Here is a 270,163-nt window from a genome sequence, read left to right as displayed (position 1 = left end):
TCCGCTCCCGGCTCCCCTCGAGTGCCCGAGAATCTTGACCTTTGTCAACGGGCCGCAGCAACAGGTGGGCTGGTCCGGTGAAGGTCAAGTCAGCGTGTTGTTGCTGCTGCTCGACACAAAAAGAAGCGCTCCTTTGAGCCGGAGTCTTAGGTTTTCCCAATTTCCTCCAATTTTCATCGAAACATCAAAAGGAGCCCCACTGTGGGTTGTGGTGCCGCCGGAAGTAATGCGCGTGTCGGCGTCGGTGAGATCATTAAAAGGAAATTTAATTTAAATTTAAGACCAACCCGCCAGCAGCAGCAGCAGCAGCAGCGCCATATCAGGTGCTTCGCGTGTGCCGTTCCAGCATGCGTGCATAAATATGTATGCTTTGGGTGGTGAGCGGGCCCACGACCCCATGGATCCTGCTCCGTGGCCCAGAGTAGTGCTCGATTCGTTTGTCTCGCCACAATAATGACGGTCCCTCCCCCCGGAGCCGGGCGCACAATAGTTTACACGGCGCAGTGCAATTTGGTGAGTAATTTGCAACGGATTTTAATACACTGCCGTGTTTGTTTGTGTATGTGGGGGAATTCCAGAACCGGAGGGATCCTGTGGCGCGGATCCGACGAAAGTGTTCTTCAAATTTAATGTTATACAATTATGCCCGGCTGGCTGGGTTCCGTGTGCCGTGCCGTGTGTGTGGGGAAAGTTTAGCCACACACCGCCCCACCGGATCGGATGGGTGATTTGAGTTTTGATTTCTTTGATTATGATTACCGGTGTGTTTGGTGCAAATTGGTGGCCCACCATACCGAGAGGTCCTTCGAAGCGCCAGCAGACAACGAAAGTTACACAAACAATTACCGGCGGGCCGCGAGTTGGGCCCGTGAGTTGGGCGAAGTTATTAGACAATCCTTTTGAGGATGTTACAGTTGCTTTTGTCGGGCCCGTCGGGCCTAATGGTGAGTCAGGACTGCACAATGTTCTCAAAGCGGTCCGAATCGCGCCGCGGTGCCTCATTACATATGTATGTACGGTGATGGCGACGGCGGCGCATACATTGTTGGGGGGGGGTGGGGCGGCCTTCAGGGGGCCTCCGTGGATGCAAATCGCCGGCCGTATGCTTCCGGTTGGGGCCGTTGTGAAGGGTAATTTTTTGTTCTGCGGGGATGACGATGTATGACGTCTCGGTGCGCGGGTCCTGGGCCGCCGCGTACGAGTTCGAGAGTTGCGACAAAGGCCGCCCACACGTGCGGCGGCTCTTATCGGCTCTTCTTTGCGCACCTTATCGCGCTCGGCTGGGCTTATGTTTATTTATTATGATTTATGTGAAAAGCATCCAGCATAGATAAGTCATTTCCAACGCTCCCCTTCTCGTTCGGGGCGGTTGGGCAACGTGCTTCAAGACACATTTTAATGTTGTGTCACACCTCCGAGTGCCGTGGGTGGCTCTGGCGCAAGTGATGAAGACGTACCGCGGACGAGGACACATTAAAACCCCATCCCACGACCGGCTGGCTGGCTGGCTGGGTGGGTGACACATTTACATTTCTTTGTCTCGTGGCCGATTTTATGCTGCACCCACCCCGGAGGTGGAAGGGGTGCGTTGGGGTCCAGTGGCATACATGATAAACGGCTTCCCGGTTTCCTCGGCCCGTTGATGGATGTGATTGTCGGCCGGAGAGCGAATGCAAATCGAAAGAAATGATTGCATTCTGAGTTTGGGTTACAAAATTCCTCCACTCTTTGAATGTTTTAACGTCAATTTTTCGTTTTTTTGTAAAAAATGGTTGATTTGAACGCATTTTTCGTTAATTATTACTAATTATTACAAACGATAGATAATAAGATTCTACGATGTCGATGTTACGCAAACCAATAATATAATTATTAGATCGATAAGACAGGAACTTCGTGGAACATCCTCAGTCGTGTGCTGTTCAGAACTCGAATAGGAACAGGTCGACCGGATTCTGCTGGTCATATTTTGACCATTTTAAATACTTTTGCCTCTCATCTTTTATATCCCGAAAGTTGCTTGTTGTTAAGCACAGTGTCCTGTGAGTCCTTGCACCCGTCGTTAGCTGGGTCGTCCCAGGGTCCCTTCGATACGTATCGCGCCCGCACATTGCGATTCTGCGCCGATGGAATCGTCTAATTGAATATGAAGGAAATTATAATTTAAATGACGGTTAAATTAGCGCACCATCGAAGGGCGCCATGGTTCGGTGGTGTTGGTGACCACCACTTGGATGTGCCTCCCTTTGCGCCCGTGTCTCGGTGAGTGCAAATTAGTTGCGGATCCCTCTGACAGGACTCCACCTCTTCGGTGCGCCTCATTGCCCGGGAGACGCGCCTGACGCGGGATGCAGTGCGGTGCATCCTTTTAGGGTGACCGACTGCTGCCCCTCGACCCGACCACCCGGGGAAGGGGGACCGGACCGGCAAGTCGAGCGAGCGAATCGCTTAATAAATCATCATCTCACAATCTCTTCATTTCGATAATACGTCTAAAACGGCGACTACGACGACGACCGCGCGACGACGATGGCTGAACGATGTCGACGCTAACGACCACCCATCCGGCGCCCACCGCCGGCCGGGGTGGAGCATAATCGAATGAATTGGGCACATTTCGCGGATCAGGGTGGCCACTCGGAATTAGGCCTCTCGATGGGCCGCGTGCGCACGATTAATGGATGTCAATACACGTCACGCCAGGACCAGTGCTGGATCCGTGCTCTAAATGTGCAATAGAGGACGGCCCAGTGGGCTGGCCACCGATCGGTGCAATTATGGCGTCCATGTGTCCCGAGCATAAGTGCCCGGATGCTAACCGGACAAATGGATTCCTCCACCGTTTTTTTTTTTGTTGCCGATGGGTCAACCTCCAGAAGGAGACCCATTTTCTGAGCACATCATGTTGGCCCATCGTGAGGTGTTTTTCTCACACTCCCTCTCGCGTGCTCGCGTTTTAATTCCCTCGCGGGTTGTGTCTCCGTCTTGGGTCGCTTTGCATGTTGCTGGGCCTATCGCTGCGTCCGTTTCGAGTGCCCTTTCTTTGCCCCACGAGAACCGGTGTGCATGTGCGCCGAATGGGACGCTAAAAAGGAAGACCGAAATGGCACACAAAGTTGCGCGAGCTTGCGTGTGGTGTTGCTGCTGCTACAGCATGCGTGAAACATAACCAGCAACCATCATCGGCCCGCCACCGATAAGGCGGTCGTGGTTGGGTGTGAGTTTTTGCCGTGCTGTTTTTGGGACAACACCACACACAACACGACGACGGGGCGGTAGTGAGGTCGTGTGAAAACATGCGCTCGATAACGCTCGCCCGATTTACATAAGAAATTGATCCATTTGTGCAAACAGAGCAACAGCGAATGGGAGGAGTTGTGGGCTTTGGCGAACGGAACGGAACGCAGCGGACCAACGAACGAGCCCCGGCCCGGCCAACAGCAGCGACGAAGGAGAGGGACCGATGGCCACTGGCCACCGCCGCCGCTGGAAGGCGTTGCTGGAAATTATTTAATGTTAATAAAACATATACCTGACCACCTGGGCCACGTGTAGCGATACTGGGGCGAAGCGTACTTTGAGTAATATAAGCTGGAAGTAAATGGCCAAGCGAAAGATAAAACTTGTGCTACGAATCTTCGAGAGGATCTTGTGCAACTCGATAGATAGCGATAGATAACAAGTAAAGTCTAAAGGGAAATGCAAACCATCAAACTAAAGCCGCACGTCGGGGTAAAACATTTTAACCATCAATTCAATCAAATTATAATAACACGTGTCATCAGACGTTTCTTTTTATTATTATATTAAACTAATAACCGTTGGTTCAACACTTGCCCAAGTGTAATCAGAAAATTCTAACAGCAAATAGTGGTCCGTAAATAGACAGACCTAGCCCGTGGGCTAGTCCACATCCTGGCGGTTAATATCGTTATTCACAGCACCAAATCGAATCGAGACTCGGATTTAGTTTAGGCAAATATTTAGCCCACGTCAAAATAATACCAAACTACAACTTCCTGGCAGCATATTTAATTTCGGCGCTGCTCGCTTGTGATGCACTTCCCAGTGATGATGCACTCGCGAGTGCGGCGAGGCTCCGCAAAAGCCAAACTTGTGTGGCGCAACTTTGTACCGAAGCCCCGGCAAGTAAGCTCCACCAAAAACGTGGACTCCACCATTGCATGTAACGCTGGTGCGAGCGAGTGGCATTACTGATTGGCAATTTGCACTTCTAATATATTACTCATTGATTGAGTTTTCGCCGTTTGCTGCCTGTTGAAACAACGCGCGCTCTGGGGACTCTGACTGGCTGGCTGGCTGGCTGACTGGCTGGCTAATATAAAATATGCTACCGCACGACGCGCCAGGACGGCGCAGCATCAATCACGGTGTGTGGAAAAGCACAACTTATTGGCAGCCAGCAAGGTGGCATGGTGAAGGGCCTGCCACCCGAAACATATGCAGCTCGGGATGAATTCCGGCCCAACTTCCGCCGACACGGTTGGGCTTCATGGGCGAATAAATGTTTGCTCGTAATTCGGTTAAATCTTGTCGACTTTCGATTTCGCACACGCGATCGGGGCGTCGCCGTGGTGTGATTGTGACAAATTTACCTATCTCTCGCTCGCTCTGTTTTTTTTTTACAATTTCACTCCATTTCCGTGCCCTCGAAAACCTGTGGGCCCATTTTTAGGCCCCGTTACATTTGAAGCTTCGCAAGCTTTTGGGGTGTTGCTCCGAACTTTGTTACTAAATTTCTTTCACCAAACAGTGAACCAATCATTTCTTAGTGCCTTAGTTTGGCTGATGAAGTGATGGCCATCGGCGGTAGCAACACCAGCCGTGTTACCCGAAATAAACTATTAACATCACATCCGTTCCCAATTTCCACCGACCGACCTGGCGGTGAGAGAGATAAACCGATCAGCAAACTTATCACTTTGCCGAGTGCAGTTTCTATGTTTTGCACTCGCTGCAACTCATTTCCCTACACTGCTGCCGCACAACCGGCCTGTGGATCGAATGGTGCCGGATTCGCACGAATCGATGGCACTAATTGCATTTACGGAAAATATTGCTAAAATTGCAACACATTTCAGCACTCGTCAAATCGTTTGCTAGTCCCACCTCGTTTTCGGGACGAGACCCCAGCGACGCTGGATGGAGCTGGTGGAAGTGTCCCAAACCGTCCGACGCTCAATTAACTGCTCAATATTTTAATTGCATTTCGAAACTTATTGGCCCAACCCCAACCGACGATGGGGTTGGGTCGCTTGTCGAGCGAGGAAATGTATTTCGCAAACTAATCGAAAGTCATGTGCTTTTATGTAATGCCCTTCAACACGATATTAGAATGCTGATATAAATAATATTTGCATGATGGTTTTTTTTTGTATTATTTCTGTTCGCTGTTTTCCTAAATGTTGCCAAGAAAAGTGCGCGAAGCAAACGGCCGATGGAAAACATCCGGTGGGTGGCATAAAAATATGGATGGCGGTACCGAAAGCCCGGTCGGAACCCGGGGTGGCGGCAGGTCGAGGGAGCGAGGTAGTGTGGAGCATGTTGGCACCGTAAACAATGTAGGAAATATAAATCATTCATACAACCATTTCTGCCAACCGACACTTTTCTCGTTCGTTATGCATCCCGCAATTTTCCGTCGTCACTCCGGCTACCGAGGCACCCGTCTATGTGTGGGTTTGGGGCCGACGCGCTGGTGTGTCTCCTAATGCCTACCGGTTTCGTCATCATGGCCCCGTCCATGTTGCTGTTCGGGAAGTAGAGGGAAAAAATGATGCCGCCAGCGTCTTCGGAAAAGCGTGACGTTGGAGGTGGCGGCGGTGCAGCACTTCTTATGCACGGCGACGTCCCCGCTTTCGGGAGCATAAGCGTCGGGCCAAAGTTTCGGTTCCGGGGACGACTAACTATGCGCCTCATTTGTTTTGGGCTGAAAAGTTTCATTTTCTTCGCACCACGACGCTGGCCGGGCGCGAGTAAATATTGAATAGGAATGAATTAAATTTTTAATATTTTATGATGCACCACCGGTTGGCGGTCGGGAAGCTCTCCGGAAACGGGACGGAGCGGAGCGGGGAAAGACGAGGCGAGTCTTGCAGAAATCGTAAAGCGTCAACGAATTATTTTGGGTTTTCTGTTTCTCGGTTTGGGCACCACAATAATCATGGCAGCGTATCAGGTGGCTGCTTTCAGCTCAATTGCCCCCGCCGGGAGGTCAAATGTGGAGTGTTACTGTAGTAAACACTCAACCGATGAATTCATAAAACCTTGCAATTCGATGTTTTCGATGTTTTTAATTATAAATGGTTGAAAACTAATGAAGGCAGCAGCGAAGGATCAAATTATAAATAATACATGATCATCAAACATGAAGCTGGAATTTTTTTAAACAAAACATACGCCACATTGTGTTACAATGGAACACTCTGCTTTATTCAAAGTACTTGCCATCGGCAACTGTACACACTCACATCAGCTGCTATTAATAGCGATGCATATCAACCGTTTGACCAGGATTGAATAGTTTATAGTAGAGTAACCCCTTGCGACCTCAAGAAACAAAGAACATCAATTTTGATAGTTTCCTGGGACTTATTTTATTATTTTCCGATTTTCTGGAGCATCTAATGGCCTTCAAACGTAGAGACAGGTGGTGGATCCGCGAGCTGTTGCTGCGTATGGGTGATCTCTTCGTTCAAATGATATTGCAATTCAGTGTCCTTGATCTTTTTCGAAGCTCTGTCACGCTGACTACAAAATCTTTATTTTGCAATCCCGCTCAAAGCACTAAGGTTTTCACCGAAAGCTTCGATAATCATCGTAAAACTTAAACAATATATATGTTGAGTTGCAATGTATATGAGTCATAGTTGCAGCAGCCCAATATAATCCGCACTCTCAGTCTGGCGTCACGAGAACTACTCTCTGTGAAATCTCTCTTTTCGGTCATTTCTATTCCCGTTTTTCAATTTCTTTTGCAACCATCTCACTGCCGGTTGGTGTTCATCACCCGTTTATTTGTTACCTAGCCGTGTGTTGGCCGTTTATGTTCGTCACGGCACACATCGTGTAACCGGAAGTCGCACCGGATGCTGGTACGGCTTGTGTCAGTTGTGTCCACCAAATATCGAGCACAATCGAGGTCGGTTTTTGTAAGAACAAGTTGAAACAATCGGCTGACAGGACACGGCACGGCTGTACACGGGTGCACCGGCCCACGTCGCCTCGTCTCGTAATCAGTTGTGTCAATATTTTCCCACAATTAACCCTTGCTGTCTCATTTACATTTCCGTCCATGCCGTTCGGTTGGGCGTTCGTCAAGATGCGCCACAACCACCGGTCCATGCTGCTGAGGTTTGGTGATGGAATTAAAATCGGTTTATTCAAGATAAACTACACGACGTCCGACGCTTCCAGTCGAATGTAAATTATTTTATTAAACACACGCTTTTGGGCCAGGAACAGGAATAGAATTACAACAATGTGGATGGTCAACAATTCATGTCCCACCGCTCGTGACCAACAATCGTTGGAACTGCGTCGTGGCGTTTAACGCTCGAGTGGTGCCACTTACGGGCCACCAACTGTGTACAGCTAAACAATCGGCTTCGGCTACGTCGGCCGATGGTTGAATATTATTTTTCTAAATTAAAAATGCGCGGTCCTTCCAAAGCGGTGCACCAAATGGTGGGGCCGCCACCGCACGGGGGACAGTTCCACTATCGATCGAAATACTTCTATTTCTCGTGCGTGAATAAAACATTCAAACCTAACGACGGGTTTCGAACGAATGTCACCGTGAGCCTCATTTATTAATTTTTCATCATCCACGCTGGCATTTTTACCGCGTCCGCACCCGGCTCACAAGGACACCCGGTGGTGGCTTGTCCTAGCGGAGCAGCGCTCCCAAGTAAAACAATGCCCGGGCTGGACTTTCTTCGCCGGATTCCCATGGGCCCCGCGGCCCCCCTTTGGGCCATCGGGGGGTGCGCCGCCAAATCATATCATAATAATAATAAGTCACCGACGGTGAAAGCGGCTCCGTTTCGGTGCATAATTTAACGGGAGAATGTTGCGTTTCTTTTCAATTTTCCCAATGACGTTGGGCGCGCGAAGGCGGCCGTTAAAAATTGACATCGCAACCGGAAATCGCAATGACAGGAGCGCAGCCCTAGTGCCGTGTAATGATTGTGCACCGCGACGACGACGACGGCGGCGGCGATGCACATGCATTTCGTAGCAAAAGCTCAGGCTCGCGTACGGCGTGTGGTTAATATTTTATTTCAATCGACTTGATTGTCCGTCCGCCCCGCTGGCAGTAAGTAGTTTGGGTAAATGCGCATTCTTTCGGTCGGCCAAAGACAGGACAGCTCCTGGACCGCCAACGTAACAGTTCGGGCTCTGAACTCTGCCACGCTCGATTTGACAAGTCACCCCCGGGTGGCAACGGCTGGTCCTCGACCGCGTGTTCCGTGACGAACTACTTCATAATGCAACGGCCCTGAGTGGGCTGAGCCGTTCAACGTGATGCCACCAACAGCAATCGGGGTCGCACCATAAATACATTCAATTGCACAACGGGAATTCATCGAAATCCTTCTGGCGTCTTCCTTGATCCTTGATGAGTTGATTCAGTTAAAAATATTCAAACCCAACGCCCGTTTGGGATCCATTTTTATCTTACAAATTGAACATCAAAGTCCCAGCTCTGCTCACTGAGACGCCTGTCGGACGGCGATTCGGAAACTGCAGCACGCAGAGAAATGCATGCGTGCCTTGCCATGCACTGCCTTGCCTTCCGATGCAATCCGATACGAACCGTACGATGCAGCACGGAGCGCAGCATAATCGAGCATGGTGCTCGCGGTGGTGAAATGAGTTACGAAATAATAACGAAAAAAACTCGGTGGCCGCCCACGGAGGACCCGTGCCATGCGTGTGCGTATGGTGGCGTAAAGCGAGCGCTTAAAAACCCGCGGCGCGCCACTTCGGATCGAACCCAATCCGTGTTGTTCCTTCGTTCGCTGCCCGCCGCCACGTTCGCAGCGCTCTGCGCCTTTCCAAGCCCGCGGTGGGATTTTATTTGGTCTGATAATTTGTTTAATTGTTTTATAATTGATATGATTAATTTTAAATAGACGCTGCGCTCGGAGTAGCGCTGCAGCTGCACGGGGCTCCCGGTTTTTTTTCTTCTGTTATCTCTTCGGGCTCTGTGGGCTTTTCCACCGATTTTCCGTTATGCTGCCGTGCGCACACTTACTCCGGGCTGCAAATTGGAGAGAGGTCTAAATAAAAAGCCAATAACAAGATAGAAACGTTTAGCGAAATAACATTACTGGCCGCGCCAGTTTTTCTACGATGAAAAAGGAAAAACATATTAACGATGAAAAAAAAAAAAAAACAGAACATTCCAATCGTATCGATTCCTGCCGGGTGGCTCCCTGGCCTGGCCGGAGTAAATGAAATTGTTGTATTCGGAGCACCGTCCTGGGCCAGGGGCGCACTCATACACACCGGGTTCGGGTAATTGTGAACCGTTGTGGAAACTCCATTGTGTTCCATGTTGTGGTTCTGTCTGCTTTTTTCTCCCGTTTTTTTCTCTCTCTCCTCTCGAGTGCAATTGATTTGTCTTTGATTGTGTGTGGGTTTTGCGCATCGCTGTTTGCACACCCTCGCCGGCACCCCCCACCCCACCCGGGTATGATAATTATGTTGTTAGCCTTTCAGCCAAATTTGTTGATGTTATGGAGCTGCGCCGGATCCCGAGCATAGCGCGGTCTCTCCGGACCGTTACTGGATTCTTCGATTGTTTCTGACCGCGTTCATTTTTTTTTTCTTGTGTATGCTACCTTTGCCGATTGTAAACCCCGCGCGCCTATCATTATCCGGCGGCGGCGGCGGCGGGTCCCGTTCGTAGCGCGCGCGGACGATGAATTAAATGTTTCGCTCAAGTGTGGCCGGCCAAGTCCTGTGAGTGCCGCTAATTGAGGGTTTCATTGACACGAAATCGAACGGCGAAAAGTCGGCGCTGAAGCCAGCAGTGCACTAGGTTCTGCTCGGCCGAATCCGGCGGCCGTTTTCCCTCGAGTGCGCTTTCCACCGGGCCGGCACTTCTAAGGCAGCAGCCGGACGGCTGCAAGTGTTGCAAGTGTTTATCCGTCCGAGAGCAACTGTTTTCTCAACTCCGCTCCGCTGCGGCCCTCCACCCTACTGGTCCTGGTCCGGACCACTCGCCAAACAATCGGGCACGAAGACCACCCCGGCCCGACATAACTTAATTTCCATAATAAACTGCTTCCGCTGCGGTGCGTCTTGAGAACGAATCTAACTTTTCCTTAAACCCCCCATTTGTTGTGTCTCTCCGGCTCCGGTCGGGGTTTTGTTGAGTCATGCTCTCAATTCAGAAATGGTTGGCCCAACCACCTTCTCAGGTGAAAACTTTCTTCCCAGCCCGACGAAAGATGCGCTATTAATAATTCAGCAAAACATTGATTTTACCCATTACACACCCAGAAGCCCGGCCCGGCGGGGGCCAAAAGGCAGGTCACCAGTGGCAGTGATGGTGTGCCCTTTATCGTCGAAGCACCACAGCCCAACCCAATCCTGTTACTTGGACGGGTTGCAAACGAGCACACACCGAGTTCGAAGAAGACACTTCGCCGTGTGTTGGTTCGCAATAAATACGGGCCAAAGTGTTTCGATTATGGATTACGGTCCGATAATTAATGTTCATTTTCTGTGCAATCTCTAGCCGCAATCTTGGTCAGAACGGGTGTCGAATTATTTAAGCGATTAAGGAAACTTCTTCTGAGAGCTGGAAACCATGTGGGAGAGCCTTTCATGCCTTCCCGTTCCGGATAAAAATGCGCCGTCGATAAAGTCGCCACGGGAACACAAATTCCTCGCCAGTGACAGCCAGCCGACATCTGTCGGCGCAGAAACCCGGGGGCCCCGGGCTCAACTTTAATATAAATAATGGCGCCGGGCGTGTGGCGGATTCATCAAATCTTGCGCTGGCTGGGGCAAGAAAGATCAATCGACTTCACCATCGGGTCCTGGGTCTGGGTAGCTCCGCGCCTACCCGGCCGGAGCGGCCGCATGGATCATATCAAATGGGAAGTTTTTATTTTTCCAATCCATCTCGGTGGAAATGAAAACACTTCGAACGGCCCTCGGCCGCCCTGGTGGTGGTCGTTTGATGTTTTTTCGGGGCGGCCGTCCCGAAAGAGATCTCTGTTCGATGAACGTTTCCATCGAACTATATTTAACACTTTTCGGCATTGTTTCATTGAGTGTTTAATGTGTGATCTTCGGCGAAACCGGGCTTTATAGTTGGGACAGAAATAGGACGCAGCGGTTGAGAAGTAGACAGAAATAGGGCTGACTCGATACAACGTTGCTCAAGGCGGACTTTGCGGAACCTCGAAAGGCAAGGACCTTCACACTTCGGCGTTCGTTTATCCAACAATCCACCTTCAGTTTATTTTCCGTTTTTTATTTACGGTCGATTCCGTAGCTGGATAAAACTCCGACTTATCTTCAATCCAACGTTCCAGCAGCGCATTTCTTATCCTGGTGGGAATTGGCAGTGATCTGTGTGTGCGTTGTTTGGATTATTTTTTAATTAGGATGCAGGAAACAATTTCTGTTTTGCTTTCTTTCAACTGCTCCTTTTGGCATCTCATTTCAGGCCAAGACGAGAGTTGTGTTGTTGTTACGATCCATTTCCGATTGTTGCATTTGATGAATGGTCCACGTTAGAATTCAGATCCTGAAGGACACTCGGACTACTTTTCCGTGTTCCGTTGCTTACTGTTCCCTCCAATCCCATCTCTTTCTTTGCGAATTTTTGATAGAAGTATTGATCTGATCAGGCATGGTGTCTGCAGTTGCACAACAGCTCTTGCAAATTCTCAGTCCTATGCAGGCTTCGCCACTTCCTGCGGACCATAAATTCCAACCCGAATTACAACGCTCATTTTGAAAAAAAAAACAATTGCATTCGTCTTTTCGTGGGCCACACATACAGAGGTTTCTTGGCGCCAAATTTGCGAATTGAGTTATTTAAAACAGAAACAGCAATCGCGCAGAACTGTGGTTTGTGGTCGGTGCATCCGTTTCGTACGGCCAGGGAGTCCCGGGCCCGGCTGTTCCGGCTCTCGCCGGATCCCGACCAACACTTACACCATAATTTCGCTCGCGAAACATAATTTTTCGGGCGGAGGCCTATTTGCAACAATTGTTTCCCACGTGCGCCCGGTGGAAGGAAGGAAGTGAAAGATTTCGCCCAATCGCCGACCGGTCCGCCGCAAGCGGATGCACGCCGGAAGAGGTTTCGTCCAAATTTACGTCCCCCACAAACAGTAGCCTTTCTCGGCTCTTAAAATTTGACGAATGGAGTCCTAAATATCATAATATACCCTGGCTGGCCGCAGCGGGCGTAATGATTGAATATTATGCAAATATCGGGCGGAAATGACCGCAAAACATTGTTGAGCCCTTTTTCGGCCACGTACCAGCCTGCCTGCCTGACGGCTCGCCGATCGTATCTTTTTGAGTTACGTTGCGCCGAAACTATGTATTATGCCGTATCGATGGCTTAATCTCTTGTGGTAGTGGCCCCACGTGCGGAACACCATATCTTACAACATTATTTATGCAACCAATTTTCTTCGAAGGCCAAACTAGACCTGGGCTGACAGTTCTAAGCTGGGTTTGTTTCTGGTACCGTTTTGCAATAATCGCCGTTAAGGGTGGGCGAGAGTTTTATTTGGGAACTTACATTATCTTTATCCTTTGCAGGGCGTGTTAGGCTCCGTCAGGAACCCATACAAATGTGGCGCGAAATAAACGGGAAACAGTTTGGTTCATTTTGACTTTTTCTCCAAATGGCCAAACTGTCACCAAAAAATACTATTTGAGTGCTAGGCATGGTTTGCGAAATGCTGTGCCTCAAAAAAGACCGAATTTTGAAAGAGTTCTCGTCTAAGCGATTACCTTAATGCTGATTACATAGCTTAAGAAGAATAACCAAAGAATGTTTGAGTTAAAAGCTAATTCCCGATATTTTTTGGCCCCAGTAGTTAAGACTTATCATTTGGTGGACTCCTAGTGTTAAATTGAAACGCCCAAATTGTAAGTGTTGAGGCGAATGTAGCTACGCACCGTTCGACCCAATCCACTCCGAGCTGTTTATTGTGAAATCCATTTTCATCATTTACCACGCTCTCAACTTTCGCGCAAACTTTGTTTTTCATTCCATTCTACAATTTATCGAATATTCTTGTAATCCGCGCGCCAGAGTTTTGAATGATTATCGATCGGCGGGTTGTTTTTCCATCCCCACTTCCGTCGACTCCATTCCGTCCCGAGCCGACGAAGCGAAAACTTTGCCTATAATTTAACCATAAACAAAATCATTAAACCATATTATTACCAACGTCCCGTTTTGCCGACCGCGTTTTGCTGGCTCGCAAAAAAAAACGTTAAGTCTGAAGCAACATAAAAAAACGGTTCGTGGCGCCGACCAACACTTCGTTCGATCGTATTCATTTGCGAAGAAACGAATGCAACCACAATTTTGGCCGAAAGGATCTTTTTCTTTCCAACTTCAACTGGCGGGTTTTTTTACGCTGCCGTTGCCGTTTGACAATCGAAAGGAAAATAACTTCGGACGCCTCGGGTGAGTTCAGCGGGTGCAGAGGGTGAATGCTAAATTTTCCATCCACAGTTCGTTTGGCGCCATCGTCATTTACGCGGCGCAAAGGATAATGGAACACCGGCGAACCGGCGGTGATGTCTCGGGGAGCGGCGAACCAGTCACCGACCGACGAAACTCTGAACCCAAACAAACCGAAGCGTTTGATCCACATAGTGCAACATAGAAATGTTTGAAAAATAATTTAGTTTTCGTATTTTAAAAAGGCTTCCCGGAAGGTGGAACACACCCCGGGTCGCTCGCTTACAATAAGCTAATTGGCCCGCCATTAAGCGATAATTCTGCACGCTTCTCGGGCTCTCCAAGCCCCCGCCCCCGTCCGTCCACCGGTTTATCGATTGCGAGTGGCGCGTCACAATCGAACCCTCCCCGTCCCGGAACCGGAAGCCGGGCTTCCGAACAACAAGAACCGCGCCACCGGTAAACGGTGAAGGAACGCCGTGTGGTGCGCAAGCATTTCAATTTTTCAATCAATTAAATACCACCCGCTCTCGCCCACCCTGGACACCCACCCCCCGGGGGAAAAATCGAAAGTGCAGCGCACCTCGAAAGTGCATCGCCATCATCCTGCGGCCACCAACCGCTGTGTGGGGTCCGGTCAATCGCCGGGCGCGCGTCAGCCCCCGGGGCGAGAGACTCCAATCGCGCTAATTCGCGCGACCAAACTCGCGCCCATTGTGGGTGGTGGCCACCCACTCGCTGGGTGCCCGCTTCCCGGTGCACTTTTGGGTGTCACTCGTTCCCAGGACTTATGGGCGGGCGGTGTTTATCCTTGCTCACTTCTGCGCGGTTCTGTGACACACTGTGGTCACTTACCGCCACTGTGTGCGTCTGTGAAGGATTCAGCCACCGTTGGGTGGTGGTGGTGTTTATCACACATTAAAAGCAAATAATTCCCCAACAAAATAACCAACTTCCGGCGGGCGGCGTTCCGGGGTAAGCGTCGTGTGACCGTCGCCTGTGCCCGATGGACCCGCGAAGCATGGACACACTCGTGCCGGGTTTGGGCAAAGCGATGTGAATTTTTCGTTAAGCATAATTTGGTGTTGTTGATCTCGTTCCAAAGAAGGTTCCTTCTCGAGTGTCCTCCCGATTTGGAAAACTGCGCCATCCAATATCCGGTCCACGGAGGTGGAAGTGCCAACATTAAATAACGCCAGCATAGGTATGCAGCGCCCGGGACCGGTCACGAATTATTTGTAGCATAATGTTTCAGTGCCCGGGCTGCCCGTGCCGGAAGTGGATTAGAGTGAATTAGCATAGATATAGAGAGAGAGAGACAACTAATGGGCTTGTTGTCTGTGTGGCTCATTTGCGGCCGCTCATCGATCGGGCACGGCGCTTTAAAGCATGATATTTTATGCAACGGCGTACCCAAAATCGGGTGGCGCCTCCGCAGCATGATTGAAATATGCTCCGGTGGGGCACGCTCGCTCCCAGCGGCTTTCGATGACACTGGCCCGCGCGGGGCCAGCGGTTCATGCTTTATCTTTAATTTTAATTAGGCCAAGAGCCCTTCACGGGCCAGGTCCAGGTCCTGGCGCGCCATCCTTTGCGAGCCAGACACCGCGCTCTAAGGATGGCCGATGGAGCCACCGACAAAAAAACTGTGCCCAGGTCCTCTCTCTCTGTCTCTCTCTCTCTGTCTCTCTGTATATATATTTTATTCATTTTCCTGCCCACTCATCATTTGTGCAAGTGCATCCCGGGTGCAGCGTAGGCAACATAAAACGTCTCCCAGCGCCGGCCTCTAGTGCGCTGCTCTGGCTGTGTGGCCAATTGCTGTGACGACGATGACGACGTGCTTATTCTCTCTGCGTTACATCCATTCCGTTCCACTTCTGCCATCGCATGCAAAATTATCGTCTCCCTGACGGTTTTGGTGCATCCTGTCGTGGTTTTCAAATAAAAAATCCAAACGCCACACACAAAAACAAGGCCCCGTTTTGGGGCCATCGCTTTCGTTCGTAAATAAATATGTACGTATGAAATGTGAGGACAGTGGGTTTGGGTTCTTTTTTCTAGCGGTCCCTTATCCTGTGGATGGTTAGAGTTAGTGCGGCCCTCGGAAGAGGACATCAGAAGCCGCGCGAGTGCCGCGCAATTCATCGTGACTCGAGGAGGGACTCTTCTTCGGCCACTGTTTGGCAAAATGATAAATTAATTCTTTGATCATGCATGCATAAGTGCATAATAGTTTTAATGTTCGTATTTAATATTTAGTCGCACACATTTCAATACTTTTACTGAAGGCTTTACTCATAATTCTAGTTTGCATGTAAGCGTCTGAGGCCTCAAAATAGAGCCACTTCTCGCGTGAAAGCCGCGCCACGATTTAGTTCCCTTTTTATGTGCTTTCATCCCTGGCCGCATAGTGGAAACCGTGAAGGACATCGTGCCCCAACCAGGGCAGGCCAGGGTAGCCCAGAGGCCAGGCCGGTGCAGGTCCTTGAGCTCTCGACATAGTTATGCCGTGTAGATGTCATGCATTTTTAAGCAATTACACAATTCAGGGCCGCCGCGTCCCGGCTATTGACCGGAGTGCATCAAAAGCGTAAAGTGGGCCAATATCCTCGCCCGAGGAGACCCTCTCCTTTTGCTTGCCCCCTTTTACTGATGCTCACAACGTCAACGTGCTGCCGTCACAATATGAACTGCACTCATCTTCTTCTTCTGACCGGTGACAAATTAATCTGCGCGATCGACAGACAAAACCAGGATCAGGACGAAAAAGAAAGCAAGAGCTGGACGGGGTCCTGTTTCCGGAGGGCAGAAAATTAGTTTTCCAGCCAAGCACAAAAGAAGCCGAGTGCACAGGAAGTGACCACTGATTAGACAGCGACAATCCGGGGCGGAATTAAAAGAGTAGAGTAAAAAAATTTAGCGCGGAAATTGTGAAAATACAATCGCGAACAAAAAACCTTCCTTCTGGACGAAGGCGTCCGTGGCCGGGTGGCCAATATCCGTTCGGCGGGGGGCGCAATGGCCGGAAATGGCGATTCTTGGGGCGTGCAAAAAATCACCAATTTTAAGAGCCTCTGGTCAGGTGAAAGTATTCAATGTTTCAAACTTTTTAATAGCAAATCTTCGATGATGAAGTACAAAGAACACCTTTAATGTATTATTCAATATCGAACGCCGTAACGCTGAATGCTGATTGGAATTAAATGGCCGCACCAACACCAACACCCTTTATTGAACTCGAGCATGGAAAAAAATGGTCGAAACACGGTCGTCTTAGCATAGACCGACGATGGACAAACGCCCCCCGGTCCGGCCGGATCGGGAGACGACGAAGCTGTGGGCGAAAGGCAAAAACACAAGTCATAGGAAATTATTATATAATGAACGTCTGAACCGGAAAAGCGCGCGGAGGTCGTCGTGGTCGATTCGCTGCGGCCGGCGGGGACCCCGCGTCCCTTCTACTCGGCACGCCTCGGACACCATTAATCGTCTTATTTTATTATTATATTTTTCTCTCTCTCCGCCAGTTCGCTCATAAACTGTGTCTGCCTTTCGGTGTGTGCTACCATGGCCAATGGCCCGTTGTTATGCTCCAAGTGCGTTCTATTGCTTCCCGCGCCGGAAGAGCGTAAACATGGCAAAGCTTCAGAAGGCGGAAGCGCTCTGCTGCTGCTGCTGCTGCTGCTGCTGCTGCTGCTGCTATGGCTTTGAGGCCAGGTCACCCCTAGGCCACAATGTAAAAAAATGGGAACAATAATTTATTTACCCTGTGCACTTTAGATTTAATTTAAATAGCTTGTTACGAGCCGATCGATCTGCGAGTCGCTCGGTGTTCGGTCATCTTGGGACGAGAATTTTGTTCCAAGTTTCATAAAATCTCGTACCGTAATTTTCCCCACCAAACTGGCGCTACATTTATTAATACTCTTCATCATCGTCCTGTCGTCCTGCCGAAGGCCACCACTTCGTATGGCGGATTGACCTTCGCAGAGCGTGTCGTGGCCCGAATGCAACCTTTTCATGAAATGCAAGTTTTCTGCATCCGGCAAAAATAATGCATTCACAACGCAGAGCCCGGCCCCGGGGGGTGGCCTCCGGGGTGTCCGGCTTCCGGTCGGAGGCCATCAAGGAAATTAGCTTTTTCGATCAAACACAACATCCCCGGGAGTGGGAGCCGAGTGCAGTGAAACAAATAAAAAAAAACGCGGTATTGGCGTGAAAATGCAGGCATTAAATGTGCACCTCGGATGTGCGCCCCGCCTGCACCACCCGCCCCGCCGGGCCCTGAAGGAGGACAGGGATTGCACTTATTTTATTCGACCTATGCACTTTTTGGCGCGCCGCCGCTGGTCGGTGACAATGATGGAGCCCCCAGAAGACGTCGCCGTCCTTCTCGAAGGAGTCACTTCAGTTCCCGGCAACACAAAAATCCCCCCCCGACCGTCGTCGGGGTGGGGTTGACGTCTAATAAGAAATTATACATTTCTTCCGCCCACAGCCTGCGGGTGGGCGCGGGGCGCGCCACTTTCTTTTCGTGTTTGCATTTTGCCGACATTTTTGTGTTTTTATTTTTCTACAGCAAGAACCGTCAGATGCGATGGCGTGCAGCTATCTATCGTCGCCGTCTAGACGAGGTCGAGGATGTGTTTTGTTGTGTGCCTTGTGTGAAGCGCGCGCGCGCTTTTGTCCGAATGCATCGCACCGTGGCCGGTGCCGGATGCACCCGGGAGAGTGCATCCAACCTGCGCCGCTGGTGCTTTTTTATGTTTTGTCAAAGTGTCCTGTCTGCCACGGAGCGCGCGGGAAATGATATTTAATTTTCTCACCTGCAAAGCTTCTTGAAAATGGGAAAAATGTCTCGGCCCATTGTTTTCCCGCCCGGCCCGAAACGCTCGCCCGAAAGTGCATCGGCTGTGTAGTGTAATCCCTTCCCGGCAGGGAGCACGGTGCATCGCGACCCCCCACGGCCGGGCTGCCTGCCCCGTTTCCTACACGACTACAGCGATATGCACACGCTTCCTTCGAAGGTATGCGCTTATCGTGGTGCCCCGACGGCTGGCGTGGCAGGAGAGCCCCAGCGAAAAGCCGCCCATCTCAGGCACCGGGCCCCGTCTCAAGCGACAGCCCGCAGTTCTCGTGCACGAAACCATTTTTATGTAAGACATTTTGGGGCGATATTCGTTCCGCGGAACCTTTGGCGCCGATGTCACCGGCCCAACATTAGCGTGCATAATAATGTGTATGTAATTGTATGTTTATAAATAGTGTCCCTGTGGCCGCCACCGTTCGTTTGCATTCGACCCGCTAAATGTCACCGTGGCCCAATGTACAGTTTTAGTGTTTTATTTGCTGCCCCGTTTCGCTTTGAAGCCCTGGTGGTGTTCCTGGTCTGTAGCTGGTGCCCTTTAAGATTTAAGATGGTGACAGTTGGTAAGTTAGATGACCTACCATGTGGGTACAGAAGTTCAAATGATTGTTTCGAAAGTCTAATAATTTACTGTTAACGGGTTTACTTATTTGCTGCAATGTAATCAATGAGTAATACATCGCGTGAACGTTAAACATCAAATGCCTTGCTAGGGTTTCCACAGAGCATTAGATTTTTCCCACTGAGAAAACGTGATGGTGAACTCTATCATCGTCAAATGTCACCGGTTAACACCAAACCTTCGTTTGCACAGCGAAAATAAAAGATATTATGAAGTACGAGGGAGGCCAAAAACGATTCCAAAAATGAAGATGGCAGCACTGGTAAACGGAGGCTAAATGGACAAAGCTTTAGTTAGTTTGGACGCGCAGTTGCTGTGGAACAATCGCTTGAATGAGTAAATTGTTGAGTGTTCTTAAGAAAATTATGAGATGGTTTCTGTGTATGGGGATTCTACATCATCATAAAAGGCAGTGAATTTTTGTGCAATGTGAACGATGTTGGAGATGATATTAGAGGTTATGGATGTGTTTGTAACACTTAAAATCAACAGTTGCAATGAGAAAGCTGTTCGCCCGATGGTCACGTTGCTTGGCGGTTGCCATGGCGACAATTCGCGAATTACTGCGTTTAAACTGCTTGAGTATCAGCCTCACTCACCAGATCTAGCTCGGAGCGACTTCTTTTTGGTTCCTGATCTGAAAATTGCTTTTGAAAGGATAGAGATCTTTGTCAAATGAAGAGCCAATCACCATCGTGAACCGTTATTTTGCAGAGAAAATCGCCGAGGCGCTTTGGACGGGTTACAGAGATGGGAGCATCGCTGGGACAAGTGTGTAGAGTTACCAGGTGACTATGTTAAAACCATCCGAAAAAATGTCTCGTAGTGTCATCCTGTTGTTACCATTCCATTGTCCATTTATTACACGCTATTGATTGTCAGAAATATTACATAAAAATGGGAATTAAAAAATTCGAAAATGTATGCTCAGCGTTTATGCTGAGCACAGAAGTGTACACCAAATCGCGCTGCAGCCCAGGAGTAAAACACAAAAGGTGCACACCACCGGGAGCGCACCTCGCGCTGGGACCGGGGCCCCCTCGAGGCGAGCATAATTGTTTGCAATGGCCCACCGGGTCATTATGATTAATTAAAAGCATCATAATTATCATCAGCATTACTAAATTGATGCTAAAGCCTTGCCGGCGGGTTCGAGCATCATCCAGCGAGCGAGCGCGAGACCCGGTAGTCGATCTTTAGCGACGATCACTATGACGATGGCGCGGTTCCTTTTCTACGCAACGCGAGGTGGCTGCCCGTTGCCCCCCCTTCGCTCATCACCAGCACCCGTGCCACTTCCTGCGTGAAATAAGTTGCGGAAATGAGGTCGATTTGGGGTTAATTTGAATTGAAACTCATTTCTGCAACCATCATTTCCCTTCGCCTTTAACGCCTCGTCCATGCGCCATGCCCATGTGCGCCGCTTGTTTCCTTTCTCGTCCGCTCACTCGCCTCATTACAGGCACACGTAGTGGTGCACCCGGACCATTGCTGTGCATAATTCCATTTTGTTGTACATCCGTGAGTAATGTTAGGCAACCGGCGCTAACTAATTGGCGTTCCACTTTTTTTCATAGACGATTCATATCGCCAAATGTGAGCTCTGCTAGGATTGACAGGTTGTATCAACTTTTGGGTGTTTCAAATAGTGCTCCTAATGCTGCTTTGCTTAGCCGGCCTGTTAATAATCTGTGAACGTTAACGCACGCACGGCGAACGGCTGCAATTGTAATCGCATTAAAAGTGCATTCCTGTTGCAACAACCGGGCTGGCTGGCAGAGTGATACACAATGCGTCATAAACCGTGGCTGTGGCTGGGAGCCGTGCGTGGCGACTCACGTCGTAACTTGCGGCCCGTAAATAATTGTAGACTGCGAGACACGATACATAAAACATTAACGGTTACAACCGAAAAGGAAGCCAACGGCGGACAGTGATTCCCATCGCACCACGACTTCCGAGGAGTCGTAAAACGCACTCACAATTGGCGCTCCCCGTGGCGTGAATGTTTAGTCTTCCGACGGAGCATCCAACTTATGCTGCTGCCGCTACTGACCATTGGCGGCGCGCGTCCCATAAACGCCTTTCACGCCGGGGATGATTACAAACCGACAGAAACAATAGGGAGTGGAAGGGAATGCCGCGCACCGGCAACTAACGGTGGATTTAGTTTGTTGTAAATTAAAGAAGAAGTAAAAAAAAAAGCACAGACAAGGACTTCCCAAACAGGGCCGGTCCGTCAGTCCGTCGCCCGGTGGCCGGTGCTCAAGAAAGGCATTTCAATTTTATGATCACTAAATTTTAATGCCCCCGCGTCAATTTGTTAACCCTCCTCACGCGCCACGCGCCGAATATATTTCCCCGGGCCCGGCTCGGCCTTATGCTCGCCCGTCGCCGGGAAATACATAAAATCTGCCATCTGCCCGGCGGTTGGTTGGATGGTACGTGAAATGATAGTTTAATTTCTTGATGGCCATCAAAATTGGAGTACGAGCCGTGAGTTCCCTGATTGTGTGTGTTGCCCGTTGCGGGGCGGTCTTCAAAATGGCACCTGGCATATAATGGACTAATAGTTTATAGGCCATTTTTTTATTATTTACGCCACAGACCATCAACATTATGATGGATTAATAAACAAAAAAAGGAGCTTAAAAGGTGTACTGTTTGAGGCAATTAGTTTTGAATTCTCCGGTCACGGCACGGGTTAAATGTTGCAGACAAATAAAGACGCATTTTCCACGCTACACCAGTCTGTACCACGTGGAATTCCGAAATATGTGACTCAATGTTTGTTGCTGAAAAAACAGAGCTATACGACTTTCGGATGGGCGATGGTGATTAGAATGACTTACTTTTACTTTTCCCACTTTGGCCGCGGCCAGCCGGAAGTAAAGTATTAATAGGCAAACATTAGGCTACGTGGAAGGTGGACGAAAAGAAAACATTCGACAAATAGTACACACCCTAATAAGATAACAGTAAACGCCATCCGCTCGCGGGGAAGCAAGGCACTCCGCGCCACGCCAATTACCGCATCCGACGGAGTCGGTAAACTTCAATTGCGTCTCTTGCCGAGATTACCCTACGATGACCCACAAACGGAGCAAAGAAATGTCAGCCCAAAGCCCCCCGCAGGGTCCCCCTTTTTCGGCGGGGCATCATCATTAACCGGCGAGTCCCCGCGGCCAATGATTAACCGCGCTGGGGCACTAGGTACCAGATCCGGTCATCGTCAGCCCCCGTGACCCGTGTCGAGTCATCGTTGTTTATGTTGGCCAGGGCGGTCGTGTGTCCGGGTGCGGAAGTTGTAATCGTTCCGAATTGCCGTGCCGAACTGGGCTTCGCAAAGGGAGAAAACACTGATCTCACAGTTTGCCGTCATTTTTCGGGTATTTCCAATTATTAATACTCCAGACACGCACTAACACAGGCAGACACCGGGGGCCGACGGAATACTAGCTGTCAATGAAATGACGCACCGGATGTGATGATCTTCTCTGAGCCCACGTTTCCTTCCGTCGTCGGCCGTCTTAAGACAAACGAGCCAAAAGGTGAAGAAAGGGAAAGACGGACGGAGTCCAATTTTTCAGTCCAATGATGAAAAGCTTACTCCCCTTGGTCGGGGTCGGCCAAGTATTTATGGACAGCTCATTATTGAAGGGTCAAGATGGAACCAGGAAGTAACTAACGGACGGGAGAGCAGGAAGAGCACTGAAGAGCTGCGGTGGGGACATGATTATTGGGTGGGTCTGTGATCTTTTTCCTTCCTCCAGTTTTCAGCTTCCAACTTTCAGTTCGCCTTAATTTGAATGAACGCCCCACGTCTATGTCTACGAAAGGTGAAATGTCTTCATTACTTGCGTCGGAGTTGCCAATTATTATTGTTATCTAATTCCTTTTCACTCAGTTTGAAGTTCACTTCCAAGGTCCTTTAATTTCTTTTCAATATTTTTGTTCGAATATGCATAATTTCTGTTTTAGTATTCATATCGAAAAAGCATTTTTGTGGCTCTTTTAGATGTTTGTGTTTTTTTGTTTAATTTTTTATGTGTCATCTTTTTCCCCTCATCTGTACGGTGTTTGATCAGTTTTGGTTAATCTCCCTTCTTCATGTTGATCTCTTACTTTGCTGCCCTTCTGAATCACCGTGACTTTATTTTCATTTCAATTTTTTCCATTTCAATTCTCTAATTATGTGCCTTTTGTTTTTCTTCTAACGCACCTTCTTATTCGTTTGTTCGCTTTCACATTGTCCGTCCGCATTCCGTCCGATTTTCGTCCCTATCCCTGGGTCAGTTGACCGTTACGGGTCCACGGGGTACACAGATCGGCCTTCGATTTTTGTTTTATTTACCGGCCACAACGACGACGGCGGCGGCTTTCACAGTGCGCAAGTGTTTGTTCGCGAGTCCAACTTCCGACGTCGCTGAAACCCACCGTATGGCACGCACCCGGGGTGGTCGAGGTCCCCCCAAAAAAAAAAAAACGATCTCTCCCGTCCAGACAACTGCTCGCGAGTGCGCGCCGAGATGTTGCGCAAAATGTTTGAATCGACAACGCAACGGCCAACAATTGTTTATGTTTCGCCGCCGGTCGCCTTTTTGGAGCCTGGAGCCGCGAAAGGCACGCCGCCGCCGCCCGGGAACAACAAGGCGGTTCGTTGTTTATTGCATGAAGTTATTTGAATAATTTACCGATAATAATGTCGATTATTGTTATTGAAATATTAAAGGCACAAATCTGGACAGCGGCCACGCGAGGAAGGCCGGTTGGGCGGGTAGATGGGCGACGGGTGTGTTTATTGAGCCGAATAACAGGCCAAGGGGCAGCAATAGACAACGAGGCCGCCTCCAGCCGGATTGTTGGAGGTCATGGGACCGAAGTGTGTGGCTCGATGGCCATCATACATATTTTCGGGACGGTTTACAGCGCTGTTTTTATTCATTCCGCTTTAGACCTTCAGCATGTTGGCCAGGAATTCGGTTGACTATTATGCGAGTATTAAAATGTTGTCCTTCGAATTGTAGTGGAATCTTTCATTTAAACGCTGACTTCATCACGATTCCGGGGCGGGCCACAAATGTGTCCAAGTTTACCCGAAGCCACGTGTAAAAGTTTATTGCGCAAGGCATCAGATGTGGCTTAGAAAACGGAGTTTGCTCAGTTGTTGGTGCGTTTGTTAGTAATGTAAATAGATGTTAAATCGGCGGCAGCAGCAGCCTTACGTCAGTCTGGTTTGTTATTGACCAACGACGACCACCTTTGTCCTGTTTTTAACATCTCTCGAGATGAACACCGGCATTTTGATCGGCTTCGATACAAAACATAGCTCCAAAGTAAATATGCTCCACCGATTCCGTTCAACGCCTCTACAAAGCCCACACAAGAGCACAGCCCGCCACTGGCCCCGCCGGAGAGGAACTAATCTTGGTGCATTGTGGGAATGAATAAACAGGAACCCGAACACTGCTGCTTCACTGTGTGACCAAGGCAGGGAAGGCGCGAAACGTTTCCGGACCCGGCCGGCTGGTTTCACACTTCGACGCCCGCCCGGTTTGCCGGTGCCGGAGTGGCTCATTGCGCATCGACCGACGACGACCGACGAAAAAGGTCACACTTTATAAGCACTTCCTTCCCGGGCATGGGGGATTGCAAAAAACAAGGACAACTCCGCCGCCACCCCTGCCGTTATGCTTCGCCCGCCGTTACGGATCTCGCGGCGGCTTTAAACTTATGCTGGAGCACCGCACGGCGCCGCGAAGAAGAGCGATCCTTGCCGTGGGGTCGCTGCTTTTGTTGCTCACGAAAAGCGCTCCGGAAAACCGCTCCAGAGACACTTATGGGCCGGGATGGAGCGCACGGGTCGCACTCTCAACCTTTCGGTGGGGTTAGCTTGTGCTGTCTGCTTCAAAGAAAGACACCTCGAGAGGGTCAACCCGGTGCTTCGCCGAGATGAATTGAAAAGCTGCCCATTTTTATGCTCCATTTCTAAAACAATGCTTCTTAATGTAAATGTTACCTTTTTGTGATTTACCACACTAACTCCATTTCAATCCCTAATTTCCTTCCTGACGCAACATATGACTACATCTTCGACCGCCACTGACGCCGATGGGTGGCAAACTTTCTCCTGCTCGGCAGCCGCAGCGAGAATGTAAGAGGCGTACGGTAATTAACCATTTGTTCTTAATTATGAAGCCACGCGAATGTGACGTGCACGACTGGAAAGTGGCCAGTCGGGGTTGGTGTGAAGGCGCTAAGTGGTGCTAAGCCCCGGTGACACGCGCTCGAGACGCTAACTTGTTCGCTCGTTGCATCGGGGTCGCTGGCCATTAATGCGGGGCTCGCGCCACTAATGCTCGAGCTCGAGAATGATCCAACGGAACGGATTAACCCGATGACGGGTGAAGGTGCATCTTCATATGTCACGGTGCATCGCTACTCAACAACGGGAGCGAATTGCATCTCCAAACGAATGTTTTGGCACATAAAAAATATTTATGTGCTTTTACGTTTATGCTTAGCGAAATAGTGCTTATTTTATTCGAAGTAATAATTACGGTCGAGACTAGTAGCACCATAAGCGCCGCAAAAAGGTGGCATCCATTTTGTGTAGCTTCCCTTTACTTCGGCTATTCCGAAGGCCGGGCGTTCCGCAATTAGTTCATCGAGACGGATGTTGAGCCGGTGAGCGTTTACCGGGAAGGGATTACGATCTGCTCCGTCGTCCTTTCAGCGCAACACACCCCCCTCCGGCGGACGTGCTTTGCGGCCAAATCTGGCGTGGTGATTTGTAACCGACACTCTCCGTAAGGGCGAGAAGACCCCCGATGAAGACACATTTTTCGGGAATCCTTAACCCGCGAGAACCGGGCGAACCGCGACGACGATGGTGTCGCCGATAATAACGACGACAACGACGACGACGATGATGATGATGATGATGATGAGGGCGATATTTAATACCCTCTGCCTTGCAGTAGACCGTGCGCTCGAACCGGAGCCGAGCCCGCCGGTTGGCAATCTCTGTCTCGGCACTGTTGCTGTGGCCCCGAGGTCAAGGAAAGCTAGGAAAGAGTGTGGCGAGAAGAACATTTCATTATGTATAAGGATCACGTCGATTCGCCGGGCAAACCTGTTGCCGGCCGGAATTTTCTTCTTCACGGTTCTCGCTGCTGGGGCGCGGGGAGGCATGCAAAAGACGCGCCGCAAGAAATCGCGGCTGGCTTCTCGCCGGTTGGTCGGTCGGCGTGTGGTGCCCGCCGGCTGCTCGTGCGCGGCGGAAGGACTAGACGACGGCTAGACAGCATGGCGTACCGAGCCGGCGGGTTGCCCTACCCGGTAGCTAAATGATAGTGTTCGTTGTGGCACGCGTAGAACTGGAACGTCCTTATCGCGCATGGGCTTGGTGCTCTCGCCGAACAAAATTATAGACTCCAATCAATCCAATTTATAAATATATAACATCTTATCGAGTTGATGCACAATTAGTTGTGATAAGCATTCGCCGTGTCCCCCAAAAATTACCCATTTGGGAAAAGGGTCCCAACATTGTGGTAAAATAATGCACAACCCAAAAACCGGACCGAAGAGCTGCAGAGTGGTGGCCATTAACTGTGACCGCAATGCCTAGCACACTTGCCGTGGATCAGCTGTTGCCCAACATTGTTGTGCCGGTGCAACATTAAAGCCTCTGGAATGTGGCCGTGAACCGAGGAACCGTCGCACGAGGAATGCCGTCAGATACAGGTCTCCGGCACCTCCGGCAGCTCATCAATTGCTCGTCAAATGGTCCGTCACCGGTCACAAGCAGCCCGAACGGATAACGGAGCATAAATGTTGCACTTTCATCGCTCCATTCCCGCCCAAACCGGCCGCCTGGCTTGGCCACCGATATGAAGCCATTCAAGAAGCGACATCTTCTTTCACTAATTGACGCATTCTTTGGCCACCAATCGGAATGCGTCTAATGGTGGAAATTAAAAAAAGGCCATTGACCATTCGTCAATATCCGGTCGACGACGATCGGGACATTCTTCGGCCGGTCACACGACCCGTAATGGGTTCCGAAGCGCTCGAACTCGAAAAACGTGTCCCTGAAGGCCATCGGACGGGTTGCCTGCCGAGGCTTACGGTACATCCTGTAGGCTGCGCCTTATTTGCGTAATTATGTTTGTACCGAACACTTTCCGGAGCGCCTGGCCACGCAACATTGTAGTGGCGCCACGAGAGAGAGAGAGGTATGTGAACATTTGTAAACATAATTTAATATTTATGATTCTGTGCGTAGTGCAAACAGGCAACCCGCTCGCCCGTGGACTAAAAGTGGTCCAAATTGGTTACTCCGGAAGTGTCCGCACTTTTAGGGTTTCGACTAAGTTTCGAGAGCATCACTCGCGGCCTTTTTTCTATTAGTTTTGAGCCAAAATTGCACTCACATCCTGCAGCCCTTTCGATTGCCGAACGGGGTTATTGCCGGTGGTGGTGGTCAAATGGAATTAGGTGTACGTCAAGTGGTCCCTTTTGATGGGTCATTTAGTTTGGTACCGGATTTTTCTCCACCCGACCCGGGCAGGCAGGCTAACCGAATTTGGGAAGCTACAAATTGATATTTTCACTGCCCGGAAAGTGCATCCTACTCGAGCGATCGGTCCGATGCAACTGCAGTCGGCGGCCGCGAGTGTTCATTATTTGCGTACCAATAAAGGGCGCTCGTTAAAGGAAAGCTACTCTCGATTCACTGCAATCAAGTGGGTGTCCTCGTACGCCTGCGTGTGTTGGTAAATATCCGATCGGTGGCGCAACAAACATGTGCGCCCGTTTCGTTGCCCGTTGCTTTCTTCACGAAGCGTCGGCCTTCTAATTATATTTCGCTAATAATTACAATAAATTATCGCCGTCCATCGCGTTTGGGTCTTTCTGTGTGTTGGCCGTTGTGGGTCACGGGTGTCGGCCACCAGGATGCACCGGCAAACAGTGGGTCCGGTGGGGTGGTGCATCCATTGTCCGCCAGCCGGTGCAGTTTATGTGCATATTTAATTCGAAAAGTTTCAACAATGGTATAATAAATGGGATCCAGCCCCCCCTCTCCCTCGGTGCCCTGGCCGCCAGCAACTCACAAACATCGCGAACCGTTCCGCGGCCGCGCGGAACTCCGTTCACTTTGAAGACAAACAATGAGCTTATAAATATTAGATAATGTAATACCGGCCACCGGTGCTCCTAATCCGCGTGCTCCGCGCCCTGCCCCGGCTGGCGTCTTGGGTGGCCACCCCTCCTACCTTCCGCGCATCGAGGCCCCATTTGTCAAGTGTGCTCAAGGGGGGGCCCCCGGAATGTGAATGGGTGGCGCGGCGTCTTGAGACACTTTACCGGGGAGGGCCGCCAAGACACACTCAGCATCGGCGCGGCATTCCCTCATTTGCCTCGCCGCTGCTTAATGATGTGTTTATGGGGAGATTATTTTACAATAAATTTACATAAATGCATTTGCATAGGTTTTGTCCCTCCTTTGGCTTTACCGGCTGCCAGCCCGCCCGGTTGGTCCCATTCTTTGGTCGCGCTGAAAGCAGCGGATGACACTTTGCAGGCCTCCCGCTGGCTAGCGTCTTGCAAGCGGTTGGTGTGTCCTAGAACGGTTGCAAACAAACCGGCGACGTCCACCGGCGGAGGTAGCGGCGGCTCATCAATCAGTAACGAGTGAGTGGCTCCGAAGAATCGATCATTGTGGTGAAACAGGCCTGACCCGACGAAACAGTAGGTCTCTGTGCCCTGTAGACGCTTGGACTATGATTCTAGATCGAAGGTCGAAACAATGCGGTCCGTGGGCCGCACGCCACAAATTTCATCTTTTCTGTACTGATGACAACTCTACTGTGCAGTAGAACCTCAAGCACCCATTCTTAGGCCTAACCGTCAGCAGCTCATAATGGACCACTCACTTCGGGTTCATCATGGTTCATGCTTCTGTTCTACTAATTTTGTTGTTCGAAATTTATATGACGATCAAACGGTGAGCCGTAGTTTTTAAATTAGTTTCATATGCTTTTATTTAGGTGTGTCTGCCGTAGCAAAATAAAATCTGAGATATGTCTGTCACAGACGCCATGTATCTTAGTGGTGCGAATCTCTGAATACTAGCTTCTCCCGACATTTTGGGACTAGGATATCGGACACTAGATACTATTTTCGGTGTTATTATAATCGTCGGTCTGATTAGATCTCTTTTTGTTTATTTGTTTATTACAACAATTTTCCATAAAACTTTTTCAACTTCAAGCCTTCATCACACTTTATTCTTATTTGTGTATTTGTTTGTATTTAATTTCACAAAGCCTAGTCTATTCCCAAAAGTTATAGACAAAAATGCGAGCATCCGAGCGAGCTTCAGAACATCAATACTCCATTGCCATAAAATAAATAATATTATGCGAAAGCTTTTGGGCACATCCTAGCCTAGTAATATTTTACGCTTAGCCGCGATGATTGCCAACTTGCGAATTCCTAATTCTAACCCGTTCTGCGGACCGTTTTTTGCACCTCCCCGAAAACCCATTGCCACTGAAGACTCCGAAGGCTCCGACTGCCACACGAATTTATCAACGTTCGTCCGGTTGGGGCCGCTCTGGTTACTCGCGTTATTCATCAGCCGACGCTGCTGGCTCTGTAATGCGGCCCTCTCTAAGGACGATGGCCAACCGAATAGAGGAAAAAAAAAGAGGGAAAAAACCCAAACGCAGCAGCATGAGAAGCGGCGCGCCCCGGCTGGCCAGGCCGCCGGTTGCAACGGTTCGGGCCAAAATATGCACGGAGGAAGTAGTGAATAAGAAATGGCTTTCATTTATCATTGATACGTCGAGACACAACATGCATACGTAACTATTTCTCTACGCCCCGAACCGTAACCGTGCTTTCTTTCTGCCGGGTTTTTTTTTCCCCATTTCGGCCGGCCGGTTGGGCCTGGCTGGTGTAAGATTTTTTGTGTTTGTTCCACGTTTTGGTTTAATTCTTCCTGGGTGTAGTGTGTTTTTCCAACCTGCCACACGTGGAACCGTGGCCCAGGCGGCGGTGATGGCGGTGTGTAGATATTGCTTTATTTGTGCGCTTCGTCCTTTCCAGCAACGACGACGACGACGACGATGGCGGCGGCGGAGCGAGAATGGTTTGATTTGCATCCGTCAGAAGGACAAAATAGAAACAAAAATCGAGCACGCCCGCGTGTATGTGTTCGTACGAAATCGAGCGAATCCTGCCGGTGGTAGGGCTTGTAATCATTTTCATATCTAGCACCGAACGGGGCCCGGGCCCGACACAGGACGCGAGAGTGCCTGGCACATTAGACTGGAGTGGCCTACCTTTAGCCAATGCGACGGCGCCGTCAATGGCGCGAGAGGTCCAATCCGAAGGGCTCGAGAGGGCCGCGAAAGCATTTTCCAATCAAGCGAAGGGGCTGCCGGAGAACATCGGACCAGACCCGCCAAACACGCCCCCACCCGCCGGGGGCCGTCGCTGAAAAGACTTTTCATTAATCATTCATCAAAACATATTTAAAAACATTTTTCCCACTGAAATATGCAGCGCAACACACGCGTGGAGCGCGAGGGGTGTGGACCGCTCCGTGTCCCCTATCGTGTTGCCGTTGGCGAGTTCTCGGCTCGGTTTTAGGAATTCTAGAATTACGTCCACTGTCGAACGGAGCCGTTCGAAGCGTGGATCCGCCGCGGTACGATGCCGGCTCACTCCACCGGTGTCCTTTTTTGACCCCACTCTTGGGCGGGACACCATTTCCACCACTCAAAATATATCTCGGATTGTAGCAGCGGCCAATGGATCGTTGTGCCGTTGCCATTCGGAAGACAACACTCGCGGCACTCGCGCATTGTCGCGTCAGTAAACGCGCATCGCGACGGGCGCAAAACCCGGAGCCCACGGCACCGTGTCCGTGCGTTGGGCATTGTTTTCGTTCATAATTAATAACACGCCACTGAAAATTGCATCGATGTCCGCACGGCGAGCGTTCGCCGACTGTCCGACTCCGACAGTCCGTGTGTCCGTTTTCCACTTTTTGTTTCCCTTGGCCGCGACATCTCGGACATCTTACTGTGTCTAAAAATAAAGTGACATCAAAACGTGAAAATAAATCACATCCATCAATTTGAACCCGTGGATCCGTGGTCTTTGACCAGACTCACGGCTATTCCGCCGCCAGGGAGCGAACGGTGCAATATATTCCATCATCGAATATTTACAATAATTCCCATTAAAGTTGCATTAAAACAGGCACACTGGCAAAGGTCGCCGAAGCCGGAAGACCGCGGTGGGATGGTGGGATTCTAAAACTTTAATTTTCGTCTTTACTCCAGCGATCGAAGCGAAAACGGCTCGTGGTACTCGCTCCGGTTGGGCTTTTTTTTGTTTCCGTCAGCCCTTCAGACTGTGGTGGGTCAGGAAAATGTGTTTTAATAAAATATCCTATGCGGATTAATTATGTATACGGCCCGGGACAGGCGCCGGAGCTAAACCCAAGAACCGACTCCAAGCGAGACTCGATGTAGGGCGGCCCCATAACGATGTACCGTTTTTTTTTGTCGGTTTTGTCTTCCTTATCATTAAATATTGATACACGAACGTATCGAGAGCTCATCTCTTCGCGCCGCTTCGTCCTTGAAACCCAACGAAACGGAGCCTTCGGTGGCGGCGAAAGACCGGCCGCCTTCGGGACATTATTCAACGGTGAAACGCTGTGTAATGTTAACGCTCACTTTCGCCTTTAGCGTCACACCATAAGCGGGCCCAATTAACTGTTTACAGAACGCATCCCCAAGGCGGCAGTAGATTTGTGTCATCGCCGGCCATGCGATCGTAATGATGTAATTATTAATTCAATTACAATTATCATTCGAGTTGCAAAAAAAACACGAGCAAAACAACATCTTCGCCAGCAAAGTGCCTTCCGAGAAACGGGGACAACACCGAGACAACCATCATGATACATTGACCGGAACCGGAATCGAAACGGGCGCACCGGAACATCCGGCGCCCTCGGTCTTGATGATGGTGCCGGAGTGGCCCATTCGCCTTCGCCTTTCCAGTTCAGAAGGCTTTAAATATGAATTATGCTGCTGGCCCATAAAACGGCTGCCCGCGAAAGCAAACAGCAGCGCGCATCGTTTTGTGTGTCCAGAGTCCACTCCGGATAATCATCGAGCGCCGGAGCCCCGGGCACCGGGTACGCAATTGAGCCGTCCACCGTGTTGCCGCAACTCCTTGAATGGTCTTTAATTTCAATAAATGTGTCAATTAACATCCATTCTTAATTGGCCCCAGTGAGAGCGCCGTGCCGTTACACACCGCCGCCAAGTGGCCAATTGTCTGTCGAAGGTGCGCTTTCGACGAACCATCATCTGCCCGAATGCTTCCTGTGGCGTGGTGTACGTGAATGCTTCAGCTGCTCCCCAATGACAACAATGGGATGCTTTCGAAGATAAATCTAAGCCCGACACAGCTATCAGCATCGTTGTACCCATTTGCTTAAATTAATGTCCAAAACAATCCGTTCACTGTCGATCATAAATCGATCAAAACTGTTGGCCAACTTCTCGGGTCGCTGTAACCGAACGCAAGTGAAAGTTGCACTGCATAACTTGCGTTCGAACTTGGCCATTGGCTGTCTGGATGCACTTTGTGTCCGCAGTCTGCCCGACTGTCTTTAGTTTGGCTTTTCATTGCAGTCGCGAGTTTTCCCCCCCGAGAGACCGCGAACTCAACTCGCAAAAGTCAAAACTGCATTCTGATTTGGCGTGTGCTGTTGCAGTTCTAAAAGCGGCATCCATACGGGTCATCTAGTTGCATCCACGTTGGTTTTCTCCGGGATGTAATTTGCTGTGGAACATACTTTGGTCCAAAGGGCAACCGGACGTCTGCCGAGGTTCCGCGGGCTGCATTCGAAGCTCAAACTTTACCAGCGGCCGAAGAAAGGGCCACAAAAAACGCCAACAACTTCGCCGACCACGTCGAGCGCGGAATGTCCAGTCGGGCAGTGCTTTTCTCTCCACTTCGAATGCATTTCAGCTAAAACAAAAACTTCCCCAATGCCGGAACTTCATTATTTTTGAGTTCTTCCGTACCGTTTCTTACTCTCTCGCTCGCCCTCGCTCTGGCGTTGCGATTTATGCGCTTGACCACCGGACGGCGGTGTTGCAACGTCTAAACAAACTGCACTTGTGCAAGTGCAAGTGCTCGGTCTAGACTTTTGTGTGCTTGTTTCGGTTTTTTCTTTTTGCTTTTCACAATGCCAAACAATTGTAATGAATAGATAAAGTTTGTCTGCGAATCAATCAATCCAAACCTCGGGCTCGGCTTGGCTAACTTCACGGTCAGACCGGGTCCTTTCAGAAACTCTTTGGGAGCGATTGTTATTGTTGTTCACTTTCCAACTCTACAGGGCCGGTATGGTATAAGTTCCAACGAGGGTCAGGACGTAAAATAATGGCAATTGAGACCCACACTTTATTACTGTTTCATGCCAAGCTGCAGTTAAGATCAACAGTTATCGAAAGGGAACATTGTTACTTAATTCGACGGAAACAAATTACAAACCATTGTTACGATATGTTACAAGTAAAATGTATAAAAACTAAATTACAATTCAGGAACTGTTTGTACAGTCAATGAATTTCGGAACTAGAGAACGGATAATGGAGAACGGTGTTCGATATGTTAAGTAAAACCCCGCCAGGAACCAGATTCCGGTTCCTCCCTCCGACGGTGAGCCTTCGACTTCATTCAGACCAGTTTTGCATTCCCTACAACCCCAAGCGGAACCCAGAATCGAGACCAATACGAGAGGCGTTTCTTTCCTGCGGCCACGTATTATGCTCCTCGGTTTGTTGCGTCTTCCAAGGAATGCATGCGTACGTTCTGTAGATTTGCGATCCGATCGGAATCGAAGAAGTTTACCTGCAATTTTTCTTTTCGGCTTTGAATTCGACAAGACCACAGCTAAACAAACCCCAGTGACACTCGCGAAACGGGGTCGGAACCGGGGAGTGAAGTTCCGGCGGGGGTCAGTGTGATAAAATAAAAAAGGGCCCCCAGAACCTATCATTAGGTCGCGCCGGGAGCAAGACATCGCCCAAACGGGACCATTCACACCGCATTAGACCGACTTTCGATTTCCTTTTACTTTCGTGCCCGAGCGCGCCGAGGACAGCAAATTATAACCGGCAAGTATCGATTTATGCGCCCGTAAGTGATAGTTACGTGGGGGTTGTCCTTGTGTCTGTAGCCGGCATGGTCACGGCGCGCTGGCTCTCCGCTACCGTGGCCGTGGCAGAAGCGCTGCAGCAGCAGCAAGTTTATCCTGGGCTACTCACTGCTCTCGCTACATTAGGATGCGTCGGGCTGCCAGAACCCCACAGAAGGAGGTCCCGGCCCGGCGATAAATCATCAAAGTCGCAGAACAATGTAATAAGGATACAGAATTTGACATACAACGAAAGAGAGAGAGAGAGAGAGAACGGGTGGGCAAAAAATATTCAAACAAGCTTCCGCAAGCATTTCGCCACGACCTACGGACGGCCCGAACAGACGATGATAATAATAATGTTTTCGATTGCCAAAAACTTTGCCCGAATCTTGCCCATCCCGGGTTTTCTTGTAAGAAGAAGGAAGAAGGCCGCCGCTTCTCTGGTACCGTGGCCGGCGAAACCGAGAATCGTGGCCGAATTTTATTGCGTTTATTATGATACTTAGGTGGGATTATTTTTTTTTGTTTACCATAGCATTAACGGAACGCCGCGGACCCGCATTTTGGACCCGGCCGGTCCACTCCGGCTCCGGGACTCCGAGGGCAGGTTGCCAATTTTAATGAGACTACCATATAATTCCGGAATTCATTCCGAACTCGGGGCGCTTTCCGGTGCCGGGGTTGCCGTTTGGTGTGGCAGTTTTGACGGCCACTCGGCGGCTGCAAACATTCGCTGTGTTCCTGGCGGCCAGAAAAAAAAATACAACGGACGGCAAAAAGCAGCAAAATTATGGAACTAATAAAAATTGAAATCATATAAAGGTGACGTTGGCTTTTTTCGACTTTTCATCAACATTTTGTTTGTTCCGTTTCTTTTCACCTGCAGGCAAAATTACTGGAAAACTCTCAAGCCTGGCTTGGCGCATCGACTTCGTCCATTGCTGGTAAGTGCTCGACAGTCAAACACATTCTGGGCTTTCGAAGCATCACCCTTGGTGCAGTGGCTCTCCCGACGTCACAGAGCATTACAACTCATATCGATCGGTGTTAAATGAAAATGTTAGAAACACCTAACCGTCTAGCAGCTCATACGACCCCAGAAAGGCTTCTGACAAGTCAAAGCCCCAACATAGTGAGACGTTCGTGTAATACACGGCTGACGGCTGATACACGGTTGGCGGAGAAATCGATATTTATCGCGTTTGCCAAAAACCGGGCGCCGGACCCGGCTTCGGGCAAATCAACGGTCATCGTTTTTCATCAAACAACCGAATCCGCGCGGTTCGCGGAAAAGGAACGGGCTACCGGGTTGAGCCGATCTGAGCTCGTGCTGAAATGCAGCACGGATAGGTCCCCAACTTCACAGCTCCACATCTTCACTCGGCAAAACCCACCTGCATTGCGTACCGGGGTTCCGGGGGTTTAGGTCCTTTTCAATTTTCGTTCGAACGTTCATCGCGTGGGTCGCGAATCTTTGTCTTTGGATCGCCGCCCGGTCACTGCGCAAACCCGGGAAGGCTGTGGATTTAATTAAAAAATCTATATTTTTGCAACTTCCCACCCATCCGGGGGGGGGGATGGTTCTCTCGCTCGCTCTCGCTCCCTGTATCTCCGTTTCGGGCAGGCATTCCGGAGGATTCGCGTTCGCGGATTCGCGGCCGCGAACTTACACACCCCGAACGGCTGAACGATACGCCCGGTCGGTGCTCCGATATGTTTCAATCACTGTTTTGTTGCCCTTACTTTGGGGGCTAACTCGCCCCATTTGGTAGGATCCTCTGTTTCTCGCTGTCTAGCAGTTGTCGTTTTTTTTTTTGCTCAATTCAGCTTCGGAGCTCGGTGTCTGCTTCGGTTCGAAAGAATCGAAAGACACAATCACGGCGGAATTATGTTTTACGCTGACGAACAGACTCGGTTGCATCTCCGCAGTGGTTAGTGATTAGTTTGGAAGCCATTTTGAATCCGTGCCCCCCCCCCCCGAGGGAGGCACTACTTTTGCTTCGTGGGTCTTCGGACAGTGCTCTCCAATGGGCCTCCAAGAGTGAGACTGAAGTATTTTCCAGAAACTCACTTTTCAGTTCCATCACAATATTGTAACCCTGTCGATCTACGCGTCGACATCAAACCGTGTTCGGGAAACGTCTCTTGCAGCAGCAGCAGAGGGTCCCGACGGTCACCGGTTCCTTTTTTTTTGGGCGGCCATGCGTCAACCAACGACATCTTGATGCCGTCCAGCCGTCACGCACGCACTCGGTTGCAATTTTCCACTCCACACGATCTAATCTCAAAGCCAGCGCTGGACCAGCGTGGAGCCAGTGTTTTTTGTGCGCGCCCAGCACAGCTGCACTATTAGGTGCATCCTTCCGGTACGCTGCATCTTAATTGGAACTTCCTTACGCGCAACCCAAACCGGGGAATCGGCCGTGATGGACCGGGCTGGCAAAAACACGACACACGCTGTGCTGAGCTTTTAGCCAGGGCCCCGGGGCCATCGAGAGGCTTCTCTAAATTAAACCCGAAGTTCCGAGCAGGACGCTCGACTCTACGACACGCAGCAGTAGCGCCGGCATAACGGGCCTGAAAAAAGGATATTTTTAAGAGCCAGCAAAAAACCGATGGCCACACATCACACACAGCAAACGCGCACAATGGACACATTTCACTTACAGCACAGTCCTGAGCCTTTCTCTCGGACAATTGGAGTGACGTAACGACAGACCCCAGGACAGCCTTCTGTTGGGCCGTTCGGTTTTTTCTCCAATTCTCGCTCTAAATCCGGCTACACGAACGCAGTGACTCGTCTTAGATTTTAACGGGATACACTGGGAAAACTCATTGCAGGGGTATTTGCATATTTTTTGGACCCGGCTTCGGTGAAAAATCAGGGGTCCACGGTAAGGATTATCGAACATAAGAAATAAAAATGCTCTGGTACCACGCACGGTAACAGATGCCTCGTGTGGCGATCTATTTTCCACCTCAACGCGCTCTCGGCGATGGTCGGAAGGAATGCCAATTTTTCTTACAGGATCACGGATGGTGGACGCAGCCTTTGGCAGGCGTACGCATCGTGATGTGATGTGACGCAACGCAACGTTACGGTTTTCCAATTACCAGTCGACCGGTCTTCAGCTTGACACATGTTCTGACGTAACGAACGCACTTTTTGCCAGTCATCACAGGTTTTTCTATTTCCCAAAACTCCAAACATACTCGGCCGGATTTTTGTTTAGAATTTATTTACAACCTTAGAACAAATGGCGAAATTAATTAAAATCGAGGTGCACGAGCCACTCTTCGGGCGAACATTATTCATGGACATGGTCATGCAATTCACGGGCCCCACCAACGCGTGCCCAGCATCCAGCGCGCGCGTGGACGTGGAAAATTGAAACATTTGTTAAATAACAAAACTTTTCTGCCTCATTTTGCATTTCAACAACGGCACAATTCACGGCCTCGGCGACCTCCACCTCTCCGGGGCCACGAGCTTGGCGTGTGCAATAATAATGGAAAAATAAAAAATAAATAAATGAGCTAGAGAGAGAGAGAGAGCGAGCGAGCGAAAGGCAACACACCAAAACTGGCCAAAACTCAAAACTCATTAACCAGCCTCTCGTTCGGCGCAGAAGATGATTTTCGATTTTTCGCCACGCGACGACTCATTTACGCGAGAAGAACGCGCGGCCGCCGGTTGCGTCTACCGTTGGCCATTTACGGCCCTCTCCTTGACGGCCGTTTTCCGGCCAATTTTCACTTTCCACGGTGAACAATTAAAATATTGAGTATATAAAAACGCGAAGACACGCGGCCCCCGGGCAGATGATGCTGTGGCCCCCGTGGAGGGAGCGCCAGTTGCATAAGAAATAAAAACTGGCCCGGGAACGGTGGTGCGGGACAGGGAAAGCTCCCCGCCGGCCGGGACTTTGTAATAAATATTTGATTAATTAGATTTTTTCTCTCGCATTTCTGTGGCGCGCGGGCGCGTCAGAGCGCTTTCTGGCGGCCCTTGGAAAATCACCATTTCGGATGACCGTTTTCCCTGTTTAGCCGCCCCACTGCCCCATCCTTGGCCGCACCAGCTCACTTCCTGTCCCAAACATGCCACCGGCGGGCGCCTCCGTTTTTCTTTCTTTCTTTTTCGGCGAGGAATTATTTAGCATTTTCTCTAATATGTTTCCTTCGTTCGCGCGGGGCTTAATGCTTTGTCTCGGCCCCTTCAGTTCCCCGCCCGCGGCTGTCTATGTGTGTGTGTGGAGGGAATTTTCTCCTGACCCGGCATGAAAATTACGCGTTTTAAAAATGAGCCAAACAGGTACGGGCGAGGGAGAGCGCGCCAGCTCGGGAAAAGGTCGCGACCGCCCGGACGGAACCGGGATCGAAGGAAAATCGGTCGGTGCCCGGGAAAACCGGGTTTAATAATATTCATTTCAATAAAAAAAGGAGGAAAATCGGTGTCCCACGCGGATGGAATTTTCTTTTCTTCGCCACATTTTTGACTTCCATTTCGCCCACTTCTTCAAACAATGTACCCAAGGTTGATAATGATTATTGTCGATGACTGTGTCGGGTGTTGTGCGCGGGTGGGTGTTTATGCTTGCTCGAGCCCACCCACCCCTCGCCTTTGGTTTCATTTATCGATGCTGCCTCGATTGTATTCATTTCGCGAACCACTCACACGCGCGCGCAAAGCATGTGGGCAATCTTTGCGTAATGATTTTTATGTATTTGCCACTCTCGGTGCGGGCTCGTTCGCGAATTGAATTAAAATGGAATTTTCCGCGTAACGAGGCCTGCAAATGGCCGTACGCCGCCCGCGCCCACCCTGCCCCATACGCCATACTTGAAGTCGTCGACCGGAGTCGGGGTGGCGCGAAAAATGTTTGCGAGTTCATTAAAATAACAATAATTACTGGGTGGCGGCCACCACCCCCCGTACGGAGCGGCCACCCACTTACGGCCGTGCTCCAGCTCCGGCCACAGCCTGTTGGCACGCTTATCAGCCAAAAACCACAAGAAGACCAACAAACAAGCACCTCCAATGCTAACCAGGCAACGTGCGAAGCCCACTTGACTCACGATCATTGCAACGATCGTCCATTTTCGCGGTACTCTAGTGGTTTGATCATTCAATTGGTGGCGGATCTTTACCATACCGCACTTCCGGCCGGAAGTGCACTCCACAATCAACGGTGCCTGGCCGCGGCGGCAACCAGGATTGCCGACGCGACGAATGAAATAAACATCCAATTTGGCATGCAAATGAGCCGGAAAATGATATAAATTAAATTTTGTGAAGTGATACGCCCGTTTCCGGTCGGGCTAGTGGAAGTGTCAAGATGCCGGGAGGACTTCCCGTAGTTCGCTGCGCTGCTGCGCGTGCTTCATGATCCGCTTTGGGCTGCACACAGATGCGAGAGTCTACATTGCTGTTGGATTTCCGTTACACGGCGGAGATTGAGTTGAGTTGGCTCCGGTAGTAGTTAAACCATGCTTAGAAGTGGATTAACTCACTCAAATGAACAAAATAGTAAACAAGTTCATGCCCAAATTGATCAACATTTGAACTGTTAATCAATATTTATTGTTAATCAATAGAACTGTTTTAGAACACTTTTAGTACAAATGGTCGAAAACTGCGTTGACGTCGAAGTCCGGCGGTCGAACATATGCCACTCTTCCGCAACTAGCCCACTTCACTGCCACCCCTACCTTGACCGCCCATTTCCCCTTTGTCATGTTCAGAAGCATTCCCTGTAAACATCGGGCCGATTCATCGGCGAATCGGATTCGGATCGGAAACCCTTTTTCTCTTGGCCCCGGCCCGACGGCTACAAATCTTTCACGGAGCCACCCTGCCCGCTCCCGCGTGGTTCCCTTTGAACCTTTGTCGAAGCGTCCCGCCGGCGACCCGTCAGCGCCGGGCCCCCGAGTCGTCGGCCCGGCCCAAGGAGAGATTACACAACCGACCGTCCAACCGCCGGCCGCCACCGGCAATTCACACTTTTGCTCATCCTTTTTATGCTCCGGAACTCCACCCGGCAGTAGCAGCACCCGAGCCGGGCCCTCCCTCAAGGGGGTGCCGAGTTTTCCGCGTATTTTCTTATTATTTTCTCGGAGCCGCGGCTACGACGGCGCGCACGTGTTTAGCTCACACTTTCTCTCTCTCTCTCTCTCTCTCTCTCGGTCTGTCTCTGTTTCGGTGGGTTCCGTGTCATTTTTCCAACGACCCCCTTTCGGGTGGGTGGCATGTAGGGTGGGTGGTAGGTTTGTAATATTTTTCGTGGAGCAAAGCAAAGCGGTTCAAGAATCCCTTCCGAAGCGTTCGATGCGTGTGTTGGAGCATGGAGTGGAGTGGAGTGGAGTTGTAAGTTATTTTCGGTTTGCTCCGTGACCACCATCGTCGTTGGCTTGCCGGTGGCTCGGCGGTTTTTTTATGTTGTTTTATGTTGCATTGGGTCCGATGCGCGGCCAAACTGAGACGCCGGCACAAAGTAACGTTCCATTCGTTCCACTTCTCTCTTTACTCGTTCATGTCTCGTCACTTTCGTGTGTTATGCTGCTTATGCTGCGGTTATTGTCTTAACTGTACTGCTTTGTCCGCTTGTATGTATGCTCTTGTTTGTTTCGGTTCAGCTTTTCTCTCTCCTTCTCTCTTTCCGTATCATATTTCTTATCGTGTCTCCGTTCCCTTCCTGTGTCTTCAACAACTCTCGTTCGCCACTTCATTTGTGTGTTCTCTCTCTTCGTTCAGTGCTTCCCTCTATTCACTGCCGTTCGCATCCGTCTCTTTTCTATTTTATAATTTTCTTTTGTAATGCCTTTGGCGCGACTTGCTGCCCCACGCGTCGCACTCTCTGGCGACTTCACTTTGATGTAACACGCGGCGGGAGTAATTATTTACATTCATGCCCCGCTCGCCGAGCATCAGGAGGCACTTTCATCTCCCGTCATGCGACCGCCTGTGTTCCATTCCGTTCCCTTCGCGGGCGGTGGGAGCAGACGGTGCAGCGGGGTCTCTTGTGTTCTTGCATCGGTCCCATATCGGCACGTTTCACTCGCTCCACACCACAACCCGTTCCCCGTGCATGTGTGCTGGGTGCTCTCCGGCCCGACCCGGTCCTCCTCGGTCTCCTTGGCGGTTCGAGTTTATGTTATTTCTTGTATTGTTCAAGGTGTAACAAGACATACCGCCATCACCACGCGGGGCTGTCGGGGCCTCCCCAATTGTCCCCAATCCATCTCGGAGCGTTTGGCATCCACACTCCAAAAGACACATCTGGGTGGGTGGCCAGGGTGGCACCTACCAGCCACCCTCTCCGTCCCCTGTTTGGTGGTGAACTTTTTCTCACTTCGCGTCCATTCTTCCATTAGCGGCGCAGGCGGCCCCCCCACAAACCAGACCCGCAAGACATTTCGCATTTGCCGTTCCGCAATTCATCGAGAGAGAGAGCGAGAGAGAGAGCGATGGGCGCAATGATATGCGGAATACAAGTTCGCCGTCGCGCAATATGGAATCGAATGCAATCTCCGCGCCACGCGGGAGAGGCAACGTGTGATAGAAAATGGGAGTAGCGGTGCATGAAAAATGGCACATTTTTCAACCACCCGCCGGCTCTTATGCTGCACCCCCGCGCGTTCTGCCCAATGTCTCAATCGACCACTTTTGTAATGTGCCGCGCGCCGCGGCGTTACACTTGTTTCGCCATCGCCACGCCGCCAAGGGGCCCGGGAGTCTATGTGCGCAAAAAATTTACGCGACTTTATTTTTAATCCATTAGAAAGTACCACGTGTTGGCAGTTCAATGAAGAGAGAGCGAGAGAGAGAGAGAGAGAGAGAGTTCTAAAATGGCTGAACAACCACTTACCATTCGGGCTCATTTGTTTGGCATCAGGCATCAGGTTTCTATTGCACTATTACCACTTCTTCTTGAACACTTCTCGTAGGTGAGATTTTTTTACGATTGTTTGCGTTAGTTTGCGATTGCGCTACTAGTTTTGCTACAAATTGATCGCTCTCGAGAGTTTTGGGTCCGTGTGTCTTTTTAGTAGTAAGGAGAATTCACGGTAACACTTTCAAACATCATCTTGAGTGAAGATTTATCATCGTTACCTAGCTTATTACCTCGTCCAGTTTAGATGCTTTAAGTAGCAACACGGATTATGAAACTGATAAGAAAGGATACTAACTCAGCACAGGAGTTATTAAAATCAAGAAGATATGAGAAGTGATGAGAAAAGAGACAAGGAGCTAGTAGCGGATCATACTTTCCACTAAGAGACGATCTCGCTGCAATTCTGAGTTTCACCTTCATTCATCTTCCTATGTTGGGAGACGATGAGAAGCTCCAGAATATCGGAAAATAATAACACAGAAGGCAACCCAAAGTGATTCTGCAACATGCTCCATGTATGTTACAAGATGTTATAAGAGTGTTGGATGCGAACGACCCTCAAAGAAAGTTCTTCAAAAACTATTTTAGTCGTTGAAAAAATGGCTATATCATTGCAAACAAAATGATGCAGACCCATAATTTGCCTACGGACGTGATGTGACTCGCGCATGAGAAGGAAAATATTTTTTAAAGGCTATACAATATTCAACAGTGTAACATCAAGTTTCACCTCGTTTTCGTGCGTCAAAAGTTGAACGTGAAAGTTCGCTTTGAGCAGTTTTTTTTCGGGACCACCAACATTTGACCCCCAAATCGTCCTCGCGAAGTTAGCACAACCCTTGCACACGACGAGAGAGTTGTGACAACCGCGTGGCCCCAGCGGAATCCATTTCAGTTTTTTTCACCCGGGTTTTTAATTAATCAATTATTAATATTAAGCCCCGGTGCACTTTTCTTCAGGGGCGAGGTGGGACGGGTGGTCGGCCGGTCATCATCAAGAGTCGATCCATCAACCCGCGGGGCGCGGGGTGCGGGGCGCGGGTTCTTCATCAAGCAACTTCGCGCGCCGGGCAACTCATAAAGATTTTTCCCCGGCTTTTTTCCCGCTTTTCTTTTCACCGATGGCCGTGGGTCCATTCCGGTGCACAAAACGTGGCTGTCGAAAGGTTGAAGTTTTTCCCCATTTTCCCACCCGGGAAACACACACTTACAGACTCTCTGCGGCTTGTTGTGTTCTATGTGCCGTTTTTCTTCGCTTTTTCTATGTATTCTCGCCACTTTTATCCCTTTCATCCGCCAGCGGTTTTTGGGGGCATTTTCTGTCTCACTCGAGGGGCTTCAACCTTGCTCTATTTACAGCACTCGGTTCGCTTTTTCCATTTTTTTTCTGCTTTCCCATTGTTGTCTGTGTGCCACAGACAACAACCTTTTGCGCCCGCTTCTCTATTGCGCTTTCGTTGCGTGCGTTGTTTCTAGCTCGCGTTCTATTTCTTCGGTTGTTTTTTGCTTTCGCTCACCACCCCAGCGTGGCCGCTATGTAATAATTGTATGTACTTAATATTTCATACACTTCGCTTCGCGCGTCCCCTTTGACCTGCGTGGCCTCACTCTCGCCTCTAAGCTTGCCACCCCGCAGCTGGTGCTCCATTTTTACATTTACTTTTAATTAAATATTAATGAAAATTAAAATGAACTACGGCGCAACGGACGGCGGCCGGCGAGCGAACCGAGCGAGTCTCGATATTTGTTTCTCGATCCCGGACCCGGTCCCAGGGGACCATTTTTCATTTTTATTTCAATTCCGGCCCGGGGGTGAATGGCACGGCGAGCCAATATCTTGTCATTTGGCCGTGCCCGTGCCAGGAACTTGAAAGCATAAACATAATCACCGACAATCGAATGCGCGGATTGATTCATTTGTCAAGTAATTAACTTCGGCCCAGACAAATCGGCCACCGATTCCGTGGGCTCTATTTTCAATCATCGCATAGCGGGCTTATGGGTTTGCTGGTGGCCGGCCCCGGGGCACGATTAAGTTTACGCTACCGGCTTCACACGAGGGCTTGTACCACATTCGACGGCGCAAAACAATGTGGCGTCCTGTGGGTAACTGTAATTAGTGCATAAGGATATTGGGCTTTTAATTGATTTTTCCTTCAGCGGTCGGTCGGTCTGTCGGAAAAGTCACCTCCGATGGCGCTGGCACGCGATCGCAACATTTGCCACAATTAATGGTACTGAATTTTGCAGCTCCGTTCGGTGAGTACGACCAGCCCAACGACAGCCTGCCGTATGATGGGATTCTTGGTTTGATTTTATTGGAAAGCGATTAAACATTCATCGCAAGTCTATCGGGAAGTTTACGTGGACAGAGATAGGCGATAGGTTGCGAAAAAAAACAAGTGGCAACTATTTTTACTTCAACCCAGACGCCTGAAGCGCTCCTTAACCAGTCGAAGGTTTAGACTCCACAGCCGGGAATGTTGGGCCGCCAGGTGTTGCGCTCAACAAACTCTGGCGGGCTGGATTCACTATTGTTCCGTTCCTTTATTTAGCTCCAACCAAGCGTTCAAAGATGTAAAGAAACTCAACACGTTGAATCTCAAAGGTGGCCAAAGTATCCTAAAGCAAATAAGCAATCCTTTGCTGTCGGCGGGCGACCTTTTATCGGGTGAAAATAAATCGCACGGCCGCGCGGCCCACTGACCGAAAGGTGGAACCACCTTCCGATTGGATAGGGATACAGTTGGTCTGGCCGTGGCAAGAAGTTTTCTTCTCTGGCCACGGTGGAGGAGATGAAAAGAATCGCTCCGATCCCGTGATTGCTATCCGCGTACCCTTTGATGATCTGACGACGGCAACACATGACGCCAGCGAGCCGTTTTTAGCGATCCCAATCCCGGTCTTGGGTTGGGAGCTTATGTTTGATGGGGAAGAAGTGAATCGAAGAATGGAAACCCACGACCCACAAAGAGACTCGGGCCCCAAGAAGCCGTGCTCTCCGCGGTTTCCGCGGCAAGCCACTTGGCGCATTGGCTGCTCACGCACAGTAGACAGCTGACTACTGCGGCTCGGACCGGCCCTGGCCGGAACGCCTCGTCCAGACGCATTGCGCGAGTCGTTTTTATTTATTTTATTTTTATTATTGCATTCATTTAAATACTCGCCCAGCTCGGTGAGGTTCTGCCGGGGAGGCAGCGAAGATCTCCAAATTTAACCGGAGAGCCGATTAAAATGGGACCGCGCGAAGAATGGGGTGAAGTTATGAAGGCTGAAGTGGCCCCCAGCGAGCGCTAAAGTGGCGGCCGCGCGAGATGGAGCTCGATCGAGGCGTGTGCGAGTGAGCGCGAAGCAACGAAACTATATTTTGCCTTTATTTATTGTAGCAATCTTAATAATAATAATAAAAATAAATATTTGGCTTTATGCCTTTCGTCCATTACGGGGCGAGCGTTGAAGTGATCGCCGCCGCGAGAAGATTATGATCACCGCGGCGGCGGCGGCCTGTTGGCGCAGGCCGGCTGGGAGGGCGCAGGTTGGGTAAACAGCTGCCCGAAATATAAATTCGTCCATTACGGTTCACCCTTCCACCCGCCCATTTGCCCACCACCACCACAAACCGATTTCTGGCGATCTCTGGCGATCTCATTTCACTTGCTCTTTCATTTATTAAGGCAGTCGTTAACCTCGCTCGGCCTCGGCCGGTCAAGAGGACGCGCGCGCGTGCACAATTTTATGCGGAGAAATCTTTCGGCATCTTAAAAAACCAACGAATCAAGAGAAGAAAACCAAACGCCGAATGATTTCGTCGAATCGGACTGGTGACCCCCCGAATGATGATGCCGATGCCGAGGAGTGTGCGCGATCGTAATGAGCCGCATGCCGGGCCGGATTTATGTAGTTCTATCTGTTAGAGATTACGGCTCAGCGTTTACAGATACGCCGCTTAATTGCACGCCAGCTCGATGAGGCGCGAAATGGTGAACCACAGTCGTTCGGCCCAAGGAACTTAGCAGAGGACATGATATGAGCGGGTAAAAAGCTTTTAAAATTCTGTCAACGGGAAGCAACCGAGAAAGTAGAACCGTTAAATGTTTTTGGTCCGTTTCGGAATTACGCACCGTACACTTAAGAGTGGCAATAAGTTAGGTGACCAGCGATCGCGCGCCCCAGGATCGGACAATCAAACAGAAAACGAACAATACACACGTGGTACCGCTGAGCATGATGATTGCTGACGGGCGAGGCTACGTGACCACAGGACCACGGAAGGCACATGGCGAATAGGTGCAAGCTGTTAATAATAACGATTTGTAATTGATTCGCGACACGTGATCGGCTCTCGATCGATAAGAATCTCCACTTTGTTGCCCTCGTGCCTCCAGACGATGATTGTTGCTGTGGTGCTGATTCTAGCATTTTCCGTTCCGTGTTAGTGTTGGCGTGATGTGTTTCTTTCTACGCGGCTCAATGATCGAGATCGCCCCACGGACACCACCGGATGCGTGTTGCGTAACGAAAGCTGCGTTGGCCACGGTAGCATCAGGGCCGCAGGGAAAACGTTTTATTTATGACTACAATCATGTATTTAGTTATTCAGCCTGTTGATTGATCGAATAATTGATGATCTATTTTGATTTATCTATTTATTTAAAAATTAGCACTTCTAAAATTAGCACACAGGCAGCATACGCCATTTTAGACGAAAGAGAAACTAGCCGTAGATCAGAGAAAACAATATTGGGAACTTCAATGGAGCATCGATTTAAGTTCGAAGCATGAAGTTTTCAGTTTTCACGCCAATTGCCTTCGTTTCGCTCGCTAATAAAGCAACTAGAGTACTTTTTTTTTTATTTTTTGAACATTAATAACATGATATGTTCATGGTCAATAAAAAAAGGACCGGTATTTTACTATCTGCATGCTTTGAAACCTCACGTATTGTGAAAAAAGCTGTTTTGGAGAGATGAATCTTTGGTATGATTCACCTCCCATTATAAGGAGTTGAAATTTTCTACTTTGAGGGTCCTGAATCATTATTTGGAAACAAACTACAACAGCACTATGTTCCAGGGATACATTATTTACATGAATCCTACAAGTTTATGACCATGCCGGGTCATGGTGACTCGAAAGCTGGCCAAAACTTGATGAAAACAAAAACATTCATGAATGAAGAAGTGACGTTGGTGAAGATTTCTCCGCACCACAGCATATTATGGTAATCCACAAGCCTGAAGTAGTCATGCAGTATCTCGTCGATGATAATATGAAGGTTTGTTTCATTGATTTAAAGTCGAATACGATCTCAATCTTAACCTGATCTTGATGATCCGTTGACCAACTGATTGCCTTAATTTCTTATTATTATTAGTCGGGGTTCGATCTTAAATATTTCGCTTCAAACCCGGATTAATCGGTGCAGCGACGATGATCTTTCTATGTTCTTCTTTTTTTAAAGATCTTCTACGTCGAAAGTAGATAATTAGTACGTTCGAAATCTTCCGCTCTACACCAATTGTGGTGTCGATTGCGAGTCGATCGTGGCTTAGAACAGTTAAAAGATAGCTACTCGCATTACCGTTCGCGTTGGCATCATAAAACCGTTGGCCGTCCTTCACCGTGGTCGCCCTCCCTGCGCTTTCGGTCGGGTGTATAGTTCGTGTTTTTTTTGCTCCGTGCCGTGCCGCGTGTATTTCATTTAGCCTGCTCCCCACGCTCGCCCACCCTTAGATGAGTGCTCATTTTACGATAATTACTATATTGTTTATTATATGTAATTTGCCGAACGCCGACGACGGCGACGCAAAGGAGATAGCGACGACGGAAACGCGCACCACCAGCACGTGGGTGTATGTGTACCCCGCGTTAGTGCTACCCATCCCCTCGCCCCCCGTGGGGGTTTGTTCCGCCGGAACCACCCCGGGGGGGGTTGTGACTTTTAACTATTTGCCCCGCGGTTCCACGAAAACGATGGTGAAAAGGTTTTAAGGCCGCGGGTTTTTTTTCGGTGTTGGGACGGAAAAATTAAATGGTAAACAACATACTGAACACCTCACACGCATTCGCCGCCCGTCGCGACGGGGGAGGGAACGAGGCAGCGAGACAGGGGAATTAACGGCACACAATGCTGTCGGGCTGTCTCTACCGCAAAGTCCAAGACTTTTCTCCCCGCGGTGTCGCCGAGATGCTGCCGTCCCACACACGGCTCCAGTGGCCACTTACACCGCCGATCGAAAGAGTTGCGATGCCCAGCCTAAGGCAGGGACACGTCACAATGCAACTTTGTTGTGTAAACGGCACGTGTTTTTGTGGCACTTCGGCTAGAAGCAGCAGCAGCCCGTCGCGTGTATGTTGGCAAATACACATAACAAATTACTTACACCTCAACGGTGAGGCCGACGGCGGCCAGGCAGTGTGTTCGATTGTTTTTCGTTCCCAATTTTTTCTTTTTTGTTTTGCTGCGCTTCGTCCTCTTCTTTCATTGTAAGAGTTTCAGGCCCTCTCGGTTCCCTCTCGGTTAAGCCTAAGCCCTCGCCTCGCCGCGCGATGATGAATTTTTATTCATGCTTTTAATGAGTAATGGCGGCAGAAAGATAAAAGAAACCGTTTTATTTTCAAAACGGCGGACGACGGAATGATGAAGGCAGGCAAAAAATACCTCGAACCCAGGTTGATGTCAGCCCCGGCCCCGGTTTGTATGTATGGTCCTCTTTACGGTCCCCCAACGTGTCTCTGTGTGTGTGTTTGGGGGCTTATGAAAGTGTTTATGGCAGTTTGAAGTCTACTCCATCTTTTGCCTTGTTGTGCGGTAATGTTTTCGTCTTGAACAACATACGTGTGTCCCGCCGGTCTCCACCCGTTATGCTGTGTTATGAGCGTGGCCTTCCCGCGCGGAAGGCCTTGGGCGAAGGAGTGGAGCTGGCCCTCCGCGCGATCGTGTGTGCAATGTTTCTGCCGCAGCCACGGTGGTGGTGACGATTGCATAAGATTATTGCTCGCACGGTACTCGCTGTTGTTGGGTATTTGTTTTATTGGACCTCCTCGGCCTCGGACTTCAAAGGGGACGAGTTTTCGGGAAGCGGCGACACACATGAGTCACACACGAGCGCTCGGTGATGGTAATAAAGATTATCTATTGGCTCGGATACGTGTGACCGCGAGTTGCTTATCATAGTTTTAAGAATTGTCTCTCTGCGCGATCTGAGCAAACCCTCGAGGAGGTGGCTCTGCGTGGAATCCACGGTGGAACCGTTACGATATGTAAATGTTAATCAAAATGCTGTTTTACCAGAAATCGAATGGAGATAAATTATTCACCCAATCCGATTAGTCATTTGACTCCGTTTGGAGTCGATTAAACAAATTACTGGCTAGCTGACGAAAAACTCGTCTCTATTCCGTCGGCCTCGTTTAAAAGCCATTCGAAGGATGCAGACGATCAAAAAATGTATCATGAGTTAATAGAACCAGACGAAGTGGTGAATACAAATCATTGATTAATGCTTTGCATTGATGGAAAAAGGACCTAGAAGGGCCCGAAGATACGTTAATGTCATATTAGAACAACACAACGGACCGCTAAAGCCGTGAAAGACGCTATAAAACCCCTTAATTGGGAAACATTTCCATTCCTGTTGCATCATTCCGTGTTCCGGCGGTTCCATCCGTTTCCTTTACTTTTAATTATAAATCCCTGCGAATGTCAATTACTCATTTTTCACAAATTTTGTCACCTGTAAATTAAACGAAGGCACGATTTCATCATGCGGGACTCCCCGTCAAAAGGGTCCATTTGTGAGCGTCGCGCGTTACGAGCCCGTTGCCGCAGCGAAACTGGGCACTTAATTGACCCAAAAATGCCACCAAAAGTGGCCGTGGGGCGTGATGCACTTGTTGCACGTGGCCCGCTGCTGTAAATGATTATCCGATAATTGTATCAATCGACTCGCGGCCCGATGAGGCCTCGGGCCATGCAAATACGGGGCGAGCCTGGCGAGGCGAGCAAACAAAAGCCGAATCGAGAGAAAAAACCGGCCCAAACCCCAAAGTGTGAACTCGTAAACACACACATACACACACGGTGCACCTCTGGCCATCCCACCCCCGCGAATGTGGGGTGTCGGTCGGTCAATTATTATGCAACTTCGCAAAGGGGGGGGGCGAAAAGCGCGCGCAATTCACGCGCGAATTCCTTTTACTACGCGAGGCGAAGTTTTTTTCCCCGGTTCATGGACCAACACGGTGGCAGCGGCCAGCACCCGGCTCCACCCGGCGGTGTATGTGTGCGTCGGCGAGCCGCATCAATGAATTTCATCCCATTCCCGTTGCCCAGGATGCAGCAGCCGGGTGCCGGGCCATCTGAAAATTGAATGAAATCAAAGGCGCCCCACGTGGCATCGGAATGGATGCTGCAGCGAAACGAATTTACGATGCACTCGCCGTGCAGGATGTGCGGTGGTGGCGGTGGTGGGGCAATAAACACCGTGTATCGACGGTGCATCCGACACTTCCGTCACCAAACGGACTCCCGGTGGCCCCGCGCCAAAGTGGAGTTCTCAATTTCGCTCAATTTCACACGCGCTCCGGCGCTTTTCCGGGCCATGCTCCATGGGTGGACGTGGGTGGATGGAAAATCCCCACGCCCGCCGATGCACCACCCTCGGTGGTGGTGGTGATAAACTTTCACTCTTCGCACAGGAATTAGCGAATCGGTGGCAATCCGCTCCGGCGGCTGCCCGGCTCTTTTATGCTCGTTTTATGATGCGCGCTGGCACCGTGCATCGGGGGGGCCATTTTTATGTGTGCTCAAACTATTGCCACCGCTTTAAGTGCAGTTTATGCAGTAACTCACCCGGACCCGAAATCGGCGGGCCAACTTAAAGCCAGCGGTTTGGGGTGGTTGGGTGAACCGTTTTGCATATTTATGCACCACCCTATACTCCCAGCACCTGTTGCCAACCTGCAACGGGTTTTTGGGGGGTGATTTGTGGCCATAAAACGGTGGCCACGCGCGTCACGATCCGATGATGCACAGCATAATAATTACAACGCTGCACACCGGGGGCGGATCGGCTAATCGGCGAAGGATGAGTCAATCGACTTAACGAACAGTGACCTTCCTTTTTTTGTTTTACGAATAAAGGAAGTAACTTTAAAAAGGTGTAGCAACAATATGTAAAGGAGCCTCTCAATCACGACCAGTTGCCGGACGATAGTCTCAAATGGGCCGTATCCCGATGTCCCGTTGGTGAAAACACTTTCACAGCAGACCCAGCCCCTAAAAGGACCGATGGCGCTTCAGAAAAACAGGCTCCTTTCGTCCACGTTGATTCGAATCGATCGGCTGGTCAGCCACTTTTTCTGTGCCTCCTGATGCCTCCGTTTGCCGAGCGGCTTGTGGCTTGTGGACAGCAAAGCCCAACCTCAGCCGGAGTGTCCACTTGACGCCGGTTTGTTTGAGTATTCGCCAGCGCAACAAACTTTCGGCCAACGTCACGCTTGTTCGCGGTTACATACGCGCCTTTTTTTGCTGCTACTGCTGCTGCTGCTTGTTGTTGGCCGCCCGAGCACCGTGCCGATATTGGGTTGATGCTGACGCCGAGCATGACAACGTGGTCACACGTCATCACGATGTGTGTATTCAAATTGCTTTCGCTCCAGCTTCGATTGGGTTCCTCTCCCCCCGAAAAGTGCATAGTGACGTGGGTTGGCTGCATCGCGGGCACTAAATCACCGGAAAATTGGTCGAATCAGAATCAGGCTCCATCCGTGGGTGGGAATCCGGGCCCTTTTTTCCGTTTCTTTTTGTGCACAAAGTTCGACTCTTGTGGTGTTGTGATGACGCCGTCCAATGGTGAACCCAGCACTGGACCTGGGGGATGCAAATAGAATCCAACCGACAGTATAGTGAAAAGCAAATAAAGGGGACCTCAAATTACACCAATCATCGCGGGGTGGCCGCATCGGCAAAAGGCAATTTTGGTGACTAAATTAACAGATCGCTAGATAGAGTGCCATTCAATTAAATCCGATGGCCCATTTCCGGGATATAAATATCGTCCCATTTTGGGTGCACTCCCTTGCCGATCGATACTAATCTTGGTGGCGAATTAAAGCCACACGATGCGTGGTCAGCTAATGTGGCGCACCTTCACCTAACTGTGCCATTGCCACGTGGCACACGCGAAAACAAAACACCGGAAAAGATCGGGTGAGCCGTGGGGATGGGGACCGTAACATGTGTTAGCTGTCACTAGGAAATTTATTATCCCCCCACCCACCCGGGCCGGGTTCGGTATCCGTCCAACTTCTTCTTCGATCCGTTCGTTATCCGCCTTTGCTTTGCGCGGTTTTTCTTTGCAACGCGTGTCTCACGCTCGAGTGATCCCATCCCGTAACTGACCACTGCCAGTGACCCACTGTTGCGCATCCTGTGCACGTGGGTTCCTATTACACGGCCACCTGAGCCACCGTCGGCAATCGATCACCTTCCGGGGTCCGGCTGATCGTACGAGGCGCACCGAGAACGAAAGACTTCAACGCTGTCTGCGCGCGCCGTACCAGTCAGCAAGCGACGAACCGCATCGCCTCGACGGTGGCCGGTGTCAGCGAAAGGGAATGCGAGTGACGAACAGTAGCCGGACCGGGTAATGTGATACCGCGCGGCCCCTCACTCGGCAGGAAGCGGTGGCGCCCACCGATGTGGGGAGCGTACATTAGTAAAGTAACATTGTCATTACAATATTCATAATATTAATTATTTATGACATTGTACACGCAATATTTATTTGTAATTTGCCTCTGCCCCGTCTCGTTGCTGGCCAGCGGCGGCAATAGAATGGCCTGCGTGTAATCACGAACACAGTCTAAATGGGGCCGCGTTCAATTGTTGGCAGCCGGCCACACGCAATCCACATGCCGGCCGGGCAAAATAAAGAGTTACCATTATACTATATACAACGCTACACTATCAGTCCTCTCTCTCTCTCGCTTCAGTCGGACAGTATCGGGTCCCTAGCAAGGGCCTGTCTCTAGTCACTTGCCATCAAACATATTATGCTCCCGCCATAGTCGGGGGCCTTCACAAACATGTCATCATTACATTTTGAGTTTACCGAGACCACCAAAGTAAACACCAAAAAAAAAGGCGACCCTGTCTTTGTGCGAACGAAAAGGACGGCGAGCTGGAGCTTTTAATGCCTCAATTTGTCTGCTCCATTCTGTTAGTGTGTGTCTGTGCACACTTACGTCATAAAATGTCAATCCCCGCTTCCCCGTGTCCGCCGTCCCACCAGTGAATGCACTTTTGAGCGGGGCCACGCATCACGCATCTCGTTGGCGGCCGCGCACGTGTCACGGCGATGACGAAATAATGACACAAGACATTATCGTTAGAAATTGTCTCTCGGGACGACGGTGCCCGGTACCGGCGAACGCACTCGATCATTATTACTCCGTCGATGGGGTCCGTCGTGTTAATAAGCGCACTAAACGTTCCGCGGTTCCGTTTTTGGGCCGCGGATATATTTGTTCACGTTAATGGCCCTTACTAGCATTTCGCTGTTTTTTAGCATTTATTAGCAGCAGCAGCAGCAGCAATGTGGCCTCGAGTCCACCCAGCATGATCGGCCGCTCGTTCGGCAAATTATCCCCCGCTGCATTTCCCACCCGAAACGGCGATCGCATCCACCAACACCACGATCGCGGCAACAATGCTGAGCAACGCCGCTACCAGGCCGAGGGCCGACCCTGAAGAGCTCGATCAAAATTGCTGCACAATGCACAATGTAGCAATTAGAGATAATAATTGATTACAGTTGAAGGAATATAAATAACGTCGAGCGAGAAGCGATGCACCCATCTTGTGCGAGTGTTTGTGTGGCCGCGTCCGTGCCACGCAAAGTATGAGAAAAATGAAGCACAAACCCAACAACAGAGCGGAGAGAGAGAAAAAAAAACCAACTCGACCATGCACGGGATGCCGGGGCCCGACGATGCACCGGCGCTTGCACATTGCTGCTGCAGAAGTTATGCAAAGCAACAAAAAAAACGGAATAAAACTCCGAGAAAGATGAGCCTCGGCGCTGTGTCCGTGCGGCGCGCAACGGAAAAGTGTTGAACATCGCCGCTAATGGTGAAGGTTTTACATCCAAACACACCGGACGATCCGCGGCGTGTGATGGCGTGATGACAGCTCACGTTGGACCGGTGTGGCTGGCTTAATCGGGCGTTCAATTATCCCGGCCGCCTCCCGGTCCCGGTCGGGTGTCATTTGCGCACCTAAGCACCCGGTAGCATAATCGCATCGCAGCTCCGATAGCTGAGTTATGAATAAAATTTATTCCACTTGCCAATGCAATGCGAAACGGCCACCTACGGGGCTTTCTTACACGGGCCCACCGTGTGTAGCGCGGGTCGGTCTACCGGAAAGCTCTGTCCGTTTCCATTACATCAACCGCTACAACACATTTGTGCGTGTTTATTTGACGTGTACATGGTTCTCTGTTTGTAGTCGGTGCCGTGGCCCTGGCCCCAACCCAAGCCCAATTAATTGAGACACCGATAATTAATGTGGTGCGCTTGAGTGAGACGGGCTCTTGTAATGAAAAAAAAATGGTTCAGTTAAGATGAGGTACTGTATTTTGTAGACACTTTTTTACCGGACAGAAATGCTACAGAAGGGCTAGTATAACATGGCCGCTAATACTGGGCAAATATTAGGTTGGCTAAAAAGAAATCCATTATTTTTGGGTGAAATTAAATATTATATTTGACAACTTGTATGGAAGTACTAGTACTTATGTAGAGAAACTTTTGTAGAAGGTTTAGACGTTATTGGCGAAAATCTCGAGCAATCCATTTTCGCAATCCTTTTTTGATCTGAGTTTTTCGTCCCTCAGGAAATTTTGTAATGCGTGAAAAGGGCGTCATTCGCTTGGTTCAGGGTCCGTACTATACGGTGGATGCATTAAAACTTCCCAACCAAGCTCCCGGACTTTCTGGCGAGTCACTAAAGACGTGCGTGTCATTTCGTTGTCCTGGTGGAACATCAAACCTATTCCGTTGGTCGATTCTGGTCGTTTCTGGTCAATTGCTAGTTTCGAACGGTTTAGTTGTGGACAGTAGCTATCTGAATTTATTGTTTAGTCAGACGGCAGCAGCTCATAAGAAACGAAATGTAAGAAATGTTTTTAGGTGTAAATAGGCTGGCGCCCAAACATCGAGCTTCTTTCTGAATCCAGCTTTGCGCAATAGGCTTAAAACGGTTTAATGATTAACCTTTAGCTCCTAACCGATGCTCAGACTACTAACATGTTGATCAACTTTGATTATTTTTGTGATTTTTTCGACATTTTCGACGGCGGGTATGCTAGTGCGAGGTACAACTTGAACATAGAAAAAACTGAAACGGATCAACGAAACTAAAATTGCACATTACTAGCGTTTGGAGTGTCGGAACCACAAACACCATGCACAATTTCAGCGGTCTAGCTCGAATTTTCGCCTTTTTCGGACAAAAACTGTAAAATGTACCGAATTTTTACTTGTTGAGCTCTATTGTTAACACCCTGTAACTCACAAACGAATAGGAACAAACAATAAACAGTGATATCATTTTTTTTGTATAAAGTATTAGCTTTAAAACGAACCTAAACTTGAAACTGTACGATCGATACTTCACGAGATGTCGATCACTACAGCTATCTACCGAGAAAATAATGGATTTCTTTTTAACCAACCTAATATGTAGTTTTGTTCAGTTTAGTAATAAAATATGCAGAAAATAACCCAAAACAATGTAATGCCTGAGACTCGAATGCTATCTAATGCTCTCAAGCAACTAACCCAACCAATAGCCAAACTATTCAATATTCCGCTTTAACAAGCTCACCGAAAGTCGGAGAAGAAAACTAAGTTTGTGACTTGCGGGACACAAGAGCCGGACCAAAAACTATCGAAACCAGCCACCACGTCGAAGCACGTGGCAAACGGCAAAAAATAACTAATTCCCTCCTCCGGCACAAGCACCCGCCGACATCGGATTGAAAATCAAAATCAATCTCCTGTTTTTAAATACTTTTCCCACTCGAACCCGGCCGGATGTGAACGATTTTTCGACGCCGCTCGAGCCCGATTTGACCGGGCGCTGGGATTTGCTTTTATTCTATTGATGGTACCACCACTCTCCCATCCCCCAACCGCTGACCACTGCCGGGGGATCATAGAGTCCAGGTGACAAACAGGCCGGGAACCGAAGGGACCACCTCACAAGTGTCACAAAATCAACCTGCCGCCTGCCGATGATGGTGTTTCCCGATTGTCCCGAAAATAAATTGATGTGTTCCATACCCCTCGGAACCGGGCTCGGCTCGGCCTGGTGGTGGAGCAGCCCCCGCACACCTCCCTGGCGTGTGTGTTAAATAGTTCACCAAAATCATTAATGCAACGTGGCGCTTTTTGAAACAAAATAGTCGGCTCGGCGCGCAAACGGTTGGCTTTGGGGTGGGTTGATTGGAACGGTGTCGAATCGGATCGGAGGCTCCCCCGAATTCGGTATCAAAACGGTGGCGGCTCCATTCCACTCCAAACCCCTCCCCATGAGCAGCGGGGGAGCCACATGTTGGGTGACCGCGCGAGATGTTTGCGGTTTTGTGGTATTTATTCGTCGGTGGCGTGTGAAACTATTTGGCCACCGTCCGTCCGTGCGGTGCGTGATGTTTGCTTTCAGTTTATTGTTCCTGTGCAATAACTTCGCTCCCCGGTTCTCGATGAATTTTTAAACATGTGAACCTCCCGCCGTGCCTCGCCATTTATTGAGCACCGGCGGCCGACCCGGACGACCCGGCGAAGAAAATCGTCCTTTCGCAACAACAGCGAATAAAAAAACGTCGGTGCCCCCGAATCTGGCTGTGGCTGGCTCGATGCTGCATAATGCATTAAACACGTCACACGGTGTGGTGGTGACCGAGCACGCCACGCACGCCGAGAGGCCACCGAAAGCATGCAAAAGAAGCGTCACGGCATTATGATTTCATGACTTTAATTCGGCTAATGTGTCAAAAGCTTGCCACTTAAGCCGAATTTCGCTGCACGCGTCGTCCTTTGTGGCGCTACATGTGTGTGCCGAGTGGCCGAGAACCACCGGCAGCCACCATCCGTGTTGGCGCCTTTCTTTACGCCTTTTTTTCCTCGAGCGAGTTTTTATTGTTTCACTCTCACCGGCGGCGCGCCTTTCTTCATTCTCCATTAACATTCATTGGCTCGTTTCGATTCGTTCCCCTTTTTTTTTTTGGGTGGGTTCACTTTTTGCGATCATCTCGTTTTTGACAATCGATTGACTTTCGATGGTTTGCGGTCCGGTTTTCATTTTTCTTTTCGGGGCGTTCGGTTTTGGGCGTGTGGTTTGGTATGTTGCGGCGCATAACGCATTACCGATTTATGCGAACTCCTTCGTGGGCTATTATTTGTACCTCTCAATCACACCAGGAATCCCGGGGACCGAGGTGGCCGAGAGTAATTAATTGAACGGTAGTTACTTTCGCGGTTGGCGCTTTTAATCGTTCGATTCGAAAGTCAAAGCTTTATTATTCATTTCTGAGTGTTTTACGGTAATTAACAGCCAAACAACACGGTTATTAATCGCGCTTCGCTTTTTTCCCGTTCCAGCGGAAAGTTACCAATACCAGCTGCAGTCGATGTGGCAAAAGTGCTGGAACAGCCAGAACCTGATCCATCACCTGCGCTTTCGCGAGCGCGGCCCGCTAAAGTCCTGGCGCCCGGAAACGATGGCCGAGGCCATCTTCAGCGTGCTGAAGGAGGGCCTGTCGCTATCGCAGGCCGCCCGCAAGTACGACATCCCGTACCCGACGTTCGTGCTGTACGCGAACCGCGTCCACAACATGCTTGGCCCGTCGATCGACGGCGGGACCGATTTGCGGCCGAAGGGACGCGGCCGGCCGCAGCGCATCCTGCTCGGCATCTGGCCCGACGACCACATCAAGGGCGTCATCAAGAGTGTCGTCTTCCGCGATGCCAAAGAAATGAAGGAGGAGCCCATGATGTACGGAAGACACTCTGTAAGTAGCGACCACCAGCCGCCGGCACTGCGGTTCTCCACGGGGAATGGTTGCACGTAACACTAACACACTAGCGAACTGCAGGCAGTGACTAATCGAACTATCATGCTTTATGTTGACTCCTTTTCTTATGTTTTTTTATTTGAATTTTGTACTTTCTTCGCTTTCTGTTGCTTATTGTTTATCTATCTACTAGGTCGTTCAAAAAGTGTTTTGCCTCGATAAGAAAAACACATTTTTATGGTTTGAAATTCACTCTATTATTCAGTATAGTCTCCCTGAGCATCAATGTACTTGATCCTACGAGACTTCAATTGAAGAATTCCATCTCTGAAGCGAAATACTAAAACTCTTTTAAAATACGCTTCAACTGCTGTAATGACGTCATCGTTTGATGAAAAACATTTTTCAAACATGATTTTTTTTGGTCTAATAATAGATGGTAGTCGCCAGGAGCTAAATCTAGTTGAACGCTTTATTTCGCCATTTTCAAAATGCTCTCAATGCACCTGGTGCATTGTTCTATTTTTAGCGAATGCGGCATCCATTTTGCAAACAGCTTTTTGAAACCCAATACTTCGGTTAAAATATTGCTTATACTGCTCATAGAGATGGCTAGGTCTTGTACTAAACCTCTTTCAGTGATTCGACGATTTACAGTCCTTATACACTTTCAATAGTGGTTCGTAATTTTCTTTTGCTTTTAAACCTTCCAAAAATAAAAACCAATCACTGCAAGAAAATTGATTTTCTCCGTTGTAAAAAATACTGTGATGTGTCAACGCGCTTGTAAAAACAAATAAGCGACCGATTCAAATGAAACTTCACATAAGTTCATATGAAGAGTTTACCAACATAACAAAAAAATAAGGCTTCTAGCAGCGCCCTCTGGTATCGAGTCAAAATACTTACTGAACACCTCAGTACTCTTTGCACTCTGTTTCTATTTAGTTTTAGCACTATCGTCATTAAGTTGACTGCACCGTAGTTTGGAGAGGCACTCTCGGTGCCGCTGTACCTAAGATAAGAAACCAACGTACAACCATCCCCCCATGCGATGATGTCTTTTCAATTTATGCTTCTTTTTTAGTAATCTGTCGGATCCTTCCAGCCTTTTCCCTTTCAAGACAACAACCCCCTGAGCTACCCGTCGAGCGCCCCGAACGGCCAGCTTTCGGCCGCCGGCGCCGCTGCCGTCGTCCCGGACGGCATGTCGCAGGACGCCCTGACGGCGGCCACGGTGGCGGCTGTTCGGCAGCAAATGTGCAACATGGTGGCCGCCGCCCAGCACCACCCGGATGCGGCTAACCTGGTGGCGGCCGCGTCCGGCTTCAATCTGCCGTCCCACTGTGCTACCCCGTCGAGCCTCAGCATCCACCCGTCGGCTGCTTCGGCCGCCGTAGCCGCGGCCGCTGCAGCCGCCGCGGCCGCTTCCGGCCCTGGCGGTTCCGGCGGTGCCGGTTCGTCCGGTGCCATCCCCGTGCCGAAGATCGGTTCCCCGGCCGTACCCTCGTCCGCCGGTCTCGGCGGGGGCAATGCTGGGGGCGGTTCGGGAGGCATTCCGATGCCACGCCTCGGATCGCCGGCGGGCGGTCAGACGAAGGATCACGATCTACACGGCAGTTCGCCACTGTCTCGCGGAACTCCCCCCGGTGGCCGGTCAGCAGGTGGTGGCCGTTCCGGCGCGGAACAGGGTAGCCGCCCGACTCTCCAAAGCTCGGCTTCATCCACGTCCGTCAATCACGTTCACCATTCTCACCTCCAAACTCACCACCATCACCAGCAACATCAGCACCATCAGCACCAGCACCAACAGCAGCAGCATCAACAGCAGCAGCAGCAGCAGCAACAGCAGCAACTTCCCCACCATCATCACCAGCACCACCAGCCCCACCACGGCGGCCACCACCCACTGGCCCATCTGGTTGGGTCGGCGGCCAGTTCCGGCGGGCTCAGCATAACGAAGCTCGGTTCGCCCGGGTCGGCGCACGATCTGCGCATCAGCAGCAGCCCGCAGGACGAGAGCCCTCTCGCGTCTCCGATCGGCGGCCTGGCACTCGAGCCGGCCGTCAACCTCGCCCTTGGAGCCGCCGGCCGCCAGACACCAGACGATGGGTGCCGCAGCCTGGTGCCGCCACCGTACCGCAGCAAACCCCCGTCCCGGGGTGGAGCAGGAGGTACCGGGTATGGGTCGTGCGGCGGTGCGTCCCCTCCGCGCCCCGAGCATCTCTTCCAGGATCCGGACATTGCGGCGCTCGTGGCCAACACGCGCATCTGCCCGCCGTCCCGGGCCGCCAGCACCATCACGACCACCACCACCGAGTACCGGGAGGCATCCGTGCGGCCACCGACCGCCATCAAGGTCGAACCGCTGGCTGAGTGCCGCGGGGACTAAGTCCCGGCGGCGCTTCCCGCACTTTCCGCGTTTTTAAGTTAAACCATTCAAACTATGTGATATATTTAAACGGCGACCGTGGTGGCCACCGTGGGACACCGCACAAACACATCCGAACGACCCCTTGCCGCACGGCACAACCCCTTCCATCGCCAGCCGCAGGCAGTGCGGCGGCAGTAACAGTATTTATTGGCGACGGGCGGCGCGTTTGTCTTAAAGGAGGGTTGCGGAAGCGAAGAAACGATCACCGTGCAATATGATACGCCCTGGGGCTGGGAAACGTATAGAATAGATTTGACGGAATTACAACATTCCAGCCGAGGCCACCGGAAGAAGTCGTCATTGCAGAAGAAGGGCATAAGACTCAGTCAGACACCACTTAACGAGGTCTCCGGGCGAAGGGCAACTAAATCACGGAAAACGAAGGTCGGCGAGGGCGATAAGTAACTAACCACCAACAAAGAGAAGAGTGTACAAAGCTAAACTTTTAACCAATACTTACGGAAGCGGGTAGCTACTAACTACTATCGGGCTCCGCTAGACCGGCCCCAGAAGATCAGAGCTTCGAGCCACAGAGAATTCGGGAGCATTTTCTATATTAGCAAACAAAAATGCCAAATTTCGGACCTTAAACATGAAGTGGAAATTCGGGGAAAACTCACGCGTAACGGTCGTGAAGACAAACTTGGATGCTGGCCCCAGGCCCAGGACCCAGGTTCTGGCCTGGCAGCAACCTCGGAACAGAGTTTAACGTTTCTGTTACAGTTTGTGTTTTAATTTTTCAAGTGCGTTTCACGGCGGCAACGCATTAATCGGCACACAAAATCCCAACCAAAAACGTAACCGGTAAAGGAACAACACCGGTAAAATCAGGTGTACGCAATTCAGCTACTGAAAACAGTGATCAACCAAGGCCAGTAGAGCAAGCGAGAAAATGGAAGCGGAAGGAAACCAATCGAACGGACGCGAAGGCGGACAAATGCATTTTTGGGCAGAACTGCTCTCCTCCCTTTTGATAGCCTCTTACACCGAAGCGTCCCCGCAACACCGCAGACCACCCTCCCGTAGCACGGCGTGTGAAAATACAAACCCTCGAGAACAGACAAAACCCTTTCGGCAACTATTTCAGGAAACTAAGTTTAGGCAAGAAAACAGAGTCAGAGAGAGAAGTAAACAATTTAGGAACGTGACGAAACGCGCGCGAACAAAAACCCCATTTTCGGCCAATGTGTTCAATGAGAAACAAAAACAAAAACCAAGCGTAAACTAAGCAACGTTGAGAAAGAACAAAATTTAACAAAATTTTATGAGAAAATTAAACAAAATTATTACCAGAGAGAGGAAGAGAGAAATCTATAGTAGATGAAAGTATATTTAAAATGTGCGAGGAGAGCGGACGACAGTGCGAAATCGGAAAGTGAGAGTGAGAGACGAACAAGAGTAAGCGCAACCGAAAGCGAGAGAGCGAGAGAGAAATTTTAAAGAGAAAAGTGCCTTCCACTTCCTTTTATGAAGCGTAAAACAAAAGTAAAAAAAACCCCGTACCGGGAAAAAAGCGGTGAACTGAGGGAGAGAAAGAGAAACAAATAGACAAACAAAACTGAAACGAAATCACTTGTAGTTGTTAGTTTTATAGTGAAAAAGAAAAAAATTGTACCCCTTTTGGCAAAGCGAGAAGCTCTACGTATCTAAAAAAAACGAATTTTGAATTTTTTGAATGAAAAATTTTGAATTTGAAAAATTGAATTTTTGTTTCCTCTTCTGGTGTAAAGCTTTCGGTTTCTAGTTTCGTTTGCTGTTCTGAGCACAGGGAAAGAGAGAGAGAGAGAGAGAATGCTGAAAGATGAAGCAATCTACGTGACAAACTCTGTATCCGAGCAACTCCAAAGCAATAGACCGCGCAAACTAAACCACGCTACGCAAAGTTTCGATTCAGTAACCGTTCAATCCAAAATGCGTTCCCGATGAACTTTGGAAGCACAACACTGTGAGCGATGGCAGCGGGAATAATTATAGACCTACCCACAATTATTGGCCATCCTTATCATTTTCAAACCAAATCTAAAAAAGGATAAACAAGGTGGCAAACCGAAAGAGTCGAAAGGTGGCAAAGATAAAGAAGCAAAGATGGAAGCAAAAACTAGAGCCACGAAGCTTTGTGCTGTACGTAGCACTGTAAGGTGGCTTCCTGGGCATTTCCTGCGACAGAACACCGAAATGGTAGATTTCCGATAAAGTTCAATGGCTAAATTTTATATTACGCTTGACGACTTGTTTCATCCTGTACCAACTCAATCAAACAATGCTATTCAAATGGCGACACATCAACCGCTGAGACACAGACAAGAAAATGGAGAAGAGAACACAAGCAGAAACCAACTTAAAAAAATATTGTCGTATACGAAAACCAAAAAGTAAAAACTAAACCTACAAATGTGACAGGAGGAAGAGGAAGGAAGGAAGTTTCCCATTTTCGTTTCAACCGTCGGTGCCGCCGGGCCCGAATAGCAATAGGGCTTTGTGTTGTGAAGTATATGATCTCATTAACGAAACCAATGGCCCCGAGAGGACGCGCAGTTTCGTCAAGAACTCGTCAAGGATCGTGGGGCCGAGGATGAGCTTTCTGTGGATCGCGCCGACCCGAAGCATGTCCCGAAGCATCACAATGAGCAACAAACAATATTAGCTAAAATCTTAAACGTATGTGTACAATGGACTAGAAATACTTAATGCAGGAGCAATGGGAAAATATTCGTCCACCCGGGCACAGTGGCGCATAGCAAAACGGGCGCCAAAAACCATCGAGAGCGGATCCGGCAGCATTATTGAACCAAACAAATGGATTTATATTGAACCGACGACTGTGGAGCACAGGGAAAGACAAAGATCGTGGTCGTGGCCGAGGCCGTTGTGCGGCGCTCGAACGTTGGAACTTCCTTTGGTTGATGCAGTTCCGTATTCAGTTCTCTAGTTCGCCCAGGAAAGAAAAAACAAGCAAAAATAGTCAAACCATCAACCAATAGAATGGCCTCACACACGAGCATATAAAACTACGCGACGATACGGCGCAACAGGCAACTGTTTAGCAACTGATAGCGAAAACCAACAAACCAAGTCATCACGATAGTAAACCAACGTACTAAAACAAACAAACATGCTGTAGGTTAATAATTTTCTAGGTTAATTTAAATGAATCACCACACCATTCACACTACAATAGACTAACGGAATGCAGGACGAGGAGAGTAATCAATCGGATAACCTGGCCAGATCCGGCACGCATCGGAGCGGGAAATAGCAAAAATGTAGCACGTAAGCGAATGGTCAGCCTCACCCACTAGATCACAACCTCCTCCTACAAGCCCCCCTCCTACCTCCATCCTCGCCCCTGTCTCCCGTCTCTTCATCCGAACAGAACTCACTGACACTGACCCCTCCCATGTACAAACGTTATAATAACCAATCAAAAACAAAAAAACGAACAGCAACCGGTAAAGAGATGCTACTATCTAGTAATTGTTTAGTATACTGTTTTTTTTGTATTGAATTTCCTATGCTTAGCACTCCCCACGGGGGGTTTCTGTCCTATTTGTTGAACTTTGAATGGAGCCCTCTTTTTAAACGCACTTTTAACTGGGTTTTACAAGTGGCATACAGTGGGGGTGAACATTTTTTTTATCTATGAGTTATTTTTATTTATTAAATCCAACCAACCTTACGTTAGCGCGATTACTAGCAACAAAACATAGTAGACAAGAGTCCTAGAGCGAGGCAAGAGCGCGATGTCTGCACATCCGCAGCCTTACGGCAGGCCCCCTTTATGTAAACGAAGACGGCACACGATTGGAAACTGTGCAGAAAACGGTGCACAAATCAAACCAATTCACCGAGGCGGGGGGCCCCTGTTCGCCCCATTTGTATATGCACATCTCGATGATGATAATGATGCTAAATGGATTTATTTATGTGTCTGTTGATTTTTATTTTCTAATGCTTAAGTTATTATATATTTTTATCGGAAAATCTTTATATACCAACACTTTTCTTCACGTGCTTCAGCATGCGCGAAGCGAACGGTGCAAGTGAAGCAAACATCGGACATCCTACTCATCCGAAGGATGCGACTATTTTTACGACGCAAAAGCGGGGCACGTTGTGCAGAAGGTGAAGGCGGAACCTATTGGGGGGGGGAGTCGAATAGGTTAAACGGCGGAAACAACGCGATTCCATAGTGCGCCGGCCCACGGTGGGCGGAAATGCAACACGTTTAACACAAATCACAACCAATCAAACCTAACAAACCGAAAATGCATCTACAAATCAGCAGCAGCAGCAAGATTCCACCTTCGCGGTAGACTCAAACACACAAACAGAAAAATACACACACTTTATCATAATCATTAGTTGGCTATTTGTCACAGTGTACCAATTTATTCGATATGAAATATAGTTTAAAAATACAATAAGGTTATCCGTGGTTTGTTTTGTTGCCGACGCGAGAAAGAGTGTCTGAGAAATACAACACGTTTGCAATCTCACAGTTTGCCGCAAAATGCTGGCTTGCGGCACGGATTAGAGTAATCATACATTTCGGTTTGGAATTCAAATCAAAATTTCATTTCAAATTCTGCACATCACGTACAGATGGCGCTGCCGGCGTTGAGCTTCAGAAAGCTTCGGACGGACAATACTTTGCTTGGTAATCATTCAACGCAATCAACTGGCACAAAAATGATCGCTTTCGTCCATAAACAAAATTTTCATCTCTTTGTTTCGATCTACTTTGCGAAAACTCCTTTTCCGCTGCTTTCGCAGAATTGCAGTCTTTGTCGTAATTCTACGTTCCCACAGGGGCGTCTGAAAGGTTGTCTGTTGCCGCATAGACGTCAAGATGACACAATGACAGCTCCGGTTTCGCGAGATCCTGTTTTCCTCTCTCTTTCATTGTCGTGTTGCTCCTGGTAGCCATTCGGAGCACTGTTCGCTCGCTGTTCCACCATTTTTTATTTGGCAACGAAAAAATCGGCAACGAAACGGCAGGAATCGCCGTCGAGCATCGCGGCCGCCCCACGCAACCCGTACGTTGCAAAACGTAGGCCGAACAGGTACCATCGCCTTTCCGGGGGTCTCCTTCTAGGGGTTCTAGGCGTACGCGGGGCCCTTTGTCGCCGGAGGAGCGCCGCTTGTCATCGCCGTCGCCGTGCTGCCGCCGCCTGCACAATGACTCACTCAAGCACGATTGTGTGTTTTGTGTTTCACAACCTCATCCGTGGTGAAGGACGGGTATTTTGGCAAAGACAAGTTCGATCTGCGATCCCAGCGGCGGTGGAAACTCTGGGTCCACTTTCCGGCGGCAGGACACGGTGTGTTGGTCGGGAAACGGTGCCCTGCCACAGCGTTCTATCGCAATGTTTGGCAGTGTGCCGAGATCCGTGTTGGTGTTCGTTGGCCGTGCTGTCGAACCCCCTCGACGGGCCACCAGAAATTCATTCATCATTCTTGCCACACAACACTGCTCGCGTGTTGCTTTCGGATGTGTGCGACCATATCCACCGGGAAAATGTGCGTAAATCCTGTGTTCGGTAGGTCCTAGTCGTCACGGCACACTTAGTGTTCTTTCGTGCAGTTAGCGGAACGGTCGTGTTAGGTCGTGAATCGCAGCGTGCATGTTTGGTTTTGCATGCTGTCCTTTTGTTGCACACCTCTAGTAGGCCGCGCTTGCAATTCGGAAGGGAGAACGTAGTTCGATTGTGTGATCAACAACGTGAAGGATCCGCGCTCCGATAACCTCAAAATACTTCCCCCGTATGGCCAGCTCCCCGCTTGTCGGCCCCCCGGGATGTATTTCTTTTATCTCTAACTCGTTTTCTAATTTTTCTAGCACTGCATTTAGTACTTCGCCATCGTCATTCGTCTTCGCTTATCACGCCTTAAACACGGCTGTGGCCCAGTGTATAGTGCGGTGTTGTGCGAGTCGCGGTGAGCGGGGCGTACGGGCATCGCTGCCTCCCTGCCTTCCTTCGCCCTCCGGTTGTGCGTGGTGTGCGCGGAGCGAAACGAAAATAAAGTGCAAAAATAACGAAAGCAACAAAACCGAAAAAACAACAGACCGATACGGTAGATAACGTTCCCCCCGTGTGCGCCGGTTGTTGTTTCGTCGTTCGTCGGTAGTTGTGCGCCGTGCTGCGACAGTGCGAACAACCTTCGAAAATCCTGCGACTTGCGTTGTGGTGGTCTAGTTCGAATCATTATTGGCCACGATCACCGGTGCCACAGAACATCCGTCACACGGGCGCCAGAACGCGCAACGTCAGCGATTGTCCTTCTCGTCATCGCGGGCAGCGATTGGGTGTGCGATCCTCGAACCCACCACGCACACGCACTCCGTCCCAGCCCTCCCCGGTGTTCTGGCAATCGTGCGCTCGGCAAACCGTCACGCTTCCGGTTCCGTTTGGACTCCTCGCCGTGTCGATGTGTGCGGATGTGCAATATCTGTGATCATTTTAAGGTAAGCCCACGGTACGGGATGGTGAAGGGTGTGAGAGCAACATAACGTATCATTCCGTAGCTTTATCCGCTCAATGTCGGTGCTTCTTGCCTTTCTGCCACGAGCCGGCAGCAGACACGCTTCCCGCAATCGGTTCCGGTCGGTAGGCGCGGCTCGGGTGTAAAACGGGGCACCCACTGGTATCGCTTTACGGACCACATAAAGCCGTGAACCACAAAATTATGAAATGCTTCTACGAACAATCAGGCGAGCTGCAGAAAAGTTATGTTAAACCATTCCGCACCGGCTTGCTACGATGCTGGTGGCATGTGCTGAACGCGCGGCGTCTACTTCAAGTTGGACGATGAACTACTTACCCCCTTTCAAAACACGGTGCTCGGTGTTGCGAAGGAATTTCGTTGGCCGTTAAATGATTGAATATATGTGTCCCCGCGCCATTCCGAAGCATAGACGGAAACGTATATAAGAAAATCAAGTGGACATGACGTCACGATCCGACGGGGAACCGGCAGCGGCGGTAAGAGCTCCACTGCTCCCCTTGCTTATCACGTTGGCTGAACGATTGTCGTTTTGACAGTTTTTTGTTTCCGCTCTCGTGGTCGCGCGGTCCTAAGATCGGTGGCCTGCGGGGCCAGTGGACGCCGGTCTATGTTTAAAAATAAATGATACGCATCGCAACAACGACAGGTCGGCGCTCTCGATTGGGATGATCACGGACCCGAGGACAAGTGGCTCCCAAATGAGGTGCCCCCTGAGCACTGACCCCGTACGCCCGACGCCTTGAATATTATGGCACGTCTTCTGCAGCCACATTCTGCGGAGAGATTTCTTCATCTTTTCTCGCATTGTCACTACCAAGTGGGGTCATTCATTCATTACTCTTCGGCTGTTCGGCTCTGTTCAAAATGATAATCACTTGCTTTATGGTTCTTTGATTGTCGTTACAGTGCTGTGTTATCGTACGCCGTTTGCAGAAGAGCGGCGGGATCGTGTCGCGATTGTAAAAGACGGTAAACGCAACCGATGGTCTGCAAATCAATCACCTCAAGGTGAACTGGTGGCATGTGAACGCACAACCAACCGTGTTAGCATACGCCTGGCCTATCATCGTAAAAGTCCTCTCCCGAAAAGATAAAAAAAACCGTACTCACCTCAGAACGGTAGAAGAACGTTTTAGAAGAACAGGAAGAATTACCACCCCACAGGAAACAGTCCCATTTTATGCGAAGGATTTGGGAAGTACAGGCGCCAAAGAATCATCCGAAGTGTGCCTCGCGCGGTTGACATAAAACGCCCCAAGCATCGCTTCCGGGTTTGCTGCTGAACGGAGCGCAAGATCACTGATTCAGCAGACCATTGATGTTATGTTTGTCGCTATCATCCAACACGTCTGCCTTAACAAGTGAACAGAGAACGTACGACGTCGCAATCAAAAACCGTTGGCTTTTGCAGCTTATATCTTGGCTTAGTCGGTGTTTTCGCACAGCGAGAGAATTAAACGACGATACAACAAAATGTTTTGGGACATGCAAAGTACACAGTCGAACATCGACACACTGCTTAGCAAAGAGGTAAGTGTGGGCGAGTGATAACGGACACGATCCAACCGATCGGATTTAACCACAACGGTGCTTGGTACACTTTTTGTTTCAGGGTCTAACCCTTGGGGATGTGTTGGATTACGAAAACGTTCTGCAAGAATGTAAGAGTCAAAATCAGAAGCTGTTACAATAGTAAGTCTCCGTCGCTCGGAGGAGGAAATACAAGCGTTCGCTTAGCCAGTAATCGCGGACATTTCGCATCATCCTTTTGCAGCTTAAATCGCACCGAAATATTCGATGCACTGATCGATCTCATCATTCAGGAACCGGCCGCCAACGTTGACGATAATATACGCTTCATGCATTCCAACACGGCATGCGAAATACTTACCAGTGATGTACCGTCCTTCAAAACGCACCTCGTCGAGAATCAGAACTTCCTCAACAAGCTGTACAGCTTTCTCACCAAGGAACCGCCGCTCAATCCCCTTCTGACGTCGTTCTTCTGCAAAACGTTCGGCATGCTGATCACGAAGCAGAACGAACAGGACTACTTTTCCTACAAATCCGTGTGCCTACAAGTATTAGAGTTTATCAAGTCGAAGAAAGGTTTCCTGCCGACGGTACTGAAGCACTTCGGCAACCAGGTCATCAGCGATCTGCTCCTCTCGCACATCACCGACATCGACGATACGGAACTCAAGTCGGAACTGCTGCAGGTGAGGGCCGCCAAAGCCATAGGTTGGTTAGTGTGGAATCTAAACGAATCTAACGGACGTTTGTTTTCGCGCAGTGGCTCAACGAGCAACAACTGGTGGCTGAAATCATAGGCTTACTTAAGCAGCGCGGACAGGTGCAGAAACACTACAACGTGGCCCAGTTTCTGATAGAGCTCATCAAGATCACGCGGTGTAAGCGCCAGAACGAGCGTCAGGACAGAGGTTAGTCTCGTGATTACCGCACCGGTTAATCATTTCCTTCCCTCATTCGCCAAGCTCGAACCGACCTTAGGGTACGGGAGAAGTTAGATTGGTTTGACTTGTGTTTTATGTTTTCCGGTTTGGAATCGAGTATCTTGTTTTTTCTCCTCACGATTGGCGTTCTCATAGTGTGTTTCGTATTTTTTGGATTTGTTTGCTTAAATTCTGTATCTTACGTTTAAGGTCTTAATCACCCACCCACCGAAGGGCTTAAATTGGGATACAGCATGGTTCTGTCGTCCTGTGTCGTCCTGTGTCGTCCCTTTTAATATCTTGCTCTCCGGTCCTCATTTTCTTTACTTTCTCTTTGATCGCTCACCTGCTCACTTTTGCAACATTGCACCCCTCCGTGATTAACGCAATGCAAATATTATTAAACTTTACTAATTACTAATCATACCACACGGTCGATGGTGGATCAAAATTTTACGCTAAAAACAAACGACCAATACGCATAAACCGGGAATCTCGCGATCGCGAAGAGGGAACGTACAAGGTTCAAAGCACTTGCAAGCGGATTGACAATCTGAAATCGAAATTGCTCCCAAACGAGCTGAAAGACGTTTTCAACTTTAACCTAAGCCGTACGATTCCGTCGATCTTGGGCAAGATCTCGTCGCGCTTCCAAGGTAATTGATCGCTCGTGTGGTACCCACACACACGTGCACCCGAACCTCCATATTAATCACATTCCGAATGCATTCATGAAGGACGCGTTGAGAACATCTTTTATTGCTCTTTCCGATTTGGCCCCGATAGACAGCCGCAACCGCAAAGCGCACCTACGTTTGTTGTCGCTTGTTGGTGCTTTATAGTTTTCATTTTTTGTTCCTTTTTAGCGATTGTTTAGGGATTGCCCGTTTGAGTTGTTTAGACATGGTTGAAACAGGTTCCAATTCAGTGCACTGCTATTTATTTCAGTCTCTAGAGCTTGTTCTTTGCTACGGCCCCCTTTCTGTAGTTGATGTAAATACGGCGATCTCTTCACTACTGACTTTAGCAGATTCGTACGTGATCGCTGTAGTTCGGTATGGTCGTAAACAATCTTGTACGCCCTAGCAAAATAGTTGTTGCATTCCGTTTTTAGTTTTCGTTCCTCTAGCTGCAAAGTTGCACTTGTGTTGGCTTCGTTTGTTCCATTCGTTCATTTGTCACGTTTTGTGTTTGTTTTATCGTTTTGGCCACCTTTTTCTAGTTGTTAATTTTATATGCGAAAGACCGTTCGTCAGATACATCCTTCGACGCGATTGTGATCACGTGTCTGTCTCCACTTGTCTGTTTTATTCCAGTCACGGTGGATCCTATTTTGAATACGCTGGAAAACGATATTACAACGAAGCTTCTGCTGGATGTTATCCTCGAGGAAAACGGTGAAGAAAGTGCAATTGTGGCAGGAATACAGATTATTTTGCGATTGCTAGAGAATACAATAATGTAAGTAGCCGCGCTCTCTCTCTCTCGTTGTTGGCTCTTAATGGGTTTGTCTCTTTGTTATTTTGTGTCACGTAACAGCCAAGAGCCCGTATCCGATACCGCCCTGCAGATGGTGATTGACGCTGAAAAAGAGCATCACGATTTGGTCGTGAGTCGATTGGTCGGCGTTATCACGTCACGCATCGGGGATTTTGTTGGTATTTTAAACAATCCACCTCCGGTAAGAACATTCAATCTCGCTTCGCACAGGAATGCCATTAAAATAAACTTCTTCCTGCCTGTATTTCATCAGAAAGCGGACATTATTTCCACCGTCGGCACACTGTCGCCACCGTTGGGAAATGTGAGACTCCAGATTTGTAATTTATTTACAGTATTAATAGAGACGAAAGATAAAGAGATTATCAGGACGTAAGTTTTGAAAATGGAACGCCAGCATGTCACGTGCTTTTAACTAATGGGCCATGCACCACTTTTTTCAGAATATGCGAAACAGAATACTACAACACGTTGCTCAAACTATTCAAGCAATACTGCTGGAACAACTTCCTCCACAGTCGGGTCAGCGTTTGCGTGAACTATGCGATCGGGTCGTTCGATCAAGGCGAAGGCAGCAGCAGTGACGATGAAAACGGTGCGTCCGAAAACCAAGCGACGCTGCTTACCTCAACTTTACAGCGACACGTAAGTGACTACCCGTGGGTTGAGATCGGTTTGCCAGATTGGCTAAGGTTCACGTGTTTACAGATTGTCCTGGATTGTAAGATCGGTCCGAAACTGATTGAACTGTATCGACACAACAACGAGCAACAGAAGGAACACCGTCGGCTCGGCTACATGGGTCATCTGATCGAAATGCTTGACGCGCTGGCCACCAGCATGAAACTGTCAGAGGAAATCTGTGCCTTAGTACAATCGACACTGAATGAAGACGAGCGTGAACTGTGGTCCACGATAGCGGAATGCGACGACAACGAACTGGCGCGAACGTTGGCTGTGCAAAAGAGATTCCTGGTACACGCCATTTTCTTCTGCACCATATTGTTGTTTTACATTAACGCGTGATTTTCGCTCACTCTTCTTTTAAGGCAAATTCCGATCCATATCGTCACTGCCCCGAGGGACGAAGGTAAATTGACAGACTATCCAGTTGCTGGGACATGCTTTAATCATGTATCATTGATTCCTAACTTTCAGCGAGGTCCGAATGGCAGCTGATTTCTATGGAGTTAATTTCGAACCACTGAATCAGAGTGAGAAGGATGAGATGGATGAGATGCTGCAATCGATCAACAGTGCGTTCAGCGACTTTAAGCTAGCATTAGACAACCCGAATGGAGAAGATCCGTGGGGTATTTTCGATCCCAACGACGACAAAGACGAAGCGTTCACCTTGGGCAGAACGTCTGAGCTGGCAGATCTCGGACTGGAGGACGTCGGTGCGGACGATGACGACGCCCCATTCGGTAGCCACCGGAGCGGCGAACCGTTTGGTGATCTTCAAAACCTGCACACCAATAACAACGACGAGGGGGAACACAGCGCTGATCCTTTTGCACCCGAGGCACAGTCAACCGAAGCAGCGCAAAAGTTAGCCTCCAATGAGTTGCTCGCGGCCGATAGTTTACTGTAAGTGTCACGCCAGTCTCTTCTTGCCTTGCCTGTTGCCTTGCGCATACTACATCACCTTGTTACCTCCTCTTGTACCCAGTGGACAAACCGTGGGGTTGGATTTCAGGTCGACGCTTGTATCGGCTGGTCTCGAGGAAAGCGATGCCGACACGAGCGATGCGCAACTGTCCGGTCCATTGGACCACAACATTCTTCAGTTCTTGCAAGCGGTGAACGAAGCGGCACCAAACGTGACCGCCGCTGCCACCACCTCCGCTGGCGTGCTGGAGGATAATTTTGCGGATTTCGACACGGTACTGGGGACGAGTGAAGGCAGTTCGCTTGTCTTCGCTGATCCTTCGCTCAACGTTTCGCCGTTTGACCCGATCTTCGATTTGAGCACAGTGGACAGTGGTAGTGCTGTTAACGGGCCCGCAGAGTTTGACTTTGAAAATGCAGACATTTTCGATGCCTTGGCGCAAGATTGCTCCCACACTGGCGCGGCTACGGGAAAAGATGAACCACAAGCAAAGGACGAGGCAGCTTCGGTGGTGAAGAATGACGAACCAGCCCGAGAGATGGCCAAAGATGGGGGTGCTGCGAGCGTCGATGAAACCAGCGAAGAGACCTCTCAAAGGTATGTATCGTTTGTTTCAAATGATTGTTTGCTCAAAGGGATTTGATTGTGACATTAATTCTCAGGGCAAACAGGGAAACCTCACCTTCAACCGAAGAGCCAACAGTAGAGAATGCTGCCACTGAAGCTACCACCATCAGCGCTGAGACAACCAAATCGATTCCTTCACCGTCCGCTGCAATTGACCCTGTTTCAGAGCGGGAGCCGGTCGGATCAGAGCTCAACAATGAAAATGCTCCGACCACCAGCAGCACTAATGCCAACGAGAACGTAAAGGAACAAGCAGGAACTGCTCCTGCCAGTTCCGACATTCTGGTGGCAGTGGATAAAAATTCTGAAACGTCTTCTCGCGATAGTGACAGTGCCAAGCAGCACCAGTCGGCGAGTGAGTGCAGCGAATCAGCCGCCGATGCCGATTCCAGTGGAGTGGCGGACAATTGAGGGTTTGCGAAGGCCGAGCGTTGCCGACGTGACCGGACAACGTCTCGCTCCTGTTCGCAGTCACCCCGACGATCGACGATGGCGGCAGGGGAAGTCAACCTACCGAAGCAGCAGCAACGCAACCGTCGCCGCCGACAACGGCGACGTCAGCGAGGGGCGGCCGCTGCAGCGGTGACTTCCGTTGTTGTCGAGTGATTTCAATGCCGCTTCCTTCACGCGGTACAACGCTGTGACCGCTGTGAACTGCTGTGCCACTGGGAAGATTAGAGCCAGATGACGTTGACGGTAAGAGCCTTTACAAAGCCATACGTGCTAGAGAGCCAACTGTGCACCAGACACTACTCGGAATTCGCTCTACCAGCGATTCGGCTGGTTGTCGGTCGTGACGAGTGAAAACATCCATATGGCGCAATTCATTTACGCCAATTGGGAGGAGCAACCTTTTAGTTTTCGCACAATTTTGGTGCCTTTAAAGTCTGTCTTTCGCACGCACTTTGGATCTATATTTTGACCTGCCCTGCTTGCCATATTTCTTGCCATCTGCTGGGAAATTGTTGTTATTGTTACCAATATTACCTCTCTCTCTATTTCTCTCCTTCTCTCTCTATCTTCCCTGCGCGTAGCTTTGCCTTGCTGTATCTACATTACTTTGTCATATTTCATTTTCTAACCAATGACGCCGATTAAGGTTCGGAAGGCGAAACATATCGTCGCTCTGTACAGGCCTTAGTGTACTGTTTTGTAACTTTTTGTAGACGACTCTTAGCGCTGTTGGTATTTTGTGTGCACACTAAGCCAAGAACTGAATAAAGAGGAACTGCAATAGCGTTGTTAATAGTTCAACCAGCAACAAACGGCGGTAATGCCTTCCTTGGGCTTAACTGTGGAAAGGCACGACCCCCTCGTTGGGAGTCTGTTTTGGAACTGCTACACGGAGCTGCTGTACTGCACACTGTTAGCGAATGCAGAGACACTTACAGGTGGCAATTTAAATTAAACCGTGCTGTGAAAACCGTAGAGAAAATGTGCTTTTTTGGTAATCCGTTTTCTAACTGGCACATATGTGGCACGAGCCTAGAGAGCTTACGCGTTATAGAATAAAACCTTGCGAAAGGAATGCAAACATTAAACCCGTTCGAGGTACACACACTATATCGAGGGGAGCCGAATGAACCGAATCTTGCCGTTTCGGACAGTAATTCGATTGAAATCTGGCTGAACAAACAACGCAAGTTACGTTTGCAATAATAGACACACAGAGTGAGTGCAAAAGAACGCAGCAGCACCGAAAAAAGGGAGAAGTTCGTATTTAAGCAAACCAAAACACACTAAACTTATAGATGTCATATCAAAAAGCGGTAATTGCTGAAGTATATAATATTAAGTTGACTAAGATTAAGCGAACATGAGGAGAGCAAACGATTGTAGCAAAATCCAATCATACGTATATTTATAGGGCAACAGTGACGGCGGGGCATGTCGTACAAGAAGCAAGTTTGTACCACTGTTTCATGGTTCTCAGCAAAGAGCATGAAGAGAAACTTTTTATTAAATAATCGACACCATCGGCAACAACCATCCCAACAGCAAAAGTCCGCAATTTCACTGCAGAAGATTGCAGTTGCATCGTACGCGACAGCAGCCGTTCAGTTGCTCACTAAACCGCCGAACTCATTTCATTTTGTCCTTGCCTTCGTCGATGGCCTTTGATGGTGGGATTAGAGTGAACGGGAAACCGGAAGTTTGTTAAGTTGTTTGTTAAGCGTTCTGTTGTAAGACCAAAAAAAAGAAGAAAACCAAGAGAAATGACTTACTAAATCAAAATGATGATCAAACGTACAATGCTTTATTTAAATTCGTTCACAAGTTTGGTGCTACCGACCGAGAGGGTCGACCGAGGGAATGTTTAGTTCAAGAGCAATGCACAGAGACAGCAGCACGCAACATCGCAACCGTAATCATATTCGTCCAGAGTTGTACAGTTTCGTTCCGTTAGGATAAGGAGAGTACGTGAGGAAACTGATGTGTTTTATCTGTGGCGGTGGCCGTGTTTCCCCGTTTGCCGACTCCAGCTAAGGCGGTGGGGGCGTCAATGGTAGAAGCTTACAAGTTTTCGTTGAGGAAAGCCTTGCAACCCGATTGACCCGAGTGCCGCGTCCAAAATTCCCAACCACACGTGCTCCAAAACATGCCGATATTGCACGGTGTTTTGCATGGCGTGAAGGCTTTCGTTGTGTAGATATTATTGTGTTCATTTTGTCATTGTTTTTCCAACCAAGTGCCCTGATCGTGGTGAAAATGGTAGCTATTATCAATTAGGAAAAAAACCAGATCACTGACAGACGGTGGGACGGCAGGAGCTGGAAGCTGTAAAAATCCGGATATTACATAATACATAAAGTAACATATGATAATGAAAAGGTAATAACCAATAAATACTTGGCCTCTATCTGTCTGGAACGTAGCAAATGAGCAAGGAAAATACATATATACACCCATGCATATATACATATATGTACTAATGATATTTACATTAATGCAAGTAAAACAAAAAAAAACTAATGCGTCTTCCGAGGGAAAATCATTTCACGCAATAGTCTGCTAAAAATGGCCAACGGAAAGAGCTGTGAGAGTGTTGCTGGGATGTGCCCCGCGTTGGCCGGGCTGGTTGCTGCTGGCTCATTGGTTAAGAAGTTTCCGGATCGCTTGATCTCCTTTCCGGGGTGATCAACGAAAAATGGAACTGTGCACACAAAAGACGAGACGGCGCAAAGCAAGAAAAATAATGTGTCCCACATTTAAAAAAAACAACTACAAACGTAACATAAGTTCTCCCCATCAATTAAACCTGTAAAATGTGTGTAAAACTGTCCCCGCGTTTTCCCGTATCTATGATGATGTACTTTTCTACTTTTTAAGCCAAATCGAATCGGAACCGCCGGAACGACGAACATACACTACTCTCATTCCTATTTCGGTGGCATTTTGCAGTGCTGGGTTGGTGGCCAAAAGAAACACAAACAGGCGCAATAAAAAGGGGGTCGATCTGCCGGAAGTGCGATCTGTCTTCAGTCTTTTCCACCCAGTGAAAAGGCTTTCCCGGGAACATTTAAACATAACAACCACCACCACCACTATCAGCCACTACTGCTAATGACCACTTCCAACACGGACAAACTAAGCACACGAGTATGTGAGTAAGACAAACACCGAAGAAACATTCTGGAAGAAACGTACAAATCCTTTTTGGTGTACACACAGCTACTGCAGCAATCCGATAATATGGCATAACTTTTTATACATTGACACGCTCACATTTTATCAACATTCTACGTTTTTATTCTACTCTACGTGCCAGCAAGTATCGTGACCGAACTGATCCCCGGGGACGCACGACCCGCTGGGTGATTGAGCATTGATTTAGGATAGCGAAATATACATACACTCCCACTCGCACGCACACGTGAACACAACAATGCCAACAATACGCCAAACACGCAACACTTTAGACACCGGAACACTGCTTTAAACTGGAACCGGTAGTTTCGTTGCTGCTCCAATCGGCAATCGGCGTGAGCACACTTCATTGTTGAGCACAAACACTAGGCCCTTTTTTTTGGTTAGATCGTTTCTCTCCGTGTAACAGTAACACAAAAACACAGACTGCTGCTGGACCAAGCATTAAAACAATCGTAACCGTGTTTTCAAGGATAGGGTCGTAGGGCCGTAGGGCAAGAGTAGAGTGAGAGAGAGACAGTGCGGGATCGACAGATGACGCTCGTGACGTACAATTGTTTTTGTTGCTTACCGCTGAAGGACACATTTAACGCGATCGTTTAAGTTACTTTATATTGCTCAAACGAAACGTATAGCGATCGAGGGTGATCGTGTTGCCGCGGAACACGCCAGGGGTGGTGGGGTATGTGGAAGAATGTGGAGCTTTTTAAAAGACGAGGACGACGACAACGACGACGACGACGAAACGCGATCAAAATCGTGAATATAACACATAAGCCTTAAACCAAACTAGAAACTTATCGATCGATCGTTTTGTTGTACACCACACACTGCGGTGTGTGGTGAAGAGCTGAGATTGTCCTGTGTGAATGAAAAATTGAAAATGAAAAACTTGGCAAAACTTTACGTTAAACAGTGGCGTGCAGTGCACGATGTATGTGAGTGCCGCCGGCAGGAAGGATATGCGGTGCCAGAAGAGCATCCGCAATCAGGATCGCACAACTCGCTCAGTCTCTAACGTGTATTCTTCGCAGGCGAACGGGGCGATAAACTCGCTGTGTTGAAATGATAGCAACCGTAAAGTAATAGCAACCGAAGAGAAGCAATATTTGCAATCTGAAACAATGAAAACACGTACACATAATAAAGTTAGAAAAACATAGCTTACGGAAGAAGGGCCGACGGACGGTAAATGTGAAAGGAAGAAGAAAACCAACCAACCCATATAGTAAACATTAATCCTATGGAGCGACAAGAAAAGCGACCCACGAAGAGTAAGGTGTAAAAAATAAGTCAAAGCATAAAGAAGTAAACTTCCCCGTGCAAGCGAAAAGAAGGCTGCGAAATCATACTGAATCCCCCAACACACACAACACACACCGATCTACACTCAACAGGCAACTGTGACCAACCCGTAGGAAGCCGACGGCGCTCTGCTCTCCGGTTTATGTAACGTAGAGAAACGATAGAACGGAAACCCCGACCCGGAAACGGCAAAGGCTACTAAGGCACCGCAAACACACGCGCACACACTAAGTGTGAGCCCGTTTTGGATTTGGCATCGCTTTGGGTTGAAATATTTCAAACCAACACACGTTGAGCACGCGTATCCCTCATAGTTCGGAGGAAGCAAAGCGTGTCGACTCCTGTGCGCCTGTGCGCGTGTGTATGTTTGTGCTATAAGGACTGTGACTATGTGAAACGCATGCCTCTTGTTGTTGTTGTTTGAGTTTGAATCGGGCGGAAAAGGGTTTTATTGCACATTTTCTTTTGTATGCAAATAAGTAAAGCACGGGGTGTGTGCGCAACGCCCGCCCCTTAAAGTGAGCTTGAGCAAAGCGGCCCCCGGAGTGGACGGCAGATTGTGAGCTACCTAGAAAGAATATCGGTTGTGTTCCGTCGAAGGATTTCAATGCACGCGCGTGCGTCCCCAAACGAAAGTGGAGTGACACGATGGTAATGCTTTTATATTTGTTGCCTCCAGCTCTCGATGTTGGGAGTGTTTCTGTTTTGACTTCCAACACTGGTTTCTTCTTATATGCAATCGTGCGCAATCGGGGACAGATTAGAGTCGACGCCCGCCCGTGGGCGTCGCAGAGCAGGAAACTTCTTACTTTTTGAATGTTTGTCAAAAACCAAAAACAAAAACCAAGCAAAACGAAAGTAAACAGTGAATGGTGCGACTGTAGAACCGGGTGGTTTATGCGTATGTGTTTGAATACAAGCATCCGAATCGCGACTGCAAGCATGGCAGAGGTTGGCCACGTGTTCAGCATTTGTTGCTTATTGATTGGCTCTTCGAGCGATCATCATCGGTAGCGCCAAATGGGGCCCCCAATTAGTTCATAATGTATCGGACGGCAGCAGATGGCGAAACTGCAGAGGTGTAGAGAAAAGCATCGGGTGGTTTCCATGACGGGGATTTCTTGGTAAGTTCAGCTGGGTCACCCAATGCCCCCTGGAATGAGCTTGAGTGTACGCCCAATGGTTTTGGCAATGGTGCCCTGGTTGGGCCAACGGAACCAATTTTCCAATCGCCTTCGTCTTACGGCGGCCTCGGTCCGGATGGGAGCAATCGAAACACAGGGCACCGAATCGAGCGCGCTCGGTAATTGAAAGTAGAGCCAGCGTGCAATCGGCCCGCTATGCAAACCAATCATACTTAATGTAGCACGACCGCGGTTCTCTTCGCGGCAGAGCACAACACGATCCTCGGAAACACACCACTCAGCATGAACCGGTACTGGGCGGTACTTACAGATCGGCCGTGGTGGTACCGGGCCGCTCCTGGTCCGGTTCGATTGGAACCGGTTTGTCTCGTCCGGTCCCCGCTCTGCAGGAAGACGTTCGCTCGGAGCGGGTCCGTCAACCCACCAGACGCCCGACGGAGCTCCGGGGCTCAAGGCAAGCGAGGCCGACCTCGCCCGTGCGGGGCCGTGCGGTGTTTTAAGATGTCTTTTAAAATTACTGTCATTTTTCAGCGATCGATTGAAGGAGAAGGAGGACACGGGCTCGGTGATTTTTCCTTCTTTTTTCCCCTTTATTTACTTTGTTGGCCTCTGCCCTCTTGCTTGCACGGACGGGCGATGAAGGTGAGATCATGCTGCACGGAGTCATGGCTCTTCGCGCGACGTTGTTTGGTTTACCGTCTTGGGACGGAGAGAAAACAACGATTCACACTGCTTTTGAATAATGAGTACATTGTCCCGCCAGCCAGCCAGCCAGCCAGCCAGCCAGCCAGCAACATTGCAGTATGTTGGAGTCTCTGGACTCTAATGGCCCCCCGACGGTGGTGGCGAAGAACCGCTAATGGAATGTGGCTGAGCGTTAGAGGCGTGATAAGCGTGTCCGCGCCCCGATACGAAGTTATCACTCGCTATCGCAATCGCTTCGAATGGACCGGATTCCCCCACCCGCCGAACATTCGCCGTCACGGATGAGCTTTGAGCCGATGGAGCCGGCTTTAAATCGATCAATATTTGCGCCGAACGCTTCTCCACGCCCGGACAGGTTTGCGCGGCGTATGGTGCCACGTGAAAGCCGCGGGCCACGGAGTGAACCGAACCGAAGCTACCGTCCGGAAGCACCCACCGTCGATCGATCAATTCCGGTCACTTGAGGGAAGGTTAGTTTTGCCGGACCGGAGAGAGCGACAGAGAGAGAGAGAGAGATAGTGGCCCCGAGGGGAGCCCAAAATTTCCCTCCCTCGTGCGCTCAGGAATTCGGTGCACGTCGGAGCCGGTGGCGGACGGGCGCAACTCTCGCTGTCGCTGGCGGCTGACCTGCGTGAGCCAGAAAGCTGGTTCCTGAGGCGTCGGCGTCGGCGGCGGCGCTGGTAACGGACCAGAGACGCTCGCGGTACCGTGCGTCCACCAGTCCAGTGCTGCGCAGGTGTTCGAGTCGAGCGGTCGCGTGTCGGTGCGTGTTGCGCGGATTTTTTTTTTTCCTGCTGCCGTGCGTGAAGTTGGGGTGTAGAAAGCCGGCCAACCGTGTGGCAGACCGCGTGAATCTTCGCCTTGCCTTCCAGCTGCGGACGTTGCTCGCGCATTGGTGTCAACGGGCCATAACCCGTTAAGGCAACGAAAGCATGGCCTTGAGCAAAGTGATACGGATGTGCGGGTTGCGCCAGTTGCGGCCATTGCCGTCTGCGCGGCCACAGGCGCTGCTGGCGTCGATGGCGCCGACCCAGGATCCTCGGCGGTTCAACACGAGCCAGCCCGACTGGCAGGAGAAACTCGCCACTCGGAGTGTCCAGCGGAACGACTGGAACCGGGCCGTCAGCGAGGCGGAGAAGATCGTCGGTTACCCGACGTCGTTCCTCAGCCTGCGGTGGCTGCTGAGCGACGAGATCGCGAACGTGGCCCTTCATCTACGGAAGCTGGTCGGCAGCAACCATCCGCTGCTGAAAACTGCCAAGTAAGCAATCCCAGGGGCGAAAGGAATCTCGCGCGCCATCCGGGCCCCGGTTTCCCGGGTCAGAGGAAACGAAGTGGTTGGAATGCAGCCCGCGTGTTTTAGTGATGGACCTGGGAAGCAGTGGGTCTTCGACGAAACGGGTCATTACGACACGACAACGCCATGGGCCATGGGACTCTCACCGCGGGAGGCCCCGGTCGCCTTTTTGGGGGGGACTTTCGAAGCGGCCAGAAAACGAAACCGGTCCGCGTAGTAAAATTCGCTGCCGCGCGCGCGTGCACACGCGCCCCACAATTCATTCGCTTTCATTCAAACGCGCCAGAAACGCGCCGAAAGCTACGTTTTCCGGCTGGAATCCGGGGGTGGGCGGGTGGTCTGGCATTGGGAGGGTCCACCTCCGCGGAAGAGAAATCATATCTCCGTGTGTCCGAAACCTGTTTCCGTCTTGGGCCTCTCGGGGCCCCTTGCGCTGAAGACTGAAGACGAAGTAAGGCTTCAAGCTGACGTCGGTCACTAAGGCCACGGTATCGGCGGACCAATCCGTTCGGGGGCCGGATCCGTATTTGCATACTTGTAGCTTGGGGCCCATCGTAGCTGTTCCCGCGCTGATTAGCTCATCAACGGCTTTTTTTGACTGATTTTGAATTTTGTCCGGGTGATACCCTCCGATCGACTTTAATTAGCATCCGATGGGCAAACGATGTCGTAACCTCTTTCTCTCCTGGCTTAATGCGGTGCTAATGGGTTCGCTTAATGAACACAACGATCAAAACAATCCACACGGCAAGCGGAAGGGTAAATTAATTATGGGCTTTGTCCTTCAACTTTCCGTTTACGGTCGCTGCTCGTGAAGATCAACTCATTTTCGGACCCTGGTTTGCCTTTTTTGCAACACACACACAGTTCGCACATCTCGGCGATTGGATAATTACGGGTGGCGATCGTGTTTCACTTCCGTCTTGCACTGGCCACTGGGAAGTAAGTGGCAAAAGAAGAAAAAATGCATCACCACGATGCCTTTGAGGGTCCATTGTGTGCGGCCAAGGACGCGGTTGCTGACCATCGATTCCCGTGTTCCAAATGCCACGATCATCAGCATCGCGATCACGACGCGCGTCTTGTGACACGCGCGCGTGAAGGCACGCTCACGTACCGCTTGCGCGACCGTGACTGGTCTTCCGCAGCGGGCGCCCGTTTTCCTTTTCGTGAGTAAGGCAATTCTTACGCCACACTATGTTTCGGCTTTCGAATTTAATTTGAAATTCAATCTGCGACCGTTATGCTCGACAGTTGTCTGTGCTGGATCATCTTCACGGCCGCTGAATCTCACGCCGGACCTTGGGCTCCGCTCACATATTCACATCCATTTTCCTCTGCTCCGCTCCGCAGGTCGCTGATCAACAACGACAAGAATCAGCAGGCCTGGGGACTGATAGTGCTGCTGGTGTCGAAAGCGGCCGGCCACACCGGGAACATCCCGAACATGGAGCAGGACAAGAGTGCCGGGGTGCTGCACTCGCAGCGGGCGCTCGCCGAAGTGACGGAAATGATGCGCACCTCGCACCTGGTGCACCAAGGAATGCTGAACCTGCAGTCGTTCAACAACGCCGGCAACGACCTGAGCGGCGACAGTGACATGATCTTCGGCAACAAGATCGCCCTGCTCGGTGGTGACTATCTACTGGCCAATGCCTGTCAGCAGGTGGCCACCCTACGGTAAGTGACGCGAGCGGGACAACGTTCCGTTGGGACATTTCATCCTCATGCGCTTCCCTATCCGGTCCTCCCTTTCGGCAGCAATCAAGATCTGAACATGCTGATTTCGTCCGCGTTCCGCGATCTGGCCGAATCGAACTTTATCGGCGAGCGAGACGAGCAGAACAATCCCCTGCCGACGAAGCCGGGCACGGGCGCGAAGGAGCTGGCGACGGACGTAACCAGCCTGGACGATATGGGCTTCGGCGATCTGGAGGACAACACGCAGCCGATGAAGGTGGACGGAGCCGTCGGTAACCCGGAGAAGGAATGGTCACTCCGGAACGTGCTCGGCGGTGGCAGTCTGCTTGGCAAAAGCTGCCAAGGGGCACTGATGCTCGGGGGCCATCCGGAAGCGCTGCAGAAGCAGGGCTACCTGTTCGGCAAGCATTTGTCGCTGGCCTGGCAGGCGTGCATCGATCTGCAACCGTTTCTGCTCCCGAAGCTACCGCTCGGTAAGTGGCACCGCGGTGGTTCGGCGGTTCCTACATGTTTTCAATGGCCGTTCAATTACAGGAGCACAGTTCAGTCTGGTGTCGGCACCGGTTCTGTTCCACCTGGAGCATGACAGCGCACTGTACGAGGAGATCGAGAAGGGGCGCCGCTCGGTGGACAGCATTGACTACAACATGGTGTACCAGGAAGTGGTGCAAGGACCGGGGCTCGAGAAGACGAAGATCCTTCAGCGCAAGCACAGCATAGCGGCGATGAAGGTGCTGAACGAGCTGCCCGCTTCGGATGCCCGAACGGCCCTGCAGAACATCATTGTGGCGATGCAGGAGCTGTAACGGCGTGCGCCGCGCCCTGTACAGTACAACATAAGCCTTTAGGAAGTTAAGCTGATTGAACCCAAAGTTGTCGTAAGTGAACGATTGTCTGAAGCTGACAGGCTGGCCGACAGTGCTGTCTCTCTAAAATCCAATTCCGGTAAGTACACGTGCCCCCCCTCCCGAATTTCGTACATAAATTCAAATCTCGTTTCTCTTTTCCCGCCAGAAACTGTCCGGTGAAATGTTTCACTGTGTCTTCGCTACTCGCTAGGTGGCGCTGCGCGGATAGGCGTTAACGTTTGCACCGGGCAGCATATAAACAAACACTCGCGCTGGCGAGCTGTCAAAAAAGCGGTCCATCAACGCAGATAAGGCAGAGTGCCCGCCGACCACTTACATCATCCTCGGTTCGCAGTGTGTTCTAGTGAAACTAACGATTGCTGGATCGCGGTTTCGCGCGCGCAAAGAAACCTGTTCTCGAGCCGGACGGAAGTGGTCTCTAACGGTGCGGTGGTGGTATAAATACGGCCGTGTTTCTTTCGTCGCAAAACAAATCAGATTGCCGCGCGGATCCATTGGGTGTTGCGTTCGTGATTTTCGGGGGCACCGCAAGTGTTGAATATTGTTTTTCATCGAAATGAATCCCCCTCGAAGTGGAAGGCTGCAGCGTTAGGTGGTGAACAGCGTATGCAAAAGCGATGCATATATTTAGTGCGCGGTCCTTGACCGCTACCTTTCCCACGTGGGTTGTCGGTGATGCTGCGTGTGTGCTCTGCTGGTGGTTGGATTGATAAAGTTTCTCCTCTCTCTCTCTCGGGCGGAAACTTATCGTCGTGTCGAAGATTGCGGACAGTGACAAAAACGCAGTTGAGTGGAGCTCGGTTCGCTTGGCTGAGCTGTGAGCGGAGCGGTCGAGATAGTGGATAGTGGAGCAGTGAAAGCCGGCACCTTGCCTTGTCCCTCGGGCCCTACCCTGCGCCGTAGTTATGTGGTACCGATCGTGAGCACGATCAGTGACCAGCGATCCGTGGAGGATGAGTACGGAGAGTGAGCGCGCGGCTCTGATCTCGCATTCGTGTTGTGTCGTCGTCGGCAGCGGTCGGTAGCTAGAGCCACAGAATTGTGCCACTTTCTCGCCGTTGCTGGGAAAGTTTTGAAAGTTTTTATTTTTTTATCAACGAACACGGCGCATTCCCCGCATCCGGTGGAATTTTGTGATAAAGCCTAGCGATCGGAGAAGCTTTCGGTGAAACGATCTAAGCAATCTGTGAAAAGCGAGGCAAAAATGTCGCTCCGTCGTATCTACGGGATGCAGTCACGGCTGTGGGTGCAGCTACAAAAAAGTGCAGTGAAAGTGGTCCGAAGTGACCCGTCCCCGACGCCGGGACGAAGAACGGTCGCGACTACGGCAGCGTGCCACGAAAAGCTGGCACCGAAACCGTTGCCAAAGCACGACTGGAACCGTGCCGTGAGTGAGGCGGAAAAGATCGTCGGTTATCCGACGTCGTTCCTCAGCTTACGGTGGCTGCTGAGCGACGAGATCGCGAACGTCGCCCTGCATCTACGGAAGCTGGTCGGCAGCAACCATCCGCTTCTTCGAACGGCCAAGTAAGTAACCCCCGGACAGCGATCTGCATGGCCCAGCCCTGTTTTGAGTGAAAATGTTTGCCGACGTAGGCACCAGGTCCCACCCGTCGGGGTAAACATTGGCAAAACCGGTTTAGGAACCGCTAATGACGAAAATCGAACTAGAAATTCCGGAGACTATAGTGCCACTGCCAAGTTAGTGGGTCGTGCTAATACTGTTTCCGATTGTCCCGATTGACGTCAGCAAAACCCGGTTTCGAATGGTCTTCGATTAAATTTTGGGGATTTTTTTTCAAAAATTTACCGTTTTGAAAGTCGTTGAGCTTGAGGACAATGACGTCACTTGAATGAATAATCCGAAAGTACTTGCCTTAAGGTCCTGCGTTTTGTAATGCAACCGATCGGAAAAGAGCACAAAATATCCTTCCATTAAAATTGCGCCTTTCCTCGCATTTAAAACGTTTTCTTTCTTCCGCACAGGATGTTGATCTACAATGGCAAGAACAACATGCAGACCTGGGGACTGATTGTGCTGCTCGTGTCGAAGGCTGTCGGTCACGCACCGACCGTACCCGATCTGGAGCAGGACAAAAGTGCGGGCGTGTTGCAGTCTCAGCGCGGGCTGGCAGAGATCACGGAGATGATCCGGACGGCGCACCTCGTTCACCAGGGCCTAGTGAACCTCCAATCGTTCGCGGACGCCGGCAACGAGCTCGCCAGCGAGAGTGACACGATCTTTGGCAACAAAATTGCCCTGCTGAGCGGGGACTATCTGCTCGGTAATGCGTGCTTGCAGTTGGCTGGCCTCCGGAATCAGGCACTGATCGAGCTCATTTCGTCGGCCGTGCGAGATTTGGCCGAATCGAGTTTCTTGGGCGTGCGCGACCAGCAGAACAACCCTCTCCCATCGAAACCCTTGCCAGAGGCGGAACGGGGTCCCAGCGCGGCGGGCGTTGAAGTGGATCTCAGTTTCGGCGATCTGGTGGACAATATTCAACCGCTCAGTCTGGCGGGCGTGATGGGCGATCCGGAGAAGGAGTGGTCCTTGAGACACATTCTCGGAGCCGGCACCCTGCTCGGAAAGAGCTGTCAGGGTGCGATGATGTTGGCGGGTCAGCCGGAGTCAATGCAACGGAGGGGTTACATGTTTGGCAAGCATCTCTCCCTGGCCTGGCAGGCCTGCTTAGATCTGGAACCGTTCAGTAGCGATCAGTTGCCGGCAGGTAGGTTTTCGGGTTGTTTGTGTCTAGATGCGGAAACCGTTTTAATGTAACTTTTGTCGTTTTAGGCGGACGTTTCAGTTTGGTGTCGGCACCGGTCCTCTTCCACCTCGCGCACGATCCTGCGCTGTATGCTGAGATCGAAAAGGGGCTCGAATCGATTGACAACGTCGACTACCAAGCGATTCACGCGGCCATTGTGAAAGGTCCCGGACTGGATCGAACCCGTGCGCTGCAGCAAAAGCACAGTCAGGCCGCTATGGTCGTGCTCAACGACTTGCCTTCGTCGGATGCGCGCACGGCCCTTCAGAACATCATCATCGCTATGCAGGACATCTAGCGAACCCTGCTTTGGGAGTGGGGAACAGGGACCCGGGGCAGGCCGATACTGGGTAAACGCACGAACAAATCAGCGCTCTGAGTTCTTTTCAATCTCGGCACAAGACAAGTGCCCCGGAAAAGAATCGATCAACGAGCGGAACGACTGGAACCAGAGCGTCGAAAGGAAAGTAGAGAAACGTACCATTCCGTCCAGAGTGTGAAAGGGAAGCGTGTTAGGGTAGCATCGAAGTAAGCGACGTGCCAACACGTAGTGAGCCGCACTCACAGTGCTCACCGTGAGCTAGTGAGGTGATGGATGAGACGAGGATCGCGAGAACCGTCTCGTGCTCGCGACTAGGCGATGAACCGAACAGTGTTTGTATATTGTAGGGCATTAGGTAGAAAATGTTTAGAAAATATTGTTAGACCACTTGCAACTGTTAGTACCATGCACGCACACAATCGCGCGTAAAAGACAGCCCGCTGTAGAGGAGAGAACTATTAGCACGATCGCGAAGGAAGCCTTCGATACTGGCTCGTTCTGTTTGTTATTTTCCCTCCCACATTTTCGATGCATGGACAACTGCGTTCTGCGCGCACTTCCGGAGGGCATCGCATTAATCGCTAGGTGGCTGTTTTGTCTTTATGGTTATTCTTTTCCCCCAATGGTTTCAATGTAATGTTGTATTTCACCCAAGTTTTGCGTTTTGGACACATATTTACAGCTCTGTTATCGTATACATAACGCATCTATGTAAAGTCTGTTACTGTATAGAAGAAATGAACAAAACTTAACAAAAACCCAACCGATCTGGGTCATAGTTTGTGTGTCATCCGATGACGAGGAGCACTCCTAAGTGGGGTGGCCATCATTACGAGGGCGTTTTGCAGCCGGGTGCCGGTGGAATCCACTAGGCCGTCCGTCGTTTTCGTCATCATCCCCGTCATCGTCATCTTCGTCGTCTTCCGAGGTGGTGGACTGATCCATCAACTGACCGCTGTTGTGGCGTGCCTGCAGGTGTCGCTGGAGATCCCGGCGCCGTGCCAGCTTCTTTCCGCACAGATTGCACTCGTACAGCGATCCATCGTGCTGTCGGTGTAGCCGGATGTGTTTGTTCAGATTGCTCGGATCACCGAACGGACGCAAGCAGTACTGACACTTGAGCGGCTTAAAACCAGTGTGCGTCCGGATGTGTATCTTGAGGCCGTACTTTCGCGAGTACAGCTTCCCACAGTAGATACACACGTGGCCCTGCTTCGACGAGCCCATGTTACTGACGATCGTCTCCAGGTGTGCGGCCGTTACGAGCTGCGCTCCGGTGGGCTCGTCTGCCGCCACCGGTTCACTCGCGGACGGCATCCGTCGCTGATGATGGTGTGCCGGTGGTGACAGTGCGAGATCCATCTTGACCACGTGAGGGTTAAGAACTGGCCGGAAGGCGGAACTGCGCCACGGTTGAAATTCGTACAGTGGCCCGAACGGACCGTAGCGGGTTGCGAGCGCCTGATGGAGCCGATGCCACAGAATGGCCACCGGTTCGCGGTTACAAACCGTGGCCAGGTGTATCTTCAGTGGGTTCGGATACTCGTACGACTGCTGGCAGAGGTGGCAAACGTAACTGTTTTGTCCTGCGGTAAGAGCAACCCGAACCATTACTCGATCGGTCAGTACGGGGAAGAATAGCGACTTACGTTGAATGTTAACCGGAGTCAAGAATGGGATCTGCATGTGGGCGATCACATCCTCTGCGAACCACAGCTTGAGCTCCTCGCCGCTGGCCACGTCGACCGTAAGCCGCACGCGCAGCAGTTGACTCGCGGTGAGTTCGAGCAACGCATTGAAGCTCCGGACATCGCTCGCCAGCCGAATGGACCGTATCCAGTGGGAACCCTTCGCGCCACCGGCTGCCTCATTCGCGGTCAGCAGTCCGGTCGAGGACGACTTACGGATCATCGTCATCCGTGAGCTGCCCGTCGCCTGCAACGATCCCCGCAGGCACACCTCTTCCGGAACGTACGCCTTCGAGACGGAATCGGCGGGAAGGAACCCGACGGCACAAACGGTACTAGAGCCCCCGCTGGCGACCGGTGGGGATGGCTGATGCGGTGGCATCGAAGTGGACGCAGATTGTGTGGACAGTTCGGCGTATCCCTCGTACCGGTCGGGAGACGGAACGGGGCTCAGGTTCAGGTTAAGATCGATCTCCGAGTGACACTTTCGCCGGAAAGGTGACGAAGAGGCTCCACTTGTGCTCGGTGCAAATGCCGTCGTAGGAAACATACTGCCAAACACAACACTCACTAGAAGGTAGCTGCATCCGGATGATCGTAAAAGCCGACCGCGAACTGTAACTCCCGAAACGGTTAGGTCCTTCCGGTTGCGCGCGCCAACTCGCTCTGAACCCCGCCAGCGCCTCGGCAGGATGTTTTTATATCCGCCCGACAGGACATCCATCCGGTCGGATCAGGTGGTGCTCGGTCGCACGCGCACAGGTCGTCCTATTTGGTGGCCTGGTCCTGGTGTGTAGCTTTTTGGCACAGCGCATTAGCAGCAAGTGTGACGCCCGGGCGCACCCAACCACGGGTGGTGGCACCCTCCGGCCGAAGCCGAAGCCGGAGGCCCGGAGTTTGCAGCCGGACGAAGGGTCCAAGGGTTGCGAATCGAGACCGACGGACGACAAGTGCTAAAAATCTCACGACATTCCGGACAACAACACCGCATAATAGTTTTTAAATGAATTGATAAAGATCAGGCCAGCCCCCTGACGTGCCGGCGACTCCGTAGGCACCCTCCCGTTTTGGGTGCCGAGAACCAATCACGCGGACGCGGAGGGATGCTGAGGGTTCGAACCCTGCTGCGGTTAATCGGTAGCAGGGCCGCACACGCTAATGCTCTTCGCCTAGGGTGCGATGATTCTTGCCAGCACGGAACACGTCACAATCATATGTTTTTCAAGTTGTTCGTTCTCTGCCGCCCTAGCCGGGCCGTGTCTGGTCCGTCGGGTCGGGCGGCAACCTGTGGCCCACTAGCATTACTCCCCACCCGACCGTACGGAGTGGCCGGGCCCCGGAAAAGCCAATCCCCGGGATGATTGTTTGCCTTTTGAAATGGTTGTTGCCTCGGAGGACAGGAAATGTTTAAACCAAAACCAGGAAGGGTTTAGGATGATGGTGGCCAGGACTAGAAGAGACCAACCAGAACCGGGCAGCAGCACCGTAGTGGTTGCAGCACCCCTTTACCGAGTAAGGGGTTGATTTGTTCTGTTTACATTGCATTACGTTTCAATTAGAATGGCCCGAGGAGAGCAATAGAACGGGAGAGAGAGCGAGTTACGCCGGCTTTTGTTTGGTTATTGTTTTTATTAGGAAATGGTGAATGAAGGCAGTCGAAACAGTGGAACAGTACCTGTGTTTGAGTTTTAAATTAGGAGCATGTATCCATTTGAGTATTTGGATTAGAAGGTTTTAATGTATTTTTTAGGCAATTTATAATTGATCTCTTTTATCCTTTTAATTAATTTATGACTGAGCAGGCCAAAACCTATCTTTTGCTTATTGATTTAACCAATATTAAAAGGATCTTTCGATCAATTAGAAATATTAGAAGAATATGCATTAAATTATGTCAATTATGGCGAAAAACTTGCTCACAAATTGGCTTAAAAATGCGAAAGGCCATCAGCACCAGAAATGCATGTGTTTTATGCTGCGGTGGCGGTGGTCTCTCCCTCGCGGCCGTCACGAGCGTGTCGAACGCAAAATTCGGTTTCACCGTTAATCGGCAGAGAATCGAGATCGAAATCCGAGCCACAAAAAAACGAAACATTACCAAAACGCATTATCGGCCCAGAAAAAGGCCGGACCCCCGAACATATCGTGGCGTGCATTTCTTCACGTGCGATCTGCACATCCTAAACCACACGCACCACATATTACGCGTGTATGTATGGGTTCCCGGGGACTCGACGGCGCGGATCATAATTGTTTCGTCACATCGTGTTCCGCACTACACGCGTCCCCCGGGGCCTTGTGGCCGGATTGATGTATTGGATTAATATAATAGGAAATCAACTGACCCTAATGGAGCGCGCCGCATGCCGGAGGGGGAAAATCACGAGAGAGAACAAAAAGGAACGAGCCAAAGAGTGAAAAAGAAAGAATAATTCATAAGGAACACCCGTGAAAAACCCAACCGTTATCACTACATTTGCTGTTGGTCTCTCCCTTTCTCTCTCTCTCTCTTTCTTTTGATGCTTTTCGCTTTCTCTTTCTTTTCGGTGAGTTTTCCGCAGCGGGAGGCAAGCAGAGTAGGCGCCGGGTTTGCCTGCGGCACAGCACAGCGGCCGTCAGACCGTCGGTGATGACGTTTTCTTGTTTGACCTTCTTTTTCAGGCACCCCTCGCCGGGACGGGCCGTGAGGAAATTGGCAGGGCGGTGACCGGAGCGAACGCCACCGTGGTCACCGAGGCGCTAATCTCCTGGCCGGCCAGTACACGTGCCACCGGATATAAACCGGAGCGGGCCTCGTAGAAGCCTCGCATTCCAGCGGTGACTTCGATGCGTCGGTAAAAGACGAACGAACTATCGGTGAGCTACCAAATCAATGTTAGTAAATCTAAAAAATCCAGAAATTGGTTAGTAAGTTGTAATTGTTACTCCATTAGAAATGCGGGAGTAAAATTAATCATTTTAAATGAATTACAGTTTGGAGGGAAAATTAACGCCCCGCCTCGAAGCGCAATTGAGATCTTGCCGAATGCCATAACCAATCGAAGTTGGCCTTGTAATTGAATCGTTGAAAAAAGTGCAACTCCTCAGTTACGTAATAGTTCGGTAAGATGTGATTTATGGTCTTTTAATGGTAATTCCCCAAGGAAAGCAAACATCATCGTCCCGAAGCTACCTTTTCTGTGGTCGATTCCGATCGAGCGAGCCACTATTCTCTGACGAATCGGGCGAAACCCCTGGAACGAAACGGTTCGGGGCAACCGCAACTGCCTGCCACAAAAGATCCGTCTCGTCCTGTCATAAACCGAGCGATGCATAAACAAGCAATATTAATTCGAAAACCCGGGACAGCCGTCCGCCGACGACGATTAAAGCACGCGGTGACTCCCCGGGAACCAGAAAGCCGTGTCCCCGGGCCGGGTTTAATTTAGCCCTCGCTCAGCCCTCATCGAGCAGCGCGTGGTCCCTTCGTTCCTCTATTAGAACGTGATTAGCGACAGGCGAAGGGGCCACAGGATGAGAACAGACAATTTGTCATGCCCTCGCCTCGCCATTCGTTCCGGGTGATGTCGGTGGTGGCCACCGGTGGCGGCGCTTGGTGTCGTCAGGTTGTGTCCGCCCCGGAGGGTGAGAGGGAACGTGCGCACGTGCAAGTGACACCACTCTGGCGCGGGCCCCGTCATGATCCCGTTCCTCGGGTTGCAACCTGCTGCACCCGAGAACACAGGCTGGCCATACGTTGTGTCACGTGGCACCGATTGAACTCTTCGTCAACCTTGAGCCTGGCACCTCGAAACGCTCACAACACGTCTTCCAGTTCCTTTTTGGGGCTTAAGTTTGGTTATATTTTGCGTATCTCCGTCACTTTCTGCTTCGCTTCGGCGGCATCCCGGAAGCGCGCCAAAAAGTGTGCCGACACACTGAGGGTAGATCACAAGAGAGTTCGTAGCCCGCGCCGAGCGAGCGAGTCACTCGCGGCCGGCCGCGGAGCCTATCACGGTTTAGCAGTGGCGGCAGGGACCTTCTAGTAGCTGTGCTTGTAGCTGGGCTGCGGCACGTAGTGCTGCGGTTCCTCGTGGTGCGGAGCCTGGGGCTGGCTGGCGGCCTTGGCGTACGCATCGACCAGCTCCTTCGGCACCGGCGGCGGCGTCGGGATGTGGGAGCCCTTCGCCTGGAATCCGTGCTCGTCGGCGACGTAGCTCAGCGAGACCGGGTGTCCGTGCGGGTCGGTGTACGAGAACGAACCGTGGGCGACCTGCACCTCGTGGTCCTTGCTGCCGGCGTTCTTGACGAATCCCTGCTCCTGGGCCGAGATGCCGTTGGCCGACTCGTACCCAAACTTGTACGCCCCATCGTGACCGTGGTACGACTCACTGTGGATGATCTTGATCGGTGCACCGGTCGGCTCGTGATGGTGGTACTCTCCGATGGCACTGGCCACGGCAATGACGGCAAACAGGGCTACGAACTGCGCAACGGGAGGAACGGTCATTCGGGGCCGGTATTGGGCCGGTGCCGTACCGCGCTTTGTCTTACCGATTTCATCTTGTGTCCGACGCTTAGGGTGTCTCGAGGGCTGGATGGAGCTGCTGCTCGTCGATGCTCGCTGTGCACTGATCTACCAACGAGCCGATCAATAGATATTTATACCGAAACCCAACTGGAGGCGCTCGACATCTTCACCGACCGTGGCGGCCGCTGGGTCCCAAACCAAGATCGTGTTCCCCACATGTGATACAGAAGAAAAAAACTGATGGCGTCAGCGACAGAGAGAAGGAGAGGGAGAGCCACCGCGGAGTCCGCGATAGACCCAAAAGTAACAAGGCTGGAGCAAATGGCCCCCAAACAATACTCCAGCCAAAGTCCGACAGGGGCTCCCCTGACTGTCTGGTTTGGCCGGGTGGGGAGCGGCGGTCTCTACCCGGGGGTGTCTATCAGCCCACCCGCGAGCATCCAACATGAAATTGAAAGTTATTATTTTAAAAGACTTTCATCGTCCCCACGACGCCACGACCCGTGGATGGCGCGGTGTGCGAATTTTGGAATCAATTTTTGCCTTTGCACGATCTGTCGCTCTTCTTCTTCTTCTTCTTGCCGTTGTTGGCCAGTGGCCCCCTTTCTCGGGCCGCAACATCATTTCGAAGTGTAATTAATTGCGCTAGGCGATGGCGCTGATGATGACGATGATGGGCGCTGATGCATTGCAAAGCGCCTTCGGTCTATTGGTTCACGTGTAGAATCTAGAGCAGACACCCGCTTTTGGGTTCTGCACGCCGGGGTTCGGGGTCCGGGGTCGTTGGGACAGTGGCTAGTGTCGTAAAGGAAGCTGCGAATTAATTGGGCATTGGGTATCCTATTTCTAAACGGATCGCTTAATATTTTTTTAAATAAGTTGTAGGGATTTAATATGTGTTTATGCAGGAAGCATAGACCTTTTAATGTATTCTTGTGGGAGCGTGGTTCCTTCCAAAAAGTCGTAGTAGGGTTACCTATCTCATGATCTACCGGTAACTATGGCAACACCATCCGCAGGAGGAGGCTTCCGTCGGTCGGTAGCTGTGGATCGCAATCGTTAACTGATTGACAAAGGTTGCTTGACAGTGTGTTTCCATGGGCTACTTTGGCCGCCCTACGCCACGCCATAGAAAAGTTCGCATGCAGCAAATTGCTGTCCCATTTGGCGGGCGCAAATCGTGTGGCCGAATCAAGGGGCAGGAAAATGCTCGGCAAGCAAGTGAAATGAATGACAATAATTGAAGCCTGGTTAAAGGCAAGGTTTTCGGTGGCAACAGATTTGGCCAACCGTTAAGACCGTGGCCAACCGTGTTGCCTGTTGAGTCAATTTACTACGATGATCCTGATTTTAAAAACTATGTTTTGTGCAGTATGATCGGATAGTTATATTAACATCTTTATAGGTTTTCATTCAACCGTTAAGCCTTTCTGGTGTCAACACAAATTTTATTTCATTTCATTTTATGTTAGAAATAATTTTGACCCTTAAATGGTTTTACGGGTTAAGATGAGCCCAGCTCTACGCTCCGAACCCCGAACCCGATTATTAGCCTTCGATTTGTGAGTTACTAAAATAGTTTAAACAGCACACTAAACGACACTCGACAATTAACTGGCCATAAACTACAGCTCACCTAATGGAGTCACCGAGATTGACCTGCACGCCCGATTGGCCGAAAGTGCAGCTTGCACTTTCATTCGCTTCCACGTTGTTACGATCGATTTGCATTTCAACCGTGGCCGGGCCGTGGCCACAATACCACAGTGTTTACACAATTCGAAAACCAATTGCCCTCGGCTCGGAGGTCCAAAATGGAAAGAAAAATATCCGCACTGCCTCAACATCATCATCGACATCAGCATACGCATCTCGTCCCGCTCGCATAACATCGATTTATCAGTTCGCCGCTGCTTATGGCACCTCTCTCATTATCCCTCCCCGGCCCTCGGCGGGAAGGCGGAATTGACGAGCCGACGGGCTTCCCCCGAATGTGTTTGCTTTTCACTGTTTTACCGGCCACTTTTTCGGGGCCCGGCATCCGCCCGGCACACCGGACGGCTGGAGTTCGGTATAAAAAGAAATTCGGAATTTCGGAAGGCCATCAGTGCAGCCTCAGCAATCCAGTGCAGTGCAGCTACTCCAGTCCAGTCCAGTCCCGGCTCGAGAAACAAACGACCGACCGTCCTCAACATGAAGCTGGTAAGTGTGCAGGACGTCGTAGCCGGCACCTCCATTCCCGGTGCTCATCTTGCCGATGCCGATCTTGTTGCAGTTCATCAACGCCACCCTGGGACTGTTGCTAGTGGCCGCCCTGGTATCGGCCGAGCATCATCACGCGCCGTCCTACGAGCACCCGGTCGGGCCGCCGATCCCGATCGTCCACAGTGAGTCGTACAGCAGCCACGACGGAAGCTACAAGTTTGCGTACGAATCCGGTAACGGCATCACGGCCCAGGAGGAAGGATTCGTCAAGAACGCCGGCACCAAGGACCACGAGGTGCAGGTCGCCCACGGTTCGTACTCGTACACCGACCCGCACGGAGTGCCCGTGTCCGTGAGCTACGTCGCCGACGAGAACGGCTTCCAGGCGCAAGGATCCCATCTGCCGACGCCGCCGCCGGTACCGAAGGAGCTGATCGATGCGTACGCCAAGGCCGCCAGCCAGCCGCAGGTGCACGATGAGCCCGAGTACGCCCAGCCGGCCCCGCACGGTTACAGCTCGTACTAAGGGGCGGTGGGCAGTATGAGGCCGGCCGGGCCGGGGAGGCCACCGACTGAGTAGAGAGGCCTTCGGGGCCGTTGATCCGTTGATCTTGATTGCTATCTGATGTATGCAAAGAAATATATGTGATATAAAACAGTGTAGCAGAGACGATCTTTAATTCGCTGGAATTGGTTCGATCCTTTTTTAACCTTAAATTTGAGCTCCCGTTTTAATCCTTTTCCTATTTCTTCTTTCAATTCGTAGTCTTTATCCTGATATGAGTAGACTTTCTTTTGCGTATTCTTTCTTTCAAACGACCATTGCGAGTTTCCCAAATTAATTTCACTTCATGCTTCATTTCTTACTACATTCCCTATTGTTTTTCTATTTGGTTTTGCTTTCTTCCCAAGTTGGTTTCCTAATCCTTTCTTTTCGTATCTCTTTTCGCACCATATTTAAAGTGCGAAACACTGCAGACGGGCCCGAACCGATGCTATGTTGTCATATCATCTAAATTTCTTGAGCAAACGTAAACTTTTCTTGCGTTTCTTGAAACAAAATTGACGGAAAAGCAGCCGCACGTAAGCCGTGCTGGTGATTTGGTTGGAAAATTGGACGTCGTTGGGTTGGAAGGCAAAAAGTAGCACACAACACATTGCACCAGAAATAGAGGCACCCACGGTGGCCAACACATACAGACAGACACGGGGATGCATTAGCCAGCGATCGAGTTACGCGCGACGTATGTTGGGCGAGCAAATTGATGCACTCCCTCGTTGCAGCCCGGATTTTCATAACCATTGACGTCGTTGGCCCGTGCTAATGGATATGTTAACATTGGGCGGTTGGGTTGCATCCGACAATTGGTCTGTCGACGATCGGCTCTGAAATGTAACTGATCATCTTCACAGAACTCCTCTCCGCCGATCAATGCACTCCATTTCATAATTTCGCTCTCTCCTCTTCTCTTTGTTTCAATACCATTTGGTTAAGGTGACGACGGACGGCATAAAAAGTTGATTGAAAAGTCAACATCGTAACGAGCGGTGAGCCTCGGAGCCACCTCATCGACAAGAGTGTTGATTTTGGGCCATCGTTGGGCGTCCGAGGAAAGTTGGGGTTTCTTCCGCCGGCGAACAGGGCGATTGATTGGTGATCGTCCCATCAACCGGCGCGTTAGAGTTTGTTGATACTTTCGCCCGGCGGATTTGTGTTTTCACGACCGGCCGAGCCCGATGGATGACGGATTACCGCATCGCTCGTGTTATGGCATCGCCATCGAAAAGGGTCATCCCGTTTCCGGGTCCCCGGCTAACTATGGCGGCGTAATTGGTTCGTTCGATTTCTTTCGGCAAGGTTACGGTGGACGGTACGAATCGGATCGCGAGATGAAAGCGATCTCCACGTGCCGTTGCCGAAACAATGGGGGATCATTAATATCGGCAGCGCTTTAGTATCTCTATCAAGATTCTAGGATAAGTCCACAACGGGGTTCGGTGAGCAATGCCGCTCCGATTGAAATCTCCAGGCCGTCGCATGTATCTGATTCGTAACCGAGCCCCGAGGCATCGAGATTGGAGATAATTCCATCCGGCAACATTTGCATTCTTTCCCCGTGGCAAGGACCCTCGCCGCTGGGAACGCGACCATCGCTGGCAGCAAGTGCGCGCCTCAAGTGCTTTATTAGTGAAAGCCAAATGCCTGCTGCTGGGCCCCGGAATGATGGGCGAATTTTGATTGTTTTTTCGACATTTTCCTCGCGTTTTCAGGCTGGTGATTCATGTGCAGCATCCGCGGCAACACCACCCGAGTGCGCACATGGCCCGGTTCCCATTGCGGCGTGTGCGGCCGACCCTTCGCGCGGGTTGTGATTTTTGGCAAACAACGCACGCAGCACTTAAACGTCGAATGGGTGAGAACCGATCATATGTTTTTCCGGTGCGCCTCTAACAAATCGCTTCGGCCGCTCGGAAGCGCCCCCTTTCCAGTCGCCCTGTTTATTCTGCACGGCCCGCGCAGGGCCGAACATGCAGGTGTTACCGTGGCTAAATCCTTAACATGCTAAAACCACCATTCTACCACCATCGCCGTTCCTGCGCCCTGAGTGGAGTGCGCTCGGGAAGTAGCCGGTGTCCGCCTAACCCCGGGGCAGTGTTTGCTTAGGACCTTCAGAGGACGCGCCCCTCCGCAGGCCAGCATCCGCCGCGCGCCGTAATCGGGGCGCTCGCGGACGACCGGTCCGTGCAGTCGGTGGTTGGGTGGTGGTGCGCAACATACCCGGGGGTAGAGTTAATTCTCCGTGACCACACCCGAACGACACGGCACCCCTCGGACCGGGAGGCGGACTGGCGCCTGGTTCGGCCTTGTGGCAAGCTGTCGCGGGGCGACATTTGAATGCATTGATTGCTTAATGTTTTAATAAGATTTTCATACACTTTCGGCCCACGGAATCGTTTTGGGAATTAATTAAAAAATTTGCCACCGTTTGGGCTCACGGTTCGCTCAATTTACTTTACCTTTTCTGCACTAGCTCAATCCTTTACCGTATATTTATAACTATACATTCTGTCAAATAAGTACCCTGAATTTGTGATTTAAAAAAATGCTTGTTTTGATTTTCGATTTTTTGTTGCGTAATGTTGCTACATATGTCACTTACTTATGTTGAAAATTTCGGCTATTTTTAAAGCTCAGTTAATTTTTTACAGTTGTTTTGCTTGAACGTGTTTTGTCTTATCGGCGATTTCTGTCTTCTCCTAAATTAATTGACCACAAAGCGGTAATTTGAATTTTAGAAACAAGAAAAGGCCACAGGGGGCCAGATTTGGGCAATACGGTGGCTTTGGCATCATTAGTTTGTAGTTTTTGGCATAAAATTCGCACACAAGAAACGATCTTAAACTTCGTATGCACGTGGTCTGTTAAAAAAATTTCACGACCTTTGGGTTTTCATTTTTGGATTTCGCGTTTGTGGCGGATTGCTTCGCGCAAATTGCGCATAACTTGCAGGTAATATTAGTTATTGACCGTTCTATCTATCGGCAACAACTCATGTGGCACCACGACCCTGTAATTGAAGAAAACTGTAAGCGAAACTGTTCACATTCGACCAAACATGGCTTTTCTCACGTTCACATCTTCTCGGCAATCTGAGAAATTTTTGAACCACCGATAAGCACTGTTTTTGGTCTTAATAGCTTCACCATTAGTCACAGTCAACATTTTGAATGCGTCCGCGCTCTACACAAAATTTGATACAGATTCCTTGCCATCCATTTTTTGGAAGAGAAAAAAATCGCCGATGGGCCAAGACATGAGCACAGTAAAACAGTTGTCAAAGATTAAGTGATAATTTAAAATGGTCAAACTTTTCACCATAAGTCACTGACATGTGTAGCAATCTAACGCCACAAAATAATCGACAACCGAATAAAGTATTTTTTATAAATCACAAATTTCCGGATACTTTATTGTCACAACGTAATTGGGCCACAGTCAGAACAAACGCCGAGTTCCGAGTGGCAGTGTGGCACAGTGGTCATGTTGTATTCTATTTGTTTTCTATAGATAAATAACATACATAGAAGATAGAAGAAGAAGCCAAGGTGCGTTCTCTTCACAATACCCTCGAAAGAGGACCGGTTGCAGCGACATTTGCAATAAGGCTCCATATTGTACCGCGGTTGTAATTCCTTCGTTTCAGTTTTGAATAATTTCCTCCTGGCGAACGCAGCGCCATCTAGCTAGTGGCTCTCAACCGTTCGTTCGAAAGAGAATTCGCCACCGCAACGAAAGACTGTCGCAGAGATCTTCAAGAGACGAACCTTTTTATTTTGCCTACATTCGACGGACCGGCGTAACCCATCACGTTGCCAAAAAATTTGCATAAAATCTAGTACACGGTTGATGATTTTTGGTTCCTGAACTTCAGTGTCTTTGACGATATTTTGGTGGCCATGTCATTTCCAATTCGTAAAGTATAATCATACTATTGAGTAAAGCTGCTTAATCCATGTAAAAAACCCTAAGTCCATTCATATCCCTGTATTTTGCAAATCCGCACAAAACCGGGTACCAGGAACCATACGACTATCAGACGCGGCCTTGATGATCGGTCGTTGTCCGCAGCATCTTCCTCTGCGGATTATATGCTCGAGTACCCTTGAGCCAAGAACATCAAAACTGAAAACACCACGAGCCATTGGACTAGTCGCTAGTCAACGGTGGCCAGCGTTAATTCGAAGCCATCGTTCGCACGATCGAGAGGCATTGAGGGTTCGTCTGCAACTCATCGCAATTTTTTGTCATCAGTCGAAATGGTAAGAAGCAGTGACGCGAGTGTGTTTCAACCAGTGACGGGTGAAGTGTTAATTCTTTGCCATTGGTTTTCGATAGCATTGGGCACCTTTCGGTCTTCTGATCGCGGCAGTGCTGTTATCCGCAACCAGAGCAACTCCCGTCGGCAACCAGGATGCAGATTTGATCTCCTACCAAAACACTCGCAATGAGCATGGGTACAGCTTCGCGTACCGAACAAAGGACGGCCAGTATCGGGAGGAACAAGGAGAAATCAACCCGGAAACGGGTGTGCTTGAAGTGTCTGGACGCTACCAATTCATGGCTCCCGATGGCGTGCAGTACGAGACCCTGTATGAGGCAGACGAGAATGGATACCGCATTGTGGATAAACCTCCGCCAGTTGGAGCTCCACTCTCCAATACTTTGCTGCTCTCGCTGGTGGGCTGACCAAGTGTTTGTTGACATCATATTTCCTTCAAAACTACGATTGTGTGGATGCGCAGCAGTGTGTTTATTATACTAGAAAATCAAACAAAAGTGTGTTGTTTTTTCGCACTTCGATGCACAAACGCTGTGCGCCAAAACAATACCCCCAAGATGTGGTTTATTTTGCCAGCAAAGATTTATTTATTTTTTGTGGTGTCCAAAACGAGCTGTTTCGGATCGTTGTTCTATCGCTAGCATGATCACTCTAAACACGGAGGATTAAAAAAAGGTGGAACTAATTCTAAGGTCTAACGCAGACGAAAACCTGTTCGAATTCATAAACAGGTGGCCACCAACATGTTTTAGTATTTTTCTTTTTGTCAATTCTTTCGTTTCGGTTTCGAATCATTTCCTCCGGGCGAAGGAAGCGCCATATAGCTGATCACTCACAACTAGATGGCGCTCCGATCGTTAGAGAGAAGTCTTTCATCTGCGTAACAAAAGACTCTCAAACAGATCATCAAGCGACGAACCTATTTATTTTGCCACTAGCCGACCTGAAAATTCGTAAAAGATTTGAATTTCGCGAAAAGCATCTGCAATTATTGCATATTTAAAAGGCAAACAGCTATTTTATTCCTCACGGGTGTGTTATTTACAATAAATTCACGGTTGTAATTTTCAAACGGCTGAAATTTTCAAGTCCACAATCGGTGTCGGGTGGCGATCTGCCTAAAGGTAGGCTCACCGACGATCACTCTCACTTTCGTGCGTCGGTCTAGCGAAGGACCGCTTTCTCCGCAACAGCGGATCACTTTGACCTGCCCGCTCACGCTAGCTGACCCAACGAAAGTCGGCCATGGCCTACATCGAACGACCGCCGGAAACCGGGTGACCCGATGTTCGACCCGAACGACCGACCGCTTGAATGAAAGCGAAAGTGAAAGCTTCCACTTCCGTTGCTTGGTGAGCAGTCAGTGAGAAGCGCCCGCAGTGAGAACGGTAAGAAAACGAGTGAGCTGAATCAAGACACCGCGGACTTGTGAGAGATGTCCGAAACGATAGATTAATAAGAGAAAATTCACATCAAAAACCATTTCGAACATGTTTCTAGTTTCCTCCATTTATCAGCAGCCTATCAGCACATCAGATCGTGCTTCAACCGACACCGGCGTTACTCCGTCGCACGTGCCTACCGGCTTTGCGCATGTTTGCGCAGCCAGCCGCCGGACGCAAGTGCAAACATTTCACGCCACGCGTTTTGGTCTAACGGCACTCTTGGCGGGTGTGTGCTTTTAGCGTTCAAGTGGAGCTCGTTTTCGGCGGACTACCTACTACCAATCACGAAGCACCACGTACGAGCCCGACCGTGTCGAAACGCAGTTGATGAAGAATATGGCATATCGTTTAGCGATCTTTAGCGGGTTGTTTATATTTTCATCAGCCACCACCACCAGTGGTCACAAAATTAAGCACAGGTGCATCTTTGCTGGAGGCACTGTCACTGACACTCACTGGTGTTTCAGAGGTCAAACCCGCCGCGTTGATTGCGGCCCCACAGCGCTAGCCTCTCATCTTATCAAACAGCGGCGAAACCTGTACGTATTAAACAGCGTGCCACCGTCCCGGCCGCCGAAGCCTTGCGTTGCCGATCAACCGTGAACGGGGTTTAACAGTCAAATTATGCTAACCTAACCGCGGTGCGCGGTGCCTCGGTTTGGGTGACCGAAACAAATGCGGATAGAGTGTAACACCGACGGGCCGGGCAGGAGGTGCCGAGAGCTCGAGGGCAACCGGTTCGGGATGGTTTCGCGTAATTTTCTAGGCAGCACGACACGCGAGTGGCGCGTGTGGCGATGTTTGCATGTTTTCAGGGGCCCAGCCGTGTATTTTGACCGGAAAAAAATGACTCCCAGTGAGCTTCGTTTGGCGATTTAAATCATCCATCTGCTACCATTACACACCGATCTTTGTTGTTTCTGTTTCCTTCCTTCAATGGTGAGCCATTTTCATTTCCGTTAGGCAGCTAATGCTTTTTGACCAACTGGACTGGTTTCGTCGCTTCCACTGCCGTTGAAGTCCTTCGATCTCGGTCGAGAGAATCCGGCAAGCTCCACGGATTAAAAGTGACGATCATTTAATTTCTCTCCGCGTCGTGCATCGTCTGAAGCGCTGGCGGACAGACACGATAATCGTCGGGCATCGTGTCAAATGGCATGTCAACATCACTTTGACTCAAAGCAAGCATTTATTTGCATGATCCGTCGGGGGTTTGAATTGTTTTGTGTTTTAATGGCACGTGTTCAATTAATACGTTTTAGATACACGTTTAACACTCAACCGACCGGCAGGGAAACTGCCGCGTGTGTCGTTCGTGTCAAATTAATTTGTTTAAGTCTTATCAAATGGGTCTCTTTCATTCGAGACTGTTTAAATCAATAATTTCGTAATTTAATCTTTGACACATGTTTTATTAATTGCCCTACAAAAGTTCATGATCAACCTGACGAGCGTTAGTAGGTCGATATCGTTGTGTGGAAGAAATTTTAATTATTCAAACAATAGAAAGTGCTTGTCAACAATCGTTACTTATTCAGCCTTTCGATTATACCATGTCTTTTCAAGTCCCGTTCTTGGATGCCACTCCTGTTGCTGAAAAGATTCTACAAATGTCATACTTAATTAAAAAAATTCACGCCAAGGACCTTTGTTTTATAGAACATTTTATTACCCCCGGCGAAGTGGCCGGGTCTCCAGTTTGCGATTTAATACAGCCATAATTCTACACTCTCTGCTGCTGCTGAGTGGAAAGCAGACACTCCTAGACTGCATTTGCAAATCAAATCAGGCATATAATTCCGCGACCAGAAGCGCGGGCCAAGCCACGGTGTGCCCGGTAATAGGCCTCAGGCCCGGGTGCATTCTTCTACACCGAAAGCCATCGGCCTGGGGGACAAACTTGTTCCACAAAATTCTCCGGCCGAGAATGGAGCGAGACGTTTGACATTTAGGAAACTAATTCGCGCAGTTTTTTTTTATTCCACCCACATTCCAACCGAGCTAAAGCTAAACCAGGGGACATCTCTAGAGAGGCGCCTACAGCTGCTTCACCGTCGGGCGGTAACCGTTCTCGTCGGCGGTGTACGTCACGAGATAGTGCTTCCCATCGGCATCGGTGTACTCGTATGAGCCGCTCACCGACAAGGCCTGCACTTCCGGATTCGTTTCCGATGCCTTCAGTTCGGCCTTTTCTTCGCGCTTCTGGCCATCCGACTGCTCGTAGCTAATGTTGGCGATAGAGAAACGCTGAGACAGACGAAACGGAACGGAACCACGCTCACCGAGGCTTACCGGAACTGGTAGCTGCCGTCGACGTTCATCTCCTTATCGTCGGCCACGATCGACGGTTCGTCCGCGGGGCGGGCGAGGCACACACCGAACAGACACACGAGCGCAAACACTGCAACCTACAACCGGCGACCAAATAGGATACAGTTAGTTACCGCACCACCATCCTGAGCTCCAGTTCTGGGCGCGCTCCTCAATCGGCACCTTAACCACTTACAAGCTTCATTCTAAAGATGTTCGATGAAGACTACGACTGGGGTCACAAGAAATCGCACTTTCCACTCTAAGCACAAGTCAAAGGACAACTGAGTTCAGGGCGCCAAACGTCACGTCTTTTTATATGCAAAGTTCGTCCAGCAGAAGAAGAAAAAATAAATAATCGCAAACCCGAAAACGGGCGACCCACGAAGACGTTGTTGAAATTCCTCCAATCTCCGGTCAAATCGTATACATCGCCTTGGCTCGACCTAATCGCGACCCCAGCCAGCGGGTCGATCGCTTGGGGACAGTTTTTTCCCCCCGACCGAGACCGTATCCTGCCGGCCATAAAACAAAGCGAGAAGAAGAAGGAAAACTATCGCCATGATCGCCACCATCATCGCCCGACATGAAGATGAGCTCCGCTAGTGGCAGGACGACCGAACCGACGGTCGTCGGCCAATCTGTTGAGCGACCCACAAAACTCGAGCGCACTGGCCGCACGTTCGGTCAAGGATGTGAGGTTGGCTCGCTAATTTATAGCCGCGTCTGGCGCCGAACACCGAAAGTTCAAAGTGCGTCGAATTAGAATTTCTAATGGATCAGCGGCGGGCCCAGTTGGCCCGCTGCTTGCGATCATCGTTCTGGCGGCTGCGTAGGTCGTCATGGAACCGAAAAGGAACCTGATCTCGCGTGGAATCATAAAACTTGACTGTTATCATTCCGATCCCCCCAATTCTTGGAATTCTCTTGGAACGAGAGCGAAACGAAAGAAATGATAAAGCGTCCGATAGGAACAAGTATGTGCGGGGAATCTTTTGCTTTTGTCCAGAATCTTTTGCTATACAAACAAGCTGGAAAGTAAAACAAATTGATGTTTGTGGAATAATGTACGTATTGGAAAAAGATGGCAGGCGTGAAAACCTGTTTAAGTGGGATCAACTTTTACGCGATAAATGCGGTTCACGATGATAACAAACGGCTAATAAGGTCCTTCGTTGAACTCGGAACTCTACAAGCACTTCCGTTAACATATTTTCGGCACTTTGTGAATTTCTTCCAATTTTCTAAAATAACTGCCCCTTAGAAGTTCATTAATGAAACATTTAAAGAAAAAATGAAAGTATTTTTTTTAATTTCAAAAAGAAATGTTCTACCAATGAAATGGTACGGCTATTCGAATGTAGAGGTCGCCCGTCAAACAGCGCCCTCTCAGCAAGAGTAGCGGCCACGCATCGGGTTATGTTCGCCCGTTAAATTCAAATTAAGTCCCGAATAAACACAATTTTACTATTTCAATACAATAATATAGGAAAAAGGCTTTTGTTGATTAGACGAATATTTGAATTTTATGCAACTTTGTCTATACTAATCGTTAATAATCGCGTCGATAAATCATTACAACCGCCACTTTCACATTTTTAACATGTGCCATTTGCTTTACCATCTTTCAAGAAGCTTTTTCCTTTTCCTTTCCTGGCATAGCTTATTAAATTCTGGCGGAAGTCCCGCGTAGCGGCGCCAAGCCATAATCTAGATCGCTAATTGTCTAGAACGAACCGAAACCGGACCGAACCTGGTCGCGCTCCCGGTACGAGCCTGAGCCTTAAAGCCCGTGTTCTCAGATAGAAACAAATTTCCCCAAACTAGCAGCCCGCGGTTCTGATCCGTTACGGGCCGGCTACTGTACCGCGAAAAATTCCACAAACTCGGCCTCACCTTGCAAGGTTACGGTGACCATCGGTCCAAAGACTGGCTCATTAGTAACTGCTGGGCGGACGCGCTAACATATGGGTGTTTTCGTGCTTTGCTCTTTCTCGCCGTTGACGTGGACAGCAGATTCCAGCGGCAGCAGCAGCCCGCCATGCAAAACAAAAGTCTAGAGGCGAACGCTGCCCGAAACCAGCGGAATCTGTATCAGTTGGTGCGGAATTTGAATTAATGGAGGTCATCTGGTGGGTAGGTGAGTTTCTCGACTCGGTCTGGCTAGACCAGAAAGAAGATGGGCTGCTGGGAGTAGCTGGACCGACGGATATATAATCCAGTTGTGGTGCGGTACCGGCATGCATTGTGACTTTGAAAAGCACCGTGACAAGAACTGTGTAGCCACCCGGTCTAAACTCAACTCCCAAAAGCTCTGCGATGAAGTGCCTGGTGAGTGCCCGGTGGTAACAAAGAATCCCAGGACCAAGTGACTAGTGACTAGCGCGATGCAAGGAACAGTGAATAAATGCTAGCCCCTAATCAAGATCATAAAAGGACGCAGGGCCGAGACAAACGATTGTTACCAAGACTCCAGGAAGAAGTTCACTAGAACCGTACAAATATCATCGCGCCCAAGGACGCAGATAATTATGGCAAACGAACGATCGCGTATTGGCGTTGGTCATTTGTGTCTTCCCCGCGACCAGGGAAGCGAGTTTCGACTCATTAGCGTAATTAATTGACACATAAAATCAGAGATGATCTCTCTCTCTCTCGCTGGGATCGGTGAGGCAGGGCCTTCTTCCGTGACCGGCACTCTATTGACACCTGGGGCCACACGAAATTCAGCAAATCGTGCGATCGACTTCCGTGATGGCGTACTTCCCGGAGATTCGGTCCCGATTCGGCTAACGATTTTTTAACGCTCCGTGTTGCAGATTGTCCTCGTGGCTTTGTGTGCGCTGGCGGCCTCGGCACCGTCGGGCGATATTGAGGTCCGCAAGCTGGACATCGACCACGCCGGCCTGGTGGATGGGTCGTACAGCTTCAGCTACGACCAGTCCGATGACCACAAGCGAGACGAGACGGGCGTCGTGAAGACGGTGAAGAACTTTGAAAACGAGGACGTCCCGGCCCTTTCCGTCACCGGCATGTACGAGTTCGTCGATCCGGAGGGCAAGCGCTACATCGTCAAGTACATCGCCGACGAGAAGGGTTTCAACCCGACCATCACCGAGGCCTAAGCAGGGGCGAGTCCTAGCGATTCTTAGTTCGCACAGCCTACTACACAAACCCAAGCACTGCCAGGGCGAAGGGACGCATCGTTCACGAAATGGTAGGCGAATCGGTCAGACTGGAACACAGGAAGGAGAACAATGTAAATTTGATGTAAAGTAACAATAAAAAATATAAAAGCTCTACAAAACTGGCTTCCGCTTCCATCGACACCGGCAGAGGTCAACATTCCGGGTGGCTCGGGCCCAAACTTTGTGATGAGCTCAACCGAAGGGGTTGCCGTGAGCGAGAGACGACCTTCCGGCAGGTTCGGCGCATCATGCGGTTTTCCATAAATTTTAACCCAAAACCTACCGCGATTCGCGGCAAAAACGGGAAGCGGTCTGAGGCGTCTGAGGTGTCCTTCTCCGAATCAGTGGCGGCCGGTAGGCCTCTCATGGCGATGGGCGCCAAGATCGATCGAACACTCGAAGCATCCCTCGGTGAGTGAGCCGCAGCCGCCACCGAATGGGTCGAGTGTTTGATTTGACCACCGAGCGGCGACCATGGAGGAGCGTCTAATCATCATCATCAACATCGCCCGGCTGGCCGCGAAGAACACAACCGTGGGTCCCGCCTGCGGGCGTTGCGTGAGGCCACCGTGCGTTGAGGTGTTTGCGCCGGGAGCATCTTAGAAGACGCGTCTTACGCCATCCTCGCACGGTGATAGTGTCATCCGTGTGCGGCGGCCCGCCGATGACCGATGTGGTGTTGTTGTTGTGTCGCAATAAATCAACAGCCTCTCCATCGCTCGAAGATACCATCGCTTCGACCGCTTCACTAGGTGCTCCGAACATTTTGTTTGATTTCGAATAAAACCACGCAAAGCACGGTAAGTGCAATAAAATCGATCGCAATCGCGATCGATCTGGCAACTGAATCGTGTCGAATGTGAGGATGATTGTCCCGCGGAAACGCGCAAACGCTCAAGAATCAGGATCGAGCGGACACTTATCGCGTGGTATTTGGAAGCTACCGCGTTGCCACCGACTGGACCCGCGTCGTAATGATGATTGAAGCTCCCCAATTATTCCCGAGTCTCTCGAAGCCGCGTCCTGTGGTCGTGGGTCTCGCCGATCGTTAGGAGGCGTTAATTTTTAAACAAGCGATTATTACATTACAGCCGGGCGCCTCCGTCGAAACCGGCCCGGGACGCTTCGGACGACGGGTTTCGTGACGACAGTGATGTTACTTCATTCGGAACATCTTTTTTAAGCACCACACACATCATCAACGCGCTTCTTTTCCGCGGAAGATCTGGTTTGTTCTTGGGCTGGGTTTTTTTTGTCCCAGTGTCTTGAGAATATTGTTTGGCATTTTATCTGATTGTCACATATTTTTCGCACGATGCGTCATGCGGCTGAGTGGAAACACTAACGAGGAAGCCTTTTTGGGCACTTGCGTTTGAGCATCCTTGCTATACAGCAACAAGCTTTTCGACGCCTTGGCCCCAGTCGATAAGGCGAAACTGCACCATTTGGCAAGGCAGAAATCGCACCATTCCGCTAATTTACGAGCCGTAATCCGACGACCCCACGGAGGTGCTAATTGATGGCAGCATAATTGAGTATAACTATGCGCGTTTTCGATTTCGTAAGTCCTCGAGTTCTGCCACCTTGTCCGTTGCATAACTGAAGGAATTTAATTTGTTAGCGAGAAATAATCTGATGAGGAAGAATAAAACCCTTGAAACACTGCTTATCGAAGGGTCAAAGTGAATTTTCAATTAGACCTCGCGTGAAGGGATTTCGAATCCTTCGAATGTGGAACCTCTCGGTTGTGTCCCGTCACCAGAATCAATCCTTTTTCACGATGAAGAAAAAGAAAATTAATAAGTCCCTATAGAACCTATAGGCCCCGGTATCAGAATGACCTTCTCGGATTTGAAGAATGTAGCCAAAAGCCAAATTAAATCGAACCTTCGCCTTGCATTATTTTAGCCCCCTTTTTTGTCTTACGAATCCGTGGAACAGAATTTCACAAATGGAACTTTAACCGTTCGTTTTAAGATAGCAACTTTCTTCCATTGGCCATACCGTAGAATTATGAAAACTGCTCGAATCGCCTAAAGCAAACCATTCTATTTTCCCCTTTCGAACAATCTACCACTCGTCCCTGGTTCCCCCATGAAGTCCATTATCGGCGCATCGGCCATAAACTTTATTGAACATAGCCGAATCGAAAACTGAAAGTGATGGCGGCGTTTGGCATTGACAGTATTTTGCCAATAAATCGCCCCGCTGACAGACACAGGGCTGTGGGTGCTTTATGTGCAGAATACACAAAAGATGCGTATCCATTCGGGATAAAAATGGACAATAAACGGCTGTCGTTTGTTGAATTGTTTCGTCTGTTTCTTGTCCGGAGCGCCACTGGAAAGTGGCCGACGAAGAGTTTGGCCAGAGCAAGGCAACATCCCGCAGTTCGCTTGTTCGCATCTCAATCGACGTCTCGGTGCGGAGCACGGACGGCTACTGTAAAGTGTCGTCCTCGACGAGCCTAACCCACGTACGGTGGCGGCCATCAGCTTCCCGGCGGCGAGAACTAAGCACCATTCGACGTGCTGCGTTCCCGTGTTCCGTGCCATCACATGCCGCCAATTTGAAGGCGAAAACCGACGACGACGACGACGACGACGACGACGACGACGACGTGCCCATCTCTCGGCGGATTTGGGCCCCACCATCATAAGCGGGGACATGGGGTCATCACATGGAGACACATACACACGGTAAAGAGATATGCAAAAGAGCACGGAGCGCTCTCGCATCGTGATAAATGGTGCCGATTGCGTCCGTGTCACCCGAAAGCGCCCCCCGTCCGGTCCGTGGCCCTTGCAGTCCGTCCCTGATGCTACCTTTCAACTCTCGCACCCAGCGGCACCCATCGGATTAGTCAGCCAACCGCCGGCAGGCGTCGAGGCACGGTATAAAAGGCACCGACGAGCATCTTCGGTGTTTATTATTCTGTCCGCAACACGTACGCAAGTGCACCTCCCGGGTAGTTCCCAGCTCCTCAGTTCAGGCGAGAAGAAGGATCTGTTTATCGCCTTCCAGGATCGACCGGCCGTAGTTTCTGTGCACAGCATTCCAAAATGAAGCACGTGGTGAGTTGTGGTCCGGAACCAGAGGCTCAAAGTGATCGTGTGCGCAAATTGCAGAAAGTGGTGTTTTATTTAAAAGAAACAATTCACAAACAATATGAACGTGGGACTAGGAAGAGACTGAAATTAACGTGTTAATGTGGTGGAGAAAGGTTTCAAAAGGATTCAGAGTTCACTGTGACGATGGACAAATTCCTAGTGATTTGGCTTCTTGAAAGTGATTATCCGAAGAAATATCGTAGAACAATTGCTCTTCGGCAACAAACAAGTATTAAGCGGATCAGAAATATTACAGATAACGATCCCAAAATTACCAACCACATGCTTAGAAATGAAAAGGCAACTAATAATTAATTTAAAGTAATAACAGTACAGTATATGGTTGATATTCCAGTTGAGCAGAGTTTAAGCCTGGCAAGAATTGAATGATTCAAAGAGGCATCATTTCTTAGCCAAATACTAAACTAAGCAAACGAGTTTCGTGAAAAGAATTATCGAACGAACGAAAGGAGTGTAGAGCAGCTTAACGAAATGGTGTTCCTAAGCAGCAGGGACTCGTTAGCAACGTTGCGCCATATTTCCTACTTAGCGCAACTTCCCACGCACGACGATCCAGAACATTACTTGGCCTTATCGGGACGAGTTTTGGCACTTTGAGGATTCATAAGCCTATCCCATCAGAAGGCATTTGCCACACGAAACTTAATGCATTCTTCTACCCGACCGCGTTCCAGATCGCCCTCTTCGCCATCGTGGCCGCCGTGTTCTGTGTTACCGTTCGGGCCGTGGACGATGTGCAGCTACTGCAGTTTACCAACGACAACAACGTCGACGGAAGCTACCAGTTTGCGTAAGTTCCTCGTGTCCAAAGCCATTGATTGATTGTCTCATTTGGGGCCTATCGCCCCATATTTACGACATCCGACCCGATCTCCAAAAATTGTAGCTACGAGCAAAGCGATGGCCAGAAGCGTGAAGAGAAGGGAGAGCTGAAGCAGGTCGAAGGAGCCGAAGAGCCGGTGCTATCCGTGTCCGGCTCGTACGAGTACACCGACCCGAACGGGCAGCGATACCGCGTGGATTACGTGGCCGACGAGAAGGGTTACCGACCGACTGTTACGAAGCTGTAAAGGAGCCAACGAGTGGGCAATGCGGACCATCGCGTCAGGGAACAGAGTGAGATTTTGTATAACAAATGGAAGAACAATAAAGACTAAAACGCCAAAAGTCCCAACCGACCGTTTTCAGTTTTCTGTTACTTGGCGAATGTATCACAAAAATAAAAGACAATCCTTACAAATCCTCTGTGAGCATCGCTCAGCTTGTTCTTTCTTTTCTGAATTTTATGGAAATTTATGGCAACGCGACGCCTTACTTCGGTCAGCGGAATGTATGCAAAATAAAAAGGTTCGTCGCTTGAAGAACTCTGCGATAGTCTTTTGTTGCGCTGGCGAATGGCTTCTTTCGAGCGAACGCAGCGCCATCTAGTTGTGAGCCAGCCAGTTAGATGGCGCTGCCTTCTTCCGATGGAAACTATTCGAAACCGAAACGAAAGCATTGGCAAATGAAAAATAGAAAAACCTATTGATCATCAGATTAAAAATATTGACCGTTGGCCACCTATCGGTGAACTCGAACAGGTTTGCCTCTAATTAGTTCAAAATTATTCAAATTTTTCATGTTTCGAGTGATCGCCGGCTGTTGCCCAATGCTACCGCAAACCAATGGTAAAGAATTAACACTTCGCCCCTCACTGGTTGAAACACACTCGCGTCCTGCTGCTCCCTACCACGACACGAGATTACATTGGGCGGCAAAGTAGCCAATCCCTCCAGATCGTGCGAACGATGGCTTCGAGCTAACGCTAGCCAGCGACGTTGGCTAGCGATGCTTTCGGTTGTGATGGTCGTGGAAATGGTACTCAAGCTTTTAATCCGCAGCAGGTGCTGTGGACAACGACCAACCACCAAGGTCGTGTGTGATAGTCGTCAGGTTTGCGGTATAGAGACCTAAATATCGTCAAAGCCACTGAAGATCGGGACCCAAACGCGACATTCGGGGATTCCAACAGAGCGAGCGGTAATATGTAAATAACCTCGAAACCTTTTGCAACCCAAAGCTGACCTCTTCTGTCTTTTTTTTGCGATGGGCGGTGCGATTCTTGCACGTGTTTTCCCATCTTCGTGATCCAAACGTTAGGTCGCAGACATACGAATCTCACGAGACTGGTTAGTCGCAACCAAGCCGTTGTTGTGATTGGCCGCGCCTTCGGAAGATACAAACTTGTCACCATGGACCTGGTAAGTAGCAACCACCTACCGATGGCTATGCTTTCATCGTATTCCTTTTTAGGCACCGTTTTGTGGTCTGTTGATACTGTTGCGAATTTTATCGGTCGTCGGACGACCAACAATGGAGAGTGATGATAATTTGGACCTACTCGAGCTAGCCATGGAACAGGACGGACGATCGTTTTAGTAAGTCACACGCAATTGGAAGCGAAATGCGGTGACAGCAGTTCGTCTCGATTGTATCTTGTAGCTATCGAACCAAAGATGGTCAGACGCGTGATGAAACGGTTCGGTGGAGTGACGGAAAGCTGGTCATCAGCGGCTGGTATCGGTACATCGGACCCGACGGGGTCGCCTATCAGGTTCGGTACGTGGCCGATGAGAACGGCTACAGACCGCTGGGAATGCATCTTCCGGGAGCCAACCTATCGGATCCGAGTGCGTTCAACATTTTGACACCGTTGGCCGTGGGCATCTCGCGTACGGTGCTCCTATCGTTGGTGGGTTAGCGGGTTCGATAGATCAGAAACGATAATTAAAATTCAAACGTGTAACGAGCATTTAATAGTAGATCACTGAGGGTAATACAGACACATTAAAATCCTGCTCGAGAGGAACAATCAACTGTAATTTAAATATTTTGCTTACAATAAACAATTGAGTCTTTTTCGTGTGGAAGAGAAAGAATACATCGGTTCACAATGTTTAGGAGTATTGTATGAGATTCCATAAGGATAGCATAATCAGCTCGAGTATTACCTCCGCTGCCCTCTGTTTTGCCGATGAAATCAAGCATTTCACCATACGGATAGTCGGTGAAATATTTCATCGAGAATGTTTTTAAATTCCCTATGTTGACCAGCATTCCGTTGACCAGGTGGCCGTTGGCTATTCAATAGTTGCGATGTTCGTTAAACATCACGGTGCACTGACGGAGATGACTCCTCGGTCCTTGACTTTTTGGACGAACTCGACCCACGGGGCAAGGTAGCATGGCAAGGACATCAAACTTTGTCGTGCCGTGGCATCGTTGGGCCCGGTCAAGATGTCGGCGACAAGAATGATAGATGCTTCTTCGCTTATGATCGCGCAGAATGATAGAAGCCCCATCAGCCCCTAATTGGTGGCCATCAACGGGAGGCGTAGAAAAAAGGGGATATTTTTAGGAAGTTAATTTTGTTTACGTGTTCAAATGCACAAACTTAGATCCTTTGAATATGCATGAGCATATCGTCGATGAGTCTGCTGAATTTTTAATCGGGTCTTTCCAGAAAAGCACATTTTTAGGCAAGCTAGGCTTGGAAGTCGATCGCACGGGGCTCAGGCGTTGCCGTTGAGCGCCAGCGTATTACTCAACGTACGGTGACGGCGGTATGCTAAGTAGCTGTGCTTTGTTGTTAATTTGGCCCGGGGTAGACCATGTGATAAGCGCGCCGGGGACTGTCCAATCGCCGAGCCCTAGTCTTATTGCATAAGATCGTGCGTCTAGATCGTTGGCACTGGCGCCAGCGCCGATCGAGGATCGATCGATTAACACGTAGCACGTGATCCCCCCGGGTAATGGTTCACGCAAGACGATTGATTAGAACTCTACGCAATCCGCCACCGATCTCGCGTCGAACGCGCGGCACTAACGTGTCCGAAGACGTAATTTCGGCCATCTTGAACCCGGTTGACGTAACCGAAGACCAATTGGTGCTCTGCGTGCAACGATGCAACACGCGCCCGGGCCTCATCGTAGCGATGAGGACATCGCAGCTCTGTGCAGCCCGGCCACACGGGAATTGGTCTCCCGCGCGACGATGGGCTGGGCGAGAAATGAATATTTAGATTACAGCTGACCGATTTAAGCACTCCGGCCTCGTGGACCCCGGTGGGATGAGCCGGTTAATGTCCGACCGAGGGGCAGGCTCTCGACGACCCGACCCACCGTTGGGTCGGGGCCTCCCACTCCCACTTGGCCCAAGTTCACCAGTGTGTTTTTGTCACCATTTCGGGGCGACGTCTCGCGACCAGTCGAAAATCGAAACAAACAGAAAGCCATCACCACCACCGCACCCCGGTGCGGACATTAAACGGTGCGGGATGTAGGTCGACCGCGCGGGCGCAGGAAAAACCGGCCCCGCGAAGGATGGCCCGGCCAGGAGGTCAACCGACGGTACCACGCGCGCGGCCCGATGCACGCTGACATAATCGATGCATCATCATCATCGTCGAGTGGCCGATTTGTGGGGGGGGATTACTGCCCCGCACCCGGGCCCTGTGATGATGATCGGGTGGGCCCTGGGAGGCCTTCCGTGAGCTGCGCCCCGCGACTAAGCCAATGTCAACGCCATCGTCACCAATCGACGGCCGGTCCAAGCATCAAATTGCGTCTGCGCTCGAATTTTGAGCCATTCTTTTGGATGTAAACATTCAGGCTCAGGCTCCTCACAATTCAGGCTCCGAGCGAACGAAAGGTAGCTCCACAGATGAATTGACCGCCGTCAAAAAATGGACCAAACTTTTCTTTAAAGGTCTAAGAACTTTTAGAAGAACCCTCGCAGGTTCCCAACGCGCATGGAAGGCAACGATGTACTCCCAAACGCTTCGACACCGACTTCGGTCCGAGCGTTGAATTAGTTTTGAACACACGAACTCTTAAACCCTCACCCGATTCGGTCGGTGTCGCTCGCTAGCTCTCCGTCACTCTACTGCGGAGCGGAGCACCATTTTTTCGTAAGCAGCATCCTTACGCATAAATTAATACTTAAATGTGACTTATGTGTAAGCGTAGGGGGAAAGAGCGGACAGCGGTGCGCGGTGCCAAGCGGCGTTGCATGCACCGCTGCGGGACCGCCGGTGGAGAAAGATGAAGAAGATACGTTCAAGGTTAACCAGAAAGCCGTTTGTGAATGGCAACCGGTGGTTAGCTCGATCACTTTTCAAAGCCATACTTCTACTCGAGCTCCTCGCGATCCTGGCCCCGGGTTGGCACTGTTCTCGAGCCTCACTGTTCTACCCTTGCCCAACAAGCAACAACGCCACAGATCCCCATTAGACGGCATGGGACCGGGGTTTTTGTTTTGTAGCGTAAATGTCGCCAAAAAGGAACTTAGTCCATATCTTCCACCACATCGGATCGCCATTTGGGCCCTGAATGTCAAGAAAAATCCAATTCGGTGCACGTTCATCAATCTTTCGCACTGGACGAAAACTGGGCACCCAAAACGAAATGGGGCTGCCATAATTTAGTCTCGTTATCCGTACATCATTATTGGCCATAAATCGCTTTGTTTGTTCAGGGGTCCGATCGGTCCAACGGTGACTTTTAGCACGCGACATTTCCACGTGCACGTGCTTGTTAAACGCTGGCCGCGAACGCTGGCGGAACAGCGAAACAAATAAACAACAAGAAAAACATTCGCCGAAAAGGAGACGGATCGCCAACGGGGCTCACGCACGCTCTCATCACTTAACGGAACATCAAAGCAAGCCATAAATCATGAAGTGGATGGCGGCTGCTTTTCGCTACCGCGTTGGGATCACGATCATGTGCCAGGAGTCTTTTATGGCCACAATTGAAGTGCTCCTAAAATAGACCCAAACCACGTCAGAGATGTGTCACCGGTTGGGGCGAAAGCGAAAGTGTGCCTCCTTCCTGGGCGACCGTGGGCGAGTCCCATTCTGCGGTTCTAACGGAACTAACTCCATTGCTTGCGAACGATTTTGTGAGGAAGGCCCCCGGACCGTGGCTCAAATTTCAGCACCCGTCCCCGACATTCTGTCGCGGCGTGGATCAGCAACGTCCTCGGCCCCACAGCGAACTTGAAGTCGATAGACAGGTCGCGAAACAGGTTAGCCCTATCAGACGTGTGGAGTGATCGATGCCCCCAGCGTGCTTCCTTGGGCGTATCCAAACCACAGAACCGCTCTACCGGGAACGCCACCGAGAAAGGGGTTCAAGTTATCGATACGGTTGGCCCATAAAGTACCGATCGCTAAGTACCCGCCAGGGGTACGTATAAAAGAGCCTGCCGCTGGCATTGTCCCGTGTTAGTTGGGTTACTTCATCGCTCGAGGAGGCTTTTTGTTCGATCCGTTCCGAAACCACGACGTTCCCGTTCGCTTCCAGGATGAAGATGGTACGTCATCCGCGTGGCCCTGGTGCGTTTGTTTGTTAACTCTCGTTTGTTATTTTTCGTGAACCTACAGTTTCTGGCACTAGTGGCGCTGAGTATCCTGTCCGCCGTGCTGGCCGCTCCGTTGGATGACTCCCGAAATGCCGAGATCCTGCGGTACAGCAGCGAAAACATTGGCATCGATGGATATCGCTTCGAGTGAGGCAAAGCCGGGGTTGAGGGACCGGACTCGGACCACTAATTGGACCACTTCTTGCTACCGACAGGTTCGAAACGAGCGATGGTACGAGCCGGAGAGAGGAGGCCGAACTGCGCAACGCCGGCACGGACAGTGAGGCGATAGTGGTCCGCGGTTCGTACTCGTACACCGGTCCCGATGGCACCGTGTACGTGATCAACTACGTGGCGGACGAGAACGGTTTCCAGCCGGAAGGAGCCCACATTCCGAAGTGAGTCCAGACGGGGTCCTGTCTAGCTACTCCAAAAACCCAACCGAAACCGGGATTCGGGATCACCTTTGTTATTTGCCCTGAGTTTGGAGCGACAAAATAAAAGAGTCCCCTGAAAAACCTGTGTTGATGCCACTCGCTTTCCGTTGGGGTTCATGTTCCGGTGCCGTCTGCTAAAGGTCAGCATCTTTGCCCGCTACGACCCTCACTACGAGTGAAGAAAGTTCAAAGGTTGCCTTCAAACATTCGGCCAAAATGGAGCACTCAACGCAGAATCCTAGTAGAAGCTTTTGTAGGTGATCACGGCACGCTTTCACTAGGCGATCCACTCTAGCGAAGATCAAGGAAGAGTGAAGCGACACGTCTTCCTTATCGCACGGGGTTGGCACAAAAAAAACCAGGGCCCTCTAGAACCTTGCACTCTCAATCTCGATGGACCGGTTTCTGTCGGCTCGGTGTGTGTGGTTTGTGATTAAAAAAAACCCGAACGGATGTCAAACGATACGGCACGCAGCTGATCAGCACCGAAAGGAAAGGTGAAACGGACCCCGACAGAACGTAGAACGCGGACGCTCGGGCAGCAGGTGCTGGGCGAACGAGTTATCAAAGCTCTGACCCCATTCGGATGGAGTTCCGCATCGATCGAAGGTGCCCCATCCGATCGAGGTATAAAAGCGCTCATCGCCAATCCAGCGGCCACCAGTTGCGATCGCAAATTTCGTCCACACGGATTCAGGAAAGCCTTCTCGAGGAAACTCCCCAACCTAAGGAAGATGAAGCTCACGTTGGCCCTTGTCGTCCTGGTAGCTGCCGTCGCCGTGGCCGTCCCGGTGCCGGACAAGAACGCCCAGACGCTCAAGTTTGACAGCGCCGTGAACGTGGACAGCTACAACTACCAGTACGAGACGAGCAACGGCATCTCGGCCCAGGAGACCGGCGAGCTGAAGAACTTCGGAAGCGAAGCGTCTGCGCTGGCGGTACGCGGCAGCTTCAGCTTCACGGCCGACGATGGCCAGGTGTACACCGTGAACTACATCGCCGACGAGAATGGGTTCCAGCCGGAAGGGGAGCACCTCCCGAAGAAGTAGATATCGGCCGCCGGGGACTGCTGGAATAAACACAAAATAAAAGCTTAACCCTCTAACCTTATTTCGGGCACTGAGTCCTGAGCCCACTTACCGATGACAGATGACCTCCATTCACGTCAAGACCTTCGCACTCGGAGCCTTGTCAACTGCAGCGCTTCAATCAAATCATTGTCAAACGCTGACCATTTGTCAGCGCGGGAGCCGCGCGATCCATAAACACCGGCGGCGGCAGTGGCGGCGACAAATTTGGCGACACTAATTTATTGCCAAAATTTACAACCAATCGGCGTTGACCCTCTCGGCGAGCCGCCGGTCGAAAGTCTTTTCATTCCCAGCCAAAAACCGTTGGATATCGGATGTGCCGAATGGGTTTAAACTTGACATTCACTTTACGCACAGCTCTTTCCTTCTTAGTACCGCTTTGTGGTGCGCACGCGAATCGCGTTTATGGTCCACGGTCGGGTGCGCCTGAAAGGTGCGAATCCGTCTGGGAGGGATTCCCTTCCAAGAGAAGGTTCTCCTGTCGGCGCTCTGCTGCTGGTCGGTATAAAAAGCAGACCCCACTGTGAGCTGCACCATCAGTTGCCAATTTCGGCACCGTGATACTACGACTGAGCTTCCGATCGATAGAGCAAAGTCCTCCTATCCTACCGCAGACCATGCAGACTCCAGCGATGCTCGCCGTTCTGGTGCTCGCCGCCGTCGTAGCCAGCGGACTGGCGGCGCCCGCCGAGGAGAAGGATGCGCAGGTGCTGAAGTACGACAACGACCACAACGGCATCGATGGTTACAACTTCCAGTTTGACACCAGCAACGGCATCCAGCGGCAGGAGCAGGCTGAGCTGAAGCAGTTCGACGCCGAGAACTCGGCCCTCGTCGTGCGGGGCTCGTACTCGTTCACGGCCGACGACGGCCAGGTCTACACCGTGAACTACGTAGCGGACGAGACGGGATACCACCCGGAAGCTCCGCATCTTCCGAAGTGACCAGTGACCGTTGCACGTTGAATAAAAGTTATTGTTTTTCCGTTTAATCATTGAGCTGGAATTTGTTGATTTGAAATTGGACAGTAAATGAATGTAAATGGAGGAGTCAACATAGAAAAGGAGGGACATCCGATTGTGAGCGATGATAATGCAGAACTTTCGTCCGACCATAATCATCTGACGATCCGGTTTTGGTCAGAACATGTCAATCAGCGATGAGCAGGCAGGCAAGGACACGATTTTAAGTGTACTGTTTGACGCACTTAAATCATTAGCCGGATCCATCTTGGAAGCCAACCTTCAACCCGTGTTTGATGGAATTTCAATACTCTAACACATCGTTCAAAAAGTCCCGGGACTAACATAGAGATGGCGCTAATAATGCCATTTATATACCAAGGTTCAGAAGTACCAACCTTCAGAAGAGGTGTGTCAAAATTGAACGTAATTCGAAACATAACCAAGAAAGCTAGAGTGGTTAAAGTGATGCTACTTTTGCAATCGTGGAAAAAATGGGCCAAAACGAGTTTCGTGTGTTGATAAAACATTGTTTTCCAATGGGAAAAAGCACTGTTCAAGCTCAGTAATGGCCTGAAAAACGTTATCCGGACTCTATTCCGTCGAAAACAACCATTTGTCGGAGGTATGCTGACTTGAAAAAAGTTCGTGCTGATACAATTGTTGCAGAACGTTCGGGTCGGCCAAATGAGACGGTAACTCCCGAAAACACCAAGAAAGTATTGAAAATCGTGATGGGTGACCGCAAAATGAAAGTGCGCGAGATAGCTAAGATGTTGAACATTTCAACTGGTAGTGTATTTACTATTTTGCACCAAAAATTGGCTATGAAAAAGAACTTCTCCAAATGGCTGCCACGTTTGCTCACAATGGAACAAACGATCACAAATCAAAACGATGACCAAATTCAACGAATTAGGCTTCCAACTGCCTTCTCATACTCCGTACTCGCCGAATCTTGCCCCCAGCGACTACTGACTCTTTACAGATCTCAAAAAGATGCTCCTGGGAGAAAGATATGGCTCGAATGAGGTGGTTATGGCTGCTACTGAGACTCATTTTGAGTCAAAAAATAAATCGTTCTACAAACATGCCATTGAAAAGTTAGAGAATACTGGAATGACTGTATTACATTTGAAGAGGATTATCTTGATGAATAATAAAGAATTTTGCCGATAAAATGATGTTTTCATAATTAGTCCCGGGACTTTTTGAACGATGACCTCTTGACCTCTCAAACAATTCGAATTTAATGGGTAACCGCGTGGACTGAGACTGCAATGAACTTAAAAATTATCCTTATAAACAATCCGTAGCCTGAATTAAAAATAATGGAGAGAAAGCACAATTAAAGTCCAGTAATCTACGATGTTAAAACATACACAAGCTCGTTGTTGAGAGTTGAATGAACTGTAGCACGAATGACCGGTACGCGTCCTGGGTGCGAAATTTGGATGCCAACATAGAATGTCCATGACTATGATCGCCAATCTGTCGCCTGAGAGCCTCTAGCACCTAGCGATCGTAGCGGACATCACCAACCGAATAAAATCTTCCCAACGTGACTTTTCCATCGTTCACCGTCTGACGCAATGACGCGTGAGAGAATCTAAAACGGAACAATCAGCCCCCAGAATCATAACGACGCGGGTCACAATATTGGTACCGTACTCCCAAAACAGAGGGCCCCCCCGAATCGGATCCTTATCGCCGATAAATGATCGCCGGCGGCCGTAGGGACCTCGACATTTTGGCACACCACCCAAGTGCAGTCCGGTGCGATTCGGAGCTAACATATGTCTTCCTGCGGACCGGTTCCTAACGGAAGCATCCGAAGCGATTGACATTTGCTGGCCCAAACCCGAACATCCGACCCCGTTTCCATCCGGTCCGGCGGTGGCATTGAAAGTGTTCGCACAATTTGTTTTGGCATCGCAGGAACCGTTGCTCCCGTTTAGATCGGCTCCGCTGGCGCTCACTAGAGCTAATCTCGATCCGATCCGGCGCGGAACATGCGCGCGGCTCACGCGACCAACCGTTGGGCAAACCGTGGCCCATCATATTCGAAGATAACGCGACGGTGACGCCGGACCAGACCGATAGAGAGAGAGAGAGAGAGGCCGCTGGTTGCGTACAGATCTGCCAGCGGCCAGCCAGGGGATGTCGGTTCGGAAACCGGTTCAAAATTGTAATTTCGGGTGTGGGTCAGATGGAGAAAAATTTGAATTCGCTAAGGGGCGCTAGTCCGTGACGGGTTGCACCGTTAGAGGAGGGCGACCCGAGTGGGTTCCCCCTCTCCCTTGCATTGCTCGGCGGTGGCCCCGTCGCCGGCCACACGGGCCGATCCCACGCGGCTCCGACGCAGCGAATCGGAAGAAGAAAGATGCCCGCTCCTTCAAGATGAACCGGTGGCGCATGCGGTTCGGTTACCTGGCAGGACCGGCCGACGCCGAAGGTGAGTTCCCGCGCCTGCGCATCGACGCACCCCACCACCACCCGTTCCGTCGGGGGGTTGCAAAACCCCCCGGCTTAGCCGATGGCACCTCTTCTCCGGCTCCGGGTGAGATGAGAGTCGCCTGCGGTTACCGGGTTGCAGGTTGGCGCCACGTGTGCTGTGCTCCCCCCGGGGGCAAGGGGAGTCCACTGGCCTCCAGCCTCCAGCCAGAGACCCGAGGACTGGGAGTGCTCACGTATAAATAGCAATGCGGCCCGCCAAGGAGCCAGTCAGTTGTCTAACGAGTCTTCACCGTAGCGCACCAGTTAGTCACACTACGTCACTGTGCGGTCTTTTAAATCACACGCAAAAAAAAACATGAAGTTCGCCGTTGTGTTTGCCGCCGTCCTGGCCGTCGCCGTGGCCGCGCCCGCCGACGAGCGGGACGCGCAGGTGTTGAAGTACGAAAACGATAACCTCGGTCTCGATGGGTACAACTTCCAGTGAGTATTCCGCCCGCAGTGCAATCGAGTGGCGATCCGGTGCCTCTGAGTGGCTTCTAAACTGGTGTCCTTTTCGGTCCTGCGGTTCCGGTGTCCGGCGATAGGTACGAAACGAGCAACAACATCAACCGCGTCGAGTCGGCCCAACTGAAGCAGTTCGGCGAAGACACCCAGGCCCTCGTCGTGCGGGGCTCCTACTCGTACACCGCCCCCGATGGCCAGGTGTACACCGTGAACTACGTGGCGGACGAGAACGGATTCCAGCCGGAAGCCGCGCACTTACCGCATGCCTAAGACACGCGCCCCTACGCGACCAGGACACTCGTCGTCCCTATCTTCCTGCCTGTCCTGTCGTCTGTCTCCTGTTCTAAACCCCTCTATTAGCCCTTTTATCATTTCACCAACAATAAAAGCTGTGACCTGATTATTTTTTATCCCCCAAAACGCGTCGCTTCGTACCTCTGAGTCTCGTACGCCGCCGGGTCACAGTTCCTGAGAGTTCCAGAGTGTCCTTGGCTGTCCGCCCATTAGTTTGATCGATTAAGTGGGAACGCATCCTTAATGCTACCCCATTAAGGAGGCGCTGCGGTTATTCGATCCGTGCGCGTTCCGCAATTAAAAAGCATCCCGGAACATCGGCCAGAGTGCCCAGCTCGCGTGCCCAATAAAGATGTCCCAGCGTCCGGGAACGAAGAGGCCTCAGATTGTGGCCTACGAGCCACCAACACACCGACGGAGCTGTTAACAAACTGTAATTAGCGCGCAGTTGTTCACACGCAGCACACAGAGAAAGAGAGAGAGAGCGGTCTATGCGCAGGCTCCGACGTCAGCAAAACTGGATTGCCTTCGGAGTGAATCCCATGAAAAAGGGAACGGTTCACTCGCACGCAGCGCGGCAGATGACACCCGCTACGATCGTTACGACCACGCCGAATGGGGCCCCGTGGCTAAATTCGGCCCCAGGAGTCGTAAAGGTGGAGTGCCGTTCCATCCAGCGACGGTACCGCACGGTACCCACAGCCTTCGCCGTCGCAGACCAGCAAGGACGCCAAAGGTCGGCCACCAGCACCGTTTGGGTCACGCTCGGTGGAATATGTGGGCTATTTTTGAAAATGGGGACTCTCAACGGTCCCAGCAGAGGCGGCCATTGCAACACGAAGGACGCGTGCGTCTATCGAGCTTCGGCCGAAGGTTTACCCTGTCCCCGGGCCCCTGTCCATCAGGTGGTCCGACCTCCATTCTGCTGCTGCTGCTGGCTGCTCATCTGCGCGGCAGTTAAAATGTCCAAAACCGGGTGTGGGTCATTAAATCGTTATCGGTGGCGCCGCGGGCATTGAGTTACCCTCGGAGGTGGGACGATCACACGGGGGGTCCTTCGTGGCAGACGGGCGGCATGCAGCATGAATTATGCTCCGGCCCACCCATACGCGCCGTGCTGACCTGACCCGGGTCCACCGGGTTGGCTCATCCACTCATTAGGGGGCCGATTGTGCCATGATCGTTTAAAAGTTTTGTTTTTTTTCCTGTATCATCATTATCGTAAACGATCGTCGTAAGGCGCTCGGAAGACTATAAGGAAGGCAAGCAGACTGTGAGCTTTTTATGGGCCCAAACAATGGGGCTTGCTGATCTGCATTACTATGCGAAGGCTATGTGGGGTCTTTGTACCGCAAAAAGACGAAGATCTCTCGTTCGATGATCGCTGCTTCACTGCATTGGCGACAGACTGTCTAATGCTGTTTCTAATCGCCTAACAGTATGCAAGCTTCAAACACGCGATCCTCTCGGGGCACGATCAACTGGCCAACGGCTTGCGTTCAAGTTAGATGATCACGCGCACTGCAAATAGCAAGAAATCAGTAAGATCATCAATAACACCTCTTGTTGTGCTGGGGAAATACACTTCACGGACCAATTACCCAATCGTTTCAGCAGTACATGTCTGTGGCGATCACGTCTGATGGAGAAATTTCAATGACGAGCTCCTACACGACGAGCATTATTCTCGCAGCTCTTGATGTCACGGTCTTCCATTCCCCAGGCACCGGAAGCTGGCCACATGCCACGCGGCCTTCTTGGCGCATCTGCCAATCAGGGTGCGATCGGGGGCCATTTCACAACATTAGGCTAAAACAAAACAGCCGGCACATCGCCAATCTGGGTGACGTTTGCAGGGAAGGCAATTAGAATCGGTGTTTGGTTGCGATGGGATCTTGAACTTTCGCGCCTGCGAAGGTCACGCCGCCACCGGGCGCGATTGGGCGGGACCACCAGGACCGGCGTTCAAGTGTGTGTCCCCGTACATCGAAGGCGGCCCCAGATGCTCGTGCCGGTGTGACACACGCGTGACAGGTTGCTTCGCGAGTCTAATTTGAGCACACACGCTCCGGACCGGATAACCGGTTTCGGGTTCCGACCTCCGGTTTTTTTTGGCACCGTTCGATGAAAGTGAAGGTGAAGATGGGCGCACTTGATGCGCGGTGCATAGGCCTCGCTTACATCAGTGCGAGCCGAAGCCGGAGAGCATCGAAGCACGGGACACCTCTCAGGGATGCGATCGCACCGAAAGCGACGCGATTAGAACACGTTCCGCGTTCGACCGCCGTTCGACCGGTGCCCCGAACTGGTTTAGATCTATAATCGTAGTCGATATTTCTTCTTGCTGATTTTGCATAAACCGGCGTGCGGCTGCGGCGAGGAAAGCAGCAAGCATAATCAGCTTGGGAAGGCGACATCGTGGATCGTCGTTTTGGACAATGTGCCAACGGCATTGCATCACTGCCAAAGAACCGGCGGAACGATCACCATTTTGGGAGCGGGATTCGTTTTCATCGGTTCTAAAAAAAAAAAAGAACATAAATTATTCGTGAAAATCATTCGATATCTGCACGCTTCCGGCATGGCTTGACGGGCGGGCGCTCAGCATCATCTCAGAACTAGTTTTACCGATTAGCTGATGGTCGCCATGCTCGCTTCAAGGCTCGCCTCAAGCCGAACAGCATCACTTAGAAACAGGGGACCGGTTTCGAGTGAAAAGTTTATCACGACGAGAAGCTCTACGATCACTCACCACCGTGATATGTCGATCCGTAGCGTATGGTGATGATAAGATTAAGACGGGGATCATCGGGGATTAGCAGATGTAAGTACCAATAAAAGAGTCGGCGATAAAGCGAATCGTCAGTACGCATCGTACGAAGCATAATGATTGTCTCATTTGTGCGCAATCCTCTGCCTTAATGCTGTCTTTAAATGATCGGCGAATTACCGGTGAGCCGGTGTCCACTATCGTGTCCATTGAACGCTCCATTCCACGCCAACCATTAAAACGGTGACCTTTTCCTGCGGTGTGATGTATTAATGAAACGGTGCGGAAACTCCCCACGGATCCCCCACGGCCTGAAGTGTCCTGAACGGGCCCGAAGAAGACCTGTGTCTGTCCACCTGTGGCGAGCCCGGCACGCCGCTTATAACTGTAACTTGCCGGCTAATGCTTATGCTAATGAGTGGCGATTTTATCAATGAAAGCCAACGCAGCGGGCACCGCCGGAAAGGGAACGAAACGGACCACACGATGGCGCTCGGACAGGGACTCGCACCGTGTAGACATTGTGGCCCCACCGGGACAGCTTGCTGCAGTTGCGTGCTCCGATTTTTTTTTTCCCCCCGATCCAGATTTCGCCCAAGTCCTGTCCCATAAAACACGCTCCAGTCGCTGCAGGAGGAGTCGCTAAAAACGCCGTGAAATTCGATTCGAGTTTTGCCAAATCGAAAGTCATCGTCGCGCAGGCTTGACAGGGGGACCCCACCCAGATCGATCGGCACTTCCACTATCCCGGGGTGCCGAAGTCGAAGTGGACGCCGACACCGTTCTAACCGGAAATTTGCATAAGATATTAGGGTGGCCGCGGCCAACCGGAGCGTATATAAAAGAAAAGCATGGGCCGGGTGTGCTAACGAATTGTGCTTCGCCAGCCTTCGACGGATTCACACGTCCGCGTCACCGTCCGCAGCAGTAGCATTCCCAGCCCAGCAGCCAACCGACCAACAGTCTGAGCCATGAAGACCCTGATCGCATTCACCCTGCTCGCCCTGGTTGCCGTGGCCGTTGCCAACCAGAACGCCAAGACACTGCGGTACGAGAACGTGCAGGAAGGCGACGGAAGCTACAAGTTTGCGTAAGTTCCCCGAGGGGTGTCCGATTCTACCAGCTTCCTCTCACGTATCGATCGTTTAGGTTCGAGTCCGATGATGGTATCGCGCGCCAGGAACAGGGCGAATCGGTCGGCGAGGAGGCCGGCATCAACGTGCAGGGTAACTTCAAGTTCGTGGCCGACGATGGCCAGGAGTACGAGGTGCAGTACGTGGCCGACAAGGATGGTTTCCACCCGGAGGGCGCTCACATCCCGAAGGAGTACGTCCAGACCCTGTCCCGGCTGTAGGAGTTCACAGCATCACAATTCCACCAACACAAACCCCACACTAGTGATAGCCCGGGCTTCCGGATCCGATTAGGTACTGTTCGAAGGAGAGCGAGAAAAATACATTTCTTTAACATCAACACAAGTCATGTTTTCATGTACAAAGCCCACGAGTCGTACGGTTCGGCGAAGCATCTCCTCTGCAGCCGAATAACCGGTTCCGGTTTGCTTCTCCGAACTCCCGCCCTGGAGTTCTGTCTTTTGGCGAACGTCACTCGGCAAACTCCTAACTTGCAGCGGTCTGACGGAATTACGTCGAACGATTGGCGTTCGATCTAAAATTGTTTACTCAACAAACCGCAAGCCGGAACCGAATGTACACATTGAACAGGAATGACATCCTGGAGATGGATGTTGACTGCGAACCTGCCGGTGGTTGACAAATTCCCAAGATCCCAAGAGGCATCCTTTTAAAACTGAGCCCGACTACTCTAAGTGCTTAATGTATAAATATAGTAATTTGAAGCGCACAGTTTCAACAGCTTCAACACCAGAAAAGGATGTATCCGGCCGTGCGCGCCACCGCTGGAAGATTTATGCTCACAAAACGCCCATACCCCATTTTGCTGAAGACATTAGTTAATCGTCGTCCGAGATTACCATCACCGACGCTTCACAGCTAAAGGTCACATATTGTGTGAATACCAATTTCCCCAAAAGGCCCTTCAACGTCCAGAACACCCCGTCCGTTCTGCGGAGTCTCAGATTTCTCCATCACCCGCTGGTCTTATTCTTCCGTATCGGCGTCCGTAAAATGCAAAATGCCTCAACATACGGGGACACACGGGTAAGGGAAATTGGCGTCCCAATCCGCAGCATGAAAAGCACCGGCCGCTGGAGGATCAAGCTGATCAATCCAACCGGGCAATTTGCATACCAAATTAAGCGGACCTTGAACGCGGTCTAGGTTTCGCTGGGAAGCAAACGATGCGCTCGGGCTGGTGTTGTGGGTTCTTTCCAACCGCAGCACCCCAAGCCCAAGAGTTTCGTTTGATTGTCCACCGGCCGCGGTTTCTTCGTTTCGATCGCGGAAAAACAGGTTATTACCAAATAGAAGCCGGTGCTGCTCATCTGCTCGACCCGGAGCTCCCCCGCGGGGAGCTGGGGTGACCGAAACGAGCCAAAGTTAGACGCGATGTTAATTTTAACATTTGAATGTGAGCCAAAATTAACCACACGGAGACGATCTCGTGCGGCGACCCACGGAGGAAATGCCGGCTGCGGCTACGATCGGGCACGCCTTGACCGGTTGGAGGCCCAGTTTTCCCTTTCGTTCGCGTCCTGCTTCCGACGGGATGCCCTTGACTTCGGAGTCAACGAAGGGCAAGCGATCGATCTAAAACGGCTCATCCGGGGGCGGCTACTGAATCGATCATGTGGCGATAGCGTGCAGCATACTCATCAAGCTGCTATGTTGGGCTGCAGTTTTGAGGGACACCTGATGACGGATTCGGTGGCTAGGCGTCAAGGTTTCAAGGTGACTGCCTATGATAAGCGCGACCAGGCGTTGATGGCGGCAGGCATACATTTATGTATGCTAATCGGATTAAGCGACGGTCACACGGTGCCGTCGGCCATGGCTTCACCGATCAAGTTCAGCTGATGAACCCGACGACTGCAGCTGGCCCATTCTGGAGAACCGATCCGACACAACTATCGCCGAAAGCCGCTTACGTATGTCAGCTTAGCACGCTTCAGGATCAGCGGTCCGCCGAGGTGCGATATGCGTACTATCGGAAGAGTTATGGCACGTTTGCGGTCGGTACTTTGAGTTGCCGAACCAAGTGATCGTCAGCATCCGGATGCGGGATCTTGAAAGTGACTATCTTAATGCTGGAGCTTTATCCTGTCCTGTTTTTTAGAGCTCCTTTTAAGTCAATTTCTAAGCACACTAAAGACGGGATTTTTTCAAATAATCGGTTTGAAGAGCAGTCTCTTAAATTTATCAGTTACTCATCGGGACTCCACGAGCCGTTGACGTTTCCGCATCGAACCAATTGCTCGGCGGCGGCGGCGGCACAATAATGATCACCATTGTTTGGTTAGGCCGCCGTTTCGGCGGCTCGCTTCAAGCATTCGATAGCGACATTCCACTGGCCGAGCCGAGCTAACCTTGCCGAAGGTAACCGCTTTATAGACTTTCCTCCAGCGAGCGTTTGTTTGCCCACCAAATAGTGTCGCAACGCAGCGCCGGGTGACATTTTGGGCAACGGGTTGCTCCTTCGAATGCAATAAAAATCGCGCTCCGCACAGCAGCACCAGTCCGGTGGCGGCTTGCGACAATCGATCGGTCTAGGGCACCCTCTGGATCTCATTGACACCTTGCACGGCACGATAATCTGCCGCCCATCTTCGCCAGCGTCCTCGCACGGGTCCACCTTTCTTGGCCGCTGACGCATGCCCGATCGTACGAACGCACCGGAGCAGGACACAAAACACCGCGCGAATTCGGGGGCCCGTGCGTGCAAAAGAAGCAAGATGAAAGAACAGCAACGCACGACGAAGATCGGATGATTGTATTTAAATTTCCCGCTCATCTCATCTGCCCGCCCAAAACGGCACACACGGGCGTACCGTGACTTCATTGCGATGTGAAGCCACGCACACACACACTGGTGGTCATCCCTCCCCAAGGCGCTGGCTCGCGTATCCTGCTTGGTTCAGCTTGGCGAACATGTATAAAAGAGCTACTCGGGCCCGCTATCGGCATCAGTCGCTTCTGCTCGTTGGCCCCTCTAATCAGCTTATCAGCCTTACTGCCGTGTGTCGTGTACAGCCACCCAACCAACAACCGCCCAACATGAAAACCATCTTCGCTTTCGCTTTCGTGCTCGCCCTGGCCCTGGCCGCGCCGCTCGATGACGCCAAGAGCGCGCAGATCCTGAAGTACGAGAACGACAACATTGGCGTCGATGGCTACAAGTTCGCGTAAGTGTCGCAGTGCCTGTGGTGATCGCCGGTCGTTCAGTGCCCAAACGAAAGACTTGCGGCGGGTGGTGACTTTTAAGCGACGAACCCGACCCGACGAGTAGTGATAACAGTGCATTTGGGCTCTTGGTCAATGTGTGAACGCGCTAATTGCGCCGTTGATGCCGGTAATCTCGTGGATTGAGCAACTGGCATGGCCAGTGCCGGCACACGACCATTGCTGAGGCGTTAAACGAGCGATGAGCGCTAACCAAATCATGTCGCCCTGTTTGTTTAGTCATTTTGGCGTCGTTCGGGCGTACAGCCTGGCCCGGCACGATCGTTGGGAAACACGCTCAAGGATACCGTGGTGGCCCTTCATCACTCCTGCGCAACTCCGGGGGGGGGGGAGGCGATCTTTCCTAATCACGATTGATCACGCGTGTGTATGTGTGTTTGTATTCCACAGTTTCGAAACCAGCGACGGTCAGCAGCGCGAGGAGCAGGCTGAGCTGAAGAAGCTGGGCGATGAAGTCGAGGCTCTGGTTGTCCGCGGCTCGTACTCGTTCACCGCTGACGACGGTCAGGTCTACACCGTGAACTACGTCGCCGACGAGAATGGGTTCCGTCCGGAAGGTGCCCATCTGCCGGTGGCTTAAGATGGATCAGTACGAACGAGCACCACCACTGCCCCGTGCGGGTGAACCGTCGGGAAACGGAACCACCCGCGTTGTAGAATACGGTTCATCCTGGCACCAGCCCACCAGCCACGGCACGGCAACCGAACGCACGTATGTGCGCGTCCACAAGCACACAGCACCTTTAACGACCGTAATGTGTACAGTTTTTATTCATACTTTCCTATTTTTACTTCACTATCGCTAAGTCTCTGGCGCACGGCACCATGCGCCAAAAGAAACCGGATGCCGTGAGGACCCTGTGTCCCCGGCGTTCTGTTGACCTAAAGTTACCTGCACTTGCCGGAAGAGGATGCAGTGTTCTGATCCTCTTCCTGTGGCCTTAGAAGAGATTATGTTTTTCCTTTGCCCTTTCCTATGGTGACACCAACTGCCATTAAATGTAACATCAACCACACCGGAATAAACTCATTGGGGAGAAACGAAACCCTGGACCTTGTTGCTTGCCATCAACGGTGACACAGTATCCGAACAGTATCTTCTGCATGCATAAATAAAATGCGTCCGCAACTTGAATCGTTAAGGCGCTCAACTTACTTTCCTCGTTCACCTTGCATCGATCATCCGAAAAGATTTAAGGTGTCATAAAAACGCAATCAATAGAGGGCGCCACGAAGGACTGACCTTGCGATGCACACTCGGCGAGCCAAATGGTTGGGGCATAAATACGCTAGAATTTTATTATCACAACCCGAATCGAGTGTCGAATCTGTTGCGAAACCCGGTGCGCTCCGTTGACTGTCCTCTGTCCGGTATTGTTATTGATCAAATTTGAGCACTACGAAAAATGAAGATGCCCTCGGCGAACGGAACAAAAACCGAAGCTAATGCTCTCGGATTTCCATAATCCATTTGCATAACTGCTTCATAAAGCAGGTGGCCGCCGCTGACACGAATGCAGTCCCCGAAAGATAGACCTGCAATGAAATGGCGGCCAGTTTTCTACATTTTAAATGTTATCAAAGCTATTGAGCCCGAGTTCGATTTTAAATTTAAAAATAATTTTGACTACCGAGAGAACCATTCCAGAGGCTGGCGGGCAACCGCCAACGGCCGCTGAAAAAGTTCAAACCAAAAGAAACGATTTCCGGCCCCATTTTCGGAACACGATCGTGTCGAGCTTTGTGTGCAGCTTTTTGTGCAAGCTCCCGCGAAAGCTCAGCGAGGATCGGGTAAACTTTTTCGAACACGTAACGGTGGGTCAGCGTTACGTGCCACTAGAAAAAAAAATCAAATTTAGGTTACAGTATGTGACAAAAGTTTGTATGACTTTAAATAATTAAATGATGATTTTTAACAACGAAATATCAGACGATAGATGATAACGAGAGGATGGAAAATTACTTTACTCAATCAAAAATCAATCAAAAACTCGTGTAAGTGATAATATGAGTTGCGAATTGCGTTACGATCATTCATCTGCCAACAGTTCATGGGGCGGCATCGCAACGTTCATTTATCGATACTCCGTTTTGCTGCTCCTTGGCCATCGGACGTCAGACATTTAAATTAATGAACACGATTATAGGCGATTTTTCATGTTGCTTTCGCCGTTCTACGCACATGATTGATCGTTCGCGTGAGCTTTTACCGCCAATAGCCATAACATTGATTGAGCTGAGCAAAACGATGGCTCTTCATTAGTCCTGGACATGGCACCTACTGGGACTACATTGTATGGAAACTGTGATTCTAACGATCGCGGAATTTATTGCATCAAACCGCAACAAAGGTCATCGAAAGTTAGAGAGCAAACACACAAAAAACACACGGAATTATGTTCCACGAAAGGAGTGTAAGTGCCCACGACGGGGCTATAAAACTGCACGAACTACCCAAACTTGTTCTCCAAGTTGGGCCCCGGGCCCCGTACCGTTTTATTGTGTGGTTGACGTGGGTCACACATCAATGCCGTCCAACGGCTGAAGGCCATCCGGGCTGCCAATATCATTTTTCCCGCCGAACGCATCTTCACGCTGCATTATAACGAGCTTCCTTATGGGCTGACGACATTCGAAAACATCGCACAAACGAACTGGCCTAACATCCTTAGATTCGGGGCCCGGAACACGATCTTTCACCTTTCTGGCACCTTGCGCGCAGTGCGAAGTTCAACATGCGCCAAGCTCCCTTCGCCACCGCCACACGTTGGTCGTCTCCGCTCCGGCGGCTCCACCAAAGCTACGCAACGCACGACGCGCCAGGTTTGGCAATGTTTGGGGCCACCCCTTCTGCGCTGCACAGGGTATCGATCGATCGGCCACCACAACCATGTTGGCCGATCGGCCCGGGTACAGGGGTGCGAAAAGTGCGAAAAGAATGCGCAGTGACGAAAGCGCAGGGCCACAGGCTGGGACCTCCGGGTCGCGCGGAAGGCCAGCGTTGCCAACGGAACCCGGCCGCTGGAGCCGAACGGATTGCAACGGGCACCCGGACGGGCATGTTGCGGGTTGGGTGGCGTACAACAATCGAAGCATATCATCGCTAAGGATCGACCGCTACCGGCTCTTCCTACGACAATTAATCAAGAGTCGCTGCGAAACGCTTCTCTTCCGAAAGCACAAGTGACCGGCCGCCCCGGGGCCGGGCCATTTTACGATCGGGCAGGAACCATTCGTCACGATTGCACCTCGGAACAATCGGTGTAAAAGGGGCATTTTAACACCTCCCGGTGGTCGGTGCCCAGCGCTCGGTAACACGATCCCGGCAGCTTCGGCGCAAACTTATTGCTGTGAAAATCTTAATCAGTGTCATCATCATCATTCTGGCCACGCTGCTGCCTCTACCACGGGCATCGTTTGTTTATCCGATAAAATATGGCATTTGTTGGAGCATTTCTTTTGCAGCCGTTTCTATCACACAATTTACCAATTTGATTAATCTTTGAAAAGCGAGCCTCATATCAAATTTGGCATTTCTAAGTGAAAGATCACCCGCGAAGATTCCCACCACACGCGGTTTGAAGCCGCGATCGTAGCACGACGACATGGCGACGTCACCAGCGCAGCCCGGGGCTAGTCAGCCGGTTTCGATCTCGGGTCTGCGGGATCTGCGGTGGAGCTGAGCCCACCACAAGCCCGGTCCACCCGTTCTCGGCGAGCGATATCAGCCCTGCTAGCGACCGATGGGGTCGTCGTAGTGGCTTTTCCGCCGGTCGCTCGATGCTGCAGCCGACGACAGAATGCCCAATACGTTCTGTACCGTCGCGCGGGTAGCATCAGCTTTTGGCTCGCGGGACCGTCCGATCGATCGTCGATCTTCAACCCAAACATCGGCCATCAGATTATGATGAGTGTCAAGTGGCCCGGCCCTAGTTTCTAGTTGCGCAAATCCGGCTCGTGAGTTTCCGGGAAGAAATCAGGGTGTGCAAGGAAGGCAAATTGAAACCATCGAGGAAAGCCAATCTCCGACTAGTGCTGTGATAAAACCATGATCAAACGAACGGCTTTGAGAAAATAGTCAAAGCTAATAATTACATAACCGCAAAAAAGAATACAGGCTTCGCAAAAGTTTCTCGAGTAAAGAACGCAACCGAACAGTGGGAAATGAAATCGAAAGTACTGGTAAGTGAAGAGTAGAAAAAAGGATCTATCAAAAGGTGGAATCGGAACTGCCAGTGTCATTGTTGGGAAAATAAATGACGGAGGGTTAATTATCTACCTATTAACGGCCTTCTTTTCTCATTGGCATTCATAAGCGATCGGGGTGCGAAGGACACTTTCAAGCACCTGAGAACATGATGATGACTGTCAAGACGTGTTATAAAATTCATACCTTCATCCCAATAGTGCGCGTCACGCATTTACGGTGTCCCAACCGTTGGGTTTGTTTTGAAACTACTTCAACGGCACTCGTTGATCGGGTCGCGCCTTGCGTGGCCACCGATTTTCGGCCATAAAACGCGCCCACACCGGCGAGGATTTTTCGTCGAATGCATGCAGCAAACACAGACCAATGATCGTACTCTTTTTGGCACTCCGGGTGGCGGTTATAAATAAATTTACATAAACTACAATTGGCACCTGCCGTTGTGATTTTTTTTATCATTCTGGTTCAGACAACTCCGTCGGCTGATCCGAGCGGACGTTACTATTACTGCGAGCCTGACCGGGTCGGAATGTCATAGCAATGAAACGGGTCTTGGAGTGGCTGTGAAATCCGGGTTCCAAATTTCCATAATAGAATCGATGGAGAAGCCACCGATCGATCAGCAAACATCGCAAAATACAGTCCAACGTGTGTGTTTTTAATTGCCTGGGAAATTAAAGGCCCCTCAATCGTGCGGCGTTCTGAGCGTAATTTGTCGGTAGCTCCACGCGGCGTGTCTAAGACGCCAGCCACCGCCACAGCAGAGAAGCAGGAAGTTCGCGCCTCGTGGTTTCTACAAATATTTACCAAAGCACCGTCTCCAAAGCCGCTCCTGGTCGGGTCGGGCAGACGATGATGGCATCGGTTCGGTACTATTCGGTACCAATTTTGCATTTCAATTAAAGTTTTTGGCGATGATCACCGATTTGCGTGGGGAGAGACAACTAACACGTCGATCACTAACTGTACATCTTCATGGCTGTCGCTCCGAGACAGCTGTTCACGGTTTGTAAAATATTTCTAAATCAGCAACATCGCAGTATGGGGCAATATTTGCCGCCCACTCAGAGATGACTCCAATCTGATGCGCTCCGGTGTCAGGTCTTGGCTGTTTGAGTTGCCAGTTATCGTAGCATCTCTATCCTTCGTGCCATGCTCGGTACCCGATATATCGACTGTCGCGTGCTAAAACCACCCCAGTCGGTTAACACCCCGGCCGGCACAATGCAGTTCGCAGTTCGTAGATTCAGCACTCGCCAAATGCTGCCTGGCCTTACCCGACTTTTATCGACGATCGACCGATTATGACAATGTTGCAACACAAATCCTCCCCTCCTCGTATTGTGTCGCCGGCCGGACCAGTATCGGGCCCCGCGAACCTTTCGGAGGCCCACCCCGTCAATGCGAAATGTCATCTCCGACCTCCTCGCCCGAGAGTGACATCGAGCCCTTGGTGCGGCCCTCGCGTAACCCCACCGTGGCATGCATTCATCAATCGATCGCGACGATTTTCCCTGGCCCAAGATCGTGTTTAGCATATGCACATAAATATCGCCACGAACACCTTTTTCCTTCGACGTTCGATGTTTGGCCCGGCACAGGCAGATCGCAATCACGCCGATCGCCGATCGCGTGATAGAAGCATAGAGGAGCGCTGATAAGCTGCGGAGCGTTCGGATGAATGCTGGCGATATGCGACGAAAAAGGTTTTTCGTTTTCGTTGTCCCTCAATTGTGGTGATCGAATGAGACGATCGCGTCCATCACGTCAGGGTCCGGGTTTCAGCGCGAATGCAGCTAATTATTCAAACATTGCCGATGTTCCGTTCAAGGGTGAGGTTGTAGCATCTTCGTGGCGATGGGGCGCAGCATAGGGCTGCAGGACTCACAGATCCGGCCCGTACGAAGTGCTGATTGAAGTCGTGATTCACTGCGCACGGTTTGCGACCATAAATTCCTAAGGACTCCGAGCAGCATCCGTGTTGAGGCCGGTGAATCGCGTGGTGCAATAGACCAATATGGACACAGAATGCATAGTCCGGTGCTACCGAACGGGGCATTCAATTAAAGATTATTTTAATCAACACCATAAATCAACAACCAATTAGACAGACACCGACAGAGTTAGGGTAAAGTAGCTTCGTTAAAAAAAACCTGCCACGGTGTGCATACTTCTGAGCGGCCCATCCTAGATTGAGTTGTAAACTGGCCATCGTAAACTATTCCGAGCGTCAAAATATTATGACGCTCTCCAAGTAGGTCGCACCGGGTGAGTGATGAAGATCGGACAGCCATAATGAGCTTATAAAAATCAAATGAACCTACTCAGTAACGGTAGCACTGACTAGGAAACGCACATCAAACCGATCGCTGGCCCCATAATCCTTAGTTAATCGATCGTGCCCATCTCGGTGAAGAGCACAAATCTGTGGCATTAAGCTGCCCCTAAGCCAGATTCAGCTGGTCAGAATTCAGCTAGAAAAAAAAAACAGCAAAAGGCCGCAATGTGCTCAACATTTTATGCTTAATCAATATTCAACAAAACACGGCCGGCCACGCTTTGCACCTCGTTCGCATCGCCGTGACTCACACCACGGTCACCATGGGACGCAGCAGGCAGTTCTACAACCACCTGGCTTCAAGGGGGAGGTTGACGGAGGAAGACCAGCGCGGCTTATGTCACCGAGCGGTCCGAGCTTATCGTTCGAATCGTTCGCTGCTCGTGCGGTTCGTGGGGTTCACGGTGAGAAACGCTTTTTATGAACTTTGCGGCCCACGTCCACGGCAGACGGCCAGTCGGAAGTGTCGGATTCTTGAGAACCTAATGCCCCGCGGGTTAGGACGCGAGATGGACTTTTAACCGGCGAGATCCTTGCGGCCGTCGCCACCGGCACTGGCACCTCTGACATCAGCGCACCATCGCCGTTGACGATGTTGATTTTAAAAGCGTATTAAGGAAACAAAATCCAAAAAACAACAATACATCTTCCGATATGGCTCCGAAGGAATGAAGATGCCTGCCAGAAAGGTGCGCGTTGGGGAGCCATTGGTTCGAAACTGATTTGATATCTTTTTTCCGCTCCAAACTCAGCAACGGCCAGGTTCCCATTTGCTGATCAAATTAACATTTGTGCATTTTTTGAGAATAGGATTCGCTATCGGGCCGACCCACCGACGCGACCTTGCACGCCCGCCTGCCCGCTCGACCCACCGCCGCCACGTGGGTCAGTCGACTGAGTCGAATGACGCACTTTTGGGTTGTTTTGCCGAAACGAAACCCAAAAAAAAAACTACTTAAAATTTGCCAACAAATCATCGCACCCGGGCGCTGAGAGGCGTTTCGAGTTTAACGTTACGGGGAATCGTTCAGGACAAAACGATTGTCACAAATCAACCATTATCTCCATTCCTTTCTCTAGATAATCCTCCTGCTGCTCACGATGGTTCGGGCCGCCTCGAAGTACTACGACGGCCCTATCCGGCCGTACGAGTTCGGGTTCAACATCGAGGGCCACCAGCATCGGAAAGAATCGAAAGGTTTGTATGGGGCGCCGCCCACAAAACTGCCGCTGCCGCCGCCGCCACCGCCGGTTACTAAACCTCTTCCAAACTTCCCCGGGGTTCGCGGCCAACAGATAAAAACGGAATCATTATGGGCGAGTTTGGGTTCATCACCGCCGACAACGTTTACCACGTGACGGTGTATGCCACCGACGAGGACGGTAACTTTAAGATTGTCAGCATGAAAAACTACAAGCTCGGTCCAACGGCGCCTCCACCCTCATCAGCCCCCCCGGTGACTCGACGGGTGACGACCCCCACCCAGACGGCCACCACGTCGACCACTCCGCAACCATTCCGTATCATAACCACCGCCAAGACGATCGTTCCGCTTACCACGCCCAAACCGTCGAATGTTGCGGCCTGCTCGGGATGCAAAATACCAGAGCCACCTAGCAGCACTACGATTACCACCACCACGCCGCCCGAAACGAGCACCCAGTACGTGCCACCATTCAAGATCGTGAACAAAAACGACCTCGAGTCTTCCTCGGGGATGACCACGACCACGACTACGGTAGCGCCCACCGTCGCCGGAGCGCAAGACACTCCTCAAAAGCTGATCGACAAAGTAGCATCCAAACCCACCCCGACCGGCCAACGTGCTGCTTCCGGTTCCGGTGGTGCGATCGAACGATCCGATGACCGAGCGTCGAAAGAGCGACCGCCGAGCGATAGAACGAGTTCGGAACGTCAATCGCCTAAAGGTATGCAACCGAGTAGCAAATCGGGCACCGAATTTAGCCGAGACACACCGAGCAGCTCGATCGAGCGATCGAACGCGGGAACCGGTTCGGTTACCGGTAGTTCGACACGCGAGTCCGAGGATCCGATGAAATTAGTCGAAATACACACTGCCAACATGATCCAGCACATCCTGAACGGGTTGCTGTATCGGTTCAACTACACCGCCGGTTACCATGGCCACCACGAGGAGGGCGACCGGCAGGGCAACAAGGAGGGAGGCTACTACGCGATCGGCCGGGACGGGATCCGGCGGGGCGTGAGCTATAAAGCGAACGAGTTTGGGTTCCAGCCCCACATCAAGTTCGAAAAGGTGTCCCCCGAAGAAACGCCCCGGGAAGAGACGGAAAAGCAGGCCGGGCTGAAGGGATTCGACTTCAAATGGTTCTACGGGTCCTAACGGCCCCCCCCCCCCCATCCGAGAGTATTCCAGCATGTCCTGCAGGCGCAACACCGATAGCTTACGACAAAATACTCATGAAGCATGTGAATACTTGAGAACGTGCGAGAACGTTCTACGATCGACCGTCGACTGCCTACAATAGTGACTCCTTCGTATGCGCTTCCCGGCGAGAGGAGTCAAAAAGCTTATTTGAATAACATAAAGCAAGTCCTAGTGCAGAACGTAACGAAATACTTAATTTTTAAAAGTGGAATAAAAGAGATAGAAACACAACACAAGAGTAGTGTGCATTCAATTGACCAACAGGAACCTTCCCTTATGCAGCATTTCAATTAACGAAGTCTGGCATCTTAAACTCGATAATTGAACGCTCGCTAAAAATGCAGTTGAAACGATTCAGTGACCTTACCACAACGACCTCTTGCCAGAAGCTATGGCGTTGCAATCTCCATCTCACGTCCAATGCCCACCTCATTTCAACGATCACGTTTCCGAGGGATAGAGAAAGACAAACGAGTGTTCTTAGTCATCACCTCCATCTGGCAAAGAATCATAACCATTCCCGAAAGCCGAAAGCTCCCAAAGTGGAACACAATCACCCTTCCCGGGCGATGGCGATCAGATAATTAGCAACATTGATGTCCACAGATGAAAAAGTCGAATGCCCGAACAGGACGCTGCGTTCATCGACCGTGGCAGTGAAACTACCCGCGGCGAGGTTCCCTAAATGGAGTCCACCAATCCCACGCCACATTGATCGGGGACTAAAACAAACTGTCGGTTCGGGCCACCAACCAGGGTCTTACTCCGATTCTCCGAGACTTCCCGGGGAACTTAAAAACAGGAACACCCAAATCGGTCCCCATGGGGTGAATGTGCTGAACGGTTGACAGTGGCGGCTCCGATGTCAATCGCGCTGGAAATGGGTCTGGCACTCGCTGGCGTCACTCGCTTGAGCCGTGTCGCCTAGCGTCCGTTCGTAGCAGAGGGACATCGAAGTGCAGAAACTCAAATCTCGGTTCCGCGTGGTTGTACCGGTGATCTCAGCGAGGAGTGTTTTGGGCTTCGTTGGACCGACCCGTCCAATGTGCTTACTACCGATACTTATGGTGTGCAGCGCCACTGGCACCAGGTGGTGGGCTGAGAGTGAGTACGCGTAGGAGCTGATGGCAAATCAATTTATACTCCCAGCACAAACGGCGCAGAAAACGACTTACCGGACACACTCCATCTCAATGGTTGGTCGGGCCGGTCGGCGCTAGAATCCACGCGCCAGGCCAGGCGACGTCTGGTGCCAGAATGAATTCATTCTCGATTGGCGCATGACTTGGGCCGCAAGATATCACTTCACCGTCGGTCTAGCGGGCCGCTGAAGGGCGATCCGGAATCGGTCGAATGGCCCACGCTGAAGGGCGTTGCTTGGCATTCATTACCAGCACTCGGTCTGTGAGGATTGTTAATGCGTGAAGAGATATGAGCCATACTTTGTGTAGCTGATAGTGTTTGCACAGTAAATTTACGAACGCAAGTGGCCAGACGCCGAAGAATATGAAATTAAATACGAAAAATTGAAAGAAATTTACTGAAAAATGGCAACACTTTGAAGGCAAATCCGGAAAACCATTCACACATGGGCATCCTTCAAGATAACAAACGTGACTATAATGACAAAACGGGTCGACTGTAGTTGAGTCATTTTCCTATGGAATAGGTAGCGGGCAAATTACTTTAAATAGTCACACCACCAAGGCTGACGCATCTAACGCACGGTGGGCCCTCTGTTTACTTACACTCACCTCCTGGCCAGTCACCGCGGCGTGCACCTCATTCACCTACTAAACGCATTCTGGAGGAGCACTTAGAAACGGTAAAGCCCATCCATCAGCGGGCTGTCAGGCCGTTCGAGGTCCGCTGCGAACTCCCTATGTTGGTTTTGCTTTCTGACGCTTCTGGCCGTCGCGATGTGTGGCGATCTACATATTTTAACATGCGCGACATGAATTCAGAGCAACTTCCGTTTTCTGCGCTCCTGGGCACCGCGAGAAGGTTAAGCGAGCGTGAGAGGATCATGGGAACAAGCAACTTCTGACATGATTGGGCAAAACAGATTAAAATATTAAACTTAACACCGGTCACTAAGCGTTCAGTGAGGTCACGCTCCAAGTTGACGATCACCGCCACCGATTACTCATAAGATCGCTGCCGCCCTGCTGATAATCGATACAACAAACTATCGATCCGTCACTAATTGATCGGTAGCCAGGCAGTCGGAGGGTTAACACGCTGCGCCTGGCTAGGCGTTGGGTTGTTGCACCGTTGCATGCAATATGCATCAGCCGTTTAATATCATGGCCAAGGCTACGCGCCGACTGGGACGACCTCCGGTGACCGGTCGACGACGGCGGAGAGAATGGGCTTCCGGTTATGTAACTCACCGCGCACCACTCGCCAGCGCACATCGCATAACACCCTCACACGTGCGGACGGGTCAATTAAAGGGTTGATGATTACCGAAAAATTGGCCCAACGTAAGCAAGATTGGCGCATCAACGTGAGAGTGGTCGATGGATGAACTTCCCGCCAAAAGCGCATTTCGCTGTTCCGGGTGTTGTTCCGAAACGCCGCCTTTCGATTGATTCACTAAATCTGACTACTAATTCAACCGGAACGGAACGGGTCACACTCGGTATGATTCGAATGTCTTGTCATCTCGAAATTTGCCATTCTGGCAGCCGGCGTCGTTTATCGATGGAACGTGTTTTGCTGCCGACGGAACCTCCTCCCGATCGGGGCGTTGCGCGAAAAGTAGCGAAAGTTGCCCACTCACACCCCTGAACCTGATCGGACTATCAATGAGGTAACGGCGAAGACAGCAGCAGGAAAGTAGCGACAGAGCGACCGAAACCCGAATGAATTGATCGTTCGGAAAATGAAATACGATCATCGGGACACTTTCGAATGCTACAACCTGTACCGTTACAGGAAAATCCGATCCGAAAGCGGTGCCGTTCGAACGAGGTTAAGATTGGGGTTTTGACATTGTGTTAAGTGCAACATTGATCCATCAAGGATAGAGAAGCTTCCTAGAAGGTGCGCCACAAAGACTGCCCCCTAACCACACGCTTTGACCCGTGCGCGTCGGGCGTCCAAACCCTTATAAGGCTACTGACGTGCAGAGGATGCAAAATTAGATTGCCTCATCGCTTAGAAGTGCTCTGGAGCCGGTCGCAGAACCATTTGGAACAAGGTATGTAAATTGGAATAATTCATCCGCCCTTCGGTTCTTGGTGGATAAGAGGGTCCCCCACACACCCCGGCAGCGTATGGAACGCCGAAGGTCATCCCCACGACGGTCCACCTACTGCTTCAGAAGGGTGGCTCGTCGGATAACTTACGACGCTCCCGGGATGGTGGTTGGTCGTTATAATTTATAATTGCGCCCGAGCGGTCCCAACGAGGAATGTTGCGGAAGACGACACGCAAAACCTTCGCGGCCATCGGCCAAATCGATCGCCAATCGGGTCACGTCCAGCGACGGGGTGCGTTTGTTTGGGACGCAACGCCGAAAGAACCACGCCACGTAAACAATGGCCACGGAATGCGAAAACAAATCGTGCTACTGATTTTGGCGGGCGCGAACGAGAATCATTAAATTTAGTACACACCAACCACGCACTCAGTGTGACTCATCATCGGCCGTTTTCTCGAAACCGAACGCAACGGAAACGTGTGTTGCCCAGCTGTACGCGTCCCGACACGATCGCGATAGCTCGCAGCCCGTTTGCGCGGTACCTCGCACTTAACAAATCACCCATTAGTGTTTACAATGGCAGAAACGGACGCGTTGTAGCACCTCTCGGGGGGCGTTGGATGAACATGTTTGGAAAAATTGCACTATTTGTAGCATCAACGCACCGTCGGCCAACCACGAAGAAGCCGCCGCTGCCGAGCGGGGTTCGTCGCTTATCGCCTAATGGAATCCTTCGGTCGCGAACGACCGCGGCACCTAGACACGCCGTGCTTTATCGGCCGGATGGCGGCAGGAATTCCTCTGAAAGTGTTCTTTTAATTGCACTGCACGTTCGAAGGAGCGAATGAAGTTATGCTGTGAGCAACATGGAGCGCGTCTGGGCTGTGTGTTTGTCACCATTTGCAATTCGTCGCAGAAGGAAGATCAAAGACTCCGATGGACGCATTCCGCGGCCACTGTTCGTTTCTCGCGCCATTCTCGATTGATTGTTCTTAAAATGGCTTCTTTTAATTCAATATAAATTGCTCCTAAATCAACATCTACTCAAATATCGAGTGAGCAAATCATGCAAAAATGTATCACTCTGATGCCCATTAACCCTCCGATGATCAATGATCGGTTTCGTCAAGAGCAAATTTCTGCCGAGCAATGAAAGCTCGAACTATAAATCTTGCGCCCCGGCCAGGGGCTCCCTCCCACGTGCGACGCCCGCATCTTGAGCCCCGCACTTAAAACATGCATTCCGGAGCCTCCGGAGCCGGAGTCGAAGTGGTACAAATTTTAAGCCAACGCTCGACACCCACCCAACGCAATGTCCGGTTCACTTGCGTATGCAGAACATACGCCGCCACGCCGATCAGAACGGAGCCGCCCGGAGTCGAGCCGATCAATCATTTCGGCCAAACCATTTTTCTGCCACCATTTTTCGAAGTCAGTTTTTGTCATGGCGTTGCGTTTGAAAAGTTGTTCCTTCCCACCCACGGGTGCGAAGAATTCGATCGCACCGCATTGTGATCCTCCCTTTGTTTGCTGGGACTGTTGTTATTGTTCCACGCGCGCTGTAGTAATCGGCTGAGTGGTCTAGTATAGGCACGCGCGCACTACAAATCCCGTAACTCACTCTCAGCCGTGCAGGCTCTCTGAGTCAAGTCTCGGGCGCCGTTGCCACGGACGACGAAAGGGTGCGAGACAGCAACGGCGAAGGCGACGAACGTCCGCGAATTTCCGAGGTGCCGTTCTCTCTCTCGCTCGGCGGCGATGGCGTGGCGAGTCAAATCAGTTGGAAAAGCCGCGCAGCCGTTGGGGTCAGTGGTGCTTTGGCTAGCACTCGGTACGGTACGCTTTTCACTCGACGCGCGAGCTTCTCGTGATCGTGCATAGTCGATCGCCGCGGTTCGCGATCGCGTTTCGCGCCTCTACAAGGAAGCGCTCCCTCTGAAACAAAGTGCCGCGTAAGAAGTGTTATTTGTTGGGAAATTTTTAGTTATTATTCAATTAATTAATTAATTACTATCAATATAAACTCGGAATGGTGGACACATAGTTTTCCTCGAGCGCGAACCAAGCTGAAGGGGAGGTTTTGCAGCTGTCTCTCTCTCTCTCGTTGTGCCTCGTCGCAAGAGGAAAGTCTCAATCTCCGCACCGGTAATGCGCTAATGAAGATAACAACCGACCCGTGGCCAATCGGCGGAAGCATGATCTTTCTGGTGGCAAACATTGCTTCGATGCAACGCCAGAGCATCCGATAGGTCGGACGACATCGTCGGTCACGAAGTGGGTCTATGGAAAATGTGTTTCACCGCGGCAGGAAGCACCTCCCTGTCACCGCCGTAAGATCATAAGATCGGTGACGTAAGAATATTGTCCACGGGCGGCACTCAAGCCTTCGGCTAATCAACTAATCAGCCCCAACGGCACGGGCCGTTTGCTTGTTACTCTCTTCTATCGGCCACCACAGCCGTGTTATATGATTTAATTATTCCGACAACAAAAGTGAACGAGAACCAGACTGCTGCTGCCGGTCCAGCGTTTGGCCGACGGCCAACCAAACACGCCGGACACTTTGCGGCGACAGGTGGTTATGAAAATATCATAAAAGCACCCCGCCGGTGATGCCACCGGGTTTGGGAAAAGAAGCCAGCGAACAGACCACCACGCGACCGGACGAAGAAAGTGAGGGAATCGAAAAACCGAAGTGCCCGTGTGATCGTGCGAAAATCTGTTCGTATGGAGTTGGTGAATTTGAAGCTTACTTTTTTCCAGGTGTATTTAGTGCCCAGCTTCGAGTGCCCGCCTTCCGGGGCTCGGCAGAGTGCAACGATGTTACGGTGGTGCCCAACCGTCAGCCGGTGATAAGGTACACCTCTCCGCGAGTGACCGCAATTTCCGCGCAAAACAGTAACACGGGCCGTGAAACAAGCCGGGAGGCCAATAAACCGAACGAAAACGAAACGAAGTTCCGAGTCGCAACCCACAACACTGGCTAACAGCAGCCCAGCCGCGTTTGGTGGTTGTCGATTGATTAGTACTTCTGATTAACCATTAATCAACACACCGCGGGGGCTGCCGATCGGGGTGCCGTAGGACGTGCAAGTGCACCCGGGCCGCAGCCAAACACCTCCCAACGTGGATTGCGGTGCACCGGAACCGTATTGATCCGGTGCGGTGCCTTACATTGAGGAACAACGAGGCGCATGAAATCAACCGAAAATATGGGCAACATGTTCCTGCTCATGTTCGGCCTGCAGCTGGTGAGTTCGGGGGCGAAACATTCGTGTTAAACAGACCACAGTGGGTGGTTGGTTGGAAAATGTCTACATTTTAAGTACGTGTTGCAAAATGTACCTCATGGGGCCGGGGCGCGTTTCTGGAACTACAAAGTTGAGCGATCAATGACTGGCGGTGCTTTGGACAAAACTACTAAACTATTAAAACCATAATTTACTGCTTATGATAACATAAAAAAGACAATCCCTGATCTCATGAGCCAAGCCCATTTTCCACCCCAAAGGCCGGGCCGCGTAATTAGTGTCATCAACGGCAGCACAATTAGTGAGTAATCATCGTCGCAAGGAATTTGTTCCCATCACACTTAGTATCTCGTGACTCGCGACTTGCGCTAAGACACGGCCATTAGGTGTTCGTTTCACGTAGAAGCAATCATCTGCCGGATGCGGCAAATTGATTTTAAGATCTTTATTAAAAGCGCGATTAAGCGCCCTAAAATGACGACAAATATCCGTCACTCGCTCGCATCTCGCTTGAAGTAAAATCTTTTGAACAGTTTGGCACCAGAACGGCCAATGCTCATCCATTGCTCAACGGTCGATCGTACTCTCCAAAGTGCGATCAATTTATGATCGATTCCATTTTTAAATGCATTCAAATCGAATCCCATGCGCAGCGACCTTATGTTCGTGCGCGCGCGCGAGCAATCACCGAGCGAAAGGCAATGCGCAGTGCGTATCATTCCAGCCGTGAATCAATTTAGACGCTTAGGCTTAAGCCATTTGAAATGAAAATCCCATTCCCCCATGCGAGCTCCGGATGACGCAAGACATGACGCGGTCCACCAGCCGCGTGTTCCACTCGCTTTACCATCAAAAGGAAGAGTGTTCGTTTATGCTGCGATCTTGAAACGCGAATCGTCTGCGGACCGGGTTGGATTGCATGCGTGCGCCACTATCATACGGGGCACTGATGGACTCGAGTGAGCAGCTAGGCCGTCTGGGTCGGGCTAGTCGGGCAGTCGAAATTCATACTTCCCCCCCGGGGAGGCACTTTCAAGGGCATCCGAATAATTTGCTAACGATCACCGTTCGTTGTCGCCCGGCAGATGCTTTTCCACTCCGGTGCCCAACTCTACTGGAGTGTATCGGGAGAAACGATGTTTGTTTGGGTTTTCATCAACCGCCCAACTGAATGATTTTTAGTTGCGCAGACACCAACTAGTGAACTGATTTTTGATCACAGTGAAGCAAGGACAATACATAAACCCGATGCTACATAAAAACAATTTCAACCACCCAATCAGACTCCCGAGCGCAACGAGCAACTGAATTTAGATCAATTCAAATCAATCTCGATTCGATTCTGCTGCTCGCTCACGGAATGGTGTCACCGGTGCCCCGCGACATCTGACGGCCGGCCCCATTCGATCAAATATGCATTTCGTCACCGACAACTCCTCCTTGGGGCGCTGTTACACTCTGAGAACCGAAGAGAAGAGGGAAAAAAATGATCAAAAACAACTTCTACCGCGAGCGATCGTTTCGATATGCACAACCTGTCCGATTCGATCGTCCGACACGGGATCGTGTATAAGGACCGCACACACCGCACCACTACACGAGCTTGCGGTTCGGGTCGATCACGAAGCGGTGCGGACAAATTAGCTGCAAAAGTAAATTAGTTTCACCCACGCATCGAACATAATGACACCCGCTGTGGTAAAGGCACCCAGGGCGCTAATGCTGCCTTCAGGGTGAACGGTCGATTCCTTGGAGCGAGTTCAAACCCCTTATAAGGCGCGCAGCTCGATATAAATAAACATAGCTCAGTTCCCAAGTTTGTGGCCAGAATGTTTCAGAATGTACAAAATTGACTACAAACTACCAACCAGAATTCCCTTTTCTCAAGGAACTGGCCTAAGCAAAGAAACCCGATTTCGATCACCGAAGCTGATCGCCCGCCTAGATAAGGGGTATCGGAAAAAGTGAAAGAAAATCGAACAAAGCCATGGCCATTTGCACGAAATGACCATAATTCGGCGCATGACAAAGCCATCGTAAAAGGCGGCCATTAGAATGGCGATAGTAATAATAATCAGACCGCTCGGCGCCGTCGCCGAAGCAGCAGCGGCCGGGAAGCGATCGTTAAGTTTATTGAAATTAATGAGTATCGATGATAATTTTCCACCAGCCTGTACTGGGCCACTGGGCTGAGAAAACGGAGCGGCCCTTTCGATGTACTACAAAAGTGGATCGTGCAGATAATTAACATCATTGATATCGGACGGTGCAGCAAACAATGGGGATTTTTTCTTCTTTGTTGCAACCAACCCGTGGCAGATCGTGGCGGACCTGGATCACCCTGACGATGCCCAATGCCGCAGTACTTTCACTATCAAAACGGCTGCCCGGAATCCGACCCAGGACCACCGTACGCCAGATTCGCAAATATTCTCGTGGCGATACGTGCGATGTTCGAGATGTTTTTTGACTTTTTTTTCGAGTGACCAAGCGAGCCGCGTGAAACGGTGAAAGGGCACAAAATGGCGCACGTTGGTCACGTTTTCTTACATGACGCGCCTCGCGTCAGAACTGGAACGTCATCGGTGGGGACCGTGAGCCAACGGGTAAAAACTAGCTTTACAAGGGCGCTGTCGTGCATGTTATATGCGAAAAGGACGATTCGAAAAGAACGCCAGTGTTGCACTCGTCGGCTGCCCCAAGCACGCTTTTAATCCACATCGTACCGCGAGAAGGTCAACCTTTCTCTGTTCCAAAATCGTGACAAACACTTCGTGAACCATCCGTCACTTTCGATCCACATTTTATGGCGACCATCCGGTTCTGAGGTGTTTCTTGCCAACTGGGATAACCCAGGGAATCGCCATGCGCTCCTGGACAACCACTAGGAAGCCCTGGAGGGTTGTGTAATGCACCCGGCCGCCAAACGGTTGGCCAGCGCATGCGGCACCAAACTGAACCCCTTTTATGTCATCCACACCGCCAATACGTCATGCAACGCGCGCCGGATAGGCCGCGTAATGAGTGCACACGCCACACGCTTGCACTACTTCGGATGTTCAATTTGAACCCCGCCGCCATTAGGACTCGCACGAGACACACGAGTTCCGCGTAATGGAAACCCCCCCAAAACCCCAAATGTTTGAACCGACCCGCCGTTCTGGTAGCCGACGTAATGGCGCGAAAATTGTGCAATATGAAGCTACCTTTTTTACGAAAAATTATGTTGATAACCTGTAAAGTGTTTCGGTGTTACGTTGAAATCAATCATTCGGCGAAAACGCCCTTACGGTGAGTGTTAGATAAGGTTGGGTTTTGGGAGGTATGAACATTTCCTGAGTAAGATTGCAATAAAAGCCTAAGCTTAAGCGACAGCAAACCAGGTCAAGTTTAACCGCCCTTAAGAGCACGAGCATGTGACTAAAAGTTGAAACATTAGCAGCACCCTCATTCAAGGGCTTTAATGGAACAATCGAAAACACGGTGCCTTGGACAATACACAAAAACCATTAGAATAATCGCCGGCACATTCCCACCCGAACGCTTCCCGGATCGCCCTTCGAGGCGGGCGATCGTCGGACCTTCTGGTGGGTCACTAGCAGCAGTGCACCACTAACGCACGCCCCAAAAGTATTGTTTTGCACCGCACCAGAGGACAAAAGTGTCCGTGACACTTGCCCCATTGTCAGCGCGCCCTGCTACTGATTGTGCTCGGGACGGTCCATCGTTGAGCGTACTATGCTGCGAGGCCAAAAGATTAGACAAACCGACGCCGGGCGTTTGCATAACAGCCAGCGGCCGCGTAAAAGCGGAGGCCAAGAAATGATTTTTAACGAAAAATGTGCTGCCTTCGAGATACGCGAAATTGGTTATTTTGGCAAATTTCCGCATAAACCTCTTCCGAGAGTGTGTGAATTGGGCAACTTAATGGGCTGGCTGCCCGTGTTCCGCGCAGCAGGACTCAAATCGATTTTGGGTTTGTTTGACGAGCGAAATTTGTTTCACAAAAAATTGATGCACGCACGCCTGCAGGAGATAGAAATGGGACACAGGAACCGACAATTCATTAATGAGCTTACCCTCATACTTTCGATTTCGCTTTGGAGTATTCGCTGGTTGATTCGCTCCTCACGTCCCGGAACGCTCCCTGCTGCGACGAGGGCCCAGACGAATAACTTCGATTCCCCATCACGCTCCAAGCGACGAACCCGAGGCGCTCGTTCACCCTCTCGCAAACGCCACTCGGTCGGACTCTGCAACTGCACAACAAGCACGCGGGATATTTTGCGGACAACTGCAAGGCAAAACATTGGATCAGCAAAGATCAGCAAGGGCTGGCACGATCGATCGCGATCGCGTTCACGAACCTCTGTTTATGATTCCTGAGATGACTGTCGTTTCTTGTTTATGTTTCCGAGACCCATTTGATCGTCGTTATGCTTTCCCACACAGATACACACCATAACAAGCATTAAGGGCGACCCGGTGGGTCGGTTCGGCGGTTGCGCACACCACAACCTTCGCCGGCGCCAGCGTGGTCCAGTTATGCTTTCTCACCCAAACAACCGTCGGACCCGTAACACAGCTCGGCGGCGCTGTGACGTAATGGCCCGAAAAAGGCATGACGATGTCGATCCCGGCCGATGATTGTGCTGCGCCTTCTGTTTTTCGTGTCCTCTCCCATTTACCGGATTCTCGCATGGCGCACGGTCGCTTTCAATTTTTCGCGATCCATTTCTTCGACTCGCCCGGTTTGAGCCCAGGGCGACCGGTCGAAGCCCTAGGCCGCAGTGGCACGCGACGACGCGACCGGGTCGTGTTGCCCCCGATGATCGCTCCGTTTCCGTTCGCGCAACCGTTCGGTGCAGCATAACGAGTCTTCTTCATCTTTCCGCCCGAAAGGGGAAGCATCCTGTGTAATGCTTGTTGTGAGACGGAAGTGGGCTACGGCGACGCTTCGCGTGTGATTTATGTCCGGGCTTGGCGGGACCGGTTGTTACAACGATTCTGTAAACAGCCAGCCTGCAGCAGAGGCATTAAAAAATGGGATAACATTCCCCAGTCGATGTTTTACATCGTGTTGCGTAGGTCACATTGAGTGCGGCTCGCAAAGTCTTGTCGTACATTCTAATTCCTCATACACGTCAGCCCTCCAAATAGAGAGACACCATCTGAAAGAAGAAATCAAAAATAAGTTAAGGATTAGCGGGCGTACTTGACAACTAATCCGCAACCTTCAGCGAACTTTATGTGCTCCAATTCAATCTCTCGTCGTTAAAAATTAATAACCTTCACCAAAACGGATATAATGAAGCAATCGGAATTCGGATCTACAGCTCTCCATCCGCCCCGCGATGCCAAAGTCAAAGTCATCCGGTAAGCCCACGACAACGGAGCCGGTCCGTCCGATCGCCGCTGACCTTAGTGCGCGCGGAACGTAGAATTGTGTAATGGGCCCAACCCAACGCGCCATTTTCTGTTTGTCTAGCTGATTAAATGTTTATTTAGAAAATTGAAGAAAAAAATACGCCTCGACTGAACCTTGAACCAATTAACTTGGGGTGGTTCCCACACATCTGAGCGGATCCGTTCGAACCGACACACATTCCAATTCATTCCGGAGCACCCAAAACTCGATCGAAACACGCGATCGCATCACGATCGGATAACTCACGCCACGCGGCCAAACCGAACCCCTAATCGAGCGGAGTTTAATGGTCAGTCAATCGTCGCGCCCGCTGGCAGTGTTAGCTGGCCGGTGGTCGCACCCAGAAAAAAAAACAACAACTATCGCACTCCATTAACGCGATCCGACGTCCGATCAATCATGCTGCAATTTTCGCACCTTCACGCAGCCGCCGTGTTCTGATTCATTTTGAACACAGAAAAAAGAGAAAGGACCCAGACGAAGGTTTTTGGGAGCATTTCAGGGCAATTTGGACGCCTTTGATTTTTGCTCCCTGCATCCTGAGCACACCTCTGGCCGAGAGTCGGACCTTCCAAGAAGGTTGGTCTTTTTAAGGCGATCTGGCAAAAAAGGGAAGCCCACAGCAGAACAGAAAAAGGTTGAGACGTTTGAAGTGAATTATCGATCCTGGCCATGGTAATTCGGTCCACGCTAATTGGAGTTAAATGCTGGAGACGGACGGGTGTAGTATTACAAGGCGCCACGCTTTACACCACGCTACAGTAGAGGTGAAAAAATAATACCTATACTTCGATTCGGCCCGGAAAAAAAGGCGCACGCGCATTTCCATGACCGGAAAAAACCGAACGCAGCAGAAAATTGATTACACACTACGCACCACCGAGCCAGTGCGGATAGCAGGAAGCAGAAATCGTTCCACCTATGTGCCTGTGTTCGGAAGTGACCACGGCAGAGGCTGCGTCAGAAAACCGGATCATCGGATCGCGCCGCGTTTGATGCAATCGGAATGATGATGATGATGGCGCTCGATGGTGATGTTGTAATATTTACCGACGAAACTCGGTGACCACGCCACCGTAATGTCCGTAACGATCGGGCCACGCTTACCGGCAGCGCAGTTAAGTTCCTGTTTTCGCACCCCGTTCGGTGGAACCTTTTGGCCTTTTCGGTGAGTGACATCCAAACGAGTTGTCTTATCCTTCCGCCCCTGCCGGGGGAGTTATGTTGCATAGCCATTTTCTGCACCGGATCCGGTCCTACAGACACGGACGGATCACCATGATCGAGCTGGCTGGTCCGCCTTAAACTTGTTTTTTGTTGGGTTTCGGGTTTTTTGCTCAACCCAGCCTGGGTGCCTTAATCGTGCGCAAAACTTTCACTGTCAACACCACACGCCTCGCCAGGACCTCCAGGCGGTCTGGCACTTAGCTGACGAACCTGGGAACCGGAGTGTGCTGGCAATGCCAAGTCAAGGAGATGCTCTTGCACTTGACTGCACAGTGGCAAGCGTCATCATCGAGTGTCGTCTGTTCGTTTCCGTTCCGTTTTCCCGGAGTTTCCCTGCGAGGGGATAGGCAGGCGAGTTTTCGGTCGAAAGCTACCACCCAACACGAGGGGGGCCCACTAATCTTGCTGGAGTACCTCACGGTGGCACGTGCAAGCGATGGGAATATTCAAATGGCAACGACTGAACGGCGCTGCATCTTATCTGATCATCCGTCCTCGCACGCGGTCGGTTCCGATTGTCGTGACGACGGCGAAAAGCCAACGGTGCATAGTTTATGCGACGGCCGGCACGGCGGAAAGTGAAAACATGGCCCCACTTTCTTCTGGGATGCGTTGAACTGTGCTTCGGAGGAGGAGGAAAGGAAAACCTGTTAACCGGCGCACTACAGTTCGGTGCAACCGAAAGGCCAAAGTCAACCGACGGTCGATCCATCCTAGACCATGGCTTGCGATTGCTTCCTTCTCGGTGCAATCCTGCTCGGCGAAACAACACTCACTATTTGCCCGTAGGGGCGTAGGAACAGACCGTGCGTGGGTCTGTTAATTGTTACCGGTAGGCGCCATCGTGTGTAGGAGGAACGGTACTGTTGCCGTTCGTAGTTCCGGAACCGAAAACGAAGTGAGCAACTAGAAAAAGGCAAACATTAATCGGTTCTTGAATATTCATAAAGCGATGGTGCCGTTTCATATTTCTTACCGTTGCATGCACTTTGCGCCAACTTTGCAACGAGACTGCATTCGAACGCGTTCCATCATAAGCCACGTTGGCATGTCGGCCGACAGATATGCAATCAACGCGCCGCACCATCATATTAGGGGGTTGCTGTTGCGATGATTGATCGACTATTAAGGATCGTGCATTTATCGACGCGGTTTATGGTGCGGCAGCCTTTCTTTCGGAATCTAACAGCTTAGCATGTGGCATCGGCCTGCAAGAATAATTAGAGAAGCATTAGAACGGTACCAAACGTATTGAGCAATGTGCACTCACCCAGTAATTGAAGGCTCGCCGCACTTTCGTTTCGCGGCAGACATTACTGAACAGTGCAAATCACAGGCTACTTTAATTGTACGCTCCAGGCGCCGGTCAAGCCATCTTCGACTTAAGGTGGCAAACAAACTCTCTTCATTCAACTCACTCACCGATGGCCACCTTGGACCGCAGATGGGTTTAATCGAATTAGCTCGGCGACCACAATTGCATTTGCCGGCTTTCGCCGCCGTCAAGGTTGGCGTGCCGCACCGCGAGACAATTGACATCGGACCCAACTGTGCGTGGCAACAGCTACAAATTGTGTTTCACATGTGTTTGCTAACCACAAACAATGGGCGGGCCAACCGCCCGTCCGCCCGCCGGTGTGTAATTTGTTCGCATTCGCACGTGCCAAAAAAACAACACAAATGGCGAAGATGCAGAATTCACCTCGTCTATGAGTCAGAAGATGTACCGTCGTCGGTGGGTTGAAGTTCGTCGCCCATTCCTATGGTGTCCCGGTCGTAGCTTCCTCTAGCTGTGTGCAGCGCACCCGCTAATGTGGCTTGTATAATTCTGCGTTTTAATTGAGACCTTCCATAGCGCTGAAGTGCCGCAAGCATTACGTCAATAGGCCCCCACATGGTTCCTCCTTTTGGCCCCACAGGAAATGGGCAGGTTTACTGCAGTAGCAGTAGCGCGCATACCATCGAGTGTTTCCATAGCAACCCTTCAGTAGGGTTCGGAGCGAGGAAATTCGCCGCCAGCCGCCATGGCAACGAGCCGCGAAGTGTTTACTGCGCTGGAAAGAGCGTCGCTGTCAAACCAGGACTGTTTCGGATCAATTCGAGCTCGCACTGGAACCCTTCCGGATCGAAGTTCTTACCTAAATATACTAGTGTTCTTTAGTGCCAGTGAATCAGCCACCAGTCATGTCCACTCCATCGACGGGCCGCACGCCGGACAAGAAAAAGAAACCGCTGCCGTACTTTATGCAAAAATCGGAAGACCTAGCACTGCCCTCGTTCCAGAACCGCCGGACGCTGGCGGACCACGTGAAGGACAATATGCTGTGCGCCGGCCGGAAGAGCTACTTCCAGCGGATCGTGTACGTCGGTCGGCACCCGAAAGTGACCGGGATGACACTGCGCGATCGGTTCCTGAAGCTGATCAAAGACATACAGGAGACCACGACGAACGAGATCAAACTGTTCGGGCTGATGATCAACTTCGACGGCTACACGGTGCACATGATCGAGAGTGCCGAGGAGACGATTGGCGAGTACATGCAGCAGCTGGTGACGAGCGATCTGTTCGACGACAGCCGCGTCGTCCTGGTCTACAACAACATCAACCAGCGGTTCTTCCGCAAGCTCGTGTGGCGCGTATCGGACTACCTGAACGAGCTGCCGCGAACCGAGCTCGACCACAAGGATCCCGCGCTGGTACAGAACACCATCAACGCGTTCATGGTGAAAGTGTACGCACTGTGCAAGATGGTCCGCGAAGAGGAGCTCGATGAAAGCAAGTCCATACCTTTCCCAGTTTCTGGAACCCATCATCAACCGGTCGTCCTCCTCCTGTTTCAGGATCCGCCTTCAAGTCGCTCTATTTGGACGAAAACTACGAAGAGCACACACCGGACATAAGCGTGCTGGAGTATTTGCTGGGGCTGAGCTGCCTGTTTACCGTGCCGGAGTACGCGGCGTTCTACGGGAAGCTACCGAACGTAGCCAGCTTCCGTGACCGCATTTGGCCCATTCCAAAGGATCTCACACCGTACGATGTGTTCGAAACGAGCAAATATGATGTCAACCTGACGTTCGGAGCCAAATAGACCGTACGGCGATAGCTGGCAGGCTGCGGACGATTATGTAGCGGTGAAATGTTGAACACCTCGGCCCTAGGCTCGAGAGCACACGATAGATTGTGAGATTAATTCGTCCATTGATCTATCCGCTCGCTTTCTGTCGCGGTTCCCTTTCATTACACCCAAGCCACGAGCCACGTAACTTGCAATGGCGAGAAGGTAAAGTAGATGACCGGTTTATTTGAGGTGCCTCGCGGAGGAAAGTGGCCGTGCTACATTATCTGTCGGTAACGGCCCGTCATCCCGATTATCACCCCAAGCCTAGCCTGGCTGGTTAGCGAGGAGCACAATTTGTTGGACGATAAGCGATTGAATCATCGGTGCCGCACAAATCGTCCGCTGATACCTTCCAATTCGCACTATTTTTACAGCTTCTTTATAGCGCTAGCAGTTAAACAATAATGCATCTGAAACTCAACAATCTCTTAATGTTTTTTTTATGATTGCAAAAATAAATAAAAGATCTTGGATACAAATCATGAATCAAACCAATTCCCGCAGGCTGTACGTGAAGCTGGATTACTTCATCGCTGGCAGTATTCTTAAATATTCATTATACGGATGTGACGAATCGAACACCAGCGAGTTCTGGTCTCCTGCGGCCCATTCTGTACGTGGGGCTGCGAATTGCAACTTAAACCCGACCCTACTTAACGCCAACCAATAGACCAAGCTTCCAAACACGGTCATACCCGACCGGCCTGGAATTGTCCGACGTGTTACGGTCTGTTTTTGCTCCCACGGCAAATCTTTCCCGTTAAAATACGCGTCCGTTCGTTAGACCCCAACCTTGCTGGACCGAGAATTTACGACGACCAGTCCAGATGGTTGGCCACAGACGAGGTCGTCGGTGTTACAGACCAGCAAGTGACCAACCAATCCATTAATGAGCTACCGTAGCACTGGATCTTGGACCGGTGGTCGTTTGGCATACAGGGCCGGCGGCACTTACACTTACTCAAGAGTGCCCACGCAATGGACAAACCGGGAGTCCAGACAGCTGACTCTAAAAGGCGGCAAAATCCGCACTCCTTTCCCCCAGATTCCTATCGTGCGCTTCGAGGCGTGGAAGAACCTAAAAATGACTGCCCTCTCGGTGTGACCCATGTCTGACCATCAAAGCACCGCGAGGTCATCCGATTTGCATTCGCCACTTCAAATCAACCTAAGCGTCCAGTCCGTGAAGCACGCCAACTCAAGAGTCCTTTGAAGTCCAATTCGGTCAATGAGCTACAGAACTGGTTCGCATTTTCGGACTGCTGCTGCTTTTCCATTCCGCCCACAGCAACTCCAAAACTCGGGGCAGAAAGTTTCATAAATCATTCTAACGGTTCGGTGGCCGTTTTCGGCTCTCACTCGTTGCAGGTCTGCCTTCGCTGTGTCAGCGCTTCTTGGGGCTCGCCCGACAGCAACCAGTACCACATACAGACGGATGAGGGTCCTGAGCGCTACTTCCGCTACCAAACGGACAACGGCCAGTTCCGCAAGGAGAAACGGTTGCAGGATGGCACGGTGATAGGTCAGTATGCGGTTCGAGTCGGCTCGCCAACAACGCCGCTAACGTCTACCGTCTTGTTTCGACACCAGGAACGGATGCCTGGATTGACGCATCGGGCTACCTCCGGCAGAACGACTACATCGCGGACCATAAGGGCTATCGGATTCTGAAATCGAAAACCGTCTACGTCGGGCGAGATCGCCCGATACAGGTTCGTCTTTGGGACTGTTCACTTGTCTTAAAACGATCACTCACTTCCCTCTTTCCGGTTAGGATGCGATAAAGGTGGCCAAAACTAAGCCGGCAGACTCGGGTGTCCTGGTGCCATCGGATCCATCCTACGAGCCTCCTGCGCCACCTCCACCAGCTCCTCCCCAGCATCGAACACCCATTCAACCGGTCGCCGTTGGTCCCGCGACACCCGCTCCGATCTCTCTGCACCACGTCACACCCTCCTTGCACGCCGTCTACGTACGTCCTCACTCCGAGCCGATCGCTTCAAACCATCTGCCTCCATCGCCTTCAGCCGGCCAGTATTATCCTACCGCAACGCCAAGACCACCACCACTCGACATCTACGTTCCATCATCCACCTACGCCCCACTTCCCGGGAACGACCTGTCATCGGCACCGATCGCGGTCTACGCACCGTCGTCCACACCGTCCCCGCTGCGTGACGGTTCCGAAGCTCATCTACCTCCGCTGGTGCTGTACCGCAGTGGTCACATTGCGGCCACAACATACTCACCACCGCACCGTCGACGAAGACCCAATCAACCGCAACGACGACCGGACGAACCGATCGTCATCAGCTCGTCGCGGCCCTACGTCGAAAGTTCCACTCCGGTCGCTATCAGCCTCAAGCAGCACCAGCTCGGGCCCTCGGATAACAACCTGCTCGATGGCTACGGAGACTTCAATCGTGATCTGATCGAACCACCGGTGAACCGGTACGATCGGTACAACAGCCGGTACACCGTGGACCCGATCCGCCGGGCGGACACCGAATCCCATCCGTACGACGGGGTGGCCGTGACGAACGATGGTTTCCGGTACTATTTGCCCCGGCAGTACCACGAGGAGCGCCACTCGGGCTCGGACACTCGCGATGGTTCGTTCGGGTACATCGATCCGTTCGGTATACGGCGCGTCGTTTACTACAACACCGTCCCCGAGAAGGGATTCGTACACCGGAAGAACAACCGATTCGTGGGCTTCAATGCGACGCCCTACGATCCGAGACCGGGCGAAGCGTAGGACCGACCGAGGAAGGACACCAGACTCCTGTCCACCGCCACACAGCTTAGCTGACTCATCTTTCTCCACCTCTTCCCTAGCAACTGAACATGTCGTCGAAACGGTTTAATTATTTATTTCCCATTTAACACTCTGCTTCGTAGCTTCAAAATCAGATCAGAGGAACGGTAACGGCAGGCCCTCGGGTGATCCTCGCTTTTTCGCCTCCCTCAGAACCGACCAGCCTAGCACGGATTTCAGTTAACCAGCAACAACCTCCCCGAATCGAATAGCTCGGTGCGCTCGGTTTTAGCAGTCGGCGGTCGGGTCGGTGCGATCTTGGAATGCCTACGCACCGTGACACGGGCAGTGACTTTATTTCAAATTTAAATCAACCACCGGCCATACTTTGCAGCGGTTGAAGGCGATGCGATCGTTCAATTTTCGTTACGCGTTGGCAGTCGTTTACCATTTGACCATTAATCTGACCCCCGGCAAGCAATTCCGTTTGATCGATTGCGCGGTCGTGTGGCAGTGGGCAGCGTTTAAAGGTGCTTTTGGTGGTGCAAAGTGGGGCTGAGATTGATTGCATTATGCTGTTTTCTAGTTGGGTTTTTTTTTGCTGTCCCCGAATTGCGTCAGTTCCAAAAGTAATTCGTGCAACAATCATTTGGCACCATCTAACCTTAGGTGCGATGTGAGACGTGCAATTGAGTGTATGTGATGAGGAGGACAAAAAGCAACAATATTAATGGACCTTCGACCGCTTTGGGCCCTAACTAGGACAGGAACTACCAATTGCGCCGAGTGGTGGCAATTATTCCCCCGAAAATGGAGCCCATTCTCCTGCCACCATAGCCTTGAAAAGATCGCCCGAATAGACTGAAAATGGTATTTGACCATTTTTAGATTCTTTTCCCCTATCCGATGCAAATCTCCGCTCGTAGCGTGTCCTCGTAGATCGCATTCGTCCGACCGCCACGACCCGGCACCATGTGTACGATATGCCGAATGTTTTTGCAAATTGCCATAATCTTAAGCCTTAGAGTATAACCTAAGTTTTAGAATCAAACACAAACAAGTGCTACCCACATCGGATCGGTTGCTGGTAGCGGTAGTATTTATAGAGAAGTGGTGTGGCGTCCCCAATAGTGTATTCCCAAGTTAATGAGAAAACTAATTGCCATATAACCCGAAAGAAGACCACTGTGTGAGGAGCAGTTGGCATTCAGCATAAAGAATCCAGTGTTCATCCGATCACAAAACCAGTGCACTAATGTGATCCGCCGCTTTGCTTTAAAACTCCTGTTCATCCACCTCAAGCATCAGGGACACACGCTGGCTCGTATGCCATTTCTCCGGCAATAGATCTTCATTTCCGTTCATGCGCTACGCTGACAAGCGGCCCGCTATGTCGTAAGTCGTAAATTTTAACACAAAACCAGTACAAGAAATGAACTTCCGTTACGGAGAATGCCGCACTGTGGTCGATCGTAGACACTACGACGACAGCTCATGGCGGTACTGTACGAGCACTGAAGCGCGCTGTCCGCATTCGCGGTACAACGAGTAAGGCTTGTTTGTGAGGTACGATCGCACGGAAGGACCCGCACACATTCGGCTCGGCTTCCGCGTTACCCAGCCCAGTATTTTAATAAAGATGCGATTTTCATCGAGTGATCCAAGCAAAGCGAGAAAACGTGTTTCCACTTGTCGTCCGAAAGCCCTCCGGCAGATCCGCTTCGCCGATGCACCTTGCACAACACGACCCCCGTGTTTGGGGCACCGGTTGTTCTATGCTCCCTCTCCCTCCCCAATTTCCGGCAAGGTCGCTACGTGACCTATAAGTATAAAAATCTGCTCTCGGTGCGCACCCAAACACGTATCATCCTCACAATGGTAAGCACTGTCTGGTCCGCTGGCTCTCTAATTGTTTGTGACTGATCAACGCCCGGGAGTTTGCGCTTCTTGCAGGGGATACTACATCTGGCTGCCCTGCTCGTTGGAGCCCTCTGCGCCGATCTTTCGGCCGCGGCCAAACTGCCGGGGCAAACGGTGCCGGTCGATCAGCTGGCATTGGTCAACTTTGGCTCACCGACGGGAAATGCTGCCCACGAAGTATCCACAAAGGGCCACGTCGAAAATGAGTCCGGAGACAAGCTGGACCACGGTGGTGATCACTTCTTCGGGCCCGACCAGGAAAAGCATGATCACAATCGGCAAGCGCACGCCAAACTGGAGCACGTCCGCCAGCAGGATCCGCTGCTTCGACGCTTCCTGGGCAAATCGGTGGTCAAACGGGAAGGGCCGTATCCGCCGCCCGTTTACCCTCCGTCGCACTATGGACCTCCGGTGACACCCGCCACTGAACCACCGACAACGACCACGACGACGACCACATTGCCACCAGCACCTCCGGTGGAAGTGGTCACTTGGGCACCACCTCCGGTCGTTCCCATGGTCACATGGGCACCAGATCCTGAGGAAGTGGCAACACTGCCACCGCCGTCTGTTCCCCACCCGGAGTACGGACTGCCTCCTGGCAACCCACCCGTCGTGGTACCCTGCACCCGTACGCTAGACACGGACTCCGATTGCCTTGACCATTTGCTGCCACCGTTACCGCCTCTGCCGAACCCATCGGAAGTGCGTCCTCCGTTGGTTCTGGACTATGGCACTCGCTGGACTGAGACGACCGCCTCCCAAGGCCAAAGCGCACTCCCCGAAGTGGCACTGTACAACGTCGATCAGGTGGTCGGTGTGTACCAACCCGAAACCCCCGGCACGGCCCCATCCAGTGGCTGCACTGATTGTAACTTTTCACAACTGCCTCCCCTGCCGGACCTGGTCTATCCTTCGGTTCCCTCAGTACCAGGTGCAGGTTCCGGAAACCCTGCGAGTACCGCTCGTCCCGACTGTGCGCCATTGTTACCAGCCGAACATCGTGCCCGAGATGCATCGGAGGTGAACGATGGACAGTTGGTCGATCTGCGTACCCAAGAGGACGGCTCCGTGCTTGCCACCAAATCCCAGGTGATCCTCGTCCGAGGCTCGGAACCCTATCCGGTGCTGAAATCCAAGCTAGGCCGCAATCATGGGCAGCGTCGTGTCGTTGGGCGAGGGTCTTACAAGTATCTGCGCAGCTCGAAAGAACACACGGAAAATGGTGTCCGCGTGGCGTCGAGTGGCCAAACGTGGACCCTTAACGATGATTCCGTCGTCGTACCATCGGGCGCAGAAGAACTGGGTGATGTCAATCAAATCGTGCTCTGCACGGTCGATTGTTACGCCTTGGAGGAAAAGGAAAAACCTCCGGAAAGTGCCAACATGGACGTTCCGAACGATAAGCGTTGGTGGTAGCGCGTGGGACGTTGTTTTTGATGCGACTTTTACTGCTTCTCAAGGGAAAAATAAAAAAATACATATGAAAGAGACCATAAATTATTATAAAAACTTGCTAATTGATCTGCCAGTAAATAGATGCCAATAATCCGCTTGATCGACACTTAATGCAATGCGGAACGAATATGCTAATGACGGTTTCGGAAGCCGTTTAATAACTTCATCAGTTTACTCGATCATTTACAATTGCCTAGGTACTCGCTGGAAAGACGATCGCACAGCCGGACCATCTGATCGCTCTCTTTGTGGCGTTTTCTCTCCCATTCTTTGTTTCCGCTGGTTTGGAACCTATTTTGACTCTCTTCGCGTGGCGTTCAAGGTCAGCGAAATTGAGCGCGTGTCTGGCGCTAGCCGAGCCGAATAGTGGTGTGTGTGTGGAAACAGATCGACAATATTAGAAATATGGTGTGTTGTTGATATTAGCAGCAGTGTTGACAAAACGGTTGTAAGTGCTTTTCGCACCCTTCGTGTGAACAAGATATAACAGGAATGACCTACTAAAGGGCAGAACTTCCTTACTTCATTCTGTCGACGATCACAGCATTCTCAGCTGATGTTCCCGAACGCCTGGGTTGTAAATGGTGTGCGTGAAACATCCCACGATTGGGCGATCGGCCGGGAGTTCACCTATGCGCTCCAGCATATCAATGGTGATCACTGGATCGCGGATCTGGTCCGAATCAGTCAGTTTTTCACCCCTTTTGTAGACGGTTCTACCAGAGCAAAACGTTCGGTATACAATTAGAATGAATTTCCATAAATGGAGACCTCTGAATCGTGTTCTTCTGCGCCAGTCGTCGACCCAAACTGCCGGGCCGGGCAGGGGGTAAGAATCGATCATCTTATCAATATGCAATACAGGGCGATGAAATCGGATCTGCTTCACCGTAGGGTGGTTAAACCGTTTGATGAAATGCCCGGACCGAGAGGCCCGCTTGGATTGGGAAACCTTTTCCAGTACATTCGAGGCGTAGGTAGGAGAAAAAACTTCCAGAAGATCGCACACCGGGCATTATTTTAGCAACTCTTTGTCCCAGGACGATACAGTTTCGATGCGCTGCACCGATCCGGTGAGGATAAGTACCGGCGGTACGGGCCGATCGTACGCGAAAGGATGGTCCCCGGGCAGGATATCGTTTGGTTGTACGATCCCAACGATATAGCAACCGTGCTGGACGATCGCACGCCGGGCGTTTATCCTTCGCGCCGCAGTCACACGGCACTCGAAAAGTATCGAAAGGATCGACCAAACGTTTACCGAACTGCTGGTCTGCTACCAACGTAATGAGTGCGACCGGTTTCCGCGGTTACAAATTCTAAACTTCCTCCCCACTTACAGAAACGGTCTCGAATGGTGGAAAATACGATCCGAGCTCCAGAAAGGGCTGAGTGCTCCCCAGAGCGTGCGCAACTTTTTGCCCGCAACCGATCAGATTACCAAAGAATTCGTTGCCCGTATCCAAACTACCTCGGCGCCCGAAACCGATGGCCCGTTTGTGGTGGATGACTTTTTGCCGATCATTTCTAGGCTGAATCTCGAATGTAACCCAACCGGAATCGGATGATCAGTATCGAACAAGATCTTTTTAATATCTTCCTATTGTCCACCAGTGATCTGCTTGCTCGCGTTCGACGTGCGACTGCAAAGTTTTTCGGCCGAGCAGATGGACCCGAATTCGCTCGCATCCCGACTGATGGAGTCCGCCGAAACGACCAATTCCGCTATCCTGCCAACCGACCAGGGCTTTCAGCTGTGGCGTTTGTTAGAGACACCGGCCTATCGGCGGTTGCGCCGGGCACAGCAGTTTATGGAGAAAACCGCCGTCGAGCTGGTGTCGCAAAAGCTGCTGTACTTCAACGAGGATCAGCAGCGGTTGGCCAGCGGCGAGTCTAAGTCACTCATGGAGGAGTATCTGCGCAATCCCAATCTCGAGCTGAACGACATTATCGGAATGGCGGCCGATCTGCTACTGGCCGGGGTGCACACAACCAGCTACAGCACGGCCTTTGCTCTCTACCATCTGGCACTTGCTGGGCGACCGGTGCAGGATCGATTGTACCGTGAAGCGCGAGCGATTCTGCCCGATGCAAGCGACGGTCGTATCGAGCCTGTCGCACTTGGATGTAAGTTGATGGTTTTAGAAAGCTGGAGTCGAAATATTAAATCTTTGGTTTGCAGCGGAAGCGTCCTACTGCCGGGCGGTACTAAAGGAAACCTTTCGCCTCAATCCCATCTCCATTGGCGTGGGACGCATACTGAACCGCGATCAAGTACTCGGCGGTTATCACGTTCCGCGCGGAACGGTCGTAGTGACGCAAAATATGATCTCTTGCCGACAAGGGGCATACTTTCGGGCCCCCGACCAATTCCTACCGGAGCGCTGGATGCGCGAAACAAAGGAGCACGTCAGCCCGCATCTGGTGCTACCGTTTGGCCACGGAATGCGATCGTGCATCGCTCGCCGGTTAGCGGAACAAAGCATTCTGGTGCTGCTATTACGGGTAAGCGGCGAGTAACCAAAAATTAGAATATAATTATTTTAACCGAATAATTTTCTACCCTGCCTAGATTATACGATCTTTCGAAATTGAATGGGCTGGTAACGTGCCATTAGACGTGAAGACCAAACTGATCAACCAACCAGACCAGCCGATACGGCTACGCTTCACACCGCGACCAACGTGAAGCGATTTTCTATCATCTATACGGACAATATTCAATGTTGTACATAATAAATGTGATTTTTAGTTTAATTGACTGGTGTTTTAGTTCTTACTTGTGCACTGGGACTTTTCGGATGATTTCACTAGACATTCACAGAACAGCGACGTAACCAAAAGCATATGACGAGAAAACACAGATTGACCGTAATCTGAGAGGACACCACTAACCAAACCTGAAGTAAGGTGTAAACAGTTGTTGTTTTGTTATTTCATTAATGTTACATTTCACCAACTGTGTTTGATGGAACCACACACACGGTACACGGTACACTGTATCGCTTACTTCTTGGTCGCGGCGGGCTTCTTTTTCGGGTCCTTCTTCAGGTCCTTCTTCGGCTTCTTGGTGCGTCGCTTTGGCAGCGGTTTCGTACCCTTCACCGGCTTGCCGAACAGCATACCGTTGTTGATGACCTCCTTCTTCATCTTCTTGTACTGCGAGGTCACAAGCTTGTTGCGCTCGGTACGGGCCAGGCGAAGCTTGAAGCGATCAAAGTCGGTCATGTTGAAGCGCTGGAAAAATGAACACAACGTAAATTACTCATCCTCGTTTCATTATTCAAGTATTTCTCAAATGGCACAAATCAATCAATTTTCGTCAATGCAATTCCTATCAGAACGGTCGTTGGCTTCAGATGTGTATCAGCCGGCATTTCCTATCATTAATTTTTACTAAAACGTGTTCATCACAATGGAATGGCTGGAGTGCGGGATGTGCGAATTGATTCCGAAACAAAATGCTGACACAATTTTAATCTCGTTCGAAAAGGACGTTGAACTTACCCTGTATTTTGCAACAGCGCGTTCCTTCCAGATGGACTCATCGAACTTCTCCTTAACCTTTGATTTCTCCAAAGCAAGACGTACGGTGCGTGTCTTGGCGGTGTACGGGAAGCGCACGCGGAATTTCGTCAAATGCAGGTGGTTGACGGGGTACTGTTGCCGAGGCACACCGCTGGTTGGTCCATCGATCAGCACCTACGGAAAGATTGGAGCGGAAAGAATGGCTTTAGCGTGGAGCTTCGCTTCAAATGAGTCAATCAGTTAACCGTATTTAAACCATGATTAGAGAGGCTTCAGATAATGGAAGTGTTACTTCAGTTACGAGTCAGACGGCTCTTCCTAATTTTTTAAGTTTTCCGTAGAAAACATCATCACTGAAGCGAGGTATTTTAGTCTCGCTTCCGCCATCGATTGAAAAATGTGGGACAAACAGAACTGCAAAGAACTGTTAGAATTAAGGCAGCCTTACTTACCCGATTCTGATCAATCACGTTGACGATGCATACTAGACGTCCCTTGAACTTTCCCACAGCGCACTTGGCGACGCGGCCAGTCTCCACAAATCTTTTGTACGGCTACAATGGGAGAACGCAGATTAAAGTTTCACGCACCCTCAGTGCCAAGTAAGTTGCCGCTCAGAAAATGGTGATAGCTCCGTGGGCATTCGGGTGTCTTTGGGACGGTTTTCATCGTGCCGCAACATAATGCAACGCCGCAAACGCGGACTCCTCATCTTGGCAGCATAAACATGTGGCATACAGCAGTCGAGTTTCGGTTAGTGCAGATAAATTACCATACCGATTACCGACAAACCGTGTACCGTTTGCAAACAGCGACACTCTACTTGGCAATTTGGTACATTATTTTAAGCACCGCACAGAGCTTCACCATTTTCGAGCACAATTCTTGGACGAGCGCAGAAGTAATTGAACACCATCGCTTACCATCTTGGACCGGAAAGAAAGATGACAGCGGCAGTGGCAGCCAACGAAAATGGTTCCCGCTGTCAAATCCGTCCGATGACGTTCGCTTGCGACAGGAACGGCTTGATTGCGAGGAATTTTCTTAAAAAGGCTTTCGACAAAACAAAGAAAATTGGATGCCGAAAATATGCTCACAACGAAGAAAATAAATGCCGCCGATTCTTTAAATAATTTCTTAATTTGGTGAATGTTATGGCAAATCTATTTTCATTTCAATAACCGTCTTCAAAGAAAGGTGATCGAAAAAGCCCATTCAAAAACCTTTTCGTAACTTCCTGCATTGCGTTTGACAGCCCGCTACCTAGCCAAATTTTTGGTTAAATAATGAGAGAAAATAGGAACGGGGATCGTTTGAGTAATTAAAAATTAATCCTATTTCATCGAATGAACATGAGAGTCGTTGCGCAGCGTAGTAACTCAAGTCGAGTCGGTTCGGAAGCAGTTCATCATATCCAACAAAGAACGTAAACACACAAGCAACAGCTGATTTGACAGCCACCCAATGGAGAAAAGAACAACATTGGTGTTTGTGCTAGATCCGCGACATCGACAAATGGCAAGCTAGTGCGAAGCCACATTCTACATTTAGTATTTATTGGTCGTCTAAGTTGGTGCGTCGGTAGTTTTACATTGCTAGTAGATAGTGTTTCGCGCGTAAACAACAACATATCTGCTCAACCTCTTCGCGTCTTTTCTGTGAACCTCAAAACGTACAAGAATGTCGGTTGAAAAGTTTGATTTGCAAAGAGTGCACGAAAAGTTCACCGAAAGCCTCACGGCCGACGACGATGTCTACGTGGACCAGTATCTGGAAGCGTTTAAGGAGTTATATAAGTAAATCTAAGCCCTTTTATCTACCTCGTCAACCCATTAATCGCTCGTCTTGACAGATTTTTCCAGCTCATGGGAACGGTGTTCGGATTCGTCAGCAGCGACGTGAAGGAAAAGGTGGAGATTCTCGAGAAGCTGCGCGCGAAGGAGAACTCCGACAGTTTTGTCACCATCCGCACGATGATGGAGTACGAGCGGGACTCGAATTTGCTCAACAAAAAGGATTACGTATCCGGGAGCAGGACATTGCTACGGCTTCATCGAGGTTTGGGTACGCATTCTGCTTGGTATCTCAAGTTCAATTTGATTTTATGCCATTGCAATTTTTATCTTATCGTGCCATTATGACACGATCTCAAATAGCCATTAGTGGCCACGTTGCAGTCGAGCATGCCGTTCGAGCGTTTGATATCATATCATTTGATTTTGATTTTGTTTTTCCCGATTGCAGACTTTATACAGGAATTTTTGAAACGAGTCAGCGAACTGGAGGGCGACGTCAAGACGAATGTTGTTTGTCAGTCGGCGTACAATGATACCCTTGCTCAATTCCATCCTTGGCTCATCCGGAAAGGGGCAAACGTGGCAATGTATGCCCTGCCAACGCGGGATCAACTTCTCGATCGAGTGTGTCTAGACGTGTCGGTGGCGATGAAAATGCTTCCCGAAATGCTGTCCGTAACCCGCAGCGTGTACGATCGTACGCAGGACCTCTACACCAAGTACGATTTGCACGGCCTGCCGTAAGAAAAGAGATAACCCATCCCGCCCGCTTGTGAGATGCATTGTTGTTTTGTTTTAAATGAAGCGCTTTTAACTTTTTAAGTTGTAAGTTTTTTATTAGTGCGTGAAGTATTGACGCACGTTGTATGTCGCTAGGAACGACATGGTGTACTACTAATTAGATAGCTTTATTTAGGTCCTGGAGGTTCTTTATTAAACGGGTTTCCCCGAATTCGTCAGCAAAAATCCCCGATTCGGAAGCGAGTGATGAGCTTTAACTTTATACGTATAGATGGCTCAACGAAGAAATTTCTGTTATCTAAAAAGTAAAAAAATGAAGTTGAATCGTGTGAACCCTCGCTAGAATCATTAATCATTAAAATCGCTTTACATTCCAGTAATCGCCACTATGTAGCTTACACTGCAAATAGCTGTAGCATAGAAAACGGAAGGTGCAAAGCGAAATGTGAATGCTTAACGACAAATAAAACATTTTTATTGTGTATACCCGATTGAAATCCGCAAGAACGTGTATTATTCTTCAGCGCACGCGTTACGTCAACAAACGTAGATTCCGAGACGCATCATTCCAAGGTTCGGTTATTCTTTTATTAGCAATCCTGTGAAGCAATATGTTTTAGAGGCAAGATGCTGCTTAAAATCCCTTATACTTACCAGCGATGCACGCGGTCATGAAACATGTTACCGAACCGGTGAAAAATGCTCGGAACGATACGGAGGTTATAGCGCTCCGTCGAGTAGGAGCCAAGGCGCTGAGAGCACCAATCGCAATACCCAGTGAGGCGGGGTTGGCAAAGCCACAAATAGCGTACGTAGCGATGGTTGCTGACCGTTGCTGTTGGTAGAAGAATTTTTTTAAGTTTTCAACTTTTAAAGGATCACGGAAATATTCTCACCGTGATAGTTCCGTTTCGAATGAGCGCTCCTAGTCTCTCGTAAGCCACGAACTCATTGACGACCGTCTTAACACCGATAATCTCTCCGATGCGCCCACTATCTTCCCACGAAACCCCCATGACGTAGGCCAGAGGACGCAAAATATATCCCCAGAGCATTTGCAATGATACCATTTCTACTCCAACCAGTGTACCAAGCCATCCTAGGATCCCGTCAGTAAAGGCCACGAACGAGGTGAAAGCAATCAGGTTGGCGATGATGCCCAGAATGAGCGGGGTGGCCGCATTTGCCCCATTGCAAGCAGCATCCACCAACGAGGTATCGGTCCTGTAAATAATCAGTATGCAATGCGTGGTGGCATTTAAGCTTACAGCACAGAACTTACGATTTCTCGAACTGAATGTTATCCGAACTCGTCTTACTTTCCTCCACCTCGGGATAGACGATCTTTGCAATGCATAGTACAGCCGGAGCAGAAATGACGCTCGCTGTAATCAGATGGCCCGGACTGGCACCGAAGGAGATATATGCGGCCAACACTGTGCCAGATACGGTCGCAAACCCCGAAGACATTATGGAGTGCAGCTCCGAGTGAGTAAGATCCTTCAGGTAAGGTCGAATGATCAACGGTGACTCACTGATTCCGAGAAATATGTTGGCCGCTGCCATAATGCTTTCGCATACCGTCGTCCCCAATACGGACTGGATGACCCAACCCAGCTTCTGCACAAACCACTGCATCGCCCCGAGGTAATATAGGATCGAAATGCAGAAACTAAAGAAGTAAATCACCGATAGGACGGAGAACGCAAACACTGCGAACTGGTTGATGAGCGCATCACCGTACACGAATTTGGCCCCGACGCTCGAGTATCGCAGAAACGTGTCCACCTTGACACCTACGCACTGAAAAATGCTTCGCCCCACATCCCATCGGATGCACAGCAAACCCAAAAGGATCTGTACCAAGAGACCCACTACCACCGGACGGTAGTTGACTTTCGTCGGATGTTTCGACACCAGAAAGGATAGGCCCAGCAGGACAGCCATTCCTGCGAGTGGCATCAGTCGATTAATGTCTTGGTGTGAATCGAAGTACAAAAAGATGGCGAATGCGGTCAGCAATGTAATAACGCTGAACACTATCGCCAGTGGTTTGTGGATGATCTTTGACAGTGCGTCTTTGGTTGGTTCGAGGCCACGTTTCACCACAGGACCAAGCGTCGGTTTGAAGACCACGAAATACAGCAAATTAATGTAGACGAAACCGACCAGTAGTACCAACATCCCGTATCCACGGCACCACTGCATGTCGCAGTTATCGGAGCACAAACGTTCTGAAATAGGTTTTTGAAACTATGCTGGCCTTTTCAGGGGGAAAAAAACTCGAGTTCCTCTCACCATGCTCAACGAAGTGTTTCGTAGCAAATCCAAAAAACGTTACGCCGGCCCCGTGACCCGCGACTGTGACCGCCAGTCGTTTGACACTCGTTTGCTTGCGGCTCCACCACGACTGCGAGTAGCTTTTCTCATCTGAAATCTCCGTCAATTCTTCCTGCAAAAGATTGCCCCTTTTGAATACAACCATTTTTTTTCAACTTTTTTTGTTTTTTTACCTCCACCGGCATAATGGTGGTTATTACGATCTGCTGTTCTTCGGGACGCTGAGTGTAAGTACCGTTATGCGCCATTGCTAGGAAACACACTGCAGTTCTAGCGAAAACCCCAATATTTTCTTTCCCCCACTTGGTTCACATCACCGATCGAACTAAACTCTCCCTGGTCTCAGAACTGCCCCAAAATATCTACGTTTCCAGTTTAACTTCGCCCGATTTGTTTACTTACACAAACGATTAGTACATGTCACGATTGGCGACACGAACAAACATTAACAGCAGCTACAAGGCACGCTAGATGCAATTTAATTTTTCTCAAGAAATCGACCGACCGTGAATTTAACCCAAAGCAGGTCACGGTTTTGTTCACTGTCCGACGTTTCGATTCAAGCCCGTTTTTGCACGTGAGCGCGTCGCGAATCGGAATTCCCCGAAGCCTTGCCGGGTTGAAAAAGAAAAACAAGTGGCGCGGACTCACTCACAGCGTGATCACACTTCGAGCGGTTGGCAAACGACTGCAAAACTCAATCGAGATGTGGGATGCTTCAAAGCACGGAAAAACCCCCGGAGAAGGAGAGTGAATGTGCATACAGGTCTTCTACGTCATGTGGAGTTTCCGCGGAATAACTAACCTTCAAACTGATAAGAAACCCTACGTTTACTGCCAGAGAATGTGTAAGGTAAATTTTGTTTGCAGTATTTATGGTATAATTTGCTTATGACTAATTTGCATTCGTGGATGGGTAATACTGCTTAGATATCGTGGGTTGTTCTGATACTGACCTTCTCTTCCAAGTCTATAAAAGCATTACGCAGTGCCAATTCTCGAAGCTCCTTCTTGTTTTCTCCCAGCTTCTTTCTAAACAGCTTTATCGTGGGGTTAAAAGGCAAGTGATTATAATCTAACGTCCCAAGGAGCAACTATGTCCGTTTTACGTCCGACGGATGTCCGACGGACGTCCCACACGGGGCCCACGATCGCGAAGACGCTGAACTCCTGAATGACCGGCACAAACGTTGCCAGGCCGCCCGTCAGGATGGTAATCTCGGTCAGCATGTCATCATCTTCGTGATCGACCACCCCTCCCGGCTGAGGCACTGCGCCACCCGAAACTTTACGTCGACGCTCTTGGTAATGACGAGTACGATTTCCAGTCCGACCATCAGATACGGATATACTCCCTTCAGCTGGAAGCTGACGGTAAGGCCGAAAAAACACAATCCGAGGGACACCATGAGGCTCCGAGGACGGTCAGCGCCGCACATGAAGCGAGCATGAGCAGGGAACGGATGGCTTCGATTTTGCGCGCCGAGAAGACGTTGCTGAAGAGCACACAGAACGCCATGCACTGGGGCAACACCTCTCTCCAGTTGAACTCTCCGGGGAGAACATGTACATGATGGATTGCGGTGACGCTGGTGACGGTGGTACTTTTTCTACCGGTGCACCGTTCTCAAGATCGGTCGCTGCCTCGATTTCCATCTGGTGCAGTGGATAGGCGCAGATTAGTTTCTGCCTCAACGATTCGATGAAGTAAGGATTGTTCTCTCGCTGGATACGTGAATCGGCCGGACACGCATCGGATAGCGCTTCACACCCGTATCGTGCAACGGTATACCGAACAACATTTCCACCGTGGATACTTTGGGCTTTTGTAAATTCTACAATCGACAAAAGGCCATAGAATTGGAATAGACAAAAAATACAACCTTTTCCTCAAGCACAAGATTGACGAAAATGGTGTTTAGCAGATTGTTGTTCTTGTTGAAGCTTTGGATGTTTTGCGGCCAAGTGTTGGCCGGTGACAACACCGGCTCCTGCGATGGGTCGAGCTAAGAAATCCTGGTACCTTTTGTCCGCATAATTACGAATGATCTCGACCAGTTTAAACACCTTGTAGAGGGGGCCCAGATCGATCAACAGCAGGTCGTCCTCCCATGGGACCACACTCGTTCGCATGATAGTTTGCTGTACGTACAGAAACGGATCGATCCGGGCCGAGGGAAAGGGCGTTCCCATGCTGGTAGATTTTCGCTGATACTCTCCGTTTGCGGGAACATCCCTTTGGTCGGTTTCGTCCGTTAGAAGCATTACTGATAAATCGATAACAGATATGATACCTTAACAATGACTATACAAAATGACTGCATTCTGAGTGACAGCAGTTCTTGCAGCAGTAGCAGTGACCGTTCTACGCGATCGCGAGCGATTGTTCAGCTGACGAAATTAACAATTTCTTGCTGAACTAAATCTCTGTTCTCAGCGCGGAGAGTAAATGCTTAGGCAAGAGTTCTAATAGTATTTTGAATGATCAAACAGGAGCAATATCATGCAAACAATGCATGTCGTCATAACACGCGAAGACCCAGGCATCCACCGTCACGAGAAATACAAATCTCTACGCCATGATTACGATCAAAATACGATTCCGTTTTTGGCTCCATTCAAAGATTCCGTTCCGTGTTGAATTGCCGGTCTGGTGTCTACAAAAGTGTAAGATCACAATGTTAGAATGATAAGACAACCTTGCGATTACTAACCATACCAGTGGAAGATTTTGCGTAGTGTTCTTTGTTTCTGTTATTACCAATCGTTCCCTTGCAGGTGTAGCGCCCATCGTCCTCGTTGAATTCGAAGTCATCCAGCACTTTGTCAATGTTCATCAGGTCGTTGTTCGGAATAACGACGCAACCCACACAAACCGTGGAATGATCACTCAGATTCACACAGATCACACAGATTTGTTCCAATTTACGCGAAGGGTTTCCTGCGCAAACTAAGATAAAACGAGTGCAGTTTGGTTATTCGTTGATATTGCGGGGAATCATACGGGACACGATATAAACCGACACAGCATGTATTTACTAATGACACTGAACATTCTCCAGGATGAACAATAAGCGACCAACAAACCCTAAACAGCTAAACGAACGACCCGCCATCTCGTCGCGCCTACTGCGTATAATTTTTCGTAGCAAATACAAAATGCATTGAATCTAAAGTCAGCAAGATTTGTATTTTTTGTAGGATTGCTCTCATTCTGGATCATCTCCTGCGAGAGTATACCTTTGGACGTGTTTGATGATAATGATGTACTTTTCTTACTCGATTTCAAGTTGTAAATTAAATAAATTAATTTAATTTAATTTAAATAATTTCAATTTCAGTTTCTTCGGTGAGAAAACGCAAGAAACCGGACCGGAAGCTTTTCGCTATATATAAACATTTCATGCAAGTGAAATATTTCAATCGATTAAAAAGGAACTATTGAAGTGGAACTAAATAATAAATTAAATAACTAGAATATGCTTTCGCGGCAAGCGTATTCAAAACGTTTTTCAGCAGGCAAGAATGGGTAAAACATAGAAAACAATATCGATTGTAAATAAAGAAAGGTTGCAAATCAAAAAGTCGACGATTGTGCTTAAATTGGTCGAACAATGACTGTTGGTGTAAAATTGCAGAAAGGGCCAAGCGTTGATTGTGAATCGTGGTCACGAGGAACAAAACATCAAACTTATAGATATATTAGAAAAGGCTCGCGTTCAAAAGAAGACTAGTAAACCAACTCAATCGGACCATCTTCGGTACACCGCATGAGAGGTGAGATGAACAACTGCACGCACTCCTTAGAAGCTTCGCTTCATTGAAAAGCTCAAACGGGCGTGTTTTTTGCACGCACAGTTCTGACAGACATACAACTCACACGCATAAACTCGTTTTCTTGCGGAAGTCAATTCTGGTAAACATTGCAAGCCTCTTAATTCCGACCTAATGCTGATTACGTTACCCTTCTGTTGTCAATCGACGAAGGACGCAATGGTTGGCCGCCAAACCGCAATGCTTGTTCCGGCAGAACGATAAAGAGATGTCCAAAACGCATTCTGTAATGATTGCGGTTGGAAATACGCAAAGAAACCACCACGAGGGTTGCCCACTGATCTATATTTAGAGACCGAATGTGTCGCGAAGACCGCACATATTGTTGTCTACCGGCACTCCGGCCTACATGACTCTCCGGCAGTGGACCATTCGAAAGGATGAATGGTTGCACATTTGGATTCTCTTCACCGTTTTCGCTTTCAATTTTTTATTTCTCGCCTTTGTGATTACATTCGCGAAAAGCTAACAGCTAGGTCAGTTTGAACGTGTGGCTTTGTCTTGATCCTACAGCTTCTATGTAAACTCGCAAACAGGTTTCGTATCCATTGAACCGTATTACTCATCCAATGGTTTGATACTTCGAATCTTTCCGAAGATGCGTAAATACGTCGAAACAATCTTCGAGGGATGACCTCCCGATAAATTCTTGCTTTCGCTCTATCTTTTTCTTTACATGAACATGATAAATGCATTGTTTTACTGATTTGGTGCACTCCGTGCCGGTGCAGGATCGCCACGGAGTGCATTTGTTTATCGTTTTTATAATTCTTACAATTTCACCGTACTATCGAGTAGCATCGCTGAAGCAAAGCGATCCCTCTTGTCCACACAACTGTTGATAACTCAGCGAAGCAAAACCATTACAGGCGGCCTAAGAAACGTTTCCAATTTGCACGGTGTACAGAAAATGTTAGACGTGAAAGGGGTACGGCACCGTGGTGGGGGAGTGTTCGTGTTCGGAAGGAGCAAAAAGGAACCGAGCGCGGGAAGATGTGGTGTATGTGTTTTATAGAGGCGGGGTGGTGCGGCGAAACAGAAGCAGTAAAGCGGTTTAGGAAGAGACAGGAACTTCTGGTGTCTTTTGGCTGCCACTTTCCGCCTCCTTCTTCGACACCTCTTCAAAGTTCTCCGTCAGTTCCGGCACATCGTCGTCTTCCTCGGCGACCGCTGCGGTGGCCAATTTCTTCAGCTGGTTTAAACCTTCCGGTCCCAACTGCGAAATGATATTCGGCAACATTTCCGTAATAAGCTTCGTCTCGCTATGACCGGTGATGGCGAACGTGTTGGTGGCAAGCGAGGCTTGCGTCTTTGGGTTGTTGAAGTGAATAACAGTGCCGTCGTTCTTTATCATGTTGACCTCCTCGATGCCGGGGATAGTGTTGACCCCAAGCTTCTTCAACGACATCTGCAACTTCTTGTCGTCGACGGCCGAGCTCGTGTGGACGATCTTCTTCTTGCGGCGGGGCATGCCTTTGCCACCGATGCGCACCTCATTCTGCATCTTCTTCAGCTTTTCCGCGTTCATGTTTGCTACCGTTTCACTAGCCGCAGGGCCGCTTTTGCACTGAAATGTGACGGTTTTTGAGAATGAAAACAAGACGGAGTTAGCGGAAAACTACTTTAATTTTGCACTCTAAAGCCGGAGTCGGTAAAACGCACATGTGAAAATTGTGACAATCGTCCTACGAAAGAGAGCTTATGCCTTCATTTTGCCATTTCGACCAGTAGGCGAAGTTTGCCGCAGTAGGCGAGTTTGGCCAGTTTGCTACGCCGCTCAAATGCGAATCCAGGGCTAAAAGGACTTAAACACATATTTTCATTAAAGTTATAATTTCAATTTAGCTCCTGTTCGAAAAGCATAAGGAAAAGCATTTTTAATTAACTGAAATATTCGTGCATAGTTTTTTACCAATCCGTGCGTTGTAGCGAAATTTATTCCGAAACCAGTATCGGTAAATTAAGAGGCAATCAGGATGAGTCGAATCAAAATGAAGAATCTAACAGAATTTTATGTTTGATTTGATTTAATTTGATACATAGTATCATCATCATAGTATCAATAGTATTATCGCATTTATTTGTTGAAGAACAATTAACAGTGTACGGGAATGTTGACAGTTCATGCTTTTCATGTTTTCGCTCGCAAAGTCATCATCAGTCAATCACTCATCATCAGTCTCCTTGTTGGGTGTTTTTCGCATTCACAGAGAGTGTTTTGAGCATACTCGAGTGTGTGGAAAAAGGATTTCTCTTGTTCAGTTTACGTTTGTTTTTCTTCGTGTGCTGCTTCCATTTGAAGGTAAACCTTTTTGGTGGTTAACGATAGGTTTAATTTTACCAATCGTGCTTGGTTCGCGTGGACACGTTCCCGTTTACGCTGATCAATGATCTCCCACTCCCAACGTTGCCGTCTGTGCTCACTATCGAAACAACTTTCGAGTGCCATTTTTGACGACGTCATTGCGCTGCTGTGAATTAGGAGTTTGATAAAGAAAATGGCAAATGTGAGCAACGACTCACTGGCCCGCTGTTGAAGGGTGGGGGCACCATCACAACACGATATCTATCGATTTGCACTGATTGTTACATCGCAGCAACCTATTTGTTGTGTTCCACCACTAGTACGCCACGAAGGAAACCCAGAATTGCCATGCAGTCTATTTAGGCTAATAGGCTAGTCTTGTTTTTCAGTTTTGCAGTAATTGTTCTCAACCTTCACGATGGATGCGGAAAAGTCCAGCAGCAGTTCGTTCGAGGATTTGTCGAACCTGAATGAACAAGAGCGCGCCGAACTGGCCGAGTCTTCTCCAGGGGCCGTCTCATCAGCGCATGCCACGACATCCGAGCAAACCGAAAACTCTGAAGCCACGCCAGCAGACCATAAGAAGGAGCCACCGGAGCACATGGACATTCTAGGCAATGGTACACTGATGAAAAAGGTACTGCGCAAAGGAGAATCCGAGCTGCGGCCAGAAAGTAAGAATATTGTCACGATCAACTATACCGGGCGTCTGGACGATGGAACAGTCGTTGAGGAGGAACAGGAAGCCGTAGTGCAAATAGACGATGTTGAGGTATGTTGTAAGACCAGGGCCACAAACTGTTTGCTTGTTAAATTCATTCCTATATTTCCCAGGTGGTACAAGGCTTAGACATGGCGCTGAAACTAATGAACGAAGGTGAGCTAGCGGAGGTGGTTGTGAATGCCCGGTTCGCCTATGGCGAGATCGGTCTAAAGAATGAAACCGATCCCAAGCGGACCATTCCACCAAATGCAACCATCACGTACACGGTGGAGTTAGTTTCCACGAAGGAAGAGAGCGAGCTGGAATCGCACACGTATGCGTCGAGAAAAGAGATTGGTAACAAAAAACGATTACGAGGAAACTTCTGGATGAAACGGCAGGAATACAACCTAGCCATTCAGAGCTACCGTCGAGCGCTTGAGTATCTAGACGATACTGTTAGTGCAGGTGGCGTGATGGAGCCGGACGCAGCGGGACCGATAGAGGTAAGAACGGATACACATTGTCCCTCGTACATACTAGTTAATTGCACTGTTGGATTTTATCTAGCTCTCTACCACAGAGCTGCAGGATCTGCTTGAAGATCGGATGAAGGTTTACAACAACCTCGCACTGGCGCAGCTTAAAATATCGGCCTTCGAAGCGGCTCTAAAATCGGTGGATAATGTGCTAAAGTGTCAGCCCAACAATGCCAAAGCTTTATTCCGCAAGGGAAAGGTAGGGCTGGATCTTTTCTTACCAGCGTGACGTCTTGTGTTGCGGTGCTTCATTGTTTTAATTTATTTTTTGTTCCAGATTTACGATGCCAAGGGTGATACGAAGGGAGCGATCGCTTTACTACAAAAAGCTGCCACGGTTGATGTTGACGATAAGCTAATACAATCGGTATGTCGAAAATCATGCTACCTCAAATATGTTATGCTACCAATGCTTATGATTATTTCACAAACTCTTCCTCTAGGAACTGTCGAAACTGGTTCTGAAATCGAAACGAGAAGCACGCAACGAAAAAGACCTCTACCAGAAGATGCTCGGCCAGGCGCAGAAGCTGGAGCAAAAGACGAAAGTAGTGCCGACGAAGCAAAGCACTGATTCGTCCAAGGTAAATTGCAAAGGCTACTGCGATGGGTACTGTCGAACACATACTGAACATCGCCGTGATCGTTCGTCTTTTCTTTCAGCTTAAATTGTGGGGCTATCTCGTCGGCACCATATTGATTGGTGTAGCCGGTGTGGCCATTTACCGGTACAACAACCCTTAGTGAAAACGGTGCAAGGTACAACGCGAATAAGATGCTTTTACGAACGTTCTCCCAGCTAGGTTAAGGAGCGAACGATAAAGGAGCCTAAACTTCCTTTAGCAACAGAATACTTGTTTGCTAGTTGCTGAAGTAGTGTATGATTCATTTCTCCATAGATGCGAAAATAATAGCTGGTTTTAAGTTTATTTTTCGTTTTTTTCTAATTTAGTCTTCAGCGACAAAACCAATTGATATAGAACACGTTGGTGATAGGGAGTGCGGGAATCGGTAATTTTTTGTGTTTTTCGTTTGTGTTACCTTATAAATATTTGTTTCCGTACCTGTTCAAGTACCGCTAAAAACGGAGCTCTTATGGCCGGCAGATTGTTGTTTGATAATGTATAAAAAAAAGGTGGATTGACGAAGTTAAGAAAGACGTAAGCATATTTTTAAAAAAGGTTTATGATGAAACAAAAACTACTTTAACTGTGTCCCGTTATTCATGCCGTACAACAAAGACACAGGATGCAACCATCTTTTCATGTTTTTTTTACCACAAAAGCAACATAATTCCGAAGCAGAGTTTTTGCTTTTCTTGTTTTGATTCGAAATCGATCTTCCATCCGTTGGATGGACGCATTTACGTAGTAGCGGAGTCAGAACACAATCATTCCAATGTACTTCAACCAGAAGCAACTCGCAAAACAATCACGGAGACCGGAGAAGCGTTAATTTATCCTTTTAATAGCTTAACAAGCGGAGATAATTTTGAACGGTGCTTTTTATTTAGACATTTTTCTTCTACTCTATGCTGCTATCCAAGGTGAGCAATACCGTATCCGATAAACGTCTTTTTTCGACCAATAAATGTTATCCTATGTATGTAAACATCTGCTCTTTCCTAATTCGGCCCTACCACGGTCCTATCTTTTGTCTTCGAAACTTCTTCGAGTTTTATTCATTCAACAACTACGAGCTAACACTTCTACAAAGCGAAAGTTGTCCACGACTCCCCTTCCTTGGACAGGGAACCGTTTTCCGGTCCGAGCACAGACTTTCCAACAGTAACGGACGGTGCACCAGGCCGGAGGAAGCGTTCGTTCACCTCTAGCAATTGCTCTTTGCTGACTTCTAGTACGGCCTGCCGATGTTGAGCGAACAGTTCATCGCTGATTCCTTGCCGGAAGAGATCCATGCCCTGCTCCAGAGGAGATATTGGCACGTCAAGCTGCTGCAGTACACCAAGCTTCGCCTCGAACAGTGTTTGCTCATCCAGTTTCGGCAGTTTGTCCACGTTCCATCCGTAAGCCTCATCGAACACATTAAGTGTGGTGCGGGCGTTCGGATCACGATAGCTGAAGAAGCCAAACAACCCATCGCTGGCAATCTTCGCACCGGCTCCGTACGCTCCATTCTGTTCACGAACCACTGGCAGCAGATACTTGGCCGAAAGGTATTTGGCCAACACCTTGAGCGGAGCGTAATTTCGATCGGTGTACGGTACGGTGAGCAGCGATTTGGCGCAATAGTTTACCGGAATATTCATCACCGTGTGACGGCAGCGCACGGTATTGGGGTTGGTACCAGCTAGAGGTTGAGACAAATTCCAAACACGAGCCGTACTCCGGATGGGTACACTGGCAATAAACGATTCGTACTTGGCCAACGCTAGCTCTTCCGAGCTTGGCGTATAGTTAAGAGCACACCGTAACCCGGCTCCAGAAAACAATTGGGTGATGGAGCGACATTTTTCCAGAATTTCTGCCGGCGTGTGACGCTGTGTGAATTCCTTCATGAACGCTAAATGCTCGATTCCTGACAAGCGTTCTCGAAGTAGACCGGACTCAGTGACGAGCCCGTTTGCATTCTGCATCGCGTACAAATGACCGGATTGAGCGATTCCGACCGACAACTCCGAAAGGTAGTTCTCGAGAAGCATTTCAAACCGTGACACATCGGTGAGCTGGAGTTCATTGAAAATTTGCCGACAAATATCAAACATATCGGCCACGTTTTGGTCCAAGGCGTACGTGCTAAAGTAAAGGCCAAACTCGTACTGCTCGGTACTGTCCACGTTCTGTACCACATGCGTGCTAAATCCAATTCCTGCCGTCTTAGAACTGATCAGCTGATCAAACACACGGTAATTGTGTCGTTCCGTGCCGAACTGTGTAACGATGGCGTTAAAGAGGGGCAAAAGCAGCTTTTGTTCCTCTGTCAGGCCGCCCACGTCCAGCACGCCCCGGAAGTAAACGATTCCGTTCGTATCGACGCGACAGAGTTGTGTAGGCACATTGGCGACTAATCGCTGCTCAATTGGCCTTTCCAAGACCGTTTTGGCATTTATTTCATGTAACCGCAGACACGGTAATACCTCCGCATTTGGAACCGATTTTTGCTCCTCCGAAAGCTGCAATCCCTCACGGTAGATGCGCTCTCGATCGGACTCGTTGAGTTGTTCCACCTTTTGATTAAAAATTTTGCGTTCCGACTCTAGGAAGCGTTTATCGTACCCTGCATCCGGTGACATTGTCATCGTTAGACGATGCCGATTGTTGCGGAAGTAGTACTCCACCTTATGCTGTAGATATTTCGGGTTGGCGTCAATATTTTGGCGCAATGTGCGTACTGCGTCGCTAACGTTCATTGCCTGGATTAGATCGCCGTCATGATTCCATAGCGGTGTCAGGTTGAAAAGCAGCCCTAAACCAAACCGAGCCGTCTGGTGCTTCATCGTTAGCTCGATGTTGTGTAAAACGCTCTCAATGTGCGCCCGTTCAAACCCATTCTCGATCACCTGGTCCACGGTGCGATCAAATATTTTTTCTACATTTTCGAACTCACTTGCTGGCAAATCCTGGAGGCCTACTACGAACATAGTGTCGCGGATGTGCGCATCATACCCGGTTAACTGATTGTAGCCGCCAGACAGATTCGGTTCGATTAAACTTTTGTAGAAGTACGAGTTCGGGCCCTTCACAAGCAGCTCGCTCAGGATGTGCATCAGAAAGGTTTCATAGACATCTGTTATTTCGGTCATTAAGTAACCGATTGCAATCTGGTTCTGTCGCTCGATCGGTGCTCCCATGTTATCGTAGCGACTAGAGATGTGGTCTTTTCTGGCCGTTTTCCATCGCGCTTGCGACGGGATGATACTGTACCGTGTATCTATGGGCTCGTAGTCGCTGAGGTACTGCCCATCCACAAAGGCCATCGTACGATCCAGATCGAAGCAACCGTAGCTAAAGATTCGTGCGTTGCTTGGATGGTAGTATCTCTGGTGAAAATTAACTAGATCCTCATGACGTAGTGACAGTATTTCCAATGGATCACCGCCAGATACATAACCATACGTATGATCGGGAAGCATTTTGTTGAAAAATTGCTGTCCGAAGACTGCAGAATTTTCTGCAAAAACGCCCTTCATTTCGTTGTACACTACACCTTTGAACACATATTCGGATTTGCAATTCTGCAGTTCACTGTGCTCTAGACGCCAACCTTCCTGCAGAAAATCCAGATACTTTAGATTCGGTCGGAAGGCCGCATCCATGTAGATCGTCTGCAGATTACGGTAGTCGATTTCGTTCGTCGAACTAAACGGGTAAAGCGTGTAATCCGGGCCAGTCATCGCATTCATAAACGTGGCCAAACTCCGGTTCAGCATTTTGAAGAACGGGTCGCGCACCGGAAACTTTTGCGAACCGCACAGCACAGTGTGCTCGAGAATGTGTGGTAAGCCGGTCGAATCAAACGGCGTCGTGCGGAAGTTAATCGAAAACACGTTGTTTGTATCCTGCCGGTCCACGTGCAGATACTGTAGACCAGTCTTCTCGTGTCGGAACATGTAAGCGGTCATGTTGAAGTCGGCAATGTATTGGGCCTGAGTACAGATAAAGCCATTGTACCGATCACCGGGTTTGTAGCGATCCGATGCCCTTATATTGGCAAGAACGGCCGGATTAATCTTCGGAGCCGGTGTGGAAGAAAGCCACCGGCGCGGCGACATCAGGCGCTTCATCGACGATACTTGTCTCAGCATGGTTGAGCTGGCGATAAAGGGCAAAAAACGACACTAGGAACCGTGATATGATGCAATGTGAAGCAAATTTATCACTGAAACATACCTTTTCACTGAACACGCAATCTCTCGGAGCTTCGGATATGATTTAATATTTCACAACAAAACTATCCAAGTGTCAAAATCAAGCGAATTTATAATGTCAAAAAAGTTTGTTGTTATTCCCCCTGTAATTCTATTTCTGAACGATTTGTCAACAATTATTAGTGTGCTATAGTTATTATGTTCTTAAAAAATTGGCTACCAATCTTTAATAATTGTTTGAAAACCAATTCTCTCCTAAAAAATGTTATTCCACTTGCGCAAGATGTGACAGCTGATCGACTTTGTCTTCGTGTTCCTCTTCCCCGTGTTACTTCCTCTTTCGCAGCCAAAGGAGAGAAAGTCGTCTGAGTATGCTTTGCTCGAATCGTGGTGTCGAATAATCTTCTATTTGTTGGAGCAAAATAGTTACCATTGTTTCTAGCACAACAATTTGCCAGTTTGGTTTTCAGTTGCGCGAAACGTGAACGTTAGGCCATCGAACCGAACGAGTCGGACGAATGCAATCGTGAGATCCGGGTTCCTGCGGCAGTCATTAAGCAGGTGCGTGGGCTTCCGTGAGTCATTGATATGCGAATTTATTAACTAGACACGGAGAAAATGTCCATATGTTGGTAATTTGTTGAACGATATCCTACCATCCTATAATTTCAGCATCAATGGCGAAGGTTATCACACAGGAAACGTTCGACGAAGTAGTGAAAGAAAACATTGTCGAGTTTTCAATGTCGGTTGACGAAGCGCGAGAAGAAACCATCAAACAGTTCGAGGCTCAAGGCATCCATTTGGGTAATATTATCAAGGATCTTATGCTTAATCCTGAAACGGGAGTGCCGATACTCAATGACAGCGTCGAGCGATTGAAACAGATCCAGACGAGATCGTTTGATGAAGAGCAAGAAAAAGTTTGCCGCCTTTTGGAGGTGATAATCGATGAGTGTAACGTTGTAAGTAAGAACACCCGACCACCCGACTTTGAATATTGCAACAACTAAACACTCGCGATTTTCTAGAGCGTTCCTCATCGTGTACTAGCTGCCAAGCTGGGCGCATACGAATTTGCTTTGAAGGCATTACTTTCCGAAGACAACTTGAAACCCGACGTGAGGCTTAAACTACTGCACACTGCCAATGCCATTATTAACAAACAGCCTGATGTATTCGATTTAAACTCGCTAGCCGCGGCGCTCAAGGGTCTACAAAGAGAAACGGATGAACCAACGGTATGCGAGCTGTTAAAATGGTTGCAAAAAGCGTGTATCTTGCATGAAATGAATCGACAGACGATAATGGAAAATAACTTAACCGTTGCGACGCTTAAAACGTTTCTGTCACGCCCCGAGCCGGCGATAATCCGGAATGTCTGCTGCCTGTTTCGTTACCTTATTTTAGACGACGATATTCGCGTAGAGTTCGGCAAGGCACACGAACATGCGCGTGCTTTGGCTGGCGAAACCCTAGCCGATATCACGCAGCTGCTGACTAGTAAGTGCAAAATCTATTGTTCAGTTCACAATCACTCTACAAGGACAATCCACAGGATTCAAATCGGACCAGGATACGATCTGTGATTTAATTTTAACCATCGCCTCTCTAACGGTTCGGAACGAGTTCTGCCAGACGGTGGAAGAGGCCGGTGGACTCAAGTTTTTGCTCGATGCAATGGTCGAGTTCAACGACTCACTCAAAGTAATTCGTGAAGCTTGCAAACTACTCAAAGCCCTGGCCGGCAACGACACTGTGAAGCTGCAGATTATTCAGTGTGGGGCCGCTCCATTGCTAGAGTCGAGTCTCAATCGTCACAAGGCCAACGAATCGTTCGCTCGGCATGCCCTGGTCTGCCTCTCAACACTAGCCCTGCGCGAACCCACCAACAGCAAGGCTCTGTTCGAGACCGGAATCGCCGAAACGATCGTTCAGGCGATGAAAATACACCCCACCAGCAAGGTGGTCCAGCGAAACGGAGCCTGGGCCATACGAAACATGGTGTCGCGATCGCGGGACCAGTGCGATAGTTTTGTAACATATGGTGCAGAAGATGTCCTGAATCAGGCATTGATTGATCATCCGAGCATTGCACACGATATAAAATCAGCATTGCGTGACCTAGGCTGTAAGGTGCAGCTAAATGAGGAATGGAAACAAACCGATAAGTTGCAAATTACGAACGATTAAATTACGACCGATTATCATGGATTTATGAACTAATAACTCTTCCTAATGTCGCACCATTTCTCCGCTTGCGCTGACTCGTTATTCACTGCCCATTTACAAATTAACAGATCATGTAATCAGACGAATATCACTTATCTTTTTCGAATAAAACGAGTTCAAGTTTGACTGAATGTGGAATTTCAAAATTGAGTATTTTATTTGCGAATCTCGAATTCTGACTTGCGCTAACGTTTCAAATGAATTATTCAAAAGAGAACGCATCTTCACTCAAACATGTGTCAAATATGTAAGTTTGTAAACAGTTATCAGCCGGACGGAAAGAATGGGCGAACAGAGTGCTAAAAAAACATCGTTGTTGAGGTAATCTACCCCATTAACGGTTGTAAGACAATTTTCTGCGATTCTGTTCTTTTTGTAGCGGAAGCAAAATGTTGGAACATCATGCAGCCACATACGAAGTGAATGCTCAATTCAACCGCATGGTATCGCCGGACGAACTCGATGAGCAGCGCCGCGACGATTTAACCCGAATGCAAGGTCTACTGGCGTCAAGATTGTTTTCGTGTCTTCAGTTAGGGATAAAATATGTTTCTTCAACTACAGACGAACTCCGCCATTTGCTAGAGCAAGAACGAGTGAACAAAACCGGCTGCATTTCAGAAGGAGTATGGGAAAACGATCAACGTCGAGTACGGCTAACACTCGTCGAAGGTAAATGGCAATCGTTTGGTTACGAGAATGCGACCGGAAAATACGTAGACTGCCACGAGGCGCTTTTCCTAATGGAAATGGTAAGCATACCACCATAACGGGAGCACAACAGTGAACAACGAAAGGTTTCCCTCTGCAGAACAGGCTAATGGTTAAATGGGACGGTATAGTGGTCTCTATCGAACAAGGCTATAGCTTGTTCCTGGGGTTTCCAGACGGTTTGACGTTGGAGGAGTATCAGGTGTACTCGGTTCTAAATCGCGCGGGATATTATGTGCTTCGCTACGATCCTGGACGCGTAACGTACCAAAGCGACGAGAGAGACCTTCCATCGGTGGAAGAACGATGCGTTTGGAGCATCCTGTACGGAATGCTTAATCAACCGAACCCGCGGGAATCGGTATATGGCAAGACGGACAGTAAACTGCAGGAAACTGTTCGAAGGTCCATGTTGCACTACAGAAAATTAATTCGAACACCATGCTCCATGAATGGAACGTGCAACGCAACTACATCACGAGCCACGAACAGTACGTATGAGCCGGTTCCGAAGAAACCTCATTTGGGGCAATCCTATCCGTTGGAGGACCAACTCGATAGCTTCAAAGTAGTCGAACGTTTTCGACGAATGTTCGAAAGGTTCGACATCATCCGCAGCATGAGTGAGGAAGAGAGCGCCCACAGTAACGAACTTCCAACTCGTGACCAACAGCTCATATTTGATTTGTTCTCATCCGATGCGCAAAGCTTCAAAAAGACGCTTCCTCCTTTACCGATTGCAAGAATTCTTGTGCGAAGGTAGGTTACTTTTAAAGAACTATTTCTCATTCTAAAATGTAATATCAATTGCAGATCTTGTCAACCAATGCCTTCGTTCAAGGAACTAGAACAACTGTACCAAGCTCAGCAAATTCCTACCCCACTAATGCTGATGCTTGTATCGAACAGCTTAGCCGTAAACTGTTTCCTATACGATATGAGGACATTATCTCGCAACACAATCACTCTAACGTCCGATCATTCTTCGCCGATCAACGTGCCGCGGTAGCAGCAGCAGTTCCGGGTGAATCTCGAAGATGGCACAAAAGATAAATGCAGTTTGGATTGATATCATTCTCTTATTTTATTAACCTTAAAATAAACAAAAGGCACCGTTTTACGGACCGCGCAGCTAACTGGTTCCATCGCCCATCAATAGAGCCAACTGTCCACTGCGGGTATTTCTAATATGTTCAGCTATCATTTTCTTAGGATCCTTCCGGTACTCCTTGTTCTTGAAAACCTTTTCAATCGTACGGCACCGAGTGATAAATTCCTTTCTGTTCTTTTTCAATCGGTTCGTCCGGAGCTGGTGTTTCGTTTTTGGCTTCACCTTTTTATCAAACTGCGGCACTCCTGTTTTCAGTGTTCCGGAAGACTTTATTTGAAACAGGGAGTCTAGCGTGGGCAGGGCGTCTAGCAGCGGACGCATATCTCCGGTAATGACCGTTTTTTCGCGTTTTTTTTGTTCCTTATCCCGTTTGAACGCTTCCTTCGTTAGTTCGACCTTTTTCAACATCTCATCCTTCTTGAACTGTTTCTTTTCCCTCTTCGTCATGCGTGAGATGGCCAGCTTGCGAAGCTTCTTCACTTTAACCTCGTCCTGCGGTTCGTCGGAATCGTCCGAACGAGGCTGTTTCGGTCCGGAACCGGGTTCATCGCGCTTCTCCGTACTCTTGTCTTTCTTCGAAGGCTTGCGTTTAGTTTCGACAATCTTGAAACTAGACTGTTCATATCCATTCAGCAGCACTGGCGTCGAGCGGTAGAGTGGAAACGGCCCAGTAACTTTGTTGCCATGATTCGGGGGTTGCTTCGTAGCGATTTTCTGTGCTAAATTCTTGTTGATTTTTCCCATCGCTCGAACACACGAGGTTCAGGTAAAAACTGAAACATCAACTGTCCCGGTGCAAGTTATACGTACCATACAACGCGTCCATTTGACAGCAGACGTCATGTTCTGTTTACACAACTTCTGTTTACACTTTGCTTCTGCTCTAGTCGCGCATTGAGAGTTGTCCGAGGAGATAGCTTCTTACTGCAATTTTAATAAATATTTTATATTATATTAAAGTTAAGATGTCGGAAGGTGAGGACACGCAAACGCAAACAAAGTTTGAGTTCAAAAAGAAACCCCGGAAACATCTTCGTCAGCGGAAATCATCGAAGAGTGATGGCGAAGAGTTAGAGCAGGGCACAGAAGGGGAAATTTTGTATGTTCAAAACGATTCCTCTGATTTTCCATGTACCGTTCTGATGATTTCGTTTTCGTTCTCAGATCAAAGCTAGAAGAAACCAAAGAACGACAGAAGCTGCGCAACCGGCGCAATGGTGTAAACATTTTGAGTTTGGCCGCCGGCAAGAAAGTTACCACCGAAGAAGAAATAACAGTAGTAAGTGATGATGCCAAATGAATGGTTTTGTAAACATTAACCTTTTCGGCGTATACTTGTAGAAAGATCCCTTCAACATTAAAACTGGTGGCATGGTGAATATGCAAGCGTTAAAAGCGGGAAAGTTAAAAACAGCCGTTGAAGATCCATACGATACTGGAATCGGTACCCAATTCTCCGCGGAAACAAACAAACGGGACGAAGACGAGGAAATGATGAAGTTAGTAGCATATTGTTTATAATCATAACGAAGAGCATGTGGCGAGATTCCAGCGCGTCAACTTATTTTCATTCGATTTCGCTTAGGTACATTGAGGAAGAGCTCGGTAAACGCAAGGGTCTTGCACAGGAGCAGGACAAACAGATCGATGGAGAATCTTCTTCTAAATACCTCAGTCCAGAGGAAGCAGCCTTACTGTCGCTGCCTGCTCATCTCAGCCAGACGTCCTCGTTACGCTCCGAAGAAATGCTGTCAAATCAGATGCTTAGCGGAATCCCGGAGATCGATCTGGGTATCGAGGCGAAAATCAAAAACATTGAGGCAACGGAAGAAGCCAAACTTAAGTACATGCAGGAGCAGCAGCGCAAAAAGGATCTTCCATCACACTTTGTGCCTTCGAACATGGCCGTCAATTTCATGCAGCACAATCGCTATCGCATCGACAATCCGAACCCTCCGAAGCGGCGACATCAGGAAGATAACCGAGATCAACGTAATGATGATCGAATTCCAAAGAAGGCAACGGACGATTATCACTTTGATAAATTCAAAAAACAGTACCGACGACACTGATGAGCCCCTTCTGTTGTTTGTCTTCCGTGGCGCGGTTCATATTTAACAAATTCTTTGCTAGTGGCTAAATCGTGGCTTGAGGATTGTGTTTAATATTAATGCTATTGCGTTCCCTTCTTTTGCTGCCGTTGAAATCTTTTGAACGCTGACATTGAAACATTCACCGCAGACAAGATGCTCAATTTTTCCCCAATAAAGTGAAAAATTTAATAGTTTTTAATCAATCATGCAAGTGAAACGCTAGGACTTTAAATAAACTGGATACTGGGATTCTAAATGGCTGATGATGATCATAATTGTACTATCAGAGTCATTTTTTCGTCCTTCTTTCTTAATACAACATTGTTTGATAGTTCTCAAATCGGATATTTTTGCATATATATATTTAGATTTGAAGAAGATTAGTAACATTGCATAAGTATTTTAGAGCTAACGTTCAGTATGAGCCAGAAATAGGAAAATGATCCGGATGTTTGCACAAACAACATCGTATCGCATCATGGATCGGAAACATCGTCGGGCTGTTATGACAAAAAATCCATTTCTTCGGGTTTTTGCATATCCATCAGACGACGTCTTTCCTTCTGGTTGCATATTTGAAAACATCTGCTTGTTATGTCTAGGCTGTGTTTTGTTATTGTATTGAATTATATTACTGTATTATTCTGTTTGCTTCCATAGTGTACATCATTATACGTAGCCTAGCATACATAATTGAACTTAAAAAACTAACTATCACACTTCTCTTTAAATTTTGCCACTCTTTTACGTTAGGAAGAAGTGGCATTACGTCAAAATAGGTTACAGCATGCACCATCGATGTCCCTATAAACTATACCGTTTTTAATTTAACTATTTATACCAACGTCCTATTCTCTCATCATATCGACTGTAATTGGAAACAATAATTCGTCCCTGGTTGTAGTGTTTGATCATGACATAATTTAGTCGCCCGGAGAGCGTAATAATACGACACACTTTCAGTGATTAGTCAAATGGTAGGTTCAAGTGTTTCGTTGCTATATGTGCATATTTCCAATTTAGTAGCAAATTTCCTAACATACTTCATGATCGACGGTTTTAGAATGGTTTGATAGCCAGTTCGAAGCAAAGGAGGGAACGAACAATAAAAAAAACATTAGCAAACGCGGCTTTATCGTGGATAATCGAAGAGGCAGAGATTAATGTTTGCTAGACATTTTCTTATGTTATTCTAACTGTGGGAAAAGAATACACACTTTTTCCTTACCTATGCAACAGTCGGAAAATGTTTTGTATTCGTTTTATAGAGTAATCAGTCCTGTCCAGTCCATTTTGGTTTTAGGCTTAAATCTGTTGACAGACTTGCAAGCATTAGTCATCAATCCATCGCCCAACAATCGTCGTACACTGTAACCACCAATTATAATACCTTCGGCTTTACTTTGCCACTACGCTGCAGCAACAGCTGGGGTGGAGCGGTCGAATTGTGGAGATTACTAATTATCTTCAGCCTTTTGTTCGATAGTGTAGTCAGCGAAGAAGCGCCTCGTTTTAAGGAGTGCGCACGATTAGTCGTGTAGCTGCTGACTCCATCGGCAAAGGAGTGCCCTCCTTTGGAATGTGCGGGAGGTTGATGTTGATTTTGTTGCATTGAAGTAATTAAATTTCGAAAGTATGTGTTGCTCAGCAAACAGGAAGCTTTTTCCGAACGTTGCCCTGTGCCTGCGTTGCTACGGGGCTGCGCAATTAGCGTCCTGCGCTGACCACGATTGAACAGTCCAGTGGCGTTTCGTATACCAATCCCTCCTCCGGCACCAGTCGGACTGCCCAACATGCTTCCGCCACCAACACCGTTCATACCACCGCCTTCGTTTGCCAGCTTACCGGTCTTATTGGTAGACGAAAGCGAAGAGAGTAGAATGTCGGATCCGCCGACAGTGTTGCGGCCACCTATTGTAGGTGAATGTTGTTGTTGTTGTTGTTGTTGTTGTTGTTGCTGTTGATGCTGCTGCTGGGATGTGCCACTTCCTGTTATTCCATTGCCACTACCAAGGGAACTTGCTTCACTGAGAAGATTTTTCCGCAAGGCGAGAAGTTTGCGATTCATAACGAAACCACCGGCAAGCCGACGGAGTTGGAAATTGTTCACATGCAACGGTTTGGGCAACGAACTGTACCACATTCGTATGCCCCGCACTTCATCGAGCTGTTCGAGAGCCGGGAACGCTTGGCCCGACTGTTGCTGGCGTTCCTTAACGAATTCATCGTCGACCTTCTTTAGCAGCATCAGCTTCGATATATCGACCGGGCCGTTCACCGTCAATCCAATTTCCATTTCTGCCGACTTGAGGGTCATGTTGTCGATAAAGTGCTGATCGACCAACGATTGCGACAGGGTCGTTAACTGTGTCGGCGTGAGGATGATGGAATCGCCCAGCTCTCCTTGCAGCTGCGGCATTACCAACGGATTGGCAGCCGCTGGTAGCAGATTGATCGTGGGAACGATATCATCGATACTATCGACGAGATCGGCCGGCGGTTCAGCGGACTGGAGGTTTTGGGCAAGCGTTTGAAGCGTGTAATTGATCTGATCGCTAAAGTTGGGTAGCGCTGCCAGATCAGCCAATTCACCTTCACCAGAAACTCCTGTCGCCACAGTTCCTCCAGCAACCGCTCCCCCGCCTCCAGTAGCCGTCAAGCGGTATGCTGTATCGTGCATCTCAGTGCCGGTACCGCCCACCAGAGGGAGCTGCTCTATCAGTTCGGCCGGAATAAAGGCCTCCGCCGTTTGCGGAGTGACTGCCACTGCTTCAATTCCGGGCCCTATCATTGTGGCCGAAACTGCGGCCGTAGAAAGCACACGGGCAGCTGCGTTGGAAGTCCCAGTGCTAGTACCGTCAGTGGCCCCATGTGCCATATTAACCAGATTGGTGCCAGAAAGGTTCATGGAATTTATCACAGATAGTGGCAGAGTTACAGTCAGCTGGTCTTGCATCATGCTGACGCTATTATTGGAGACAGAGGTGGTGTATTGCTGCTGCGAAATATCACCCTCGCCAGTAGCGTGTAGCGTTCCGGGTGCAACGGACAGCTTTAGGAGACTCGTACTAGGATCCATTACGATTGTCGTCTGTTCGGGCAAGCCGCCACTGGGAGATTCGTCCACAAAATGCTGTGCGAGCGCCTCGGCAGGCATGGTGGCCATCAGTAGCGGTTGTTGAGACAATGATACGGGTTGTGCCACCTGCTGGTGAACGATGGATTGAGGCAACGATAGCTGCGAAGTTGCTACCGCTGCCGGCAACTTTTGTTGTGGTTGGTGGTGCTGTGGACCAAGCGTTGTCGTAGTCGGTATGGTAGCTGCTGTCGTCACTCCAATCGAAAATTCTCGCGATTGTCCTTGTTTCGTGGAACCAACACTACGGTGATGATGTGAGCTCGATTTACCCGGTCCGTGACCCTGATGAGCCGTCGTTCCACTTCTATCCGCACTCCCATGTGTGCGAGATGATGTTTTGTGTTTCGATCGCTCACTTTTACTGTCGCTACTGGGAACACCTTTCTGTACCGCAGATGCCGGACTTCCACTTCTGTGGCCGGATAGCTGAGTCACTTTCGCTACCGCGTCATTAACAATTCTGCCTGCCGCTGGCAACTCGGCACTCCCGGTGCTTACACTTGGCATTGGTGTCGTAGAACGAACGATGCTTTCATTCGATGTTCCGGACACTCCGCACGTTGCTGCCCCACTACGGCTGCGATCGACCTCGAATCCGGTCGAGGAATTGCTGCTCGATTCGATTACCTCTAGGAAAACACCTGAAGCACCGCTGTCCTCCTTGGGGACACTTGGCGTACGCAATTCGGCCATTAATTTATCCAGATTTTTACTTCTGCCTTGCACTGCCTTACGCTGCGATAACGTGTGCGACTTGCAAGCCGTCAGTGGTCGCGTACAGTGTTTCTTCCCCTCAGGTGTGGCAACGCCACAATGTCGATCTGGGTCGAAATCTCGCGAACGGTCGCTTTTCCTCTCGCTGGAACCCTTATGAGCAGCACCGACCACATTGTTGGAACCGCTACTCGAACTGCTACTCGAACTGCTGCTGCTACTCGACGAAGAGTACGAAGAGGACGAAGAAGAAGACGATGACGGTGACGAGCTTGAGGAGGATGAGGACGTTAACTTGGAAGAACCTCGTTTCGATGAAGATTTCGACAAAGCAGTTGCGTCCGTGGCGATGGGAAATGTTCCTTTCTTATCTAGTACCACGGAACAGTTGCTCATTAGTACTACTGGCACTCCACCGCTACCAATGGCCCCGTTACCGGTGGGATATGCGTCACGACCGAATTCCACTGATACATCGCTGACCGTAGCCGGCGCGATGGACGTTTTCGCGAACGAAGACGACAACGTCGATGACCCGTAGCTGGATGACGATTTCGATGAATGTACCGATTTGGCCGTTTTACTCTTCACTTTGCTTCCACTTCCTGTGCTGGTGCGTATCTTGGATGATGGAACGACTATTGTCAACGATTGCTGGTCACCACTTGGCGCTTCGTTTTCGCTATGATGACGCAAAGAGTTGATGCCAGCTCCAGAAGCAGAGTAAGAACTAGAAACAGACGATGACGAAGACGAAGACGATGATGACGATGACAAAGACGACAATGATAATTTAGTTTCCGCACGCGCGATGCCGTCCGCGGTCGTGCTAATGCGAATGGTAAAATCAGTCTTTTCTCCTGACGAAACATAAGCTGAACTAGTGGCTAGTGACTGATCAGTGCTGTTGCTACGACTGTTGCTGCAAGTGGTGCTTCCACCGACAGTTCCACCACCGGCCGTGCTCGTGCTGGTAGTGGACATCGTCGACCCAGTGGCGCTTCCATTGGCGTTCAATTTGGACGCGTGGTGGTAATAGGAATAGTGCCGATTGCTCATATGCTTCTGCAATCCCTGCGGTTTCACTACACTACCACAAATATCACAGATCACCGCATAGAATGGGTCCGTCTCGGGGCAGATACCGTACAGACCCATGTCGGCCTTATCCAGGCGCATCACACTGCCACGGTTGCGATGCTGCTGTATGCTGCTGCGTAAGGTCCCACATCCCGCCTGGCTTCCCAGAATAGAGTGGTGCGTCTGTTGTTGCGTTTGTGGTGCCGCTGCAAAGCCGTGCAGTCTGCCGTTGCCAGGCTCTCTCACCGTCTGGTCACCAACGTCCTCCTCTTCGGCTGTGTTGAAGATCGAGTGTCACAATGAAATAACAGAAGAAATATAAGACACGACGCACCGCTACTTACAAGCAAAGGTCGGTGCATTTCCGGATCGCTCGATGAACGTTCGCCACGTTTTGCCCCTCAACTTCGCCAAACTTCCTGCCCCCATTGAAGTACATTCGCTAGTCATTTCCGCTGGACGTGTTTCCAGCTCGAAGATACGGCTCACGATTCTGAACCGAGGTGGTGATTCGGTACAGCTCTTCTTAACCGGCAAACGAATTGTATTATCCGAACAATGCAGTCTTTGTCTCCCACTTACGCCACGAACTTTGCACAACGTTTATCCTGTATCCTTTATCGTTAGCTCTGTGAGAGGCTTGGTCGCGACAGATCAGCTGAATGCAGGAAAGGATTGGTCGAACAGTGTATTTTTGGTGGAGTGTCCTGTGAATGAAATGGCACGTCTTTTCTTACTTCTGCTGCATTCCAAATGACCAGTATTAAAATACATTGTACTGTGAATCCTCTTAACACACTTGTGCGCATCGTCGCGACGTTCGACGGAACATTTCTATCGTGCCATCGTTCCATGCACAACAGCAGATGTTCGCGTTTTTTACGTAGTTGCGTCGATGCATATCGATGAATGAATCTTATGCTTACACCTACACGGTTCTCTTGTGAGGATCGGCTCCGTTCCGCATGTTGCACTTGAAATAGGACCCACGGAATACTATCGCAAAAAACTAATACATACTAAGGTGTTGCATCAAGCGCCACGCAACTCGACAGAAACTACGCTACAATGGTCATGTCTGGTGGCGTGTCTGCACGATGCAGACTCACCAAGAACTCGTTACCCAACGGTGAACTATGCATTGGGTCTGAGACCTCCATTTGTTCTCATCTCCACCCCATGCGAATGATGACCCTCTTGAATGCAATGTATCGGTACAGAAATCCAATTATGAAACATTATTCAGTTATGTTTCGCGTACACAAGCACCGCACCCGGTCTCGTGGCAAATTCAGAACACGCATTTTATGAGCACGACCACAACCCGTTTTATTCTTTGTCTGTAGAACTACAGTTAGTCGCAGAGACTGCTAAACACAAGACGAAATGCTCAAAGGTTCATATCCTTTTTTCAAACCGTCGCCACCAGGAAGCGCTATATTACGAAAACGTGTACACACATTAGGTTTTTGGGGATTGGACTTTCCAAACCGCTTCTTATAGAACAATTACATTCAGACTGGACATGAAGGAGCGCTGTACTTCCAATCATTAGTGGACCATTCAAGCCTGCTTCATCCTAAGAAACTGAAACTTTCACAGTTGTTACTGGTGTGTTAAGTCCCAAATCACTGCTGTCGACGATGTTACGGGTTCTGGGAGAGACACAAATGGGAGCAAAAGAGCCAGCCAATGGAAACATACTCTGCGTAGCCACCAGTTCATTCATTAGCTCAGCGTGAGAAACAGAGATAACAGTACTCCAAACAAAAGTTGACACTCGAATCATAGGTCAGTACACGCACAGGATATGCACTGGTGAGCACTGAAATGTCTGGGTGGACCTGTCCGGTGCAGCGGCGGCGGCTGGAGGTGCGCAGCATCGAGGCGAGACAGACCAGACGAGGCAGCTCGAAGGTATCGCCTATCGAGGATTTTCTTACCTTGAGCTGTGTTGAAACAAGATTGGGGTCGCTAGGTACTTATTGGTAGTGATCGCATCATTGACTGTACACCACAATGCGAACACTGAGAAACCCAACTAGCCAAACACTAATCTGCCCAAGTGCTCCCGTGCCAGTGGGACGGACACGATTCTTGAAATCTTCAAGAAAATCGAAATCTTCACCATCAACACCTCCACTGACAGCTGCTGCTTTCCTGTTCTTTTTCTTTGATGCTGCCCGGCCTGACAGCCAGCCCAGTGAGAATGGTACGAATTATATGGTAGACAGCTTGCTCAGGAGGAGTTGCTCAAAATAAAATGATTCAAAGGCGTTCAAAAACAACAAACGATAAGATCGACATCCTAAATAAAAATTCCGTTCAGATTCCCTTCGTTGTTGAATCTTCAATTTCAGCATTCCAGTTGGATCCATTGGAGGATGTGATAACTATTGTTTCACGGTAGCAAATCGTTACCTAGATGCTGTATCCTTTGCATCCAAGCAGTCTTTCCAATTTTTCATTAAAAAAAAACTTTCGCAACTAATTTTACACAAATTTTGTTTTGCCAATATCGTACCGAAGCTTCCTGTTGCAAAATTACAAAATTACGATGTTGTCGGAATCAGAACTATCCGACTTCGAGGAGCAACAATATCGCGAAATCTTTGAATTGTTTGATCGCAACGGTAGCGGATCTATATCGGCTGACGAATTGGGGGATCTGATGCGCGTACTGGGACAAAATCCAACGTTGGCCGAGCTGGAGCAAATGATCTACGAAGTGGACGCCGACGGCAATGGGCGCATAGAGTGGGAAGAGTTTTTGGCACTAATGAAGCGAAAATCGCGAGAACCCGTCAACGAGAAGGAGCTCTACGAAGCATTCAAGGTGTTCGATAAGAATGGCGATGGATTCTTGTCGGTCGACGAGCTTTCGGATGTGATGCAAAATTTTGGTGAACGACTCACTCCGCAAGAGCTACAGGATCTCCTGGCTGAAGCAGACATCGACGGAGATGGACTAATTAACTACGAAGAGTTTGCTTTCATGCTATCGAAATAGGACAAGTGATATGGTTTGCGTGTTTTATTCCGTTGCCGGTAAAGAAACTGCTGTTTTCGTACCAGCCTAGGTAATAATTTATGATATTTCTAGTTAGGAAGCCTATTTTTGATTAAATTTTCTATCTTCCTAATCCGTCCTTTGTCCATTAATGAATCTCCCAACGCCATTATACTGGAACCCGCCCCACTGATGGCTGCTGCCGCGGCAGCCATTTGCTGAGATTGGTGGCTACTGCCGGCTGCTCCATCACTGGCTGATGACACAGAACTTCCATTTTCTCCGAAACCGGATCCAGCCGAGTTGTGGGATTGCTGATGCTGTGGGCAGGCCCTCTTGTAGCCTTCCACTAGTTGTTGCTGCTCAATTTTACGTACATTTTTCATTTCCAATACCTTATGAAACTCTACCACGTTGCTTTCGGGCAGAAGCTTCAGGTACTGCTCAATGTAGAGTGGTGCCGGGTGCACCGGTTGCATTACCACTTTTATGATCATCTCAGCCTTGGCCATGCCTTTTACGACCACCTTCTGGTAGCTAGCCGGTGGTTTGCGTTGCACTTGTGAGCCGATCGACGGCAAATCCATCAGCACGGTTTTGAGACTGTGCGTATCGAGCAGGAGCTGCTCGCAACCCAGAATGTTGCCGCCACCGGCCGCCGTACCAGTCGCTGCCCCTCCGCTGGGACCGTCAGAAATGCTGGAACTGGATGCGCTTGCCGTGAGTGTGGAGGAAGTTGTTGTGGATGTCCCGGAAGAGGTCGGCCGCAATCGATAAAGAGTGTTGATGTACTTCGGGATGAACGAGTTAACAAATTTGTGGCAAAACTGCGTATAATACTTTCGACTGTTGGCCAAATTATCTCGTATCACCGGCACGGTCTGTCGGAGATTAGTGACGATCTGATTGACGAAACCACTCTGATCACCGACATTGCTGATACTGTGCCACGCTATTTTGGTCATCAACAGCAACGATTGTTCACAACCTGCGTCAAGGTCTTGTACCAACAGTTGAATGCAATTGGAAATGATCCGGTGGTAGACGTCCTTCTCATCCGCCAGATCCACCTTTGCGTGGTAGCCACTGTCAATCTTTTCCTTCAACTTGTCCTCCAGTTGTTGGACCGTTTCAAGACAATACTCTGCGGTAGCGAGGATGTAGCAAATTTTGCGCAAATCGTCCACAGAAAACCTAACAAATAAAAAAACGCTCTGATCTGATCGATTCTTGAACGACTAAACATTGCCTTTCGACGTACCTGGGAGCTTCGCCTTCTTTCAGAAAATTGTGTATCACCTGCCCGGCGGCCGTGGACAAATTTTGAAAATCCTTCGTAAGCAGCGACATGCTTGAGCTGATCGACGAAGTGGTTGTGTTCGGTTGTTGTGGCTTTGGGATACGTGCCTCCAGCACCTTGTTGGCATATTCGCGAAGATATTTTTTAAAAATCAACACCAAATCGTACATTGGCTTTTCGTTGCTGAGCTGCATACACTGCACTATGCACTTCTTGTAGAACACAAACAAATCGGCGCAGCTGCAGAACGAAGACAAAAATATTGATGATTTCATGTGCTAGTGTCCTGCGGGACTTGCATCGGCGAAACTTACTTCGGAATCACACCCGGATTGATCTCCTTCGGAACCACCATCTGTTGGTTTTGCTGGGCAAACTGCTCTAATAGTGCCGCAAGCTCACGATCAATACTGTCGGTGTAGATATCGAGATATGCTTTGAAGCAGCTACCGATTAGATTGTTAAACGAGTTTCGCTCTTTTCGCACCTCCTCGCTGGTGGCTTCCACCAATGTTGTACCGTTGAAGCGCTTGTCGAGCAGTTGCTCAAAGTTGGCCGTTTTCTGGATTGCAAACAACAGCAGCTTCACGTCGATCTCCGTACGACGGCGTGCCATTATCTTCGTTAGCTCATCGCGCGTGATGGTGCAAAACTCTACGGTAATCCGCTCAGACAGTTCCCAGTCGGTTGGGAAGACCGTGCCAAATTTCTCCTCAAATTCTAACAAATGCCGCTTAACCCAGGCGTAACGCTTGTCGATCTTGTCCAGCCAGGCAATGTCTTGGTTTTCGTGAAACAGCTGCACGTACTCTTGTAGCTGCAAGTCTAAGCGATAATAAAAGAATATACCCAACAAACGTTCCTAGTTAATGCGTCGCAATCTTGGGTTCGCGTTTGCGTTTCAACACCTACTTATGTACCACTTAAGGATGTTCTTTTTTACCGGTTTGTCCAGCACCGAGGCTACCTGGCACGCATCCTTGAGCTGCGTAATCGTCATGCGATTGGTGCTGTTGTGGCTCGTTGGTGAAAAGTAGTGCTTCACGTCGTCCGTAATCTGCGTCGCGAGCTCGGACTGGATTTGTTGCACTTGCGCTGACAATGTCTGTATCTGCGAAATCTCCGAGTACTGCTGAAAGTGTTGGTTTACCTCTATAATGGCCTGCAGCGGGTTTAACACTTCGCCGTACTGGCGTCGTTCCGAGAGCTGTTTCAGGTTTTCCACACCACCGACGAGCATATGTAGATGGTTGAGCGTGGTGATAGCATACGTGAGATTATTTTTGGCCGAATCGAGTTGTTTGATGTCGCGTGTAATTTCTTTCACCGCGTCTTCCGTCTTCTCGGCTCGGTTCTTGATATCCGTGATCAGCGCGAACAGCTGCGTGAGCGATTGCTGCGCCTCCGCAAGCGCCACACGCCCATTCTCGCCCGTGTTCACCTGACCCCGCACCACGCTGCGTATATTGTCGTCGATTAGGCTAATATCGCACTCCATTTTTGCAATGACCTCATCGATGTTGGACAACGATTGCTCGTTCGGGAAAAGTTGGTTGATGTAATCGGTTGGGTTGAAATCGGGCTGGTCCAGCGGATCGGAGCTCTGAAGCACATGTTCGATTGCTAGCTGCACATCGTCCGACAGAACGATTTCGTTTATGTGGTCCGTTTGTTTCGTTTCATTTTCCGTTTCGTCACCCGCGCTCATTTTCGGTCGGAATGTGAAAAAATATGCTACACTTGCTACTGCTTGAAAGAAAATGCCCTTAAAAATGGAATGTACACGTAAGACAAAAAAAAACAAAAAAACACAAAACACAACATATTGCAATGACAATTGGCTTCATCCCAAGGTAGTTGCAAGCGAAGGTGTCGAGCCGTTTGAATTGAAATATCGAAAATAATGGTTGATCTTTGGACAAATTCAAGCGCTAGGTTAATGTTTCAACTCCTACCGCGGACACGGGATTGTTCTCACAAATGTATTAATCACTTCTAGTGATGTTATTAAAAGTGCACTATTTAGTTATTCATACAGATTTACTTTCTTATTCGGGCATCCGAGCTACTGTCAAAGAATCGGCGAACAGAAGAAGAGAAGAAGAGGAATGTTTTGAACCATTTTTATCTGGTGCCGGTCAGCCGGCAAAGAACCGAGAAATGCTTCAGCGACTACTTCAGCAGCATGGGTCTACAGTACGATATGTGAAAATATGGATACACTGCACCACAACTGCAAGGAATTTCGTTACAAAACGAGGTACTTTTGTTTGTTCGCCGAAAAACAAGTGTATAACGTGTATCACCTTTCACTCAGATATTGCACCGGCCTATAAACCATCTCTAGTTGAAGCAAAAGTTCATGCTAACGACTCTCTGCCGAGGATACAGTACAACAATGCTAAACACGAACTGGCCACTGGCAAACGTTACAGTATCCTTCTACCACCCCCGAACGTAACCGGTGAGCTACATTTGGGACATGCTCTTACCTGCGCCGTTCAAGATGCTCTGATCCGCTACGCAAGGAACAATGGTAAAACACCGCTATGGATACCCGGCATGGATCACGCCGGGATCGCAACGCAGGTTGTGGTTGAGAAGCGTATTCGAAAGGATCTTAATGTATCCCGACATGAGCTTGGAAGGGAACGCTTTCTGGAAGAAATTTTACGGTGGAAAAAAGAAAAAGAATGCACCATTCGAAGTGCCCTCCACCAGCTGGGATGTTCTATGGACTGGCACAGGGAGTACTTTACCATGGACGAACAGCAATCGGTCGCAGTGAAGGAAGCTTTTGTGCGACTCTTCGAAAATGGCTTGGTGTATCGCGACAAATCGTTGGTGAACTGGTCATGTAGTCTAGAATCGGCCATTTCGGACGTTGAAGTTGAAAGCTTGCAACTCGACGGTCCCACTGCGTTGGCTGTACCAGGATACAACAAAAGTGTTACGTTTGGGCAACTAGTGGACATAGCATACCGTGTGCAAGGGTCTACCGAGGAAATCGTTGTCTCTACTACACGCCCAGAGACTTTTCTCGGTGACGTCGCGGTCGCCGTACACCCGGAGGATGGACGGTACTCGCATTTGCGTAACAAAAGTACCTTCCTCTGGCATCCGGTACGCAAAGAGGATATTCCGCTCATCTTTGACGAGTCGGTTGACCGAGCCTTTGGAACAGGGGCAGTTAAGATAACGCCCGCCCACGATAGGTTCGACTTTGAGATAGCCCGCAAGCACCAACTAGCCACTGTCGAAGTTCTGAACGAGCAGGGAATCGTTCGGGAGCATTTCGACCCCTTCTCCGGTTTGCCCCGATACGAAGCCCGCGAACGGTTGATGGATTATCTTTCGAAGCTATCGTTACTGCGGGGCATAAGGCCGCACGCCATGGTATTGCCGGTTTGTTCGCGATCAAAAGACGTGGTTGAGTTGTTACTACGGCCCCAGTGGTTCGTACGGTGTCGAGAAATGGCACAACGGGCGGTAGCAGTCGTGCAGGATGGAAAGCTTCAAATTATACCAAAGGTGTTCGAACGGGAATGGTTCCGATGGCTGGAGGACTGTCACGATTGGTGTATTTCCCGGCAACTTTGGTGGGGACATCGAATTCCTGCGTTTCGCGTGCAACACGGAGGTCGCACCCACTGGGTTGCTGCTCGGTCCTTAGCTGAGGCACGAGAAAAATACGTCCGGCAAATACAACACCAAGCAGAAAACGTGAGCAACGAACCGATAACAGTGGAACAAGATACCGACGTACTAGACACGTGGTTTTCTTCGGCCCTACTACCGTTCTCTACGACTGGTTGGCCTCATGCGAAGTCACCCAATAAGGAAGAATATCCTCTGGATCTGATGGAGACCGGCCACGATATTTTGTTTTTCTGGGTAGCGCGTATGGTAATGCTCGGCCAAGAACTGACAGGAGAACTGCCTTTTCGTAAGGTGTTGCTTCATGGTATCATCTGCGACGAGCACGGGCGTAAAATGTCCAAGAGTCTCGGTAACGTCATCAAACCGGATCACGTGATACAAGGCATAACACTGGAACGGTTGGAAGCGGAAACGGATGCTTCCTTTAGGCAGGGTATACTGTCGGAACTGGAACTGAAGAAATCACTTGCCGGACAGCGTAAGATGTTCCCCGATGGGATTGCTGAGAGTGGCACCGATGCATTGCGCTTTACTTTGTGTTCAGTAAACGTGAAGAACCATTTCATACACTTCAACGCACAGGAAGCGCATACCAACAAGCTATTTTTCAACAAAATCTGGCAAGCGACACGTTACACGCTCGGTTGTCTAGAGCATTTTCCTTTGGCAACCAAACAAACCTTTCCAGAAGCGAACCGTTTGTGCATGATGGATAGATGGATTTTAAGCCGTCTCGCAAGCACCATACAAGTTTGCAGTGAAGCATTCGAAGGGTACAATTTTCATCTAGCAACCGCAGCGCTGAAAACCTTTTTCTACACCAATCTGTGTGATGTCTATTTGGTGAGTTTTTCGTTTTTGCTACCATTGCTGGTTGGTTGGTTAACAACGTAATAATATTTTTTGATTCACGAAGGAAACCACTAAAATCAACATGAAAACAGAACACGCAGCCAAGGCATCGGTGCAATGTGCCGTGCTTCATCATTGTCTTACGACCGGGTTATGCTATCTGGAACCGTTCGCTCCCTTCCTAGCAGCGGAGCTTCTCTCACACTTGGCCTTGGAAACGAAGATGGATGAGTTTAATACATCGTTACAACCAAAGATCGATTCTGAGCTCGAAGCAAACGTGGATCAGTTGTTACTTATTTGTCAGCATATACGACAATCGAAAAACGAGCACATCATACCAATCGTACGGAAGCATAATCCGGTAGCTCATATCTACGTCAGGCGGAGCGGTCTTTACGATTTAGTGCACTCGCAAGAATCGATAATACGTCAGCTAACGCTTTGCCACAATGTTCTACTACACACCGAGGAGGCATCGTTCGACCGATTACGACCAAACTTCGCGGTGCAATCTTCCGTCAACCACGAGTGTACTGTTGGAGTGGTGGCCGATGGACTGGATTTTTCGTCAAAGGATAACGGCGGTGTAGCGATGGCGACTCACACCAAGAAAGTACAGAAGTTGGAAGCCGAAATCGAAAAACTGTGCAAAACCGTAAACAACGAAGGTTACCGGAAGTCGGCAAGCGAAGCAGTACAAAAAAAGCACCAGGAGCGGGTATGTGCATCAAAACCTTCATATAGTTTGATGGTGAAAGTTTCACCCTCTCAACTCTGCTGTTTGATTTTAGCTAAAAGAACTACAAAAACAGCGAGAAGAAATCATAAAAATGGCCCCACAAAGATAATACACTTAACGTATCGCCTCCCAGCCTAGTCAGACGATTCTCTAGCAGAATAAATAAGGACACGTTCGTTCGCTTTTGCGATGATTATTGTTACAGAAAAGTGTTGGAATACATTGAAATGGGTACAAGCAAGGTTTCATCCGGTTCACACAGTTTATGCTTCGATTTCGCTGATGGATTTCTTATTTGAAGGACCGTATTGAAGCACTAGCTGATTGAATTCAGCAAGTTTCTTGGTGTAGGTAGTGGCGAGCGCATTATTCTTGTGCTCTCGGAGCTGCGACAAGTATCGGCTAAACTGAGCCTCGTCTTGCTTTCTCAGCTTCTGCTGCGACAGGTTTAACAGATTCACAAGCGTGTCGTAATCATCCGGCGTACGAGTTACGCACTCGCGCAAAACCCGTTCCGCATCTTCGTACTTTTGTTGGCCGATCGCACACACGGCTTGTCCATTCATCAGCAGCAAAGTGGGAGAGAATTTGTCGCACATATCTTGGAAGATGTAGTAAGCGTCCTGCAACTTTTCACCACCCTGTGCAGAGATGCGAGAAAGGACGTAAGCTGAACGCCTAATGATAAAACATATTTGCTACGGCAATATTTACGATTTGAATGTTCAGCCACGCTTGCGAGAGTTGTGTAAGGGTCGCGTCGTCATCTTTCTCCTGCATCGTTTGCAGGACTTGTTTCGCAAGATCGACGCGTGACATCTTCAGAAGACAGTGCATGTAGAGTGAGAGGCACTCTAAATTGTTATTTTCCACCAGTAGTCTGAGACCGAAAGACAGTGTAACTATTTTAAGCTTGGCGGGCGAGTCAGGATCTCACTTACTTTATGGCCGTTTCGTACAATTCTTCGTTGATGTATACGATAGCCGCAACAATGGTCCAAATCACATGCTCACTAGCGTCGCCCTGGAACTTCTCGTCGAAAAAAGCCACGATCTCGTTTTTACGGTGGCTTACGTGAAGATATTCGGCCAAATAGCGCACAGCCAATAACGGAGTGTCATTATTGTGCTTGATTTCGTCCAACACGATGCGGAATCTGCTCTGTGCTATATACGACCTATACATAAGAATATCCCTTTCTACGGATGGTTTCTGCAATAAGATCAACCAACGGTTTAATTTTAGCGATGAAGTTTTCGAGGGGTATTGAAGAGTGGCGATAAAACAACCGATGTACAGCACCTGGATTTTATAAAACTCGTTAAGGGCTCCGGAGTAGTCCCCGGTGTAGAACAAGTTTTCCATGTCGATCAGTTCAGCCCCTTCACCGTTTGTGCGGCTCATTGTTAATTTGATTCACACTACTTCCGGTCAATAAAGAAACACAACTGCGTCTGCAGCTGGCACAACAATCGCGATGAAAGACGAAAAACTCAGTCTGCTTTACGCAAAAATATACACCAATGTGACGTGGATTCTAAAAGTTTCAGTGTTTTGATGTGACTAAGGAAAAGTCCAAACAGCAAAAACGTTTGACGTTACAATGTTACGCTTTCGGACTTCGGTTACAGGGTGTTTCAAGTTCATAATTTCGAATAATGATCATCATGAAATCATCATCATCTAAATATTAGTTCAAAAACACAAAAGATTTTACGCAATGCGAGGACGAAAAATTACTTTATTCAATCAAAAATCGATCAAAATCTCTTGTAAGTAATAGTATATTTTGGGATGATTGATACAAATAGAAAGGTATTGGTTTGATTAATTTGGCTGATTCTGTAAAATTGAAAAGCTTATGTTCTCAATGGTTGGCTGGCAGAGCTTCACCAATCAGGCAAATTGTTATCATCAGTAGATTCCAAATTTTACCTTTAAATAGATATGCCATGGATTTATCTCACCAATTGCTCGTTGAAACGGTTGTAACCGGTTCGGCAGTTTTTTGCTCATTGACAATTCCGAGCAATTTTAGCATCGCACACGAACGCATACACACCCACACAGGCAAACATAGCTTTCATCCCGATCGTCGGCTGTCAAACGAGAAATGTGAAAAATCAAATTGCGTGTGTTTTGGATTCCAATCTCCAGAAAGCTCGAATAACACAGGCCGCAAGTCGCCCATCTCAACCGGCAGTTCCGCGTCGTCCTTTTGTCACGGTCCGGCAAGCAGTTCGCAGCTCGGGTGCCCGCTACAGGCTACAGGAATGGAACCCTTCACCTGTTTCATGGTAAGCATGGTGTGCAAGAGTCAATGGAAACGGTTCCGGTACGGTTGGTGCGTAATTTTTACCTCGTAAAAGATGGGCTGTTTAGAGCGTTTGAAGTTATGTTTTAAGCGTATTCCGGCTAGTGAAGGGTAGCACTTTGCATGTTCTGTTGAATGTTCAGCCTCCAGCGAGATCCCGCAGCCTCCTGCTTGGTGTTTTGAGAGTGAAAATCGAAAAAAGTGAAGCAAAACGAAGCGACGTTTTCAATCTCGCATTATCACAGCAGTTGTTCTAACCTCAATCCACAACAATGCTCCTATAAACAATCAGTTGCACTGCGAGGGACATTTTGGACGATAATTGCAACCGGTGGCGGGTCTGCGACGTTGAATTGTGTTCTTTGCCTTGAATTGGCTTTGTTCATTTGTTTTTACTCCCCAAAAGGACGTCGAAAACTCCCGCTCCTACATCGACGAGCTGTACTCGGAAGAGTACTACAAGTGCCAAGAAGCGATCGTCTGTCTTAAGAATGCGGTTATCGGATCGAACAAGAAAAAGGGTTCAATCATCTCGCAAGGTATTGTGCCCCGACTGATTGCGATACTGCGTGATGGCGACAAGCCATTGCAACTTCGCATCGATGCCGGCATAGTGCTCGGATCGTTAGCCAAGGGAACCGTGTCTCAGGTGCACTCGCTCATTCGCTACGATACCGTCGACGTGCTGCTGGCGATCATCGTCGACGGTAGCACCGACAAGCGGTTGATGGAAACATGTCTCAGTGCGCTCCAAACGATAGTCCAATATCCGTTCGCACCGCTCGAACTGATCCACTCTAACATCAGTCACCTTCGACGCTTGATCCGTGAGTAGTTCTTCCATTGATCTCGGTTGCACGGTTTTTAACCGATTTCGTTTGTGTTTCACTTTTTCAGAGATTGCTTCGCCATCCACCAGCATCCCGTGTCAGACGTACGTCGTGAACATCTTCGTTCCTCTGTGTCTTTCCTCGCAGCAACAGAAGAATCTGTGCCAGGCCGATGTGATACCGTTTCTGGCGCGGCTTATGACTTCCGACAATACGACCCTGCAAGTACCTGCACTTAAGTGTTTGGCGGCAATGTGCTTCACCAACAAATCTGTCTCGAATATCGTACACGCGACCTACCACGGCGACCGTTCGATACTGGACATCCTAACCGTGTTATTGTCACGTACCCGCGACGTACAAGTACAGTTGTCCGCCAGCCGGTGTTTGACGTACTTGCACCGGTCTGGCTCGCTACCGGCCGACGACTATCGGATCGTGTACAAAACGCTCCCCTGTTTGGCGCGCCTCTGTTCGGACGAATTTCAGGAGGATACCCGCGCAACTGCTGCCGAAACACTCGCGTACCTGGCCGAGATTGATTCCGAGCTTCAGCGACTGGCCGCAATCAGCAATCATCTCGTCAGCTCATTGGCAAATCTGGTGAAGTGTCCTTCGGTACTGTCACGCCAGGGTGCATTCCGGTGTTTTGCCTCCCTCGCGGCGAACGACGAAGAGATTCGAAAGCGTATCATCGAAATGGACGGACTAATGGAAGAGGTGCTATGTGGGCTGAAAGACTGCTGTCCGGAAGTAGGTTTCGCCGTCGATGAGCAAAAGAAGCGTACTCTTATCAGGATACTTTCTGTTTTCCACAATTTAAAGGTTCGATTATCCGCGGTGCGTTGTCTGCATTCGCTCTCACGGTCGGTACAATTGCTAAGGACAACGTTTCAGGTAATTGCAGTCCTTGTTGCGCATGAAACAATTACTTTGAACGCGTGTGGCATTTTTTCCGTAAACAGGATCACTCCGTCTGGCGTCCGCTAATGGATCTGCTGTCTGGCGATCCTTCGCTCGAGCTTCAAACCGTAGTGACATCAACAATCTGTAATCTGCTGCTAGAATTCTCACCTGCCAAGGAACCAATGCTCGAATCGGGAGCAGTTGAAATGCTGTGCGAACTTACAAACCACGTCGATCCAGCCCTGAGGCTGAATGGTAGCTGGGCGTTAATGAACATGGCCTTTCAGGTTTGCATCGTTTGCCAGATATTTGTTTCTATTTTGTTGCTCCATTAACTCATGAACGTACCGTGTATACAGGCCGAACAGCATGTGAAAACGAAAATCATCAACACACTGGGGACGGATAGAATATTTCAATTACTAGGTGATCGGGATGAGCGAGTCATCATGAAAACGTTGGGACTGCTGCGTAACTTGCTGAGCAATACGCTCCATATCGAAACAATCATGTCGGAACACTCAACCGAAGTGCTTAGGGCGGTAAGAAGTCTTGTGAGACATTGTGGCTGATCATGTTTTAAAAATAGACACCTTTATTGTTCTCGTTATCGACAGGTGAGTCTTGTACTGGACGACCCGCACCCACCCGAGGTTAAAGAGCAAGCTTTAATTATAATAAGTAACATAACGGCGGGGGCACGCGACAAGGACTACGTGCTGCAAGATGAGAAAATTGTCAAAAAGATCAGGGATTTTTTGGTGAGTCTATAAACTCGAATCGTTACCGCTTTTGCTAACTGTTTTGTATGGTTTCTTTTAAGGTCGCCAGCGACAATAAGCTACAGATGGGTGCCGTATTTGTCGTGCGGAATCTGCTGGAAAAAAGTGGTCGGCAGCAAGTCTTACGACAGTGGGGCTTCCTGGAAAATCTCGAACAACTTCTACACATGACGCCACGCGACTCACAGTTCTATGAGGAGTAAGTGTTGTGTTATAGTGTTTTTCTGCTATTACTTTTAACACATTGTTTTCCTTCTCTTCCTTGCTCTTTCTCACTCGAAACGTGCAGCATAAGACACGAAATTTTAAGGTTTGACTATTCAGAAGACCATTGAAAGTTTGTTACTGCTTGTTGTTGTTAGTTTTCCTCGTCTTCTGTTTATTTACCTGCATCTCCGTGATCCATGTCTGCGGTCGTGCGCGGCCAGTGGTGATGCTATTACGATAATCTCATTTATTTCGGGGTTTTCGTAGTAGTCTTTTTTCAATTTCGACAAAAACAAATCATTTAACACGGCTTAGTCATTTTCCTTCGTAGCCTTCACGTTAATGTTTTTTCCCAGCGAAACACTATTTAACAACACTCGTGACAGTGCGCTGTAATCAATAGAAACAAAACGATTCCAACTTTTTGTGTTTGTGGCGAAGGGCTGTTATAGACGATGCACCGACAAAGATTGTTGGTATAATATGTTCTTCGGAATGGAAATGCTCCCTTTGTCCAAAAAAGGGGAAAAAAGTTGAATCAATCATAAATGGTACGTAAAACTAGTTCCGTCATAAGAGAGCAAAACAAATGAAAAGGCTCATACCTAGAGCTGATATAAGAGATTTTGTGGTGATGCGAAAATGAGGCGTCGACCAGTAAAGTTCGTTTGTTAAGTTTACTCTAATTTTATTAATTTATTTAAGATACTAAATTTAAAAGGATATGAAAAAATACAGTGAACCTACCTGAGCTCCAGTGTGTCCAGAACGGATAAATATAAAAGTTAGAAAATTGTCAATCAGTTTCAAACACGGTTTTTGGAAATGATTTTGTTAAATTAACTAACCAACGGCTCACTCGAAGGAAAAGTTTTTTGTCGTTGAATGAACACCCTTTCGTATCGTTTCTATCTTCTGTTGAGCCAAGTCCGATAAAGTAGAACCTTCTGTCTTCGTAAACATACGCTCGAGATCGTTGTTGATTTGTTTCCGTTGGGGTTATAGTGAACAACGGAACATATTGTGGTTGTCTAAGGTGCCGCAAAACCGCACCGACTGGTCGAAAGGAAAGGAAGTCGATGCATTGGAAAGAAAGGATGACGATGAATCGAACAATCGCAATAAAAAAACATAATCTAAAGCTGCGAAGTTTTTGTGTATATTATCATTGAATAATGCTGGCACTAGAGATACTGCAGTTTTTACGAGACAACATTGCATGTAGACATCTTATTTTATTGACGGTCAACGTAAGTGGTTAAAAGGGGTAGGTAATTCAGTTTTAAAATAAGCATAAGTACAATGACATTACGAAGCATTTTCTTACAATTAACATTAAAAAACCGGTAACAAAACATATCTGCTCTTCTTGATTCTATTCAGGCTGCCATACTGTTGATTGGCGCATCCGTTTTGGACGGAATAGCATCGGGGTTGGAAAGAGGATCTAATTCCGCAAACAGCTGATACCATCCACTGAGGTCTTTGCCCTTCTTGCCGCTCTCTTTTGTGCTCAACTTTTCCTTTGGCTTAGATCCCGAAGCCACCAAAGGTCCCCCATTCGTTGAAGTACTGGAAACGTTCGGCCCGACAACACTTGGTTTGGAAAACCCCTGCAACAAACTGCTAAAGATGTCGGACGCTTTCTCCGATCGATTGCTATCGGATGTCTCTTCCGAAAGTGTCTGAGCGTCCTGCGGCAGTGTGAATTCAAACTCATCATCCACGAGGCTACCGTTGCTTAGTAACATCGAAGGCAAAAATGGCACTGGAGCTGACATGAAATCGGAGAATTCATCATCCAAATTAAGTCCCAGCAGGTCACAGTTGGCATTTCCACTGCCAATTTCAATGCTGTCTTCAGCCTCCTTTCTATTTGCTTTTGCGCCAAGGGTAAGTTTGGGCAAATCAGATAGAAGAGCATCAATTTCCCCGTCAATGCTCGCGGAAAGCGTGTCTTGCACTGTGGATGCCTGTTGCTTTGCAGCTACTGGTTCCAGCTCATCTTTATACTCGTCCTGAAAAATGGTGCCGATCACCAGTAAATATTAGCACAAGGGAAACCGACTAGGAAGGTAACACTAGGTAAAAGGATAAGTAGTACCTTGAAAAACAACATTTGGTCATCGTCCGCAGGCTTGCCGGACGGTTCATTCTGCTGTAGTGTCGTATCGACATCGACGTCTTTATCTTCCTCGTTGGGGTTCGCCTGGGTAAGTTCTTTCAATATAGAAAACCGATAATGCGGATCTTTTGCAAGGCTCTTTAGCGTGTTCTTGTACGTTTCGTCCGTTTTCTTGGAGAACTGAAGAATAGCATTTTGGTAGCCTACAAGCGCGTGAGAGAACATGTTGCACCTTGCAGCCGCTAAGAGGTCAATCTGAACCGATTGAATTAGATTAGTAAAACAATTTCACTTCAAATCACGCTTGTAGCTTACTTACTTTCTCGAGGCAGTCGAGGGTGTATTTATCAAACTTTGTTTTTGCCGCCTTTACGTGACGTTGCGCCTTTCGGAACTTTTCCAAACCCCTTCCAGTATCTGGATCCAGCTGTATACTAACAGATTTCATCCAACTTAGCGCGGCTCGGTACTCCGTTCTTTCCCTCTCCATTTGCTGAATCGTGTGGTGCGTGTCGGCAATAGCTCGTCCTTTGAATGTGTGCACATCATGATGCAGCCGTAGTAATGGCACACGTATAGCAATGCGTTGTTGGCCACAATAGGAAATTGCCTTGCCGGTGGTAGACATCATTTTACCGGTGGTGGGACTTTCTTTGCTGACCTCGCGCAAAAATTTTCCCAACGCGTTTTCCTCCTGCGCCAGTATGCACATTCGCTCTTGGTACTGGTCGCTACGAGGAGTCGTTCGGGTTAATAAAGTATAGTAATCAAGTGGTAAGGCAACAATACATACATAATACGGTACAGTTTGCTGTTGCTTTCTGCCAGCGAGCTGAAAAGTTCGATTTTGGTGTCCAACTCCCCATCGGACGCGACAATATTTTCGTCCTCTTTAGAGCCTGTATAAAAATGGGAAGGCAGTCTAGTTCAAATGCAACTCGCTCCCTATGAAAATACATACCAAGCCTTCTTTGGACAGCTTTTTTGGTCACCCAAAATTGGTGCTGCAATTCGGATTTCAACATTCTTAAACTACGTTATGGCGAAAAGTGTAGGGTTTCCTCCACCGTATGCGAGCACCCTGGCGAGATATGGTCGAAAGTGACACGATTGTGTTATTTTCTTTACTGTCTCCGTTGGAATATCGATTTTTCTAACTTCTCCTCCAGGGTTTTCCTTCCAAAACAAATGACGGTCGACGGTGCAACGTGTTTTCGAACGTTTTCTTTCACCATTATGCGCACGTGCGGATTGATATGCAACTAAAAGCGTGCAATGAAATTTGAAAGCACAATATTTAGTTTTTTGGCACCATGTTACACGAATAAGCCCTCGATAGGCTAACCTTTAGGCTCTACCTTTTAGCTCTTTAGTTAGTAGTTTAGCTAAGTTAGAAACAAGAACAAAACAACAATTATGAATGCTAACGTTGTATTCTAACGGACAGTTTCGTGGAAAACGTGCGACCTTTGCTTACAAAATTCAAACATAATTCACAATAGATTGTTTCACGATACATCGTTTTCCAAAGCCATAAAAATAATGTAATAAATAACAGAGTCTTTTGCTCAATGCTTTTTTCAAATCAAATCAAGCACTGCAAACTGCACTCTAAACATAAACAACTGTCATAGAAGTTGGGAAGACAAAAGAGTTGAAAAGGGAAAGAGAACAGCATCAAAGGGAGCATCAAACAGACATCGGCAAGATGTGTGAATTTTCCAGGTAAGTTTGCGCTCCTTTTCCGTGTGGCTTTCAGTGTTTAGCAAGCAAAGAATAGATATTTTGAAAATTCGACATACAATAATGCCAAGGCATATGTTCGAGGAAGCGTAGCGTTGTGGTCGAGATATATTTTCGTGTTTGTTGCAAGGTACTTTGCCGCGTTCTTGTTGCTGGCCTTTAGCTCTGAATGCACTGTGTGCGAGTGGTTTCGTCAATGTGCCCGTACATATGCGAATAAACGTTTGTGGTCAGTTAGTTTATAACAAGGAAAGTGTTCCAATAAAGAAACATACTTGATTGAATATGTTATTTTCTCGTGATGTGCGTTGCATTTTCCGTTTGCTAGGCGACTAATGTGGGTGACAGAATGAGACAACAGCTTCGGCTGAGAGTGAGAACGGCTTGCGCGTTACACGTAGATGTCGCTAGTGTACATTGCGATGCACAGAAGTAGAAGCGAGCTCCTGATTGGCCAGCAATTCGTGATGGTGAAAAATTGTGAAAATAGTGCGTGAAACATTAGCTTATTAGCTTACCGGTAGACAAATGGTCTGCTGTGCGTATGGAAACGCGTGTAAACATATGGAAAATATTTTATATTCTTACTAATGGTTTTGTCGAGTGGAGAAAAATCTATTCCTCCTAACCCCGACGCTTGGGGCTTATCAAAATGGCGACTCTGCCGTCCGACCAATCAGCGTCGAGCTTTTATGCGTGATGTACATGGTCGAATTTTTTCATACATTTCGGTCCCCGCGTCACTGTACTGCAGAAGTGAGTGCGTCTTCGGTGGGCAAAGTCGAATAGAAAAGTTGGACTAGCAAAGTAACTGCAATTCGTGTGGAAAGCCTGGGAAAAAGGAAGAAAATTTGCACTATTTTGACATGTGTCAGGGTGGAAATGTAGTGAACGAGGAAAGGACAACAATTTATCTTGCCAGCAGAAATCGGCCATCGCACGGAGACTATCGACGGTGGTGGTAGGTTTTTCGCTCAACGTGTAATGCTCGTGTGGCAGAACTCTGTGCTGCTGCCGCCTCTCGATAAAGCGTGCAACGGCATCGAGATCGAGCCTCGCGCCTAATATGCTTAGGGAAAGTCCATTCGTTGGGAAAGTCTGCGAACTCGTCTACTGCAAGAATTATACTTTGCCTCCAATCCCATCCCGCCGAAGGATTGACGCTCTGGAGAATAATGGCTTGGCTGTAGTTGCAGCGAAATCTTGGAAGCGTCAATTTTGCTTCAAGTCGTCGCATAATATAGCGAGATGCTGCTTTTGGTGCATTATGCGTGTTTACATACAGTGGATGAAGAGTGATCATACCGTAAAGCAGTTTAGCAAATGCACATAACCTTTTCGCTTGTTTGTAGTTTCGGAGGGGGCGCATTTATGATTTTTTTGAAAATGTTGCCAAATACATATCATTTCTGAAACGCTTTTGTCTTGTACAGGTAGCTGCTTCGTACCATCTGTAGCGGTTACAGTTTCTTCGGGCATCAGTCGCGAACCTTCATGGAGATAAAGGATCAAATAAGAGATGATTCAGTACAAGAGTGTATGGAAAACAGTGAAAATACGACATATTTAATACCGACGTTATATTAAGTGTTTCTGAGCAAGCCAAACAAACACTAACAGTTGAAAATGACTGGCCGGCAAACAAATGGCGGCACGCCGAGCACTCCGTCCATTGGCAAAAGGAGAGGACGCCCTCCGAAGTCGGCTACTATGGAAAGGCCCAAAAAATTTCAGTATCATCTGATGAAAAAGCCAAAATATCTGTGCAAGGATTTGGGCGCGCAGGATGGAAGTAGCACACCGTCGGCTTCGCGAGCATCCTCACCGCAGGGTAGCGAGGAAAGCCGGCCCTCCACTTCCCGGAGGGCTGTGACCGCCAAGAAGACCAGAGGACGAAAAGCAACACCACGCGGCCGACCAGCAGGAAGAGGCCGCGGCGGTCACAACAATTCATCGAGCAACCGGAAAGGTGAGGGATATCATGTGAAATTGCATCATTTATGAGGTTGTCCATCGAGGTCATTTCCTGCGTTCACTATATGCGTGTGTTTGTGTGGCTGTGTGTGTTTGTTTTCCCTCCATTTTTCTGTCCCTTTGCGTAGATGCGTTCGATTTGACATTTCGACGCCGAACGAACGAAACAGAAACATGGAAGCGTGGAACAAGAAAAACAAAACACGGAGGAAAGCTGTTTTGATAATGTTCCCCTTCTGGGTTATTTCCCCTGTTTTGTTGATGTTCCCTTTTCAGTACGATTCTTAATATTGTCTCTGCAAAACTTTTCCGCGGGCATCGCGTTTTATTTTGTGTACACCTATTTTGTATTTACTGATTTAAAAAAATTATGCGTTTGGCTAGTGATTCAGAAAACATTTTTCTATTTGAGACATTCAAAGATATCCCCGCGGTTGTCAGCCCCATTAATTTGCTTTACGTGATAAGCTCAATACATTTTTTTAAAATATATCTGTGCATCCGTTACAGCCTATACGTCGTACCATGATTCTGAATATCACTACGGATCCGATTTTGGCGACGAAAGTGATAAAAGTGATCCATACGATGACTCCATGCGTTCGGCTAGTGATTCAGAAGAAAGTCTTGGCCAGGCATCGGAGAGCGATTTTTCGATGCACAGCTTTGTCGTGGGTACAGGAGGGGGCAATGGAATAAATTGTCTGAAGGAACCAAGCCCGGATCCGATCTGGTTGCAAGAGCGCGAAGTACCGCCGCTCGAGCTGCCAGAATCATCGAAGGACCTCCTGGTACCGAATGATATCGTGTTGCGATGTACATCCATTTACGAGATCATCCGCCGCTTCCGCCATCTGGTGCGGCTGTCACCGTTCCGGTTTGAGGATTTCTGTGCCGCCATCTGGAGCGAGGATCAGAGTGCCCTGCTGACTGAGCTGCACATTATGCTGCTGAAGGCAATCTTGCGCGAGGAAGACTCTCAGCAGACCCACTTCGGGCCGCTGGATCAAAAAGATAGTGTGAACATTGCGCTCTATCTGATCGACGCCATTACCTGGCCAGAGGTGCTGCGAAGTTACATCGAAAGCGATGCCAGTCTTGATCAGAATGTGTTGAAGATTCTCAGTACTACCGAGTACCCGTACGTGCCGGCCGAGGAACGACTGTACGTGTTGCAGTTTCTGACGGATCAATTTCTTGTAACCAGCACGGTCCGAGACGACATGACACAGGAGGGACCAATACACTACGACGACCATTGCCGCGTGTGTCACCGCCTTGGTGATTTGCTGTGTTGTGAGACATGCCCTGCCGTATTTCATCTCGAATGTGTGGAGCCCCCGATGGTGAACGTACCGAACGGAGACTGGCAGTGCAATCTGTGCAAGTCGCACAAAGTGACGGGGGTTTCCGATTGCATTTCAAGCCAGGAGAAGCAAGGAATGCTGTGCCGGCAGGAAATACTGGGATTTGATAGACACGGCCGAAAGTACTGGTTCATTGTGCGTCGTTTGTTCGTCGAGAGCGAGGATGCATCGCAGATTTGGTACTACAGTACGGTGAAGCAATTCGAGCTGCTACTGTCGAAGTTGGATCCAAATGAGATGGAGAGTGAACTCTACGAGCAATTGGACGAGGATTATCGTGATGAAATCGTACGTCAAATGACGCTGACCGAGGCCATCACTAACCAGCACAAGGGAAGCAAGAAGTCGTACATTGAGGTCGACAATCAACGAATAGCCAAGCTGATTGGCCAGTTGGCGGAGACAGAAGGTGAAAGTGAAGGAGGGGAACAAACGGCGATAACCGACTACGCCGAGGCGACGGGTGTTGGAGAAGAGAAAGACACAGACGGGGCTGAGAAAGACGGTTGTCCTTCGGGAAGTGAGGCATCGGATGAAAATGGAGACACAAAGGAAAAGGACTCAGCAGCAACACATGAATCGGACGATCCGGGTGCGCATCAACAGAATGGAGGCAGTAAACACGTTACACGTTCAAAGACGGGCTCCCTGACACCGCGGACTTTCAATTTGGATGATTTGAAAAAGAAAAGCCCCAAAGAAGAGTCGGCCAGTTTGACGGCAACGAATGGTGCTGCTGGGACGACTGCGGAGGGAATCGATCGATTGACACGGCAGAAGCTGACGCAGCTCTCGAACGGCACTTTGCACTTTAAACTCGGTATGGAGAATGGGTACAAAAATTACGTCAACCAGTACACGATTAATCCGATCGCGCTTAATAAACCACAGCGCAACGAAGAGCGTGACAAGAAGCGACATTTGTCGCACAAATTTTCTCTCACCCAGGCATCGGAATTCAAGTGGCTTGGTGGTGGTCTGTATGCTAGCCAACAGCAAATCATAACTACCATCCGCCAAACGTTGCTCGCCCTGGAGCAGGCCATTGCGTCTCCGTTCATGCACCATAACTGGACACGCCTTCGTAAGCTGTGGATTAATGCTATCGGTACGAGCACGCGGCCTCAGGACTTCGCTCGCACCATGTGCATCTTGCAATCGTGTCTGCGAAGTGTCGTGTTTGCAAGCGTTTGGCACGAGCAACTCGGCCACACACGCATGTACCGCATTACGTCAGCGGAACGGGAAGAAAAGAAGAAGCTCGAAAAACGGGAAAAGCGTGAGCGCGACGACGAAGAGGAGCGCAATAGGACGGCGGTCAATTTCGTAAAGTATGCACTTGGTCTGAAGCATCAGGTTTGGAAGCAAAAAGGAGAAGAATATCGAATCCATGGCCAGTGGGACTGGGTGTGGCTGTCGAATGGTCGCCGAAGCAAGCCAACCGCCATCAGTCGTATGACGAACGAAACTGTCCAAATGGTGCTGCCGGTGATGGTGCCCGAGACCGGTCAGCGTAAGCTGCAGAAGTTAGAAATGCGTACGTACGAGGCACTGCAGCGTTGCCGAACGGATGCGGCGAGGCAACAAAATACATCTGTCGAATATCTTACCGATATCGAGGCGTTGAACGGCAAACTCTTGCAAAAGCTACAGTGCATCGAGTTGGGCGACCAAGGACCGCAGACGTGCGGTACGGAGATCGACGTATCGCGGGCGCTCACATCCCCTCAGGCTCGGATACTCTATCCAAAAGTTGCCCGCAAATGTCCGTTGCTAGATGGTTTGCTGCAGCGTCGTATCAATCTGCGTGACGCCGAAGAGTTGCGCATTAAGCAAGCAAAAGCCAAGTTAGATCAGCTGGCAGAGGAATGTGGAACTGACGAGCCACCTGCGTCCATTATAGCGAGGCCCGAGCCTTCGTCAACGGTGATCACCGTTCGTGTGCTTCCTGCTAGTGAATGCATCGAAAAGCAGTTGCACCGAATCGTCAATGGTCGCGGCGCAACCAGTGGTGCCGCTGTACCGGTAAATCCCAGGCCACATCTTTCGGCGTACCAACAGCATGTGCGCAATCGGCAGCACCGAGAAAAGTTGCAAGCGATGACGACCAGGGCGAACGAATTGCGTGTTAAGTATTACTACGTGAGTCGTCAAGCCCATCAGTATAAATGCTATTCGATTGAGTGTTGCGCCTCCAGTGAAAATAATTCAGCACCGCCCTCATCCGCCAGCTGTTTTTCACCGCTCTGTCGCCAGAAGCAAATCGTAAGAAATGAGCTGTACTCTTTACTCAAACAGATGCAAGTGCTGGAGATCCAGCACACCAGTACGTTGCCGGCTAGTGCAACTGGAGCAGCCTCGGTGGCTCCTTCCAAGTCCATCCTGGAACAAAAATTGACCGAGGTAAAGAACGAGAGCTTTGAAACTTTGCTCAGCAATTTCTCGATCAATCGGTTCAAATTAATGAACGAGGATCTGGAGCGCTCGAAACGGACGATGGTCGACTGCGATGATAATATGCTGACCAAGTTAACGGAAAACGTTACATTGAAGCAGGAAAAAATGGAGGAAGGCGATGGGGTACTGGCGGCAGCGGCTTCCGAGGCGGATGGGACTGTAAGAGGCCACGCTGATGTCGTTAAGAATGAGCATGTCCTTTTGGACGAACCATCGTCATCGGTAGTGAAGGAGGAGGTCGTATGCGGTACGGAGGATAACGCAGTAACTGAATCCGCAATGCTCGATGTCACTACGACAGCACTTGTGGCTGTAGCTAAGAATACTACGGATGTGGACAGTAGTGTTGATGGTGGCGGCGCTTGTGGAGAGAAGGAGCCGCTGCTGAACGAAAATTCCAATTCTGATTCCTTCTCCTCGGAAGATGTGTCCACCGAATTTGGTGGCGGTACTAGGGTTACTCGAGGTCGTGGTCGCTCTCGTATGATGGCCACCAACAAAAGCCACAATGAATCGGGCGTTGCAGCGCAATATCCTCCAGGGCCCGCTAGTGATGTAAAACCAAAGGAAGAGGTTGTGGCGTTAAAACCGGAACCTCCAAAGGAACTTGGTTACCTGTTTATACGGGCACCAAACCGCCGCTTCGGGATGACATCGCGCAGTGTAAAGAAAGAAGAAAATGAGGAAAAAGAGCAAGCACCGGATGGAAGTTTGCGTGTCTACTCAGCGAGTGGCACGAAAGGAAAGCTGTACCTGAGGAAAACGCTACCACCGGTGACCTTAGATAATGGCAGTGGTGGCGAAAAGTCAAAGGGTGAACCAAGAATAGCGGTTTTGGGAAGTGGAAAACCTCGCTATCCGGTGGTGAACTATTTCCGGACGAAGAAGAAAGGAGTTTCATCAATAATGGTGTTGCCGCGCGGCGAGCTGCTGAAGCTGGCAAAACACGGTGGTCGACTATCGGTGACCGGGTTCCATCATCTGGCCAAAATGAACACCACTGTCTGGCCATATCCATGCTCGAGGCCGCTCTTCAAGACATGCTGGTTGTACCGAACCGTCAATCTCACTTCGCTAGCGGCCGTCGGCTTACAGTTACGCATTCTGTGGACCTGCTTCCGGTGGGACGATATGGCTATGAAACCGCTGACGGCCGACGGCAAGCATCAGGTGACCACCGAGTCGGAAATCATGTCGCTTGAGCTGCTTCGTCACAGGCACATTGGCATGTTTAACGAGCGCATTCAGTACCTGCGCCGGAAGGTGGTCATCCCACTAGAACTTCCCAAAACTGTTCGAGGTAGGTTTGAATCAGATCTTGGCTGAAGCGGTTGCGACACAATTAACATGTTTCCATACTTCCCATAGCTGAAGTGCAATCGATACGTTCTGGTTTGCGGAAGCGGAAGCGTGCCGAGTCGCCGCAGCAAACGGAACCCCAGGTCACAGAGGAGTGGATCGACGAGGACAAGTTGGAACTATGGGAAGTGAAGCTGTATGGTGAAAAGCAGGAGAAATTGGCGGCCGCCTCCGCCCAGCCTGTCACCCGGAACAGCACTGGCAAGTTACCGACATCATCTAGCCGTCTGAACGAATCGCCCTCTTCGTCTTCGTCGTCAGCAGGATCAGTGAACAAATCCGCCAATTCGTCCTCATCGTCATCGGGAGTCATCTCGACCAAAGCTTCGAGGGAGGAAATAAACGAAAAAATGGAGCAACAACTCCGCTTACAGCGTGCCGCCCACAATCAGAAGCGAGCCCTAGAAATGAAGCAGCAAGGTAAGGAGTGGCCTTTAATGTTTTAAAGTGCATTGCTTATTTTTTTCTCTGCTTTGGGACATCCGACCTCAAAGGTACGACACCGAAAAGCGGCACCAGTGGTGGGATTATTCATCGTAAGATTTTGGTCAAGAATCCTGACGGTACTACCAAAATTCTGCATCAGAGCATTGCAACGTCGGCAGCCACGTCACAATCGGTGAAACAGCATACTAGCACCGGCGGTACCACTCCCAAGACGGAAGTTACGCAGAAGGTGCAAATCATTCGTGGAGCTGATGGTAAGGTCAGTGTTCGGGGATTGAATCCTGGTCAACAAATAATTCAGACGACGGACGGCAATCTGCACGTGCTAAGCAGCAACCCCAATTGTAAGTGAAACGCGCTGATGACAATGGATTTTCCATTGTAGGATGAAATAGTTTTTATTTTGACATTATTTGTTTCGATTCGACTTTTCTCGCTAGCACCCAAACAAACGATAACAAAGGTTGGACAAAAGATTGTTAAAATCGCTCCCGCCCAGGGATCTGGTACAACGACGATAGCAGCGGCTAGTGGAAGCGGACCTGGAACACCTTCGCAGCAGCAACCACACATTCTGAACAAAAGTGTCGTGGTACGCAGTGCCACGAATACACCGCAGAATCCGATGAAACAGGTTGTGCAGAGGCAAATTTTGCACAAAGTATGTTCATAGCTCCGCGCTTTATATCCGCTACTCTCTTCTCATGCCGTTTATTCCCTTGCTCTGGGGCGTTTTAGGTTCAAACCGTCGCTAGTCCTGTTGTAAACGCTCAAACGGCGGTTCAGCAGATAGTATCCTCGACTACAACGCCACAGAAAATTGTTCTCAACACTCAAGGGGCTCTACAGAAAGTGCTCGCAAGCGGAGGCCAACTGTTGACGACCGCTGGTACACCAGTGCAGAAGGTAGTAACGCAATCAAACCTTCAGCAGCTGTTGCAGGGTAGTGCTCAAAAGGTTATCGTTGAACCGACGGCAGCTGCAGCTGCGGCTGCTGCGTCAACTGCTGCCGCCACGTCCCCACAACAGCAGATCCAGACGCAAAAAGTGTTGGTGGCAACTACCCCGGGCCAGCCGCCTAAGCAAATATTGATCCAAAACGCAACCGCAACAGCGGGTGGCACATCTCAGCAGATCATTATCAACCATGCCAGCGGACAGAAGGTGGTCCAGCAAATTGTTTCCACGCCCAGTCGGCAGATCATGATCGGTGGTCAACTGATCACACTCAACAGTGGTCAGAAGCTGGTCAGCAACACGCCAATACAGATCCATACACAACCCGTGGTGTCGGTCGCTGCGACTGCCGGAGGGGCGCAGATTCAAAAAGTGCAACAAATCGTGACCACAGCTCAACCGACTGTTGCCACAGCCGCCACGCTACAACAGCAGCAACAGCCACAGCAAATTCAAATACAAATCCAACAGCCTGCCTCTGTGGTTCAACAGCAACAGACTACTGTAATGCAAGCAGCACCGGCAACGGTATCGCAAACTACGGTTATAAATCAGGCGCAAAATTTGGCACAGCAATTGTCCAGTGGTAAACTGCAGCTGGCGAACGTAAACGGGCAACAGGTTTTGCTCCGTCCGATCGGTAACAATCAGGCGCAGGTGGTTGCACATATCAAAACCCAACCTAACGGAGCGGCTCAAATAATTCCGGTCACAAGCTTAACCGACACTGCGGCTCAACAGCAGCAGCAACAGCAGTTGCAACTGCAGCAACAGCAGCAACAGTTTCAACAGCAGCTTCAGCAGCAGCAGCAACAACAGTTACAACAGCAACAGTTGCAACAACAACAATTGCAGCAGCAACAACTTATCCAACAACAGCAGCAACAACAACAGATTAGCAACGCCGTAGAGCAATCGTTGTTGCAAGGACAGCCTCCAGGAACGGTGATCAAGTGTGTGACCGCACAGGTCGTACAGACAGAACAAGGACCGCGTATTGTGCTGCAGGGATTACAAGGGAGCGATTTTACATCTCAGCAGTCGGCTTTAGTTCACCAACAAGTTAAACAACAATTGCTGCAAGGTAACGTTTGCCAAGCTCGTAAGCGGCCGTACAGTTTCGATTTCTTTGTTAGGAACTATTCGATCTATCATGCTTTCTTTTTATTTCCACCGCCAATAGCTCAAGCATCAAATGGTCGGCAAGGCGTGATTGGTCCCACGAAAATCTATCTTGCTATTCAACCGGCGCAAAATGCGCTCACCACTGCGACCGTTGCGCAGCCACCACCGCTGGCACCGGTCCAGATCAAGCACGACGCAAACTCGGCAGCAATACAGGTACATCACCAACAAGTAAGTCGTTTTTAAGCATTGGCCTTTCCCAACTTCATGCTCTCTTCCTACCAATCAACCACATCCAACCTTCCCACTGTGAGACCTTTACCAAAAAATGCTGCGATACTCGATTAAAAGAGAGAAAGATAGATAAAAAGAGACACAAAGAGACAAAGAATCATGACAAAACAAAAGTTATCTCACGCTGTCGCAGGATAGTTATGGCTATGTGCGTGCGCGTGTGTGTTTGTGTAATGCTTTGTCCAATAAGTTTATGTCTAGGCGAAGGGATTTCTACCTACTTTTTGTATTTGTTATCTAACAAATTGTTGCGGTATCCCAACCTACCCACCAACCCTGCCTGCCAACCTCTTGCCTATACTTACCGTTTTACACTGATATTTAGTTTATAAGATGCAGCAAACAAGGCTGGTAGGTGAGACGAACGAGCATCATTCCCGTGTTTTTGTGACTGTAATGCGCTCCAAAACTACGTATGGTTTTTATAGTTTTCGTTTTTCAAACTTCTTAACATTACTAACAAAGCTTATTAGGGGTAACTTTTTGCGGACTTTTCGATCTTTCTCTTTCATCTGATTTGATCTTTACAACGGTGACTGTTAAGACGAGAGAAAAGCAAAGGTTGCTAGGGCTTGTGGTTGCTAAGGGCAATGCGAAGAAGTTAGGAGTGTGTGTTTTATGTGATTACTTTTTCCGTTCATGTCATTTCCGTTTACCTTAAGTTCATTATCCATTTTATAAGCATTAGTTTTTGGACAGTAATATATTCCTAAAAGAATGAAGAATTTAACGATTCCACTGATCTTTATTACATTTGTGCATTTGCCACAATGTGCATTCCAATTACGTGTTCCCTCTGGTATTACTGGTTTTTGGTAGAAATCTTGATAATGCACATCCGTAGCAAGAAAAAACACATCGTTTCCATGCGAACTGTTTCCGCAAATGTGAATAATTTTCTATGAAAATATGACGAATCAAGAAATTGAAAAATACTGTTGCTCTCATGAGGAAGACTAGAAATAGAACAACCAATGGATTTATGTTACTTTTGGCGACTTGACGAAATAAAATCAGTGTCTCAACCGTTCACAAGCAAATGTAACCAAGAGGTAACAATCTTTTGAGGAGAGAGTGAGTGAAAGTTTTTGATAAAGGTAGCCATTCAAAATTGAAACAGTTCACAGCGGTGTACAAACATGTGTGGTATGAACGGCGACACTACAATAAGCTTGCAATTCTGAAAGCTCTCACAACACTATACACCAAAAGCAAATGAAACTAAAGTAATATTGGCAATCGCAGATGACCATCGATTTTCTCGATGCCCAAATGTAAATTTGACTAAAATAACTATTTAACTACATGATAATGAGCATTATTAGTGAGTTAAGCAAGTAGCAGGTAGTGGGTGTGTTATCACAAATAATTATTAGACCATTTGATCCGGACTGATTTTACCACAGGGCTGGCTAAACTCCAAGCAAGTCGACTTCAATGGGAGCGCACATTCGAAATCGAATACATCAAAGGAGCGTTGCAATTAAATTAATCAGATTAAAACAAGGCAATGGGCGAGCAGATGTTCAACTCGAGAAAGACAATCAAAGAGTGCGCGAGAGAAGGGAGACGAAGAATGTTTTTTCCGATGTCATCACCGTGGCAACTTTGGCTGACAAAGGTATGAATCTGCCCTTTGGCGAGTTGGTGAACAAGGTTGGCGAATGCGTTACTTTCGTTGCCACTTTTGGTGTTGCATGACAGTCATACATGGGGTTTTATTGCGAGAATCGTAGAGTAAAATGAAACCAAATGACCCTGTGCAATATTAAGACGATGCTTCATCATTTTATCATATTCATTGATCTACTGTGTATTTCCAAGGAGCGTTCAAATTATACCTCTGGACTTTTGACGTTCTCCAACGATTCGTCGTAAATCACGTAGCACCCATTTAAAACGTTTTGAGATTATACAAATTTCCCGAGCGACCAGTATTGTTGGGAAAGAGCATCGTGTTGGTTCATCAATATTTTAAGCTATAAGTCAAATAGTTCACATAACTCGTAATAAAGACAATTACGATCATGTTGTTTTACATGAAGATTGGACGTCTTTTAGAAGGTAGTTAATTTATTTAAACGTATAACTTAACTATAAGCATTGTGTTCCTTCCGCAGCATTTCAAAACCTTCCCTTCTATCCCTTCTTCTCCCGCACTCTTGTTCTGGTTGTTTCGCCTCGCTCTCCGTAGTAAGCACTCTTGAAAGTGATGAACATGAAGGAAGCACCACGCACACGATGCGTGTGATGTTTAAAAGAAGGTCAAAAACGCTACAAAAGTGTGCATCTGAATTAAGTTCGATCCATTGTTTCTCGCCGATTGGGATGCGTTCTGTGGGATTATTGTCGTTCGTCGTTATCCTCCGGCTTGAAGGATGATTATTAGACCTTCGACTTGACAATATTTACACATGAGACGTTTACTGTTTACATGATTACATTTTCTGCACTACACAACACATTCAGAGTACGACTCTGCTGACGGAGAAAGTAAAAGACCGAAAATAATCAAGCTCCTTAACTAAACGTGTAAAAAATAGTAACTAAAAAATTTATAAACACTCATAAAAGTAGCAAAAACAGCGAAGGAGTACGAATGCGGAAAAAGAAATAAAGAACAAAAGTTTAATAAAAATACAACTTCGAGCTCTCTAGATTGCCACCAAAATTGATCTGTTCACTAAGCAAAAGAAATGAACGTGGTGGACTTACGATCATCGTGACTTACCCAGGATCATTAGGTAACGATCCCAACCGAAAGCAAAGTATTATGAGCATCATCATACCTTAATGGCTCATACTTTCGTGTCCTACGATGCATATGTTGTTGGCCCCTTTTTTTTTTACTATACTTTCACTGACTCCAATTCATGTTGGTGGGTAAGAGCGACCACAGATCGGGCTCAGTTCGGGAGCGTTAATCAGCAACACTGTTCAGTAAAGTGGATGGAAAGAGGAAGCAAGTACGAGCGCGAAAGCAAGCCACATTGTCGCCAAGACGGACAAAATTTAAAGCAAATTCGCTATCAAAAGAGCCGCGCAATCCGGAGGGATATGAACCATTAATAGAACCACAGCGTAGGTTTACAAGATGTACAATGTGAATCCATTCCTCTTGGGGAGTCTGTTTCGAGAACAATTATTCTATAGATGCATAAGCTTTTGGTAACTGTTATAGTTTTGATGGCTCTAGTTGAGCAGTACTACCAGCAGCGTGTATAACTAGTTCTAAATGTGCAAGCAGAAGGCAGAATAAGGAGAAGAAAAAAATGTTTTTAACTATGTCCAAGATTCTCATAATATATTGTAATCGCTTAACATGTTGGCGGGCAGGGTTTTCGTTATAGATTATTTTCGATATATTGCTTCTGTCGCTCAAAGAAGAGGACAATTTCAGATTTGGCCGGATGACTTTACAGACTTGGTTAGTGTTTTTTTTTTGTAAAGCAAAATCATCCTTTCGGTTGATGTAGGGGATTAATTTACATTTTGACTGTAACATTTATAAGTCAGCAGCAAAAGGACGAAGGACACACCATCACATGGCTGGCATATCTTACTTATACCCACACGCAGTTTCAAAGTTACACCGTGACCTCTTAATCTTATTTTAGTATAGTTTTCATTCTGCTTTGTTGGAAATGCTTTTATTTTTACCGTGCATAAATTGTGTTATGTTTTTTCGTTCGTTTTTTTGGGATTCATTAACTTTTTGTGACTTGTGTGTCTTGTTTGCATTGTTTTTTGTTTTATTGAACATACTCCAACTGCTGCGCTCCTACCACACATCATGAGTGATCGTTATCTATGGCGGATGAAACAACTTCCTTTCCATTCTCGATATCATTCCTAGTTTTTCTTTCCCTCTCTCTGCCTTCGACCGTGTGCCGTGTTCTCGTCTATTGATCGCCAAATGTGAATCGAAAAGCAAGGGATGTTTTTTTAGCGAAAGTAAGTTTCAAATTCACGCGGGTTCGCGACGCAAATCAGTCAAACCAGATAAAAGTATCGTCCAGCGCTTTTTTGTGTGCCTTTATTCACCACCGCTGCTCCGACCGAACAACCTGCACAGACAGATGCAAACGTAGCAGATTTCGAGTTTTCATCAGAATCGAGGTTGCGGCACAACGAAAAGGAATTGAAAATGCAGTTAATGCTCTCCCCTCTATCAACTGAGCACCAACTGAGCTTTTAAAACATCTCTCATACGGGATGTGTACTAGGCTTCAAAATGGTATCGTTAAACATTTACTTTCTCGGGACTATCAATGGCGCGCTTTCACATTCTGGACTATAATGATTTGTGGTCCGCTTTTCTTTCAAAACTTGTTAAACCCAAAACCTGTTTGTGAGGTAAGGACGAAAAGCAGCAAAAATGCAATTCCAAAATTTGATTTTTTCCCCTACACAATTAGTTTTGTATATAGAGACTTAAGTTTTGTTCTTTTCGATGTCTTCTACACACCAATTGCCTTGAACATCTTGATTTCGGTTAGTTGTGTTCCTTTATTTTGCTGCGATAATGAAGAACGCGTCCATCTATGTGTGTGTGTGCGTGTGTTTGTGTGTGTGCGTGTGTGTGTGTGCGTGTGTGTGTGTGTGTGTGCGTGTGTGTGTGAATGAAAGAGAGTCGAAACATTGATGATGATTCTTATCGAAAACATTGATGTTGTGTCGTGCAAAAATGCTCTGGAAATCATTTTGACCAACAGTTAGATGCGCGCTAAAGTTAGGTGAGTCAAAAAGTGAACAACATTTGCAGAAAGTGTAAAGAATTCATGTTAATCTGTAGGAAACACCAATGTCTAGAGTTATGATGAAACGCTGTGGCGATCGCAGGGTGTCGAGAACAGCAGGTTTGAGCAGGGTTTGTCAGCAATAGATCCAAAGACAAGCAAATTTAGGAGAAGCTCTAAATAATGCCAGCCATGATTACACGCTCTCCCCGTTGCGCATGTGGCTATCTTTCCTGACTCTATGTTGCTTTCCTGTCCATTCTCATGCAATTCTCTCTCTTTGCTCGGACTGAATTGCTGCTGATTGATGAAGCGCCACCTGGCGATGTTTGGTGATGTCCAAACGATAAACCCAATTCGGCACATACCGTGGATTCCGCGTTGGTTTGTCCCTGTTAACTTTCGATAAATTATACTGCGAACGGGGTTGCTTCGGTCGGATCGGCGGTGGCATCGTATACTGCCGTAGGAAAAAAACCTTCAAATCCTTGAAAGAAACGAAGAAAACATCCGCTTTTTGCGTTCTCGAGTTCATAGATGATGATGGAGGTCGTCGACCGTCCGTTTCGTACTCGTTGGCGTGATCAATGGACGAGGCACGCGTTCACTGGCGTTTCCGGTGATAAATGTTCTACTAATCCTGCGCTTCTTCATCGGTACTACTATCGTGTGTGCATGCACACGTGTGTCGTATCTTTGTTTTGTTTGACGTTTTTTATTCCATCATCTGACGTGTGCCCTAAGCAGCAGGAAGCTGATACGACAAGTTGTGAGCTCGTGGAAGCGGCTTCTTCGTGTGTCCCGCAGGAAATGGTTCAGGTCGGTGGTGGTGACACTATTATTCAGAGCAGTGCTTCTAGCGCTGTTGCTTCCACCACTGTAATGATCCAGGGCACGTCCGCTATCGACGATGGCAAACCGAGGATTATCTCGAATATCATCATCAATGGGGCCAATAGTGGCAGCATTATCAACCCACTGGTGAAGAAGGAACTGATCCAGAAGGTGAGCAACAACATCAGCAAACAACAGCAGCTGAAGACGCAACCGCTGGTAACAGATGCCAAGGAGCAGGATGCGGAGGGCGATGGTGATGCCGCGGCAGGTGGTGGAACAGAGCAAAAAGACAAATCCTTCATCGTGACTGCCGACTACATTCAGGAGAGTAAGTAGTCAATTTCATAGCAAGTAAACGTATAAAACCGTAGAATAACACGTATTGTATCTTATCTAGCGATCAAAACGGCACTCAAGCAGGAAAACTTGAATCCGGAAATAACAGAAAAATTGCTGAACCTGCAGCGCTACCAGGAGAAGCAGATGAGAACAGAAGATCGTCCCGATCGTACGATCGCCTTACAACACAACTACAGCAACATGTCAGGTGTGCCCCGGGGAGAATCCCATAGTCACAGTAGTCGTGTGCGAAAGCGTACGGTGCGGACCGATGATGACGACGACGATTGGCAACTCGACACACCAAAGCGTGCACGTCCAACGAAACCGGCAAACCCAAATCAGCCGCAACAATCGCACGAGCAAGGACGGGAAAAGAAACAAACGAACAGTGAAACCAGTGCCACAAGTACGCCTAGCAAACGGCGTACCACTACCACGTCCTCTGGTCATGGAACGTCCGTGATGTCGCCATTATCACCGCGCAAATCCTTACAAATCGCCACCGCTAGTGGTGGTGGTGGTGGTGGAGGTTCTGATGATGCTGTGATCTCACCAACCGAGGATAACAGAGCCAGATCTGAGTCACATTCGTCAATCAGCGCGACCAGAAGTAAAGGCGTTGAGAAACGTAAATTGCCATTGTCGCCGCAAATGGCCGCAACAGCGAACAGTAGCACAGCAGCGAGCAGCCCTCAGCAAACCAACGCAGTACAGCGTCAGAGTAAATCTCAGGTATGTTCTGTGTGCGTGTACGGCTCACGATCAACACGAGTGTTCCGGAGCATCCCATCCTTCCGGCTGAGCAGCCTCCTCTCGCATTGGCCCTACTAGTTGCTATTTCACTTAATCTCTATAATGGCCGCGATCGACGATCCACATGGCGTTGCACGTGTTTTTTGTATTCTATTTACCACCAGCACATGATTCCTCGTTTACCATTACTTGTGCCTACATTATCGTTCGCAAGCGGTAAACTCTAGCAAACTAGTAAACTGAATCGAACCTTATTGTTTGTGATTGTTCTTTTGCGCTAGGCCCAATTGAATCGTCACAAGGAACAGTTAAAGAAAGTGATTCTCAAGAAACGATCTCATCTCGAAAAGGAATTGCAGGTTCAGATACAAAAGGAACTCTCCGTCGAGCTGCAGGCAGCCACTACGGCTCCGGCCGTCCGGGCGGCGTCAGCGACGGCGATAGCAGCCGCAGGTTCGAAGTCGTCTCCTACTCTACAACAGCAGCAACAGCAGCAGCAGCAACAGCATCAACAGCAGAAGTCACAACACCAGCAGCAACAGCAGCTACAGCAGGAACAGAACGTTACATCTCAAGGTCGACGTCAAACGACGACCCCTGCAAACAGCAATAGTACTGCTGATAGCCACGATGGCGGAGAGGAGCTGCTGACGCTGCCCGGTGGTAGTGGCTCGAAGCAAACGACGGATAAGAGTTCCACCATGACGACCAGCACCCGGCGAAAGTAAGTGAACCACTGAGGATCGAAAAGAAGCAAACTTTCACTGGCACTTTAATCTTCTTTCTAAAACTTCATCTTCCCTCCAGAACGATCGCAACCACCGGTACAAACGTTGTCAGTTCGTTGGCAAAAGAAACCGTCGGCGGTGGCAGAAGAGGTCAAAAGCATGCCACTTCGGCGGGAACCAAGGGTGGTGGGAGCCATCGGTCAGTAGGCGCTCGCGGCCAACCGCGAAGAGGATCGAAAAAGAACAACAAGATGCATTGCATCTGTAAAACGCCTTATGACGAGTCGAAGTAAGTGTTAGCTAGACTTGTCATTGTTGATTCGTTACGACAGCTTAATAATTGATTTCGTTCGGTTATAGGTTCTACGTTGGTTGTGATCTGTGTAACAACTGGTTCCACGGTGATTGCGTTGGCATCAATGAGGAGGAATCGAAAGTTATGACGGAATACATTTGTAACGAGTGCAAACACGCCCGTGAAACGCAACAGCTGTATTGCCTCTGCCAGCAACCGTACGACGAAACACAGTAAGTCTCTTTCGGGGGTGACGACAACGACAACGAATGGGTCGTAGAAACATGCTCTGAAAACTCAACCTTTACTTTTCCGATAGATTTTACATCGGCTGTGATAAGTGTCAGGCCTGGTTCCATGGACGTTGCGTTGGGATATTACAAAGTGAAGCCGACTACATCGACGAGTACATTTGCCCCAACTGTCAAATCAACAACTCGGTCAACTTTGCCAACATGAAACCTTTGAGCCCAAAAGAGTTTGACAATCTAAAGAAGCTTATCAAACAAATTCAGGTATGCTTAGAGAACGCATAAAAGCCACAATAGACCCGAGGATCATGCAGTTTTCGCTCCGTTTTTGTTTTAGCAACACAAGAGCGCATGGCCATTTATGGAACCCGTCGATCCCAATGAAGCTCCAGATTACTATCACGTCATCAAAGAGCCGATGGGTATGTAAAACAAAGCAATAGTGAAACTCCCCTGTTTCAAAACAACATCCATAATCTCTCATGTCTGTGTATGTGTGCGATTGATCATTTCAGACTTACAAAAAATAGAACAAAAGATAGACAACAAAGTCTATCAGATGCTTTCCGAGTTTATCGGTGACATGACAAAGATATTCGACAACTGTCGCTTCTACAACCCCAAGGAATCGCCCTTCTTCCGGTGTGCCGAGAGTTTGGAGTCCTTTTTTGTGCAAAAAATAAAATTTTTCCGCGAGAATCTTGTCGACAAGACCGAAGAAGCCGCCAGCAGCACACAGGTGGCGGCGGCGGCGGCTGTGGTAGATGCGCCCTCTGCCGAAGGCAGCGCTTCCACATAGTCCTTCCTACCCTCGACGCGATCGTCCATTCTGTACAATTACCTGCAAGGGAACTCGATTCTTGTGTAAGCTCGGAACGAGAAACGCCCAAAATCTCTGGGCTATGCCACGGCATTATGCCGAAAGATCCATTTTAGTATGGTACGCTCATAGCGTATGAATGCACTGGCTTAGCAGTGGCTTCTTTTCTGTAATGTATTACTGCTTTTGAGGATAGTTGGTACTTGCTACCAGACAAAGTAGAACCGTAAGTAGTTTGTTGATATTTTAAGATTTATTTAAATATTATTACGTAACATTCAAACAATTCGAATTCAATTGCATTGATTTTGAATAAAAGAAGTGATGATCACGTGAGCGTTGGTGAAGGTGTAAAGATAGGAAATTTTTCATATGCCAAAATCATCCTATTGTTCCCGACAGCGAGATAGAGAATAGCAACCCCATCGTGACAAAGAGTTGTAAAAACTGAGAGGAGAAATCGCATGTAAACGGGTTAGCTTCAATTACGAGAAGCTACTGAGAAGAGACGTGAATGTGAAGCGCTAGTGCGCCGTTTTAAATGGTGTAAATATGTTTTTTTTTCAAATATAAGTCACTTGATACACACTGAGGAAACTATAAGTAGTTTTGTAACATCTAATAGGCGATCCAAATCTGCTGAAATGAGGAACTACGTTGTTCTACGTTTGGCCTGCTGTAAATAAATGATACAAATTAAACCACAAAACTTAAAACGTCTTACGTTCGAATCGGCTACGCTGCAATCGGTTTGGTTACGCCGTTCGATATGCGACCGACCGGTAGGAGTTAGTTCAGTTGGAAAACGAACGAGGAGTTATCACATGTCGAAATAGAGAGATGATACAATTAACACGATTCACCCCTGGACAGACCAGACCGCACGCGCGGTGTAACAAAACCTAGAACGACAAGGTGGTGATGTGTACGTAGTGTTACCGTTGTTAAGAGAGTTGCAGCGATGAATGCATATTGTTACATGTAAAATTAATCATTTCTTAAGTTTCCTTTAGTTTTTTTTTGTAGAAAAGCCCGGTGCAAAAGCAAAATATAGTTAATAAGTGCTTTTTGTGGTCGTGTAGAGTTTTGTGCGTGCAATAAAACGAAAACATCTCATAACACTTGCTGGCATTCGTTTGTTTTTATTCACATTCGCACGAAAAGCGTTTGGAAATTAGTAAATTCGATTTTACTTTAAAACATCGAAGTGAGCGGTATTTATCTTTTGTCACGGTGCTGGCATGACGATTCTTTGGTCGAGAATATGCAACGGATGCTTTGATCGTAGTGCTCTCCATGTTCAGCTGGCTCAACCGGAGGGATTTCTGCTGTCCATAATTTTGCAACGCTTTCCATTGCCCTGCGGAAAGATAGTAGATTGAACAAATTTCGTTTATCCAAGTAGGTTTGGCTTTGAATCTATTACATTTAGTACTGTTGTAGTAAAATATGATACGCAGATGTCCTTTTTTGAATGAAATTAGATTTACCGTGTACCTCACAGGACGCGATTAGTGCACAAATGGAACAATGAATTAAATATGGGCATGATGAGCGGCATTACGATTTCAGCAACATCGATAGTGTATTTTTCTAGTTCAGTTGATTCGACAATTTAAATTTCAGTTGTTCGCCAATGTCTTGTTTTGTCTTTGGCTTCAGCTCGCTTGTAAGGAGAGCAATAGGAAGTGGCCGAGTACAGCCGGTGAGATCATGAATCGTTTGCCGACGACCACGATCAGCTGATGAGCACACGATAATCATCATCTGGTTGATCACTCAATCCTAGCTCAGTCTACTTGTGGCCGGTGCGAGCGCTCGTCGTACCTTTGAGGCCTTAACCGTTTGGTCTGTTAGCACCTGGGCCCATTAATTTCGACGACATTGCGTATTGTTTGTTTCGCCCTGGACAACCCGGGGGAAAACGGTACACTCACTCATCACAACTACATCGACGACGACTGCATCATAGGAAAAGCATGTGATCGTGGTGGCTGCCAAAAGCATAGCGCACTTTTCACTGGAACGGCCATCATTCGTGTGTAAAGTTTATTCCATAGGTTCGGGAAGAGAATTATTCCTACAAAGTACAACAAATTCCTGTAAAGAAACAGGAACGTGTATTTTGTGCAATCGGAAATGGCCGAGAGAAGGTTTCAACGGCCCAGCATCGCGGAGAACGATGGACTAATAATATACTGTAACCAGTACAGCTACTATTGCCAAAAGGTAGGTTCAAAAAGAAAGTTTGGGCAATTTTATCTCAAGTAACAATAGGGCCCTGTGCTCCTGCGAGTCCTATGTGTCACCGGAATAGCTCAAACCGCCGGCTAGCGAATTCATGCCAGGGGTATAGTTTTGCGAGTCTGTGAATTACTCCGTAACATTGTTTGCACTTCCTATTTACCCAACGGCTCGTAGTGGCGCATTGGTGCCTATTTGCCGCGTTGCATAAGAATGATGAGGTGTTTACGAATTTTCATTTTTTCCTAGCAAACCGATCAATCGAAAGTAGACACTGTGGGACTATTTCGTGGTCTAGTCTGATCTATTAAACGTTGGCAAGATTATTCTGTTCATTCGGTTCTCAAAGTAGTATTCATTTGCATTCTTGGATTAAGGTAATGGTTTAGATTTGAATCTATTCAGTTACCGCAGAGCATTTCGCAACGGAAACTGGCAAAGAATTTAAAACCAAAAGTTTGTTCATATTCACAGACACAGATCAAAGAAGAAATCTGTGTTCCTACGGTTCTGTTGCGTAGATCATGTGGTCAGGCACGTTGTTGGGGACGGGATTTGGTCACGCATCGCCAGCGCGCGCTTTGGCTGATATTATCTACGATCCGAGATCTCATTATGTACATTAGGATGCGATTGTTGAAGTATTATTTAGAGATAAGCGCGAGTCCGAAACAACATTTATCAACCCTCTAGTCCGGCACAAGAGCGCTCCAAGTTGCGTAGTTTGAACTGTATTCTAAATTTCTACCCATAGTAAAACTATTTCATTGTGCTTCTCTATCTAGGTTCTGCAAGCGCTCCACGAGAAAGCCATTCGCTTCACAAAGTACGAAATCGATGTGACCAATGATGAGCATTTCTCCGAATGGTTTTTGGAGCTCAATCCCCGGGCCGAGTTGCCGGTTTTGCAGAACGGTTTGCTGATCGTCCCTGGATCGAACCGTATCTTGGATTACCTGGAGGAGACGTATCCCAAAGGTACTCTGCCAACCAGCTTCGTCCTTTTCTTTGCCCACCATGTTTCTTTTCTGATCTGTATCCTCATCAGCCAAATCACTCCGAATGCCAAACGATGTCGATAAGGTAGTGCTCGGATTCCGCAAGACGATCGAAAGTCTGCCGATTGGGCTGATAACGATCGGTGCGTTCCTGCATCCGCAGCACACGGGAAGCCCCAAGTTCCCCTTCGTGTTGCCAGTACGCCGGACGATTCTGGCGCGCGAGGAAACGCTTGTCGACCGTTTGCGCACTTATGCCAATGCTTATCCAGCCTTTCGCGAGGTTTTATTAAAGAAAGCAGATTTTCACGAGCGTAAGCGAAGCATAATTGAGAAGGAAGAGTATTTCTGCAAGCTCCTCAGCGCGCTGGACGAGTTGTTGACCGACGTCGAGCACTATCTGGATGGACGCGATCCGGAGTGCGAAAGGTTTTGCGGCACCGATACCTTCACGATCGTCGACATTGGCCTAGCGACACTTCTGAACAGGCTATACGTACTCGGATTGGAAGAACGGTTTTGGAACGCTGGTCGCAGACCGCGAGTTGAGCAGTACTTCAACAGGATCTGCCAGCGACCATCGTTTCAAAGTGTGCTCCCCTCCAAGGTGTCTCTTTTGCGCACCGTGTGGGTCAATACGCCAACGGTTTACAAGGCCGGTCTGGCGGCTGCTTCATCTGTTCTTATTAGCTCAACGTTGCTGAAGAGGTAAACACGGTCAGATGATTTCTTTTTTCCCAGTTTTGCCATTGGTCCATTTTTATCATGCTAAACAATTTGGAATCTCCTGAACTCGATGAAAAAAACTGCATATAAATTATTTGTAACATCGTGTGTAAAGCCATGCGATCCGTTAAGATTAAAACATCCAATTTGGTACATTACGTGCAGTAACATTAACTTTCCGGAGAGATGTTGGTTAAACGTAACAGAAACAAAAGACATTACACCTATAAATGGTCATGTATTTCTGGTCGTTCGAGGAATTTTATGGATTTACATCGCGAAAAATGTCAAACTTAACGAGAATCAACAACGAAAAAGAACAAACGTAAATACAACATAATTACTTTATCCAAACCCGTTTGAAAAACTCAAACCCGTCCCTTTTCTGTCGGTAAGATCGATCGTTATCGAATAGTGCCATGGTACGCTAACAGATTCGTAAAACAGTAGCCTTTTTAAGAAAGTGCATGGGTCACAATGCGCTGCCCCAGCGGTCTACAGCTATCGTTACTCGAAAGTCGGTGCCATAATGTTAATAGTAACAAAGTAGTTAAACGATGACGCGAGTTCTGGTGATTCCAGTTGCCCTTTTGCGAAGGCCGTTTCAGTCACGTTCGAAAGACTCACGGGATTCACGGTATCTGCAATCGAAGAAAGGGATCACGTACATTTGCCAAATTGCCATCCGTTTTCGCAGCAAATTTTCTACAAAGCTTTATTGCACAGTTTTAGCATCCACTCCCGAAAATTATTAAATTTTGTGTCAACAATTTATGTACATTAATCTTACATCACCCAAACCAAACAGCCAAGCTGTTGCTACTTTCGCTCATGATTGTCTGTTTCCCTTCACCGAATTCCTCTCCGCTGCCTGGTAACATGCAAACCCTCGTCTTGCCCAAAGTATTTACCCTTTCGTTCAACTCGATTAATTTACAGTGATGGAAATTATTGTTCAGCACAAACGACAATGCACACCTAGGGACACTATTTACGATTCGAAACGTTCAAAGCGACTACGGTAGCGAGCGTATGAGGGATGGTTAAAGTCTGGGTTAACGTAGTTACTACTGCTACTAATGCCACCGCTGGTACCCACCCGTGACCCGAACAGATGCTGTTGGCTGTTGCTTCCAAACGATGCTTGACTACCGAGGGACGGTTCGAGGGGCGACGTTGCACCACCAACGTTCGAGGTGCTGTACGGATGCCGGGCGCCATAGAGTGGCATACCCATGAACTTGGGAATATCCTTGCTGTTGCTACTAGTACCACCGGCACCCGATGCCGATGTTGAAGAGGATCCGGGCTGCAAAAAACTGGCCCTTCGTCTAAGCCCAACGAGCTCCGGTTTCACGTTGGTCTGATAGTTGAACATTCCTTTGCCCACCGGATCGGGCAGCACGGTTGGCACTGGATACCAGGCGCGGTATGTGACGAACCACGAAACTACTGCAATGATGCCACTCAGCACTTTCTCCACCATTCGATGGTGATAGAGCATCGTTCCCACGAGCATAACGTCCCAGAGAAGTTGCAGCATCGTCATACCCACGAACAGTAACCGAATGGTGGGTGTGAATCGATTATAAAAGTATTTGAGTGCCTTCAAATCTTCGTCCTTAAGCCCCTTGAGTGGGTTGGCCGATTGAGATGTGTCATTACTGCTGCGGTTGTGCTCCTCATTGCGCAACAAATCTTTGATGCTCTCCCACCCAATGATGGGTCGCGCCTCCTCCATCAGCACCAAACTGGAGTAGATCAGGATAAAGGCATGTCCAGATATGTCGAAACCGTTCCAAAAATGGCCGGCCTTTAGGCAAGCCGTCTTCGAATCAAAACCCCGGATACTGCACCGTCCATAGCTCGACTCAATGACGTTGAACAGCTTAGTCCACACGAACCACACTACGCTCGCTATTCCTAGCCGTGGTAGATGGTTCCTCAGCAGCCGCTGGTTGTCACCGCAACAAAGCGTCACCGATGTCATGGCCAGGTAGGGAAACGAGAACAACAACGTCCAGGCCCAGCCCATTTTCACAAAGTACACATTGAAGAGATTGTCTGTCCTCGCCAGGTAGGTCTTCGGGTAGGGCAAAAAGTCGCCGATGAGTGAGACGATGAACAAAGAGCCCAAGTACAAAGCCACCTTCAGGCCAGTGTCGAAGAAGATAATCTTTTTGCAGACGTGTAACACCATCATGGTGAGCACTTCTTTGATCGAAGTAGGCGTTGCAGTTGGCCGGGTTCCCTTTGCTTCGCTGCGAGCCGTCGTGTCGTTCAAACCTTGCCGGAAATTCATCTGTGGTCGGCTAGCATTTGCTGCGTTCGATGGGGTGTGAATTGGTTTCCGCTTAGTTGCCATATTTATGTGTCGTTTCTGCTACTTCTATTGGACGCGCTCGACGACTGAGAAAAGGGAGAGAAAATTTATGTGAATGTCAATTGTTTTGACGAAACTGTTGGTCAGTTCCAAAAGAAACCGGAAACTTGAAGTGGTCGGCAAAAAATCGAACAGGCGACAGGCGCTGATTTTTTAATGAGAAGCAAAAATTAATTTGAAATTAAAAATAAACACAGCCACATACGCACACACTGACCACGGACTAACGGACCATTTCTAAGCAAGGGAACGGTTGGCTAGTAAGCGGAGCATCCAGCTTTCGGCGCCCCTGTGTTCCAAAAATAAAAAGCCACCATCCAAAGGTCTCTGGCTGTGGGCACACTTACATCACTTGTTTGGACCACCGCATTAACAGTTTTAAACGAAACTATTTGCGTTTATCGCAAAGGACTGACCGACGTGCGAACTAAAGAAACCGAACCGAACAGCCAAAAACCATACGTAATTGCTCGCGTTTACTAGAAATTGTGCGATGTTGTTGTCGAGTGTGCGAAAGCCTTTGCGTGAGATGTGCAATTTCACCTTTCAGCTGTTGCTCACTGACAGTTAGACGCCGTAGCCGTTTACGTAAGTTTGAGAACCGTCATGTCATTTGAATGCAAATTGTTTATTTCAAACAGAATAAAATGTTTGCTTTTCTATGATTCCTCTTGCTTCAGATTCAATTCAACACTTTTACCCAGCAATTTTATCTTGCCCTTTTGTTCTTTTTGCGTATAAAACTTCTTAACTTGACTGCTTTTTTTTAAAATGATCGGTTCTTCGAAAACCGATTCGCTTGCTGTCAAATGAGAGAGGTTCGCGTAGACATTGTTTTCTGTCGGAAATCATTGGAGATATTTCGGAAAATTATTGAGTCTAGGAAATTGTGCGATCTTCTTCATAACCAAGCTTAACGCTACGTGATTAGTCAATTCTCATCGTAGGGCTACGGTTAGTAGGCTGCGCAAGAACCAACAGCCGAAGAAAATTTCATTTCACGTTTTAGGCACGCGAAAAGCAGAATCTAAGTCCTTCGTTACTGGAGAGGGCGAATTGAGCCAAAACCCGGCGATGGATGTGAATCAATCGAAAGAATGGTTAGCAGGCGTTCAATATGTTGACGACGGTTCTTCAACACGGAACACGGCGGATGGGCAAGCTCAATCACCAATGTACAGTGGCGGTTTGCAGGCAGCGAAAATGGTTGAAGCAATTCTATTTGGTCAACCTCACCCACCGTTGCAGCAGCCCTCGGTGCCACAACCGATGCTACACGAACTTAAGAAGACGAATGAGCGAGGTCATTGCTATGAACCACAGCCTGAGTTTTTGAACCTTCTAAGACAAATCGAAGAAATGACGTATCACTACCAGCTAAAGAGACGTCCCAAACTCAGGCTCACTAACTTAATAGCTCAAATAATAGAAGAAGAGCATCCTGCAGAACTAGGGAACCTATATGAACCGTCGCCAGGCGCCCGCATGCAACTTTTACGAGATCTCAAAGTTATGTTTAAACTGGCCAATCAAAAAAAGATCAGTCCTCAGTCTCAACGGCAACTTTGTGCGTTTATGACAAAAATTATTGCCAAAGCACCAAAGAAAGAAAAACATTCGATTGTACTTGAGAAGAGAAGGGAGAGAAAGAAGCAACTAAAAGAAAAAGAGAAACAGAAGAACAAATGATTCGCCGGAAATTAAACAAAGAACCGCAACAATGTTGGTAGTAAATTGTGTATCAGAATAGTGAACCGCGGGAAGGATGCTGTTCACCAAAACCCAATCGATTACAAATACATTGAGTGGTTGAATGTTTATAGTACTGTGCGTTTCTTAATTATTTATTATATTATTTATATTATTTCCTTGTGGCGCTATCGGTACCAATAAAGAGCAATGAACAATTGCTTTCCTATATCCCTCCGGCTCTAATCTATGAGAGGCTCAAGTGCGCCATACAAAACAACAAACAGACCAGCAGCTGTCAAACAATTTCGTTTCGAAATCACTGCTGCCAAAACGCAGGTCAATATTTTTGCGAAGCACTTCATTCGGAACCGAATTGGGATTCACCGCCGTGACAATATGTTCCTCCGTTCGTAGGTTTTGGGATACTCGGTGCAACATGTTTCGCTGCTTCCTAGTTTGTTTGGCGGTGATTTGCTACGCTCACGGTGCTGAAGGTAAGGTTCGTGTTGCGATCTTGATTCCATGTGATTTCATTGTTTTGTGTACACCTACATAGAATGGAAGGGATCGTGGTTTCCCAAAGCTCCCGCGGACTTAGCATCGGAAGCGAGTGGACCGATCAAAGGCTCTCCGAATGCAATCACAAACGATGAGGGGACGAAAACCAAGGACTCCGAGCGTGTGGCAATGGGAATAGCAAATCCGGAGTGTGACGACGCAAAGCATGGGCTGGAGGTTGATTTCGATCCGTACAACATCACGCATTCGCCGGTGTATATGTGCCTGGAACCGAAGGCTGACTACAAGGGTGATTATAACATGGACGCCGTGATTACGGAGCGCCTTGTGCCACCGGCGTACGTGGCCAATCACAAGTGCATGAACAGCAGCATAGAGTACGCGGAGCGGATACCAACGTAGTAAGTACACGGTGTGTGGAACTGCCACCGAACCTCAATCAATGCCACTTAACCATGATTGATTAAATCAATTTTGTTTTATCGTACAGCGGAACTCATCGCCCCCTTTGGCCAAGATACGGGGAGTATCGGTATGTTTGAACAGATGCGCAATTAGGTGAAAGAATAATCATTGTCAACATCCGTTTACTCTATAGATACGTTCCACCACAGCGGTGGCTGCACAGCAGCGAACACGGGGCCGTCGTTGCTCTCTACCACCCCTGTGCCAACAAGCAACAGGTACGAAGGCCGAACCGCTTCTCGCAAGAAGTACAATAAATCGATTGTATTTTTCCGCTGATTCCTAGGTTGATGAAATGAAACAGATAGTGAAGAGTTGCCTTTACCGCCACATTATAACGCCGTCGTTGCTGCCTAGTCGGGATCGTCCGTTCGTGCTTGTAACGTGGCACGCGACACTGGAATTTTCGATCCTCGTTCGAAACATTGTGGAGTCATTTATCGAGAAGTACGCCCTCAAAGGGCCCGAGCAAACATACCGCGACGGTCAGTATGACCATCTACTGCTCAACCCGGCACAGGTTGTCTCAACTTTAGACGACAGTGTTTTATGCCCCAAGAAACAACGGGACTAAACAGTGGGTAGAACATTGCTTTCCATCTCTCGCATACCGCCCCTTGCGCAGTCGGGGTATCGGGATTGAGGGTTTTTTATTGTAACGTACATCAATGTGATATCTTTTAACCGTAAATGATGGTGCAAAATAAACAATTCAATCTGAAGGACTAAACACAAGAATGTTAGTTTTTTTAAGTAGAACTAAGTAAACTTTCGGAAGAACCTTTCAAAATAAAGTGAAAAAATTCCTGCGGAGTAGCTGATGAAATTCCACCTACTTATGTACCTTGGGTACTTCATGCCGAGCTCCGACTCTAAATACCTTGGTTGATTGACGTTTCATTGAAAAACAACACGAGACGTGCAAACCCAAAACAAAAACCCGGCAAAAAAATTAAGGCTCCGTTGAACAGTGGGAATATAATATCGTGTAAAGATTGAAACGTAATCATATACTAGATTCTGTACTAAATTCAGTTTGTGGACAATAAAATGAACTCGTGGTTTTCAACTGTGCTGCCTCTCTTCAGACGTAGCTTAGTCATACAAAGTGCAGTGAGAAATTATGCAACAGCAAAACCCGGCGGTAAAGTAAACCTCCCAAATGGAATCTTTGAATCTCGGAATGTTAAAACCGTGCTCCATTCGACCTGTTCCAGGTGCGCTCGGTGGCTCGAAGAAGAAAAAGCTCGGAAAGCTTGGACCGGTGGTGGAGAAAAAAGTAATTCCGGTCGAAACGGACGTAAACCGGCTGGTGAATTATGTGTGCGGAAGCAATATTCTCAAGCAGGGTGAGGACGTTAAACTAAAACCCAATTCGGAGTATCCGGAATGGTTATGGTCAATACACGTTGGCGCTCCCCTTACGCTGGAGCAGTTAGACCCAGACACCAAGGCATATTGGCGCAAACTCCGGCGATTGGCACTGCAGCGCAATAACAAATTAGCAAAGCTGAAAAAGTTTTAGTCAGTATACAATGTTTTCTTAGAAAAGAGTAAAGATACAAAAAATATGTTCAACACAATGATAGTTATCAGTGCATTTCACTTTGACTGTATTCAAATTCGCGAAACTGCATCAGAATCACCAAATAGGTTACAATGGCTGCCAACGTCTGTGGATGAAACGACGGACCAATGAACAATTCACACAGTTCATCGGAAAAATATGAACAAATACTTACACTGAAATAAAAGTTCATATCCAGGTTGAAAAGACCCAACGGAGCGATCGATTCCATGCCTTTCATCATCAAATTCTTGTAGTTAACGGCATCCATGACGTACTGTAAAACCGAATGGACTGTGAGCAAACGGTATTTGGCTGATCGCGCCACAAGATCCTCACCATGTCAGCTGTTGATGTTTCTGCAAGATCGTATTGAACCCTTTGGATTATGCGGGCTAAGCTTTGTGTCTGCAAAACAGATTGCAACCGGACATGAGAACTAATGCACCATGCCTTGCCCATTTTATGCTTAAGCCCGTGTCTACCTCCTCGTGCAGGTTCGAGGTATGATAACAAATCAGCAGCAGAGCCCCTAGCAGTGAAAAGAACCCCATTGACTCCGTCACTCGACAGTAGATTTGAAGCCAATCGTCGTGCGTTGAGAGAAGGACTTTGTTTAAATTGACGTAAAAAATAGAAAACGACACCAGAAACGTGTTCAACGTGATCACGAGCAGCTGAAGTTCAAACGCACAGCAAAAGGCACGCTTGCGCTCGATCAAGCAGTGCACTCGGTTAAAGTAGCATTCGTTCGTACGCCAGCAATGGCGATGGGTATTGACCGGAGAGCAACAGCGCGAACAATCCCTGCGACTTGTTTCAAGATCTTCACAGTCCAGCTGAACCGAACGACGAATGACGGCCAGTACGCAGGCGTAGTAAAGCGCCGTCATTACGGTTACCATCTCAGTGAAGTAGAACACCACGTAAAACGTTAGCTCAGGTAACTCTTCGGCGTACAACTCCACGTAGGTGTACTGGTTAAGCTCGTAGTTGGTATAATGCGACGTAAACAGAACCAGTACGATGATCGAGCCATAAAATGGGGATATCTTTCGTCGTAGCATGTATCGTTCCGAGTTCTTAATCGATGCAAGGCAATCGTTTAGCAATTTCACCTGCGTCGCACTGGAATGCAAGTAATTTAGAAGCAAGCCAATATTCATCGTGGCAACCGTTGTCATGATTCGACCGTAAAACACCACACCCTGCACAGAGGAAATGCTTAGTAAAATATTGCTTTTGCCAATCAGCACTATGTACAGCAGCACACCGTTGGGCAAAATCAGGTGAACGCACAGTTTCCGTATTGTGGACACTTCGCGGCAAGTAAATGTGGCCGTCGTTGCATCGTAACGAAAATTGATCACACCAAGAATGTAGAATAAATTGAAATGTTTCATTGTAACGGCTCGTATCAATGTGCGCCCCAAACTGAGCAGTCTTGTTTTGAAATGCACAAAGATTGCAGCGTACGAAGAGGCCTACCGGTCTCCCGCCCACAGGGCTCGTCAAGATAAATGGCACGATAAGGAAATAATAGTCGGCGCTGTCATTCACTTTCCTCGAGCAAATAGTGGCCTGCCCAAGATAAATACTCACGAAAATACCCCTTCGAAGTAAACGGTATTCTTTCGTTTCATTCAAACGGATGTTTACCATTGTGTTAAGCAACGCTTTACTGTAGCTAAAGAAACGATTCCGATGATGTCTTCTAACAATGCCGGTCGGTTCGCGCTTCCGAACACACACACCATCGCTTATCTACACCAGCCGCGATTCATCTTCGTCCACCATTCGCACCTTCATCATTAATTCAACCAGTGGAACCGTGAACCATACTTTGCCGGTTCCCTTGGATAATCTTCCGGCAGCCCAGGGGTGGCATCGGAATACACGGTCTTTTCCTTCTTCGGCGGTGCTGGACGCTCGGTGGCGTGAACCTTTGCGCGACAGAAATAACCAAAGTCGGGACGTTCCAGCTCCAGATTGTCCAGCACACACTTATCGTACACTCCTTGTGTTTTGCGGCAGCTACAGCGATAGCCGTGGGCAGAGAAAACTCAGACTTAGAATTGATAGTGATCAGCAACGAACAACCTGAACTCACTGCTTGAACGCCAAATCACCGCTGCTCATGTCCAAACAGTTTGCGTACTGCGTGAACTCTTGGGCGCAGGTTTTTTTCAATTTCCGGAAAAACTCAAACGCACAGCTGGTCACCGCCTTGCCCTCGTTGATACAAGCTCTCGGATCATCCAGCTCCTGGCGACATAACATGAACTCCTACAATGTAAACAAAACTCGCGAATTTAACGAGGGTTATATGTTGTGATTGACAAATTACATAACAAATTCCGCCGACACATCCTTCCAAAGTCGTTTACAAAATGGCTATGGAAAAGGGCGACATCAGTTTCACTTACATTATTCTGCGCCTCACAATATTTGCCCAAATGAAAGGCACCGGCCCGAAGAGCTGGACCAGAGAGATTGATTTCCGGCACGGTGAGTTCTTCCTCCGGCGGAAGGTAGGTATCCTTCGTAATAACCATGGTGGCACGCAGCAGAACGCAAGAAGCTCGCTTCCCCGACCGGTTCTTCTTCTTTCGTTCCTATCGACCGTTTAACGGACCGCTCTGGCCTCCGTGCGCGAAAATCCGAGAGAAAATCGCACCGAACGAGGTCCTAAAACCTTTGCCAGCTGAGCGGATGAATGAAAATTTTAAGCTCCTTTTCTTCAAAACACCAAACTGACAGCCGCCGCGATTGCATAAAAACTTTGTTTTGAAGCCCTTCCGAAACGTCATTTACGTTACCCCTGCGGAAATGGTTCCGATTGAAGTCGTTTTTCGAAATTACCGTTACTGTCCGCACAGATTAGACTTTCGTCTTTTAATAAAAGCATCACTGAAATTTCTACACATAATGCAAGCTTCTTGCGAATAACACCGATTTCATGACAGAATTCACCTTTGCAATGCTTGTCCCATTTTCGTGATGACGATGATGTTTTTGTATCCTACTATACAAAGTTATTGTTTTGGTTAAATTATTACTAGCTTTAAGATGGTTGGGTTACATAAAACAATTTTACGGGAAACGATACTTCTTTCCGCATAACGATTCGGAGAATCTCTTATGTCCGATCCGTTTCGTCCCGTGGGAGGCAACTCATACGAGTCGCGTTCGCGATGTACGTGCAGACACATTATTTCACGTTTGTGCGACCCACTTGCTGTTATTGCTTTGTCTATTGTGTTATCTTCATCGATAGCATTGTTGTGCCGTACCGAGCCGTACCATAATCGTGCGCGGCGCACGTGTCTCTAGCACATCAATGCAAACGCAGAAAGCATTTACGACACATGGCAGAGGAGACGGTAAAGCAGAGCCAAAAAATCAAAATAAACAATAGACACGCCAGTGTATGAAATGGTAGCTTTACAATGAGTATAAATGTGGTTGGTAGGCAGAGCGAGGGAAGCAATTGAATTTATTCACATGTGCATTCAAGAAGCACAAGTATCGGAGCGCCGTGTCTCCTTTCGGTACGGAGGGTCCGAAAATAACCCTCCCAGGACCGCGGGTTCGAAGAAACGGCCGGTCGGTGTTGAAACAAGATCCGGAAATAAGCAATAGAGAGCAGCGCGGTACTGCTGTAGATGACACACGAGATTGACTTGCCTCAATCATGCAAGATAATCTCGGTCCCATTGGATCGAAAATAGTGGGGCCAAAACTCAAGTGATGCAGCTGGTCGCGGTGGCTGCCATTTCTGTACCATTTCAGTCAATTACTTACTTATCATTCGGAGCGCACTGGCGCGGCCGCACATTGATATGAACCTCGTGATCAGCGCGAGTATGAGCGATCGCGCCGTGTCACATACGCGATCGCGGCGCGACGGCTCAGTGCAATGTGCAGCGGCCCCCCGGGTGCATCACAACCCGCCACCGATTCCCTGTTGGGTGGCGACGGGACGGAATGTTATCATTAGAGCTGGAAGTAAGACTTTTTAGAAAGTTTTCCCAGCCTTTAGCAGAGGAGCACGAAGTCGCCGGGATATGTTTTAAAGATGTACCACTTGTTTCCATCATTGCTAGCAGAGATTTTAACTTAAATTTTGTGTGCGTAATAAATCCATTAATAAATCTTGCAATCGAAATAATCAATTTTCCGTTCAACACAAAGATAATAAATTCAATCGAAGCGTCAAAGAAACGTACCACAAAGGATAAAAATTATTGGCCACAAAAAACACATTCCACGGCTCATCTCGAACCGAACCGACCGGCGGGCGTTGGAGTCACATTAACATCCCCTTTATTGCGTACATAAATGCCGAAATGACACACTAGCAAAAGCGCCATCGACGCGATATAATTTTCACGCCGTGCGGTGAGTGCAAATGCGCGTTGTTTTGGTTTGCTTATTCTCGCGGCCCGCCATTTTGGACCCCTCGATCTATGACGCGCGGCGAGTGATTTGAATACACTAAAGTGTCGCGAAATGGGCAAATAATTCGGATTCATAGTGCCGATTGCGGACCTGTCTTCGCGTATCTTCCACGGGCCCGTGGATGGCAGATGGCGCATTCGGAGTAAGAATTCAACCAGTTGCCTTGTTTTGAACAGCGATCGTGCGCATGCTGGGTTGGAGGATACTTAGATACTTAGGGCCCCAGCTGGGAAGTCGCGGATCACCAGGCTGATGACGAGTGGCCGATTGTGTGCGAATGCGCTCCAGTGTGCGTTCGAGAACTCGGAGGCTGGGCTCGTTGTGTTGGTAGACGGGGTAGCGATCGCGGCGCAGTATGCACACAGTACGGTACGAGGTGGCACCATATGTTTTACGTCATAGCATATCGTGGTAAATTCTAGAAAAAGATGAAAAGAGTATGTCGCATACGGGCTTTAGTTTAGGAACGCAAAACAGTAACATGATCGCATCAAAGTACGATCATTGGTCGTGGTCTTACCATCCGCACAGCACTGTACACGCAAACACCCCATCCGTACGACGATCTACAGGGCGTCGTGTCGGTGGTGGTGCGATCGCCAGCGCTACGCACCACTTCCAGCGCAACCGCGGCCACGGATTGCCAGTCGAACGCTCCGCCGCGATCCAGTGGAATAGTTTGTGGTGCGTCTCAGTGCCAACCGTGTCATCGCCGTGCCAAGATCTCCAGTGGAACAACGGTTTTCTTGTCCCCCGAACCCCGGAGCGTCCCGTACGTGCTTGATTGTTGTTGTTACGGCCACCCCATTGTTCATCCCGCAATCCGCAGTGTGTTCCGTAGCCGCTTCCGCTCCCCTTTCTTCACGGCCCGCTGTGGAAGTGGCAGTGGCGCCAGCGCCCTACCCCAGCCGAACTCTTTGTGTTGTGCAGCGGCCGAGTGCTGGTGTATACGTCGCTCCGATCGCACGGACATTTCAATCGGTTTGTCATCTCTCGCACCTCTCTTGTCATGTAGCAGGCAGCACCGAAAGGTCGTGAGTCGCCGGAGCCGCATTACGTGAACGCCAAGCCCTCTCGATCCGTAGTCGAGCGGACAACCTTCGTCCTGTTTGCCTGTGGAGTGGATGCTGCTGCGCGGATCCATCTTAGTTTCCCACAGCCCGTATACGTCACCGCGAGGTACGATCGCTCTCGATCGGCTGCCGTCGCCACCTGCCGATCGGCGGTTCATTTGTTCTAGGTCCGCCCTTGTCTCGCTCTCCCGTGTGCCATTTTACGGACCTCGGACCAGCTATTGTACTTCAAACGGTGTTGGTGTGATGACGACGGGCACACGGCACGATAAGCGCTCTCGAGCGGCCGCACTGTTGCTACGTGCTTTTTGCCCACTACTGCCCGTTCTATTCCAGACTCCCGTTAACGTGGTTTCGCACGGCGGCGGCGGGTACCGAACTTTTACCAGCCACCCTTGTTAGCTCGACACGGCGACGGCTTCCTTTCTCCGCCCGCAGGAAAACAGGCGCAGAAAAACGGGCCTTACCCAGGTGGATGATGAAAAGTAAATGCCAGGGAAAGGCATAAAACCTACCCGGACCGCCGGACGGACCGTTTCGCGGTGACGTGTTGGCAGAATGATTCTGCTGTCGTCGTCGTCGTAGTGATCGTTGCAATTACCGCCGCTCGTTACACTGCCGCCGCTGCCGTTTCTGGCGATCGTAGATCGGATCGTCGGATCACGCAGTGTTCTGCTGATTATGAAGCCCCGTTGCCGTTCTTCCCCTTGCACACCTTAATTCAATCCCTCCCAACAGGAAACCGAGGTTCGCAGCAGTGCATTGTGCAGCGTGATCGTACGCGTGCGTGCGTGAGTGTGTGTGGTGCGTGTTAAGTGCGCCAAGTGCGTCAGATCGTTTCTCCACGCCAAAGGCACTGTGCTTGTGTGTCCAAAGTGCCGTAGCAGCCGGTCGTTGTGTGCGCTCTCCGTCAGCAGTGTTAGAATCGCACGGCTCGCCCCTATTGGTTCTGTACGGCGGAAGCCCCCCCGGGAAGCTCGCAAGCCACGACGACAACAACGATCCGAAGGGGTCTACTTCACATCCACCTCGGAGAGCGGTTCTCAATCACGGCTGCCCCTGCAAGTCAAGCTTGAAGTTCTTTTGCGTGCCACGATCATCTAGAACGCGCAGCGCTCAGGTAGGTTCAGTTGCCCAGAAGCTTACGTTCCCGGTTTTCTTTTAGGGTCATGCAGCATCCGTGTGACACACCACACCTCCACGGTGCGTGACGGCCATTTATCGGATAACATCGCGACATAAATCGGCCCGTGTGTTTATTGTTTTATGAGCCACACACTTTCAACCGATCGCACGATCGCGCGGTTCCTTAATTCCGCTTTTATGTTCCGATCCCGACCGAACCGGTTCAATCTCTAATGCTGTGTGAGTGGTGCGCCCAGCACCGCGGTCGCATAGGATGGGAATTGCGGTTTCCATGACGATCGGGTCGGGTTCTGATGAAACCCATTTCTCTGCCCCAGTACACTGCACAACGAGGAAAGCAAACGGAAACCATGGTTACACGGAGCCGACTTTGCGACACATTTCGAAAGCGCACATGCACCATCCGATCGGTTCACCTCGGATTCGGGTGACTTTTGTGGTTAGGTAATGAGCCACTAGTCGACCATTCCACCGAACTGGGGCGCAATCCGGCCGCCCGTGCCCCGTGTGTGTTAGTATGCTGGCAATGTTTGTGTTTTTTCCGCTTCTTTTAAACAACCATCATCGATCGTTTGTTTTTCCTCCGGACCGACCGGGTTGGCTTGGGGCCCGGTTTTCGGGTTCGCAACCGGGCGGCCGGCTAGTAGGTGTCCGGCCGCGGGCGCCATATCCGCGATCGGTTGGCTGTGCGTGTTTCGACGGCCATCCATCCACGAGGGGGGGTCCACAGCCCGGTTGTAACTTTCTCTTCTCTTCATTTGGTTAGGTCGTTTGTTTGTTTGATGTTGCTTTTTGCTCACTCTCTCTCTCTTTCTGTCCGGGGCCTTTCATTTGTTGCTTTCGTCATTTTGCAGGTTTTCTTGCCGCTGCGCGAAATGTCAAAAGATGACGCGAAATTTTTGGGTTGTTACTTTTGCGGGAAGGAGCGTGAAATTTGCATACCAACACACACCGAGCGTGGTAAGGTTCCGGCGACGGGGCCATCCATTAGGTCATTAAATCGAGATAAAAAGTACTGTACAGCCGAGTGTACGAGCGATCGCAAACGATCTATCTCTAACACGAACACAGTCGCTCGCTGTCCTGGGCGGCCACGATGACGGTGTTACTTTACTGTGTGTGGCCCCGAGCCGGAAAAGCTCGCTCTGAACCGAAGCTTTCCGAGGGACCGGCAGCGCGATCGCCGGGATCCATTTGGCATTCCGTTCGTGTCGGCTCGGCCCCTGTTCCGACGGAGCGACAGATCCGACCCACACCACTAAAGGGCCAGCTTCTCCCTGGCTGGACTAACCGCCATTCGCGCCGCTTCTCGTTGGAACCGATTGTATAATTTGGTACTGCCGTGAGCGACACACAACAACCTCCTGTGAGCCAAGAGAACCCTTTTGGCGTGTCTAACGCGGTCTCTAGGATCGTGCCATCGATCGGTTGTGCGATCCCCAAAAACCGACTTCGTCAGCATCAGACCCTCAGCGTTTTTTTTGTTTTCGTCCGCACGGCCCCGACGGCCGCCGTCATCCGTGGCGGTGTTTCGTGAAGCGCAATTCGCTATCCGCACTTTATCGCGGGGCCCTCTCGATGATGGCGGCGGGACACGTACCTACTGCGTCACTATCTAAATGCGTTACAGGCCAAAAAACGGGCAGAAAAAGCGGGAAACAACAAAATATCATATCTTAAGCCCACCACCTTAAGAGAGCGCATGTGGTAAGCGACTCCCATTCTGCGTACTTCGTGGCGTTGGCTATTCGGCTCGGAAGGGTTGGCACTGGCGCCGTGTGCCGATCCCGCGCGACTGTGGTGTGCGTGAAAAAATAACAATATAAAAGATAGACAGAGCGCGGGCGCCTCAGCATAGGAATGGGCGAAGTGAAAGCTAGATAAATCATGCCTCCACACCATCATCAGCAGTCTCATCAGGCGCAGGGCCCACCGCTGCTGGGCAACAAAGTGCGCCATCGTCCTATCACCCACCCCGGCCGGGGCGAGGGGGATGGTGGGTGGATGGCCACCCGGTGGCGTTGGCGGCGGCGATGCTTAATTTAGGTCCACCACGGGCGAGTTCATCGTATCGATTGTTTTGCCTCGGCCCAAAAGGAAAAGGGCTTGTGGCCAGCGCTTCGTACTGGGAGATGGTTTTCTCTTCGAGCTTTGGGTTTCGTAGTTCTTTCGTCAGTAATTAACTACTTACCTGTCCATTGCGATGTAGTCACCCATTGCGAGGTTGCGCCACACAACACCGAGCGAGGAGCATAATCCACCGACGACGCGCCACTGATAACGTCGTTGCGTGTGGCGTGGCACCAATTATCCGTTTACATAAAGTTAAAAGAATGCCTTGCGCCACGCTGTGAGTCGACCGTTCGGTGCCTAACCACAATGCAGAGGCTTAGAATTGTTGTTGAAAAGGAATTCTCGGTGAGACTCATTACGAGTCCCGGTGGGCCGATGAAACAAAATGGTGTCGTAACGTAATGACGATACCACCAAATGTAGACGCGCGAGCCGCTGACGATCGTTAATCAATCGATCCGATTGATCGATTACGGAACCACCACCAGAGCGATGGCTTTTAAAATGTTCCTTCTCGACACGTTGCAACTAAGTATCGAGCCGAGTGATCGAGCTGGTGATCGAAAACGTCAGCCATTTCTGTGCCGATTTCAGCTACGAAAAAAAAACCCGATGCTGTTTATCTGCAGAGATGCTTCACGGGGTTGTGCATCATCGCCCCAGCGATTATGTTAGGTGAAGCAGAACGAGGCCGGCGTTTGATGACGGTGCATTACGGATCGGACGGTTCCACGAATCTCCCAACTCGCGGCGAGGCGCTTGCACACGATCCCGTCGCGAGGAGCGAAAGAGACGGAAACGATTAGAACCTTCCCTGAGTGGGGCTTTTCTGTTTGCGAAAAAAACAAAACAACAATCGGAACAAATAACAAATCGCCTGTCGGCGGCGGTCGCCGTCAAGTTCGCGAGATGTGAGACTTGACCGTCAAATCAAGGAATACGTTTAAATATAATTGCCACTTGCGATCGACCACCGTTCGCTGCGACCACCGGCGTGCGAGTTTAGCACCGCCGAAGTGGCCGGTGACCCTGGCCCGGTCTGACATTGGTGCCACGCGTGCAAAACAAGGAGCGGGAAGAAAAAGGCTCCAAAGTCACGATAAGAGGTGTTTCTTGCGCCTGGCTCAGCGCGCTCGGCGGAATGGGGAAGCCCGTACTTTATGGTCAGCTGACAATGCGAGGGTCGACCGCGTTTTTTTGTGTCCTACAGCGCGAGCCACGTTCTCCACCCGTGTGCGCCACCAGCTATCGAGAAGGAGAATGGCTGCTGCCGATGGTGGTGGTGAGTCTGTCCATGGACGGGGGTCGGAATCGTAGCGGAAACACAGCCGTGTGCCACGAAGATTTCAGCTGTGGCCAAATGGAGAACAAAATGAACCATCCTTGAACCAACGCAGCTTTATTAAACAGAATGAAGCGATTAAGTTTCACCTTCGTTCCACGCCGGGGACAAATAATTAGGCTTTCGGTGTTCCAATCGTCAGAGTTTTCATTCTAACGGCAACCCCCTGTTCGGGTGTGATAAGAGATACTACACCCAGGTGAGCAACGTTTGGCGCAACATGATCTCTGGGTAGCGCACAGACCCTTTGAGCCGATTGCATAACTGTTTCCTTCCCGGCCATGCGGCGCGCGTGTGTTAGAGCACCATTCGGTTCGTGCCCTTTTGGGCCATCGCTACCGCTGCAAATTCCTTTCCTTCGGTCCGACCCGAGGGGGCCCATGTTTTGCATTCACAAAATATGCTCGACCCGAAAACTTTCAAACGGAACTGACGTGCTTCGACAAACCGGTTTTTATCGCTCACTCATCCGACAGTGCCCCGGTCGCCGGCAGGCGGCCAACTGGCCGACCCCAGGCGGATGTGGGGAGACCATTAAAAAGTTTAATATTCAAACAGATTTTATAAAACCAATTCGGAGCGCGCGAATGTCATAGTCGGGCATCGCAGAACGCTCCTCGTAAAAGGGACGCGCACGTATAACAGTACCTCCGGGAGAGCAGATCCGCGAGCAGATCGATTCTGACCGGTTCTGACCGGACACTTGTCGCTCGGTGGCCATCTGTAAACTGGCCCATTCGCACACCAACACCACCACGGGGCGCGTGGTCAGGTGGACACGCATACGCAGCCGCTTCAAACTCGGACATCAGCTGAGTGGCGATCTTGAAGGCATAACACATTAACCCCCCTAAAAAGTAGATTTTGAGTCTCGTCTGTCGTTTAAGAAAATATGATCACTTATGGTGAAGGCACAAATTCCGTTGGCATAAAAATGACCCTAAAAGGTGTGCCTCGACCAAGCGCCTGTCACGACGTGACGGGAAAAGATGTACTTTTAAATACATGCACTTATTGCCCCGATACACGCGGGCCATCATCACCACGACGCGCCATCGTATCAGACGCATCGCATTCCAGTCGCTAATCTTTTTGCATCTTTCGTCGTTGTAGGCACTGCAACCAGGGGTACTACCCCCGAGCCCTAGCGGAGCCGGAGCCTAGACACTCCGCCAGCGCGAAAAACCCTCTGATCGATCGATCGCGTGTGGCTTGATGCTGCGCCGGTGCACCGGAGCGCAGTATCGGAAACAATTATTTGCATAAATTAGCCAACAAACAGCTGAACGGCGTGGCTAATGGCGGAATTCTTGGCAGATGACCGACCCACCCGCCACTCGGATCGTATCTTGACTTGGGCCGGTTATCGCATCGCGCGTTGTTGAATGAACCGGGCTTCTGGAATGCGTCTCTCTGGGAAGAATTACAGCGGTGGCGTGTGACGCAGGAACTGCCACTTTCAAATGCACACGTGAAACGCATTCCTTTCCGAATCGTCGGGCGAAAACTTCCGTTAGAATATTGCTGCGTATATTTCGTCACCCGTCGTTCGAAGCGCGGACTTTTAAAGGACACCCGACGCCGCGTCGCAAAGGGCCGGGAAATAATGAACACACTCCGAGGCGAGAGAGGGTTTCGAGAACACGATTCCTAAAACAGTGTTACGCCACATCCACCACAACGTCTCGCACATTTGAATGTGTTCTGTCCACTTTGTGGGTCCCCGCCAAAGACGGAATGCGAAAAGCAGTCACACGCTGCTGATGCATACACCACGGGCTTCCCAAAGCACAGCCTCCGTCCGTCCGTCCGTCCGTCCGTCCGTCCGTCCGTCCGTGGAGACCTCCCGGCGGGGTCTTCTGGTGCGGGTTGGGCAAGGTCCAAAATACGTAAACCGGTTCTGGGTTGCTTCCATATACCCTACGCGACACGCAAGCGTTTATCTGTCGTCGCTGTTTGTTTTCATTTACGACGTCCCGCAGCTGGGGCTAAAGCGCAGATATTTAAATGTAAACTTTTTGATGTGGCGTGTTTATAACTTGCCTCGGGCCCTGCCGGATCTTCGCCTTTCGATTGTGTGAGAATACAACTTTTAATCGTTGTATGAGCCTCGCGCAGAAGAACTGCGTAGTGATAGGTTGAGTTCAAAATTTAGCGCCCTTTTCCGATAAATTGACAAATTGATATTGATATGCAGCCTCTTGTCTGGTCGAGCGGGACAAAGATTCACGTCGAAGTGGCCGCGTAATTTACCTATTGTTTTGCATCCTCGAGCTCTAGACCCCGGACGGACGAATGACGCAATGCGCGGGGCCTAGGATACGGAGCCCAAGGTTAAAGCCGGATGAGCGAGAGAAGCGCAAAATAGCTTCAAATCCCAACCGCGCACCGCACGTTCCGCCATTGTGGCTCCGATTGCTAGGGAGGAAGTAGGAAAAACACCACTCCATCCGGGCCTGGGCTGGTGTCTAGTACGGTGGAGATTGTTGTGGAACTGGTTTTCTGGACGTGAGGCACGGGGCTTCTCCTAATCGATCGTCGCTCGTGCTGCTGCCACGCTTGAGTGGTGTACGGCACACGGAATCACTCGCGCGATTTGTTTGAAGATGTTCGCGGTACGTCCTTCGTCCCAGCGGCAAGGAGACACCGTTCACGGATGGATTGCACCAGGCGAGAACGAGCTCTCGTTCGACGTGCCGTAATCTGATCGCCACGATTTTTACTGATCCGCCCATCGCTGGCAGATAGACGATCGGCGGGTATCCGAGAATTGATTTTGTCAGCGATCGTACGGGAGAACAGGGAGGAATATGTTTATTTATTGTTGTGTAATGGCATTTACTTACGATCCGGTTCACCACTCAGCCCTTTATTTATGGCACTGCTTCAGCCCGATCCCGCATGTTATTGTTTGCCGCATGAGTACTCGTTTTTAAATGCAAAAATGCCTTTTCCTCACTTATTTGCCCTCTAAATGAGACAATCTTTGCCTTTGTCCAGCAGAGCCTTGGGTTCGACGTCAGCCAGGTCAGCAAGCGTTTTGATTTGTCCATTGGTTGTTGAGCAAAGGAGTTGCAATACAATTTGGTATTCCAATGGGCCAAAGCATTCGAAAAGAGACTTTAGCTTCGGTGAGCTAAGACCAGTGCCGGACCAAGACCGAACATTTCATTCGTAGATTGATCGATGTTTTGGTGATCCTCCTCCTTTTAAAAAGCTCCTTAAAAGCTTCCTCTTTGATGAAGCTTTAAAGGCAAATCAGTCGAATGATGATCCTGCGGTTTTTTCCCGTTCGTTTTGCCAAAGTCCGCCAGAATGTACACCGATTTTTGGGGGGGGAGATATCCACATTCTGTTCAGCCCAGTTCTAACCCAGCCCCACTCTCCACTTCCGGCGGAGTGCGAGTCAGGCAAAGACACATCAAAAGTGCCAACAGCTTTGCAAAGTATTTCCATTGATTTAGCTGCACTTTTCACACCGCCACCGTACGGCTATTGACCCCACGGCCGCACCCGATCGCGTGTGCAGCGTGCGAACGAGAATGCGAAGGGAAAATCGTTGTGAAAATTGTGAAAGAATTGTTCTGTTCCGTCGGGGGTGTTGTGGGCAATACCGACTCATTATCCATCAGCAGCCCGATCGTTGATCTGGCCCGGAAAATGGCCCTTTGTCGTGTATGGCCCCCCTGCACAATGGGCCGGTCAATTTCAAGATGGCGTTTGTGTGGGCAGTATAGGCCCACTGGTGCACAATGGAAAGGGGGAGAACGTTTTTTGCATGTGGCCAAAATGATGTGAATATTCGCTTCTCGAACTCGACGATGCAACCGCGATCGGGGCTCGGAGGGGGCCATACGACGAGCTGTGTCGGGTGCAACAAACCCGCCTGACCTGGGAGGTGCGAAATCATTAGCGGGTGGAGGAAATTGTGCCACGCTAATTGGTGTCGGTGGCGCAGCGGACCGCGGACACCTTACGCGGGTCTCTCCGAGTCGTGGGGAACACGATGTGACAATGCTGGACTGACTGACGATGCTTTGCATAATGTTGCCCGCCGGAGCCGCGGCCCATCTCACTTGGCACAGTGACGTGTGTGACCTTAGTGGACCGTAGTCCGTATGTTCGGTTCCATTTATAAGACCCACGCAAACCCGGCTTTGCTTTGGACGCCACCGGACGGCCGACGGAACGAGTGAGCGATTTAATATGCAACATTTGTCCGCCGTGATGAATGCAAAACAGTGCGCCGACCGACTGTTTTGGGAATGTGTCCCTTTCCTAACCACGGCATTGACGATCGTCGCGATGTTGAAAACATTCCGGAGCGGCCGTCAAGATTTCTTGTCGGTTGGAAATGCTCCGAAGCTTCGAGTTCACGGCGAGCGGAGTTCACTATTGCACAGAACAGATGAGGAGAAAACAGGATTTGTGGTAGTTTATGGCTTAAAGCGTTGCGTCCCCCTATCGATCGCCACTAGAAAAAGGGCCAACCCAAAACTTGTACGCATCCGACGACGGTCATCCATTAGCGGTAATGGCGATGACCACCTTGAAAGCGTACGTGTGGTGGGCCTCTTTGGCTTGAAGGTTTCCAAAATGTTGTGATACTCAAAAGTGCCGCACGACCGGCCAAATGCCCAAAAGGTGAGTTGCCTTGGCAGGAGCCTTAGGGTCTGTTATTTTATTTTTTTCAGCTTAATTAAGTCTTGTTTTTGCAAAGTGTTTTACTATTTTTTATATTGTTGGTTCAATTCACAAAACATGCGATCAACCAACCTTACGAAAGTCTGGTGGCCTCAATGGACATAATCTATGCGGACCCTTATCACGCTGGCATAGAAAACGAAGACCCTCTCCATTCACGATTGAGGTCCGTCACGAGAGGAACAGCAGCCGCCGGCTGGCATTCTCGCGATCACCGCCGGCACACGATCAGCTGCAGCTCCTAACGGAGGTTCGTTGGTTGGCTGCGTCCGCCCGTGTTAGCGGCCAGAAGAGGGGCACTTTCGGCGGCACCATTCTTCACCAACAACGCGATGTTACACTATCGCGCATCATCCGTGGCGCAATAGAACGCGGTCGATCGTCTTGCGCGAATGGCAGCGGCGCGGCTTGCGATGTGCAACGCGTTGCAGTTGCAATCAAAACGGGAAGTTTTGGCCGCTCGCCGATAATTTGGCCGGCGATCCGTCTACAGTGCTGCGTTAATCAATCGCCATTACCGCTATTGTTTCTGCGATGTAAAACAATGGTTCCCGTTCGTTCCGGCCGGGCATTAAACGCACGCGCGAATGAATTGGTAATCGTTGAATTAACTCTATTGCGGCCAGCCAAGAACTATCGTTATCGCGCAACCTGCGCGCAGTTTATCGCAAGGTTTTTTTTTTGTGCCCTCCTCAGCTTCGACAACTTCGGGACTATTGTTTTTCCGTTGCGAACGTCGGTTAGCCAAGACACGACGATTGATTGCAGTGTTTAAAGACAATGTTGAACAAGATAGAGATAAAGGAGGAAAAACCGTCAGCACGATGAGAATGGACGCGTCTCTTTTGGGGGGGTCGCTTGTGAAATCCGGAATCGTTTGTCAATTGAACCGTTTGGCCATTTTATGTAGCCTGGTGCTGGGGTTGGAAAAAATCGCGCCGGTAATGGTACTTTAGTGCTTCGTGTCTCAGACAGACAGACAGAAAGACATCGGTTTGGGGCTGAGCGACACACAATAAGCCATTTCGTAGAACTCTGCGCTGTGGCCGCTTTCGCCGTGTTAAATAACTTGCGTGTACCTCTGCAACCGCAATGATTAATCTCTATAATGAAACTTGGGAAATGGAATGGAAAATTAGGGGAGCACTCAACACGCTTTGAACCGCGGTTCGGTTTTTGGAACCGGATCGACAGCCCATCAACGGGAACATTAACAGCAGCAGTGTGCCTATGACAATTGGCTTCGCTTCCTTCCGCCTTGGCGTAGGCCATCGAACTTGCTGGCGAGGAGAACCGGGTTAATCCGGGGGGCCTATCTGGTAGATCTTGCTCCGTGACCCGGTTTGTCTTTTTCGTTTTTCTTACCCCCGTTGCACCCCAAAACAAGGGGCACTCCATTTTCTTTTCTCTCCCCATCGAGGAGTCGTGACGATTATGAGCCGGAGCCACGATGACAGATTGGTCTCGTGTGTTTGGTGGTGATCTCAACCGGGAGCGGATCGTAGGTTCATTCACCCGACGACGGGCATAGGATGCTGATGGTTCCAATTCGATATGGAGCCCGGGTTGGTGACGCTCTCTGTCATGAGCCTAAACATTGTGTCTAAAATAACATTCATACCGCCTCACATCGACAGGCAGCAGCTGTCCCATCTGTGCCCTATCTGCCGCTGATGACCGCTGTGCACTTCTCGTGGGAATATGCACCCGGGCCAGTCGCATTATGTAGCAGTCGAGATACAGGAACAGGAAGTAAAAGCCGGTCAGAGCGACGGCCAGAGCCAACATTAGCGATCGGTAGCAGAAACTAGTTTTGCGGCGCACGGCACTGAGGGCGCGTGATTAGTCCAGAGCATCATCATCATCATCATCTGGGGGCTCTCGGGGGTGGGGGGACGATATGTGCCCCGATCCTTTCCGCGTTGACCACCGACTATTAGTGGAGCAGCAGCAGCAACCGCCACCGCCGCTTATCACTCTTTCAGCCATCGCTCCAAACGGATGGGCGTCACAGTGGACGTCGAGTGATTTCACCGATTTTGTAGCGCTTTTTCCGCAACAACTGCCCCCCCCAACGGACCGAGAGAGAGCATCCTTCGCCGGGGCCCGGGAATGGAATGTCGGCGGCGGCGAGCTCCAGGACGCTTTTGGGACCGATCGGTGGAGTTGCATCGGTGGTGTTTCGTAATCACTTTGGAGGTGTAAAAAAGAGCCATTGCCGACCTAATGAGCGATGAAAGTTTAGTAGAGACGCCCATCGCCAACGGAACCCCCGGAACCCCCGGAACTGAAACGATTTTTTCCTCCCATCAATATTGATACCACCCTTGCGCGTGGGGCCCGATGGATTGGATGCCCCAAAACGGCACCCGAAAGGTTTCGGTTGCCTTTTTATTAATGCCTCTGTTTTGTACCTCACGAACGTAGCGCAGGTCGAGGAGTGCCCTCGGTGGTCACGACTCTTGCGCGGCACATTAGTGGCAGTGGTCGTTGCGACTGCGCGAGGTCTGCGAAGTGTGTTATTGCCGCGTAATCACGCCTTGCGCGGCAACTCGGTCAGCGTGTTTATGCTGCCTCGGTGGCCAGCCAACAGCTTAGTAGCCCGGAGCGTGGCACGAAGGAGAAAGTGACGAGGAACTGACACTACTGCTTCTCGGTGTACGTGTCTGCGGTGGTCTCTCGGTCGGTTCCACCTGGCCTTCCGAACTTCCGTGGGCCACAGGAACAGGAAGGAAATGGGGCGATCAGGGCCGAAGACGATGTTAAAGAAGTTACGATCACCACCCCACCGATTGGGCGCGAATTATGAAATTTCCGGTTTTCGCTTTCGCCGCCGCCGCCTGGCGGTCGGTCTTCGGACCCGATTTGTGAATCGTCCGATAGCTGCTGGGTTCATTCACCAAACCACGGCGCGGTGGGCCACTTTAGGGTCGAATGGAACGAAAAACTCAAGACCCACAGAGGGACACTGAGAGGTGAGCTGTGAATGAGACAGCGTAAGAGGGTGTAAAGAGGGTCCGGATTGGAAATTCTATTGCCTCCAAAAAGACCTCAAGGAGGATCCCGGGAGATAGCGCACCGTTCGCCAAACAACTTCATTTCGCAATGAAGCAAGACCCAGCGAATCTGGCCCGAACCGGAATTGGGGCAACCATTTTTCCCTCTCACGTTGCACTGCCCAATCGTGTGTCTTAACGTCCCCGGAGCGGTAATCAAATCAAAAGCCATCCCCAAGAAGTGGCCAGGTCACGGCTGTTCAGGGAGCGCGCGCGCGCGCCATGTGAAGTGATCCTGATCATTTCAATCATCATCGCATAATTTTTATGACCACAAACAAAATCAGGTCGCCGGTCGAGAGGCGGCGAGGATGTCCTACTTCCCGGCGGTCCCCCGTCGGTTGAGATAAGGGACCCCGGGAGCAGCCGTGGCCACGTGATTGCTGCCGTCCCGTCGAGTGCGAACTCGAGAATATTGATAGCGGGGAAAGAATAGCACTTCCAACGAAGCAAACATCGCGCGGGTCGGAGCGGCTTCGAACTGGACAAGGTCCAATCATCATCAGCTCGCGGCCACCGCGGTGTATAAAAATAGAAGCACTACCGAACTACGTGGCCCAACACGGTGGGACCGACGCGCCAAAAACGCCGATAATCGGTCCCGGTGTCGTGTCGGGCTGCTCGCGCCACAATTGGAGTGAATGAAATAATGTGCGCGGATAGTTGGAAAATTGGCCGCCCCGCTCCCGAACCATTATCGGGCCCTCCCCCCGGCACAGCGCATCCATGATTCGGACCGCTCCTTCCGAGTGGGGTGCCCATTTGTGTAGGCAGTGGCCATGATATGTAAATTCGTCGGCGAGGGATTCGAGGCAGCGAAAGTCTATTTTCTGGCCTCCCGCCCCAACGTTTCGTTTATGGCGATCTGCGACGTACGATCGTTCGACAACTCAATTCGGGGGCGGCCGGCCTCTCGATCAGTTGCTATGCTAAACTTTCTTCGTCATTAGTGGAGTCCGTATTGCAATCGCTTTCGACGTGTAATTCGCACAACATTTGAAGCCGTTTTGCGAAATCAATGCAATTGACGACGGAGATGATGCACCAGATCGACAACAGGGCCGTATGTTTGCCAAGCAATTCGCAAAAGGCCAAGTAAATATTTGAAGCAAAAGTTCAATTCAAACCCGTTTATCATTGGGCTTTGCTAAATGCTCAACCCATGCATGGACATTTTGGAGGACATCTGTGTAGTTCCTACAAACGAAACACTATTAATTCAATCATAAATCAAGCCATTAACGTCGGTAATAGATCTCGCATTTCCTGATGGGCACTATGTAAGCGCTCATTTTGAAAGCCAAACGATCGGTTACCGAACGATCGTTAAATCTCACAAACCACTCGGATGTTGCCAAAAGATGCGCGTTGTTGATGTCACCACTTTAGACTCTTTCGTGTGGCAGGAGGGAAAAAAATGGCCACCACACGGGAACCGCACGCCTCCTCATCAATCAACGGTCCGAGAGACACGGTTCGACGTCTCGAAAGTTCGTCAAACCCACGCCCAAACCCGGCCCGCTCAATGGTGTCATTAGCAGCACGTCCATTGCAGTGTTCCTCGACGTTTTTTGCGGTTCGTTGCGGCCTTTGCATACCCAATAATCCAATCAACGTGAAGCCAAAAATTTGGTCATATTGCCGAGATTGGTGGTCTTGCGTGTGCCTAAAAAGTGCCAACAATTTAACACGCACGCTCCTCGGCGCCCCCCCCTTCGGCATTGGCATATAATTTCCTCCTTGATTCGGTTTCCTTAATTGAAACGATAGCAGCCACTCATCGGAAGCCGCGTGTACGATCGCGCACTCGATCGACCTTGAACGACAAAACTGTAACGGAGATGCCTTCGCTGCTGCGGTGCCGCCGGCCATCAAAGTGAAACCCACTGTGGCAAGCGAGGGGTCTGACCTTAACCAACTGCATCTTTCGTCGCGTCGAGTTTCGCGGTTTCCATCGCGGCGGAAGATTGCACAGAAGTCCTTGCTGTGGGGTTGAACAATCGTCCGCCGTGTGCAATGCCTGCAATTTGGGTCATTAGTGGAGAATCAGCGCAGCGTTATTAAGTGGATCGCCACGGGTTTCCTTCTCTTGTCGGTGGCCAAGAAGATTCGTTTCGGTGGCGTATTGGTTCATCGGTAGTCTCGTTTTCTCTCGTCGCAAGCTTCGAAGCACCGAAGTTTCGGCTAAACGGTGTTACTACATCGGGTGGGAACTACCGATCAGTCAATCTGTGCTGTGTTGAGTTTTCACCGCGATTTTCCTTCTCGTCGCAGTCTGGAACCAAAAAAGAGCAAACGAAATGAAGCACCCAGAAGGCTAAAACGGATACCGGCCAGTAGTGGCCGGAGTTCCCCGGGAGCACCACTGACTAATTTCATCGCATCCCATCGGTGCGGGCCTTTGTTGGAAGAACGTGAGAAACGCTGCCCAATAGACAGCGCACGTAGTGCAAATAAAGGAATTTACTGGCCAGCCACGGCACACGGCAACTAATCAGCGAATGGCTAATAAAAACGTAATGGCGCACTTTGGATTTTTATTTCAACTCTTTGCACACGCCGTATGCAGCGCTGCATTTTAAGTGCATTGGTGCAAAAGGGGAGAAAAGGAATCTGTACAGTGCGAGCGCCACCACGATCGTGCCACCACGGTGGAGTGCAATTAATGGTGGAATGTAACAAGGGAGACACATTTAAAACGACGCCGATCACAGACCATTAAAGATGCGCCTGAGAGCCGCCTGAGCCGGGATGGGTTTTTCCGATCGGGAGCCTTCTCTTTCATTAGTATTCGGCGCCGCGGAGAGATGCAAAGTAGTTATCTGTGGCCTGCCTACTACGCAGTCCGCTGTGCGGCCAACGTAACATCAGAACCCAGAGAGTCAAGGCAATCGATGTCGCATCCGGTAGTACCCCGGTCTTTGTGGGGCGTTCGTTGGCGCGACACGATACCTCCGAGTGTATCGGTTGTCGCCGTTGTTTACGCGCTACGGACCCCGGATGTAACTTGAGTCCTGATGCTCTTGGTGTGGCGCCATGGTGTGGACCCCGTGATAAGCGGTAACTCCCAACTCTGCTTATCGGAGCGTGGTGACGCACGGCTTCTACGTTTTCCGGTTTCTCGGACATTCCGCAGACTTATCAACCCCGGACTAACGGCGAGTGTTTTGTGGTTTTTCCTTCCAGAACCGTACAGTCGCGAGGAGACCGTGCCGCGGTCCGGTAACAGTAATCATGGCCTCGACGCTAATGTTCTGGAACAAGCAGAACTCCAGCTCCGGCCAGAACGGGAGCAGCGATGCCAAGAACACAAAGAACGGCCGCAACTGGCTGCACGCCCCGGATGTGCTCGTTAACGGGCACGTCGCCTATCTAGTCAAAGTAAGTAGCCGCCCCGGTAGCCGGTGATCGCGATCTTTAACCTCGTTTCTTGGTTCATCACCATCGCCAGTACCTCGGTAGCACACCCGTCGAGCAGCCGAAGGGCATCGAAGTGGTGAAGGAAGCGATCCGGAGGCTGCAATTCACACAGCAGATGAAGAAGGCCGAGGGCGGTGGCAACGTGAAGACGAAGAAGGTCGAAATTACCGTCAGTGTCGATGGTGTTGCAATACAGGTTTGTGTGTGATCGGAGGAGGATCGCTTGGGGAGAAGGTACTTATCGCTGCTCTTCTTCTGCTGGCCGTAGGAACCACGATCGCAAACGATCATGCACCAGTTTCCGCTGCACAAAATCTCCTACTGCGCGGACGAGAAGGGCGTGAAGAAGTTCTTCAGCTTCATCGCGAAAACGAGCTGCAACAGCAGCGCGCCGAGCACCGTCTCGTCGATCAGCTCGGTCGGAGACGATACGATGAGCGGTTCCACCAACTCGAACGGCACCAGCAGCAACGGAAGCAGCGAGGATCGGCACGAATGTTTCGTGTTCATCTCGAACAAGCTGGCCTCCGACATTACGCTGACCATCGGGCAGGCGTTCGACCTTGCGTACAGGTGTGACTCCCAGTCGCCAACTCGCTTCGGGAACGCTTTCTAATGGCCAGCTACCCACTTTCTTGCAGGCGTTACGTCAGTGATAGTGGCAAGTCGCTCGAAGCAACCAAACTGCTCGCACAGAAGAAGCAACTCGAGCACACGATCACCGCCTATCGCCAGCGGTTGAAGGACCTCTCGGAGTTGGTCTTGAAGGCGGACCTCGAAAAGCTGCTACTGCGCCTGGGGGTGCGAGACATCTGCGAGGTGCCGCCGGCCGAGAACGGTGTCGATGGCCACACCACCCACAATGGTAGCAATATGAACAACAACAACAACACCGTCAACGGAAGAAAAACGCCCGATCTGGGTAAGTATTCGGCGCCAGAGCGAGCGAACGGCCACCACTAACGACGTTCCGTGTGCTTTGCCAGGTATCGACGTTTCGTTACCGAACAATGATGACCAGCTGCTAATCGAAACGTCACCGAAGCACTTTGCGCCGATCGTGCCACCGAGAAACATCCAGAACCAGGTTAGGAGCGGGGTGGGGTGATCCTGCGCCCGATTCCCTTAATAAACCGATGTTTCACCACAGATCAACAGCACACTGGAAGCATTCAAGCCGTCGGTCGGCACCAAGCTCGAGGGGCTGCTGCTGAACTCGGACTCGGACAGTGACTTTGATCCGCGCGCTCCGGACAACGATGATGGCTCGATGACGGCATCGACGGCCGGGACGATGGGTGGCGGCAACAAGATTAGCAACGATCTGTTCGGCTTCGAGCCGCCGAAACCGTCCAACGCCGCTACGCTCGGCCAGCAGCTGTTCGGTAGTAGCAATGGCCACAGCGCCACCAATGGGTTCACCAATGGCACCAACGGGGCATCCGTGACGAACGGCTTCGGTCAAGCCCCAACTAGCCCTCCTCCGATACGTGAGTGTACCGCGCGTGATCATTGCTCAGCGGGCCCTGCATTAATCGATCCGCTCACTTTTTTAGTGGCTCCTCCACCGGCAAAGTCTGCGCCGCGGCGAACGGCAGCTCCGCTGACGAACGGCAACGGGACGAGCGGTGCGTACCAGGATCTGTTCGGATCGGCACCCTTCAATCCGCAATCGAATGACGTAAGTAACGCACCGTTTAACAAGCGATCAAACGATCATCAACCGTCCACCGTATTGGGGGGGAATCGATTAACGGCACGCAGGATGATCCTCTCCCTTCCCCCGGGGTTAATCCTAACCACCTAACGCTAACTTTCGAACAGGATTCGGCCTTCGTGGAGGACGCGTCGTTTAATAGTGGCGCGTGCATGGGTGATTCAACGTACGCCATCAACGCGAACGCCAGCGGGAGCTTCTCCGATGAGGTTCGCGTGCTGGCAAACAATTCCCACAAGCTGGACACAATTCTTGCGCACGGTCCAGAAGATCTCGGTGGAGTCGGTGCCGGGGTCGGCGCTGGGGCCACCACGCATTTGACATCAAAATTGAATCCCTTCGCCGCGGCCATCGGCGGTGGAACGGCGATTGGAGCGGTGCTGCGCGCGGGCAATCCTTTGACCGCCGTCCAGCACCACCCGGTCACGGCGTACGATGTGTTTAAGAACCCTAACGACCGGGAACGGTTAACGAACGGTACGGTACCACAGGTGGTCACTAGCGGCGGGTGCACTGGGGCCATTAATGATCATGCAAATGGTACCACTAACACTCACGGCACGGGAATCATTCCATCATTGGCGGGAGCGGGAGTGTCTCATGATCCGCTGACCTCGGAGGCACGGTTCGAGGACTTTGCTCAGACGGCGTTCAATGAGTTCAAACGGGATCTGAGCGTTAACACGCGACCGGTGCCGAGGGGTCGATCTTCGATCGGCACGATCAAGCCACCGTTAGTCACTGTCCCATCCATCACTAACACTGGCGGTGCTGTGGAGGGTGCTTATCGCTTGGCCAGTGGGCCAATGGTGCTCCAGCCGGACACGAAGGTAATGGTGTGGTAATGGTCGTGTTCGTTTGTTTTTTAACATCTTGAATCAATGTCCTGTACGTTCGTTCGTGGCTCCGCGTCGTTGTGCTGTGTCCAAAGGTCTCAATGTTTTGAGATGATTTCCCGCTTATTCGTGCGCCTTGTTTGAGTAACTGTTGTTCACTGTTTGTAGATCGTATTGATTTTATTGCTGTTATCAGCGAGTTTTATTAATATGTGTTCTCTTTCTCTGCTTTCATGTGCAGACGAGCAAGAACGGTTTCTTTAGCTCCGACGACGTGCTCGATACGTTCGATCCGCTGAAGAAGTAAACCCGATCGATCGAACCCCTGGCTCCTGGCAGTCCCGTTCCGGTTCCATTCTTCGCAGTCTTTCGCGCGCCAATGCGGGCCATTTTTAGGGGTCCCACCATTTACAGCAGTAGAATCCGGAGGTGCACACTGTGCGGACAATTGGTTAGCAAATATGTGTTTATTTTTGTTAGTTTTGTTTGGATGAGGAATGAACGTGTTGGACATGAAGCGAGGATAGCGTGAAAGATCGAGGCAGCGAGAGAGATGTAGAGAGAACAGAGAGAGAGAGAGAGAGAAAGGAAGAGAAAACAAACGTAGAACGTGTAGATTGCGAGGTAAAAGAATGTAATTTGTTACTGTAATTGTACGTCATCTCTAGTGTTAGTAGCTCAACTGTGAGTTTCCATATTTTGCTTTTGCCTTTACTCGTCCGCTTTCCGCTTCCCGTAGCCAGCCCGGTGCCCTCCTCTGCAAGGTACTTCCGGCAGACATATTCAGCCTTTTCTAAACTGTTTCCCAAACCGTCGTAAGGAAGTAATGTTAAGCGGTGCTAGCGAACTAGCGAATGGCTGTTCGAGAGGTGGCGTGAATAATCTATGTGAGGGCAGGGCCCCGCTGAATCTAATCTGACCGTTAGCAGTTCTCAGACCCGTTCGGCAGCGACAATAAAAACAGCGGAAAGCAAGTAAAGTAAGTATTACCACTGACAAAATTTAAATAACGACACCTCAGCCTCTCCTCATCGCGCTCCGGCTTGAATAACTTTCCAAAATGGCAGCCTTAAAAGTGGACAAACATGAAGATGATCCCTTAGAGATCCGTCAGCAGTCGGTTTCTCTGTAAAGTCTGTGGTGAAATTGTGTCGAACGTAAACATTCCTTCCCGATTTCTCGATGAACCGAGCGCCATGGGCCCTGAACTATCATTCCATATACCATTTAATAAGAAATGTGTTTTTCGACTTTCCTTAGCTCGATTGGGACAAGAAAGCTTCACGAGGGAGTTTTCGAACCAGGCAGGAGGCTGCCTGTCCCCATTGCAGGTCACTCATTCGATTGATTTTTCTTGGTACGTTTTTGTTTTGAGTGAAAAAAATGATCATTTGGACGATGCAAAATAGATCGGCTACCGAATCTCGGTGGCGATCAGACTCCGCAACGGGACCGCAATTATGTTGTTATTGAAAAATGTGAAGTGAAAGGAACTCACCTACCAATAAACACGTATGCAATAATGCTGTTAGTGTAAGTTTGTGAACATGATCTACGTTGTTAGCAAGAGGTGCATAAAAGGTGGGAAAGTTTTTGCTAACTTGCGAAAGAACATATTGGAATCGTACGATCGTGTTTTTTTATAATAAGATTCACAACCCGGTTCGCCTCGGTCGGCATGTAAACAAGCAATCATAAAACAGAGAGAGGTTTAAGCAAGAAATTTTAGGGCCATTGTTATCGTATATGAGTAAACATATCAACTAAATATATATATATATGTATACCTAAAATTATGCCAATAGAAAGTGTAACAAAATAAAGAAAAAGAACGATAAACGCCTTTTTCAGTTTATTCTAATTCGAAAGATACTAGCTAGGCGTAGGGTTTTCAGTATTCACGATAACAACTGAGCTGAGCGATGATGATCATGGCGCGTGTTGTCCTCGTTTCCCCCGTTTTAATGGAATGTAGTCCACTAGGGAACGGGCATAAAATGGCCACAAAAACTAAGGACATCCCTAGCGCATTTACAATGCTCTGTTGATGACCGCCTCGCGCAACGATCGCGCGGCGGTAGGTGGGATCAAAAGGAGCGTCTCGCCGCGTTTGTGTTACTAAATTATTCATAAATTTTGTTTGTGCCGGGGATAGGGCTCTCTTTTCAAACGACATCAGTCATTCGCTAGAGCCTGTCGCTCTCTGGGGATTGCCAGCATAATCGTCCGGAACTTTGTCGGTGCCGGCAGTGTGCTTCGTGGCCGGAGAATGCTTTTCCCATTTTTCATACCAATACAGGACCCCCTCCCTGACAGCAGACGCTTCAGTTTATGATGATGGTGATGGCGATGATGATGATGATGATGTACATGGTTGACGGACAATAATTATGCAAAATTTACCGTTTTTACGAACGACTGCACCGCTGCCGCACTTCTGCCTGCTCCCAGACACACTTCATCTTCGGCCTTCGGCCTTCATCTCTAACGGAACTTTGTCGTGGCCTTCGTCCGCTCGGAACTGGAACCATTCCGGCCCAAAGGGATTCCGGCCGGGGGATCGGTATGAAAAAGGACAACGAAAGTGTGCCGCACTGTCGGAACGGATGCTTAGCTCTATTTGTTTGCGGGATGATTTGTGGCTTCGGAAACGAACCGGAACACGTAATAACAAGCACTCGGATGTGGCTGGGACTGGAATTGATGCGACAAAGCAAAAATCTACTCAATTCCCGTTAGGGATAGTTTTGCTTTTTACAGAGCCCTAACTGTAATTCAGAATTCATTAAAACTTGAACAAACAGTACAACAAAGTTTTCTAGCCATTTTTAAATTGCTTAATTTTCACGTAAACTTCACCCCTTCGGTCAGGTTTTTTGGCTTTTCCAACTTAGCATAGGGCATCGGCCTCACTGCGCCGCCTCACGGCCCCGTCACGGCGGTGTCGGTGCCGGGAAGGATAAATATTAATCAACGAACGGCGGCAATCCTTCGGTCGAGGCTCCTTTCCATATTTCTAGCGTAGCCAAATGATGGTGACGGTATCACTCCATGTTGGTTCCGCCTCTCAAAAATTATGACACGATAAATGAATTAGGAGCGCACACCGTGGTGCACATGGCAGGCAGCCGCCGCTCGGCGATTATGAATATCGGAGTCAGGACCCTATTAGTCGGAGACGGATTCGCCCATTGTAGCGCAGGGGTCTGCCGTTCGATCACGATTGCTCCGCTGCAGAGCTGTTAGCATGTCCTTGTTGTGGACCTCGTCTGGTGAGTGGTTTTACTTATTTTATCTAATCAAGAACTTTATAACTGATTTTTTTCAGCAAGAAGAACTATAGTAAATGAAAACACGAAGTGCCTTAAATCCTCAACCATCCAACCAACCATCTACTAAACTATTTGCATTGCTCGTAAACTCGGATACCCTGGTTAGCGAAAGGGCACGGTTGTCATCACTGTCGATGCACGGGATTCAGAGCGGAGTGCAACGATTAGACTCATCAATCCGCTGTGGCTGCTGGCAAGATGGCAATGAAATCAGTGCCCGTCAACGCGCGACAAATGTGTCCGTTTCATGACAAGTTTATTTGCCATCATCATCGTCCCTCTGCGCTGCTTCGGTTTTTTAACTTCGGAACCCTAGCGTGAATAAGTGTAATCTGCTTGATATCCGTCCATCCGTCGGGACATGTGCCCCGTCGAACGAGTGCTATTGTGATCCATTTCGTTCCACTGTTACGTTTTTTGTCACTTCGGAACCGTAGAAGGATTTTCGCCGTGGACACGTGGACGCGTTCGTCAATCGGTAACAAAATTGGACTTCAATTAACGGTTACATTTTTTGCCGTATTTAGGATGCTTTTCGGGTACAGTCATTTAACCCATCGGAAGGTACTTAAATGGTTTTATTACTGGATTCCTGTAGCAATCCCGATACAAAACTCCCACAATGGAACCGTCCGTACGTAGGCCATAAAAAGTAACCTTTTCCGTACTGTCGACAAGCTGATGATTTGTTAGAACTATTACCGTACGCTTTCAGGAACCGCATGGACCGCATCCTGGAGCAGCTTTATTTCTTTCACCACAAATGATTATTTTATCGTTTGCCTTCTGAATATTATGTATATACAGTGTGCGCTGCTGGCCGAAGGCCGGTGGCCATATGTTGTCACTCTGCTCTACTGTGCTGCCCGCCGGACTCCCATTTCGGCCCCGATAACCGCCTTGGGGGCGACACTCCGGAGCGGATCATCACAAAGTTGTGCGTTCCGAGGGACAACCCACAAAACCCGGATTGCACCATTTTTTGCCACTTCGGCACTGGTTTCCGTTTTTTATGATTATTTTCACGGAGCACTTCCCTCGCCGCTGGTTTGTTGGTTGTCAGCTATTGCTAGGAATATGGTCCGGCCTGGGAGCGCCCAGACAAGGCCCTCGATCCATTTGCGGTGCGAAGAACCGCGCCGGGGGGTGCGGTCAGTGATTGCGAAAATTGCTTCGACGGCAAAAGAACCGAAACGGGCGAATCTCAGCGAAAATGGACCGTTTTCGGGAACGGATTCGGGAGCTGGAGCGTCTGATGGGGTTTGTTGAGGCCAGCCATTGAGTGGATGCTGAAATTGTGTTCCTCGGGACAAAGCAGCGGTAACCATTCGAACTGCTTAAATACATAAAAGTTCATTGAAAGTAAGCTGACAATTACCATACCCAAAAACCCCTTGATAGGTAATTAATTCCGTTCTCTACTCACGCAACACGCGGCGACGTTCGCGAATGATCCGTGATTGCATTATTGTCTAAATTACGACGAAAAATGTCTGGCCAAGATTAGAAGCCATCCGCCATCCGTGTACAGAGCCTTCCATCGATCATTTGCATCAGCACCGTCTTCGCCTCCCGGTGTCCACTGACGGCCAAGACAGACATCTAGACGCTACTCGGGGAAAAAAACACTGCAACCCACCCCGTGGTCCGGGCTCTCAGGTCGGTTGGCCACTGGCGGCTACTTGGTGATTCCTGGTGCGGTGGCCCGAAGGGAACAAAATTATCGCCGACAATCGCTTAGCGAAGCGGGGAATGCTTGGCAAAAATTTAAAGCCGGACGCCGGTGTTGTGGCCTCCGGTGGAAAAACGAAACGAAGGGAAAAAGACCACGAAAATAGCGCGTTGCTTCCCATTGACCAAAATCGGTGGCGATCGCGGCTCTAACGCGATCGAATTGATATTCGGCGCCCGTCCGCGGAATGAATTGTTTAATTACTGCGAATGAATCGAGATTTGTTGGCTCGGGCTCGGGCACGTGCGATGGAGCAGGGCGCGCATTTTCTAAGACAGAGTCTTCCTGTCCTGGCCACCAGCACGGGGCTTTAATGTCGTTTGTCGTTCGGTGGTCAATCATCCTCAGCTACCGGCAGCTACCGTGTGTTTTTGTCGGCATCGTCGTCAAAGAAGCGAGGCCAACAAGGTAGATTGGTGTAATGGGCATTATGTTTGGGCATTTCGACGGTTGGACTATGGACAGAGCCGAGGGCGAAGGCTGCGAGGCCACGAAATGCATGTGATCAGGTTTGCATA

At 49.4% G+C, this 270,163-nt stretch overlaps 46 protein-coding genes across 55 annotated transcripts in view; 31 read left to right on the top strand and 15 right to left on the bottom strand.

Annotated features, from left to right (window-relative positions):
• Positions 1-60,807, top strand: part of LOC131215648 (protein bric-a-brac 1-like) — a 109,898-nt gene extending 49,091 nt beyond the window's left edge. Inside the window, exons 2-4 of the mRNA XM_058210039.1 lie at positions 35,325-35,382; positions 58,003-58,412; positions 59,524-60,807. Coding sequence (XP_058066022.1) covers positions 35,325-35,382; positions 58,003-58,412; positions 59,524-60,807 — 1,752 coding nt within the window. The remainder of the gene's footprint in view (positions 1-35,324; positions 35,383-58,002; positions 58,413-59,523) is intronic.
• An 8,022-nt stretch (positions 60,808-68,829) lies between these two features.
• On the top strand, positions 68,830-73,959 carry LOC131215647 (serine/threonine-protein phosphatase 6 regulatory subunit 3). Its single transcript, XM_058210038.1, has 13 exons — positions 68,830-68,886; positions 68,969-69,048; positions 69,131-69,575; positions 69,650-69,797; positions 71,126-71,270; positions 71,349-71,490; positions 71,563-71,681; positions 71,753-71,954; positions 72,018-72,284; positions 72,359-72,399; positions 72,468-72,899; positions 72,982-73,518; positions 73,584-73,959. Exons 1-13 carry the CDS (start codon positions 68,830-68,832, stop codon positions 73,957-73,959), a joined length of 2,991 nt encoding a protein of 996 aa, XP_058066021.1.
• Positions 73,960-81,283: 7,324 nt separating this feature from the next.
• On the top strand, positions 81,284-84,155 carry LOC131216158 (all trans-polyprenyl-diphosphate synthase PDSS2-like). The gene is made up of 4 exons (XM_058210572.1): positions 81,284-81,612; positions 83,002-83,328; positions 83,410-83,822; positions 83,884-84,155. The coding sequence occupies exons 1-4, from the start codon at positions 81,284-81,286 to the stop codon at positions 84,153-84,155; spliced, it is 1,341 nt and encodes a 446-aa protein (XP_058066555.1).
• Positions 84,156-84,638: 483 nt separating this feature from the next.
• On the top strand, positions 84,639-88,011 carry LOC131205957 (all trans-polyprenyl-diphosphate synthase PDSS2-like). The gene is made up of 3 exons (XM_058198284.1): positions 84,639-85,745; positions 86,205-86,947; positions 87,013-88,011. Exons 1-3 carry the CDS (start codon positions 85,423-85,425, stop codon positions 87,282-87,284), a joined length of 1,338 nt encoding a protein of 445 aa, XP_058054267.1. The 5' UTR covers positions 84,639-85,422; the 3' UTR covers positions 87,285-88,011.
• A 107-nt stretch (positions 88,012-88,118) lies between these two features.
• LOC131215646 (zinc finger protein 560) lies at positions 88,119-89,546 on the bottom strand. Its single transcript, XM_058210037.1, has 2 exons — positions 88,958-89,546; positions 88,119-88,894 (listed from the first exon to the last, which is right to left on the bottom strand). Exons 1-2 carry the CDS (start codon positions 89,544-89,546, stop codon positions 88,119-88,121), a joined length of 1,365 nt encoding a protein of 454 aa, XP_058066020.1.
• Positions 89,547-93,017: 3,471 nt separating this feature from the next.
• Positions 93,018-93,485, bottom strand: LOC131215645 (endocuticle structural glycoprotein SgAbd-2-like). Its single transcript, XM_058210036.1, has one exon. The coding sequence runs from the start codon at positions 93,483-93,485 to the stop codon at positions 93,018-93,020; it is 468 nt and encodes a 155-aa protein (XP_058066019.1).
• Positions 93,486-95,763: 2,278 nt separating this feature from the next.
• On the top strand, positions 95,764-96,237 carry LOC131215644 (endocuticle structural glycoprotein SgAbd-2). The gene has a single exon (XM_058210035.1). It carries the CDS (start codon positions 95,764-95,766, stop codon positions 96,235-96,237), a length of 474 nt encoding a protein of 157 aa, XP_058066018.1.
• A 7,797-nt stretch (positions 96,238-104,034) lies between these two features.
• LOC131215643 (endocuticle structural glycoprotein ABD-5-like) lies at positions 104,035-104,512 on the bottom strand. The gene is made up of 3 exons (XM_058210033.1): positions 104,504-104,512; positions 104,290-104,405; positions 104,035-104,221 (listed from the first exon to the last, which is right to left on the bottom strand). The coding sequence occupies exons 1-3, from the start codon at positions 104,510-104,512 to the stop codon at positions 104,035-104,037; spliced, it is 312 nt and encodes a 103-aa protein (XP_058066016.1).
• Positions 104,513-106,564: 2,052 nt separating this feature from the next.
• LOC131216799 (larval cuticle protein 1-like) lies at positions 106,565-107,482 on the top strand. The gene is made up of 2 exons (XM_058211378.1): positions 106,565-106,638; positions 107,127-107,482. The coding sequence occupies exons 1-2, from the start codon at positions 106,627-106,629 to the stop codon at positions 107,430-107,432; spliced, it is 318 nt and encodes a 105-aa protein (XP_058067361.1). The 5' UTR covers positions 106,565-106,626; the 3' UTR covers positions 107,433-107,482.
• A 2,953-nt stretch (positions 107,483-110,435) lies between these two features.
• LOC131214983 (endocuticle structural glycoprotein ABD-5-like) lies at positions 110,436-111,792 on the top strand. The gene is made up of 3 exons (XM_058209340.1): positions 110,436-110,569; positions 111,301-111,416; positions 111,513-111,792. Exons 1-3 carry the CDS (start codon positions 110,558-110,560, stop codon positions 111,694-111,696), a joined length of 312 nt encoding a protein of 103 aa, XP_058065323.1. The 5' UTR covers positions 110,436-110,557; the 3' UTR covers positions 111,697-111,792.
• A 1,065-nt stretch (positions 111,793-112,857) lies between these two features.
• On the top strand, positions 112,858-113,366 carry LOC131215642 (larval cuticle protein 65Ag1-like). The gene is made up of 3 exons (XM_058210032.1): positions 112,858-112,866; positions 112,919-113,043; positions 113,108-113,366. Exons 1-3 carry the CDS (start codon positions 112,858-112,860, stop codon positions 113,364-113,366), a joined length of 393 nt encoding a protein of 130 aa, XP_058066015.1.
• A 3,534-nt stretch (positions 113,367-116,900) lies between these two features.
• On the top strand, positions 116,901-117,551 carry LOC131216696 (flexible cuticle protein 12-like). The gene is made up of 3 exons (XM_058211254.1): positions 116,901-116,981; positions 117,052-117,176; positions 117,245-117,551. Exons 1-3 carry the CDS (start codon positions 116,973-116,975, stop codon positions 117,429-117,431), a joined length of 321 nt encoding a protein of 106 aa, XP_058067237.1. The 5' UTR covers positions 116,901-116,972; the 3' UTR covers positions 117,432-117,551.
• Positions 117,552-118,143: 592 nt separating this feature from the next.
• On the top strand, positions 118,144-118,531 carry LOC131207721 (larval cuticle protein 65Ag1-like). Its single transcript, XM_058200350.1, has one exon. It carries the CDS (start codon positions 118,201-118,203, stop codon positions 118,513-118,515), a length of 315 nt encoding a protein of 104 aa, XP_058056333.1. The 5' UTR covers positions 118,144-118,200; the 3' UTR covers positions 118,516-118,531.
• Positions 118,532-119,174: 643 nt separating this feature from the next.
• Positions 119,175-119,501, top strand: LOC131213189 (endocuticle structural glycoprotein ABD-5-like). Its single transcript, XM_058207185.1, has one exon. The coding sequence runs from the start codon at positions 119,175-119,177 to the stop codon at positions 119,499-119,501; it is 327 nt and encodes a 108-aa protein (XP_058063168.1).
• Positions 119,502-122,299: 2,798 nt separating this feature from the next.
• On the top strand, positions 122,300-122,823 carry LOC131212059 (flexible cuticle protein 12-like). The gene is made up of 2 exons (XM_058205787.1): positions 122,300-122,456; positions 122,561-122,823. The coding sequence occupies exons 1-2, from the start codon at positions 122,332-122,334 to the stop codon at positions 122,748-122,750; spliced, it is 315 nt and encodes a 104-aa protein (XP_058061770.1). The 5' UTR covers positions 122,300-122,331; the 3' UTR covers positions 122,751-122,823.
• A 3,689-nt stretch (positions 122,824-126,512) lies between these two features.
• LOC131205222 (larval cuticle protein 65Ag1-like) lies at positions 126,513-126,898 on the top strand. Its single transcript, XM_058197236.1, has 2 exons — positions 126,513-126,634; positions 126,694-126,898. Exons 1-2 carry the CDS (start codon positions 126,516-126,518, stop codon positions 126,896-126,898), a joined length of 324 nt encoding a protein of 107 aa, XP_058053219.1. The 5' UTR covers positions 126,513-126,515.
• A 2,839-nt stretch (positions 126,899-129,737) lies between these two features.
• On the top strand, positions 129,738-130,503 carry LOC131205963 (flexible cuticle protein 12-like). The gene is made up of 2 exons (XM_058198297.1): positions 129,738-129,865; positions 130,314-130,503. The coding sequence occupies exons 1-2, from the start codon at positions 129,738-129,740 to the stop codon at positions 130,501-130,503; spliced, it is 318 nt and encodes a 105-aa protein (XP_058054280.1).
• Positions 130,504-135,538: 5,035 nt separating this feature from the next.
• LOC131215641 (protein lethal(3)malignant blood neoplasm 1) lies at positions 135,539-138,834 on the top strand. The gene is made up of 4 exons (XM_058210031.1): positions 135,539-135,583; positions 137,549-137,666; positions 137,765-138,313; positions 138,350-138,834. The coding sequence occupies exons 1-4, from the start codon at positions 135,539-135,541 to the stop codon at positions 138,832-138,834; spliced, it is 1,197 nt and encodes a 398-aa protein (XP_058066014.1).
• A 5,082-nt stretch (positions 138,835-143,916) lies between these two features.
• On the top strand, positions 143,917-159,522 carry LOC131207270 (bromodomain-containing protein 4). Of its 2 annotated transcripts, none has more exons than XM_058199884.1 (5): positions 143,917-144,039; positions 144,851-145,338; positions 156,481-156,634; positions 156,703-156,824; positions 156,887-159,522. In XM_058199884.1, the coding sequence occupies exons 2-5, from the start codon at positions 145,282-145,284 to the stop codon at positions 157,868-157,870; spliced, it is 1,317 nt and encodes a 438-aa protein (XP_058055867.1). In that variant the 5' UTR covers positions 143,917-144,039; positions 144,851-145,281; the 3' UTR covers positions 157,871-159,522. The 2 variants fall into 2 exon arrangements, with proteins under 2 accessions (XP_058055867.1, XP_058055874.1); XM_058199891.1 differs by having other exon boundaries at positions 143,942-144,039; positions 144,861-145,338.
• LOC131207287 (uncharacterized) lies at positions 154,178-155,082 on the top strand. Its single transcript, XM_058199901.1, has 2 exons — positions 154,178-154,769; positions 154,835-155,082. The coding sequence occupies exons 1-2, from the start codon at positions 154,178-154,180 to the stop codon at positions 155,080-155,082; spliced, it is 840 nt and encodes a 279-aa protein (XP_058055884.1).
• Positions 159,523-162,116: 2,594 nt separating the features above from the next.
• Positions 162,117-163,959, top strand: LOC131205534 (cytochrome P450 302a1, mitochondrial). The gene is made up of 6 exons (XM_058197663.1): positions 162,117-162,225; positions 162,289-162,532; positions 162,591-162,793; positions 162,863-163,375; positions 163,431-163,753; positions 163,821-163,959. Exons 1-6 carry the CDS (start codon positions 162,117-162,119, stop codon positions 163,935-163,937), a joined length of 1,509 nt encoding a protein of 502 aa, XP_058053646.1. The 3' UTR covers positions 163,938-163,959.
• A 195-nt stretch (positions 163,960-164,154) lies between these two features.
• On the bottom strand, positions 164,155-165,445 carry LOC131215639 (large ribosomal subunit protein eL14). Its single transcript, XM_058210030.1, has 4 exons — positions 165,437-165,445; positions 165,229-165,330; positions 164,756-164,950; positions 164,155-164,485 (listed from the first exon to the last, which is right to left on the bottom strand). Exons 1-4 carry the CDS (start codon positions 165,443-165,445, stop codon positions 164,255-164,257), a joined length of 537 nt encoding a protein of 178 aa, XP_058066013.1. The 3' UTR covers positions 164,155-164,254.
• Positions 165,446-166,217: 772 nt separating this feature from the next.
• Positions 166,218-167,809, top strand: LOC131216781 (ceramide-1-phosphate transfer protein). The gene is made up of 3 exons (XM_058211357.1): positions 166,218-166,572; positions 166,629-166,840; positions 167,021-167,809. The coding sequence occupies exons 1-3, from the start codon at positions 166,457-166,459 to the stop codon at positions 167,314-167,316; spliced, it is 624 nt and encodes a 207-aa protein (XP_058067340.1). The 5' UTR covers positions 166,218-166,456; the 3' UTR covers positions 167,317-167,809.
• Positions 167,421-169,939, bottom strand: LOC131216778 (solute carrier family 28 member 3-like). The gene is made up of 7 exons (XM_058211354.1): positions 169,827-169,939; positions 169,612-169,765; positions 168,596-169,547; positions 168,210-168,537; positions 167,968-168,148; positions 167,801-167,912; positions 167,421-167,611 (listed from the first exon to the last, which is right to left on the bottom strand). Exons 1-6 carry the CDS (start codon positions 169,899-169,901, stop codon positions 167,893-167,895), a joined length of 1,710 nt encoding a protein of 569 aa, XP_058067337.1. The 5' UTR covers positions 169,902-169,939; the 3' UTR covers positions 167,421-167,611; positions 167,801-167,892.
• Positions 169,940-173,834: 3,895 nt separating this feature from the next.
• LOC131216783 (transcription factor BTF3 homolog 4) lies at positions 173,835-175,210 on the bottom strand. The gene is made up of 2 exons (XM_058211358.1): positions 175,150-175,210; positions 173,835-175,054 (listed from the first exon to the last, which is right to left on the bottom strand). Exon 2 carries the CDS (start codon positions 175,013-175,015, stop codon positions 174,542-174,544), a length of 474 nt encoding a protein of 157 aa, XP_058067341.1. The 5' UTR covers positions 175,016-175,054; positions 175,150-175,210; the 3' UTR covers positions 173,835-174,541.
• A 451-nt stretch (positions 175,211-175,661) lies between these two features.
• Positions 175,662-178,639, top strand: LOC131216780 (peptidyl-prolyl cis-trans isomerase FKBP8). Its single transcript, XM_058211356.1, has 7 exons — positions 175,662-175,789; positions 176,182-176,564; positions 176,627-177,001; positions 177,066-177,233; positions 177,312-177,401; positions 177,478-177,618; positions 177,698-178,639. Exons 2-7 carry the CDS (start codon positions 176,211-176,213, stop codon positions 177,776-177,778), a joined length of 1,209 nt encoding a protein of 402 aa, XP_058067339.1. The 5' UTR covers positions 175,662-175,789; positions 176,182-176,210; the 3' UTR covers positions 177,779-178,639.
• On the bottom strand, positions 178,537-182,058 carry LOC131216777 (presequence protease, mitochondrial). The gene is made up of 2 exons (XM_058211353.1): positions 181,885-182,058; positions 178,537-181,806 (listed from the first exon to the last, which is right to left on the bottom strand). The coding sequence occupies exon 2, from the start codon at positions 181,797-181,799 to the stop codon at positions 178,743-178,745; it is 3,057 nt and encodes a 1,018-aa protein (XP_058067336.1). The 5' UTR covers positions 181,800-181,806; positions 181,885-182,058; the 3' UTR covers positions 178,537-178,742.
• LOC131216779 (armadillo repeat-containing protein 6 homolog) lies at positions 182,051-184,225 on the top strand. The gene is made up of 4 exons (XM_058211355.1): positions 182,051-182,423; positions 182,535-182,827; positions 182,894-183,365; positions 183,421-184,225. The coding sequence occupies exons 2-4, from the start codon at positions 182,540-182,542 to the stop codon at positions 184,053-184,055; spliced, it is 1,395 nt and encodes a 464-aa protein (XP_058067338.1). The 5' UTR covers positions 182,051-182,423; positions 182,535-182,539; the 3' UTR covers positions 184,056-184,225.
• A 150-nt stretch (positions 184,226-184,375) lies between these two features.
• On the top strand, positions 184,376-185,932 carry LOC131213535 (uncharacterized). The gene is made up of 5 exons (XM_058207596.1): positions 184,376-184,415; positions 184,474-184,592; positions 184,659-184,846; positions 184,906-185,564; positions 185,619-185,932. Exons 1-5 carry the CDS (start codon positions 184,378-184,380, stop codon positions 185,812-185,814), a joined length of 1,200 nt encoding a protein of 399 aa, XP_058063579.1. The 5' UTR covers positions 184,376-184,377; the 3' UTR covers positions 185,815-185,932.
• Positions 185,871-186,683, bottom strand: LOC131213545 (uncharacterized). Its single transcript, XM_058207609.1, has one exon. It carries the CDS (start codon positions 186,658-186,660, stop codon positions 185,938-185,940), a length of 723 nt encoding a protein of 240 aa, XP_058063592.1. The 5' UTR covers positions 186,661-186,683; the 3' UTR covers positions 185,871-185,937.
• A 109-nt stretch (positions 186,684-186,792) lies between these two features.
• Positions 186,793-188,252, top strand: LOC131216250 (splicing factor C9orf78). Of its 2 annotated transcripts, none has more exons than XM_058210692.1 (4): positions 186,793-186,991; positions 187,081-187,195; positions 187,258-187,415; positions 187,502-188,252. In XM_058210692.1, the coding sequence occupies exons 1-4, from the start codon at positions 186,882-186,884 to the stop codon at positions 187,986-187,988; spliced, it is 870 nt and encodes a 289-aa protein (XP_058066675.1). In that variant the 5' UTR covers positions 186,793-186,881; the 3' UTR covers positions 187,989-188,252. The 2 variants fall into 2 exon arrangements, with proteins under 2 accessions (XP_058066675.1, XP_058066674.1); XM_058210691.1 differs by having other exon boundaries at positions 186,793-187,015.
• Positions 188,253-189,390: 1,138 nt separating this feature from the next.
• LOC131215638 (uncharacterized) lies at positions 189,391-193,392 on the bottom strand. Its single transcript, XM_058210029.1, has 3 exons — positions 193,287-193,392; positions 190,033-193,217; positions 189,391-189,858 (listed from the first exon to the last, which is right to left on the bottom strand). The coding sequence occupies exons 1-3, from the start codon at positions 193,390-193,392 to the stop codon at positions 189,391-189,393; spliced, it is 3,759 nt and encodes a 1,252-aa protein (XP_058066012.1).
• Positions 193,393-195,499: 2,107 nt separating this feature from the next.
• Positions 195,500-195,952, top strand: LOC131206008 (calmodulin-beta-like). The gene has a single exon (XM_058198356.1). The coding sequence runs from the start codon at positions 195,500-195,502 to the stop codon at positions 195,950-195,952; it is 453 nt and encodes a 150-aa protein (XP_058054339.1).
• Positions 195,953-195,974: 22 nt separating this feature from the next.
• Positions 195,975-198,976, bottom strand: LOC131206006 (vacuolar protein sorting-associated protein 53 homolog). 2 transcript variants are annotated; one of them, XM_058198354.1, is made up of 5 exons: positions 198,165-198,976; positions 197,567-198,077; positions 197,214-197,492; positions 196,718-197,146; positions 195,975-196,657 (listed from the first exon to the last, which is right to left on the bottom strand). In XM_058198354.1, the coding sequence occupies exons 1-5, from the start codon at positions 198,958-198,960 to the stop codon at positions 196,042-196,044; spliced, it is 2,631 nt and encodes an 876-aa protein (XP_058054337.1). In that variant the 5' UTR covers positions 198,961-198,976; the 3' UTR covers positions 195,975-196,041. The 2 variants fall into 2 exon arrangements, with proteins under 2 accessions (XP_058054337.1, XP_058054336.1); XM_058198353.1 differs by having other exon boundaries at positions 195,975-197,146.
• A 425-nt stretch (positions 198,977-199,401) lies between these two features.
• LOC131206005 (valine--tRNA ligase) lies at positions 199,402-202,732 on the top strand. 2 transcript variants are annotated; one of them, XM_058198352.1, is made up of 4 exons: positions 199,402-199,512; positions 199,570-201,755; positions 201,829-202,485; positions 202,559-202,732. In XM_058198352.1, the coding sequence occupies exons 1-4, from the start codon at positions 199,413-199,415 to the stop codon at positions 202,613-202,615; spliced, it is 3,000 nt and encodes a 999-aa protein (XP_058054335.1). In that variant the 5' UTR covers positions 199,402-199,412; the 3' UTR covers positions 202,616-202,732. The 2 variants fall into 2 exon arrangements, with proteins under 2 accessions (XP_058054335.1, XP_058054334.1); XM_058198351.1 differs by having other exon boundaries at positions 201,829-202,732.
• On the bottom strand, positions 202,677-204,056 carry LOC131206007 (coatomer subunit epsilon). The gene is made up of 4 exons (XM_058198355.1): positions 203,810-204,056; positions 203,448-203,719; positions 203,221-203,386; positions 202,677-203,147 (listed from the first exon to the last, which is right to left on the bottom strand). The coding sequence occupies exons 1-4, from the start codon at positions 203,909-203,911 to the stop codon at positions 202,770-202,772; spliced, it is 918 nt and encodes a 305-aa protein (XP_058054338.1). The 5' UTR covers positions 203,912-204,056; the 3' UTR covers positions 202,677-202,769.
• Positions 204,057-204,675: 619 nt separating this feature from the next.
• On the top strand, positions 204,676-208,622 carry LOC131206004 (armadillo repeat-containing protein 8-like). The gene is made up of 9 exons (XM_058198350.1): positions 204,676-204,804; positions 205,228-205,648; positions 205,719-206,404; positions 206,477-206,548; positions 206,617-206,844; positions 206,917-207,099; positions 207,175-207,318; positions 207,381-207,538; positions 207,629-208,622. The coding sequence occupies exons 1-9, from the start codon at positions 204,781-204,783 to the stop codon at positions 207,672-207,674; spliced, it is 1,962 nt and encodes a 653-aa protein (XP_058054333.1). The 5' UTR covers positions 204,676-204,780; the 3' UTR covers positions 207,675-208,622.
• Positions 208,623-208,769: 147 nt separating this feature from the next.
• LOC131216165 (islet cell autoantigen 1) lies at positions 208,770-210,731 on the bottom strand. The gene is made up of 5 exons (XM_058210582.1): positions 210,633-210,731; positions 210,465-210,570; positions 209,991-210,402; positions 209,651-209,926; positions 208,770-209,564 (listed from the first exon to the last, which is right to left on the bottom strand). The coding sequence occupies exons 1-5, from the start codon at positions 210,694-210,696 to the stop codon at positions 208,926-208,928; spliced, it is 1,497 nt and encodes a 498-aa protein (XP_058066565.1). The 5' UTR covers positions 210,697-210,731; the 3' UTR covers positions 208,770-208,925.
• Positions 210,732-213,040: 2,309 nt separating this feature from the next.
• LOC131205436 (nucleosome-remodeling factor subunit NURF301) lies at positions 213,041-231,280 on the top strand. The gene is made up of 15 exons (XM_058197525.1): positions 213,041-213,383; positions 213,899-218,512; positions 218,581-218,991; positions 219,066-219,362; positions 219,459-219,679; positions 219,757-221,059; positions 221,159-221,331; positions 226,941-227,298; positions 227,368-228,044; positions 228,347-228,789; positions 228,873-229,082; positions 229,154-229,321; positions 229,408-229,603; positions 229,677-229,761; positions 229,855-231,280. Exons 1-15 carry the CDS (start codon positions 213,041-213,043, stop codon positions 230,136-230,138), a joined length of 9,783 nt encoding a protein of 3,260 aa, XP_058053508.1. The 3' UTR covers positions 230,139-231,280.
• Positions 230,406-237,040, bottom strand: LOC131205438 (acyl-coenzyme A diphosphatase FITM2). 4 transcript variants are annotated; one of them, XM_058197528.1, is made up of 3 exons: positions 236,858-237,040; positions 235,227-236,536; positions 230,406-231,519 (listed from the first exon to the last, which is right to left on the bottom strand). In XM_058197528.1, exons 2-3 carry the CDS (start codon positions 236,490-236,492, stop codon positions 231,469-231,471), a joined length of 1,317 nt encoding a protein of 438 aa, XP_058053511.1. In that variant the 5' UTR covers positions 236,493-236,536; positions 236,858-237,040; the 3' UTR covers positions 230,406-231,468. The 4 variants fall into 4 exon arrangements, with proteins under 4 accessions (XP_058053511.1, XP_058053510.1, XP_058053512.1 ...); XM_058197527.1 differs by lacking the exon at positions 230,406-231,519 and adding an exon at positions 236,728-236,799 and having other exon boundaries at positions 234,352-236,536; XM_058197529.1 differs by lacking the exon at positions 230,406-231,519 and adding an exon at positions 234,352-234,768.
• Positions 231,971-234,637, top strand: LOC131205439 (ganglioside-induced differentiation-associated protein 1). Its single transcript, XM_058197531.1, has 3 exons — positions 231,971-232,388; positions 233,189-233,381; positions 233,452-234,637. Exons 1-3 carry the CDS (start codon positions 232,299-232,301, stop codon positions 234,111-234,113), a joined length of 945 nt encoding a protein of 314 aa, XP_058053514.1. The 5' UTR covers positions 231,971-232,298; the 3' UTR covers positions 234,114-234,637.
• A 1,488-nt stretch (positions 237,041-238,528) lies between the features above and the next one.
• On the top strand, positions 238,529-239,913 carry LOC131216206 (uncharacterized). The gene is made up of 5 exons (XM_058210631.1): positions 238,529-238,696; positions 238,759-239,122; positions 239,212-239,253; positions 239,320-239,404; positions 239,473-239,913. The coding sequence occupies exons 1-5, from the start codon at positions 238,639-238,641 to the stop codon at positions 239,758-239,760; spliced, it is 837 nt and encodes a 278-aa protein (XP_058066614.1). The 5' UTR covers positions 238,529-238,638; the 3' UTR covers positions 239,761-239,913.
• A 192-nt stretch (positions 239,914-240,105) lies between these two features.
• On the top strand, positions 240,106-240,979 carry LOC131206143 (large ribosomal subunit protein mL54). Its single transcript, XM_058198569.1, has 2 exons — positions 240,106-240,330; positions 240,404-240,979. The coding sequence occupies exons 1-2, from the start codon at positions 240,237-240,239 to the stop codon at positions 240,709-240,711; spliced, it is 402 nt and encodes a 133-aa protein (XP_058054552.1). The 5' UTR covers positions 240,106-240,236; the 3' UTR covers positions 240,712-240,979.
• LOC131215637 (uncharacterized) lies at positions 240,779-242,156 on the bottom strand. The gene is made up of 3 exons (XM_058210028.1): positions 241,239-242,156; positions 240,929-241,030; positions 240,779-240,859 (listed from the first exon to the last, which is right to left on the bottom strand). The coding sequence occupies exons 1-3, from the start codon at positions 242,154-242,156 to the stop codon at positions 240,779-240,781; spliced, it is 1,101 nt and encodes a 366-aa protein (XP_058066011.1).
• Positions 242,157-242,400: 244 nt separating this feature from the next.
• LOC131206142 (NADH dehydrogenase [ubiquinone] 1 alpha subcomplex subunit 8) lies at positions 242,401-243,494 on the bottom strand. Its single transcript, XM_058198568.1, has 3 exons — positions 243,180-243,494; positions 242,864-243,039; positions 242,401-242,787 (listed from the first exon to the last, which is right to left on the bottom strand). The coding sequence occupies exons 1-3, from the start codon at positions 243,306-243,308 to the stop codon at positions 242,565-242,567; spliced, it is 528 nt and encodes a 175-aa protein (XP_058054551.1). The 5' UTR covers positions 243,309-243,494; the 3' UTR covers positions 242,401-242,564.
• A 2,421-nt stretch (positions 243,495-245,915) lies between these two features.
• LOC131206204 (PTB domain-containing adapter protein ced-6-like) lies at positions 245,916-266,410 on the top strand. Of its 3 annotated transcripts, none has more exons than XM_058198664.1 (11): positions 245,916-245,986; positions 247,026-247,407; positions 261,795-261,989; positions 262,060-262,224; positions 262,297-262,601; positions 262,670-262,950; positions 263,015-263,115; positions 263,179-263,518; positions 263,585-263,709; positions 263,853-264,222; positions 264,823-266,410. In XM_058198664.1, the coding sequence occupies exons 3-11, from the start codon at positions 261,843-261,845 to the stop codon at positions 264,843-264,845; spliced, it is 1,857 nt and encodes a 618-aa protein (XP_058054647.1). In that variant the 5' UTR covers positions 245,916-245,986; positions 247,026-247,407; positions 261,795-261,842; the 3' UTR covers positions 264,846-266,410. The 3 variants fall into 3 exon arrangements, with proteins under 3 accessions (XP_058054647.1, XP_058054645.1, XP_058054648.1); XM_058198662.1 differs by having other exon boundaries at positions 263,853-264,575; XM_058198665.1 differs by lacking the exon at positions 263,853-264,222.
• Positions 266,411-270,163: the final 3,753 nt, after the last annotated feature.

The sequence above is a fragment of the Anopheles bellator genome, chromosome 1, assembly GCF_943735745.2.
Source record: "Anopheles bellator chromosome 1, idAnoBellAS_SP24_06.2, whole genome shotgun sequence".
In the NCBI taxonomy this organism is placed as follows: Eukaryota; Metazoa; Arthropoda; class Insecta; order Diptera; family Culicidae; genus Anopheles; species Anopheles bellator.
This window is presented reverse-complemented; position numbering and strand designations above follow the sequence as displayed.

Bases quoted from the DNA above. Each gene is read 5' to 3' on its own strand.
- LOC131215647 (XM_058210038.1), top strand. From the start codon at position 68,830: ATGTTTTGGGACATGCAAAGTACACAGTCGAACATCGACACACTGCTT. The intron at 71,491-71,562 runs GTAAGAACATTC...GTATTTCATCAG, and splicing joins TTTTAAACAATCCACCTCCG to AAAGCGGACATTATTTCCAC. The intron at 72,900-72,981 runs GTAAGTGTCACG...TCTTGTACCCAG, and splicing joins CTCGCGGCCGATAGTTTACT to TGGACAAACCGTGGGGTTGG.
- LOC131216158 (XM_058210572.1), top strand. From the start codon at position 81,284: ATGGCCTTGAGCAAAGTGATACGGATGTGCGGGTTGCGCCAGTTGCGG. The intron at 83,329-83,409 runs GTAAGTGACGCG...CCCTTTCGGCAG, and splicing joins CAGCAGGTGGCCACCCTACG to CAATCAAGATCTGAACATGC. The intron at 83,823-83,883 runs GTAAGTGGCACC...GTTCAATTACAG, and splicing joins GCTCCCGAAGCTACCGCTCG to GAGCACAGTTCAGTCTGGTG.
- LOC131205957 (XM_058198284.1), top strand. From the start codon at position 85,423: ATGTCGCTCCGTCGTATCTACGGGATGCAGTCACGGCTGTGGGTGCAG. The intron at 85,746-86,204 runs GTAAGTAACCCC...TCTTCCGCACAG, and splicing joins CCGCTTCTTCGAACGGCCAA to GATGTTGATCTACAATGGCA. The intron at 86,948-87,012 runs GTAGGTTTTCGG...TTGTCGTTTTAG, and splicing joins TAGCGATCAGTTGCCGGCAG to GCGGACGTTTCAGTTTGGTG.
- LOC131215646 (XM_058210037.1), bottom strand. From the start codon at position 89,546: ATGTTTCCTACGACGGCATTTGCACCGAGCACAAGTGGAGCCTCTTCG. The intron at 88,895-88,957 runs GTAAGTCGCTAT...CTCTTACCGCAG, and splicing joins GACTCCGGTTAACATTCAAC to GACAAAACAGTTACGTTTGC.
- LOC131215645 (XM_058210036.1), bottom strand. From the start codon at position 93,485: ATGACCGTTCCTCCCGTTGCGCAGTTCGTAGCCCTGTTTGCCGTCATT.
- LOC131215644 (XM_058210035.1), top strand. From the start codon at position 95,764: ATGCCGATCTTGTTGCAGTTCATCAACGCCACCCTGGGACTGTTGCTA.
- LOC131215643 (XM_058210033.1), bottom strand. The intron at 104,222-104,289 runs GTAAGCCTCGGT...CGCCAACATTAG, and splicing joins GACGGCAGCTACCAGTTCCG to CTACGAGCAGTCGGATGGCC.
- LOC131214983 (XM_058209340.1), top strand. The intron at 111,417-111,512 runs GTAAGTTCCTCG...CAAAAATTGTAG, and splicing joins GACGGAAGCTACCAGTTTGC to CTACGAGCAAAGCGATGGCC.
- LOC131215642 (XM_058210032.1), top strand. The intron at 113,044-113,107 runs GTAAGTCACACG...TGTATCTTGTAG, and splicing joins CAGGACGGACGATCGTTTTA to CTATCGAACCAAAGATGGTC.
- LOC131216696 (XM_058211254.1), top strand. The intron at 117,177-117,244 runs GTGAGGCAAAGC...TGCTACCGACAG, and splicing joins ATCGATGGATATCGCTTCGA to GTTCGAAACGAGCGATGGTA.
- LOC131207721 (XM_058200350.1), top strand. From the start codon at position 118,201: ATGAAGCTCACGTTGGCCCTTGTCGTCCTGGTAGCTGCCGTCGCCGTG.
- LOC131213189 (XM_058207185.1), top strand. From the start codon at position 119,175: ATGCAGACTCCAGCGATGCTCGCCGTTCTGGTGCTCGCCGCCGTCGTA.
- LOC131212059 (XM_058205787.1), top strand. From the start codon at position 122,332: ATGAAGTTCGCCGTTGTGTTTGCCGCCGTCCTGGCCGTCGCCGTGGCC. The intron at 122,457-122,560 runs GTGAGTATTCCG...GTCCGGCGATAG, and splicing joins CTCGATGGGTACAACTTCCA to GTACGAAACGAGCAACAACA.
- LOC131205222 (XM_058197236.1), top strand. From the start codon at position 126,516: ATGAAGACCCTGATCGCATTCACCCTGCTCGCCCTGGTTGCCGTGGCC. The intron at 126,635-126,693 runs GTAAGTTCCCCG...TCGATCGTTTAG, and splicing joins GACGGAAGCTACAAGTTTGC to GTTCGAGTCCGATGATGGTA.
- LOC131205963 (XM_058198297.1), top strand. From the start codon at position 129,738: ATGAAAACCATCTTCGCTTTCGCTTTCGTGCTCGCCCTGGCCCTGGCC. The intron at 129,866-130,313 runs GTAAGTGTCGCA...TGTATTCCACAG, and splicing joins GTCGATGGCTACAAGTTCGC to TTTCGAAACCAGCGACGGTC.
- LOC131215641 (XM_058210031.1), top strand. From the start codon at position 135,539: ATGTCATCTCCGACCTCCTCGCCCGAGAGTGACATCGAGCCCTTG. The intron at 135,584-137,548 runs GTGCGGCCCTCG...TCCTTTCTCTAG, and splicing joins AGAGTGACATCGAGCCCTTG to ATAATCCTCCTGCTGCTCAC. The intron at 137,667-137,764 runs GTTTGTATGGGG...CGCGGCCAACAG, and splicing joins GCATCGGAAAGAATCGAAAG to ATAAAAACGGAATCATTATG.
- LOC131207270 (XM_058199884.1), top strand. From the start codon at position 145,282: ATGAAATCAACCGAAAATATGGGCAACATGTTCCTGCTCATGTTCGGC. The intron at 145,339-156,480 runs GTGAGTTCGGGG...CACTCGTTGCAG, and splicing joins TCATGTTCGGCCTGCAGCTG to GTCTGCCTTCGCTGTGTCAG. The intron at 156,825-156,886 runs GTTCGTCTTTGG...CTTTCCGGTTAG, and splicing joins GGCGAGATCGCCCGATACAG to GATGCGATAAAGGTGGCCAA.
- LOC131207287 (XM_058199901.1), top strand. From the start codon at position 154,178: ATGTCCACTCCATCGACGGGCCGCACGCCGGACAAGAAAAAGAAACCG. The intron at 154,770-154,834 runs GCAAGTCCATAC...CTCCTGTTTCAG, and splicing joins CGAAGAGGAGCTCGATGAAA to GATCCGCCTTCAAGTCGCTC.
- LOC131205534 (XM_058197663.1), top strand. From the start codon at position 162,117: ATGAAATCGGATCTGCTTCACCGTAGGGTGGTTAAACCGTTTGATGAA. The intron at 162,794-162,862 runs GTAACCCAACCG...ATTGTCCACCAG, and splicing joins TTCTAGGCTGAATCTCGAAT to TGATCTGCTTGCTCGCGTTC. The intron at 163,754-163,820 runs GTAAGCGGCGAG...TACCCTGCCTAG, and splicing joins TTCTGGTGCTGCTATTACGG to ATTATACGATCTTTCGAAAT.
- LOC131215639 (XM_058210030.1), bottom strand. The intron at 164,951-165,228 runs GTAAGTAAGGCT...ATCTTTCCGTAG, and splicing joins ACGTGATTGATCAGAATCGG to GTGCTGATCGATGGACCAAC. The intron at 164,486-164,755 runs GTAAGTTCAACG...TCATTTTTCCAG, and splicing joins GCGCTGTTGCAAAATACAGG to CGCTTCAACATGACCGACTT.
- LOC131216781 (XM_058211357.1), top strand. From the start codon at position 166,457: ATGTCGGTTGAAAAGTTTGATTTGCAAAGAGTGCACGAAAAGTTCACC. The intron at 166,573-166,628 runs GTAAATCTAAGC...TCGTCTTGACAG, and splicing joins GCGTTTAAGGAGTTATATAA to ATTTTTCCAGCTCATGGGAA. The intron at 166,841-167,020 runs GTACGCATTCTG...TCCCGATTGCAG, and splicing joins ACGGCTTCATCGAGGTTTGG to ACTTTATACAGGAATTTTTG.
- LOC131216778 (XM_058211354.1), bottom strand. From the start codon at position 169,901: ATGGCGCATAACGGTACTTACACTCAGCGTCCCGAAGAACAGCAGATC. The intron at 168,538-168,595 runs GTAAGTTCTGTG...GATTATTTACAG, and splicing joins AACATTCAGTTCGAGAAATC to GACCGATACCTCGTTGGTGG. The intron at 168,149-168,209 runs GTGAGAATATTT...TTCTACCAACAG, and splicing joins TTCGAAACGGAACTATCACG to CAACGGTCAGCAACCATCGC.
- LOC131216783 (XM_058211358.1), bottom strand. From the start codon at position 175,015: ATGAACGCGGAAAAGCTGAAGAAGATGCAGAATGAGGTGCGCATCGGT.
- LOC131216780 (XM_058211356.1), top strand. From the start codon at position 176,211: ATGGATGCGGAAAAGTCCAGCAGCAGTTCGTTCGAGGATTTGTCGAAC. The intron at 177,002-177,065 runs GTAAGAACGGAT...GATTTTATCTAG, and splicing joins ACGCAGCGGGACCGATAGAG to CTCTCTACCACAGAGCTGCA. The intron at 177,234-177,311 runs GTAGGGCTGGAT...TTTTTGTTCCAG, and splicing joins CTTTATTCCGCAAGGGAAAG to ATTTACGATGCCAAGGGTGA.
- LOC131216777 (XM_058211353.1), bottom strand. From the start codon at position 181,799: ATGCTGAGACAAGTATCGTCGATGAAGCGCCTGATGTCGCCGCGCCGG.
- LOC131216779 (XM_058211355.1), top strand. From the start codon at position 182,540: ATGGCGAAGGTTATCACACAGGAAACGTTCGACGAAGTAGTGAAAGAA. The intron at 182,828-182,893 runs GTAAGTAAGAAC...GCGATTTTCTAG, and splicing joins TAATCGATGAGTGTAACGTT to AGCGTTCCTCATCGTGTACT. The intron at 183,366-183,420 runs GTAAGTGCAAAA...GACAATCCACAG, and splicing joins TATCACGCAGCTGCTGACTA to GATTCAAATCGGACCAGGAT.
- LOC131213535 (XM_058207596.1), top strand. From the start codon at position 184,378: ATGGGCGAACAGAGTGCTAAAAAAACATCGTTGTTGAG. The intron at 184,416-184,473 runs GTAATCTACCCC...TTCTTTTTGTAG, and splicing joins AAAAAAACATCGTTGTTGAG to CGGAAGCAAAATGTTGGAAC. The intron at 184,593-184,658 runs GTCTACTGGCGT...CTTCAACTACAG, and splicing joins CGATTTAACCCGAATGCAAG to ACGAACTCCGCCATTTGCTA.
- LOC131213545 (XM_058207609.1), bottom strand. From the start codon at position 186,660: ATGGGAAAAATCAACAAGAATTTAGCACAGAAAATCGCTACGAAGCAA.
- LOC131216250 (XM_058210691.1), top strand. From the start codon at position 186,882: ATGTCGGAAGGTGAGGACACGCAAACGCAAACAAAGTTTGAGTTCAAA. The intron at 187,016-187,080 runs GTATGTTCAAAA...TTTCGTTCTCAG, and splicing joins GGCACAGAAGGGGAAATTTT to ATCAAAGCTAGAAGAAACCA. The intron at 187,416-187,501 runs GTTAGTAGCATA...GATTTCGCTTAG, and splicing joins GAAGACGAGGAAATGATGAA to GTACATTGAGGAAGAGCTCG.
- LOC131215638 (XM_058210029.1), bottom strand. From the start codon at position 193,392: ATGACTAGCGAATGTACTTCAATGGGGGCAGGAAGTTTGGCGAAGTTG. The intron at 193,218-193,286 runs GTAAGTAGCGGT...TCTTCAACACAG, and splicing joins AAATGCACCGACCTTTGCTT to CCGAAGAGGAGGACGTTGGT. The intron at 189,859-190,032 runs GCAAGTTCCCTT...TCTACCAATAAG, and splicing joins GGAAAAATCTTCTCAGTGAA to ACCGGTAAGCTGGCAAACGA.
- LOC131206008 (XM_058198356.1), top strand. From the start codon at position 195,500: ATGTTGTCGGAATCAGAACTATCCGACTTCGAGGAGCAACAATATCGC.
- LOC131206006 (XM_058198353.1), bottom strand. From the start codon at position 198,960: ATGAGCGCGGGTGACGAAACGGAAAATGAAACGAAACAAACGGACCAC. The intron at 198,078-198,164 runs GTAGGTGTTGAA...ATTATCGCTTAG, and splicing joins CATCCTTAAGTGGTACATAA to ACTTGCAGCTACAAGAGTAC. The intron at 197,493-197,566 runs GTAAGTTTCGCC...TTCGTTCTGCAG, and splicing joins AATCCGGGTGTGATTCCGAA to CTGCGCCGATTTGTTTGTGT.
- LOC131206005 (XM_058198351.1), top strand. From the start codon at position 199,413: ATGCTTCAGCGACTACTTCAGCAGCATGGGTCTACAGTACGATATGTG. The intron at 199,513-199,569 runs GTACTTTTGTTT...CCTTTCACTCAG, and splicing joins GAATTTCGTTACAAAACGAG to ATATTGCACCGGCCTATAAA. The intron at 201,756-201,828 runs GTGAGTTTTTCG...TGATTCACGAAG, and splicing joins ATCTGTGTGATGTCTATTTG to GAAACCACTAAAATCAACAT.
- LOC131206007 (XM_058198355.1), bottom strand. From the start codon at position 203,911: ATGAGCCGCACAAACGGTGAAGGGGCTGAACTGATCGACATGGAAAAC. The intron at 203,387-203,447 runs GTAAGTGAGATC...TTTCGGTCTCAG, and splicing joins TTGTACGAAACGGCCATAAA to ACTACTGGTGGAAAATAACA. The intron at 203,148-203,220 runs GTAAATATTGCC...ATCTCTGCACAG, and splicing joins CGTGGCTGAACATTCAAATC to GGTGGTGAAAAGTTGCAGGA.
- LOC131206004 (XM_058198350.1), top strand. From the start codon at position 204,781: ATGGAACCCTTCACCTGTTTCATG. The intron at 205,649-205,718 runs GTGAGTAGTTCT...TCACTTTTTCAG, and splicing joins TCACCTTCGACGCTTGATCC to AGATTGCTTCGCCATCCACC. The intron at 207,319-207,380 runs GTGAGTCTATAA...GTTTCTTTTAAG, and splicing joins AAAAGATCAGGGATTTTTTG to GTCGCCAGCGACAATAAGCT.
- LOC131216165 (XM_058210582.1), bottom strand. From the start codon at position 210,696: ATGTTGAAATCCGAATTGCAGCACCAATTTTGGGTGACCAAAAAAGCT. The intron at 210,571-210,632 runs GTATGTATTTTC...ATTTTTATACAG, and splicing joins AGCTGTCCAAAGAAGGCTTG to GCTCTAAAGAGGACGAAAAT. The intron at 209,927-209,990 runs GTAAGTAAGCTA...CAATCGGTTCAG, and splicing joins CCCTCGACTGCCTCGAGAAA to ATTGACCTCTTAGCGGCTGC.
- LOC131205436 (XM_058197525.1), top strand. From the start codon at position 213,041: ATGACTGGCCGGCAAACAAATGGCGGCACGCCGAGCACTCCGTCCATT. The intron at 229,083-229,153 runs GTAAGTGTTAGC...GTTCGGTTATAG, and splicing joins ACGCCTTATGACGAGTCGAA to GTTCTACGTTGGTTGTGATC. The intron at 229,762-229,854 runs GTATGTAAAACA...TGATCATTTCAG, and splicing joins CGTCATCAAAGAGCCGATGG to ACTTACAAAAAATAGAACAA.
- LOC131205439 (XM_058197531.1), top strand. From the start codon at position 232,299: ATGGCCGAGAGAAGGTTTCAACGGCCCAGCATCGCGGAGAACGATGGA. The intron at 232,389-233,188 runs GTAGGTTCAAAA...TTCTCTATCTAG, and splicing joins ACAGCTACTATTGCCAAAAG to GTTCTGCAAGCGCTCCACGA. The intron at 233,382-233,451 runs GTACTCTGCCAA...TATCCTCATCAG, and splicing joins GGAGGAGACGTATCCCAAAG to CCAAATCACTCCGAATGCCA.
- LOC131205438 (XM_058197527.1), bottom strand. From the start codon at position 236,492: ATGGCAACTAAGCGGAAACCAATTCACACCCCATCGAACGCAGCAAAT.
- LOC131216206 (XM_058210631.1), top strand. From the start codon at position 238,639: ATGTTTCGCTGCTTCCTAGTTTGTTTGGCGGTGATTTGCTACGCTCAC. The intron at 238,697-238,758 runs GTAAGGTTCGTG...ACACCTACATAG, and splicing joins CTACGCTCACGGTGCTGAAG to AATGGAAGGGATCGTGGTTT. The intron at 239,405-239,472 runs GTACGAAGGCCG...GCTGATTCCTAG, and splicing joins CCTGTGCCAACAAGCAACAG to GTTGATGAAATGAAACAGAT.
- LOC131206143 (XM_058198569.1), top strand. From the start codon at position 240,237: ATGAACTCGTGGTTTTCAACTGTGCTGCCTCTCTTCAGACGTAGCTTA. The intron at 240,331-240,403 runs GTAAAGTAAACC...GACCTGTTCCAG, and splicing joins TGCAACAGCAAAACCCGGCG to GTGCGCTCGGTGGCTCGAAG.
- LOC131215637 (XM_058210028.1), bottom strand. From the start codon at position 242,156: ATGAAACATTTCAATTTATTCTACATTCTTGGTGTGATCAATTTTCGT. The intron at 241,031-241,238 runs GTAGACACGGGC...TCGGTTTTACAG, and splicing joins CCTCGAACCTGCACGAGGAG to TACGTCATGGATGCCGTTAA. The intron at 240,860-240,928 runs GTAAGTATTTGT...TTTCATCCACAG, and splicing joins ATATGAACTTTTATTTCAGT to ACGTTGGCAGCCATTGTAAC.
- LOC131206142 (XM_058198568.1), bottom strand. From the start codon at position 243,308: ATGGTTATTACGAAGGATACCTACCTTCCGCCGGAGGAAGAACTCACC. The intron at 243,040-243,179 runs GTAAGTGAAACT...TTTACATTGTAG, and splicing joins ATTGTGAGGCGCAGAATAAT to GAGTTCATGTTATGTCGCCA. The intron at 242,788-242,863 runs GTGAGTTCAGGT...CTATCGCTGTAG, and splicing joins GGTGATTTGGCGTTCAAGCA to CTGCCGCAAAACACAAGGAG.
- LOC131206204 (XM_058198662.1), top strand. From the start codon at position 261,843: ATGGCCTCGACGCTAATGTTCTGGAACAAGCAGAACTCCAGCTCCGGC. The intron at 262,225-262,296 runs GTTTGTGTGTGA...TGCTGGCCGTAG, and splicing joins TCGATGGTGTTGCAATACAG to GAACCACGATCGCAAACGAT. The intron at 264,576-264,822 runs GTAATGGTGTGG...TTTCATGTGCAG, and splicing joins TGCTCCAGCCGGACACGAAG to ACGAGCAAGAACGGTTTCTT.